Below are 283,683 nucleotides of genomic sequence, written 5' to 3' on the forward strand. Positions count from 1 at the left end.
ACTATCTAAAGGAAAGAGTGTTCTTGAGCAAACCTACGACGATTGGTAAGTTGAAGGACTCCATCGCACACACTGTGGCAGATATTCCAGAACACGAACTCAGAGCTGCTGTACACAGCATTGAAGAGAGGCTGTTACTTGTACAAGAACAAAATGGTGGAAACATACTTTAAAGTTTTGGCAATGAGTGGTGAACTAGCGATGCAAAAAATGTCATTTCTTGTGTAATAGGCCAGTGCCAGAATTTTTAAGATTGTGTAGAAAATATGAGCAATTAATTTTATCTACCTCTTACTTTTGCTGGAAAAAAAAAAAACCTATAGATTATGTGGAGTAACGGCTAGCGCGTCTGGTCGCGAAACCAGATGGCCCAGGTTCGATTCTCGGTTGGGGCAAGTTACATGGTTGAGGGTTTTTTCCGGGGTTTTCCCTCAACCCAATATAAGCAAATGCTTGGTAACTATCGGTGTTGGACCACGGACTCATTTCACCGGCATTATCACCTTCATCTCAATCAGACACTCAATAACCTAAGATGTTGATAAAGCGTCATAAAATAACCTACTAAAATAAAATAAAAATTATATTTATTAATAAATGTAAGCTAAACCTTTCAGCAGCAACGAAATCATTTGAAATAGACAACTCAACGAGTTTTTTTAAATCACTAAACTTGACTTTTGTATGTGTTGAAGCACCGTATCGCTTTTAGTTGCCCAGCCTGACTGTATCTACTCTATCCAATCTACAAACCGTGGAGTTTGTAATGGGTGTTCAGAACTATTTTAACAGCTTCAAATACCTGGGTCTAACTCTGCAAACCACCGCCTGGTAATTTAGAATACATTTAAAATCCCGAGCAGCAGCAGCCACAAAAGCCATGTATGACATCCAGGCAATATCCAGAATATCACTCAAAACCGCCATGGCCTTGTTCAACGTAAAAATAGTTCCCATCGCAACCTACGGAATAGATCTCATCTGGGAAAAGCTGAGCCTAAAAGACTTAATGACTCTGGAAGCAGTGAAGTCACGATTTCTGAAAGCCACCTTGGGTATCTCCAAATACACAAAGTCGAGGCTAGCATACGAACTCGCCAGGGAACCCTTCTTCATAGAAGACCTATGTATGAGGCTCCCATCTACCGACAGCTCAAAGAAACTTCTACGCGAAAGGGAGAAAAAGAGAAGGGACATATGGTTGGATTTTTATACAACAGAAGCCGTGACAAACAGATCCTGGGCCGACGCAAATCAAGATCTCCGACACCTAGTGAACTCAATAGCAGTGCATGGATACCACCACAAAATATGCAAGACCAAGTGCTTCCACGAACCGGGGAACAACTGTGTGTGTGAACTGTGCGAGCAACCGTGTGACCGATACCACGCAACCAAGTGCAAGAAACGAATGAAATCCCTGGTAGAATTCTGTCAAAAATGAACAAGGTGAACAGTTATAGGGAAATCCTCGGTAGAACATTGAGAAAAAACAATGTGAGCAACAGAGTGCTAAGTTCAGTCTGTATCTTACGTAGCTTAACAACCTTATGCACGACTTGTGCGCATTTATTCTATTATTAGAACTATTTTAATAGTGTAGACACGTGTTATGGACATGAAGGGCTTTGCACCAGCGTCCACAGAGACGGGTTGGAGAGGAACTTGACGACTGCAGTCTGGGAGCCCATCTTGGCGTCCTCCAGGGGCGTGGACCCGAACCTGTCCACTGCGGCCACGTCCGCGCGGTGCAGCAGCAGCAGCTTGACCACGGCCAGCCGGCCGTACAGAGCCGCCTCGTGCAGCGCCGTGCGGTTGCTGCGGTTGCTGCGGTTCGCGTCCGCTCCGCCCTCCAGCAGGGCCTGCACGACGCACACGTGGTCCTTGTAGGCTGCCCCGCGCAGCGGGAACTCCCTGCTGTTGTCCGAAGTGTGGACGTCTGCGCCTTTGTCCAGCAGTCTGCGGACTACGGCCGTGTGGCCAAGTCGAGCAGCCGAGTGCAGTGGCGTCCGACCTGCAAGTAGATTGATTGCTTGCTTAGACTCGGGCCGGCTTCTGAATTCAACTTACGTATTACATTTTAAATTATTAGACTGGTAGGTATTACACTATCAAAGATATATGTCAAACAGTGGCGTAGCATGAAATTTTGAGCAGGGGAAGCTAATTCAAGTTGTCTTTCATGCAATATGAGAAAACGTATTACAAAAATATAGTCTTAAAATAAATAGTAGTCAATGTCAAGTCAGCAGTCGAAGATTGGTTGGAACCTCGTAAGTAACACCAATAAGGCATGACCTCAAATATGATTTCACAGTTTACACATATCTCTAACAAATAGACAAGTATAGGTATGACACTAGCTGACTCCCTGTCATAGTTAGAGGAATCACAATATTAACTGTCAATAGATAATGTACGTAAGTATGCGGCTGTCTTTTGATTGTGTCCTTCATTGACAGCAAGGGAGTCGGTCATTTGTTTTTTAGATCGCACTTTTGTTCGTAAGTCAGTCTTGATAATAGAATTGTCCTAAAAAATTCAAGAAAATTGGTGTCAGGAACTGTTATTTCACTCATTATTTATTATATCACCCACAATGCACACTAACACTTCAATTCAACACAACTGACGAAAAGGGATAACTCGGAAACTACTTATTTTCAATGTCAAAGCTAGCTTCTTGATAGTCTTGCGACCAGGATAGTTTACTTAGAAAGGGATGGAAAATATGCGGGGTGGGTTACACAGAAGAATGAGTGTAAGAAACCAGTCTGCTTGGAAGCTGGTGTGTGCAGGCTTATTTACTGCTGCATCACAAATCATCCTGAGCTGCCGCATCATAATATTTAACGCGTAAATATAAATTCTATTAAAATTAATAAATAATTTTGTCCATAAACTGCAGGTTTATTATGAAATTATTATTAACTGGGGAAGCTGAGCTTTTTAGCTTACATTGACGCTACGCCATTAGTGTCAAAGATATTTTATAAAATATATTATTATATATAATAATAATATTATGTCAGTGTAATGGGATTTCTTTTATAGATGTTTTTTTATAGCGTGTCCCCTTAAGGAAATGTTATGTGCAGGCGCTTTGACATCCTCCTATACTCGCTACCAGGGCATCTGGGGGGCATGGAGGCAGAGTTCTATGCTTTCTTGAATGAGATAGTGTGGTAGGCACTTCATTGAGTCCAAATAATAATAATAATAATAATAATAATAATAATAATAATAATAATAAATGTCATTCCAGTCATTTCGGTGCTCAATTGTGCAGTCTGCATTTACTTCATGTAGGTACTAGCCATATTTGTTCTTCTTGTCCACCGCAGCGTCTGCCGCCAGCAATATCTCCAGAGTCCGCAGGTTGCCCTTCTCTGCTGCCACGTGTAGCGGCGTATTCAGGTCGACGTCCGTCGCGTCAGGGTCCGCGCCTGCGCCCAGCAGGAGGCGCGTCACCGTCGCCGGGGCGTTCCGCTCCGCAGCCACGTGCAGGGTGGTGCGTCCCTTGCCGTCCCGACTGTCCCTAGGGTTCCAGCTTGTGTCCATTATCCACTGCGAATCCACCAGGAACCTGGACATGGCGCGCAGTGCAGAATTCAGTTCCTCCTCCTGAAACATTTGCATTGGTACATTGTAGATCCTAGTTCTACGACACCGAGAGAGCTAGAACAGATCTTCAAGATAGCGGGTACAGCATTGACACATAGAGGGAGAAGGAAAAAATTCACTGACAAAGAATTTACCTTGCCAGACCACTTGAGGTATGTTTAGGTAATATTAATTACTTCACTTAATTCTTTCCAACTCTTCTCAGTCACATTTCTGGTGCAATGGAATTTAATTTTGTCCTGTAACTGAAAGTATTCAAATACAGTAGCAATAAAACAACTTTACTATCGCCAGCGTATTTCTACTGTAGAAAATAATGTAGTACACGAAAATCTACAGAGATTTGATCCGAGACTTTCCCGCATACTAAGTCTATGTCGTTATCCGCTCGGCTATCCCGACTTCTGGCAAATGGGCTTCAACTGATTGGAATCAGATTTTACGAGGTCTGTTCATAAAGTAACTTCCCTTTTATTCCTAAGGGTACGTACAAGTTGGAGCGACGATAAACTATAAAAGAAGCAGCGATGCTATATCAGAGAGAATTGAAGCATGCATTGTCATTGAGGTGTGCATATTGAAGTAACGATAAAAGCGAAGATACACGATAAAAGCGACGAAAAAGATAAGTTCCATTTTCTTCGCTCTTGTCGTTCATATAATCTCTGATTAAGATAATATTGATCTGTATAATTACCGGTGGTTATCAATATATCCGAATATTAATATATTTATTATTATTTCGGCATATTAAATTAATTGTTGTAGATATTGGCAAATTGATCAGTTGTGTATTTATTCGTGATACATTATGTGATCACAATAACCAATCACAGCACAGCGAATTTATACTACCTTTGAGATGAGAAACGGGTTCAATTTTGTACGTATTTAAGTTATATTAACCTTGAACTTAGCAGCTGATATTTCCTATATATCTTCTTTCATTAAGTGGATGTATAGAATATTTTCTACTGATAAATCAAAATGTTCGCTTCCCGCGTCCTCGTCGCTCCGATATGAACACTTGATTCTTTGATAATACCAAAGCGTCGCTAGGTCATTTCTTTTATCGTTTATCGTTGCTCCAACGTGTACCTACCCTAATAAAACTAGCAATGTGGTTACAGGATTTGTTTACAACGGTTTGAAACTACAAACTTTGCTCTATTTTCTACATAGTTTCCGGATAAATTGAGACATATATTACAGCGTTTAACGAGATTTTGAATACAACAGACAGTCATAAAAGCCTCCAGCCTGTCACTGTAACCAGCCTACGACGCTTGACTGCAATTCTGCGTCATCGCGCGCACGAACACAAAGTTACTTTATGAACAGCCCACGTAATTTTGACGTAGAACACGTCTTTTTTCCTCTCGCTACGGGCATGAGGACACCGAATTTGCACAGGCCTATAATATATCAGTGTTGCGTGACCTCTGTCAGTAATATCTCGGCATCGAGAGCGGCTACAGAGTATGCAACCACTCGTTTCATTTGTAATCGCGAGTTCTGCAATATTAAAGTGATAAAATACACGTACGATACACTTTGCGTGAAAATTTGCCAGTACTAATTTCGGAATGTCGCTTCATATGAAGAGAAAAAATATCTTGGATGCCCTTCATTAATTACTTCCCTTATCATAGATCCACCCCTCCATTTTTAAACTGAAACAAGAATAAAATATTCAAACCAACATAACTGTAGTTTCATCCCCGAAACTCGGTGACTATTCTTCGTGCCGCTATATCAGAGACATAGAATTTTTTAAATAGTTTATTGTTTATTCTTATAACCTGTTTAAGTATACCCTTCAATCCCTACATCCCGGCATGGGTTTACAATAACTAGACTTCGTGGAATTGTCACGAGAATCGTAAGGTTTACTACGCACGCGGTATAGACTGTATGAGAATGGGACGTGCAACGAATGGAGTATGCCTCTGATGTAAACACTGAGCAGTATACTGCGGTTACAATAAAACCTGTATCCTGCATTCAAGAAATATAATGAATGATCATTGAAGTAGGAAACGTCTAAACATGTAAATACACAATTAGGCCTATTGTGTAGTGAGATATATTAACTCTTAAAATTTAATGTAATATACTCACATCATCCTTGAATATGTGCATTGCAATGAAGAGTTACGTACATTTTGAGCGACTGCAAAGTAACCTCCTCCGATGGTGACTTAAACAGTTTTTATATTGGGAAAATGTACGTTCAACAACACACGATGTAATACGTGCATATTTGAAGAACGGAAAGTCACTACTTTTTAGTACACCAACTTCAGACGTCTTGTCGTGACCTGATAGTACATAATTTATAATACGAAGTTGTGAATAGGCTGAATTTTTAGTAATAATGTTCCTCAACTTACATTTCACTTTTTCTGAAATTAGTCAATTGTTATTTTGGATAACGGTTTATCATACTTTATACACTATATTAAGGGTTTCTGAGAGTTGTAGATTAGACAATTCTAACAGGATGATGCTTTTGGACACGATTTTAAAATTAGAATCAATGAACAGAATATCTTCCAATAGCTGTTCAGAAGGCAATGATTTTGCAGCTGCAACAGCGGAACTGTCTGTGCTATCCAATGCATCAATTACCTCCTTTATTTTGCCGTAATATTTTGCATAATAATTAACAGCATCCAACCACGTTTTCCAACGGGTCAAGACTGGCTGCGGGGGTAAGGATATTCCAAGGGCAATTGTTTGGAACAGCAACACACTCATTGTAGTATGTTTGATTGAATTCATGTCTGCACTGAACAAATGTTAAGTTTTGACTATTCCAACCACAGTAATGCAAAAACAAGTGCTTACATAGGTATACATTAGCTGTAGCTGCTCTATGTATTTGGACCGGTCACGTCTCTTAACATGAACTGCTTATACTACGAGACCGGGAGGTCGCTCACCTCCTCTATACTACCGTACATCGGCAACCTGATTGCATGCTGCGTGTGGCAATTCAACGAAGTCTAATAATAACATATCAGCCTTCTGTTGGCCATCTCTCCCCATCTAGCAAATTATAATTTTTCCGGCCCTTGGTCGTAACAAACAGACCTGCGCGCGTATCCTTTCCTCGTAGAAGAGCTTGAACTTGCGGTATAGGATGTCTTGGGCCTCATCAATACGGTGCACGGCTTCCTCGTACTGCTGCGAGTCCCGGGTTCGGTTCAACAGAATCTCGTGGAACAGCTGCAGAAGCAACATCTGCGCCTGCAGAGAATTCTGGAACTGCGGTGCCAGTGCGGACTCCATCCTGGAATGAATTTCAGTATCCATACCCATTCGGCCTCGTTAGATTGCGGGAATTCACTCCCTTGTCAATAGATGATTGATGTTTAAGTATACTTGATTATGTTTTCCAACATCAAAGCAAACAGGACGTGAATGCGTCCTCTGTTAATATTACGATTTAAGAGTACAGAAAAGGGAAAGTCACGAAACTGATACGTACTTTCTCATACGTTTCACACAATTCAGTTTATTTTTCATGTTGTAAACGATATTATAGTTTATAGTTCATTTCCTGAACTAATTTCTCAAAGAGAAAGATACCAAATAAAAGCATTTAATATGCACCCAAATAAGACGAACTAAGCTTACAGGATTAAGAGGAGTCTGCACTTACATATATTACAACATTAAATTCCTCAATTTTGGGTGCACTTTTCTCAGAAGTTATACTGTACAAGACACAAACGTAGAAAAAATAAGACATATGTAACATATCTTTATGTACCTATACAACCGGTGCAATAAATTTAAAATTCCACTGAGAGGTTGGCAAAAAAAAAATACTTTTTCATTGATAACATTTTTTGCATTAAGAATTACTGCAAATTATTTTGTGCGAGATCGTGCGTATTTGCTTGGTTTCCGCACAAAACCAATCCGCGGAAAGTCTAAAATTCCACATTCAGTGTTCCCAACCTAACACACATAACAATTTCCCTCTTCTTACCGCTTAAGTGACATATTGATTTCACTGCTTTAGGCTTTTAACATATTATTTTTAGAGACGTTCAATATAGTAATAGGCCTAATTATAAATTGGAAACTTACCACTGCAATTTCACCTAAATTGCACTGTTAATCATTGTTTTTAAATATTTGCAAAAATTAAGTAAACTCTACAACTCTACTAAAGTTACTGCATTCGTGATGCAAGTAACATTAAGGAAGCCGTGAAAAAATCAACAAGATTCCAGACTCATCATAGACTGGGAGAAAAAAAAAAGACAGACGTATATCACGGCCTGCTGGAGTATAGTAAACACAGAAAACATTTTAAAGCAACAATGTTGAAGATAGAGATTTTTGTTTTGCAAATTTGCCGTCATTGAACAGAAACCAAGATGGAGATTTCATTGCAACTAATTAGAAATTCCTCTTTCAGGTATGTAATAAACGATCTTCGCACAAAATAATGTACGATACACGAGCGGTATGTTTTCTTTCAATTCTCGGAAATTAAAAAAGCTCAACTACGTTTCGCTTTTTCAAACTTTTCCTCGAACATGAAAACTTCGACATACCGCTCTTGTAACGCATTTATTTTTCCTGAAGATAAAAATAAACTTATTTTTTTAACCTACTGTGTAAAATGCCATCACATTGATATTGTTATATTAATTTCAGCCTTCTGGGTACAATACTCTCTGAGAAAAGTGTACCAATGTCACAAAAATAAGAAAGTGCAGAAAAATGGTGTCAAAGTTTCCACATCTTGCAATGTTAAATTCCTCAATTTCGGGCGCACTTTACTCAGAAGTGATAAAAGATACAAATGAAGAAAAAATAGGGCATATGTAACATACTTTTATGTATACAACCGGCTAAATAAATTTATAATTTCACTGAGCAGTTGACAAGAAAAAAATGTTCTTGATAACATTTTTTGCATTAAGAATTACTGCAGTATTTTTGCTGAAGATAGGGCTAAAAGCTGACAATTAGAAGAAATAAAATCATATTATCCTTTTACACATATTAAAACAACCGAAAAACGATAAAAACCAAAATTTAATTTTTTTGTCAATGTTCGATATACAGATTCCCCTTAAGCATAAAAAGGTATTAATTGTAATTACTCGTACGCCAAGAAAGACATTCATTTCATTTGTTCAATGAACGGTTTAAGTTCATAATAGTGGCACTAGCTTGGTACAAGTTTCCAAAATGTACATACATTGCAGCCAGAACCTCAATCAGAGATCAAAGAGAGCATGAAGGAAAATATTCAAGTAGTTTCTTAATACATAAATAATTCGATGATAACACTTTTCCTCCTTCCCGTTCGATGTGACATCTAACATTTTCCTTGTGTTATCAATTAAGCACTCGGAGCAAAATTGCTTTCTGCCACATCTTGCTGCAAAAATCCACTTTAAATAACAACGAAACTATAAAACATGTTAAATTGTTAGGAATGTATTTGGATACTCAACTTACTTGGAATGTTCAGACAGAAAATTTATGTAGAAAATTGTCTAGGGTTATTTATTTGCTTCGAAAGCTAAAATTACATACAAGCCAGAAATTGTTACTTATGACGTATTATGCCTGTTTTCATTCTCATCTACAATACGGTATCGAAGTATGAGGCCATTCTCTTGGTGTTAGTTAAGTTTTTAAATGGTAAAGAAAGGCTATACGAATTTTAAAGTGTATCAAATCCCATGTATCATGTAAGATACACTTTATTGAACTACAAATACTGACTGTGCCTTTGCTTTTTATTTTAAATGTTTTATTATATGTCAAGAAGCATTATAGTAACTTAAGGTCTAATATTCACGATTTTAACACTAGACAAAAAATCAAATAAATAGTTCTTGTAACAGAATAAGTAAAACACAGAACTCTTGTAAGAATATAGGAATTGAATGTTTCAATAAATTGCCAGTAAATGCAACTAGTGTTAATTTTAAAAGATTTAAGGTAATTATTGAAGAATGTTTAAAAAATAAAGTATTTTATAGTGTTGACGAGCTTGTTAAGATTGACAGAAATTGCATTAAATTTTAGTAATATTATTTTAATTATTTCAATAGATACGCAAATTACATTTATTCATATTTATGTTGTTGCGTTGTATCTTTCTATTGTAGTCTACTTGTATTGACGTTTACATCCATATTGTACACAGACAACTACGGAAATAAATAATAAAATAAACTGAGTAGTTCCACCAAAACCCAAATCTACATTGTTGAATTTTAAAATGGGGGTAAGAGTTTAGTTCAATAAATTTACACCAGATAGCGTGTTAGTACTCAAGTCGTCATGATAATAATTTTATTCTTTCTCTCCAATCGCATTGAAGTTTTCGCTAAGTCTGTACATTTTTCAGCCATAGTTAAATAATTCAGAAGTAATGTTCACTCAGCGATATTAAGCATCTCATTTTGGAGCTCTCACAACAAAAGACAGAGTAGCCTAACATTAAGCGTCTATTATTTTTGTCACAGTTACCTTTGGAAATACAAGTAATAGGCCTATGCGAGATTGTTGCTTACGTCTGCTTTAAACCTTTTCGATTTATTCTGATCCCAAGCGGAGTGAAGCTTATTTCGATCGCTGTATGGCATTTTAATATCTAATCTCACCTGAAATGTAATCTGTTGAGCTGTCGAGGATTCTTGGACTGTCTCTGTACCAATAATTATAACTTTATAGGAACTATTTGACCCGGCCGTCACCCCTTGGGCTTATCTCTATTATTCTGCACGGCGCATCCAGAATGCATTGCGAGATCTTGGAAACAACAAATCCGTATATGAGCAGCGTTGCCATATCTCAATATTGAGTTCATTAAACAAGCTTGTCTGCATGAACATACTTCGTGACAGACTACCGATTTTCCTTTCTTGTCGTATGAAGTGTGATTATGAGGTACAGTGAGGCTGAAAAATCTGTTGTTAGGTGTCCGTGCAAAGATATGTCTTCATCTCCTCCGATACCAGTACCTAACAGTGACTTCCGGTATGCCGCCTGTCCGACCGTCTCTATACATCGACTTCTCCAGAACTATTGCAATTTTTATTCAGTATTATGACTCAATTCATCCACGAATAATGCAAACGAAATGCAATAAACTATGCAAATCTAGTCTTTCAGGGGAAGCTTCCTGTAAAGCAGATTTGAATAATTTCAAGGGAAAAATTGTTCCGGGGCCGGATATCGATCCCGGGACCTCTGGTTGAACGTACCAGCGCTCTCCCAACTGAGCTACCCGGGAAATCCACCCGACACCCTCTCAACTTTCCCTTTATATCCACAGGAAGCTTCACCTGAAAGACTAGATTTGCATAATATATACGTCACTGTGTACGTTAACAGAAAGCCACAATTCCAAATCACACAGTGTTTGTGTGCACTCGATGTGGGTCTCTGGCGTTTCGTCAGCCCACGCGAGTTGTGTGGATATAAAGGGAAAGTTGAGACGGTGTCGGGTGGAGTTTCCGGGTAGCTCAGTTGGGAGAGCGCTGGTACGTTCAACCAGAGGTCCCGGGATCGATACCCGGCCCCGGAACAATTTTTTCCTTGAAATTATTGAAATACAATAAACTTATGTCAGCTCTCGAAACGAGATGACGAGACAAGCATTTATCCAGCCTTTTGGTCTCATCGCAGGCAGGTTTCGTTCAAAAATACTGACAAAGAATGTTATGATGTGAATAGCTCTATAGATCTTAGGCTTTCCACAACCAAGAGGTCCACACCTGTGGAGTAACGGTCAGCGCGTCTGGTCGCGAAACCAGGTGGCCCGGGTTCGAATCCCGGTCGGGACAAGTTACCTGGTTGAGGTTTTTTCCGGGGTTTTCCCTCAACCCAATATGAACAAATGCTGGGTAACTTTCGGTGTTGGACCCCGGACTCATTTCATCTTCATTTCATTCAGACGCTAAATAACCTACATGTTGATACAGCGTCGTAAAATAACCCAAAAAAAAACAACCAAGAGTCGGCCCATCCTTTCTTTGGGGAAGAATACGTTTGTGTTTGTGGGAGGAGACAGCATTACATATAGACATCCACTAAAATTACTTAATATAATATATGCAATGTTTGTCAAAGTGCGACAGGCGGCCCTGGTGACACTCCTGAATCCGAAGCTGACAGGTGGTCATCCTGTTTCAGTCTTGACAGAGTCAGATCCCACCCTCAGACGTGTACCAAATAAGCCGTCCCTCTATCAGTATAGGGAATCCATTCTAGCCCAAGACTATTTTAAACTATTGTGGATAATAGGTAAAATGAGGGGGAGATAGAAAGTGTTGGTGGAATGATAGAAGAAACGGGAGTACTCCGAGAAAAATTCTTTTGCAACTTCTGCTTTGTTCACCACAAATTCCTTCACGCCTCCGCCGGGGATCGAAATCGGGCCGCCTGGATGGAAGACCAGTACGCTAGTGCTTTGGTACAGACGCGACTATGTTAAAGACAGAGTCAGAAATTGGAAACCTAATGCAGCAGCGTTGCCGCGGATATATAAGTTGCCTCATTTGACAAACTGCAGGACAGAGAATAAACACGCATTCCATTTAAGCTTGCTTTACTTCAGTTTGTTACGGCATCTTCATTTTCGGCATATAATTTCCACATTGTACAGGGACATCATTTTATTTTTACTTCAATTTTTATTGTACCTGCGTTTCTGAATATACTTGACTCCCACCCCTTTCACTAATGTCCTTGCTAACGTCAGTCACACAAACTTACGGCTGCTGTTGCTAGCAGTGAGTACAGTGTGTTTCAGAAATATGTTGCATTTTCTATAGAAGAAAGTGCTTATATTATTGAAGTTTATTTTCACACAGATATCGTGTGTAGCATAACTGAATTTATCTGTGCGGACTGAGCACAAGTGAAGATTAGAGTTACCGAAAGTACGGTACCCTATAATATGGTACGGTACTTAAGAGCATTATTTAAACAAGAGTTTTGTTTTACTGTTTGTAGGTATGAAGGACGATGATGGAAACTGGAATTACAATATAACCGAATGTGAATAACAGTTTTTTTCACAATTTCCTGATTATATCATTACGGAGTATTTTCGTAGAAATATCACTAATCTGGTAGATACATTTAGAGCAACAGAGTGTACAGAAAGGAAGAAAAGTGTAAGATGGCCAGCAAAGGTCAATGTTCTGAAATTTGTGGGGCAAATCATAGATTTATACCTATCGTAATCCAAAGTATTTCAACAAATGGTTTTATTAACTGTGACAGAAGATGCTGTAGAAAATGCTAGGGAAAGGATGCAGCGAAGTCCTAATAAGTCGCCCAAGAAGTTAGCTATAGAAATTGGGGTTTCTTACGGAAGTGGTCACAAAATTCTCAGGAATAAATTAGGTTAGTAACATGCTGAATAAAGTAAACATTACATAATGAATATAGCCGCCTGAAGAGTTGAGTTTGTGAAAAAAATTACTATTCTACTGTTTTTTGATAAAATACTGTAAAAGTAATGATCAAACTGAAAATCGTAATGCTGTATTTCCCTGTAACATAAATGGATACACTACTTTTCTCTCCTCCTATAGCTAGTAAAATGATTTGTTTACATATTGCACTAGTAACACCAAACTCCTGTAATGGAAGGGGGTAACAGTGTTTTCGAGTATAGCCAGGTTAATGTTAAAAATGTTGGTAAAAATAAAGTGATGTCCCTGTATAAGCCGTGTGCATATAGATATAAAACATGCATACACGCAAACCATCCACATACACGTATTACATACGATCGAGTAACCATGCAAACTACACTCGCAAACGCAAACATACAAGTTTTAATTTATTGAAATATATTTTACTCTTATTAACTCCTAAATTAATTTTTTCTAAGCATGGGGTCTCCAAGGAACCGAACGAAGTCTCTTCACGAGAAAGCCTTCAACTGATTGTCTAGTGCCACGTGATTACTCAGAAGTCAGCGGCAACTGTGGGTGATCTTATATGGTCGTAGAATGAGTCCTTGAGAAGTAGGTAGGCCTGCCAGAATAAGCCAGATATTATAAATTGCAATACGCCTTGCTACGGCGGCCACTTCTCTAACAAACCTGTTTCGCTGATTGCCGCTTCAGTAACACAATAATAGGCCTGGGAGAAGTCTCAGCAATTCCCCTACATAGGAAAGCAATGAAGTTTACCAACTTTTTCGAGTGAGCCCACGATATTATGTCCTCACTACTGATAAAAGCATTCTAAAGCTCGTACCGCTGTATGACAAATATCTGAGTTGCCGTAGTGACTGCACAGAGGAATAAATAAAGATTGTGAGCAAGGTTTACGGATAATAGTAACTTTTAGTATAAGAGAGTAGGCCTAAAATTATATTTTATGCGAGAATATAAAGTTTAGCGCCCGAGGCGAAACCGAGGTTGATAATTTCTATGAGCGCACAATAGTAATATGCGTTACAAGAGCGGTATGTTGAAGTTTTCATGTTCGAGGAAAAGTTTGAAAAAGCGAAACGTAGTTGAGCTTTTTTAATTTCCGAGAATTGAAAGAAAACATACCGCTCGTGTATCGTACATTAGTTTGTGCGAAGATCGTTTATTACATACCTGAAAGAGGAATTTCTAATTAGTTGCAATGAAATCTCCATCTTGGTTTCTGTTCAATGACGGCAAATTTGCAAAACAAAATATCTATCTTCAACATTGTTGCTTTAAAATGTTGTCTGTGTTTACTATACTCCAGCAGGCCGTGATATACGTCTGTCTTTTTTTTCCCCCAGTCTATGACGAGTCTGGAATCTTGTTGATTTTTTCACGACTTCCTTAATGTTACTTGCATCAAGAATGCAGTAGCTTTAGTGGATTTTTGGAGTTTACTTAATTTTTGCAAATATTTAAAAACAATAATTAACAGTGCAAAGTAGGTGAAATTGCAGTGGTAAGTTTCCAATTTATAATTAGGCCTATTACTATATTGAACGTCTCTAAAAATAATATGTTAAAAGCCTAAAGCAGTAAAAATCAATATGTCACTTAAGCGGTAAGAAGAGGGAAATTGTTATGTGTGTTAGGTTGGGAATACTGAATGTGGAATTTTAGACTTTCCGCGGATCGGTTTTGTGCGCAAACCAAGCAAATACGCACGATCTCACACAAAATCTGTTTATTCTAGTGTGCTAGGCAATATTTTATCAATTGCTGGTATCTAAATTCAATTTTAAATTGTACGTCTTTTCTTTGTAATATAATATTATTTGTGAAGAAGTTATAAATGAATGAATATATGGATTTTATTGCTGCTGATGTGTTGGTTGTCATGGAATAGTAATAGTTAGTGCAGGAGTCTATTTTGACAGGAATATAGGTTTGCTTGCCAAACCAGTCAGAAGTAACCAGAAACGGGGTGCCATGGAAACGCCACACTATTGCCATTTTCAATCGCAGTGACCACGGTCTTCTGAACATGATCTATGTGTCTTTGTGGCAGTTAGAATGGAATGGAATTTCGAAATCCATACCGGCGACTAACTGCATACCCAGATTTCGAACAGGAAACCCCACTCGTCCCAAGGCCAGCCCCCTCCGTGCGTCGCCAGCCGGCGTTCGGTGAATACTATGGAATGACTACAGAATGGAGAAAGGTTGACGGAAAGATGTAGATGCCTAATATGAGCAAATGGGAGAACCCCGAGGAAAATCACAACTGCAACCTTGTCCGTCACAAGTGTCACTATGGATTTTTCAATTTAAAAATTTCTAGCCTCACCGGGACTCGAACCCGGACTGTAAGCGTGACTAGCTGAAGGTCTGACCAATCAGCCACGCAAGGACCTGGCGTGGCACTTAGTTTCATTGTTGTTTTGTAATTTCGTTGCTATTTTTGTCATAATTATGATCCTAAATGTAGATGTTAATGTTTCTGTATCTTAATGTTGTGTTCATGAGCGGTGTATGTGTTTAATATGCTTGTCACAACTTCATATATGTAGAGTTTTCAACTAAAAATGTTTACCAAGTTTCTCTTATGTGTAGCTTGTTTATTAACATACGTAGTTTCATCTGACTTAACACTGCAATGTAGCATCAGTAATAAAATTGTGTTTTCGTTCTTCTTCGGTTCCTCCAAACTACACGACTTTTAAAACGCATCTTATTATAGGACAGTCTCCTGTTGGTTTATAGTTCAAAATCAATTTTCTATTTTTCTGGCATGTGTTGTCAATGTTGCAGTCAGGAACCATTATGCCACGTGCATTTATTTACATTTACTTCAATCTTTAGCTGGAAAGAGAATAGATATGTCGATTTCAGCCAGACTCATTCACGCCAAACCCACGACCGTGTCCCCGACAGAGCCTCACCCCGGTTTCTTTTTTGTTTATTATTTTGCTATTATTATACTGTATATTGTATTTGTTTGTTGCGGTAAATAATAATAATAATAATAATAATAATAATAATAATAATAATAATAATAATAATAATAATAATAACAAAGTTCGGTAGAAATTTACGGCTTCACATCAACTGCTCAATTCTGAATTAACCCGGCAGCAGAAGGTGTGAGCTGCTACACAATTTGGCAGAATTGCTGCCTCACAGATCGAAATCTAATTGTGGACAGACTCTTCAAGAGTTCTTGCTGAGCATCTCGTCAAGGAACTGCGCGCCTCTGCTCTGCGCCATCTGCTGCGCGTTCTGGCCTTCCTCGTTGACGGCGCTGAGGTCTGCGCCCTGCAGCACCAGGTACTGCGCCACCTCCACGTGCCCCCCCTGCACAGCCCGGTGCAGGGGCCGCCAGTCGCCCGCACTCCAGCTGTTCACGTCAGCGCCCCTCTCCAGCAGCAGGCGGGTGGCGTTCAGGTGGCCGTTCCAGGCGGCGTAGTGCAGCGGCGTGCTGTGCCACCTGCGACAGAGTGAAGTGAACTGAAGGGGTAGTAGTGACAATAATAGTACTACAGTAGAACCTCTATTATCCGTGGTGATGAAGGGGATCGGCTGAATGGTTAATCGAAAAAATCGGATAATCCGTACCATAGAAGACTTTCATAAATTAAGTGTTGCATAATGCAGTTTCGTAATTTCTCCGTGGTCATGTCTTTTAACACATTAGGTAGTGGATCAGAAGTTGGAAAGCGTGGGTGAAGAAAGAATAATGCTGAAATTGATCAGGAAGAGAAAATGGAATTGATGAGTCACTGAGAAGAAACTGCCTACTGGAAGGAAACTTGGACTCTCACTTTGAGAGAGGAACATAGGTTAAGGGTGTCTGAGAATAAGGTGCTTAGGAAAATATTTGGGGCTAAGCGGGATGAAGTTACAGGAGAATGGAGAAAGTTACACAACGCAGAACTGCACGCATTGTATTCTTCACCTGACATAATTAGGAACATTAAATGCAGACGTTTGAGATGGGCAGGGCATGTAGCACGTATGGGCGATCCCAGAAATGCATATAGAGTGTTAGTTGGGAGACCGGAGGGAAAATGACCTTTGAGGAGGCCGAGACGTAGATGGGAGGATAATATTAAAATGGATTTGAGGGAGGTAGGATATGATGATAGAGACTGGATTAATCTTGCACAGGATAGGGACCGATGGCGGGCTTATGTGAGGGCGGCAATGAACCTTCGGGTTCCTTAAAAGCCATTTGTAAGTAAGTAAGTAAGAAGATATCAAATAATAAATGGCATTAAGATATTATGGATCATATGCGGAGACTAAGAGGAAGGCAGAAAATAGGAAAGACTGGAGAATGCTGGGCTTGCAGTGACAAAACACTATGAATGAATGAATGTCAATGACGGGTTTCTAAGGGTCAAGAAAACTTTCTATGATGGATTTCTATGGAAAGGTAGAAAAAGTATAGGTCTCATGTTATAGATTCAAGTAATTTATACACTTTATCCTTGTTTTTTATTAAATCTCGCACAGTTAACTCCAATCTCGTATTCCGATGTGAGATGAACCGCAGTTCCTCTTTTAAAAAACCACTCAATTATATGCACTTCTCTTCGATACTTAGCACAACATGCATTCTTTTGGCACTTCTGGAAGACGTTTTGCACAGAAATTAAACAGGTCACTCGAACAGTAGATAATAATGTGTAAGGGCAAAGGCTTGTAATATAACTCTCTATAAAAAAGATACCTAGGCCTACTAATGTATTGTGTAGTACTCAATATTTTTTCTGCGACAAAAAAAGGAGAGAATGACAGACGGATAATCCAACAATCGGTTAATAGGGTGACGGATAATCGGGGTTCTACTGTAACTGTAAGAGTAATATATTTGACTTCCAAATAAAAAGTTTGTATAATAATATATTGTATCAACAAGTTGTTCTGCTGGTGATAAATTTTGTTATCATTCAATTCAATTCAATTCAATTTCTTTCTCGTCTATGTTGGAAATAAGATTTGTCGATTAGTTTCTATTCTTTCTCATGGTTTATTTTTAGTAGTAATAGCAGTAGTAGTATCTAGCAGCAGCAGCAGCAGTAGTAGTAGTAGTAGTAGTAGGAGCAGTAGAAGTTTTTCAATTGGCTATTTTATGACGCTTTATAAACTGTTAAGGTTTTCTAGCGTCTGAATGCGATGAAGGTGATAATTCTAACGAAATCAGTTCGGCGTCCAGCACCGAAAGTTACCCAGCATTTGCTCTTAATGAGCTGAGGGAACACTCCGGAAAAAACTCAACTCGTACCAACCAGGATTTGAACCCAGCCCCGCTCGTTCACGGTCAGATATGCTAACCATTACTCCACAGCTGTGAACAGCAGTAGTAGTAGTAGTAGTAGTAGTAGTAGTAGCAGGAGTAGTAGTCTAACAGTTGCAGTAGTATTTTATTCATGGACGCTTCCAACTGCAATGTCCCGCTTCGCGGCGTCCTGCCTAGCGTTAGAGTTACGGAATGTGTGCTAGATCGAGTCCTCATGGGGAAGGAATTTTCTCATGAAATTTCAGCCAGTGTATGGGACCATGTCCATCCAGCATCGTAAAATCCGGCTACGAAAGGCAGCTTTAACGGCTGAGGAGAATACCTGCTAAGTACCAAAAGTAAAATATAAAGTTCCAATATCCAAAAGATATTAAAATCACGTCCTAAACACACGATACCTCCATTCTGATTGGATGATCGTACACCACTGCTTCAGCATGCGGCCGTGAGGTCAGCAGCCTGCTGGTCGGTCTGGAACCTTAAAAGGCTATAGTTCCACGTATTATTATTTAACTGCAAGTGTTATTCTATATTGAAATTCAACGTGAGCAAGAAGTAGGCAACAAAGAACAAATTTTGCCTGCAATCCTGTATCAAGCACAGGGTTCTTTCACTTGCTGTAAATTTACGATACGGCATCCCACAGTCTTACAGTCTACTACTACTAATGCTACTACTACTACTACTACTACTACTACTACTACTACTACTACTACTACTACTAGTACTATATTATTAGTACCGCAATTGTACTAGTAGTACGCTATTGTTGTTGTTTTGTCAACTGTCCTAAGACAGGTCTGAACCTCACAAGTGATACCAAGATGGCATCACTTATGAGGCAACTAGGCCAGCAGATAATGGGGTAGGGTGACCAGCTCCTTTCCTCCTCCATTGCATACATCGCACTATTACACTAGTCAGACTTCAGATGCATACAAACTAGAGCAGGGGACGGAGGGGTTCGGATCGGAGCAGGTACTGTGACGTCATTACTCGGTTGATCCGAGTACAGTACCGAGTACAAATTTGTGGCGGCAGATTTAAAATTTGGATAGATTGAGTCGATTTTAGAACGTACTTTCAAAGTGTTTTAAAAGCATTGTAGTAAAGCGGTTTCAGTTTGCCAATGTACTCTTCATTGCTAAATGACGGTTGTAAATTTTATTTGCGTGATTACAGGTATTTGCGGAGTTATTTATATGAAAGGGCTGTTTAACCTTCAGCGTTGTTATATATGACAGACGAAATAAAATTGATAAAATAATATTTATAATACTAACTGCTAATAAATTAACGTGTGAGGTAAACGTTAAACACTGCAGCTAAGTGAAAAATAAGATAGAAAGAAACGGACTCCATGAAGCGCTGCCTAAAGCACTTAAAAATAACACACAGAATTATTTACTATTACGGAAAATGGATAAAATAATCAATAAAACGTGGAACCTTGAACTGAAGAACATAATGTTTATTTATTTTATAACATGGCTAGCCTTCTATACAACCATGTTCTCTTTGGCGATGAGTAATATTATTGACAAATTAATGTAATTAGATAATATAAATCATAGAGATAAATACAAATAAAATGATGACTGATGAGGTAACACAAATCCAATAAACATAAATAGAAAAATATAATGCACTTCCTTTCTTTAAACTATTTCAATATCAATCAAACACTCTAATATAATAATAATAATAATAATAATAATAATAATAATAATAATAATAATAATAATACTTATGGCTTTTAAGGAACCCGGAGGTTCATTGCCGCCCTCACATAAGCCCGCCATCGCTCCCTATCCTGAGCAAGATTAATCCATTCTCTATCATCATATCCCACCTCCCTCAAATCCATTTTAATATTATCCTCCCATCTACGTCTAGGCCTCCCCAAAGATCTTATTCCCTCCGACCTCCCAACTAACACTCTATATGCATTTCTGGATTCGCCCATACGTTCTACATGCCCTGCCCATCTCAAACGTATGGATTTAATGTTCCTAATTATGTCAGGTGAAGAATATAATGCATTCAGTTCTGCGTTAAGTAACTTTCTCCATACTCCTGTAACTTCATCCCTCTTAGCCCCAAATATTTTCCTAAGAACCTTATTCTCAAACACCTTTAACCTCTGTTCCTCTCTCAAAGTGAGAGTCCAAGTTTCGCAACCATACAGAAGAACCGATAATATAATTGTTTTATAAATTCTAACTTTCAGCTTTTTTGAGAGCAGACTGGATGACAAAAGCTTCTCACCCGAATAATAACACGCATTTCCCATATTTATTCTGCGTTTAATATCCTCCCGAGTGTCATTTTATATTTGTTACTGCTACTCCAAGATATTTTGAATTTTTCCACCTCTTCAAAGGATAAATTTCCAATTTTTATATTTCCAATTCGTACAATATTCTGGTCGGCGGCCGGGTAGCTGAGTTGGTAGAGCAGCTGGCTACGGACTGGAAGGTCCGGGGTTCGATCCCAGGTGGTGACAGGTGACGGCCCCGAGGTTCACTCAGCCTCCTATAAAATTGAGTACCGGGTCTTTCCCGGGGGTAAAAGACAGCCAGAGCGTGGTGCCGACCACACCACCTCATTCTAGTGCCGAGGTCATGGAAAGCATGGGGCTCTACCTCCATGCCCCCCAAGTGCCTTCATGGCATGTTACGGGGATACCTTTACTTTACTTTACTTTTACTTTACAATATTCTGGTCACGCTGACACATACATATCGTCAAGTGATATGTACTGCCTAATAATAGATCAGTACTACGTATCAGCCAGAACCTCAACTAGAGGTACAGTACGTTACTATGGCTGTTATTATTATTATTATTATTATTATTATTATTATTATTATTATTATTATTATTATTGCTGCTGCTGCCGATACATGGTATGCCTACCTATTCCCTGCAGAGACGTTAGTGCCGATGTCTATCAGGTGGCTCATGACCTCGGTGTGGCCTTGCTTCGCCGCCTGGTGCAGGGCGGTGCGGCCGTCCTTGTCCTCGATCATGATCTTGGCCCCGTTGCCGATCAGCTTCAGCACCAGCAGCACTCGTCCCAGCTCTGCGGCGCGCAGCAGCGGCAGCTTCCCCGCGCCGTCCGCGATGTTGGGGTCGTAGCCGGAGTCCAGCAAGATCTGTACCACCAGCGGCTCCCCGTAGTCCACGGCGGACACCAGCGAGCTCCACTTGCCGGTGTCGCGCCTGTGTGCCTGCATGAACTCCAGGAAGTCCTTCAGGTTCTCTTTTCTTGCCTGCAGCTCTGAAATCTGCGCAGATATGACCATAACGCATTTTAAAATTTTGCATTATTGGTTAAGCTCCAGCAGGCATGCCTGAAATGTGCAACTGCATGTGCGCGGGAACGCCGGTTTGTGCAGATCGCGTTTCCTTGTGAAGATTGTTACAACTCACCGCCGACTGCAGGCGTTCCTGCAGCTGCTTGTCCGGCTGTCCCCCTGTGAAGTTCTTGTCCACCTCCCTAGTCTTGAGCCTGGCCCTCAGCACCAGGGCTTGCCGCGTGCTGTTCCTCAGCTCCTCCGTGAGTGCCGCCACCTGCGCCGTACAGTTGCGGCTCTCCGCCTCGGAGATCTGCGCTTCGCTCTTGAACCGCTTCCAATCCGCAACCAGCTCCAGCCCGTACTCCTTCTCCTTCTTCAGTTCAGCGTCCAGCTGATCGGCGGCGGACTGGACAGCCTGCAGCCGGCTCAGCGCCTCCTGCGTCGACTGCTGCTCCTTCTGCACTTGCTCCACCAACTCTTTGTTCACCGACGCTTCTTTCTCTAACCTGGGAGATCAGATTTATTAAAAACTAGCCGTACCCGTGCGCTCCGCTGCACCCGTTAGAAATAAATATAAAGTAATTACATAATTAAAATAGGACATTTGATCCAAGGAACATTCGTGTTTGATAGAAGGATAAATCGTTTATTATGTTACTTGATTTAAATTGTATTAAAAAAATTAAAATGCGATCATTTTGATCCAGAGACCACTCATTTTGGTCATAAAAATTATTTTAGGAAATACAGGAAACAAATGCCTATCACGTTTTCTGTGCATAAGAAGCTATTTCAATCTTACCTGTCCTCGATTCAGTCAGAAGTTACTGTAATAACATTATAGCATTATGTCCATCTAGAGAAACTACACTTTCCAATGGTGAATTAATAATTAATTATACAAATCGGTTAATTTAGCTTCCGATATTACTTCATACAAACACAGAAACATTCTCTGTAGGCTACTGTATGTTTCATAGCTTTCGATTGTTGTTGTCCAAGGCCCCTTATAGACGAAGTCATTTGTTTTTTATTTCATTACACCGCCTTAGATGGCGTTGTTATTGTAATTTTTAAACTCATTTATCTCATTAAATATCAGTTCTATCAAAATTTTGCATGGAATAAAACTTATGGGAAATTATTTTTAAAGAAACTTTTTATGTAATATTTTCATGAAAATTAATAATAAGGGAGATATTTCGATTTATTTAATCAAGCCCCCTTATAACCCCCCTTTTAAATAAAATATTTTGAATGCCATATAGCCTAAATTGTAAGTTACAACGAACTTAATTTATATTCCAATTTTCATATAAATCGGTTCAGCCATTATCGCGTGAAAAGGTAACAAACATCCAGACAGACAGACATAGAAACAAAAATTTCAAAAAAGCGATTTTCGGTTTCAGGGCGGTTAATTATATATGTTAGGACCAATTATTTTTGGAAAATCGAAAATTACCAGAAAAATTTCGGCTACAGATTCATTATTAGTATAGATGTCATAAGACAAGAAAGAAGGTAGGAGAATGCTTTGGGGTACGAGGTCATACTTAAGCACTATAGACAAAGTAGGCTTTTTGTGTAACGAGTTGCGTGCCAATTGTGCTACACCACGCGTCCCTCTCCGGCCAACAAATCATCTGGTGATGAGCGGTTTTTACATGAACTAACTTGGCGTGTCTCAATGCAAGCCACGAAAACCTCGGACATGCTATTTCTCTTCCACTAATTGAACCTAAATGGAACATCGAATCTGGTTTGAGGTGTAGCTCTAATTTCGGCCCAAGACTATACAACTAATTTATTAATAATTCCCCTCACTTAACACTAATGAATGATTTTGGGTTTAAAAAGGAAATGTACAAATTATTTTTCCAAACTTTTATCCAACAGAAAAATTGACTCTTATAAGTTAAGAATATATCCTACCTACCTACCTATCTATTCATTCAACTGTTAAATTTTTATAACATTTTTTTGCAACCTCATATTTATGCAAAATACGCTTCTCGTCTGTGATTGCCATGAAAACAAAGACGAGAAATCTCATTGAACTTGAAAGTAATATCACTATGTGTGTATAGAATACAGGGTCCATATTTGAGAGATATTTTATGAAAAAATAGGCACATTTGTCGCATTAATAAAATTATTTTTTACTTTTGTGCATAAACTACTGAAACTTTTTGTGTTGAATATTATTTATGTTTCTGAATACACATAAGTGTATGTTGAGATTTTTTTATTTTGTAAATCATCTCGGGAACTCCCTTAGCTCTTTACACGACCTCCCTGGGAGGGCGACCCCCAGTTTGGAAACCACTGGTCCATATTACCACCGCCTAAATAATTATATTCTTCCTGAATCACTCCGCAAATGAGTACTGCACTCATGGTCTACTGGAGTGCGAAAGATGGCATCCATATGTCTAACCTGTGCTCCAGGTTGGTTGCCCGTAGCCTCTCCTTTTCTAGCTGCAGTTCCAACTCCAGACATCTATTCTTTTCCTTCTCCAGCAGCAACTCCGTCTCCACCGCACACAGCCTCAGCTCCCCTGTCACCTGTTGGTATCCCTGTTGCCTGAGCCTAAACAAACCACCCTGTCTGCGTCTTTCAAACATTAGAAGTCGTTGTTTCCTCTGCCTATCCAACTCTTCACTCAGTTCAGTGACTTTTTTCTTCTCTTTATCTAGATCAATTGACATCTGCAAGCATTGATTTCTTGCTTGTTCTAAGTTGTTTACAATTACTGCATGGTGTTCAAAATCTTCCCCCATAGCATTAACTAACTGTGTTACATTCACCTTTACTTTCTGGAGCTCTTCTATAAGTTTCAATTTATTGTCTAATTCTTCGTTAAGTGTTTTTGTTAAATTTGATGAATACTGTTTTTCAGTGTTTAATTTCTCTACTAATTGTAACATATGATTATTTCTCTCTTCAAATAAGTTATTCATCATCAATCTACGATCTTTCTCGTTTTCTAGTTTTTCACTCAACTCTGAGTTTCGTATCTTTTCTTCCTCTAGTTCTCCAGCCAAACTCAGCCCATGTTCCTTCTCGGTTTCTAGCATTCTATTCAAATGCAGAACTTCTTTCTTCTCCTTCATTAATTCTAGAGATAATTGAAACGTATGTTTCTTCTCCGTCTCCAACTCTTCAAACAACTTCAGCCCATGTTCTTTTTCCTTGTCCAACTCTTGAGTCAACTGCAGTTTGTACTCCTTCTCTTTCGCTATGTACTCCGACAACCTCGACGCGTGGTTCTTCTCGTCCTCCAGCTGCTTGGCCAGCTGCAGCCTCAGTCTCTTCTCCATCTCCAGCTCCTCCGCCAGCTGCAGGCCGTATTCGTTCTCCTCCTCCGTCACCTCCAGGCCCTCGCTCAGCCTCAGGCAGATCACCTTCCTGCCCTCGAGCAGCGCCGTCAGCTGCTCTACGCGCTCCCTCTCGGAGTCGATCTCGCTCTGCTGCTGCTGCACCTGCGACTGCAGTCTCTGCGTGTCTGCCCACAGCTGCTTCATGTCCTGCTCCAGATCGTTGCCCAGCATCCTCGTCACCCGCCTAGGATGCGTGCCATCGCTGTGCTCCGGTGCGGGGAAGTACAGGGCGTGCAGGAGGGTCAGCAGGTGTAAGGGGGTGCTGCCGTTGTGGTACCGCATCACCAAAGCCGGTCTGCAACGGAGAGAGTTTCTATAGGTTCGTTCCAACAACAGTCAGGAACCGTCCGTAACCATCGTGAGCATGGCAGTACAGAAAAAGCGTTCCAACACAATCCGAACCAGTCCTGAACCGGAAACATGTACTGCAGTCGGGCGTTCCAACAAGCTTTTGACGCGGGTTCGGAACGGTCAGAAATAGTCCGCGGATTGAGGCATGTACGGAAGAGTACGCAAGACGCGCATGCGCATCAGCTCACCAACGTCTCCTGGATACTGAAGAAAGACATGATCGACTGTTCACATCAATGAGGTTAAAGATGAAAAGTGACAGTGCAGACGAATAATAAAACTAGAGATTTAATTTAAATTTTCGCCAAAAAGAAAGGGAATGGAAATTATCTAGGTATTTAAATAGTTAATTACAATTTCAACATGCAGCTTTGATCAAAAGTATAATAAATAACGTGCATACATTAATAATTTAAAAAAAGAACTATTTTTAGATGAGTACACGACACTGAATTAGCGGAATTCTTGCCTTCCATATTTTTTGTCATATTTTTATAGAAAATGATCGAAGTTCTATTTTCTGCAATTATAATTAGCTGCGAAACGATAATAATTAAGCATCCCGTTCTTAGCAAAGATGATCACAGTTATAGCATCTCTGGATTTAGTATATAACGATCCGCGAAAGCGTTCCAACAGCGTCCAGTCCAGTTTCAATCCCATAGCAGATGCTCAACTAACGCATGCGCATAAGATGGTACAGGAACCGTACATGAACTGATCCATGAACCGCTTGTTGGAACGAACCTTTTATCCATGCCTGTATTGTCATAGCGGTACAGAACTGCTTATCAAGGGGGGCATAGAGCACTTCAGCAAACTAGGTTTTGACGTAGGACTACGTCTATGAACTCAATGCAGTAAAGAGCTGAGACGAGCATTCCCTCTCTCTATTTGCGAAGTCTACCCTTCCTATTAACCCTTAACTGAACACAGGTGCATGTCATTCAGTTTTGGTGAGCAGTTCAATGGTGGAATAGAATGGAATTTTCTGGAGGGGCCACTATGACCTAACACTGAGATCTTTTACGATCTATTGCACTAACCCTCAAGCTAGGCAAATCTACACTGGCTGACTACACTAAAATTTGCTGCGTACACAAGTTTCGAGGCGACAACTCCACTCGTCCCTAGGCCAGCCCCCTCCGTGCGTCGCCAGCCGGCGTTCGGGGAATGTTATGGAATGACGACGGAAATGAAGAAATGTTGACAGAATGATGTAGATGTAGATATGGGAAAAAACGGGAGAACCCGAGAAAACCCCCAACTGCGACCTTGTCCGCCAAAAATGTCACTATGGATTTTCCAATGAAAAATCCCGGGGACCGGGACTCGAACCCGGACCACTCAGCCACTGCAAGGGACTGAATGATGAAAGGCGGTACGAGTTCTCGCTGTATGTGTAGTTACCAGTGGCGTACTAAGTATTTGAAAATGTGCGCGCAGCGTTATTTCAATAGTGAGTGAGAGGAGAAATGTTCTTTTTTTTTTGTTGTTTTTAGTGAAGGGAAGGCATAATACTTACTATGCCCAGTCCAAATTGGATATATAGCGCCAGAGAGTTTATTTTCATCATAATCTTCTTGATGTGCTTTTTGAAAATGTCTTCTGAACACAAAATGTGTTATACAGAATTTTCTGCAAAAAGGTTCCAATATTTAGAGATGAGGTAGTATACATCAAAACAAGAAACAAAAGTCCTAAAATGAATATCTTCTGAGAAATGAACAGCATTGTATGAGCAGCATCTTCCTACTGTGAACTAAACAGATACGAAACTAACTTACTTGACTGCTGTTGTTGTTTAGTCAACTGTACGAACCTCACAAGTGAAACCAACAAGACACCACTTATGAGGTAACTAAGCCAAGAGATAATGGGATAGGGTGGCCAGTTACTTTCCCCCTCTATTGCATATAGTTAACATATTACACTAATCAGATTTCAGATTTATAAAATTATTGTTCATCTTCTGACACATCGTCAAGTGAGATGTACTGCCTTTTTGGATTATAAGTGCTTAAATAATTTGTACAAAATTAAGAACATTAATATATTTTAATTGTAAAGTTTATAGATAAATTCAATCTTACATACAACGCTCTGTATTAATAATTTTATTGAGACAAAACCGTCACGCTTTCTTCTCTCACTTATTTTTATACACACACACTCACACTCAATCAAACATAGATGAGCAACAGACTTTGTGAATCGATGTACGAGGCGCATCCAGAAAGTAAGTTTCCCTATTTTTAAAAAAAAAGAACACACTTTCAGGAAAACATTTATTGGCAACAGGTACAGCAATGTTTCAGCTATTTTTCAACATAGTCACCGTCAGAATTGAGACACTTGTCGTATCGTGGGATCAACTTTTGTGTCCCTCTGTCGTAGAACTCTGCCGCCTGTGAATGGAACCAGCGTGTGACAGACGTCTTCAGCTCTTCGTCGCTGCCAAAACGCTCACCGGAGGACAGTTATTTCTTGAGGTGCAAGAAAACGTGAAAATCGCTGGGAGCAAGATCAGGACTGTAGGGTGGGTGATCAAACAACTCCCAGTCAAATTCCGTCAAAACAGCTGCTGTGCGCCGAGCCGTATGTGGACGAGCATTGTCATGGAGGAGTACAATACCTGCAGTAAGCATTCCACGCCTCTTGTTTTGAATGACACGTCGCAATTTTCGCAGTGTTTCACAGTAACGGTCAGCATTCACTGTTTCACCTCTTGGAAGGAAGTCAATGAGCAGAATGCCCTTCCTGTCCCAGAACACCATGTACATCACTTTCCGTACCGACAGCGTCTGTTTGAGTTTCGTCCTGACCGGAGATCCACTATGTCGCCAATGCATTGACTGTTGCTTGGTTTCCGGGGTGAAGTGCGAAATCCAAGTCTCATCGCCCGTGACGATCCTGTCGAGGAACTCGTCGCCGTCATCGTGATACCGTTGCAGAAATGTCAGTGCTGCTCCTAAACGTTGCATTTTGTGTTCGGGTATCAGGTTTTTCGGCACCCACCCGGCACACACATTTTTGAACAGCAGGTGCTTAGTGACAATCTCATGCAACAAGAATCGCGATATCTGCGGAAAATGGTTGCTCAGCTCCGTAATCGTGAAGCGACGGTTCTCCATAATCATAATGCACTGCCGCACCAGCTCAACACGATCATCATTGATGAGGGACGGTCGCCCACTGCGCTCTTCATCATGGACACTTTGCCGACCTTCGGAAAACTGCCTACACCAGCGACGCACCATCTGCTTACTCATGATGTTCGGCCCATAGACCTGACAGAGCTGCCGATGAATTTCAATTGGCGCAATGCTTTGTGCATTAAAGAACTTTATCACCGACCGAACCTCGCAGGCGGCGGGAGAAGGAATAAGAGCTTCCATTTCGGACCACTGCTGCCACGCTACTGGCACCAGGCGGGACCTGTCCGGCTGGCATATGACTGATATGTCATGGATCTGCTACGCATGCGCAATTGACACGGCTAATTACGTTTACTGTCAAGGGGAAAAAATCGGGAAACTTACTTTCTGGATGCGCCTCGTATCAAAGAGTTCCGCATCAATTCAGACCGAATACTTTCGCAGTGCCACCTTCGACTTCCCATGAACAAAAAAAAAATACAATAAATGAATACTCTATTGTCATTCAATTTTGAAACAATTAAGAATCAAGAACATTAAGGTTTGCCAATAGTAGGCCTGTTTTTTAGGTCTAATAAAAGAGATCCGAGAATTCACAAAATTGCATTTATCTCTGTACGTTTACATGAAACACTGGCATAATTTTACCTCATAACTGCATATCATGATAATTCATAGTATAAAAAAGACATTTTATTAACAGATATTTCAATGTCCAACATACAGCTGTGATTAAGTAAGCATTCATGTCGTTACATATGATCTAAGTTTCACAGTTATAGTACACTTCATTTTCTAATCAGTCTGTTATCACTCTTGTCTAAGGCATTTTTCTCGTTTAATTGATAGAGTGCCAAACTGATAAATCATGTCCGTTAAACTGTAAATTGTAATGAAATGTTAATACAGAGTTTGTAATACAAACAATATGCAGCACTGATACCTAGTAACTATTTGACATGACGACAAGAATGCGAAAAAGCAAGGATGAGAGAATATTGCTATATAATTGGGTAAATTTGACAGAAAGCAAAAATGAACATTTTACAAATTTCAAGAGCTAGATTAAGATCTTGTAGATCGTAATCTCAACATTAGATCTTACTTCTTCTATTGATCATGAAGGATATAAAAATGACGTTTTTTTTATCAATCTTCATTTTCAGTTGAAGAAAAGGATGAGGAGATATCATACTCTTGGGATAGTTACAACGGGCTAAAACCACGTGACTGGCAATTTGTAATTAGTAGCCCACGAGTACGTTACCCTTTCCCATTCTTTCCTTCACCTGAAGAAGATAGGTCCAACCTTCGAAACGTGGTGAGATTTTGTATTTGTCAGCAATGGAAAAGGTTCATGACACTTCTGCTGAATAATTCACCATTTCTTTCTACTTCATTAAGAACGATTAAAAAAAATAATATTCGATTGTGGCGATTTCGTAACAGAATAGGTTCGAGCCAAAGGCTCGGGGCTCAGTAATAACTAAATGATAAACCTGTCGATAAGAATGTTGCGATGAAATTATGGCACACCGTGAGGCTGATTGAAATGTCATCTTACCATGGCTGCAGAGCACGTGAAATATGACCTCGTGGTCTGGGTTCTACTCACCACTAAACTTTCAGTAATTCTGCTTCTTGTAACTGTGAGGAAAGTAAACAGTGTGCACATTAACCTCAGTTCTAGTTTCCAAGCCGGTCAGAGGTCATGGATAGCGAGCTCGTTGGCACACAGCCATTAGAGTTCAGTTTCAAGAATACCCAATGAAGTCCTGACACTTTAAGAGTCACGAATACGCTCTAGAGGTGGCGACCCCAAACTACCGTACATTAATATTTCAAATTTTCATAATTATATATTTGTATTGAATTCGCTAAAACAGGGGCCAACCAAAATCCCGATTGAAATACAACTATTCTTTTTCCGCTATTACAAAAAAGTGGAGTTAAACAAAAGTAACAGGTAGGAAACTCTCTGATGGCCTCCAGGCCGAAACAATAAAAAAAGTGACCTAGTTAATTAACAAGTGAAAGCATATACAGTGAAACCTGTTCAAGACGGAAGTGACATGGTCCTAATTTTTTTTTCCGTTGTGGACAGGTTTCCGTGTTATTCAGGTGTGAAGTTAAACTGGAATATTTTATCATTTGTATAAATGGAAAACAAAATGTATATATACTTATATTCCGAAACAAAATATTAGTTAACTTTTGTGAACATAATAACAATGTAGTTAATCTAAATAATAATAATAATGTACTGCAGTTAAACTGTTAAACTAAATAGCTGTTTTTATAGACACGAAGTATCACTTTTCAGTCATCGACATTCATGTTATTCCAAGTTGTCGAAATTGCAAAAAAAAAAAAAAAAAAAAAAAAAAAAAAAAAAAAAAAAAAAAAAAAAACCGCTATTGCTTCTCTATTGCATGTTTTATGTGAGTCTAGGGACCGGATTTATAAGTTTTTACCTATTCTTTTCCTTACTCATAATTTCTATATAATTTTCTTCTGAATCATGGTCATAATAGTCATACTGTAAATCCTGTTGAACCTAAAAAACCTAAATTGGACCTTAAGAACTAAAAAAAAAAAAACTAAATCGTAATTATATATATTTTTCTATATCTACTGCGTTTTATATAAATACATTTATAAATTTCAATATATCTTATAATTTTTATTCTCTTCTACACTGGAGAAAGCAACCCAATCTGAGGTCTTTATCCCTTTAGTCTTTTGTTGTTTTGGATAAAATGGCTAACAGGGAATTCCGTCTTTCTTTGTATAGCGGACCGTACTCCAGAGGCTTCACCCTCTCAAGGGCACTGATTGGGGCTGTATATATATTGGAATTTCCACTGATCGCAGATATGACCTGTCACTAGAAGGGTATGAAGTGACTGAACTCTCTCTTGAGGTGAATGAACAATTATATTCAAAACGCAACAACGTCACTACTCAAGATTACATTTTCACTGTAGAAACAAAGAAAACTTTTATAAATAATACTTAAAGGTAATGTATGGAGAAATTCGGGTTTTACTTTTTTTTTTTTTTTGATTGTATATAATCTTTAGTTTTTTTATTTAAGTCAAATTTTTGTTTTGTAATTTGCTATAATGAGTTTTATTGAAGAAGTCGTATTGTTCAAATTCGTGGGGGATGTTCGATGATAGAAGGCTGTGATATAGCGTGTGCGGATATGTGCTGTGAACTTTTCTGAGGTCTCTGTGCAGTCTGTCTTATTCTGGTACTTCTGGTGTTAACATTGAATTGTTATATTTTGTGTTTTGTTAAGCTATGCCAAAACAAGTGAAAACACATTTATTATGACAGTAGACTGATTCCATCTTTACCACTGAGGGAAAAGTTATGTTATTTAAAATTGACTGTAAGCGTACATTTTTAACAATCAGGCAATTTTTGCGACTCCTTTCACAATTTGGACAAAAAACCTATTTTACCTATTCCAATAACCTAAAATAGACTTCTTAAAAACCTAAAAATCCAGTCCCTACAGTTATGTCTAATTTTTCCTTCACGTCTATTGCACGTGAAATTCGCATATATATATATATATATATATATATATATATATATATATATATATATATATATATATATACACGGTATCTTAATAATACTCTCTATTGCTTCTCTATTGCATGTTTTATGTCTCACTTTTCCTTTATGCCATCTATAAGGCTTGTTCTAAGTAACATTCAAAGAGCTGTATCTCCACACACATTGAAAATTTAACACACGGTTATATGAACTTTTTACTCAGAATAGTCCATACTACCAACCCTTAAAATATTTACTATTTCTCCACCCTGCATCTAAGTTTACAATCTTACGTTTGCGCCAAATGGTCCCGATGGAGTGGTTGCCGAAATGAAGAATCCCAGGGTATAATAGACATCTTTAAATGATAAGAGACAGAAATTCAATTTCAGATTGACAATGTTTTCAGTTAAGGAAACTTTCACGCTACACAGCAGAATATATATATATATATATATATATATATATATATATATATATATATATATATAAAAAACAAAACTATAAACGGGTTTCATTCGCAACATGAGAAGGAAAGTGAAGTATATTGTAAATAGCATAAAATGTACAAATGGAAAGTTTGTGCCAGATTCGTGACACCTATTATTTTAGTTTGTAGGTTTTTCTTCTATGATTAGCTTGATCTTCTCTTCTGGTTGTGCTCTTATACGAGTATCTTCAGTTAATGAAGTTACCTTGCTTTAATTTTTAACGCAATATCCCGTTGTCCAAAACAGGCACAAATCGTGATTGGATTGCTAGGGATTTAAAATTTAGCGCGCAATATCCCGTCCGGTCACTGGAGGGTTAACTTCCAATCGTCTGTGTGTGTCCCACATCAAGCACACACGGAAGTTTTCACTTTATTTCGCGTGGCGTGGCGACAGATTAGACTGACTCCTTTAATTCTACTAAATAATCAGTTTGCAAATCAAAGGTACGGTATGAGAATCGATAAATTCTTACAAATGAGGTTTGTTAAGATCACCTGTTCCATTGACTGATCTTGTTATATTAGCTACATTGGCCGTGTTTTACAGTTTAATTGACGAAGTGAAATGATTATCATGTGTATAATAATTACATTTTAACAAAGTTATTTACTTGCTCACACAATATTTTTCCGTGTTCATATTAAATTATAAGAAATACTGCCAGAATTTATCATGCCTTTACATACGTATATTTATGAGTTTATTTTTATACGCAAATATATAACATATTTTAGTGTATTCTTTAATGATACACATTCCCCAACATTTTATGTATAAGCTGTATAAATAAATCCTTGTGTAACAATATCTCAACATTGCTAAATACTCTTCAAGAAAACTCAGGTTTATATGGTAACTACACAATATCAGAGGGCTGCTTAATTCCCATTCATAAGCCTAAATTGCGATCCCGCTCAAGGTCACGGTCATCCAACGTGTCCATCGACCTTCATCTTTGTTTTTCTCATCAACATCATGCACGATTCCGGACTGGTCCAGTAGGTTCTGCTTCGCTATTGCTCTTGAAGAAACTCCTGGTCATTGCATCTATTTCTTGGTCGCCCCAAATCCCTTCGTCCTACTGGCGGGTATATGAAGATTTGTTTGGGGATTATTTCTGCACTCATTCTGCTTACGTGGTCTCTATAGCTAGTTAGTTTATGGTAATTTAATTTCTTCTTCTCTCTAATGGATTTATGCCTTTTGATCTATTTCCACATTAGGAGAATTTAACTGCTCATCTGGTTAGGGGACGTCTAACTAGGGTGACCAACTTCTGATAAAAAAAATACGGGAGACTTCGTCACGACAAATTTTAGCGCAATTTTTTTTGGATGTGAAGCCTGGATTCATTGATGGAACGGTTTATATTTTTAATATAAAACTATGAATTTAACTATTCGAAACATGATTAAGTCACAACACTGAGTACAGTAATTTTAAAATACTGTTTTTCTCGGTTTTAACGTTTTAATATTTGTGAACAAGATGCTGCAGAACATTTCATTTCTTATCCTGCTATGCAAATTGAAAAAAAAAATTACAATCATAATATGCAATAACACTGTAGATTACAAGATCACCGGGACTGATTTGTAAAGCTGAACTATCGATATTAATGTCAATTTACTTATGGCTTTTAAGGTTCATTGCCGCCCTCACATAAGCCCGCCATCGGTCCCTGTCCTGTGCAAGATGAATCCAGTCTCTATCATCATATCCCACCTCTTTCAAATCCATTTTAATATTATCTTCCCATCTACTTCTCGGCCTCCCCAAAGGTCTTTTCCCCTCCGCTCTCCCAACTAACACTCCATATGCATTTCTGGATTCGTCCATACATGCTACATACCCAGCCCATCTCAAACGTCTGGATTTAATGGTTCTAATTATGTCAGGCGAAGAATACAATGCGTGCAGTTCTGCGTTGTGTAACTTTCTCCATTCTCCTGTAACTTCATCCCTTTTAGCCCCAAATATTTTCCTAAGAACCTTACTCTCAAACACCCTTAATCTCTGTTCCTCTCTCAAAGTGAGAGTCCAAGTTTCACAACCATATAGAACAACCGGTAATATAACTGTTTTATAAATTCTAATTTTCAGATTTTTTTGACAGCAGACTAGATGACAAAGCTTCTCAACCGAATAATAACAGGCATTCCCCATATTTATTCTGTATTTAATTTCCTCCTGAGTGTCATTTATATTTGTTATTGTTGCTCCAAGGTATTTGAATTTTTCCACCTCTTCGAAGGATAAATCTCCAATTTTTATGTTTCCATTTTGTAGAATATTCTGGTCACGAGACATAATCATATACTTTGTCTTTTCGGAATTTACTTCCAAACCAATCGCTTTACTTGCTTCAAGTAGAATTTCCGTGTTTTCTTTAATCGTTTGTGAATTTTGTCCTAACATATTATTTACGTCATCCGCATAGACAAGAAGCTGATGTAACCCTTTCAATTTCATACCCTCTCTGTTATCCTGAACTTCGTCTCGTCTTTTCTAACTTTTCCTCGATTCTGACGCATTATCATCCTTGTACCGCAATTGTACGCCATAAATTATTATATCCCATAAGACATATTACCGGATAAATTGACACATAGGCTTTAGTAGATACCGGTACTGAATATGAACTAAACCTGTGCAATACTTGAGGATAAATCGCTGTACACACACAGGAACGGCATGCCCAAAAACAATTTTTCGAATCCAAAAAAGTTTTCCATGTACCACGATGTTAAGTCCATTTGATACATTCGTTTCAAGAAGTGCTCAAAATTTGTAAGTTTCAAGGAAAGGTCGTGTGTCATAAACACTACTGTATTTCTAATTTCACAATTGGATTTTATTCTGATACGAGTTATGTTGCAGATGGTGCTGACGCTGTACCACCTCCCGATGAGCTTCCCATCACGGGCAGCGCTATGGGTTGCTCGTGCAGTCGGCGTGGACGTTGACATTAAGATACTCAATTTACTAGAATCCGAGCATTTGAAACCTGAGTTCATCAAAGTAAGTACAAGATCATAACTAGAGCTCGGACATCGCCCCTTCTGCTTATTCCTTACTCCTATCTTCGTAATAATATCGTATTATCTTGATTCAGTGTCTCGAATTTAGTAATAAGCGAATATTGACGTAACTGACGTAATCTCTCGTGAACTATTCTGTTCAGCTGCACTGTACCGAGCAACAAAACTGCTTTTTGTATCTCATCTCAGCCTCCTTCGTCTATTATAAATAATGATGTAAAAAACTATTTTAATTCGTTTAAATCCATATACATCGGTTTTTATGGATTTAAAACCCTGTTTACTAGGATTAATTGGATTTATTGAATGCAACCTGAACAACATATATGCCATCCATTTTGCATAAACATCCGGGCATTTTACTTCTGTGTGCTAGGTTTTAGGGTTGTTGGTGTATGCTGCTGGTCGTTAGGGGTGCTATTCATAGACATTTCGCTAGCCCGCGCTACGAGCGTGCTAAACAGGATTCATATCATATCGCTGACACTGGTTTATGAATACGAAAAACGTTACTTCGCTGATCATCCACCGAAAGCCCGCGCTAAGAATGTCTATGAATACGGCCCTAAATGTCTTGTTTGTACACGAATACATAATACAGCTGATAGATCAGTTCAGTGCGGCGCTTGTAGCCCGTAACCAGTCGTGTCCTGAGTACAATGAGACCTTGTTCAAGCATTTGGAGTCATTTTGAAACAGCAGTCTGTGAAGGGAACACAAAGGTAAAAGCAATATGTAAATATTACAGGAAAGAATACCAATACGCAAATGACATCTCGTTTACGGCATATCTTCAGTTGTGGTCTTTGTCCACAGTCCGTGAAAAGATAAGCTGAAAATATGAATATAAATCAAGCGTACGAATTCACTTCACGAAATTGTTCTTCCTTCAGGTCCGTTACCGTCAGACTCATTATCTACTTCTGCAACTCCGCCAATGCCCTCTACTTCATTCTCAGCATTACCTGTTTCATCTACATCTGTGACTCTATCTTCACATTCGCTGTCGCCACAAATTCTACAGACATCATCACAACAACAAATAATAAGTGATAATGAATTAGACGAACTCATTGCTAGAGCGATGTATGCTTCATCAATGCCTTTATGTAGCCCTATGATGGAGCCTCAATAGTATTGGAAAAACGTTTTCCATCAACTTCGACCCGGAAATGAACCTCCTAGTCGTCAAGTTATTGGTGGGAATATTAGATGTGCCAATTCTTTGGCTGTATGCGAACATTCATACTCATGGCAACATTCATACAAGACTCAGAAATGGGCTGTGTCCTGAAAGGTTGGAGAAATTTGTAATTGCAAGATGGAATCTTAAGTTCACTATTTCTGAATGAGCGAATCCAGAGCCTACAATATCTGATGAAGCAACTACTGAGGAAGATTAGTGTAGCAACAAGAAATGAGAAAGATATTTGTTTTCTAGTTTAACTAACTATGCTATTTTTCAAAATGACAAGAGAGAAGATGTTTATTATTTTTAAGTTTTATTCCTCTTATTATTAGTTTTGCTATATTATATTTGTAGCATGTACTGTGAAAAAAAAATTGAACTTCAGTTTCGCTAGCTCATAAGTATTTAATTTTGAAAAAAAAAAAAAAGAAAACTATGAGTTATTATTATTATTTGTGTCAAGAATCTTTTTCATTTGATAATAAAACCAATTAATCCAATAAAACGTGATAAAAACATTTTAAACAGCATTCTGGTTTAAAACCAATAAAACCGATCCTGTTTAAAACTTATCGATATCACTAATAATATAAACAAACGGAAACAATTTTCCGACAAATGAGTTCTTAATTTTGACATACTCTGTGTTGCTTTCAGATTAACCCACAGCACACTGTACCCACTCTTGTTGACGGCGACTTTGTTATGTGGGATAGGTATGTACACTTCATATTAATTTCTTTTGTATACAAAAATGTTGAAGAGGAATAGAAGTGACAGGGAATTCAACGAATTCCTGTAATTACGTGAAATCTTAATGCTGTTCATGATTGTTACTGTGGTCACAGTAGGGATTATAAGGATTTTTGGAATTTTAAATAAAAGTTTTAGCCTATACTTCTTTCATTTCTGTCCTAATACTGCCGGCAAGCCACCGGCATAGCTCTGTCGGCTAAGGCGCTTGTCTATCGATCCGGAGTTGCGCTCGGGCGCGGGTTCCATTCTCGCTTGGGCTTGATTTTTTTGCGAGGTTTTCCCCAACCGTAAGGCAAACGTCAGGTAATCTATGGCGATTCCTCGGCCTCATATCGCCAAAATATATCATCATCTCACTATCACCAATCTCATCGACGCTAAATAGCCTCGTACTTGATACAGCGTCGTTAAATAATCAAGTAAAAAAAAATCTCCTGGCATTAAAATTTAATAAGGCTTCCTCATTTCATGAGATCTTGGTATTCTGTGATGAGGCCTGTCTCGAGACAACAATGCAAAAGTTGAAACGATTCACGCGTCAATATGATGCCAATGAGTTGTTTGAAATAATAATAATAATAATAATAATAATAATAATAATAATAATAAGTAATAATAATAATATATCATTAAGGAGGATTGAATTCATTTGGAAATTAATACTACAGACTTTATAAGACTATGTTAAATTAGGCTAACTATTTCTGTATTTGTACTCGCCAAATTATTAATCACACCAATTTCTGTACGAATAATATATTTTTATTAAATTAAAATCAAGTTTAATATCTTATTAAGCTTTTGCACGTTAAAAATCGTTTCACGTGAATGTTTATGAGTCCTTTCAAGTTCATCTGGTACCGAAATCAAGATCTATAGCAACTGTTTTTAACACGGCCCCTCAGCGTGTAGAGAATTATAAGCATGGACACTGCGTGTCGGTACCTTTGATGTAGCAGTGACTTATTTCAGTGACCTTCGAACCAACTGTACCGGCGTGAAGTTTTGCCTTTTCCCCTAGAGTTGGCGTTCATATCGCACAAGCAGCAGAGTCTGTGGATCCACGGATCCTGACCAGCAGTCGAAAGCAGAAATACTTTTTAGCAGACTTGTCCCCGAATTGGGTTTAGGCCTACTGTTCCACCGTTCGCTTGTGCTCGATTATACTGACCTCTAGCGATTGAAAGTGGAATCAAACGCTAACCTAAAGCTTGCGCACAAAAAAACGGAGCCGGAAATTTCGCTCAGTGTCCATTCTTATTACTCCCTATTCGTTGGACCCCATATAATAAAGGTATACATCACTTGAATAAAGAAGCATCAAAATACGTTATTCATTTATTAATACGTCATCGTTATTGTTGAAATTGCCTACATAAAGAGATGGTGCAGGAAACCACTAGGCCTACATGAATTAGTTGATAAAAAGCAAACAAAAACAAATAAAATAAATAAGTAAATAAATGAATGAATAAATAAATGACATCTTGGATGTCTAGGTGGTTTATTTGCTGCGATGCACATAACTCCTTAAACTACAAAAAGAATGAACCCACCAACGAAAGCATAAGTTGCTCACCTCATTTGACCAATCTGGGTCATGAATGAACAAATAAAGGTATCCAACGAACGAATACATTGCGAATGGCATCGACGCAACCTCCTTCTGGAGCAATTATGCAATCCTTATTTTTTCTCGAGTAGTAGGTACACAGAAAAACACTCCACGATAAAAACAAATCACAAGACATAGGTTGCTGAAATACCGAAATCACTTCTTTCGCTATTGGAAGCTAAAACTTTCAATTTCTACCAACTCTAGACTTCTGTTTTCTCAATATCAACATATCTCAATAATTTAATTATGAAAAGACATCAACAATAAAATGAGAAATCTTCAAAACATCAAGTCTGGTTTAAAATCTTTCACGAAGTACCATTTCGAAACATCTCAAACTTTTTTAAAGGGATATGATTTTTGAGTTCAATGATTGTTGCCATTTTGTTTATGAAAGCGCACACAAACACACTATGAATTGAAAACTGAATCAGGTTAAAGCTGATCAAACAGAATCTTTTCTTTTATTTTAGCCACGCAATCGCAGGCTACTTGGTGCGCAAATATGCTGCAGACGATTCTCTGTATCCACAAGATCCAAAGGAAAAGGCAATAGTGGACCAGCGGATGTTCTTCGATGCTGAACTTCTGTTTCCCAGGATCAGAGCCATCTGTGTAAGCTCTACTGTATCTTGTTAAAAAATACCGTATTAGTGTTATTGGTCTATGATATTCGTAGTACTATCTGTACGAATTTTTTCTACAACTTTTTCTACTCCCCTTTTTCTCTTCATCCATAAAAGAAGAACGTCAAAGGATACGTAATGTCTTGGTGTTCCTTTAATACTGACTGATGATAAAAGTCATGCCTTTTCTTAAAATCACTATTTCGTGTTTACACCATAAAATGAGAGTACTGAACTGTACGTCAGTGGTAGCAATGTACCTTTTATAAAGCAAATAATTTCTTGGAAATTATAAAGAATAATTTATAATGAAAAATAAATGTTAAATTAAATAATAGGCCTATACCGTATAAAGCACATTGCAATGTATATAATTTGAAGTATACCACTGTTCGTGTAATTTCAAATATATTACATTAAGAAGCAGAGTATTCATTTCGTAAGAAAGAAGTGTCTACAAATGAGCGTAGTATGTATGTTATTTGTATTAATTTAATAATTATAGCAACAACATGCCAAGAGGCAGAGAAGAAGACTTCTATAAAGATGAAGAAAATAGTGATAATTATTGAAGAAGGAACAGTATCTGTATAAAAAATATATTTCATATTTACAACGATGTAGACCAAAGTAACAACGAATATGATTATGGTGTGGTAAAACTGTTGTGCACAGATAGTGAAGTTCTTAAGAGGTTTAGTCTACCAAAAAAAATTGAATTATTACACCTAGTAACAGTATAAGTTCGTAATAATGATGTATCATAACACTTGGTTTCACTCTGATCATTCCATATATTAAATTCACTGTTGGCAGTCATTCCACTGTGAGAGGCTTGTGGCAAAAGCCTAATAGCGGCATGTGATGGCCTCACTCACAGACAGCGGTACTTGAGGGAAGGCCGGGGAGAAGGGGGATATTGATTTGTATGACTCAGTAGCAGGATGCGGGGCTAGCCTCAGCCGCGAGGTTCGTCTTCTGTGAATGCACTGTATTGTTGAGTATTAGTTTAATCCCTGATCACAATATTATTGTGATCAGTGGTTTAATCAAGTGTGTGTGTTACATACTAATTTTGTGTAAAATGGTTCATACTGAGAGAACAGAGAGGTCATTATTTGCAGAATTAAAAGAGAAACAGTTTTCAAGTTGGACATATGAAACAAAATGAGCTTACAAACACTAAAAACAACAAAGTTATTTTTAACAAAATAATCTGCCCTCAATGAGGGTGTCCATAAAGATCCAGAATAAAACCACTACAGAATAATTTAGAAAGACAAAAAGATTAAATACAGGAATTGTTTAGTAAAATATTACATATTAAAATAGCAGATGGAGGGATACAAAATAGAAAATTTCAATTTTCATGGTCTGAGAAATATCCTTGGATAACAGGATGCTCTGAGACAATTAAGTTAATTAAGTTATATTCTGTATTCTGTTTGGGGGTGAAAATGAGTGGTCATCATCTTGTGGGATCTATGTCACAAAAAAAAAAAAAAAAAAATTGAGAAATCCTGCTGTATAAAAAGATATAAGGTAAGAAGATTTTTTCAGCCTACTCAGTATTTACACCTTAGCTTCGCCACTGTGTGCATTACAGGCTAAACTGGCATGGATGAATAATATAAATTATATTCATCCAGGTAACTGGTTTCAAGGAATGTAAATAGTTTTAAAAATAAGTTTGTGTTTTAATTTTATTTTCTTGTTTACGATTTGCTTTGCAACTCTCACAATATAAAATATGATGAAACTTTAAAAGTTCTAAAACTTCAAAGTGTTGAACTATGTTAAAGTGAGTAATATTCCTTAAATATGCCGTATGGCTGATTCAATGTGATCATAATTATGCTGTAAGTTTTAAAAGTTTCAAAGTTTTATATTTCAAAATTTTCTTTTATTGATTTTAAAGACTGGTGAGCACCTAAAAATAATTGATTTATAACTTCGGTTAACTTGATTATTTATAATTAATACATTTTTAGATAGTAATTCAGTACTTCCTACATATTTTAGCTTTTTTGTACATTATATGTATATATGTGCAGATTCAGACACAAAATCTGGGCCACCTAAATTTTCCAAGTTCAGTAAGCATGTGCAGTATATTATAATTGGAACTTGGAAAATTCAGGCGGCCCAAATTTTCTTTTCTGGGTCTGTACATACAGTACCAGGTGGCCACTAAATAAGGGACAAATGTATGATAAGGAATAAATACTCTAAAAAAATGTTATTAGATTACTTTATTGCCATTATAAAACCTGCGAAATAATTGGAAACATTTGAAAACATTGTTTATCTATTTTCTACAAAAGTGACCAACTTGGGCATCATTCAAGTCGATGCAAGCTTAATGTCACATGCCTTCCTGCAGAACTCCACGGGAATTGAAATTCTCAATAATAAGTTGCCACAGATGAGCCTCGTTTTAAATGATATGCTTGTACATCTGATTATTTAAGTGTCCCCCCCCCCCCAAAAAGTGAGGTCAGAGAATCTTAAGGGCCATTCAACAAGACCCTGATGTCCATTCCACATTCTCGGAAACCATTTCCGTATTATTAGTGCATATTGCGGCAGAGTTCCATCTTGCTGCCATCATAACTCTTCGGGACCATTAACTATTTGCCCATTATTTCGTGGCTACCCAGTACATTACACTTCAGCATCAAGTTAGTAATAGCACTAAAATAACTACCGGTACTTTTCTTTTCAAACAGTTCCCAGTCATATTTCTTGGAAAAACAACAGTAGACCCGGACAAGAAAGCAAGCATCCTGGAAGCTATGGCTTTTCTCGACACATTTTTGGAAGGAAATCCTTGGGTAGCCGGCAAGAAGTTGACAATAGCCGACTACACGTGTGTTGCATCTGTGACCAGCATTGTCGTAAGTACCCCATATAAACCAAAACAATAATAGACAGTTTACGATTATGTTGATGGACTTTATTCTGTCATTCCTTATATAATCTGATAACATTAGATAGAATATCAGGAGTAGACCTAAAAAGCGTCCCTTTAAACTGATAATAAATGGTCATCATGGAAACATTAATGTTCTAATAGCTCGATATCTTCAATTTTGACGTCATAATTTGTACCTTGACTGAGATGTGAGAACTCAAATGTATTAATTATACCTCTTGTGCAGTGTCGCCTGCTTATATGGGCCCATGAGGACCGAGTCCACCCAATTTATCGTGTTATTATTATTATCATTATTATTTATGAGATTTACTTATTTTAACTTATACCTCAAAGTGTCTGAGCCCACCCAATGTGTTACAAAAGTTGGCACCACTGCTCTTGTGATTAAGTTAGCTCAAAAGGCATCCCAAGGGCAAAATTGATGAGTTCTTAGATCTGATCATGTGGAAAGCAGTAGGCATTCATTATATCCACTGAACTGATTGTAGTATCATATCTAAGTCAGTGACTCTTTAATTCTAGTCTATATATTTTCTCAGTTTCACTTTAGTGACTTAATCAGTTTGGTTACTGAATGCCTCATTTGCAACTAAATTAAAATCTAATCTAATGTAAATTGTATTTTCTTCGCCTAAATAAATAATTTTCAATGCCGAATGCAGCGTAATTTCACGCAATAATATTGAAAGTATGATGCCCACAAACTTTAGACTAAAGGAAATAATCCTTATATTGGGTTTACTCGTATATTCACCAAAATTTATTAGTTAGAGCTACAAGAATTCTCTCCTTATCTCTTGTTTAATAATTTATTAAAACCTTATGATGATTATATTTGTTTTCTATAAGGCCCCTATTTTATATAGTTTTATACATTACGTGTTTGCCTATTTTGGTTTAATTTCATTACTGGTATTTGTTTTCTGGAAATTCTATTATTGTCAGATGATTTTCACACATGCGCACATACTCACGTACATCACAAATAGTAAAATATTGTTCAGGGAAACTCCATGAAATATGATATATTTATCTTATCCTAGTGACACAGTGTACAGTTCATCAAACTGTTTGCAACTGTCGGAAAAGCTCATTACTTCATATGTCAAAATAATGGTACCGCTATCTTAATTACCATTATTTCATCCTGTGGAATAATTTATTGATTAGAAAGAAACATTTAATTTATATCCAACTGATAATTTAGCAACAAATGCATTTTTACATCATGCTAGGCTTTTAGACAAATTGTTAAATAATATTACATATTATATAATAAGGAAAATAGTTACAATAATCACTAGGATAAGGTAAAACCTTGTACATTACACGTGACTAAAAGTCCATTACGAGTTCGTGAGAAATTATGACACGAACACTCATAAACATCTCACTCCGAAATAATGGTCAATATTTAAGCTACTTATAAGATAAATAACTATTACTATTACTATAATTTCTTTATATTACTTATGAAGAATATAATAGTAGACAGTCAATTAGTTCTCAAGTACATAATTAACTATATACTGGTATATATTGCAAGTAATACAGAAAATAATTTTCGCATGTTTAAAAAAAATGCTATCAACTGTTTTTAAAATGCCGTTCACAAAGAGAAACAAGAGTGACTGTATTTATTTCAATATTGAGGGATATAATATACTAGTACCTGCTCGGTATTCTCTGTATAAAAGACGACATACATGATACATATAAAAATATGTTTGTTTTTCTTTTTACTACATTTTAAGACTCTAGTGTAAGATTAAAAACTGAATATATAGTGAGACTGATTTTTTCTTAAAATATGGTCAAGTAGGTAGTGATATAACTCCTAGTGAAAGAAAAGGCTCGCTCTTATTCAGTATTTCATTTTCATTTTTTTTTTTTTTTTTTTTTTTTTTTTTTTTTTTTTTTTTTTTTGCAGGAAGTTGGGTTGAATATATCAGCCTTCAAGAATGTACAAAAATGGCTTGCACGCTGCCAGTCTGAAATACCCTTCTACAAGGAGGTCAATGAACCTGGAGCAAAGGAATTGGGAAAATATGTTTCCAGTCGTCTTGAACCAAATCAGTTCTGAAATGTCTCTTTCAAAGTATTTACGTAACCAGACCCAGGCTTGGTTTTATATGAACTCTGATTCTTACTGATTCATATTTTTTTAATAAAGTTACATTTACATCAACTTTTACATTTTATATTGTCTTTCTCATACGTAACCTGTTGTTTAATGATACTGTATCAACTTCTCAGGTCTCTAACATCGATGGAATTGGTGAGAGAGAAATTATATTTGACGAAATGAGTCATAGAATATGCCATGACATGATTACATTAGCCATATACATGGAAAAACATCGAGAAAAAAATCCTGTCACATAATTGCTCAATATCACGCCCAAGTGCACTCTAGGAGCATGAGTGCTGCCATTACTTCTGGACCACCACATAGAGATGATTCAACATATCTAGTAGCATTCCTTCTTCCAAGAATACAGTACTATTGTATTGCATAAATTTTGTTCGATCATTTCTTGCAAGTGGCATAGTTATTAATCATTAAAGACATACCGGTACCACCAAATGTTAACTTTTAAAAAATGGGTATGAATGAATGATAAATAAAAATATATATTTAAATCTGAAACTTTTGGAGGTATATAGTGCAGATTATTATTTTTGGTAAAATTGATGCTTTTGCTCATGCATGGTCACACGTCGCTACTTTTGCTGCGCAACTTTTGTACTGCAGCTGCAAAAGTTGCGTGTCGTGTTCACACGTGAACCAAAAGTAGCGCGCTGCACGCTACTTTTCGTGGTGTGCAATCCAAGTGCTGCAAAAGTTGCAACTGGAGGTTGCGAGTCTGTTCACACACAAGGCGCTACTTTTGCAGCTGCAGTCTTGCTGCAGATTTCCATCTCCGTGTTGACTTTTCAATGTACATTTTGTGGTTATGAAACTCATGCGATAGCTTACTTATCTATTATTTGCTTTTCTGTCCTAACCAGTATTCAGAAATTGGCATTATGTTTAATATAAAGCTATTAAAAACGCCTATATACTTAAATGATAACCAGCAGCATATTCACACAATCAATGTTGGCAACCCTCCTATTTGAAACTACACTACGGAAAATTTAAAAAAATTAATTACAGTATATCGTCAGCAAATAAACTCAGACTGTGTTGTACATTTAGTAACTGTTACAAATTATTTTCATTACATCTAACATTAAAATATATCCAAACAATAAAAGTATCATTGGCACATTTGGGTGGCAACACTGGTCTCACCCGCAGAAAAAGTTTCAACAAAATCGATATCAAAAATGCTGTGCATGCAACCCTGAGAACCCTGTTCACATGTCGCTACTTTTAAGCTGCACGCAGCATGAAAAAGTAGCGGGCAGCAGGTTCGCCAGCCGCTACTTTTCGGGTTGCACCGTTGTTCACATGTTGCAGTATGAGAGCTGCGCAGTTTTTTGTACTGCAGCGCTGCAAAAGTAGCGACGTGTGACTGTACCTAGAAGGTGCAACACATTTGGGTCTCTGGTGACAAGAATACAGCCCGGATTTTATGTAATATGAAAGTGAGAAACATATACATAAATATGCAGCCAAAATTGGGAAAATATGTAGATAAATATGCAATAAATTTTAAAATATGTAACACAAATCTAAGCTTTATCAAATGGATTTATTTGACACTTATTCTGACGTGAGGAAAGAGAGCATATGGCACTCAGATCTTCGTGAGACCTTTTGATTGTCACATTCATCACATTGCAATATTAAATTTATTATATTGCTTCTATCTCTCCTCATATTAGTGACAAATCTATAGGTATGAAAGAAAAAGGAAACAAAATTCTATGCCTACAAAGCAGAACAAAACAAAATAAAATTACCAGGACAAGAATGAATAATTCAGCTCCATGCACATTTTATCATATCAATTGTCAGTTGATTCTTCGGAGGTACAATTAATAATTATCGGTAAATGTACTGAAGTAGCAAGGTTGTTACTAATGACAAGTAATTGACTTCCATCATTCACCCATATGAAGCCAGTTATGTAGACCAATTTACCGACAGAGTCATTGCCCAGGTGCGCCATAAGAGACTGGTCTACACTATACCTGTGATGAGATGAGATGATGATGGAGATCTGTTGGGATGCCACAGGAGAACCGGAGCCCCTGGAGAAAATCCCTTTGTTACCTGGACTATGGACTTGTCTAACACAAGTTATAAATCGGGGGTTCAAGGGGGATCAAACTCAGTCCAGAGCTCAGCCACCATGGCAGCTACACCAAAATATGTAACTTAAAACTTCAGAACAAATTCGTCGACATTTTTGTTTTTCTCTTAGCTACATATGTAAAATAAAATATGTTACATAAAATCTGGGCTCTAGTTATGAATGAGAGAGAAAACGAATGTTCCCATCTGCACAGTAAAGCCTCTACAGCACTGCTGCTACTCAACTAAATGCAAGTGTCAAATTAGGGTGATGTAATTGGATTTTTCACACTAACATGAAACTTTAAAATGCAGTATTCTCAACATCTTAAATTTCGAGTTGTTTTCCTTTTGAACTGGCCCGTCTAAATGTAGCGAATTTTTAACAGTTTCTTTTAATCAGACGTAAAGTTAATAAGTTTAATATGAAGTACAAAGCAATGTGCATCCTTCCAGTCGCCCAAGAACTCGGCTACAGATATCTTGAGTTTACTGTAATTTATTTGTATTCACAGTGATCACGCTCTAATTTTTTATTGGAAGGGAAAAACTGATCAGAGTAGCAGATGCCACAATTAAGACGGACACAATACATTATGTGTAAATACTCGTAGAATTGTCTAAACTATTAGTGTACACCTCAATCATAGTTAAATTCAACTAGGATGGATACCATCCCATGCAGGCATGCAGGATAATGAAACACCAAACAGTATCGCAAAAGAAGAAATCAATGAAGCAAATTCATCTTCAGAAATAACCTACTCCAAAGTATATTCTAAAACGAAATAAAAAATTGCAATAGATTGGAAATATCCACTCCATCATGACTGTAGGCTATTGAGCAAAACACCCCGGAGATACAATAAAAATATCCAGGACAACTTGTTGGGTTTCTTAACTAAATGTGGACTCCCATCATCATATCCGAACCGTTCTCAAACTATGATGCCCCACAGTGCCCAAACCATGAATTTCCGGACATGGGTTCCCTCTTGAAAAATTATCAGTTTACCATCCCACCCAACATACTAAGCGTTGTTGGTGTTGTTTCTATACACTCTGTATGTGTAAGTATTACAATTGTCAAGCAGAACTACTGTACATATATACAATAACAAGATATAAATCATAAAGTTTTGTGTTTTTTTATTATATTATCCATAATAAGAGTAAAAATAGTTGAAAAGTGGCTCCTTCACTTGAAAACAGCAATCAGGCAGTGAATGGGCAAGAGCAAAAGAAAATATTATTAATAAAACTCTGTTAATAATTGATAAATATTTATTAACACTGTTATTTTTTCAGCTACAGCAAACTACAAAATTAATATTCAAAATAACTGTCACTTATAAAAAATATACAGAAAGAGAACAAGAAGCAGATGGTTGAACCAGGTTAAGAGGAGAGGAATGGCATGAAGTAGATGAAACTGAAAGTATAGGAGAATATGGAAACTCTTATAAAAAAAACTCGACCCTCCAATGAGGACATGAGCAGAAGAAGAAATTAACTACATGCTGTATCATTACACAACTTAGTCTGTAATCTGTGTGAGGAGCGCAGTGCCCTTAAGGATCCAGTAACTCTCTTGCACGGTGCTGGGAAGCAACACAGCCACCACAAAGTTGGTGCTGTGGCCTGTGGTTGAGAGTACACCAGCACGCACTGATGTTTTGTACAATGGCGCAACATATCGAATACCCTCGTAATGTATGGTTGATTGTGGCAATAAGTGCATTACTGGTAATGGTGGATTCATTTCACCTGCAGGTCAAAATTCACATCTATTGGGTAATAAATCCAATAAGTCACAATATATGCAAGTAAGAAGTAATCAATACCTAGCCATACACTATTCTAAAATACAATAATTATATTACAGTTATGACTATGTATTTAATTACATCTTTTTAATACCAAAATTAAATTTATTCTCTTCTATAGTATGATGAAAGATTATTGGAACAGAGAAAAATTCTCTCCGGCGCCGGGATTTGAACCCGGGTTTTCAGCTCTACGTGCTGATGCTTTTATCCACTAAGCCACACCAGATTCCACTCCGGCATCAGACAGAATCGTCTCAGTTTAAGTTCCAACTCTTGGGTTCCCTCTATTGGCCGCCCTCTGCACTACGTCTATGAACGTAGGACTGAAGTCCACACGTGTCCTACGTCCTACGTTCATAGACATCTATGACGTAGTGCAGAGGGCGGCCAATAGAGGGAGCCCAAGAGTTGGAACTTAAACTGAGACGATTCTGTCTGATGCCGGGGTGGAATCTGGTGTGCTTAGTGGATAAAAGCATCAGCACATAGAGCTGAAAACCCGGGTTCAAATCCCGGCGTCGGAGAGAATTTTTCTCTGTTCCATTACTCTTTCATCTTATGATGACGCAGAATATCTGCATGGAAATATCATATGTACTTCGGTACATTAAAATAATATATCTTCTATAGTAGTTTCTTTAGTTTATTTTACTACACTTTATCAACTGGCATGGATATACAGCATCTGAATGAGATGAAGGTGATAATGCCAGCAAAATGAGTCTAGGCTCCAGCGCCGAAAGTTACTCAGCATTTGCTCTTAATGGGTTGAGGGAAAACCCGAAAAAGTCTCATCCAAGTAACTTGTCCCAACCAGGATTTGAACCTGGGCTTGCTTATTTCACGGACAGAGATGCTAACCGTTAGTCCACAGTGGTGGACTTCTATAGCATTAAACCCAACTGTACAAAGGAGGGCAAAAACTGTAAGATGTGCAGTAGCATGCTTTGTGGTCCTGCAAGTTACAACCAAATAGGACTATCTTCTTTCAATCGAACTGTTTGCTTGTTTATAGCTCTTCTCTTTGTGTTAGATTGGATTCGATTTTTTTATTAGCTGATGAAATACGATCATTCATGGACAACGTGATGGAAATAGAATATTTTACAATCATCTTAATGCTTATTAAATAGGACACTAATTACAGAATCAGTAAAATCTCGTTAATTCGGACTAATTGCGGGGATAAGTTGACCAGTTTAACGGAAGTCCGGATTAACTGAAATAACCTAAAAGAACAGTAGAAAGTGCATCAAAACACAACAAAACAAGTTTATTATGGTGCATTTAAAGGGCATAGGATAGGCCTAAATAAACTATCAGTACAGTAAAATGTAAAGAAATACATATAATGCAGTACATAAGTGATACCCATAATTATGATGAAGTGCTCGACGAATTTGTAATTATTGTAATTCCATAGTTCTAATGTACATACCTACTAGGTTCAAAAAGTTCCCGGAATTTGCTAGTATCATAGAAACAACGTACCTTAAACACTATTCTACAGCATTCCCTTCAAAATAGTTGCCTTCCGCAACAACACACTTTTGCCAACGTGTGTAAAGTTCCTAGAAGCAGGCCTGGAAGCCATTTTGTGAAACCCGTCTTAGTGCTCTCGTCGTGTTTGTGATAACCTCTTCAGCATTGAATCTCCGTCCTTTCAGATGACTTTTCAGACGGAGAAACAGAAAGTAATCAGGTGGTGAGAGATCAGGAGAGTATGGAGGATGATCCAAAGCAGTTATGTTGTGCCTGGCAAGAAAATTCTTTACAATAATTGCGCGATGAGCAGGTGCATTGTTTTCTACCCACTTTTCTGGACGTTTCCTTCTCACTGCGTCCCGGAGGCAACGGAGGATTTCTACGTACAATTCTTTCGTTACAGTACGACCTTCTGGAATGAACTCATGGTGGATGAGACCCTGAGAGTTGAAGAAAACTTCCAACTTAACTTTGACTTTGGAAGTGTCCCTAGGAAATTTTTGCTTCCAAGGAGATGTTTTCGATTTCCACTCAGATGACTGTCGTTTAGGGACTGGGTCGTACAAGTAGCACCAAGTTTCATCACCAGCAATAATTTTGTTTAAGAAATCACCATCTTCATCAGCCATACTGATCATGTCCCCAGCAAGAGTCATTCTTGTTTCTTTCTGTTCTGCCGACAACATTTTCGGAACTAACTTCTGAGACACGTAATGCATGTTGAGATGCTTGTGAAGAACATTGTGTACACTTCCGACTGATATTCCGACCTCTGCTGCTAACTCTTTTATGGTTTTACGTCGGTCGTCCCTCACAACATTACACACATGCTGAGCGATTGCTTCATTTGTTGCAGTTGTTGGTCAGCCACTGCGTACGTCATCTTTGATGCTATCACGGCCACCAGAAAAGCATTTATGCCAGGCATACACTTGAGTTTTTTTCACTGCTGCTTCGCCATATGCTTCTTCCAACAATCTTAATGTCTCTGCAGGAGTTTTGTGTAACAAAACACAGAACTTGATGTTTGTACGTTGCTCTGTGGACATAATTACAAAATGCGACGAACAAACAAAATACTAAGATTAACAATTGCCTACAACTCAAAACCAACAATCGCCATTACCAACAAACTTTAAGGAAATGACATCATGAATGTTACCAACAAAAGAAATGTATAATATCCCTTGTTATATATTAATACGAAAAATGGTAGTAAAATTCCGGGAACTTTTTGAACCCAGTAGTATAAAACAAGAAATTAATGGAACTATTTTTAATAAGACACAACAGATTTTAGGCTATGCGGATGATGTCATCATCACCAGAAGAAGGATACAAGACGTTGAAGAAGCCTTGATAGCATTGGATAAGGAAACTCAGAAGCTGGGATTTAAAATAAATACAAAGAAATCTAAATTTATGTCAGTCACCAAAAGACAAAATGATCAAGTGAAGGAAGTTAAAATGGAAACATACAAGTTTGAAAAAGTAAAAGAATTTACATATCTCGGATCAATATTGACAGCAAATAATGACCTAAGGAATGAGGTACAAAGAAGAATAAATCTGGCTAACAGGGCATATTATTCACTTTTACCAACTGTTAAAAATAAAATAATATCTAGAGAAATCAAAATCAAGATTTACAAAACCCTAATAAGGCCCATTATAACATATGGTACAGAAACATGGGTTCTGAATAAAAATACATGCAAACAACTAGCAGTATTTGAGAGAAAAACTTAAGAAGGATATTCGGAGCAATTGAAACAGTGGATGGATGGAGAGCCAGATATAATAATGAGATATACGAACTGTACAAGGAATCAGATTTGGAGGCGCACATAAGATGTCAAAGATTGAGATGGTTGGGACACGTCACAAGGATGGAAACAACAAGGAAAGTGAAGATTGTCTTCAATAACAACCCAGATGGAACCAGATTAAGAGGAAGATCGAGAACAAGATGGTGGAACTGTGTACGAGTGGATGTGAATAGATTAGGAATAAGGAATTGGAGGGAGTTGGCGATGGATAGAGAAGGATGGAAGAGAGCCATAGAGGTTAAGGCCAACCTGGGCTGTAATACCAAATAAGATGAAGAAGAAGTATAAAACAAGGTTCGGTTCTTTAATTTTTCCAAACTCATCTTTTTTTTTTTTTTTTTTTTTTGCCTGTCTGGATTAAGCGAAGTCCGACTTATCGGAATCCGGATTAACGAAGTTCTACTGTATCATGCACTAATCACTTAGCAAATAACGTACTATTTATCCAGGCAATAATGCATAGTGCATCAGAAGATACTTCTGGGTTCTTTTAAGAGATGCACTCATTTTGTGATCACACAGCAGCAGACAATCAATTTTCTTCCTTCTGATATGCTGTCTGAAAATATCGATTTCTCCTCAACTACTGCAAGATTTTGTTCACCAGTATAGCTCAGAAGGTGGCACTTTTGGGTGCTGTTCGAAGCTATGCTCAGTTGGGCTGATTACCAGATTGAGTTTTTCTCGAATTTTACCCAACTGTAAGGCGAATCCTCGGCCTCATGTCGCCAAATAACATCACCTATTTCAATTATGCTAAAATAACCTAGTAGGCTAGTTTACACAACATCGTTAAATAACCAAATAAAAAAATCTATGAGAAAATTAATTCCAGAGTAATGTACATGAAATATAACAATTTTAATCGTGTTTTTGTTTGAAATGGTTAAAACAAAACTGGTTCAGGCGATTTTCATTTTATTTTTTTGTCATATAGAAAAAAAAGCCCATCTATCTTCAAAAATAATATTTTTGTTTATCTTATTGATAAAGTTCTTATGCAACTGCTAAAATGAAATTTTGTAAAAAATGCATCCAGTGCAACCCAACTATTATAGGATTTGTAGGCAGATGAAGGCAAAGATGAGAAGCATTTTTCACGCTTAACATTTACAAAAATTGAACATGTTGCCTTCCTTACCAGGATTTGGATCCACAAGAATCATTTTTTCCTTATCCCACCGGCCGGCATCAAGGAACAATCCGTGGATGAGTACTCCATCCTTCGGATATTCTATACCTCCATACACTTCCGGCACCTAACAAAAATGAAGCATATGACAAAAATTATAATGGGAACATATTATTTTAAGTTTCATATTTCCCAAGTTACAGTACCACAAAGCCCAATGATTAATGCCTGGAGCAGTGGATGATTTCTCTCTTGTAAATGAAATCAATTCCTCTCACATAATCATTTTAATAAACTACAATGAAAATATATTAATGTTATTTAACTAGAAAATATATGTGAAGACAAATAATCACCAAGCCATTGTTACAATAAATTGGGGTAAGTTATAAAGAAATAGATTAACTACTGCAAACAATACAATTACAAATAGTAATCTAAATTATAAGACCTCATTCATTTATTTATTTACAAAAACTTCCTTCATTACAGAGCACGGACAAAGTGATATAGACAACTCCAAAATTTTTAGTAATACGTTGTTGTTGTTTAGTCAACTATCTGAAGACTGGTTTGAACCTCGTGACACCATTAAGGCATCACTTATAATGCAACTAAGCCAGGAGATAATGGGGTAGGGTGGTCAGTTCCTTGCCTTCTATAATAATAATGACATTCATTCATTCATTCATTCATTCATTCATTCATTCATTCATTCAGTGTTCTGCTCAAGAGCAGGTCTTTCACTGCAAACCCAACTTTTTCCAATCTTTCCTATTTTCTGTCTTCCTCTTTGTCTCCTCATATGATCCATATATCTTAATGTCATCTATAATCTGATATTTTCTTCTAACCCGAACTCTTCTCCCATTCACCATTCTTTCCAGTGCATCCTTCAGTAGGCAGTTTCTCCTCAACCAGTAACACAACCAATTCCTATTTCTCTTCCTGATCAGTTTCAACATCGTTCTTTCTTCACCCACTCTTTCCAACACAGCTTCATTTCTTATTCTGTCTGTCCATTTCACTTGTAATATAATATAAAAACATAACAATAACTCTGACATGAAAAAAAATCTACAAAAAGTAACAAACCTACTGCTGTTGTCATGGAAATGCTTACATCATATCCGATAAACTAAACAATGTGAACAATTCCATTCCTATGCACAAGGGGAGTCCATATATACAGTATACTGTACATAACCTACTTGAAAGAGTTTATTATAATCCATAGGGACAGGTTGCAATATATTTAAAATAATAATAACAATAATAATAATAATAATAATAATAATAATAATAATAATAATAATAATAATAATAATAATAATAATAATAATAATAGTAATAATAATAATAATAATAATAATAATAATAATAATAATAATAATAATTTGTGTTTACTACTGATACCTCACGTTGCTCTCTTTCCATGTGAGCGGCATAAATATCCTCTTGATCCAGAATTACGTTCAGTACCTTGAATTCAAATTTTAATATGTCAATAGGCTCGTCGTATTTACGGGCATAAGTCTGAAGGATGCCTGTAAGAAAACCTTGTGGAAAGAAGAAGCCAGACAACCAGTAGGATGTTGGGGCTCCATTTGTCAACCAAACCTGTGGAAAGCATGCAAACAGTATTATTATTTTTGTATATTACTGTCATTAATCTACATTATCTTGAAGGTGAGAGAAAAATACCTTTATGAAGTCTAGCCGCAGCTCCAAGTCCCCCACCCAACTCCCCAAGCTCTTGAGTGATGGATAGGAAATATCTGACCACATTTTTGGAACCTGAAGAATAGAAGAGGACTGTGTTAAAATTGTTTTACGTTACTGAACTTCAATTTGCCTTCTTCATAAATTAATAAACAGTGCCATGCACATAACACTATTTTCTTACTCTACATTTTAAAATAACCACTGTTTTAGTTAGAATCCACAATCTTTCTTGGAAAAATTGATATTTGCCACATATGTATATGTATATTTTAATGTGTTCAGAATTCATTAATGACTGACTAATAATCCCTATTAATCCACAGACTAATAGCTAGTTGGTAAAGGACCAGTACCGGTACCGCATTTTTATTCTTAATACCTGGTGCTTGATAAGCGAGTTTGATTTAATAATGATAATAATAATAATAATAATAATAATAATATATAAATTGAAAGCAATATTTAAAATGATAATAATAGCAAAATTTTATATAAGTTAATATTATAATGTTCAATAATAATCAAATAAATAACAAATTAACATGCTCTACATTACATCAGAGCAGGTATTGCCAATATTTATGCTACTTTTTGCTCTATTTTTTTAAATAGCTGAGTTAATGTCAACTTTTGCAAGTACTTAAATAATTCAAACACATTTTAACCCTTTTGGCCAGAATTGAAATATCTCTGTGATATGTAGCTGGCTGGAATTTAAATGTCATAATATTCCATTTTAAACAATGCGAGCATTTACTAAAGTAGGCTTTTGTTTTCTTTAACAATACAGTTACTGTCGACTAAAGCTGATGTTAGGAGTAAAAAAATTAAAGAAGTTTTCGATTAATGTGTATCTGAACAAAACATTTTCGGATACATAGGTAGGTAGGACAGTTCTAAAATATGGCAACTTCTGCTATAATTTCAATTCCTTGTAACACATCATCATGTTACTCAAACCTGCCAGCTACACTGAAGACAGATTATACCGCCCTCTTCTAGGACAATGGAATAGACTTTAAATAAACAGCGAATAAAACTTTCTGCTTAAATAAAAACGACAAAGTTCCTGCTTGAACTTTCCATTGAATGGCACATGTTTTTGTTTTAATATGATGGTGTATTACTATGCTTGCTTCACTTAGTACCTGATTATTAAGGCATGCCTTGAAAACGTCTTCTAGAGCTTCAGACATTACTATAAGTCCTTTGATAGCCTTCTGCAAGTTATCCAGAGAGGCGTGCACTTTCACAAGCAGCTTGTTGTAGCGATCCACTTCTTGAAACAAAACAGTTGAGAGAGATGGCAGGCGTCCTTTCTCGTCACGCTATATTAAAAATAATGGTTTACATTAATAATAATATTAGTAAGATTCAAAGTGTTTCAGTCAATGTTCAGATAACAATAATACGATTACAAGGGTTGTCTAATGTAACTAAACTTTACTTCATTACATGATATGTTTCTGACCTTATCTCAGAAACTGATGGACTGAATTATTATAATATTTTTTGTGGTCTAATGTCACCAGGATGTCTTCTCTCTTGGCAGTGGCTTAGGTGTGAGCCACTTCTGAGATTGGCGACATTACATTACCCTGATGACATGATTATATGGCGCCAGGAGAAGTCTAAATTATTATTATTTTTTTGGCAGACAGGTAGGGTTTATTATACCCTTTAAAATTATGTCTGAAGGTAAGGGATGCAATTTGAAATTAAAAGTGGGGTTGAGGGGTGAAGGGATGGAACAGGAAATTCAATCAGCAGGGGTTTTGAACTTCCTCCTCGAAAATTAATCGACGTGTTTTTCTCAAAATCGTGTTCTCTACACATCTAAAATTATTCAAAATGGAAAGTTCTGAAATGAACACACGGTATAATAAATCAAGAGGATAAATGTTTATTACCATAAGCAGTTTTGGTAGACAATCATCTGGATCAATTCCCTCTATTAGAGTTCCCAACATTGCTTCTGCCAATTCATAAACAATGTCATCACTTGACTTTCCTGTGGAGCCTGATGATTCTCTGGGTTGTACCTCCATAATGGTTACTATTACTGCCTGAGTCTCTTTAACCTGTAACGGTAATGTAAAATGAAGACTTAGAGCAGGAAAATGTATCTTTATTAATATTTATAAGAACAAACATACATACTTGAAATGCAATATTTGCATTCTCGTGCATTCCAAATATCTCCGGTTCTTCTATCAATGGCAGCTTATCAATGAAGTCTCTGTAGTTATCAAGGGAAGAGCATGTAGGAGCCTCAGGGCAATAATACACTCCAGATTTCGAATATAAATAACCTGGGTGGAGGGAAAAGAAGAGAGATTAGGTCAGCAATCAATATACACGTAGAAAGTACAATAAAATAAGAAGGAAGTAATGAAATTAATTTATTACCCAATTAATGTATTCTATATTTAACCGGTCTTACTAATAAAAACTCTATATACAGACGTTTAACTGTCTTATACTTATACCATGAGTAGCTCGTTTATAAGTCGTGTGTAAATTCCTTACTAATAATCACTACATACGTCGTGTATAACAGTATAACTGTTACACAGCTACGTCATTGTTTCGTCATTACTTCGTTACGAAAGGTAATAGAATATCTGAGGTTCTCTACTGTATCCGGTAGAGTGCTCTAGTGTTGCGTGTTAAATATCGATAGTACAACTGGCTCTAATCGATTACCACACTACATTTTGGTCAAAGAGTACAAGCTACAGCAATATTATTCTAATAAACCTATGGTCTTTGGTTTGTTCTTCTGTGGTTACAAGGTAAACATCATGATAAAATTACAGTCGATACGAACAGCTGTTAAAGGGGCGGCCATTTTTTCCCTATATACAACGCTTAAACATGGGGTTTCGTGTATATAACTACTGCAAAGAAATTCCCATTGTATAGTTACAGCCTGTTTATACGTCCATAGCTTATTCATGGTTTATTAGTAACGTTTTCTGTCTCAACTCTGCTTAAGTCTCGTATAAAAACTATACACGGTTTATTAGTAAGACTGAACATACTTAGACTTCAACAAACAAAATTTGATAACACAATCCCAAGGGATAAAATGGAACTCTCTGCATCATAATCCACAGTTAATTCCCGATTTACCACGAAAATCGTCTGTAGCTGCATTTAGATTGGCAACAGGCCATGATTGTTTGGCCAAACACCTGCATAGAATTAGAATATATCAGTCTCCTAACTGCCCATTGTGCAACTCAAACCAAAAAATGGATTCGCAACACCTCAAAATCTGTGCTTCAGTGGCTGACCATGATAATATATTTGAAAAATATTGGAGTGCAAGAGGTCAAATAACTTTATTGTCAAACGTCTGGCATTAGAAAACAACAACATATTTAACAATTAAAACGAGAGTTGGCTCATACACCATTAAACTGTTTTTTAAAACATTTCTACTGTATATACATTGTTATGGAACAATGTAGAACTTTGCACTTGCTATGGTTATCTGTGGATGTATTATAAAAAATTAAACTGGGAGTCCACAGATTTAACAAAGATAGGGAATCAGAAATCAGAACACTCATGTTGTTTCTCCCAACGCCTCTAAATGAGTTGCCAGAAAAAAATCAAAGCTATAGTCAGGATGTCTACCAAAATGTGAAACAAAAATTAGTTACTTTTTAGTTGCCACAACTTAATAATTAGGCTACTCACAAGCACGATAAAAAAACTTTAATCACATTTCAGTCATCTTACGATCTGTCACCAGACTTGTTTCTTAAGTTCTCTGATCTTCATTTCCTCCAATAACATTTGTGTTTGCAACTGCAGCTGTTTCAGCTCCACCTTAGCCAAGACTGAATAAGTGAAACAGAGTAACATGCGTAATTTCATTACCCATGATCATTCGAGTCTTTTAAATTCGTTACTTTCGTTGCCAATTGTTTAAATTAGTTACTTTTTGGTTACTTTCGTTACCAACAGACACTCTGATAACAGATCCTCTAGTTTGGAAGGCTTGTCATTCATCTCTTAAATATTATTCCATTTCCTTGCGAGAATTTTCTAATAAATTTTAAAGAAATGGGTTAATAAGGTCACTTTTCTATAATCATTACAATAATTTGTTTTATCTTCCTGAGTTAGCAAACATGTACAGCTTTTGAGGCTGAAAGAAAGGAAGCGAAGAAAGCAACAATTTGGTCAGGCAGACAATATTCCAGATAAATAAAGGGAAAAATTTTCATTTTCAGAAACATTTCTTCCTTACATCACTACCCACAGCTTTATTTCCTTCACGAAGAAAGTCATGTTAAGGATTTTATCCCCTTTAAAATACATCGCCCTCAGCCGAGTTTGAACCCATGGACCACAACTCTCTCTGTCCCAGAAGCATTCATCTGTTAGGAAAAAAGATTATATGCAGAGAGACACTGCCCGGTGCCTCATGGGGTTATCATTGATGCTGCTTACAGGTATTACATCACAATAGCAGCATGCAGTGCTCTCCACGGTACCTTAGATTTTGGTTTGGTCTACTGTTAACTATATTACTATACGACATACCTTTTACCAAAGTATGAGGTGAGAAAAAGCCTTGTAGGATGGTTTTGAGACACCGCAAGTCCCAATAATCAGTAACTCTTCCACCATAAGTGATTTCACCTGAAATAATATTACATTCTAGAACTTGTCATGATTTGATGAAGTCAGAATTTGCACTAAAGTTAAAGCATTAATCAGTCACACCTGTAATATATTCAAGGGCATCCCAAGGAATTGTATCGTCAGAACAAAACATCTTCATATTGCTCAGAGCGCACTGACGGTCACTGTCATTAAATTCGTATGTAATATTCCAGCCAAGAGGACCGAATTTCTTTCTTTCTTGGATTACAGCATGGAAGAAACATATTCCAAATATCATCTTTCTCCAACTCGGTCCAAGAGCTGTAACACACATCAGTTTGAGAAAATAATACTCAACTTTCAAAAGCAAGATATACCGTGTGTTTTCCTGAGGACATAGGGATTTAACATTGTATAAAACAATGAAAGAATAACTTAATCAGTGAGCCATGTTCATAAATTAGAAGGCTTTGAAAATTTGTAAAACATCAGAACATCATTTATGGCTGCTAAGGCAAAGCCTGATAAAGAACTGTATGTTGTTTCAGTTGATGATTCTCATTCAAGAGTTATATTGTTGTCATTGACAGAGGAGCTATGAAGGGACTAATATTAGATCCAACTGTTCTTTTGAATGGGATGTGCAATAGGCTACTCTGCTAGATCAAGAAAATATGGCAATATATGAACCTTGTTTGCCATACCTTCCATAGGGGAGAATCAGTTAATTCCGCAATATTAAGAAGTAAATCTATCATATTTTTATCAAAATGTTTATTGAAAAATATTATCAAGGTGTGTAGACATGAACGAAACCTTTCATTGCCAAACGAGATAAATAGACCTATTAAAATGCAAATATATTTAGTTGTACATACATTACAGTTGAAAAAGAACAACTTGAGTAATTCCGCAACAATGTGGATAAATCCGCAATAGGACTTGGCTAATTCCGCAGTCGTAAATAATTATGTAACACATTATGAAAGTAACATAAAAGGAACAATTTATATGTAACAATGCTCACTTTCTTCACAGCCATGAAGCAAAACACGAAAAACAGTCAACTTTCGATGTTTCACTGCATTGCCGACAGAGGTGTCGACCAATATCCTTGATTTTTTTTTTATAGTATTAGAGGACATGCCTCCTGTTGATAGCTCTCAAAACATACGTTCACGCTATTGTAAAGCCACAGTAAAATCACATATACACTACTGCGGAATTAGCCGAGTTTCTCCTACAAGTTTAAAATTCCTTTTTCTAATTGGATAGTCATTGGATTATTATTTGAGACTAGCAGTGGCGTAGCGTCAATGTAAGCTAAAAGCTCAGCTTCCCCAGTTAATAATAATTTCATAATAAACCTGCAGTTTATGGACAAAATAATTTATTAATTTTAATAGAATTTATATTTACGCGTTAAATATTGTGATGCGGCAGCTCAGGATGATTTGTGATGCAGCAGTAAACTAGAAGCCTGCACACACCAGCTTCCAAGCAGACTGGTTTCTTTCACTCATTCTTCTGTGTAACCCAACCCGCAGATTTTCCATCCCTTTCTAACTAAACTACACTGGTCGCAAGGCTCGCAAGAAGCTAGCTTTGACATTTAAAATAAGTAGTTTCCGAGTTATCCCTTTTCGTCAGTTGTGTTCAGTTGAAGAGTTAGTGTGCATTGTGGCTGATATAATAAATAATGAGTGAAATAACAGTTCCTGACACCAATTTACTTGAATTTTTTAGGACAATTCTATTATCAAGACTGACTTACGAACAAAAGTGCGATCTAAAAAACAAATGACCGACTCCCTTGCTGTCAATGAAGGACACACTCAAAATACAGACGCATACTTATGTAATGATACTAATACTGTATCTATTGACCGTTAATATTGTGATTTATCTAAGTATGACAGGGAGTGAGCGAATGTTATACGTAAACGTGTCTATTTGTTAGAGATATGTGTAAACCGTGAAATTATATTTTACTATGTACCATTTTTGAGGTCATGCCTTATTGGTGTTAAGAAGTTCCAACCAATCTTCGACTGCTGACTTGACATTGACTACTATTTATTTTAAGACTATATTTTTGTAATACGTTTTCTCATATTGCATGAAAGACAGCTTGAGTTAGCTTCCCCTGCTCAAAATTTCATGCTATGCCACTGGAGACTAGAGGTCCAGTTTCAAGAATTACTGTCAATGCACTTAAATCATTAAAAATTACAACTTTTGAAAGTGACCAAATAATTACATTCCCACATTGTCAAATCTGTGCTTCAGTGGCTAGTCATGATAATATCTTTGAAAAATATTGGAGTGCAAGAGGTCAAATAACTTTATTGTCAAACGCCTGGCATTAGAAAACAACAACAACAACAACAACAACATTGTCAAATACTCATTGCAAATTTTACAATATAATTATTTCGAAGCATAAAAACTATGTAAAGTTCATTACTTTATGTTATATTTTTACATATTTAAAAAAAAATTATTCCTGGATTGATATTTCTGGATCTCTGAGATCAATTTCTATTTGAGAGCAGATTATTTATTATTTAATAAATATTTGTTGTTGGAAAAAGTTATCACAACTGACTATAATGGAACATTCACTAAATTCAAGTCACGTTAACAAATTAGAATAGACGAACATGCTACTTGCTACTAAGATCTTTAATTGACTTACGGTGATCCTCAAAAACATCTGGAGTTAATTCTAGGAAAGCCCTCTTCATATTAGCTCTCAAGCCCTTGGGAGGCTCATTTGTTACTTTTACAGAATTCTGAAGAACAGAAACAGGAAACGCTTTTGAAGGCATTGAACTCAAGAAGAGTCGGAAATCTGAATGAACTTTCTCAGGACTCTCAGAGAGCTTCTGTATGTGTCTTTCCATTGGAAGCATCCATGATGTCGCAAGATGACAGTTCTGAAACAGTAAGACAGAATATTTTCCAAACTGTCTCATTAAATACCTCTGGAAGAAATATGTTGAGAAGTCTGCACAATAGGATGGCAGTGCATTGCAATCAGTGGCCTTTAGCACTCGATTACAGAGTTTTCAATCAGCCAATTGTTGTTAAACTTGGTTCAATGATTAGACAGTCGGGAAAACACGTCAGTAGATCAAAAAGTGTTAAAAACTTCCAATATAGGCAAAGACCCAGTTAGTCTTTGTTATTTCCCAACAGATTCTATTATAGTTATGATAGGAAATGGAACAATGGTCACATTTTCTCCAAGTACTTTGATTTCTCCTGCCACTCCCATTTCAACATTACTTCATTATTGTGATATCTCTATCTCACCACTTTTTAATAGACACTTCAGATCATTATTTTCAACCCTAATTAGCAAAAAATCACCAGAAATATATATTTATTGAAATATTTTGCATGCTATGTTTGTACCGAAGCCTTAAAATCAATATACTGACTTATGGAATAATATACACACATTGGAATATGGAATAGGAATTTCAGGGGGATGTAGTATAACAGAATTGAATAAGCTACTTGTTTTTTTTTTTTAAAGATGTATTAAATGCGTATCCGTGGAGCTACTCTCTTTCCAGCTAAAGATTGAAGTAAATGTAAATAAATGCACGTGGCATAATGGTTCCTGATTGGATATTGGACGCACAATGCCTCCAAACTTATGCTTGTCATCTTCTTCCTCACATTAAAATAGTTCCTTCTAAAATAATAAAATGTATAATATACATGGAATACGAGTGAATTAAACATGCTTATAAGAACACTTTCTTACGATTTAAACAACATGTTTATATTAGTAGTTTCAGATATTGCATGTTAAATCATTGTAACGTGTATTATAGAAACGCGCATGCGTAATAGGCATTAAATCCTTCCCAAGGTGACTTGCAGCTTCACAGAGCACATCAGCACAGCTGGTATAACACAGTGCGAGATTCAGTGTTGCCAACCTCAAATAAATTTCTGTAGAATTAAAGAAATTCTCCACTCTTCAAAGAATAATCACGAATCTACAGAAAAAGAAAATCCACTATTCCCAGTAGAGAAATAATAAATATTAACCCTCTGTGAGCATTTTACGGGTTAGTTCAATGAATGTGTTGAAATGTTGTCTGCAATATATCAAACGGTGGCTGCCCTGCGTTTTTACTTGCTGAAAATAATGCGCCCTGGTGGCTGCTTTGGTAGCTAGCTTGCGATTGCGGAGTAATATATTTCGGTTTTGTTTATGTCTACTTCAATCTTTAGTTGGAAATAGTTCACAGTCCTTTAAGGGTCTAGACCGACAGCCGGCTGCTAACCTCACGTCCACATGCCGAAGCAGAGGTGGACGATCATCCAACAAGAATGAAGTATGGTGTGGTTAGCATGATGATCCCTCCTCCCTCATTCCAGCTATTATAGCTGGCTTTCGTAACCAGATTTCGCTACCTATGTAGCTTCCGAAGTGCATCACGATGCTGGCTAGGCACCAGTTCCATACTTACTTACTTACTTATGGCTTTCAAGAAACCCGGAGGTTCATTGCCATCCTCACATAATAATCACTGTTACCATAACAGATATATTCTGTAGGACCAAAAATTAAGCTTTACATAGATTCTTCACCCAATAGTGCATAATACTGTGGAATTCTGGCCACCAAGTCTCTCAATTCAGTGCGCTCCTTGTATAATGGCAGTTGACTTAATATATGTCAATATATATGTCGAACACGGAGTAAGGTCACAAAAGGGAAAAACACTAGAGGAGGGGGATTCGATCCGGTGCTGTGGATTGAACTTCGGCGTAGCTCAGTGGTTAGAGAGATTAGTACATAGAACCAAGGGCCTGCGTTCGATCCCTGGTGCCGGAGCGAATTTTTCTCCTTTAATAATCATTGTTAGCATATTCTATAGGACCACAAATTAATCTTTACTCACATAAGCCTGCCATCGGTCCCTATCCTGTGCAAGATTAATCCAGTCTCTACAATCATACCCTACTTCCCTCAAATCCATTTTAATGTTATCCTCTCATTTACATCTTGGCCTCCCAAAGGTCTTTCTCCCTCGGCCTCCCAACTAACATGCTATATAAATTTCTGGATTTGCCGATATGTGCTACATACCCTGCCCACCTCGAAAGTCTGGATGAGAAAATTTTTTCTCTCATGAGAACTTGAACCAGCGCACATTCTATAATGCAAGGCAGGATGCCTCAGACCATGTCACCACGGCGTGGGATATTACATGCATATATTAGCTAAAAATTAGTGAATCTTTGCAAACCAATTTTTAAAAATAACAGTATCCTACAATAAGAGGTATTTATGCTTATAAAGTAATAAATTAGTCAAAAGTATAGTATTAGTATAAGAAAGACAATTTATAAATTCATAATACTTCGAAATTTTATCACTAAGGAAGCACTGAGAATAATATTTTTAGCTTTGGTACAATTATTAATACAATATGGTATAATAAATTGGGGTGGAGTAGCATCATCTATACTTAATCCATTAATTTTATTACACAGAATATTAATAAAATTTTTCTTATCAAAAATATTGATTATCCAAACAATTTAATTTATACAGATTTTAATGTATTAACTATTGAATAAATTTATAAATATAGTTTACTAACTTACTACCACAGAAACCAAATAAAACATAAATCTAATCGACATGAATATCATACTCGAAGACAAAAGTCTACTTTCCCATTAATTGAGCCTAAATGTCATACAAGTGCAGCTCTTAAACATGGTGCTAGTTTTGGCCCAAGACCTTATAATAAAATTACAAATCATTTTCCAAATTTGAAATATTTTAAAATTGAAGCTTTTAAAAAAGAAATTTATAAAATTATTCATGATATATAATATTAACAAATGTAGTTTTTTACCTTTTATTTCTGTCGACTTTATTCATGTTTTTAATGAATAACACTGACTTCTGTCTGATTGTCAATTTATATTAAATGTGTATTTTTCTCTCTTTTTCTCTTTCTTCTTTATTCTTGCTCTTGTGTTGTATTTATTGATTTGAATTAAGTTACTTACTGTATTTAGTAAACTGTCCTTGTAAATTTTATGTTATATTAATGACTAAGACCAGATCGTACACGAGTCTGGCTCTTACAGTAGCGGCTAGAAAAATGTTTGTTTTATAAATTTAATTTGTATTGACTAGTTTAAATAAATACATAAATAAATAAATGAATGAATGAATGAATGAATGAATGAATGAATAAGTAGATAAGTAACTGAGTAGATAAGTAAATAAGTAAGTAAGTAAATAAATAAATAAATAAAAAGAAAAAGCTATACTGAGTAAGTAAAGAACTCTATTCATATAATACAAAAGGGCACACAAACTTAAGTATCATAGAGCAGGCATAAAATTATAGAGATTTGTCAATTCGAAGAAGAGATTTTATGAAATTAACTTCTTCACTGAATGAAGAATGGACTATTCTGTTAAGCGGTTCACAAAAACTTAGAAGCGCTGCCTGATATTTTCCTGGTCGTAATTTTGTGGCAGTTCAGATAAATCAATGCAAATACCATACATTATAATCCTGAAAACCATTGTCATATTGAATTTGTGCACGTAAAGGGCCTCCAGCTTTATCAAAATATTACCTGTAGGAAAACCCAATCTCCTTTCACTATTCCAAGGGAAATCAACTTCTCTGCAACAGGTCCTTGTCCTTGACCGAGTGATATAGACTGAATCCTATCCTTATTGCCCATATCACTTGCGAAACGTTGGAATGATTCGAAGGGGTCTGACCCTGTACTCAGCACAAACACCAATGGAGTGAGATTCGATGTGTCTTGATACCTGGAATTTAATACACATATCATCGATTTTGTTATTTCTAAGGCAGAAAACTATACACACATAAACGTAAATACACAATATGCCTAAATAATCATATCTCAAATGAATCAACCTCAATCTTACTATTAGCTACGCCTTCATAAAATACACTCAGGGACAAAAAAAAAATCGGACACTTTAATATTTGCTGGTATTTTGCAAAACATTATCTTCTCATACAATATTATGGTAGCCATCTGTTGTTATGGAGACGTGTATACATTGTTGATTGTTTTTTGTTTTATAAACAAGCCATTACAACCAAATATTCCAATTTTGCTTTCGGAGTCTCAGATATAACAATTTTGTCTCAACCATTTTGTGCTTCATTATCGTTATCATTCGTTATTTCTTTATTTTTACATTTTCTGAGTTTAAGTGGGGTTGTAACATTTGTCTTAAAACAAGATGCGACCTGAAGATGTGGCTCGAGCTGTAGCCCTTTACGATGATGGACGCAGTGTACGTTACATTGCAAATGTTATGAATATGGCTAGAAGCACAGCCCATGATGCCATAAAACGGTATAGAGAGACCCTAGAATATACCAGAAGACCAGGTTCGGGTCGTCCAAGAGCTACAAATCCAAATGAAGACAGGTATATGGTGTTGAGAGTTCTTAGGGAGTGCAACCTGCCAGCTACTAGTGTAGCCCAGCAATTTGTTAACATGCATGGACGCCCAATTTCGGTCAAAACAGTTAGAAGGAGGTTGAAAGCAAGTGGACTGATATCAAGTAGACCTGCAACTGGTCCCAGACTTCTCAGGATGCATCGAGTTGAACGACTGTGTTTTGCAAATGGTCACAGGGATTGGAGAAATGGACAGTGGAGCTGTGTTCTGTTCACCGATGAGTCCCGTTTCAATCTGTGCTCACCTGATGGACGTGAAAGAGTTTGGAGAAGGAGGGGAGAACGATTTTCACAGTGTTGCATTTCCGAAAATGTGCCATATGGAGGTGGTGGAGTGATGGTTTGGGCAGGAGTGTGTATGGATGCTCGTACAGAGTTGGTTTTTGTTGAAAATGGAAGACTAACAGCTGATAGGTATATAAATGAATGTTTGGCTGATCATGTTGTGCCATTTGGCCAATTTGTAGGCGATAATTTTGTTTTAATGCATGATAATGTACGGCTGCATATTGCCCATGCGGTCGGAGATTATCTCCAAGAAGTGGGAATCCATGTTCTTCCATGGCCAGCAAGGAGTCCAGACATGAACCCAATTGAACACATGTGGGACATACTGGGACGGCGTGTTAAGAATAGACGACTGAGACCAGAATCGTTACAAGAGTTGAGGCGAGCACTTGGCGAAGAATGGGAACTTATTCCTCAAGAAGACATTGCTAACCAAATTGAGAGCATGCCAAGACATATGGATGCAGTTATTCAAGCCAGAGGGGGTAATACCCGTTACTAAAAAGAGTTTTTAATGTTTAAGGCACCATAAAATGAAAGAACAGTTAGACCAAATGATGCCATAGTTATACGCCCTTTGCAATTTTTTGTAAATTTTCTCATCAGAGATTTTTTTTTTTTTTTCAAATGTTGTCGTATAAGGTGCTAAATGAAACATTATTTTGTTTAAATGGGTTTTGTTTCATTTTGAAATAATTGGCAACAAAATACAAGCAAATATAGAAGTGTCCGGTTTTTTTTTTTTTTGTCCCTGAGTGTATAATGAACGGAATATTAAATAACAAGAAAATTCACACTTACAGTTTTTGCAGTGTCACCTGGGGGCTCTCAACAAATTCCTGGCCCAATTTTCCTTTCACATACGAAGTAATAGCAAACACTAACTGCAAAAAGAAAGCAAAAAAATAGTCAAAGCTTGAATTTTAAATTTCAAACAATTTTTATCTCGAAAAGGAACCAAAAAACGAGCAAAACTGTATTAAAATTTTATGCCTGAAATGTCTCAAGGAATAACCCACTGAAATTAATGACATTATTTACGGTTCACCCTATATATAAGTTGCAGGGAAAGAAGCATGTTAACATTTCAGCCTACGAGGGGTGGAAGAGTGCTGCAAGCAAAGCTGTTGGGGTTCATAAAAACAAAAGGAGAGGTCACTGTACAGTCAGACATAGAACGGTGTATCAGTTCAGCAATCCCATTCTTCTCAGCCTGAACAGATTATTTGACATTAACATCACTACTACTATTATTACTCAGGGGCGGCTTTTGGGGTAGTGCCAGTGTGCCATGGCACCACCAATGAAATAAACAAAAAATAATATCCTAGAAAGCAGTTGTAATAGTTTATTTCTACACATGTTATTCGTATTTCATCTGAACGAGCGCGCGCACAGATCGCGATGCACTCTTGCAGCGTTTTTCCGAACTTTGGAGCCACTTCTGTGTAGCACTGCCTACGTCCATATAACACTGTACAAAAGGCTACTGATTCTAGTTTATATACGTTTCTTATGGCACACTTCGAGCCGAATTCAGTTTGACTCAGTAGTTACTATTCCGCCCGCTAGAGCACAGTAATGCAGAAATTTCGCTAGATGGCAGGGTTGTTGGAGATGTAAGGAAGGGAACCATGAACTGCAGACTTGCACGAAAACACAACTTAAAGTTCCGCGCCAAATATTAATGTAATGTTGCCAATTCAAAACTTATGCACATAACTTGGATTTGAATGTGTAAAGTATTATCCATTTAACTATACTGAACGCAGAGATAGTCATGGTTCTTTTTAGAAAGATAAATATTTTTTTTCAGATTATGTAACACTGTTTGTTAATGTTGTGTAATATTTGTTTTATTTTGTGGCAACTAAATATCGCTACACTGTTGCTATAATATTGATGCTTTTGTTAACGATACATGAGATCTGTGCAGGACATGAACATGTGTTATTCAGGCCGCTGCCTTGGATTCATTGGCCTGTTAAATAAAATGCAAACGTGTTTGTTTATTATCTATATCACTGTTTATCTCGTGTGTTTTTGCCAGTAATTTTATCAGTTATAAAATGTATTTGTATTTGACTAACAATACTGTGAAAGTTTTGCATTGTCTGTATCTGTAAATTTCGTTATTAGTTTCGGAAATGTTATTGTAACTGTTACTAGATGCATTATTAACTATACACCTGGTAAAATAGCTAGTTTCATTAATGTGTTTTATTTAACATAATGTAAACGTGCGCTGCGATTATCAGTTTCACTAGGGTAATTTGCGTAAAACCTTTTTCATTTTTGGCACCACCACCAGAATGCCTCAATTACTATTATTAATGCTAATACTAATACTAAGCTATTACACTACATAACTCTTATCTCTTAGGCTTTCACGAGAATCACATACCAGTACGGGTACTGTAAGGAAAATTAACTAGAAACAGATTGTGCATCAATCTCAGTGAGGGACAAAAATTATGCTCGTCATGCTTTTCCCTACTCCCTCTGATTTATCCTTGGTTAATTAGCCTATTTTCAGCAACTTTTGTTGACATCATCGTGCTGTAATTTACGCACTTTGCTAGTCTGCACTGAAAAAGTCTTATATGATATGGTTAATTCCTCCCCATCCTCCCAAAGAACATATGATTTTGAATGTGAACTAACAGTGAATTTGAAGCATACACTGGACAATAACAGCATAATGATAGGTCCTGCCTTCTTATTTTCTTTCAGAATCAGCATATTCAAACATACGCTAATCATCTGTCATAACTTTACTTAAAACAGAGCTTTTTAAATCGCAAGTAGATCTACTACCTAACATGATGGTTGGTTGATTGATTGATTGATTGATTGATTGGTATCTAATGTACTGCATTTCATTATTAAATTATAAGTAGTCGGGCCTGCTAGTATTTACATACAATATGGAAAATATATTTTGAGGATTATGTAGGCCTACCACATCAGATGGCTCATGGTTCGAGGGAGTGACGATTACACATCTGCCAGTTCCATGGGCCAAAAAGCAAGTAGAATGATAAAGACTAAAATTAGTACGAATGTCACTTTGCAGTGAATCTTACAATTATTGTATTTTCCCGTATAAAATTCTCTTTAGTTTATATTATGTATGTAATACTGGGTGTTCATTTCAAAGTGTGTCATGACGTCACTGTTGTTGGGTCACAGATTTGAAGCGAGTTTCAGCTTATATGTTAGAGAAGTTGCCTATTATTTAAGGCGTTCTTCAATCTGAACTTGAGAACGTGTACGGTATAACTTGAACGTCGTAGCAACAGATGGCGGTCTGTACGGTCTATGTGCTACCATAACCTCTTTCGAACTGTGTTTTGTGCCAACAAGTCGTACGCAGGGTATTTGTTATCATGGGTTGCGTACGGTAACATTCCACAATACAAATCAAATGCTCCGTGTCCATGTTGACCGTCGAAGTTAATGTCAACAAATACGTAAGTAATCGTCTTAACCCTCTCCCCATATCCCGACAGTACGTATTTCCAAACAGTTCACATCCCTGCCACTACCAGCGTTACCGTACGTATCGGTACATACTCTTCAGAATGAATGCCGTACTTGCTAGGCAACTTCTCTGCCTCATAGGTTATACACCTCTGCGGAAGTGTAGGAAGATTGAATTCTCTAGGCTCATTGGCTAGCCACATGACGGCATACAGCGAGCCATGACACACTTTGAACTGAACACCCAGTATATATTCACTATTATATTCGTTAATTATTGTAGTTAAGCAATTTTATTTGTGAATTTAATATGACTAACATCAAATGGATGCAACAAATGAAATATTTATTAAAAGTAATTAAATTACGAACCATGTATTGTGGGTCCCTATCACCACGGCATGGTGAGTCCTCAGGTTGCGGATCGAGGAGACGGCCTCCAGATATGGAGGGTAGCTGTGAATATATTGAATAAGCAGTCGCGGACAGCCGATGAGGGGTGGTCCTCCAGCTTGGGGGTTGGATGAAGGGCTAACAACCCATCACCGTAAAAAAAAGGCTTGTTACGAATCCTTCAAATAAGCCTCGGAGTATGCCATTAGGAAAGTCCAGGATAACAGAGAGGGCTTGGAATTGAACGGGTTACATCAGCTGCTTGTCTATGCGGATGACGTGAATATGTTAGGAGAAAATCCACAAACGATTAGGGAAAACACGGGAATTTTACTGGAAGCAAGTAAAGAGATAGGTTTGGAAGTAAATCCCGAAAAGACAAAGTATATGATTATGTCTTGTGACGAGAATATTGTACGACATGGAAATATAAAAATTGGAAATTTATCTTTTGAAGAGGTGGAGAAGTTCAAATATCTTGGAGCAACAGTAACAAATATAAATGATACTCGGGAGGAAATTAAACACAGAATAAATATGGGAAATGCGTGTTATCATTCGGTTGAGAAGCTTTTATCATTCAGTCTGCTGTCAAAAAATCTGAAAGTTAGAATTTATAAAACAGTTATATTACCGGTTGTTCTTTATGGTTGTGAAACTTGGACTCTCACTTTGAGAGAGGAACATAGGTTAAGGGTGTTTGAGAATAAGGTGCTTAGGAAAATATTTGGGACTAAGAGGGATGAAGTTACAGGAGAATGGAGAAAGTTACACAACACAGAACTGCACGCATTGTATTCTTCACCTGACGTAATTAGGAACATTAAATCCAGACGTTTGAGATGTGCAGGGCATGGAGCACATATGGGCGAATCCAGAAATGCTTATAGAGTGTTGGTTGGGAGGCCGGAGGGAAAAAGACCTTTAGGGAGACCGAGACGTAGATGGGAAGATAATATTAAAATGGATTTGAGGGAGGTGGGATATGATGATAGAGAATGGATTAATCTTGCTCAGGATAGGGACCGATGGCGGGCTTATATGAGGGCGGCAATGAACCTCCGGGTTCCTTAAAAGCCAGTAAGTAAGTAAGTAATTAAATTACGAACTTACCTTTTCTTCCTTGAGAGCCTTTAACAACATTAACTTCTCAAAATCATCTAGTTGTTCATTCCAGTTTATTTCTGCGTTTTGTGTGTTTTTTGCTTGAATATTAATCACCTGTGAGAATAAATAGGGTAGTTAAAATAATTTTGAACGAAGTTAATCCCTTAATGCAGTGGTTCTCCAACTTATTAGCAACGTGGACCTCCTTTCAAAGATCAGCATTTTCGTGGACCTTTTGAAAGTAGTCAATGGAATGATGGGTAGGTTAGTTTTTGAGGTTAATATTAAGTATGAGTAGTGATATTTGTTATATTTTCAAAAATTGAGTCAATATTAACGATATATTTTAAATAATTGATTAAATGGCGATCTTACTCGTGTTAATTATGTAAGCATGTGCGGCTTACAGTTGTTTCGGTGCTACTTGACACCATCCTCAGAGCCTTCTGTGTCTCGGCACCATCTCAACTTCGCTGCCTGTCATGGTGTCAAGTAGCACTGAAACAGCTGTAAGGCGCACATGCTTACATAATTAACACGAGTAAGATCGCCATTTAATCAATTATTTATATTCAAGTGTTAAAAGTAGTGTACGAAAAATTCAACATGGATACCGGTATATTTTAATTAAAACGTAAATAATATAATACTGTCCTGGAAAGTGCATGGCCTTCATTAATATGTTACAGCAGAGCTGATATTAAACAATGTAAGCAAAACAATATTCTACTTTCAATACATTCTTTGTATAATATTCTTGTACTGAAAAAGAAATCAAGTACCGGTATATTTTTACAAGTTTCCCTACTTTAGTGACAATGATGGAACTCTTCTGTGCTTAAAATGGCTTTATATTTAGGATCAATGTTAGTTATCTTTAATCTCAAGTTTGTGGCTGCATTTATTTGGTTACTTCTAACAGTTTTCATACATGAAAGAGTAGAAAATGCCTACTGACATTCGTAAGTTGTGGGAAATGGCATTAAGACTCTGAAAGTTCTTTATGTTCTGCATGAACTTTCAGGCAAAAATAAAAATGCAGACAGTCACATAAATGTTTTTCCAAACAATCTCACACAATAATTCAACAAGCTTATCTACCTCCTTGGTGAGATTGTAAGTCTCCTTGCTGATAAAGGAATTTTGAATACACATATTGTTAGAATTAGGAACCGAAAAACAATCTCTGAGGCCATCCTCATATGATAACGTTTAAGCCAATGGTCCACTATAGACAAAACTTACAAAAAGTTGTGGTTATTGTGTTTAAACGTACAGTCTTACCACATGTACTAGACTGTGGTCTTACATGACTTACTGTTTGATAACTTTAATAACACACGAAGGCTGTCAACAATCATCAAAATTTAACGAATTTATATAAGTTGTACCAACAACAGCCAATGTGCTCGAGACATTATTGCCACTTAAAAAAATTAAAATTCTTCTGAAGAAAAAAATAATTATAATAAAAATTCTTCTGAAGGAAGAATAAGATTACCCTATCCAGAATATTCGCGGATCTTCAGAATGAGCTTCAGGGACCCCACTTTGAGAACCACTGCTTTACTCTCCCAAAGACAACAGTAGGCCTACTGTGTGGACCATGGAGTTTCATATTAGTAACTCTATGGTGCAGACAGGAAGTCGAGCTATATAATATAGCTATGTAATAGCGCTCTTAAGCTACACTCTCAAGAATGCTGGTCGGAAAAGTTCAGGTATTAGGGTTGAAAAGTTTTCAGTCGTTGTTTTTAACCTAGCTGAACTTTCATTCTAGTGTGTTTTTTTATAATCTACACTGAAAATTCACTAAGCTGTACTTTTCTTCAGGTGTATGCAGTTTGTGTTTATAACTCATATTTAAGGTCATTAACTGTATTACTGGTACAATTCACGTGTTAATTTGTTGAAGTAAATGATAATGAATAGAATTTCAGCAAAATCTGTGAGTAAGTATGACTGTTATAACATATTATGTTCACTGGCCTTATTAAATATCAACGAATCTAGATACTTTGGAAAGGGAAAGTGTAGATGTTCTCAATTAGATATATAGTAACAATTTGAGTACCTGTATTTAGACATTAAAATGACAAAAACCAATGTTTTAATGTTTGACACAGATCGTAATAATTTAGGCAGGCAGAAATTATATCATATTCGTAAATCTGTACATTCGCATGAAACAAAATGGACTTTAATAAAACTTCATATTCAGCTGTCTTCAAGAGAACCACACAAAAAGAATACTACAATGTTTCAATATAAACAAGTTGCACATACTCGGTTTTATACTGTAGTAAATTCTGTTGGTTGAAAATGTAAGTACAACCTTCAATATAAGCTGTAGAACCGAGGAGGCTGTAGTAAAACGTTATGTATTTCTTTTTCTGTTCCTGTAAAATTTTAATTTGGCACTTGCAATGTTTTTTTGCTTAGCTATTCAAATATAACGGGAACTTAACATGTAACTAGAAGTTTGAGTTAGTAAATGATACAAGAAAAATACAACAGAATAAAAAAATCATGAAACAGAATAAAAACGAGTTGTATGAAACATTACAGAATACAATTGACCTTCGTTACCTGCTCAAAGTCTTCAATTCTTATGTATATTTTCAGAATTGCATCAGAAAGCAAGCCTTGGAAATGTTCAACTTTGTTATGAAGATAGTTTACTGCAAGCCACATACTGTCAGATAAAGTGCTTATATCAGGCTTCTTTGGAAGTGTCTGAAAAGTGAAAGACGTCTGATAATTAAGGGAACATAACTGTACAAAGAAAAATCTACATGGAAAGGACTTATAACTCTGATCAATTATTAACGAACTAACTCTACATGCCTACTGTGCAATTTCACCCTCTGCCTAGTTCTTCTGCTGTACCAATGCTCCTTAGCGTTTTTTGGAACTTCATTAATTTCTTCATATGCTGTTTTACTTATAACAGGCTAACCAATGTATTATGATAATTTTCTGAAAGAAAACTCGTTCAGTTACTCATTTCGAATGGCAATAAATACAACTCGTAACTAATATTTGGAAAACTGAGCAGAGAATATTTGGCACATTTTTAAGTGAGATATTAAAAGACCTTGTACAGGTTTAAAAATTGTAGTACAATGTGCCCTTTATGCTCACAAAATTATTTAATTGTCTTGAACAGAGAAAGGCTCAGAAGATAAGATATCTCAGTACTGTCCTATTTCTTACCGAACTGATGGAGGAAAAAAAGGTTAATTACCTAGGTAATTAATCAAATGCTCAGAACATTCCATCAGCTAAGTTACACTGCATTACATATATTATGCCTCACACACACACATTAGATAATTATTATCAGGGAAAGGATTTATATGTAAATACATATTTACTTATAAAGCTAATATAATTTATATTTTGCATTATCTTTATGTTTCACAATGTGTAGGGTTGAAAAATCCTACTTTTATTTTCCATATTTTTCCATATTTTAGAGTTTAGTACATATTTTCGTTAATTTCCATATATTTTCCATATTTCATATAAAACAGTCCATATTATATTAGGTTTAACAATAAAACAAAACAAAATTCCATTAACTTTTAAAAATACATTTCAACAATAGAGATTTAAACACATGTTCAGTAATCCCTTTAACATCAGAGTTATTTGAAAATTAGCAGTCCTATCAACAATGGGAAAGTAAGTTACAAAACTGTATTAATTTAATTTAAAATTTTTAACAGACTTCAGTTGTGCAGCTCAACAGTTAAATGCCAGTCAGAGTACACATAGGTTCAGTTTTGTAAATCATACTATAAAGACGGTAAATATGCCAAAAGTACGTCATTCAGTCAATTTAAAATCAAAACTAACAAGTTACATTTCAGAATTTAAAGAAGATGGTTTATCAACTGACAATAAAATATTATTTTGTAATTTGTGTCAGTGTGCAGTATCATCTACACAAAAGTTCCTGGTGCAACAACACATTACAACTAGTAAACATCAGGCCAACAAACAACTAAATTCCAAGCAGAGACAATTGTTTTTAACACAACCAACAACATCGAATGTAAGATCTGAGTTTAACATCGACCTGTGCCGTTCTCTCATCTCTGCTGATATTCCTCTCTACAAACTAAAGAATAAGGTCTTCAGGGAATTCCTTGAAAAATATACTCAACATACAATCCCGGATGAGTCAACACTTAGGAAGACGTATGCTCCATCCATCTACGATGAGACAATACAGAAGATAAGAGATGAAATTAAAGATAGTTCAATTTGGGTTTCCATTGATGAGACTCCCGACAAAGAAGGTAGACTTGTTGGTAATGTAGTTATCGGTTTGTTAAGTGAACAATATTCTGAACGAATTCTTTTACATTGTGATGTTCTAGAAAAGTGCAATAACAAAACTATAGTTAAACTGTTCAACGAAGCTATGGGTATCCTGTGGCCAAAGGGTATTATGTACGATAATGTGTTATTCTTTATTAGCGATGCTGCCCCTTATATGGTCAAAGCTGGACAAGCATTATCTGTTGTATATCCTAAATTGACTCATTTTACTTGTGTGGCACATGCATTTCATCGTGTGGCAGAAGTGGTCAGAGACAATTTCCCTAAAGTAGATTTGTTGATTTCATCAGTGAAAAAAGTATTTCTCAAAGCTCCCAGTAGAGTTAACGTGTTGAAAGAAATGTACCCTGAAATTCCATTGCCACCAAAGCCAATTTTAACTAGATGGGGTACATGGCTAGAAGCAGTTGAATATTATGCCGAACATATAGACTCTATTAACAATGTTCTCCTTGCATTGGACTCTGAAGATGCAGTCTCAATTGATACTGCGAAAACAGTTACCTGTGACATAAGTGTGAAGAATGACTTAGCTCACATTCAGCATACATTTTCATGCATCATAAAAACGCTCAAAAGTCTCCAAAATAGGCACCTTTCACTATCTGAAAGTTTTGAAATTATAAATAGTACTGTGGAACAACTGAATCGTGGTAGAGGTAAAGTTGCAGATGCAGTAAGAGCTAAGGTGGACACTGTACTTTCAAAAAACCCTGGATATGAAGAACTACAAAAGGTTGTTGCTGTGATGAGTGGTGAATCAACAGTGAAGATTAACTTGGACTTATCCCCAGCAGACATTGTGAAATTGAATTATGTACCAGTTACTTCTTGTGACGTCGAACGCTCTTTTAGTCAGTATAAATCTATCCTCAGAGACAATAGAAGAAGATTCACTTTTCAGCACTTGAAAGAAATGTTTGTAACCTATTGTTATGGTAACAGACAATAAAAATTGTGTTTTGTTGAAACTACATTGGAAGATAAGGTACGTCCATTATATTTTTTGTTTAGTTTGATTAAAATGTACCAATATTTAACGTACATAGTCATTTTTTTATAATTTTAAGTCCATATTTAATTCCATATTTTGGTAAAAATCCATATTTAATTCCATATTTTGGTAAAAATAACTACATATATATTTACATATTTCATATATTTTTAGTCCATATAAATCCGTTCCCTGATTATTATTAATGACAGCATGTTAAAACACAATAAAATTAATTATGATAACATTAAACAATCTCTTTTTTTTTTACTAATAGCGGATATGTGACTCTTCGTCATTCACCTATGTGAAGCCAGTTATGTAGACCAATTTACCGACGTTGCCCAGGATGCGCCATAGGAGGCTGGTCTATGCTACACCCGCAATGAGATGATGATGAAATCTCTTGAGATGCCACTGAGAACCTGAGGTCCAGGAGAAAACCCCCGGTCCATGAGCTTTCCCAACACAAGTTATAAATCGGGGGTATGCCGGGGATCGAACCCAGGTCCACAGAATTATAAGTCCAGTGCTCTAGCCACTAGATGACTGTGGCGGCTTCAAACAACCTTCTAAAATTAGTAAATCTACATCAATACTCGGAAATTTCATTTGATAACCAGAATAGAGAAAAAGAGATTTTTTTCTTCTTTACAATACACTGTGTCCGGGACAAAATTTACCAATAAGAAAGTTTAATAACTCGCGTAATAATGGAGATAGGAAAATGAAATTTGCGGCAAATGAAAGAGGGACATTTTAAGTTTTATGTGTGATGTTGGCAACATATGGTCATTGTTGTTGACATAGCTGTAATTAAAATGGCGTTCACAGTGCAACAAAAAGTTCAATGCTGCTATTGGCTTGCCGAATTCAAGTATCCGAAGATAGCGGAGAGAAGATTTAGACAACAGTGGCCTGAGAAGCAACCACCAGATAGGCACACAATAACAACTTGGCATAGAAAGCATACAAGATTCAATTGGTTCAAAAGTTGAAACCAAACGACTTGCCTGCACGATATGATTTCGCTAGTGACATGTTGTTGAAAATTGATACTGAAAATGGATATCTGCATAAGGTCGTGTTTAGTGATGAGTCCACCTTCCACGTCTGTGGGATCGTCAACAGGCATAATTGGGGATACATAAAAGACATTGTGTACAAGACCGTAGTGGGAGATTTGGAGGATCTGCGTCGGAGAATTGTCGCTGCTTGTGCAACTGTCACTCCAGAGATGTTATGAAACACATGGCAAGAACTTGAATATCGCCTGGACATCTGTCGTGCTACAAGAGGTGCACACATGGAAATTTATTAGTGGTCATTCGAAACTTTGGAAGTCCCTTTGTCAATTCCCGCAAACAGCATTTTCATCCATCAATTATTTGGTGAGTTATTAAACTTTCTTATTGGTAAATTTTGTCCTGGACACCCTGTATAATGTCGGCAACTTACCATACCCACAAGTGCTGGACCACGAAGTAAGAAATTCCAGTTGTGCTCTTTTATAAGCTGAGCATTCTTGAATATGCTAACACACAACATAAAGCTGAACACAAGCTTGTGCCTCTCAAACAGACCTCGTGACACATTTGTATAGACGGCAAGTGTAATTTCACGCAACAGGATTCTCAGACGTTCTTCTAAGTCGTCAGTTTTTTCAGTGGTATCGATAACAGTATTAAACACCTAGAATATCAGTACAGAAAAGTAGATAATACAAAGAGCTGAAATATGCAAGTGTCATCAAGAGAACAATTTCCTACTATGTTCAGTTTGTATGTCTGTTGCAGAAAAAGTATTAAAGTTTTAAATTATTACAATCAGTTTATATGTATATTCAATAAGCATCTTTATAAAATGTGCATGAAATGGAAATAAACATTCATTACTTCGCCTTTATTAATTCATTACTAGTACCTCACCGAATTACAGTTTGGGCACTGCAAAAGAAGATGAGGAAATGTAACAGATTTATACAGCTTTGCAAATAATCGACATGAGTTTATGAAGAGTTTCCTTGTTTGAAAAGGAACGACAAAATTCTGGCTAACAAAATCTTCTGGAAATTGCCTGCACAAATCTAAAAGGGATGTCTTGATGTCAGCAAATAAAGCTAAATTCAAGTATTAAGTAAGAACTTAAAAAAAGGAATTTCATTAATTACAAATCTCACACACACTTGACAATATTCACAATAGATATTTCATGAAAAAAGCTGCAGTATACGGACCTGATTGAAGTATTTAAGGGAATACTGATACATAGGATCAATATCAGCTAACTGAGCAACTACGAAGTACAGCACAGATCCTCGTGTTGCAACCAACCGATATTTTTCTCTAGCTATAGAAATCTTCTCTTCTGTAGCCTCTGTTTCAACTAACCGTGATGCAATAATTGCTGCTGTTTCCTAAGAAAAGAGATATGTATATTAAGAATTTCATGAAGTAAATTCATATTCCACAAGTCAAATAATTCGTTTTGGTTTATAACGTAAAATATAAGCTGAGCATTTTGTCATTGACTTCAAAGCTTCTCTAGCATCATTTAAGCAGGAAATCTTGTTCCTTTGTTGGAACACACAGAAGAACAACTTGTACGGTTGGTTTCTTCTCCACATACCAGGCTAAAGAGTATTTAATTCTGCAAATATGTAATATGTAAATATGTATTACCCATTAAACACTAGAAATGAGAGATAAAGGTATAAAGATACATACTGTCATCTGTTTTTTTATAATGATACATTCTCTGTTTTCATGTCAATTATTTTACTAAGTAAAACTATAACAGTGCATTGTTTTATTACCTTACTCTCGTTCAGCGTGTCTATCAGGTCTTCATCATCCAGAATATTACCCTCGGATGCATACAGCATCTTCAGTATCTTGTCTTCAATATTTTGCAGCTGATTTTTGTCATTATTAATTCTGGTTATTAAATCATTTCGTTGGGTCTCTAAATCTGGTCTCTCCAAACGAACAACATCACTATAAAATAATAATAAAAAACTTTATAAAATGCACCTGGAAAGCACAGAAAAATTGTGAACTACCTGAAATATAAACATGGAGGTGCAGGAGGGTGTCCATGTATATGCTCAGTAAATGTTCATAATCCCTTCTGCAGCTCCAATATTTTTCACATTGAAAAAAATCATGTAAAGCTAAATTAAGTACTTTAATAGCAAATTATTTGCATTCCAAGTTAAATAACATTTTATTTGTAATAAGTGATCTGTTACTATAACATACAGATCTGAAACTTAGCAATTAAATCACAATACTAGATTGAAATTACTATCAAAAGAAATGGATTATTTGAGAAGATCAGCGAGACATTCCAGATTAGACAGAATCAGAAACAAGGTAACTAAAAGGAAATGGATATTCAAAGTTCTTTACTGAGACATATTGGAGAGCAAGAACGCTAATGGCTTCGTTGCCAAAGCCCGTATTAGATAACAACAACAACAAGTTCTTTACTAAATTTCATAAAACAGAAACAATTAGAATGGTATGGATACGTAAGACAAATGTCAGAGTAGAGACTACCCATGAAAATGTTAGCATTGTTTCCATCTGGGAGAAAGAAAGAAGAGAAACTGACCCACGTAAGATCACATGATTATACGAGGTTAAATATCAGTGAGGAAGAAAGGTTATGAAGAAATGGAATGGCAACACAGGATCAATCTTCTTAATGTATTCAGTTGTTTGCTGACAACATAAAGTCCATTATATTCCACTGTAGTCTTTTCAGTTGCAATACAGGATGGAATAGAAAAGAAAGTTAAAGTGCCATAATCTTTGTATATAGGAAGAAGCATATGCATTTTAAACTGTTATATATGAAGAGTCCACTGCAAGAATGATGGATGTCACTTTCTTATCGAAAATGAACCAAGACTGTCAATGTAAGCTTAAGACATATAGAATGTACATAAAGAGTTATAGGCATTAACACTGATAGTCACTGTCCAGTAATGATCGGAAAATCAGAGTTAAGCTTTGAGTGCTAAGCATTTCAAACTTTCAATTGCTTCTCCTGCAAAATGTATTCCAAATGACATCCATCATTCTTGAAGTGGACTCTTCATATGTATTAGTGATCTACGGATTTTGAAGCTAGAGAAAAGAAGAATTTTGTGCTTCATTGTGTAACAGTTCAACATTTGACAATAGGCGTACTGCACTCCCCTTTCTTAGGCAGCACTCTTTCCGCACCCCTAACTACAGATTCAAGTTTTTTCACTGAATTTGAAAGACTGATTCTACACATACAAAAAATAATAATAATAATAATCCCAATTGAGTATTGAGAATCAAAATACGTCTGCCTGTATTTTCTTAAAATAACCATATGAAGCGATCAGTGGAATAAGGGCCCAAGTTCAAGCAATGCCAAAAATGGTTTTTTGAGTGCAATTTACTCTTAAAGGCAAGGCGCACATTATGCACTATTAAAATGCCCGGTATCCATGCCCATTACCATACTACAGCGGCTTAAAAATTTCAATCCATGGAACAAGGTCCAATGTCCGGGACTTGCAGAGCTACGAGTATGATTCGGAGAGTGTCTCATAGAGGCGCTGTAGGTGGAAAAATTGGAGATCCCAAGTGAATGGATTGAACTTGTTAAATGTCACTTCCAAGTTGTTGAAATGACATACACTGATTTCAAAGACTTTGATGGGTATTTCACATAGTTTTTCAAGAAAATCGCATCTGAAAATGGTGACGTGTTTCAGATATCAAAATACAAGATTTTCCAATACCATCATTTGCACAAACACCAGGTAGAGGTCAGTAAATTAATGAGCGGAATGGTCATGAGCAGCTTCTGTCTCCTCTATGTACCACAGCTGTATCACGGGCAGTTACCTGCAAAGGTGCGTGATGTATCTAAACTCCTGAAATATCTATCAGAGAATGCAGAGTATTAAGGGTGATGAAGGTAGCAGAACTCAGAATGATGCCAGTGACTAAGGACAGAAGGCAGTTTCTCATTACATTGAAATGGATGAAAACTTCTCATTTTCTATTGTATAACATGTATCACTATTAATCATATTGGTATCATATCCTGTTTTTTTTTCTAGACAATAGCTTAAGTGATGTGTGTATTCTGAAAATACAACTTATTCAATAAATAAAATTCACTATTTCAGATTATTGTGCTTGTCTTTTACACTTGAGCAGTAAAACAATGTAATAAGGACTGAAGTCCACCACTTATCATCCTATTTATTACCCATTCTATTAAACTCACACGTGAGTGTCCATTTTCAGTCAGAGTGGTGCATTATGACCTACAACTGTGCAAATTTTTGTTAGTGTTGGTGTAATGATTTAGAAGATGTGATGTTTTTTCGTCTCCTGAAAAATTTACTTCTCTGGACTTCGGTCCTTATTCCACTGAGCGATTCAATATATATTTGCAGCATCACGATACTTTCTCGTTGTACTTAGTAAAATGAGAAAGTAAAAGAAAAGTAAATCGAGCTTAAGTTTATTACAATTCAATTTACATTTTTCGCGATTAACATTTCGCCAATTTAGCAACACATTTGTTTCTTACGAATGCCAATGACAATTTTATGATCATCCGATAATGCCTATGGCTTACCTCAACAATTGCTCTTCCAAACCAGATGGAGTCACTGTAAAATTCACCAGCGTCACCTGTATGCATATCTCTGGCAAATAATGTGGATTGGGAAGCTTTGTAGTTACATAGAAACGGAAATTCTCATCGTAGTCAACATCAGAATCACCAAGTCTTATGAGAGTTCTGCCGCCCTGGAATGCAACATATTTCCACAGTTTTATTTGGAATCAATGACAGTGTTTTTCTATAAAGTTAAAAATATTCGTGTTATTTGATGTAGGAACACTGCTGGGGGAGATGGTTGTAACATAAAGTCGTCTATTCCTCAACTTCTGTTTCGTTCAGTGACTGCACCAACCTAGCATTAAAGGTTTAGGAAATATGATGTTGTTGACTTCCTGTCAGTGGCGTATACTGGTTAAAGGGTTTGGGCTACCGCTGACCCTATTATTACACTAAATATATCTAACAATTACTTTAATTTTAATTACTATGGTAAAACTAATAATACAAAATTATTACATTATGTTATATTATAAACTTTTTCTTTTGTAATTTCCTTGGACTACCGCCGGTAGCCCCAGTAGCCCGCAAAATACGCCCCTGCTTCCTGTTAACGGGAGGTGAGTGGCCAGACGATCAAAGGCAAGAGAGTAAAGGGGACTACTTAGCCTACTTGGCCACAGGACATATTACAGCAGCAGCAGTGGAAGGAGTAATAGTAGAGCACTGTCCTACCTGGACAAAGGTCTGCTTGGTAAGCACAGGACCCAATGTAGGATCAAGGGTCTCTCCAATTTCCTCCAGTAAAACCGGATTACCGAGCCGAATGGCAGTCTCAAGAACCCGCATGAAGTTTGAATCTGTTAGCTTGACTATTTTCAGCCCATCAGAACTCTCCATATTGCGAATCCACCGATTGGCCTGTAGGAAATGATAAACAACATATAGGAATTAAGTTTAATGTGAAAAGTATTTAGACAAATAATTTCTATTGAATTAATATTGAATAGCCAGAAAGTGAAAAGGAGGATAGCAATGGGAAAGGGAGCCTTTAATAGAAAAAGGAGCATCTTCTGCGGACCTCTGGAAAAAGAACTAAGGAAGAGACTGGTGAAGTGCTTCGTATGGAGTGTTGCATTGTATGGGGCAGAAACATGGACATTACGACAAAGTGAACAGAAGCATTTGAATTGTGGATATGGAAAAGAATGGAACGTGTGAAGTGGACAGACAGAATAAGAAATGAAGCTGTGTTGGAAAGAGTGGGTGAAGAAAGAATGAAGCTGAAACTGATCAACTGATCAGAAAGAGAAAAAGGAATTGGTTGGGTTACTGGGTGAGAAGAGACTGTCTACTGAAGGATGCATTGGAAGTAATGGTGAACGGGAGAAGAGTTCAGGGCAGAAGGAGATATCAGATGATAGTCGACATTAAGAGATTTGGATCATATGCGAAGACTAAGAGGAAGGCAGAAAATAGGAAAGATTGGAGAATGCTGGGTTTGCAGTGAAAGACCTGCCCTTGGGCAATATATATGTATATGGACAGAGAGGACAGAAAGAATAGAGATAACAAAAAGGATAGGATAGACACAGAGGACACGGAGTTCAAAGAGAACTGAGAGGAACGAGAGTATATATTTCGACACTATTTTTTAATTGTTTCTGAAGCACAACAGCTTCATAATAACCATTTATATTTCTAAAAAAAAAAATACGGTAATAAATATTGAAATCTTTCTAACAGGAGTCTCTGGCAATTTATTTATTACTGTCTTAAATAATTATCCAAAATAGTACAATGAGCAAATTATTTAAATACTATCTACAATTTTTACCTGTTCTTGTGGATCAATCATAAGGGGCCATCTTCCTGCCTTTGTTACTAAAATGGCATTTTCTGTAGATACTCTATCTCTAGGCAATCCAAACGTATTCCACTGTCTTATAGCGTATGAATCAGCCAGAACAGCAATCAAACTGTCAGAAGCATATAAATTAATATAATGCAAATACCACTGATGTAACTGTTACCACCATCATCATCACTATGAAGAATCAAGAGGAAATTCTGCACCAATATTGATACATAATATAACAAGTAGCAGAAGTCTTCGGTCATACACGTAGCACATGCAATTCTTAAATAAAAAATAACAAATATAACCTATCTTTACTTGTAGATTTTTGAAAGCCTATTTTCATGCAATTACTTTAATAAGATGTAATTACAAATATGAGCTGGAGAAATAATTTATTTGTAAATTTACTTCACACAGGTATTCACAATGACTTGCATTACTAAACTGAGAATCCATGCACTCCAAACAAAAGCATCATATGCAGGGGGAGCAAACCCCTCTCCCCAAGTTTAAGATTTAAAAAAATGTATAATTGATTAATACTACTGAAGAAACAAAATGTGAGAACTGTACTTTAATATTGAAATATTCCACTTTTATAAACGACGAGCTAATCAACAACTTTGCAACCAAGTCACTTTTGTTAATATTATTAATAAAACCTTAAGAGAATACAAACATTTATAAACACAAACTTTAATTCCACTACGCAACATAAAATGTTCATGTAATTCCATGTGTATGTACCTGAAAGTTTCTGATGCAGGAATCATTAATTCTTTACAATGAGAAATCCAAAGATTCATTAGTTCTTCACGGTATGTGTTAGTAAATGGTCCGAGATATGCCACACATCCTGCTGCGACAAGCACATCTCCAACTAAAGTAATCAAATTGGCGCTGAGCTCCTGTAAGTTAATAGTGATCATGGAAACATTTTACATTAACTGACACGAGTTACAGATCAGGGCCTATTGCACAACTAAACTCTGCAACTTCGCAACATTTCAGTTCTCAACATTTGAAAAATTATAAGTTTTGTTTGTCTCTCCATAAAACAGAGACTGCTTTGCACTTTTCATTTTATTCTGCAAAGTTTTTGCATATCAGTAGTCATTGCTTAGCTCCATTTCCTAGCCAATGAAGACATTATGAGTCAGACACTCACCTTGACTGTCTGCTCCCATCTGGTCTGCTCATCTCCAAGGGCTGACGTCAGTCTTCCAGCTCTTGTCAGTCTGTTCGCGGTCAGTTCAATGACACGTTCCAGTTCGGTCTTTTCTGCAAGACTGGCGTCATAGGATGCCTCTAGTTGAGCAATCTGTTTCTCTACTTCAGCTAAACGTTGCTGCTTTTCCCTCAAAACGCCCATCACTTGATTCAGTTCTCTCTCAGCTTCTTCTAGTCTAAAGTAAAAGAAAAATAGTTTTCAGTTCCACAATTTGACATCTGATTATGTCTCTCAGGATTAGTACTTAAAGTTCTTTATGTCTACAATAAGAGTACAGCAGCATAAGTTCATCTTGGATGTTATGAAAGCACTGAAGTGTATGTACACAATTGGAATTGTTATAGGGGAAGGATGTGCTTTGAAAACGAAGACACTCCACTCATTCAACAAGACACATTTGTACTATTGCACACAATTTGATTCAGGGAAGAAGAAATGAGAGGGTCTATGCCAATGGTCCCAAAACTTTCTGAGACTGTGATGCCCTTCACGTGTCACATTTCTAAGCATAAATGAATAGGTGGGTGAGTGAGTGAGTAAATAAATAAACAAACAAAAAGAAAGAAAGAGATAGAAATGAATGAATGAATAAATAAATAATAAATAAGTAAATAAATAAAGAAATACAGTAAATAAGAAAGTAAATAAACAAATAAGTAATTAAGTAAAAAAAAAATAAATGAAGGAACGAACAAAAGGACAAACAAATAAATAAATAAATAAAAAGTACTGGTAAATAAATAAATAATGAATCAATCAATTGATCAGTCAAATCGAATGAACGAATAAATGAATAATCAATGAATAAATTAAGAATGAATTGATGAATAAATGAATAAATGAGTCAATGAATGAATGAATAAATAAATAAATGTTGTTGTTTTCTAATGCCAGGCGTTTGACAATAAAGTCATTTGACCTCTTGCACTCCAATATTTTTCAAAGACATTATCATGGCCAGCCACTGAAGCACAGATTTTGAGGTTAAATGGCAAGTTGTAGCCGATTTAAGTGAACACCATATTTTAACGTTTTGGTGGCTACTTCATTCACACACAACCCCCAGAATGTCTGGAGGACCACACCTGCTGTTGGTCGATGGGTCCATTGGACCTAGCTGGGAGATCTTGTTGATCACCAGCTTTCCCCCCTTAAGCCACTGGAGGACGATTTTAGTGCCATAGCAGGTCAGCACTAGGAACAGAAAAGTAGAAAGAGGAGGAAGGAAAGGGAAATGAACCCCTAGGCCTCGAATGCTCTAATGCCGTCGGGGTCGAAGAAAGTAAGAGTTCAGTCAGAGGACTGATAGGAAAGGGTAAAGAGGGAATTAGGTATTGAATAGAGGAAAATTATACCAAATTCAGTCATTAACTCATCAAGCTGACCAGTGCTAATTGATGAATAGCCCCTCCCTTTAGTTCAGATCGTAAAATTATGCTTACTAACAGCTGCACCACGGGAAGGTAGGGATGGGACATTGGGTATTTGTCCAGGTTGGTTCCTTAAAGCCTTCAATGGGAAGGATTAATGGTTCTCCCCCCTGTATCCGACAGATACCCTTTTGCAGCCATGAATAAATAAATAAATAAATAAATAAATAAATAAATAAATAAATAAATAAATAAATAAAACAGGACATGTACAACATGGATTATTTCAAAAATAAATAATGTAGTTACTACTGAAGTGTGAAAGAATTTAATTAGAAATGACTAAATTTTATTAATAATAACAAATGATATTTAAAACATCATACGAACCTCTTCCTCTTGGGCTCCACGACTCTGTACACTTTAGCATACATGTCAATAGCACGCACCCACATGCACATCGACTTGCAGACTTTGGACTGTGTGGCAACTTTGTCAGGTATGAAATCTGGATGCTCTACATAATCTTTCAGCTTCTTCAGCAAAGCATCGGATATCTTATCCTTTTCATACTCTTGAAGCTTCTTTAGAAAATTTGTATCTCCCAGAACAAGTTTAGCAGACGCCCAATCCAATCTGATACCGAAAGTAAGAAAATAAATATTTTAGATTTCTCAATACTCTATGATTTGCAATAGAAATCTTACGGATTAATAATTTTATAATAACTAAATATAACGCGATAACTCATCCCTATTTTTAAGAACAAGCTGTTGCAATTACTTGAGTATAGCTCTTCTCAACTGACCTCGACTTAATTGATACCTATTTTCAATTTCTGTATCTTATGCTGTACCAAAGTCAATGTATGTGTGGAACAAATCAGAAGTGTAACAAGTTGCACATGGTCTCTTGTATGCAAGTTGTGGAAGCATATTTAAAAGATGTTATGGGTTGTTTGGTATAATACACTAATTATGTTTGCTAGGTGAGTGCAACTAAAATGTGGAATAGAAAAGTCTTAAAATATAAAAACAATATTTACGATAGATTTAAGTAGAACAATCCATCATACTGCACCCACCTTCTAACTTGAGATATACAGAGTGGAAGTGAAAAAGTCTTGCAGATTTTCAGAGCGAACAGCTCATGTTATATGTAACAAAAAACTATAATATTATCAGACTGGTGGAAAGTTCATAGTTTTTCAGACAAAAATGTTTTTTCCCAAATGTTTAACAATCTTATTGGGTAACTATTGTGAGTGGGATCGTGATTTTTGTCCATATCGATAGGAAATCTAATAAAGAATAATTTATCCTTCTGGTGTATTTCAATAGCGTGAACAGTTTTCGTGTAAATCTAATTTAAAAAACCCCTACATTCAAGCCATTGCACAAAGTGAGCGAGTGGCAACGTCCTGGTAGAATGCAGCTTACATATGGAGACTCACCGAGTTCACTGACCTCTTATATCTGTATCATGAGTAGAGTTTGTTAGCAACGATGTTGCTGGACTGCTCAAACTTCAAACTTCAAACTTAATTTTCTAATTAACCGTGCATTTAATTACAAAACGTAATATAGGTTTTCTATTCATTTACGTGTACCCTATGGTCCCTTTCAAACACTGTATATAGCATAGAAAAAGAAGGACCTAGCAACCAAAGTTATAAAGCGGTGAAGTTATGACTAGAACACTGAAGATGATATCACTATAAACATGAATTTATATGTATGATAATGCTATTACTTTTGTCCTAGAAGCAGGCACACAGCTTCCATAACAAATTTGACAAGGTGCGGTGGTTTATTAAACACTCTCAGTTCATTGATGTCATTCTTATTCAGAGAATCGAGGGCCTTAGTTGCAGCCTCCATAGCAGGCATTGCAGCATCCAGATCTCTCTGAGCATCATCTGCTAAAACCTGTGTTTCGGCAGCTTTGGTCTGAAAGAAGAAATATAACATTTTACATATTTTGTAAACAAAAATAAAAGTTAGATTAAATATAAAGCGAAGCAGAACTCCATACATGCACAAATGTAGGTGTGATTATTTCAACATGAACATTCATAATCAGGTATAAGTAAAAGATATAAAACTGAGGATAACAATAAAAAAAAAGTTTTATAGCAACTGTTTGGCGGAAGTAAAGACAGGAAATTAAAAATGTTTTGTACATATACAAGGTGTTTCAAAAGTAACTCCTGACTGCAACGAAAGTATTTTGAACAAAAAGCTCAGACACGTCAAACCTTGTATTTAGAAAGGAATGCTTTCATCGAATCAAAATATTTTGCCATTATTATATGACGTCATCGACAACTTTTTCGAAATGTTGCCCTACAGTTTTCTTAATATCATCTGAAAGCAGTTTTGTAGATAAAATGAACATAAAACAAGACGTTCTTAACAGAAAATGATCTTTCTACATCTCTGACACGCCCATGTTCTCTGAATTCTGCTTCTATTCTACTCACAGTTGAATGAGAACTAAGTGGTCGACTTGGATAAGTTTCGTTAAAAGTGAGCATATCTTTCGTTGTGTACCGGTACGACTTCTGTCATCAAATATTATCATCATCAACTCTCAACTTAATGATTCAGGCATGTTTCTCATTTTGGAAAAGGAATGTAGAAATCCAATTTAGCACACAAATTCCTAAGTTTCTTCAAGTTCATAAGATACTATACGATTAGAAAGATAATTTGATACGGAAAGAGAGACTGAACGTTCACTGACTCACCTTCACTGTTTGTTCGTCTTGCAACACGATCTGTCTTACTTTGTCAGCCTGACTTTGCTCCTTCACTAGATGTTTCATAAGTTCTGCTGTTGCTGCTGATTTTTCTTTCAGCTCAGGTTCAAGAGCTACTAGCTCTGCTTTCATTGTGTCTACCACAGAATTCGTTTCGAATAATTTCTGTAAAAATATAAATAAAGTCTTAATTCTCGAATACCTTCCACAAGTAAAACTCAGAAGTAACGAGCAAAAAATTGAGGTTCCTATGTTCTGTAGCAGAATACTCACTTGAGGATTACGTAAGAGCAGCAGTGGCGTGCATTCTGGGTAGGCTAGGTCTGCTGCGCCTACCCAGACAGACAGGAAGAAATTTATTAAATTTGTATTTAAAAGTAATACTGTTAATTTAAGAAAGTCTGCAGAGTCCTTAACTAATTTCAGCAAATTTTGGCTTGGCATCCTATTTTCATTTCCTTTTGGTTGGTACTGTACGTCGCATTTCAATTATTGTCCGCTGTGTGCTCGCTCTCGCGTCATCTTTCGTCACTGGAGAGTTGGGCAGCTCGGCTTGCTGAGCCTCCCTGGCCCTGCAGTGAGCGTAGTGTTTCCCTTCATAATCAGTACATTAGAACAGCTGGCGCATGCGCCCTGATTTACGTGTCTTGCCCATTGCCGTAGTACGTTAGGCTGGTAGGCGCTAATGAAAGCGCTTTTGGTGATGAAATTACTGTATTATAGTGTTTATTTGAACTTCTATTGGCAAAGTGAGTGTGTTATAGAGTTTATTTAAACAAAGTGAGGTAAAACTACTGCGATATTGTTGTAATATGGCAGAAGATCACTGTATAATTGAACAGATTTTTAAAAGGATTTTCGGTTGTAGATCATTGAACGAAAAAGTTGAAATTGTAACTGTGGGGGGAAGACCAGTGCCGGCGCTTCCGAACTTCAAGTTGTTACATAAAGAAAAGAGTAGAGAATATTTACGTTATTTCAATGTGAACCAATATGTGAAAACTAATTAGCTAACAGGATGCAGTCATTATTTTGCTGGCCATGCTTATTAATTTGTAACGATTTTTTTAGTAGGTTATTTTACGACGCTTTATCAACAGCTTAGGTTATTTAGCGTCTGAATGAGATGAAGGTGATAATGCCGGTGAAATGAGTCCGGGGTCCAACACCGAAAGTTACCCAGCATTTGCTCATATTGGGTTGAGGGAAAACCCCGGAAAAAACCTCAACCAGGTAACTTGCCCCGACCGGGAATCGAACCCGGGCCACCTGGTTTCGCGGCTAGACGTGCTAACCGTTAATTTGTAACGAACAAAGTGTGTGGAACAAAGAGGGTTATAATAATTTAAATAATCTCAGCAATGCCATTGTCAAACACGAACGATCGCAATGTCATTTGCGTTCGGTTGTTCAGCTTTCTTGTTTTGGAAGTGTTCGTATTGACACCCAACTTGATCAACAATTGAAATCGGATGTGGCGCGTCACAATGAAATGGTGAAGAAGAACAGAGAAATAATGAAAAGCCTAATCGACACAACGTGCTTCTTAACCATGCAAGTACTGCCGTTCAGAGGGCATGGCGAAAGTGAAGATTCACTTAACAAAGGCAACTATATAGAATGTTTACATTTGTCGAGCAGCTACGACACTACTCTTCGAGAACATGTAGAGTCGTCTACAACATTTAAGGGCACATCAACAGAATTCAAAATGACCTGATAGCTCCTATCAGTGGCGTGTTGATGGAATCTATTAAGAATGACATTTCCATGGCCCAGCATGTTGCAGTTATTTTAGATGAAACATCCGATGTAAGCAACAAATCACAACTATCCACCACTCTCAGGTATGTCCATGACCAGACAGCACAGGTTCAAAAAACGTTTATTTCCTTCGTTGATATGAGTGCAGATAGATCCTGTAATGGTTTATTTAATCATGTAATGGACATAGTGGGATCTTATGATATTAGAGACAAATTAGTTGGTCAAACATATGACGGTGCGGCAGAGATGGCTGGAGAAATAAATGGACTTAAAACCACAGTTCAAGACATTTATCCTAGAGCTCTATTTGTTCATTGTTTCAGTCATGTCCTAAATCTAGTCTTATCTCAGTCAGCTATGAGTATTAAGGAGTGCCGGATCTTTTTTTCAGACATTGAATGGACTAAGTAGCTTCTTCCCCAAGTCTACAAAACGAGCGCATGCTCTTACTGAATATTCCAACAGAATAATTCCAAGAAATGCACCCACAAGATGAAATTTCTCTTCCAGAATAGTCAATATTGTAAAGGAGAACCGTAAATTGCTGGTGGACTTTTTTAAAAATATACTCAACAACTCATCAGACTGGGAAAGTGAAACTGTTGCTCTTGCGCGTGGATATTTGTCTTTCCTTTCAGAGTTTGAGACCAAATTTCTTCTAAATGTGTTATCAAAGATCTATGCATACATTGACATTCTGTACAACATTCTTCAAACGAAGCATTTGGATATTCTGTATTGTGTAGAAAAGGTTAATGAAACAAAACGTACTGTTCTACATGAGAGATACAGATTTTATGCATTATGGAGTGATGTTTGTAATGAAGTCGAATGTGAAGAAGTGCCGCGAAAAAGAAAATGCCTAGAAAATGATGTCATAAAATACAGGAGAATATTTTTTTGAAAAAAATAGACAATGTGACAAACCATATTACAGATAGGTTTGGAAATCTCCCTCAGTTGGAATTTATTTCATTGCTTGATCCAAACAAATTTCAGTCTTATAAATTAAATTTTCCTAATTCCGCCCTGGATGCGCTGAATGTAAAGCACAGTGCAGTGTTTGATATAGTTCGTCTAAAAAATGAATTGACAGTCCTATATTCAATGGAAGAGTTTCGTGGAAAATACCCTCATGAACTGGTGACACATTTAAAATCAAAACAACTCCACACAGAATTTGTCGAATTGTACAAATTGACCCTACTGGTTTTGACCATACCAAGCACATCTGCATCTGCTGAGAGGTCATTTTCTGCTCTTAAGCGGATTAAATCATTTCAAAGATCAACTCAAGGGCAAGAAAGATTAAGCAGTTTAGCCTTGATGTCCATTGAGAAGAAAAAGCTGAAAGAAATCTGAAAATCCCCTACATTCCACAGCGATGTCATTGAGGAGTTTTCTAAAAAGGAACGCAGAATGGAGTTCACCTTTAAGTAAATAAGGTATGATTTATTTAATTACCAATTTATTTTATCATTAGTTTCCGGAAGTTTCTGTTTTCTTACCCTCCTTCTGGCTGCTGCTCTGGTTTGATGTCAGAACTCACTAAAATTATATCAAATTATCAATATGTTCGAGATACTGTAAGTTGTATACCTATGTAGCATGCAAACATGAAGAGCCTACCCTAATGCAATAGGTTGCGCACGCCACTGAAGAGCAGTGTTGATTTTTAAGTTAATTTAATATTTTTAACACCAGTAACAAAAGAAAGAGCTACAAATGGAATGATTACCAGACATAATGTCCATATGACATTATGCCTGAAATATCCACTGAGCATTGTCCATAAAGATTATTTATTAATAACTAGAGTCACGTCAAAGTCGTTTTATTTAAGGAAAATTCATTTTAAAACTTCAAGATCTTGGTTATTGTCAATTTGGAGGTGTTACTTCAAAATTATTCATATGCAAGATTTATAATCCTGGCTTAAGATATTAAACACAATATGAGTGTTGTATTCAGTATTGTTTGTGACTCATGAGAAGAAAAGCACAGGAAGGAAGTATGTTAGTGGTATGAATGATTGCATTACATAACTTAATACTGATACTATTCATTATCAAACATGGAAATTTAATCAGTGCTGTTCATTGCTCTTGTGCTTAGGAAGTTAAAAGTTAAGCTATTAATTATTCCAATTCGTACTACATTAAGGAATTATTAATAGCTACTTTATTAAAATAATTGGTACCCTTTAATTCTCATACAGTACATATATTGTTACTAATGTTTTCAGCATGGCTACTGGATGCTTATTTGAATGATGATTATCATTATCAGCACCCACAGTCATGAAGGTCACAGTCCTTCCACTTGTCTTCTCCTGAGTAACCGACAATATTTTCAACATCAGTTTTAGGTTTTTACAATTCATACAGATCTTAATACACGGTTGCATTCATTTGTTGGCAAAATGGCAGAACAAAATGTGCAATCGAGATAAAAAAAGACAGAAATTATTAAAATATTAGTATTGGTATGGGTATTTAAAAACATAATATTGTTAAGATTTCACGAATAAAGCAATAAGTATTGCTGGAATTCGTTTAACAAAACTTACCAGTACCGGTAACAATTTCATTAAAATATCTCAAAAGCTTTTAGAGTTATCAGGAGAAAAAAATGTAAATCAAGGCGAAACCAGTCATTAACTAAGGTAAATTACCAGCACAGTTTCAAATTAACACAGGTAAGTTGTTTAAATAAAAGATTTGTCAAACCTTAACAAGATGTATAAAAATGTAAAATTCAGAGCTTTGGGAAACGAGCAAGAAAGGATGAATTAAAGCGACATGAGTGAATGTTATGGGGCATATCTCGGACACTGTTTGAGATATCTAAGAAATTCTTTCACATCAAGATAGAGAAAAGAGTATCCCATAAAGAACGAAATAAATTGGACACAATGAATTACCTGAAGTCCATTAGAGATCCTATCCCTCTTCTTGATGATCAAATCTTTCTTATCTTCCAACATAGCTTTATACAGTTTAATGAGTTCCAAGTAGCTGCTGGGAGTCGTGTAGTAATGCCTCCTCATTTCTTCATAAAAACGAACTGTTCCTTTTGCTACACTCTAAAATAATACGAAAACTATCAACTAGAAACAACAATACTAGATCACATGATTGTATTAATCACGAAAAGTGAGATAGTTTAGCATTTTAATTTTAGCGATTAATTAATTAAATCGAGACAATGCCGCACTAATAAAGGAATCTCTCTTATTTGACTGAAAGTAATAATATATACATTCATCATCATTATTATTTTATTAATGTTGTTATTATTATTTCTGACGTACATTGGCACAGCATAACCCCTATTGCATGTGAAGTAATGGCCTTGGGTTAGAATCTTTTATCTATGTGACGTGCTGCGATGTCTCAAGTGAATACCTGGCATTGTGCTGACCCCAGGTTATGTGATTTCATGTAGTGCTAGGATGAAAAACTGGTGAAGCAAACCTCTGAAATGCAACGGGAAATCCAACATACTATTATCATCATCATCATCATCATCATCATCATCATCATCATCATCATCATCATCATTATTATTATTATTATTATTATTATTACATTCATGAGACAAGAGCACAGTTTGCTCTTAAAGTTGCTAGATATTAGTCTGTGTAATTTCAGGTAGGCCTACTTATTTACAAAATTATACTTAGGGTACAGATAATTCTGTATAAAACACAAATTATTATTGTTTTTATTATTACTACAATTATTGTTCGTCACATTTTGAGTAATGCATACTTTGAAGAAGAGAAAAGTAGGCTACTGTCAGACAAAAGCTGATTTTTTGCGAAAGTTACATATTCAGACATATAAAATAATTTTGTAACACAATTAGCAACACGTGCATGCACGCATGCATGCACGTACATACAAATTCACACACATTAGAAGTTACATTTTATACAGATTACATCCCAATACCAAAAAAACTGACAAATTTATCAAAAGAGAATTACATAAAAATAATAAAAAACAATCTTACTAGTACAAAACCTGAAATATTTCATCAAAATTTTACTTCCAAAGAATTAACTCTAGCTATACAAAATTTAAAAACCAAGAAATCCCCTGGCCCCGACAACATTCATTCCGAATTTTTTAAACATCTGGGGGAAAAAGCCAAGTCTGTACTTTTTATCCATTTTCAATTTATCATGGAACACCTCAATTCCTGCAGCTTGGAAAAAAGCTATCATTGTACCAATTCACAAAAAAGGGAAACCTGCTCATGATGTTAATAGTTATCGACCAATAGCACTATTAAGCATCATAGCAAAAACCATGGAGTCCATGATCTCCAACAGATTAACTTGGTATTTAGAATCCCGAAATCTTTTATCACCAAGACAAGCCGGCTTTCAACAACTACACTCTACCAATGAACAAGTCATACGCCTCGGCCAAGAAATAAAAGACAGTTTTAACAAGAAAGAAGATACCTTGGCAATATTTATTGACTTTCAGTTAGCATATGACTCTGTTTGGAGAAATAAATTATTACTAAAACTCCAGAAATTAGGTGAATCCAGCAATATGTTCAGATGGATATCAGAATTCCTTAGTCAACGATTCATTGCCACTAAATTCAATAACTCACTTTCTAGTTACAGACAAACATATCGAGGTCTACCTCAGGGCGCTGTCCTCAGCACAACTTTATTCAATATTTATATAAATGACTTACCCTCCCTATTAGAGGAATCAAACATGAAAACAGCACTCTTTGCAGATGATATAGTTTTGTAGACTTCTGGATCTTACAGACATAGAGACAAAATTAAAAATTCTGCTCTTAAAGCTCTAAATCAACTACATGAATGGGATACATCAAATTTGATGACACTCAATTTAAGCAAAAGTAACTACCAAATATTTTCACTCGGTAAAAAAGAAAGAGAATTCAATATCCAATACAATGGCCAACACCTTCCTAGGACTTGTGAATCCAAATATCTTGGAGTTATTTTCGATAGTAAGTTAACATGGAGCAACCATTTGAAATACATTTCTGAAAAAGCTCGTAAAAGATTCTCCCTTCTAAAAAGACTAGCAGGAAAGATATGGGGATGCTCTAGGAATATAATTTGAACACTACATACAAAATGTTTATACAGCCAGTGCTGACATACTGCGGAGAAATTTTAATTACTTCACCTTTCATAAACGACATAGAATATGTTCAAAACTAAGCTCTCAGACTCATTACTGGTGGAATCAAAACAACTCCAATAGATTCTATGAGATTCCTCACTAATATTAACAGCATCAAAATGACAATAGAAGAAAAAGCACTGATTCAATACGAAAAACTTATCAGATTACCAGGAAACAATTGGCATTCATACAGTCCTCTCTGTAGACTGAAAACTCAAAAAAGTTTCATACCCATTGTTCAAGAATTAAAACAGAAAATCAATATCCCAAATTTAAAAGAAAACTCACAAATTAAACCAAACCCTTTAACTCTATTAAATATAGAATATAATCTAAATTTAACAGAAGAAATACTAAACTCAGAAGTAAACACTGAAATACTAAAACAATTGTCTTTAGAGACAATTAATATTAGGTACCCTCCACAAAACTGGCTTCATTTATACACTGACGGATCCTTGATCTCCAGAGAACAAGGTGCCGGTGCAGGTGTTACGTGCTGTCTCTTCTCACTTTATAGATCTCTTGGATATGGAACAACAAGTTTTGATGGTGAAATCATTGCAATAAGGGAAAGTCTCAGGAATCTTCTATGCCACATCAATAAATTTAGGAATGCAGTTATATTGTCAGACTCCAAAGCAGCTATTCTATCAATCGTCTCTAAACACACACCTTCATCTCAAACAGCAGAAATAACTAAAATGCTCTCTCAATTAATATCACTCAATAAAAGAATTGTATTCCAATGGATAGCATCCCATTGTGGAATCCTGGGAAACGAGAATGCGGATGCTTTAGCAAAGAAGGGCAGCACTGCTACTTACAGACCTGTTACTAAATCTACGTATTACTCTGTGAAAAGATTTATTAAATCTACATACTTAGACTTCAACAAACAAAATTTGATAACACAATCCCAAGGGAAAAAATGGAACTCTCTGCATCAAAATCCACAGTTAATTCCCGATTTACCACGAAAATCGTCTGTAGCTGCATTTAGATTGGCAACAGGCAAAGACTGTTTGGCCAAACACCTGCATAGAATTGGAATATATCAGTCCCCTAACTGTCCATTGTGCAACTCAAACCAAGAAATGGATTCGGGACACCTCAAAATCTATGCTTCAGTGGCTGGTCATGATAATATCTTTGAAAAATATTGGAGTGCAAGAGGTCAAATGACTTTATTGTCAAACGCCTGGCATTAGAAAACAACAACAACAACAGCAGCAGCATTTTATAAGCAATATTTCCTTTACAGTAGTTACCAGTTTACAAATTCTCAAAGGTGGTTTATACTGGTACCTAATATTATGAAAGGTTCTATTCTCATAATATTATAAAGATCTAGTTAGTATTCATGCATATGCTGTACAGCTGAAAATATGACTATATTAGATTAAGAGAATCTCAAGTCACTGAGAATCGAATATTTGAAAACAAATTATAAGTTGAATGTTGCTTTACCTTATGCATTGTGACGCAGACATTTGCCAGTTTATTCACAATCTTTTCATCGCCCAAGGGTTTCAAAGCATTCATGGCAACTGATAGCAAAGCTTCCTGTGGCCAATCCACAAACCAGTCAATGGTGCAACAGTTCACCAAGGATGGAAACATTCGACACCGCCGTCTGCAAACGCAGATCATATAAATTCAGGTCTATTTACTGCTACATACAGCCTCTAAAATGTCAGAAAGCAATCCTCAAGACTTGTACTTCGTCACTGTATGAAGTATAATAAATCGGAAATATAGTGAAGCTGCAAAAAACAATCGATCTTCATAGAAATATATGTTTGTAGTTTTCCTTATATATAAAATGTGGTTTTTAGGTATGCTGTCTGTCGGTTCTTATAGGGTTGCCAGGTCTCCTGTATTTTATGGATTATCCCATTTTTTACCCACATTTTCTCCAGTCTCTTGTCTCACGTCTATGAATATGATAATGTTTTCTCCTATAGCCTATTTCACAAAGACTGACTGATGAATTTACGTGTTCACTTGTTCATTCATTCATTCATTTTATCCTTAAAATTTCCGTATCATTCCTGAATCACATTCCATACTGAAAGAATGTTTTCAATGAAGAGTAACAGATGGACTGAACTTATCAAAACTGAATTACAAATTGTTACAAATTTTATTTGTAGAGAGCTTTTCAAACATATAAAATATGATGTAAAATTGTTGAATGTATGAAAAGCAAATGGTAAATATTATTAGTCATATGATGCTATGAGGATTGTTCTAATTAAATATTTTTCAATACAATCTACAATTACAAATTTTCATTAATTTTCAATCTGTTTCTGAATGAATACAAAGCAAGTGGTAAGCATTAATAGTGCTATAAGATTTATTTTAAATTACTTTTCTGTACAGTTATAGATATTTCCTTGACATCAATCGCTTCTGAATTTGGAAACCTATGTTTTTCATTGTCCTTCTAAAGGTAAAACATGTCGACAAGGCCTTGCAATCATTTCCAAAATCTCACTCTCTTCAGTTTGAAAGTCTGGAAAGTCTAGATTGTTAGTGTGTGTATAACGGTATTGGATGGCAATTAATTTGCTTACCTAAACGCATCTCCTACAGGACTCATGCACAACACAAGGTGGAGTTTACGTCTTACACGGTTAATGAAAAAACTAAATATCCTGTCTCGATCTCCATCTGATATGCCAGCATCTTTTGCATTGGGTCTTGCACCTTGAATAACTTTCTCCATTTCTTCAGCAGCATCAAACAAGTTCGGCACCTCACCTACCAAAAGACAAGACGTTAGTTATTGTAAGTGTTGGCTCAGAATATTGAGGACTGCATAGCAATACCTTCATTAGGTAATTTCCTATGTGAGACACTAGACTTCATTCCTTCTCATTGGAAAGCAATAACATTAACATACATACATATAATATATGTATCCGGTGTCTGGGACGAACATTACTGATAGGAAAGTTTTATAACTCAGTAACTAGTAAATTTATCGAAATATTGTTTGCTGCAAAATACAGAGGAACTCTCAAACTTTTTATAGTGGCAACACCATAATTCCATTCCCAGATGTTCAACTGTTGTTAAGTTTCATTTTAGCGACACTATTATTCCATTCAATGCAGCTGACATTTCAGCACTGACACGTTCATTTGTTTTAGTCAAATGGCACATGTGGAGATTTGGATAAATTTGTTGATTGTTGAGTTTTATTACTTTCCTATCAGTAGTGTTTGTCCCAGACACTGTATACAGTGTGAGCAGTTGAGCAGTTTTGTTTTTAATTCATTGTTAACTCTCTAGCATCATTTATTGCTTTTTGGTTGAGTTTCTAGATGGAGTTACTTGTAAATAATTTCACACTGAAAGGTACATTCAGGTTTCTGCCCAGCAACAGTCCTGACATATTGTATTTTATTTGAAGACTGATTAATTAATAACCCAGGACATTCGCATTTATACAAATTTGTAGACTTTACACATCCAGAGAATTTTTCTTCTTCAAGGAAATTGTTCTAAGACCCGAGCCAGGGAATAGAATCCGGGACCTCCTGATCTGGAAGCCAGCATACTGACCGCCAGACCATGAAGGCAGTCTAAGGATCAGTTTGATGATAGTCAACTTCCACCTCATCGATTACAGGAAAAACTAAATGTTCCCAATTTAAAAGAAAATGCGTCAGAACTTGAAAATTTTAAGTTAAAGTAGAGCTGTACATAGTAGCGGTATTTTATTTAAAGACACTTCTAATTGCAGAGATTACTAAGTGTCAATATTCAACATGGACAAGAAATGGTCAACAGATTGCACCTAAAGCCCTCTATCAGGGACAGAATTCTTTTATGTATTGTAAATCTACCACATGGGCCACCCAGTTTTCCTTCCTTCCCGGAGGAAGCCATGCTGTGAATTGTTTTCCTTCAAAAATCTATCACCTTTAGCCTACTTGAACCTCCAGCCTTCGAACCAAGGACTAACATGATAATTGCGAGACCACATAGGAAGGCAGAAGATGTGCGACTTATAACTCAGTTAACAGTGTATATATCTTGAAACTGCCTTATGAGCTTCCACATGCTGAGTTTATTAGCACAAATTAAGCATTAAAACATTCTTTGTGGAATGGAATAGCGGTTGATTCATTTTTTACCCTTTGTAGATATAGTCCTCAGACAACGTGTAAGAACATGCAGATATAACAGGACTCTACCCTGATGACCTTGATAGTCATCTATGTCAAAACGCTCATGGACGAGACAAAATATACACACTCACTCACATACACACATAGGTTAGATGTAGGTACCGTGTAATTCTATAACTTAGGTTTATTATACATCTTAAAACGTACAGAACCCAACATGGGAGCAAAACTAAAAGCAGATTGGTTATTAAACTCCTCAGAAATTGAGGTTAAACATAAATGTACCATATCTCAATTCGGAAGGTTATTTTTAATCACAACTCAATAATCCTGTTGTGATATGTCAATTTTTTTTTGTCGAAAATGAGATTTTGCGATATGTTTGCATTCTGATGGTATCTTTATTGTGGCAAAAGATGACATACGTATCTTTATTATTTTTCTCTCTAACCTGTTGTTATGAAACATGCTTATTGTGATTTTATACAGTCGTTCAAACTTCAATATTCATTCCTGAAGAACTGCAAGAAATTACATAACCAGTACAGTATCACATTTTGTCTTGGAGCCACATAAATTATAAGAAGTTTTCTCAAGTTTCGAAATAAGAAATAAATATTTTACTTGCCTGAATTTAAAATATTGTTGATATCCTCAAGGAATTCTTCCTGTACAATCTGGGTGTCCGGAAAGAGGAAAGTTGTATCTTCACCTTTCGCTCCTGCACTGAAGTACAGTCTTCGAAGGTCGTCATGAAATGAATTAATGTCGTAATTTCTCGTAAGCTCTAATTGAAAACATCTGGAAAAGAAGTTAGGGCGTAATTTAAGTGTCATATTCATCATCTTTATTCTAATGAGAAATATTACTACTGGTATCATAAAGCACCATTATGGTTAATAGGTTAGATTAGGTTAAGGAAAAATCAGAGGGAAGACCATAGTTTAGACATAAAAATGACATTGAGGAAGATCTCAAATTATTAAGCAATCACCCACCAACCCACCCATCTATCAATCCATTCATAATGTACTGTATGTATATTGTTTATTGTTAGTAAAATAGCATGTACAAAAATACAGACTTAACTTTCCTGAAGGAGTAAAAACTCGTGCTCAGGGAGTTATCTAAACACAAATAAAGATAAATATTTGACACAAAGTGGGTCAAGGAAAAAAATCATGGGGATAAATTAACTTCAAAAAATACAATTTCAATTTTAACAATTCAACTCATACAAATACATATCCATATTAAACCAATATATATTCTTCAAAAATTCAATTCCTAACGCTATTTTTTAATTTTCTGATACTAAAATTTTCCAAATTTGGGTATTTTACAATTATTTTATCATATAACCTTGGACAAAAGTTGGTACCATGGCTAAGAGCTGTGCTTGTGAAACACTTTAGTTCCTCTAATCATATAAAATCGGATCTTTTAGTTCCATATTTATGACGATATAATGTAAGAGTATTGAATGTCTTTAAACTGAATGGTGTAATGAAAAGTCTAATAACGTATATTTTTATTGAGCTAATGGTTTTGCTTAAGATTTACTGTACTTTTTTAAACAGACATATTTTCAGTTCAGGTAATATACAACAGGTATTTTGAAGACAACAATTACTTACTTTCTCTGTAGTACTTACAGCTGCTGTCATAGACCTTTGTAAGCCAGATTCAATTCTCACCAGCGAAAGTACGTTCTAGTGACAAACAGCTTAAAAATTTATTTTCAATTTTCTCATTAACATATTTCCACATCACGAGATGGCTAGATTTTTGTTCCAGGTGGTTTCCACCACGTTCCCCGGATTTAGACCCCAAATACATAAAACAGAATGCTGTCGAATATCGTCAGTTCGTACAGAAACAAAAGCTTTGCATTATGTTGATTGCAAGCAATAAAACTAATGTGTAATAAACATGATTGAAAACTATCAATCTATATTAACAAATGTATCCATCCTACGTACAGTAATTCAAAAGCAGCTGCATATGTTGAAATTTGATGTTTAAGTATACACACGACATGAACGGAAATGCTTCTTGAAATAACTATAAAGATTTCTTTCTTTCATAACCTTCCTTCTTTGATTAGTTGCATGATGAAATGCTCTCGAGATTGTCTAAACGTTAATATATATTCAGACAGGACATGATCCGGTAAAAACGACGATTAGTAGATTCAACAATGATGGAAGCTTCATTGCATCATTGTCTTCCACCTCCTGAAGTTGTTATTTACTTATTTATTTATTTTTTGCTAATGGCAGGTACTTGACTGTTCGTCATTTACCCATATTATGAAAACAGTTGTGTAGACCAATATTTACAGAGAGTCGTTACCCAGGGTGCGCCATTGGAGGCTGGTCTACACTACACCCGCAATAAGATGAGATGATTATGAAGATTTGTTGGGATGCCACAGGGGAACCGGAGCTCTGGAGAAAAGCCCCTGTATTACCTGGCCCACGAGCTTGCCCAGCACAAGTTACAAATCGGGAGTATCACCTCTTAAGGAAAAAGTAGGCCTATTCAATTCCTTTATAAGCTGTATACATATCAATCAAACATCATTATAAGTGTATACACATTTACACTTCATTTGCACTGATAAATAATATGCCCACATGCATATACCCGTCACCTTTTTTAACTGCAATAAACTAACTCACTTGTAACCACAAAGATGTGCGCCCATTCGAGTAAGACTCTGTTTTCCCATGCCACTGACGCCCACCAGAAGACCATTGCCGCGTTCTGCTCTCAGAATGCGAGCTATTCGAGCAACATGCTCTAATGCGTCCATGAAGAAAATTAATTTCATTTCCTTCGAAGTCGTGATATTGTAATCTTCTAGATAGTCCTGAAATCATTGCATCATTAACATAAAGGAAAAGAAGACAGACATGCTCATCCCAAACAACAAAGAAGCTAAGGTCAATTTCTTCTTAGGTTCTATTCTGAAAGAAAATGGTACCGGTATGATAAAATAAACACATCTGTGTTTAATATATATTCCACAAGTCTTTTCATATTTCTGTGCCAGATTTTCAATTTATTATTTCCTCTTAAATACAATTCTTTAAATAATTGACCAATTCTCAATGAATTTATTACAAGTTCAAATTTTAACATTTTACATTTATTCATTAATATTTCTATGTCGACTATTTATTCATTATTATTTATAAGTCGATTATTTACAAGATTAATAGACCAAGCATTCTGTGAAAGCTTTTCGAAGCAATAAACAGGTATATGGACAACTATCCTTTTATTTACATTATGGCTTAGTGATAGTGAAATGGTACCGGTATTTGGCAAGATAAAAGATTCGATTTAGGATAGCTTGCCATTTGCCTTATAGTTAGGGAAAATCTCGAAAAAAAAAAACAACCTGGTAATTGGCCCAAATGGACTTCGAACCCACACCCAAAAGTAATCTAAAATTATGAGTCCTACTCGATACCCTGAGATTTCTCTGGTAGAGACTGGATTAATCTTGCACAGGATAGGGACCGATGGCAGGCTTATGTGAGGGTGCCAATGAACCTGCGGGTTCCTTGAAAGCCATTTGTAAGTAAGTAAGTTAGCTTACAACATTTAAACAAAAAAATGATGTGTTACAAAAGTTATGAACATGGACATACTCCCTTCTCAATTGCACTCTTAAAATCTTCATTCTGGCATTAATTGGCAACAAAATATAGATCTTTTTACTTACGATAAAACAATCAAAGGTACGAAACCCTTATTTCATTACTTAAGTAACTCGATATCGAAGATGACCGAAAATAGATCGAAACATGTTAACAAGTTACGTTAAAATTTAACACAAGAAAGTTCTTATCATACATATTCTGAAGTGATACAGTGTTAAAAGTTGTGTAATCAAGATGTATAACTCAATATAGTGATGCCTAGTGTCTTAAGTCTTTGATTGAAAAAATACCTGAAGAACATCATTTAATTTTTCCATATTTGTTATTTCTTCATATATTTTGTTTTCTTTGGCTGCTCCTACTTGCATGAAATCACCAAATATAATAACTGGAGGATGTTCGATGATAGGGTCATCAGGTAGTTGAATTACTGCGGTACTGAATGTACGGATGCATATTTCTTTCATGAGATGGAAGAAGTAGCTCTTGTCCTCAATATTTATCAAACGATCATGAAATACACGTAAGCATTCATGATAGAACAGCCTGAAATCCGAAAAAAAGAGTTTTAGTATATTTAACAATATCACACTTCCATATATTCAAGATATGCTGACTTGCATGTATTGTAAACAGTCTTCCCCTATGGTTATGAATCTAAAAGATCTGGTTTCGATTTAAGGCAGCAAATGTATATCTTAGCCACAAAGACTGGGTTTCTTAGTCTCATTTTGAATGGCATAGATCATCAGCCCAACACGCAGGCAGTCCAAAGTTCGAGTTCCGGTCAGCCTTGGAATTTTTCATTTTCTTTGATCACTATTCAATGTTATACAGAACAGGGTGACCTAGGGGCGTGTGAAGTTTCCTACATATACAGTACCCTGTATACAGAGCGAACCTTAGCACAGTCCACTGTTGTGGATAAGAATTGCCTAGCTTAAGGTTAGTACAATCCCTGATCACATATACAACAGATTGGCCATCCCCATGTTAAAAACGGTAACATATGGAAGAGAACAACCACCAGGATTGGGAATGAGCGCTAACTGGAAGTACAGTTTCTCCCTGCAATTCAAATGAGAGTTATAACGTGACTTCTTATGCAGTAGCTAGATGACAGCATAGTGAAAATGATAAAAGTTGTCTTCAAAGCCTATAAGGCTGAGCAATCTGTTATATGTGATCTGGGATACAATGAACTAGCAATGGTCTAATGACCACATTAAATAAGTAAATAAGTAAGTAAATAAATAAATAAGTAAGTAAATAAATAAGTAAATAAGTAAGTAAATAAGTAAGTAAATAAGTAAGTAAATAAGTAAATAAGTAAGTAAGTAAATAAGTAAATAAATAAGTAAATAACTAAATAAATAAATAAATAAGTAAATAACTAAATAAATAAATAAATAAATCAAACTGTCCTTTCATCAAAATGGATCCAGGCTTCTGGATCGTTCTGCATTACCTTAACATCTGAGCTGGTTCTCTCATGGTGCCAGAATCAGCTTGCAGTACTCCCTGAATGCATTTTGAGAGATCGCGTAGGTTGAACACATAATGAGATTTTGTTGGTGTTGGGAGCAAATCTGTTGCAATACGATCGTAAATCTCAACGGCAGCATTCACCATCGAACCTCCAAGATCAGCCACCGGTTTGGAGAAATCATCCAGAAACCCACGCATTATTGACTGGAAACGAATATGCAATGTTGCTTTGGTACCAGTGTAATACCAAAGTATCTAAACTAAATTAATATTAAACCTATTAGCAGGGCCAGTTTTTCTCGTAATAATTTTTCAAAATTTTCGTGAAAAATAAATAAAAAATCGTACTTACAGTTCAAAATGTGACAGTAATTTCGTCATTAGTTTTTCTCACCATTTAATGTTAAACATAGTCTTCATTAGCAATACTCTTATACACAGCATTGCACTTGCAATATTCATGGCGAAATAACGCTGATGATGATGATGATGATGATGATGATGATAATAATAATAATAATAATAATAATAATAATAATAATAATAATAATAATTTTACTCATTGCAAATCAGTCTCATTGTTACTTAACTCACTTTTATACAAAAATGGGTCTTAAAAAGAAGCTTGTAGGCGTATACAAAACAATCAATGACACCTGTACATTCATTTTTACTACACCCCACCTCATATCAATTGTGTTAATGGTTCCCAGATTAACAACCTTCTGGTCAAATCACCTTTGAAGTATTAGGAAAACCCAGAAAGAAATCAAGCAGGAAAGACTATTTTTCTTTTGAGAGTTTACAACTGGATATAATACGTGGTACAGTCATTAAGTTCTAATACTGAGCGCATAGTGGCGTTGTGGTGCACTATAGCGCATAGGTGACGCCATGGTATGATACCTTGTCAGTTAGTCTCTCGACCCAACAAGAGACAGTTGAGTGCATGCACTGTAAGCAGAACTACGGTCTTTGTTGTGACGGTGATTTGAATGCGCGCGTCGGAACTCGAGTATGTTGCAGTTTGAGCAATGGGCAAACGTCACGTTCTGTCAGAAATTAGGTGAAACTGCTATAACCGATCATAACTGGAGACGAAACATGGTGTTTCCTTTACGATCCGCAACTGAAGCGACAATCCGTCACCTGGAAAACGCCATTATTTCCACGACAGAAAAATCCGCAACAAGACAGGTCAAAAGGCAAGGTGATGCTTTAACAGTTTTTTTTATTCAAATGGAATTGTTCACATAGAATTCATCCCACAAGGTGCAACTGTAGACAAGATCCTCTACAAAGAGATTTTTGGCCATTTAAGCAATTCAATTCGTCGTAAGCGTCCTGAGCTTTGGCATAGGAAGAATTGGCTGTTGCTACACGACAACGCCCCTGCACATCGTTCCATCCTTGTCCAAGAAGAACTTGCAAGGCAACAGGTCGCTGTTTTGCCACACCCTCCGTACTCACCTGATCTCGCACCATGCGATTTTTTTTCTCTTTCCCCTCATGAAATCAATCCTACGAGGGCGTAATTTTTATGTGGCTGAAAAGGTCATGACTGCCACAAGAGAAGCCGTACGGCATCTTCCTTCCAACATCTTTCAGCAGTGCTTCCAGCAGCTACACCAACGTTGGCAGACGTGCATAGCGGCCAACGGCGACTATATTGAGGGAGGATGTCGATCTGTTTAAGTGTACGCCGTATCACGCGGCATCTTCTGAGACATCCAGATTCTTGTGGGTGCCTACCCTTCAGGCGTCAGTGTCAGAACTTAATGACTGTACCACGTAGATCAGTTCATCATCACATTAGTACATTAGATTTAATCTGTTACTTCTGTAAGTTATATCAAATTTATTTCTTTCATCTGAATGTAGCATAATCCTGAATATATATATTATAATTTTTTAAAAGTTTCTCTTGCAATTTCATTTTCCACATCTAATGAATCATATAACCAGTTCCCCATAAGATAAACCGTGCTACTCAGTTTAAAACTCCAAGAACTGCTGGAGGAGACTTCAGAAAGACTACACAAGCATAGAGTAACACAAACAAATTTGTTTCAAGTCCTTTCCTAAAGATTTTTATAAATGGAAGGAAATGTACTTTTATAATTTTAAAGGATTTAAATGTGAATTAATTAATAATGTGAAAGTGGAGAAAAGGGAATGAAAAGGTACTGTACACATTCCCGCATTTCTGCAATTGGTAACACTGTTGATTAATGCGAACTCAGAGTTCAAAGACATTTGTGTCATTTCGAGATTCACAATAACCTTAAAAATAATGTTTGATATACAGTGGCAAATACCTTAAATATATGTTTTAGTGTTGATTCATCAGGAGATGGTATGAGTAGCATTCCAAAATGTCTAACAAATCGTGGAGTAAGAGGATTTCTTCCTCCTCCAGGTGGAGCACATGCTGCTGCTATAGTAACATCTTCTATGTCCTTCCAAAAGAGCTTTTCTCGGTCAAATAGACCATGAAAATCTAAATATTGCCTACGAAATAACATGAAAGACAAATAGATAGATTATAGGTTCCCTTCAGTCTTATTTATTTATTTATTCCTAAGTTTATAGTTTAGTATCAAATTCTAGTTATTAAAAAAATTATCCCATATTAAGAGAGTTAACTATTGTATTGCAACAAACTTTTTTTAACATTATTATTCCATTTTTTTTTTTTTAATTCACATACGTTAGTTAGGAAAAACCCTTATGTACTGTACTTGTATAAATTTTGTTTCGTGTAACTGTTTAATGTTTACTGTCTGAAATATTCTATAATATAGGCCTACTATGTTGTAATGTAATATTCTGTAAATAGTCAACTGCAATGTAAATATTGATTGTATTAGGTAAATTGTATAATTATAATATTCACACAATGTACCTGTGTAATTAAAAATACCACAAATTCTCGAATACCACTCGCACTTTTTTCCGAAATATACAAATAAAAAATACAAATGCGCAGTTTATTCGAAATAAAGTTAGCAGCATTTCCCGAATTTCCTCCCTTGCAACTCCTAAGTTGGTGGGGCATGCCATTATCTTCCCGCACGGGTATTTAAATTAACATTGTTAAATGGCGTTTGGATTAGCAATACATTTGTCAGAATCAAGTTCAAATGTGATAATTGATAAGTGTATGCCATAGTTTGTGCGTCTTATATTTTCAATTCTGAAAATGAGTACCACTGAAGGGATGAGATTGAGATCCCTTACTTGCAGTGAAGATGTAGAGGAAGACGCGTGCTATTAATGTTGCAAGATATCGTGTAAATGGCCGATTAAGCAAGAGTGCAGTGTGTGCACATAGGATGTGTTTGAAATGCGTCCTGTTACAGGATAAAATTTATTGTTAACTGAAAAGTATTTAGATTCAATTGTTTTTAATTTGTCGTCAATAATACATTTGTCGAAAGTTTTTTTTTTTTTTTTCCAAGAGTATGGTAAGTGGCTTATTCCAGGGCGCAGGGTATTCGAGAAAATAGGGTAAATGACTATTAATATAACCAATCTACTGGAAGGAATGGTGAACGGGAAAAAAATTCCGGACAGAGGAAGATATCAGATGATAAGATATATGGATTTTATGTGGAGACCAAGAGGAAGGAGGGAAGTAGGGAAAATTGGAGAATGCTGGGTTTGCAATGAAAGACCTGTCCTTGGGCAGAAAATTATGAATGAATGACTATAACCAAATTTCGCCATTTATTAATTTCATAACCATCTTCCAGCAGTGACATATCCAGGAATCATGGTAAGGGACAAGAGGTTTGACAGTCAGTTTTTATTTTATTTTATATGGATCTAATAATACTCATATACACATAAATGACAGTTTATTATCATGATTTAATTTTAAAGCATGTAAATAATAATTTAACAAAAGGTATTATCATAAGAAATGACAATAAAAATAACAATGATCAAACAAGACTAAAAAGTAAAACAATTATAAAAGAAAAGAATATTAGAAATACGAATTACACTTATACTCTAACAGCATAAAATTGCTTACAAAAATTGCAAATAGAATAAATTACACTCAAAATAAAAGAAATTCTGGAATAAATAACAAACAAGAAAACCAATTAATAATATGTTGTTGTTTTCTAATGCCAGGCGTTTGACAATAAAGTCATTTGACCTCTTGCACTCCAATATTTTTCAAAGATATTATCATGACCAGCAGCTGAAGCACAGATTTTGAGATGTTCCGAATCCATTTCTTGGTTTGAGTTGCACAATGGACAGTTAGGGGACTGATATATTCCAATTCTATGCAGGTGTTTGGCCAAACAATCATGGCCTGTTGCCAATCTAAATGCAGCTACAGACGATTTTCATGGTAAATCGGGAATTAACTGTGGATTTTGATGCAGAGAGTTCCATTTTTTCCCTTGGGATTGTGTTATCAAATTTTGTTTGTTGAAGTCTATGTAGATTTAATAAATCTTTTCACAGAGTAATACGTAGATTTAGTAACAGGTCTGTAAGTAGCAGTGCTGCCCTTCTTTGCTAAAGCATCCGCATTCTCGTTTCCCAGGATTCCACAATGGGATGGTATCCATTGGAATACAATTCTTTTATTGATACTAGTGGCAGTTTTCTGGCCCAGTTGTAGGTTGCGCAATCCCACATATTATACAAAGCTATCTCACTGGCAGCTCTCTAGGGTGGTAGGTCAGAAAACATGACTGCACTGCTTGGTGCCAGATAAACCACTGGAATTCCTCCAAAAGATTTCCTAGAAGACATTGTATAAGAGCAGAACCTCAAGGACCATATCACTACACTTCCTACATGCTCAGAGAAGTAAGAGTGTACATTCTGGGGTAGATATTAAACGAATCCATCCACATGTCCGCCAATTTGCTTTCTTGACATATTTAAAAATTTGAAATGCCTGCTATTTATATTTTAATAACTGCAGACTATTTTAAAGCTTAAATGTTTAAACATCTTCGTGATTCAGATCTTAGAAAAGAGAACATAAATTTACGGATCACATTACAAAATGCAGGTCTGCCTAGATTCCTCAAATGAATCACCCTGTTAATTTGAGAAGTGTTACGTCCATTTAAAATAGAATAGAATAGAATGTTTTATTTTCGCTGGCAGAGTTAAGGTCATAAGGCCTTCTCAGCGAATAGGGATTATAAAGAATGGACACTTCACGTCGGTATCTTTGATGTAGCCGGACTGATTTCAATGACCTTCAAGCCAGCTAGAGCGTGAGATTCTGCTTTCTCCCTAGAGTTGGCGCTGACATCACACCAGCTAGCAGTCGACACAGCGGAAATATAACACATATAATTAATACATCTAGGTACATTATGTACTCAAATAAAATAAATTGGATCCATAAAATAATAAATCCGTCATTAACTGTAATGTCTAGACTCTACAGTTCCTTTATAATGAGAGTTGAGACATTGACCCCAACAACAATTAAAATATGTAATGATTTGATAACAGTGAAAATGGAAAAACAAAATTCTTATGAGAAGTAAAACCATATACCTATATTATATTATATACAAATATTAAACGAACTTTTATAATATATTATATTATTTTATAATATAATTTATTATATCTGAATATAAAAAATTATTATTATTACTAGTTTGTCATTGAGAAATAAGGAAAAGCTGTTAACTTGAATTTATTTGAAGCAAAGAGTTACTGGATTATGCAATAAGGTAGGCGATGTTTGGATCCTGTGTCTCAACTCTATATTCAATTATTATCTTAGCATATGCTCGATTACACTAACCTCTAGTGCTTGAAAGTGGAACTAAACGCTAGCGCACAGAGAAACAAAACACAGGAAAATTCGCTGTGTCCATTCTTTATAATCCTTATTCGCTGGCCTTCTCTTCCATTCAATCAGCCTTAATCAATACAATAGTGACACATCTACTTAAATTATGAATACAGTATTACGTACCTCAGCAGTTCTATGGGTGGTTGTGATCCGTATGTATCTAACTTGGGCATGTTCACGTCATCAACAAAAACAATTATCTTTTTTCCCAGCGGTGGTCCAAGGAGGGTTTTCTTTCGCTTTTCTAGTTTGCTTTCTATAATTTCTTGTGTTTGCGCACTACTTGTTTGGGCTGAGAAGTTCAAGCTGACTGAAATGTGATTACCTTCACTTGACAGTTTATTTAGCACGGACTTTGCAATAACAGATTTTCCAACACCTATCAACAGAGACCCATATCAATATACAACACATCTTCATCAAGTGATTTAAATATAATTAAAAGATGAATTTCATTTCATTGTTAATAAGTAATGTTATAATGTGTCTATGAGTAGTATTCCACATACACTGACCCTCATTCCATCAGTTACCTTTACTTATGGCGCAGGTATTATTAAATTAATTAAGTTTCCTGAACTTCTTCTACAAAAGAAAGTCAGAAAGCAAGGTTCCCATAGCCATAAAATGTGCAGGCTTGTTCATTTATCTCTACTTATGCCGTAAATTTCGCTTATTTTGCATGTAGGCCTACATTTGGAAAATATAATAAATATCTGAATTTGCATTGCATTTGAAAAGGAAAAGCTTAAAGAAAGGCATAGGAAAAGTATAAAATTCAAGTTTTATGAAGCACTTTGTAGGGCAAGAGGTGCCATGTTTTTTCGGGAATCCCTATTGTGAGATTAATGAGCTATGACTGGTAGAAGGAAACTAAATGGGGAAAACACAGGAACAACTGCAGGAAAAAACTAATATAAAATTCAGAGACTTCTGCATCATATTAGACATATTATATTAGCTAGATATTTAATGACCATGTGGCCACTATGAAATGGCGATATTAGTCTTTCCAGTGGCGGTTCCTCGGGGAAGGGAAGGGAGGAACGTCCTCCTCACATTTTTCTTCTTTTGAAAGTAAATACAAAATAAAATATGTGCCTTGGAATTCGAGGAAGATTCGATAATTTTTAAATTCACAGCTATAAGAAAACCTCGGTTGATCAAGTTTCAAATGACGAGCGCTCATGTGCTGCTAGAAAACTGTGAGAAAAATGCGAGATTGTTTGTGTGGAGGAAAGGCAATCATTCAACCAGTATAGGGGTAATGTACAGTTAGCACAATTCCCCCAGCCGTTATAGCAAGCTTATAAAACCGAATTTCGCCACTTACTGCAGCTCCCCAAATTCATCACGATGTTGCGTAGACAGCAGTTCCATACACTGGCCGAAATTTCATGAGAAATGATCCTCTCTCATGAAGACTCGAACCAGCACTCATTCCATAATGCTAGTCCAAGGCATGATACCTTAGACCAGTGTTTCCCAACCTTTTTTAAGTTTGCGGCACCCTTGAGAATAACATTAAAAACTAGGGGCACCCTTAAAAGTCCATGTTAATATATTCATTTATTGAAAGATGATATAATAAGTAACATACATCATAACATAATACGGTAAACTTTACTACAATCACTTAGTAAAAATACATCAATTTTATATACTGTTCTGTCGAAGTCTCGGGAATGTTCGTGAGGAAGCGAGTAGTCTATACTAGTATACTGATCGGGAATGTTCGGCAGGGATTGGCTGTAATGCCATCTGCCAGAGCCAGTTACAAGTATAATTGAAACATCGAAATGAATCGATCTGTAGTGCATGAGAGTAATTAATTTGACTTATCTTATTTCAAGACCTTACAAGACTTCAGGCTTAAGTAGACAGTATTTTTTTTATTTATTTCAATATCTCGCGGCACCCTAGGGCGCCGGGGCACACCGGTTGGGAACCACTGCCTTAGACCATGATGCTATGGTGTGAGACACAAGTTCTCTTTAATTACTAAAATGAATCACGACAATTATGGAGAATCGCTTACTGCTACTTTGTGCAGTTAAACTTAGGCTGCAATTACCTGTCAGCCCAGTGAACAGAACTGGGTACTTGACTTCAAGAAGTCTCTCCATGATGTAGCCCATTCTGATGGTTTCTGTTGTTGGCACTGTGATATCAAAGAATGGCACAGCTGGATTATATTGAAACAATGGAGTTAATCTCTCCCACAGATCCAGTCTTCTTGCTTGAATACTAACAAATACATTCCACAGATCTCCAGATGATGGTATGCTAAAAAGAGCACAAATTAATAAAAAATAAAATTTAACAATAGAGTTGTCCCCCTTCTCCTTTACTAGTTACGAAATTAATTAATTATGATATTTTTACCAATGTGGGAATATTTATTTTGTACTTTACCGTGCATCGGGATGTTCCTCAAATTGAGTCCTGACAAACACTTCGAACATCTCTCTGGAACTATCGATAATATTGCCACCCAGGGACCACATATAAGAAAACACGAAGGCCTGACAAATGAAGGATTTTACGTGACTTCTGTCTGTTTTCACATCAATTGCTTTTGGCAACCTCATCAGACTCTCCATCAGCTTACACATCATAGTGGCTTTGCTGATATCCACCTGCAAGAAAACACGTGTTGAGTAGAGCATATCACAAAGAACTTTGACAGCCTCTTTTGTATTCATTCATTTTTACTAGTTCTGTCCCAGTCTTCACAAATGTTTGATGTGAAGTCACGGATCACAGGAAATGACTATACTAGGTGAGTAAAGTATGCAACACTGCTTGTAGCTTTCCTATTTTTAATTTTACGAAGAAAGTTACACAGGATGAAAAAACAATATTTTGAACATGTCTTCAAAAATTATGTTCTTCACTTATAAAGAATGCGCCAAGGAGTCTGTTTTTTATGATACCATGGACTTATTTTTACATTTTTGGATTCTTCAGATCTGGGAACATACCAAATACAAAAACATTTTTACATAAATTGAAAAAAAAAACACACACACACACAAACACACTGATGGCTTGGAAAATTGATAGGCAACATTAGAATATTAACATAAGGCATAGAATATAATTTTACAATAATTTCACAATGTTCTAATTCTGTCACATGTTAATAACAGTTCACAGGTGTTCAAAATGGCCCACATTCATCGCCAATTGTCTTGGAAATCATTTAATGTTTTCAGCAACAATGTTCAATTGATTTATTGCATGTCATCCCTAACGCTTCATTTGAACTCTTTCAGATCTAGTGGTTAGTTATAGTAGACATCCCACTCCAAATATCCCTACAAGAAAAAAATGTAATGGGTCGAGATCGGGGGCCACTGTTATTCAATTGCTTTTTTATTAGCTTTTATCTTACTTACTTACTTACAAATGGTTTTTAAGGAACCCGCAGGTTCATTGCCGCCCTTACATAAGCCCGTCATTGGTCCCTATCCTGTGCAAGATTAATCCAGTCTCTACCATCATATCCCACCTCCCTCAAATCCATTTTAATATTATCCTCCCAACTATGCCTTGGTCTCCCAAAGGTCTTTTCCCCTAAGGTCTTCCAACTAACACTCTATATGCATTTTTGGATTCACCCATACGTGCTACATACCCTGCCCATCTCAAATGTCTTGATTTAATGGTCCTCATTATGTCAGGTAAAGAATACAATGTGTGCAGTTCTGTGTTGTGTAACTTCCTTCATTTTCCTGTAACTTATTCCTCTTAGCTTCAAATATTTTCCTAAGCACCTTATTCTCAAACACTCTTAACCTCTGTTCCTCTCTCAAAGTGAGAGTCCAAGTTTCACAATCGGTAATACAACTGTTTTATAAATTCTAACTTTCAACTTTTTCGAGAGCAGACTAGATGATAAAAGCTTCTCAATCGAATAGTAACAGGCATTTCCCATATTTATTCTGCGTTTAATTTCCTCTCAAGTGTATATTTGTTACTGTTGCTCCAAGGTACTTGAATTTTTCCACCTTGCCAAAGGATAAATTTTCAATTTTTATATTTCCATTTCGTGTTGTGTTCTGGTCATTAGCTTTCATCTATGATTATTTAATCCATGGTCTCCATATCCTCCACAGTGATAAATTGATATACTGAAGCAATTCTCTGTTTGTTATGAACACATACATTGGGACTATAAATATGAGGCAATTTTTACAAAATAATAATTTATAAATGGCAAAAAAAAATGTATTTTGTACATTTTGAGACCTGAAGAATCCAAAAATGGAAAAATAAGTACATGATGTCATTAAAAAAAAAAGACTCCTTAAAAAAAGAAAAACACAGTTTTAAAAACATGTTCAAAATGTTCCTTTTTCACCCCCTGTAACTTTTGTACTTACAGTTTCTTCGTAAAATTAAAAATTTGAGCAGAAACAGAAAATCCTTGACACAAGTGATACGAAAATCCTCTGTGAACTAGTGAGAAAGACATGGTATGACAGAATACAAAATATAGACATTAGAGAACCAATGTCTAATACATGGCAAAAAGGAATAGGTCCAGGAAAAAAGAAAAGAGTAGTATGACCAAGCAGAAAGAATGGTCTGATAGGCCAAAGAGACAATGCAGTTACTCAATTCATCCAGGATGAAATAGGTGACGTGCATTGGGAAAATGAAATGGCAGGTATTATACTATTACTTCTATTAAACTAACATCAAAGAGAAAAGTAAAACTGGGCTGTTTATTTTTCACTCTCATAACATGTTAAATATGACTTAAGACTATCAGTTCAACAACCAATAAATATGAAGTCGGAACAATCTAAGTGGTAAAATATGATTCTATGCGTTGTTATACAAAAGTACCTGATGAATAGCATAATCACAGTTCTTCTTTATGAAGACAAATCCCTCCTCCACATAGGTGCTGAAGAGGTCTTCGATGTAAGAACGACCGTCTTCTGGCAACGTGATGTCGAGCTTCGCCAGCCAGCTTTTGACATAGGGCAGCCATTTAATTTCGTCAGGGTCAATATACACCATGCCGCAGCGACTCACAGTGGCCGGGGAAGCTTGAGCCAAGTCCTGCACCTCGAACACCATGTGCACGTACGGCGTGAGCTTGATGCGTTCCGAATTAGCCAAGCACAGCATCTTGTTGTCATCCAGCACAGTGTTCATGTTCTCAATCCACACAGCATCCACTGGTCCATCGCACACTATCCACTGATGGTCATCTGTCTCACACTGAAACACATTAATCATTTTCTGATTTTTCAAAGATTTTAATTAAAGGATAAAATAAAAGCAGATCTTTACAGTGCTCAAACTAAGTAGGAAAAAACTGAAATGGTTTGTTGGCTTTAAAACAAAGCACTGTGGGCTGAAAATTCATCTCTATAGACTAGATCTTAGGAAGCAGATGAAATCTAAAGCTTCCCATTCACATTATAGCAGTTTTATCAGTAGGCTATCAAATTCTTGAACAGAAAAAATAAATAAAAAATGGAGAGAAACCAACCTCAGACTTCACATACAGGTACCTTTCTTGGAGTTTAAATTGAAATACATACAATCAAGAACTTATTATTGTTGCTATTTCAAGCATTTTTATGGCTGACCAATTAATTAGTGATCGCTGCAATAGTGATAAGGGTAATGATATGAAACATATGAACATATCTTACGAGTTATTTAAGATGTATTCTTACCTGTACAGCAGTCCTCACCATTATACCAAGTAAGCCATCTCTCCACTCTAATGTGAAAGGATTCACTTCTCCGTACAGTTCCCCTAATGTTACAGACTTTGGATTTAATACATATGTTTTTACTGGCTTGTAGTATTGATGTTGGACCTTATTGTAATATAATTTGGTTAGGGAATTTTTTAACACCTACAAAAAAAACAGTTATTACGTTTCAGTTACTTTGTTAGATAATCCTATACTTACATTAAGCATAAATGTTGTGTGACTGAATACTATACATGACAGACAGGAAGTTCAAGGAGTGCTCATTATTTTAGTCAGGTTATATGTATATATGTAGGAAGACGACATGGTGGACTTGATTTTATATTTACATTACATTGCTGAGAAGCACAATGAACTTAGAATACCAGTACAATAAATACTACTGTCGTCTTGTTTATATGTTTACTTACTTTCACAAAACTATAAAAATGTATAAAAAAATACAAACATCGACATTACTGAGAACATACTTTTAAGATGCAGTTATTATTCTTGACAATACCTTAAAATAAAACTGTTCTCTATAGACAAAAAGAATTTCTTATTATTCCTGACAGCATTCAGATTGAACCTATTAAATATCAAATAGAATGACAATAACGAGTGTTGTATCTTTCAATTAAGTTCGATGTCAAAGATTAATTTTCTTCTAATATTAAAACTGAAAATTGCTCTTCACGTTTCATAGACTTAACAAATGACAAACCTTGAAGGAGTCAAAGAGATGAAGGAATGCAAGCTCTTTTGTTAACCATGATGGTGATAACGACAATGCAACAAGTAAATCATATTCTTCTTTAATAGATATCAATTTCAAATATTTGAATAGTCCTTCATTTTTAAAGCTAAAACAGTTACAGAAGAATTTAACGAAAAAGGGCCTGTTTGCTTTATGTTTTGTTATTCCAAAAATTGTGTTATTTGCTGTTCTTGAACACATTAGTACTCAAAGGGTAAAATTTTCCAAACATTATACAATTAAGTAAAACGATGTTTTAAACTATTTCGTATTTCCTTCTAATTGCTGACACGTGGTACATGCAAAAAAATGATCACTCATCTTGCCACGGTGACTTTTCAATCAAGTAGTGTGATCACACAGCCAAATTTTGAAAGCTGTAACTATTGGCTCACATTAAACAAGCATCTTTAAAAAACTGAAACTTTTTAGTTTTAAATAAATATATTAATTTAATTATTGAAATGTTTATATGATGAAATAATTTTAACATTTTTAAATATTCACCACAAGAATTCTGAACACTTTTAAATTTATACCAAGTATCATCATCTGTATCTAGGCTCGAGGTAACAAGGTCTAAATATTGTTTCATGTGTCTAAATTAGAAATTAATACAAAGGGTTCTGTTCCTTTCATGTAAAGCATTCATTTCATCAAAGGATTACACTACTTACACAAAACTAAACTGTAACAACTTTGCAAACAAGTTAAAAAATTATAAATGTCTTCCAAATGTATGTAGTCGTGCTACATACATGCACAAGTTAGACAATAATTTTTAAATTTGGCTGTCTTTCTAAATAAAGGATATTTAATTTTAATGCTGGTCAAATCTAAAATATGCAGCTGTCTCACTTGAAAGGGTTGTGAACTGTATCATTTCATAATGATTATCCGAAAAAAGAAAACTAGGCAATGCAATCCCACATCGCACTTATACAATGCATATACTGAGATGTTTGTTAGATTACATGCATAAATTTTATTTGTAGTTTGAGAAGTCTGAGACCTGTGCAATCTTGTTGTAACTATGCAATATTATACCATATGCAACGTGTGATTAAGTCCGAAATCCTGAAAGTCCTATAACCATAAAATTTATATAAGAAAAATATTACAGGAAATCAACAATTGCGTCATTTCATAATACTAAAATTATTTACAAAAAAATTATCTAAGATTTAAAAAATATTCCCCCACTTGGCAAAATTAAAAAATTTAATTATGGGAAAAAGTATGCACTTTTATAATACATTAATTCGCAATTATGATAGAAGCATAAACAATGCAACAGATAACAGATTTGCCAAAGTTTCTGTTTTACCAAGGGAACTTTATTTACACATACAGCGTCTTGATGAAGCAGCAACCAGAGAAATGAACTTTTCAGTGAAGTGGTCGTCATACCAAAGTGTGCTGCAATTTGAAACCTTACTGTCTGAACTACTCTCGTATTCATAAATAACATATAACATCCACATTATGCATGTATTGTTCAACAGTACCAATTATTATATTATACAGTAAATTATGCTGAAAAGTATCTTGTATATAAAATTTAATTTTAAATTATTAGATAAGAACTCAGAACTTCAAAGCATGCTATACAGCAGTCTTGCCAAACAAGTAATACCTGTAGGACAGTGGTCTTTCCCCCTCCAGTGGGACCAACCAACATGACTCCATGACGGACTATCATAGTCTCGTGCAACTGAATAACTTTAGTAATCAGGCAAGGCTCAGGTTGCAGCACGTGTTCTTCCATTACTGTTACGATAGCTTCTTGTAGTACTCCGTAGTCCTGCTCTGGTATCGTAATTCCAGGGAACAAATCATTGAGAATTCCCTGTTCAAAAAAAAAAAAAAAAACACTAACTTAAACTAACCATACTTCACTCTATGCATCCGAAAACAGATTCAAAATCATCATTCACTTCAGGCAAGTCAGCAAAATCTCGAATGAGCAATAAGACAAATAAACTACTTGCAACATAACAGAGGGTAATTGTACACAAGCTGCAAATGATGATTATACAGTTCCATTAGAAGTCAATTCGGTAAAAATGGGCGTATATTAGAGAATATTTCATGTATTCGTCATATATGTACTCAATGTAGTTATAAAAATCCAGGATACAGTTCACTTATTTACTGGTTTTTACCTAGTTGCCTGGAGACATTTCACAAGTGGTCATTTTTAACTGAGTAATCATATGTCGCCGTCGTCTATTAAGCAAGATCTAGTTCTTCATTTTACAATTTTCACTTTTTAAAATAATTGTTCGCATAATTATGTAAGTTCAGCCAGATATAGCTGTAATATTGGGAAGGCACGAGAATAGTTCTGAAGATATCTAAATTTATTAAGTCATTCTGAAAAGTCCCTGATTAGCTATTTAGAACAGAATATCAAACAAAGGTAACACACAATCTGCGAGAGATGACTACCTTATTTTCACTGTATTTCGGTTAATGCATAAATACATTTTTATGACGAATCAAAGATATAGAGTGTGAAAGTAATATACTGTACAGATTTTAAGAACTTATTCTTTGGACAGAGTACAACAAAAAATTCTAATACTACATTAATCTCAAATTAATATTTTTCTCAGAAAAAATAACTTTCCAGTAAATGTTAATTATTAATTATATTTTACTCAATAAGTGCTATCTGTACAATTCTGATTTTTACTCTTATCATTAAATTCAACTGAGATATCGTAATAAGACATAGGGCCTAAAACTTGTAGGTAAGCAGAAGAAGAAGAAGAAGAAGAAGAAGAAGCAAAAAAAAAAGAGAGTACTATTATCATTAGAGAAACTGATAAGGAATTATTTATCCTTTCGCATTTTTTTCAATAAAATAGATGGTTTTCTTGCAAATTAAGTAAAAAATGTAATGTATCGTTATTCCCTCCATTAGGAAGTCTAACAACTCTGCTGTTGTGACTAAGGAACAGAATGCTGCTATTCAGACCGAGTTTGTGTGGTATTTGTAGGTGATCCGGCGATGCGTCGTTGCCAAACTACACACACTTTCAGTCTAATTTTCTAATTAATCATTACTTAATTATAAAATGCACAATAGGTATTTTATTTATTTTAATGTACTCTATTCATCTATTGCCCTCTTCGATCTGCACACTTATATCACTTCCATCCTGTATATATAAACATACACACAGTTGATCATCTTACAGATCTTGTTTCACATTTCGGATATTGAAGTTAGTTTGGACAGTACTTACTTGGAAGAGATTTGAATCTTCAGCCAAGAATTTGGGCAAGTTGCTATCACGCAGAGCTCGGATGAGCACTACGTCCTCACTGAGCTTTGGGTTGTCACGCTTCAGAGAGCCCGCCATTACAAGCACACTCTTCACGGCTCTGCAAATTAAGTGATACATTGTCAAAGGGCGAACCGTAGCAATAATGACTACTTCATAGGCTTGCTGTATTCAGATTTAGTAACAGATATTCCCGGAGTAACCTCAATGCTTGTGGTATTATTTCACGTATGTAGAAACCACCAAGAGTCCACACCTGTGGAGTAACGGTTAGCACGTCTTGCAAATGCTGGGTAACTTACGGTGTTAGACTCCAGACTCCGGACTCATTTCACCGGCATTATCACCTTCATCTCATTCAGACGCTAAATAACGAAAGCTGTTGATAAAGCGTCATAAAATAACCTACTAAAATAAAAAAAAACCACCAAGATTGCAAATTTTCAATATGAGATGGTGCTTGGCCTTCAGGCACACTCTGGAAATTATAACAAAGACAAAAACTCATTGTGTTCACCAGACCCAATCTGTAACTAGCTGTTTATAACCTAGTTGCTCCGGATTTGTGATTACATTATATAAAAATGATATTGAGGAATATTATCACAGACAACGGTGAAGCTAAATTGCCTGAGGCACTTGCCTGCTGATCCAAAGTTGCGCTCGGGCATGGGTTCGATTCCTGCTTGGGCTGATTACCTGGTTGGGTTTTTTTCGAGGTTCTCTACGAATGTCAGGTAATCTATAGCAAATTCTCGGCCTCATCTCGTCAAATATCATATCGCTAACACCAATCCTATCTACGCTATATAACACAGTAGTTGATACAATGTTGTTAAACTACCAACTAAAAAAAATATTATCAGTGCTATTTGTACCATAGCAATATATACCAAAATTCTTACCTCATCCCAAAATCATAATGATCTTGTTGAGACAACTGCTCACTGCACAATTTATACATCTGAGTCATTTTGTTAGCCAGAAGTTTAGAAGATTCAAACCCTTCTGAATATAATATGACTTCCGCAATCAGAGCTAGAACATAATGAATAGGACAGTATCAAGATGCCTTGTCTCTGATATCTCTACTAACTACCTAAACTCTGTAACCTAATTAAGCTAACCAAACTACACAATTTACTATATTATATTACAACCCATTTATTGTATTCCAGAGATATCACATCACCATTAAGACTGAATCTAAAATGCCAGATTGGAGAGAAAGAGAAAGAGAGACGGGGAGGACAGGGGGCATGGAAGGAAATATCAAAACTGACAGTTGAAGTGGCAGAGCCATGTCAGCTCTGCTTCGAACTCTCTCTTTCTCTTACTCTGCAGAACTTGTAATGAGTTGTCCAACCTAACCAGTTACTCAAGTTCGGTTGGGAAGCAGGGTTAACCTTGTCTACATTTTACTTATGAACAGTATAACATCTTAGTACATTTACTTGCCAATGACATTTAATATCATGCAAAATCTTACCATAATCTGGAACCATCATTGAAATTGGTCGAAACAGAGCTTTCAAATTATCTGGCAGCTCTGTTCTTCCAGCATATCCGGGATTCATTGTAATGAAAGCTGCGCACTGATGAACCAATTTTATTTCTCGTCCCTCAAACATGAAACTGCACGAGAGAGGAAAATGTTGTAGAGAAGGAAACACTGCAATCCATGCTCTTACAGAAATTGTAGTCTATTGGCTTGTAAGTGAAATATTTATCGCAAAACTAACTGAAGACTTGAAGTAAATGAGGATCTAAGTGCTATTTTAAAACTTTAGAGTAAAATTTGTCACAATATATGTTGAAGCTATTAGCATATGCACGTCGGGATGAATGCCTAATAAAACGATAAAGAAACGAGTCTGAACTTTAATTCTTATTCATGTAATAGTTATTCCAGTAAAAACACATTTTTCACGAAAATAACACTTAGACCCATATTTACTTCAAGTCTTCAATTTCAGAATTCTGTATCATGTGTTTACCTGTTTATTGCAGCATAATCTGTGTCATGCATTCGTCAGACTCATGATTTCTGTCTTATAACATTATATCCAACAAAAAACAAGGGCTGTAGGCCTATCATTATTTACAATCAAAATAATTCAGTATTCCAGACTTACTAGTAATAATGTTCGACTAATATTTAAGAGACTTTATTTATTTCTAGTCTGTTTTCCTAATTCTAAACAGCTCTACCCAGAAGAAATAATCGAAGTGGTTGACAGCTAAATCTCTCATACTGTGAATAGTTTATAACATAGTTTCTTCAGATTTCATTAACCGAAATTATTAAATCAGAGATATAATATATCAGACGACCCAGGCTTCAATGTTCTACAACATAATAATGTTGTTGTTGTTGTTTGTTAATGCTGAATTTCTGACAACGAAATCATTAATTCTCTCACTCTCCAGTATTTTTCACTCAAGGATGCCAAGTTGATAGTGGCTGGGCAGTGTTGAAGATGATTTTGATCCATTTCCTCTTGAAGATCACATAAGGGGCAGAGTGGTGAAGGAGATATCCCAATCCTATGGAGATATATGCTTGGCCAAGCAGTCGTGGCCCATAAACAGTCTAAAAATTGCAACTGCATTCTTCCTTGGGTATCCAGGGATGTTTCGGGTTGAGACAGATTCCCACCTTTTATTTTTGGAAATTTGGATATGATGATTTGTTATAATTTTGTGATATTGTGAAGTAATCATTCTTTTTGTTGTATAATAGGATAATTGTATAGCAGGTTTCTGAATAGTACCACAGCCCTTTTTGGCAAGATAATCAGCAGCATGGTTGCCAGTCAATCCACAGTGTGCTGGTATCCATTGAAAAACTATTTTTTTCTTTAGATTACAACATAGTAATGTAGCTATCAGCTGATGTATTTATAAAGCTAGGTCAGTATGACATTTCTTGTGTTGTTATGTTGGCGTTTAATATTACTGATCACAAATGATCCAGTTCAGATATTCTCTTTCAGATATTCTATTATTATTATTATTATTATTATTATTATTATTATTATTATTATTATTATTATTATTACTATTATTATTATTATTACTGTTGTTGTTAATTATTATTATTATTATTATTATTATTATTATTACTATTATTATTATTATTACTATTATTGTTATTATTACTATTATTATTATTATTATTATTACTATTATTATTATTATTATTATTATTATTATTATTATTATTACTATTATTATTATTACTATTATTACTATTATTATTATTACTACTATTACTACTATTATTACTATTACTACTATTATTACTATTACTACTATACTACTATTAATACTATTACTACTACCATTACTATTACTATTATTACTTACTTACTTACTTACTTACTTACTTATGGCTTTTAAGGAACTCGAAGGTTCATTGCCGCCCTCACATAAGCCCGCCAGCGGTCCCTATCCTGTGCAAGATTAATCCAGTCTCTATCATCATACCCCACCTCCCTCAAATCCATTTTAATATTATCCTCCCATCTACGTCTCGGCCTCCCTAAAGGTCTTTTTCCCTCTGGTCTCCCAACTAACACTCTATATGCATTTCTGGATTCACCCATACGTGCTACATGCCCTGCCCATCTCAAACATCTGGATTTAATGTTCCTAATTATGTCAGGTGAAGAATACAATGCGTGCAGTTCTGTGTTGTGTAACTTTCTCCATTCTCCTGTAACTTCATCCCGCTTAGCCCCAAATATTTTCCTAAGCACCTTATTCTCAAACACCCTGAACCTATGTTCCTCTCTCAGAGTGAGAGTCCAAGTTTCACAACCATACAGAACAACAGGTAATATAACTGTTTTATAAATTCTAACTTTCAGATTTTTGAACAGCATACTGGATGATAAGAGCTTCTCAACCGAATAATAACACACATTTCCCATATTTATTCTGAGTTTAATTTCCTCCCGAGTGTCATTTATATTTGTGACTGTTGCTCCAAGATATTTGAATTTTTCCACCTCTTCGAAGGATAAATCTCCAATTTTTATATTTCCATTTCGTACAATATTCTGGTCACGAGACATAATCATATACTTTGTCTTTTCGGGATTTACTTCCAAACCGATCGCTCTACTTGCTTCAAGTAAAATTTCCGTGTTTTCCCTAATCGTTTATGTATTTTCTCCTAACATATTCACGTCATCCGCATAGACAAGAAGCTAATGTAACCCGTTCAATTCCAAACCCTGCCTGTTATCCTGAACTTTCCTAATGGCATATCCTAGCGCGAAGTTAAAAAGTAAAGGTGATAGTGCATCTCCCTGCTTTAGCCTGGAGTGAATTGGAAAAACATCAGATAGAAACTGACCTATACGGACTCTGCTGTATGTTTCACTGAGACACATTTTAATTAATCGAACTAGTTTCTTGGGAATACCAAATTCAATAAGAATATCATATAATACTTCCCTCTTAATCGAGTCATATGCCTTTTTGAAATCTATGAATAACTGATGTATTGTACCCTTATACTCCCATTTTTTCTCCATTATCTGTCGAATACAAAAAATCTGATCAATAGTCGATCTATTATGCTGAAAACCGCACTGATGATCCCCAATAATTTCATCTACGTACGGAGTTAATCTTCTCAAAAGAATATTGGACAAAATTTTGTACGACGTCAACAAAAGTGATATTCCTCGAAAGTTACCACAGTTGGTTTTGTCCCCCTTTTTAAAAATAGGTACAATTATGGACTCCTTCCATTGTTCTGGTACAATTTCCTTTTCCCAAATAGCAAGTACAAGTTTATAAATTTCGCTATATAATGCACTTCCACCCTCTTGTATTAATTCTGCTGGAATTTGATCGATACCTGGAGACTTGTACTTTTTCAGATTTTCTATCGCAATTTCAACTTCTGAAAGCGTGGGTTCAGGTATATTACTATTATTACTATTATTATTACTATTATTACTATTATTACTATTACTATTATTATTATTATTATTATTATTATTATTATTATTACTACTATTATTATTATTATTATTATTATTATTATTATTATTATTATTATTATTATTATTATTATTATTATTATTATTATTATATTTGTGTCTTTGCTAAGTTATTAAGTGTTGCTGACTGGAAATGCTACATTTTGTACATGGCAAAACATAAAAAATGGTTCGAAAGTTAGAAAACTTCAGGCACAATTTTTTACAGCGACAGTAAATCTAGTCTGAGCTTCAGATTCAAAGTAATGATTTTGTACAACCGAATAAAAACAAATCAAAAGACTATCAAAGAGCACAAACACAACACGAATGAAACAGAGTTAACATTACCGTGAGAGTTTAGCAGCCTTAGCATTCCTAATTGTTATGAGCTGCTGCGCAATAACAGACAGAACTTCAATGTCAATCCTGTTGAACTCGTCAAAGCAACACCAGGCTCCAGACTGAGCCAGCCCCGAAAAAAATCGACCCATCATCTGTTAAAAGAAAACACAAATCATAATTTATTCCTATTCGCGTATAACGAAATTTTATGGACACTATGAGAAATAAACTGATTGTGTATTCACTAATGGAATAGACGAATGTAAAGAAAATTAGAATTCATATTTAGAAAAAATAGACAATGGAATATTCCCAAAGTAAGCTCTGAATTACAAATCAAAAAGAAAGAAATCTCCTTAGTCGTCTGAGGAAGAGATCAGACAAACAGGAATAGTCATCACCCTTATCTATGATTGATGAAGATGATGACAATGATGAAGTCTTTACTTTTACCAAACATAGTGGAGTAAAGATTATCATTCCCAGCTTCCATCCGGGAAATCAGGAGTTCGATCCCACGAACTAGTTGTTCGTTGTTTCCCAAGTCCCTTCAGAAGAATGCCGGGATAATATGTATCAACTGCAAAGACCATGACACGACTCTTCCCAATCGCAGTTAACCCTTCACCATCAATTTTCATCTATCATCTACCGCAACAGGCCAGCCACCATCAGTCGAAATACTGCACCTGGCAAAAACGTGTCCTTCATGGGTATGACAGTGAACCATGCTAACGTGGAAAAAGAAGGAAAAAAGGAAAAAAACAAGAAGGAACATATGGCAACTCTTTTTTTTTAATTGGGTTATTTTACGACGCTGTATCAACATCTAGGTTATTTAGCGTCTGAATGATATGAAGGTGATAATGCCGGTGAAATGAGTCCGGGGTCCAGCACCGAAAGTTACCCAGCATTTGCTCGTATTGGGTTGAGGGAAAACCCCGGAAAAAACCTCAACCAGGTAACTTGCCCCGACCGGGATTCGAACCCGGGCCACCTGGTTTCGCGGCCAGACGCGCTGACCATTACTCCACAGGTGTGGACATGGCAACTCTGCAAAACAGGCTGGCTGCTAATAATTTCACAATTACACAGGATCACTGTAATACACGTATTTAAATTTACCTCCTAACATAACATCATAACACCTTCCACGTGCTCCAACCACACCACCTAAGCCAATACCAGGAGAGAAGACCAGAAATGTCGAAAGTCATCCTGGCATTAGAAACAAAATCCTCTGGAAGGGAAATACACCTGTGGGTCCTGTCTCGTAAATGTACGGCATGTAAAGAACTCTGTCCCTGATGGATGGCTTCCAAGGAAAATTAATTACCCATTTCTAACCTTCATAGAATTTCGATGCTGAACAGCTTCTGCATTTGAAATCATCATAATATAAATTACCGCCATTGCTGTCACCACCACAACTACTGCTATTACTACCATATGTATTTTCAAGCATGTGTCCCACACGCAAATGACTCTAACTTGACATTTTAGTTGGATTAGTGTTGTGTTGAACATTTAATTATATATGACAGCAAACTCAATTCGGTAGCTAGAACTTGAATTTCACCATATTCGCTCTCATATCAGACCCATTTTTTACTCTCTCTTTAATGCAAAAAAATATATAGGGGGTCTTATATGCACATATGTAAAAAAAAGCAGTATGGAAATAAATATATAAATTAGTTTAAAAATGCCAATACATTTTCTCTGCAAAGTCAATAACATTCAATTTAAATTACACAGAATAACTGGCTTGCTTATGACTCATTTTTACATTCATACCTGACACTGATCACTTTCTCTGAATGACCGACTTCAGAAGAATGGTATGCAAAAACCGATACCATCAGTAGAAGAAGAAAGGAAATGTGCCTTTCTGTGCTGTGACAATGGAAGAAATAACAGGACACACAGTACGGTAGGTAATTTAAGGATAAACAAAGGGAGATGTTCCTCTTTGCAGTGAGGAGACAACTGGAGAAGTAATGGGACAGAAGATAGTATAGAACCTAGAGCCTTGTATAAGAGGAGTCTAATATGCGGATACATAAATATTATGTATTATTTTCATCAGTGTTTGTATTTTTTGTATTTAAGTGTGTTATTTGGTAAGATGGAAGAGAAGCCTTAAGGCAAGCGTTCATTACATCGTATCGCACTCATCGGACGAATCGCACGGATCGGAAAAAGACTATCTTTGCTGTAATTGTTATGTAACCACGTTCACTACATCGTATCGCACGCATCGGCTCTCGGCAAATCCGTCCACGTTTCTCGGATGAGCAACTTTTCCGATGCGTGCAATCATGGCCTTCTTTAATAAATCAATTTTAATTGGTCAACTGTTACTATTATGTTGTGCCATGTTCAGTGTCGTGCCAAAATGGCAGACAGAAAACTTATTTCACTTGTAGAAAATTGCGAAGAATTATATAATTTGAGGCGTTCTCATTACAGTAATCAAGTCATTTCTTACATATATATTATGTAACCAATATTTCTTTCGTTTCTTTCTCTTCAATTAAGATGCATGAAGCAATTGCAAATTCTTATTCGCTAACAGTCATAATTAATAGACCTAACCTCAGTAATGTCAATATCGTACGACGTCATGTTTCAAACAGCTGATAGGGGAATCTGATGCGATGAGATGGAGCGTTACAGTGAATGCACTGCACTTAAAATATCCATTGCGTGCGATTCGTACGAGGAGTGCGATAAGATGTAGTGAACGCTTACCTTTATGGCCTTAATCCTGTCAGATTAAATATATATATATAAAGTAGAGTGGAGGTACTGTATGCAAGAGGGTCTAAGTGACTAAATACAATCAAAACTCTTGAAAGCCTGACACAAAATATAAATATTCTCAGGAATTGGGTTCATCAAGTTGTTATATGTACAGACACTAGCTACCCTTATAATTATTTCTTGTGAAACAAAACAGGCACTTCGTATAAGACTTATTTGCGTACCTTATAGTCAAGACCTTCGGAGCAATTGAACACCACACACTGTATCGCCAAAGACTTGGCCAAATCTTTTGTAGTCTCTGTCTTGCCAGTCCCAGCTGGACCAGCAGGAGCTCCACCTGAAATCATTGTAAGGCAAGAAATAGAGTCTCAGTTTTCTAAAGAAACTGAAATAACTCTGTATAAGTATTAGGATCAAATATCATATGTCTAGTTCTCCTTTTTCATAGCAAAGAATTACAAATGAATGATATTGTAAATAAAACAAAAAAACTGTATAAAAATAATTCACTGACACACAACAAGATGGTGTTACTGACAATAACACAATTCTGTACAGACAATACAACTGTACACCATACAGACAACATAAATGTACATCAACAGGTAGAAGATTCATAGGTCAACAATTCAGAAAATGAAATATGATGACAAAATGTATCCAGCTGTTTGCTGACAACATAAAGTCCACTGTAGTCTTTTCAGTTCTTGTTTTTCATGAGAAATGAGGGGTATTTTGATCGGTGTTCATTATAGAATCCAGAAGGAACACTTTTCTTCCAGCAGGATAATCATCCGATACACACTGCCAACTGGATTCAAAGATGGTTTACGAGGAGGCGTGATGTCGACCCAGTCGACTGGCCTCCAAATTCACCAGATATGAATCCGATTCAAAATTTGTGGACTGCAGTCAAAAGGATCCTATGCTCTAATTGGGCAGAACAACCACCCGTTCGGACACCTGAGGAATTCTGGGACAGAGTTCTAGATGCGTGGGAGGAGATGGCCAAGAATTTAGACCTGTTCCATAATCTTGTGGACTCCATGCCGCGCAGAATGAGGGCAGTTGTTGACGCAGGTGGTTTGTGGACGAGATACTAGTCCCCACCACAGGCCTTGTTTTGTTAAAATATTAAAAAATTGTTTGTTTTTGTTAATTTAATTATTTATTTGTGTTTGATATGCGTTCGGTTTTTTAGAATGTGACACAAGTATTTTTGTTTATACAGGCCAGGTCTCACCTATTATTAGCCCACAGGTGATGGACAATAATATTTTTACAAGGCAGGCATAACGAAGTTTGTTAACAAATGCCATTTCACATTTAAACTAATAAATTAAGTAAAAGTTAAAATAAAAAAATAATAATTTTACCGTACCGGGAGGCGAACTCACAACCTCTGCTACGGATGTCAGACTTCTTACCACTGGGCCACACACTGCTCGTAAGGTTTACTACATTATAGACGGACGACTTTCAATGAAGAGACACCACAGCAATGCCTTGCAGTGGGTTACGTTTACATGAGTGAACCGCGCGATAGAACTTAGCATTTCTATCGACCAAGAGTCGGCCCATTCTTTTTGCCGCTAAGTGTACATATGCCAGTGCAATTAGATTAGAAGTGATAATGCTAATCAGTGCCTGTGATTGAGATTCTGGCTGATAGGTATCAGAAGAGGAACAATTTTATTATCCGTACATATCTGAAGTCTGATTGGTGAATTACTTTACTTAATAATGTATGCAATGGAGGAGGAAAGTAACTGGCCACTCTACACCTTATCTCCTGGCTTAGTTGCACCATGCCTTATCAAGGGGTTCCAACCTGTCTTCGGACAGTTGACTGAAGAACAATGCTAATCAGTGGGGGGAAGAGTCAATAGGGAATTCCTATAAAATTCATATGAAAAAGCTACATTCTCTTCCATTGAGATTATGCTTCAGCATATATCTATCAAATACAAAACAATAACGCTACAAAAATACATCCTACATTATGTCGTATTTTTTTATTTAGTTATTTAACGATGCTGTATCACTATTAGTGTTATTTAGCGTCAATGGGATTGATGAAAGCGAGATGGTATTTGGCGAGATGAGGCCAAGGATTCCCCATAGATTACCTGACATTTGCCTTACGGTTGAGGAAAACCTCGAAGAAAGCCCAACCAGGTAATCAGCCCAAGAGGGAATTGAACCCACGCCTGAGAGCAACTCCGGATCTGCAGGTAAGCACCTCAGCCAACTTAGCTACGCTGGTGGTCCATTATGTAAAAGGTAAAAAGGTAAAGGTATCCCCATAGCATGCCATGAAGGCACTTGGGGGGGCATGGAGGTAGAGCCCCATGCTTTTCATGACCTCGGCACTAGAATGAGGTGGTGTGGTCGGCACCACGCTCTGACCGCCTTTTACCCCCAGGAAAGACCCGGTACTCAATTTTATAGGAGGCTGAGTGAACCTCGGGGCCGTTCTGAAAGTTTGGCAACAAGAAAAAATCCTGTCACCACCTGGGATCGAACCCCGGACCTTTCAGTCCGTAGCCAGCTGCTCTACCAACTGAGCTACCCAGCCGCCCAATAGAAAACCTATTCACATTAAGTTAAATTATTCTTTCACTTCATTTCACTTACCTAAATCTAACTGAAGAGCTCCCATGAGGCAGAGGTAGCACTTGTCTGTCAGAGGGGTAATGACTAGTCGAGGGGATGCACCAAGGTACTCATACCCATACACATGAGCCGCACTGGACATACGAGCAAGACAGTTGTCAATATCTTTATCCCAGTAGTATCGTAGCTGCTTCAACCACTCAAAGCTTGTGCTGGAATATAAAACAACAATACAGTTGACTCTCTTTAATTCGAACTTCACAGGGAAACTGTAAAGATAAGAGAGAATGCGCGCACACGCACGCATGCACATACACCACACACACACACACACACACACACACTCTTTCATTAAGTCAGTCCCACTGATGATAATATTTACCTTTTTGTAACTCTTCCATTCACCAAGTTGGTCACATTGTCTCGTGCGTGAACTTCAATAGTGATGAGCGAACACAAAATCATTCGTTGTAATTTATAGAGATCACCACGAACCATAGCTGCGAGGTTGTTTAACTCCTGTTGGTTTAAAATATATGTCTGAATAAATCAGTATATTAATAGAAATATGCAATTAATAAAAACTCTGGTATGTAGGCCTAGTTGAAATTAAAGGTGAATTTGAAATACTCTTTGCAACTAAAGTTCGCTAAACACTTTCCTGAGGCGTGAATGGAATTTATAAAATTGTATAAATGCTTCTTCAAATAACAGTATATGAGACATAATCAGCTACATACTCGAAACTCGTTTAAATTCAAGAGTTTTTCAAAGATGAATATACATTTTTATACTAAATCACTTTCTTAATTTTTTATCACACTATGTATAATGCCAAAGTTATAATGCTGATATATCTAGCAAAGTTTTTACAACACAATTTTCCAACATCTCCCAATTCCTCACACAGAACTGGCATTTATAGTAACATGCCAGTCTGACTGCTTGTTTTTCTGTCTGTGTGCAACATTTTTGCTAAATGAAGAGAAGAATTTTGTTCAAATTAAATATCTAAGTGTCAATTAATTCGAAAAATGTTCACATGAAATGCAATTTTTATTCAAGGTAGGCCTAATAAAAAGTTATTTGGAAAACATAGCACAAAACAGAAATTTCTTCCAATTGCCTTATCGATATTTTCTTACGTAGAAACAGTTCATGTGGAAAAGCCATCGTGGTTTGCATGACACAAAGTCAGCACACAACAGGACATATAAAACAGAACCATTACGGCACTGACAGAACACGCTAAATCCCTGTTTGTTTGCAATAACATCTTTTTAATAATTTTTAGCGGCTAATGAGAAAAAAACATACCTCGAAACATTTTTCTTCGAATTCTTTCATAAGTTTCTCAATATGTTGCCCTTTTGATTCAAATATGTTGTGTACATCTCGAGCCCACATTATTTGAGAAACAGTCAATATAATCTGGAACAAGACAAAAAAGAGGATAGAATCTCGCCCGAAAACTACAGGCCCATATCCCTTCTACCAGTTTTCTCAAAGGTTTTCGAAAAAGTTATATATAAGAGAGTATATCATCATCTTGATAGGTACAACATTCTCATTCCAGAACAATATGGATTCAGAAAGAATAAATCAACTGAGCAAGCGACATTTAACTGGTAAAATTCTGGAAGCAATTAATAAAAAATTACAAGTAGGAGGGATATTCTGTGATCTCTCCAAAGCTTTCGACTGTATTAATCATTAAATTCTACTACAAAAATTAGAATATTATGGTATTAAAGACATAGCATATCAGTGGTTTGAGTCATATCTCCTAAACAGGAAACAAAAAGTTGAAATCAACGCATTCAGCAACTCCTTTAAATCTACTTCAACATGGGGAAATGTTCATACAGGAGCTCCACAAAAATCTATATTAGGGCCTCTTCTTTTTCTAATTTTTATAAATGACCTTGGCCCCATAATAAAAGAAACAGGTTATCCTATACTATTTGCAGATGACACAAGTATCATAATTACAGACAATAACTATGCCATATCAAATACAAAACAGAAACAATTCTCCTTAAAATGTATGACTGATTTACAACCAATAAACTAGCATTAAACATTAATAAAACTAACATAAATTTAAAACCACTTCAAATTTAATCTCTGAAACATTCGACACAACTATCAACAATATACCCCTACTAGAAACGTCAACAATCAAATTTCTTGGTTTACATATTAATAATATATTAAACTGGAAAAATCATATTAAAGAAATAACCCCCAAACTCAGCTCAGCATGCTTCGCAATTAGGTCGTTACAATTCCTAAACAGCAGTATCTTAAAGACAATATATTTTGCCAATTTTCATTCCATTATGTCCTACGGAATAATATTTTGGGGAAATTCTGCAGATAGTAAAAATATATTCTTATTACAAAAAAAGAGCAATTACAATAATAGTTGGAGCAAAGGCTAGAGATTCGTGTAGATTATTTTTAAAAAATTAGAGATTCTGACCTTAACAAAACACATACTCTTTAATAAATTTCCTCTTATGTATTAAAGAAAATGTTCCAACTAATTCGGCCATATATAGTATAAATACCCGCAGAAAGAATGACTTTCTTATGCCATCATCGAATTTATCATGCTATCAAAGGGAAGTATATTACACGGCGATAAAAATTTTCAATAGTGTTCCTGAAGACATTAAGATCATAACCAAAACTCTGCATTATTTAAGGTAAAACTAAAAAATTACCGTAGGCCTACTTAATATCTCACACTTTCTATTCTGTACATGAATTCTTCACATTTCACAGTACTGTGTAAATATTTTAATATTATTAAATGGTAAACATATTGCATTGTATAATATATTATTGTTTTTAAGGTATTAATTCCGTACATATTTCATATTTCCATTTTTAAATTTTAAATGTTACTACACTGCTACTTACAGACCTGTTACTAAATCTACGTATTACTCTGTGAAAATATTTATTAAATCTACATACTTAGACTTCAACAAACAAAATTTGATAACACAATCTCAAGGGAAAAAATGGAACTCTCTGCGTCGTAATCCACAGTTAATTCCCGATTTACCACGAAAATCGTCTGTAGCTGCATTTAGATTGGCAACAGGTCATGACTGTTTGGCGAAACACCTGCAGAGAATTGGAATATATCAGTCTCCTAACTGCCCATTGTGCAACTCAAACCAAGAAACGGATTCGGAACACCTCAAAATCTGTGCTTCAGTGGCTGACCATGATAATATCTTTGAAAAATAATGGAGTGCAAGAGGTCAAATGACTTTATTGTCACGCCTGGCATTAGAAAACAACAACAACAAAACAAAACATTTTAAACGTAAGAATTGGACATGTTCTTTATTCTATGTTATAAAGCAAATGTAAGAATATTACCCTACCCTACCCTACCCTACCCTACCCCACCCCACCCCACCCTACCCTACCCAACTCTACTCTACATATCAAATAATAATTTATCAAAACACAAGACAAAGGTTGAAGACATTACTACTACCTTAATTGTATGATTTAACGTAATACTTCTTTGTTTTATACATACTGTAACTTACAGTTAAAATGTACAACATGCTTATTGAAGATATATGTAAAGGTATACAATGTATTTATTTCTGTACAATAAAGTTTACTTAATTAAAAAAAAAAAAAAAAGGTATACAATAATTCTTAGATGCATCATACTTGAACACACATACATACAGTATTTACTCGATTACAACATGTCATCAAACCCAGGTTACAGTTGTGTGACGATTATCAACAATGATGATGATGATGATGATGATGATGATAATGACGACGGATGATGATTATGGTAGCAACAACAGTAATAGAATCCACATATGTGTAAGTATGGGGAAAGATTTGATAAATGATCAGCCCTCCAGTGAGGGTGACAGTAAGGATCCTGAATACAGAAGTTATGAATTTTTTAATCATAAGTTAATTAAAAAAAACAAACAAAAAAAAACAAACAAACAAAAAACGAAAATTGGAATCTGAAATTCAGTTGATACCAAATTACTATATTGAGAAAATTATCTTTACACTTCAAAGTACTTACCTGAGAAGGATGTGCTAACACCCATTTCTTGCGAGCTCTTTGTTCATAATCTATCATAGCCCCCATCATTCGCTTCTTCAGAGAAATAAACATCGAATCTTCTACTTTACCAAGCCAATCTTCAACGTTACCACGAGCTTTCAACCCCTACAAAAAATTATGTTGGCATGTAAGTTATGAAATACAAGGTGCGGCAAAGGAATCAGACAGTTTTAGAAGGCCGTTTACTGAGCAACATGAGGGGTTATGGCTATTGATCGATTGCAATTTGTTAGCATTTTTATGTCATTTTGTGTAATCATGGAAGTATGGAGCTCGGCGCATCGTGCTTTCGTTATCGATATATCTAGATAATATATAACCTAGATGTTTGTTATGGAGGAGGAATACTTGTTTCATTTCATTGTAACTTGCAGACAATTTAGCGAGAGTTCGTGATACTGGCATTTCACTGTATACAGCAATATCGTGCAACACTTACCTTCCCAAGACCCACTTTCTCTCCTTCTGGCGAGATCATTGCAATGATGTCAGTGGTCAGGACGTTCATGGCTTTATCAATTTCTGAAACAGCTCTCAAAGCATCAGCTTTGTCCTCCTCCTCGGCTACTTGCTCAGTTTCCTCATCAATCTGCAGCTCCTCTTCTTGTCCAGACATAAAGAAGGACCCGAACTCCAATTTTGCAATAGCGTCAAAACACTTTCTGAGGTGCGGCTGCACAGCGTGCGGGTTCCTTGTCTAAACACACACATTACCATGTCATAATTAGCACTGCATTCTTACTGATAACTAGGGAATGGAATATTTCGCGACCACGAATTTCGCGAATTTTGGAAAAAATATTTGTCAACATCTAATTATAGTAAATATACAGTCTTCAATCCATTTATGCCTGATTTGAACTCGCGAAACATCGCGAAATCCGTATCAAGTCACGAATTTCTTATGCTTTTTTTTTCGAAAATGACGCGAGTTTTAAGCAATTAGTGAATAATATCCGCGAATTTTCAATTTTTATAATTTTTTTTGTACTACAATCGATAATTGATAGCCGTAGCATAGATAAGATCGATATTTATGGTCACTATACTTGTTTTTTGAAAGATGGGACATGACAGTTAAGCGGCCGAACTTGGAACTAAAGTGCCATGTTGCCAATATGGACTACCACGCTGCCAGCTGATGGAAGCCAGCAAATGTCGTGAAGATGGCTGACATTAAAACATTCATTGACAATTCATGCGGAGGTAAGAAAACAATACAAAAATTTACAGAGAATTAAAGACGAAACGTAACAATGCTAACATTATGTGCACAATAAATGTCGCCAAGAGAGCTATTGAGCACTCGCCACGAGGAAGTGTAAGTTTGGCAACTTAACCGTTGTTACCATAGCAACAGGCCTACCACGCTATGTGACATTCAGTTGTTTTTCCGATCGCAACGCTCCTGACATGTCCCATCTTTCAAAAAAACAAGTATAGTATTCCACATTCGATAATAGGCTACTGAATCTATTTTTTAGTTCAAATACCTGGTCTGAACACACATCTGACGTCATATCCGAATACTGGTATGTAACGATGTGCGAGAATTGTATCGTAAGTGTGGTAAGCATTGTTAGCCTGCTGAATGCATCCTTTGTTCATATTATTTTGGAGCGTGTTGCGTGTGCGTCACGCATAGGTGAAAGAATGTTACTGTGTCCCTGTGCAAGTAAGACTTCAAGAATGCCTAATAATAATAAAATATCTGCAAGGAACAGAGCTTTCCAGTATAAAAAGCATCGATTTTATTGCACAGACAAAAGTACAGTCATGTGTAAATTTTGTACTTGTCAGGTCTCGTGGGAAAGAATGACAGGGATGTGCTGCAGGCAATAACCATAAACTATCCTGATTTTGCACAATCTGTGCTTCGAGTTATATGGATGCCTTGTGCAAATGCAGACTGTGAATGCTTCTTTTCATTATACAATAATGTTTTGTCTGATAAACGTCATTGTTTGTCAATAGAAAATGTCAATTTTTTTTCTGAAATATATTTTGAAAGCTAGGGTATTTATCGTGCTATTAAAGCTGTGTATGTTGAAAATACCGGAAAATTAAATTGAAAACACCGATTTTCCCCATTTGATAACCCACATTTTGCACTTTGAACTCAACAACAAATTCCAATCTCTACTGATAACTTATACAGTTTTAAATGTTGCAATATTTGATGCTTTCACATGGCACGCATTGTGAGGTAGTTTTTGGATAAGTATCCTATTTTGTAGAAGATATTATCTCAAAGGTTTCTTGTTTCAGCTATGCAATTCTGGAGGGAATACAGAGGACACAGTGCAAGGCTAATGATTTCTTTAGATCAAACAGTTTAAATATAGGTCAGCAAGTGAAGAGTAAAGAGAACACCGGGAAAGAAGATAAAGTAAAAAAATGAGATGAGTCAGTATAAAGGGAACCACAGACAATGAGAAGCAAACAAGGAGTAGGAAGCAAATGTGTAATAGTAAAGAAAAATCAACCTACAATTGAAGAAAATGGTGTGTAAGTGGCAAAGTTATTGAAAGGGAAAAGGATGGAGTGTAGTGTGGGAGAAAGAGTGAGAAGATCATAATGTTATAAATAATGTGAAGTGTAAGAATATAGTCTAAAGATAGTAAAAGAAATCGGGAAATGGTATAAAAAAGCAAAGTCAGCGAGAAGTAGGAATTAACCATGATACATGTCAGTAAGGACTAAGAAGTAGGAAAGTAAGGAATATTTTTTTTTAATCCAATGCCACCAGGTTGTCTTTCCGACATTTCTGGTCTTCTCTCCTGGCCATGGCTTAGTTGTAACCCACTTCTGAGGTTGGGGCGCCTGGAAGGCGGAGTTACATTACCTCGATGATGTGATAGGATGATTATGATAATGTGGTGCCAGGAGAGGTCTTAAATCTAAACTTAATCTAAATTCCAGACCATGGACGAACACAGGAATAATCCCCTTTAAGGAAAAATTCCTGTGCTCTAACCAGGAATCGAACCCGGGACCTCATGAACTATAGCCAGAAGCTCTGACCATTAGACCATGAGGCTGGTCAAGTAAGGAATATAACAACAGGTGAGATAGAGAATATGAAAAAAATAAGTAAAATCAAGGACGAGATAGATACAGTAATGAATAGTATGTGTTGTGAAAATAGAGTCTGGACTAAATAGTAAACAAAATGTTAGGGATAGTGGAATTAGTTTTAGATAGTTTTTAGAACGATAAATGTCAGTACAAAATAGAAGAAGTGTTAAGACAAAAGAATGGAAACGGAAGGACACAGTGTTGAATAAAGGAAGATAAGTGCATGAGTTGTCCACTAAGTTTATAAATGATGTAAGTAGTTTAAGAATGGGAATGCTGGCCTGAATACAGGAATGTGAATGACCAGCAGGACCAAACGGTTGAGTGACACTAAATCATATCATATCAATGAAAAGGAGACGAATGAACTACAGTTTATTTCAAAACATTTTGATTCAACCTGTTATACATAAAACTCTACATGAACTAAACTCCAAGGTCTGTGCAGAGGTACACCTTCACTTACTGATTTAAACTGTGCATCTGCACCTCCACACTTGGTGCATTTCCCTCTGTCCACACTTCACCTCCTAGGTTTCCAGAGTTGAGATACTGCATCACGTCACTATGTAGTGATTTTAAAATTGTGATGCACTCAAATGACATAATATCTTCTAAACACGTAAACAGTAAAGAGTTTCGAAATATTGGAATATGATTTTAATATATATTAAATTGCATCTTTTCCGATGAAACCTCACAGGCAGTAATGAAAAATTCAACTAAAATTATTTACATTACTACGACTTTGTTCAGGCTTATGATTGATGCCCAGTCAGCTACAAATGATTATATTTCAAAATACAGAGAGAAAATGGTGACGAAGGTTCTCCTAGAAGCATTATTTTATGCTGTATTCAAGTGAAAGTATTTCTGGCTACAAATCCAGTACAGAAATGGAGATATGCCCTTTCTGCAGGGATTGATTGCACAGACTTATCTCTCCAATTAATTATGTCACTTCTTCCATTAACAACATACACCAAATTGTACAACAAAATCTAATGAAATGTACATTTACATTAAAATATCTATTTCTCCTAGACATTTTAACATAGGTTAGTGGCCACAGACTTCTATTTCATTAAGTCTGGTAACACTCATGCTGCACATAACAAGTACAGGGCTGAAGAAAGACCTGCTATTGTACGGCCATTGTCTTGTTTGTTCTATGTTTTTTAAGTGTGGCATTGACGGTCAAGTAGTACTTGTTACTTTATAATTTAGGTACAAAATTCTCACATAAGTAAAGACAGAGTGGACCAATAGCCATTATTAGAAAGTAGATATACATGATGATGATTATGATGAGGGTACTGATGACAAGGAAGGAGGTAGAGGTGAAGGTGGTGGCTCTGGTAGCAGCAGCAGCGACGACAAAAGCGACAAGGAGTATGAGGATGAGGATCATGAGAGAGAGAAAGAGGAAGATGAGGCTGAAGAAGAGAAGGGTGAGGAGAAAGAGAAGGATGAAGTTGAAGATGAATAGAATGAAGAGGAAGAGAAGGATGAAGTTGAAATGGAGAATGAAGGTGAGGAGAATGAGGGTAAGGAGTAGGAGGTAGAAGAGGAAGATGAGGAGAGTAAGGGTGAAGAGGAAAGAATGAGAAGTTAGTGAGTATGAGGATGAAGGCAAGGGTAATGATGAAGAAAATGAGGGTTAAGAGGATACGAATGAAGAAGATGAAGATGAAGAGGATGCTGAAAGTTAGGATGAGCGGGGAAAGAAGGGAGATGAAAGTGACGAAGATGACAATGATGATGATGACGACAATATGTGCATTTTGTCATGTTTTGAAAAGTTCTTGTAAACATAATTGCAGTGTTCAATGTGAAGACATTACCTGAGCCAGAATTTCTAGAAGTTCTTCATTTGATAAGAAGTAGAATCTCGGGAAGATAACTCTCTTTGATTCTAGATATGCATCCAGACACTTCATTATTTGCTCCAGGAGTGCATTATTATTTTGAAACATTTCAAGTACTCCTGGTGCAGTACAAGACGGCATGGCCAGTGGCATCTGGAACAAGAGTCAATGCACGTAATTATCATTTCATGAAAGCATTTTTACGATTGCACATAGCTTCAGTTTGAAAGATAAATATACCGATTTTAAATTATTAGTCCTCAAAATCTCGAAAGCCTTAAATGACCTATTAATATATAATTTTAGGAATAAAAGTCCCTTGTTACTTAGTACAATTACGAGTTCAAATTGACAGTTAAAATAATCATATTCCCAGAAAAATCTGTTGTTTTATTTTCTTCCTTCTAAATATCAAATGAATAATATATTAAAATATTTTAAATTTCTCCTTCAAAATTAATTTAAATGACCTTCTTATGTCATGTACTATGAGAGACATTATAGTTGAGCGACTCGAGTATTTTCTAAGACAAAGAATGCCACATTGCTCATGTTCTGAATCGTAAGTTTTGGTTCATATGATGACGAGATATTTGCTTTGCTTTTCTATTCAAATATTACATATTTATGCTGGGAAGAAATAAAAACTATAGCCTCTTAAGAATCATGCTACAGACCTTGAAACATTTTCGCCTGCTCAACAATTATGTCCCTCACTGTACAATATGTTAAATTTAAAATTCTTTTCAAAGTATTTTACTTTATTTTGAATAAACTGTAAGAGCTACAGAAAATATTTTAGTACATTGTTTACCGTCCTATGATAATAAGCATGGAGAATACAGTGAAATGTTTTTCAAAACTTTCTGAGTTATGATGTAAACATTTTAAAATAAATTGGAGTTTGAGAACATGAACAACGAACTTACACAAGGCGAAGTTAAATTGAAATATTTTGGACTGCCAAGTGAGATGACACAAATATACTTGGATCATAATTCTGAAAGCATTGCAGAAAATGTTGAAAAATATTTCATTATAATGGACAGAAAAGTCTGAGTTATAAGCCAGTCAGACAAGAGTAGCATGGAGCTACTATATAAGGAAGAAGTTTAAATTAATGTAGCAGCATAAAAGACACAACATATTATAAGAAAAGTTGCAATCTGCATATATGTGAGACACACACACATATAGAGGCCTATCATTGGATATAACAATTCCTCCTAACCTTGTTAGTTCTTCGCATAATTTCCTTGAATGATTTGTCAACAATGAGAAACATTTTTGCCTCATTTGGTAATTGCCGCTGAATGTCTGGAGCAGAAAATATAGGCTCAAGATATAACCAACTCTGCTGACAGGCCAGCCATTCATCCTGTAAGAAAAATAATTGATAGCATGTATATCTTCTCACTGTTGCTTCAGCAAGTTATTCACATTAGCTGTTTGATCAATTTAACAGTAATAGGTTTGAAAGATGCAGACATGGGTGGGTTTTGTTCCAGTAGGTACCGTATAACCCGAAATAAAACATTTAGACAAAGCTATGATAAACAAAAATTTAGTAATAACTTCGTTATAGCTTATGAAAGTATGAATTCAAACACGAACGTATAATCCATAAATAGCATTATCAAAATGTTGATTTAAAATCCACTTTTTCATTTTATTATCTCTTAAAAACTATCAGAAACATATGGAAAAATGAGTATGCTTATTAATATTTTTATATAATATATATGACATTAAAACCAATAGTGTAAGACTTCTCAATAAATTTCCGTAAGCTTTCGAAGTTGTAAAGTCCTTGTTGAATCACCCTGTATTTTATATGCAATTTAAAACATTCATCAATTAATGCGAATTGCAAAACAGAAAGTTGTGTTCATATTTTTCTTTAATTTAGGCAACAATAGTTTAAAAAATAGTAACAAAATATATTTCATTGCTCATGCTATTTAAAATAGAAACAGAAAAAAAAATGTTACCACAACCAGAGGTTTGAAGAAACAGTGTAGAGGACAAAAAGTAACTTCCTTAGTTTAAATAGAATGTATAATCAGCAGACATCGGATTCTAGGGCAAATGCCTATTTTGTTTCTTTAGGAGAAAAGTAAAAATAATTATTAATATTTGTGTTTCATGGAAATTGAAAGGTATTCAAAGAGTTTTATAGTGCCCTAAAATGCTCTATAACGGTTATTAGAGCCTAATTTGTTTAATATTCGCCTAAAAATGACTAACTCACTGTAAAGTTTCGCATTTTACTCTTACTTTTTATAATTTATACATGCATTCACTGCGAAATTTAAGGCATTTAAAAAGTGGAAAGTTTGCTTCACACCGGCCATGAAACCATTGATAAAGGAAACAAAATGTTTTGAATCTCACGACACTCGCAATAGATTTCACCGAATTTAACATGTTTGGAGGCATAAATGCCGACAAAGAACCAACCTTAGTTTTGAAGCAGGCAACAATCACAACATGTGCTGCTACCGATTCAGAGATATACTATACTATAAAAATGACTGTTTTCGGTCTGAAACCGATTAGCTGTACTGCCCTTCAGAGTGTCATAAAATCACAATTTTTGGAGAAAGAGTGTTTTTGAAATATTTATGAAAAGTCGTAAAACTGCGAATTAGTAGGGTAAACCGTTACAAAATATTTAAAAGAATGGCCCTCCTAGTGTTAACACTACCAGGAAATGCAACAATAAGTGGAACTTTGTATTTCTGTCCAATTGAATCTCAATAACAACGGTTCATTTGAATGCTCGTTAACAGTTGCTCTTTCCCTCACCTTATTTGTGTTGAGAAGTTTTGAGCGGTAGGACGTTTTCCTGTGAAGTTTAACGCGATAATGCCGAAAAATATAAGTGCAAAATCTACATTGATCCGGCAATGGCTAACAGAATATTCAGAATTCACTTATGGTGGAAAAATAATATTCTGCAAGATTTGTAGCAAACAGGTATGTAACAATAGTTGAAATATATAAATTCTATTAATTTTAATGAGTAGGCCTATAATATTTATACATTGACTGAGCTATCCTGAGGTATAATTCTTTTTAAGACCACTACACTTTAACCTTTTAAATTCCGATAGTTAAAGTATTTGCAGGTCATTAAAATTTTGATTGTTCGAACCCACTAACTTTGTGATAGAAATACGGCAATACAACAATTAGGATTTTATTTTAATTCAGTTTACTTTACATTTTTAGATTTCGCAAGAAAAGAAGTGCCACCTAAAGCAGCATGTGCAAGCAGCGGCTCATAAGGCTAAAGCTCAGCAGAAAAATCAACTGCAACAAACTTTACTGACACAGCCTACTTCATCCAATCTCAGCAGCAATTTCTATGCTGATTTAACCAGAGCGTTTGTTGCTGCTAACATTCCCTGGAATGCAATTGAAAATCCGGTTTTAAGACAGTTTTTACAAAAATACTGCAAACAAAATATCCCATCTGAGTCAACCCTAAGAAAAAATTACTTAGACAGAATATACAATGAAACTTTAGCTACCATTCGGGAGGATATAGGTGATTCTTACATATGGGTCTCTGTGGATGAAACCTCAGATCCTATGAATAGGTATATAGCAAATATGGTAGTAGGAAAACTTAGTCCTGATGGACCTTCGATTCCACACCTCGTATGTGTTAAGGAACTTTCGAAAGTGAATAGCCAAGCCATTGCTTATTTTGTAAATAAAGGCCTACAGTCTTTATACTCAGGTAATATAGACGATTCTAAAGTTCTGTTGTTTTGTACTGATGCTGCCTCATACATGGTTGCTGCAGCTCCACTTCTTAAAACATTTTATCCTAACCTCACGCATGTAACCTGTTTAGCACATGGCCTTCACAGGGTTTCTGAAACAATCTGGAATGAATTTCCTCTTGTCAATTCGTTTATTTCTAACACAAAAAAATCTTTTTGTAAAGCCCCATCCAGGATTTCAATATTCAGAGAGAACTTTCCAGATATCCCACTCCCACCTCAGCCGGTTGTTACACGATGGGGAACCTGGATTCAGTCAGTGGTGTATTATTCTAAGTATTTTAAAGAAGTGGTCACAGTTATTGATAAATTACCTGAAACTGATAGTGCAGCGTGTGTGAAAGCAGTGAAAGATTGTCTGAATGACTCACGAGTGAAAAACGATATTGCCTACATAACATCAAACTTTTCTTTCATACCTGCAAGCATTGAACAATTAGAACGTGAAAAACAATCTCTTTGTAGCCAAATAGCAATAGTAAAGGAAGCTCAAGTGAACATACATTCTGCTTTAGGCGAAACTGGGAAAAAAGTTAAAAATAAGTGGGACAACGTATTAAATAAGAATGTAGGATTTTCATTGTTGGAAAAAGTATCAAGAGTGATATCGGGGGAAAGTGTAAATGTTGCAGTAAGTATTGATGTTTCTATTGTACCTAATTTAAAATTTGCGCCTCTCACATCAGTTTCGGTTGAAAGAAGTTTTTCTGCTTTCAAAATGATTCTCAGTGACAAAAGGCAAAGGTTAACTGTGGAGAATTTAGAAAAAATTCTGGTGGTGTACTGTGCAGATAATTATAATAAAGTCTGAGCATGGAACTGAATTTCAATAACTTAAAATGAGTAATCTTGATATCAATAATCATTATTTCATTAGTTTCAATATATTAAATTTGTGCAGCTCTATTTATAAATATAATATAGTATTCTTTTTTAATGTTTAAACATACTTTTTTGTGCGTATTTTAGTGTATAACTAAAAATTTCAGTGAAAGAAATAAGTATGATACCTTGATGTGCCTAAAATGCCTATTTTCATTAAAATAGAGCCTAATTTTACAAATTTTGAGCTTATTTTAGGCGCCTAAAACTGCAATTTTTAGTGCCTAAAAATCCGATGTCTAATAATCAGCAATTGAGACTGCAGTTCTCGTTAATTCTTTCTTCAATATATTAGTGAATTTAGTACGTCACAAATGATATTAATTTTTCATATGTTTCTAAAGTTTGACAACTGATTACTCAAAATTTAAAAAAAGATAAATACCGGTAACAAGTCTTCCAATTACAATGCAGTTGTTTTATAATCATTTTAATAAACGTTTCTTACTATGTTTCATTTAACGTTCGTCATTCACCCATATGAAGCCAGTTGTGGGGACCAATTTACCACCCAGGGTGTGCCATAGGAGGCTGGTCTACACTACACGCACGATGATGATGATGATGATGATATATATTGGAATTCCAAAGGCGAAATGGAGCTCCTGGAGAAAACCCCTGTGTTACTTTGACCATGGACTTGCCCAACAAATCATAAATCAGAGGTACACAGGGGATCGAACCTGATCCACAGGATCATGAGTCCAGTGCTCTAGCCATTGAAACACTGCAATATTATTGTACTTCTTTTATGTTCCTAGACATCTTCGAACACACCAGCTCAAGTGTATCTGTTTTCCCACTGCCCTGCTCCTAATTTATGTTCTTTAATTGTGTCACGGTATTCTGGGTTATCTCTTTTGTTTCTTAAGCTTCAGTTATTTTATTCACTATAATGTTGTCAACTTTAATTGTAATTTTTTTGTGCTATTCCAGCATTTCATAACTCAAACATTGATAAAGCCTTACATGTCGTATTACAGAATTTATAGCAAATACATAATACATTAAGTTTAATTTTAATTATGACCTCAAAATATCATACAAATATCGTACTAGCATACTCACAAGAGTTTTGCTGAAGAGGTCCAGTTGACGGAGCCATTCATCCACACGGTACTTAATAGGTCCGACATGTCTGGAACTTGCAATCGTATTTATATTGATGAAGCTGTCATCAAGAATCTGTTGAACTTCTTCAATTCCACCCAGAATATAGACATCCTTATAATCTCGATGAGGAAGAACTGCAAACTCCAGGGCTTTCCAGTTATCTTCAACCTAATAAGAATAAATAGTTTCCACTTATACATTTACAAATTTGGATTCGGAACACCTCAAAATCTGTGCTTCAGTGGCTGATCATGACAATATCTTTGAAAAGTATTGGAGTGCAAGAGGTCAAATGACTTTATTGTCAAACACTTGGCATTAGAAAACAACAACAACAACAACATTTAAAAATTAAATAAGGTGATTTATGCAGCTTAAGTCTAGACTCAAATGAATGAATCGAGCCAAAACTTTAGAATGTAGACTAGAAAGCTTTTGTGGCCACATGATTAATTCACCTACATGCTTGCTTCAATGCTTATGTTTAAAGTTACATTTGAATTTTTCAGTGTAAACTGCAATACTTCATTTTGTGTCCTGAAAGAAAAAAAAAGTATATAATCGACATACACATGTACTAGAACTACAGATGCATAATAGCTTAATGCACTGAATTAAAGGCAATGGTGTTGGATGTCAGAAGTAAATGGCCAATGACTGTCAAAGAGGAACTCCAAAATGTACAGAGAAAAGTGAATGAAGGAAAGTCTTCCATTGAGGCAAACAGCAGTGTAATATTTTGTTCACCATGCAAATAGCACGACCGGAAAAACTTATATATACTAGATTGAGGATTATTTATTATTCTGTTGGATTAAAAAATTAATAATACCATCATGTAGACTGAGGATATTCAAGTAATTGCATTTTTTTTAATTGAAGCAGCAAATTTAATAACTTGTTAATTTTTGGATTCATATGAACCCTGTTTTATTTTGCATGTTTTGCAAGTTTCTGCTGTAATTGCATGTCTTTATTTAGCATGAAACTGACATGTTTTATTGTATTTTTCAACTTTGTCAATTTTTCTGTTTTGCAAAAATCATTTCTCAAAAGTCTACAAGAAAGCCTATTCTAAATATGGGCTAATTTTGGTTTTTGCCTGCAGCAACAGAGTGACTAGAACATTGGGGGCAGCCACTTGAAGTTTTGAGGCTGTGGAGAAAATTATGGCAAAAGTCAGCAGGCTTGGTCATTACAAAAAAAAAAAAAAAAAAAAAAAAAAAACTGGAAACTGTGTAGGAAAATAATCCAAGGTCAGATCTGAAAGAAATAATAAAATTGCTGGATGATGTGATAGTAAGTTAAGTGAAAAAAAAATGTCACTTATGCCACATTCTAAATACTGCCCTATCACATTCTGCAATGTTGAAAAATCAGAAGTTTATTGTAATGCAAGTTATGAGAAATGAAAGTCTATGATAGATTAATTTGTAATGAATATATAAGAATTAACTAAACATAATTTTAACTGTTTCCTTTTTGTCTTTATTTCAACTGCAATAGCTACGTACTCAAAAATCAATGTAGACCCTGTAATTGTTTAGTGAGCCAATTCAGAAATTGTTGTGACATGTTTTTATTGCTGCAGCATGTTTGCATGCATATTTTGATAGTTTTTGCAGCATCCACAGTCTACTTATAACTGATCTTCACAGCTGCGACAAGGATTTACCTTCTGAGTTCAACATATAGTGACAGCAAAATTTTAAGTGCTCTATGCTGAAGAGCAGAACATCGTCACCATAAGAAGTAAAATTCATACAGCATTCAAAGCACCCATTATTTCTACATAAGTAAGTAAACATGCAAATTACACTCAATTACAGTAAAATGTTTATCCCATCATGTATATGTTGGGACATTTTCAGATTTTGGTAACCATTTGCCTAACTTCATACAATTTCTTTACATTGATATGATGGACTTAGTTATTACTACTGTGACACATTTCACATAAACTAATCTTCTCCATACAACCATGCACGTAAACTAACTGCTTGTCAACCTTTAAGTAGATACGTACTACTTGTGGGCCTGCAAGCAGTGCGGCCACTGTCTGACTCTACTACACCCTGAACACAGTTCACACTACCTTCCTCAGCAAGCTTTCCAGTGCAGCCTCAGAAGATGCCTGTCCCGAGACCTCCTGTAATTCTGTGTCGTGTTCAAACACGCCTACACTTTCGAGAAGCAGCAATGACATCACTTCATCGGGCTGGAATTTGTAATCTAGGATGCGCTCTATCTGCATCCAGTGTCGTTGTTTCAACGATGGATTGCGCAAGTACGTGATAACAGGAAGCTGAAACAACACACAAAAGATTTAATGGTTTCTAGCGACCAGTACTGTCATTCAGAACTTCCTGAACTTTGTTAACCCGAGGATGTGAAGAATTTCGTTTACGAGGTGAGCTCACATGTTTATAATCAGATTACAAGCAGAGATGCTGGTTGGCAAAGTTTTATTTTGGCACTGATGAGAAATGTAAGGTAATTTTTTATACAGTTTTCTCAATTAAAGCACTGTTTTCTTACGTGCTGTAAATCTTCAATATTGAACACACCCAACTATAATTTGCTTCTGAAGCAAATAACGCTGAAGTTATAAGTATCATTAAAACCAATAACCCTTGATCTCGTTTAAAATTTGAACAGTAGATGTACACTTGTCATTACAATTTTACGTAGTAATATTTAAATAATTATTTTTGTATGAATCGTACTGTGTAGCTGCCATGAAGACATACAGGATGCTTTCAAATACTTTTCAATTAACGTAATGAGTGGTCCAACCTTTTTCATCTAAAATACATTCTCTATTTTTGCGTTACTGAAAAGTTTCTCAACAGCATTTACATGGTATCACAGTGAGAGATATTAATGTCCTCTTTGTTTTTTTAAATGACATTCTACATTTTGTAATCACGCACACAAAAGATTATGGAAAATGGAAAGACATAATCAGGGGATACCGAACCGATATGGGCTTACACTTCCAAGTTAAAATATCACACGTTGTATATCTGTAGGAAATTCCTCCTTCTAGCACTATTGAGGTATTCCCTCCAAATATTTTTACTGTACTAGAATAACTGTGTAGTAAAGGAGAAAACGAAATTTCTAACGAATCTGAATTCCAATACTCACACATTTTTAAATATTTCATTACCTTTAAAAACTTAAAACTTTATTTCAATAATATCACTGAATTCGTTACAACCTTGTCTATAATGTTCGTAATGAAGAGTCCTGAAGTGTCACACAAAAAACTGAAGGTGACTTTGATTTCTAGTAAATGCTCAACCACAAAGAAAATTTGTCTCCCTCTTTACAAACACTATTCCTTTCCATATAAGTGCTGCCAAAAATCTTTCACGTAACTAAAAACTAAAGAGGTATTCCAGGTAGTGAAAGTTATTGGATCACTCTGAATATGTATTTAAATGAGAACGTGCTGAACTGGAGCATATATGAAGTAATAATTCGAAATAAGTGTAAATAATAATAATAATAATAATAAATTATATTATTATCAATTTTTGCATATTATTTCTTCACAACTGAAGTCTGATAACTGTGGCTTTGGTTAGATTTCAGCTTGTTGCATTAGCTAAACAGACATCTAACAAACAAATGTTACTGTCTCCTTTCGAGACCACCCAACATAGAGGACTGGTGCTTCTTAGAAGACAATTTGCCAACAGTATATTTTATCTCTACTTTATAATTGAACAGCAAGCAAACATTCTGATGGGGGCAGATAAAAAAGTTAATTTTTTTCCTTCCACCATGTTAATAATGTCAAAAAGAAGTATTTATACAAATTTTGGTCACTCGTCTGCAATTACAAGGGCCATAAAAAAATAAGTTCGCCAGGGGTCGTTAACAGAAAGAAAACACAATTTCATTGCAAACATTTATTGGAACAGACACAGAAATTGTTGAGCTATTTATCAACATATTCCCCACCGGAATTGAGACATTTGTCATATCGTGGGATCGACAGAGAGGTGCAGACGGCTGTCAAATGCTGGTTCTGATCCCAGGCGGCTGACTTCTACGACACAAGGTTACAAAAATTGACCCCGTGGTATGACAAATATTTCAATTCCAGTGGGGGAATATGTTGACAAATAGCACAACAATTGCTGTATCTGTTTCAATAAATCTTTCCATGCAATTCTGCTTTTTTTGTAAGTGGCCCCAGGGAAAATCACTTTCTGGAGGGCCTCGTAATTTCGGTTGAGTGACCAAAATTTGTATAAGCACTTCTTTTGACATTATTAACATGGTGGAAGAAAAAAATAACTTATTTGTCTGCCCCCATCAGAATGTTTGCTTGTTAGATTTTTTATTTGGTTATTTTACGATGCTGTATCAACATCTAGGTTATTTAGCGTCTGAATGAAATGAAGGTGATAATGCCGGTGAAATGAGTCCGGGGTCCAGCACCGAAAGTTACCCAGCATTTGCTCGTATTGGGATGAGGGAAAACCCCGGAAAAAACCTCAACCAGGTAACTTGTCCCGACCGGGATTCGAACCCGGGCCACCTGGTTTCGTGGCCAGACGCGCTGACCCTTACTCCACAGATGTGGACTTCTTGTTAGATTAGAAATCTATTTGGATTCAAACATTGAAAATCTATGATATCAACCAAACAAAATTCAGCAACCATGTACTTACTTTCTCTTTCATCATTTCAACACTTGCATCCAGTTTCGGAACAATAAGATTCGGTGGCAATCCTTTTTCAAACAGATGGATGTTCTTGACATTCTTGGCTGTGATCACATTCATCTCTTCTGGGTTAAGCTTATCGAATTCGATGGTGGTCCAGACTGCTACCTGCTTCTCCCACTGCTCCACACTGTCCCATAGAAGTTGTCGTAATTTTACACCATTCATAACATCGTCAAGCATGTCAAATCGGGTAACTTCCATCTAGAGTGAACATCGTTTTAATTAAATACAATAAGTACATACAGTAGAACCTCTATTATCCGTGGTAATGAAGGGGGTGGGTTGAACGATTGATCGAAAAAATCGGATAATCCGTACCATAGAAGACTTTAATAAATTAAGTGTTGCATAATGCAGTTTCGTAATTTTCTCCATGGGCATGTGTTTTAACACATTAGGCGGTGGATCAGAAGTTTTAAATATAACAGCTCTATTGGAAAGAGTGGGTGAAGAAAGAATAATGCTGAAACTGATCAGGAAGAGAAAAAAAAACGTTTGCTGGGTCACTGACTGAGAAGAAACTGCCTACTGAAGGTTTCACTGGAAAGAATGGTGAGCAAGAGAAGATGTCGGGGCAGAAGATATCAAATAATAGACGACATTAAGATATATGGATCATATGCGGAGACTAAGAGGAAGGCAGAAAATAGGAAAGACTGGAGAATGCTGGGTTTGGAGTGACAGAACACAATGAATGAATGTCAATGACGGGTTTCTAAGAGTCATGGAAACTTTCTATGATGGATTTCTGTGGAAAGATAGGAAAAGTATAGGTCTCATGTTGTACTTTTAAGTAATTTATACACTTTATCCTTGTTTTTTATTAAATCTCGCACAGTTGTAACTCCAACCTCGTATTCCGATGTGAGATGAACCACAGTTCCTCTTTTCGATACTTAGCACAACATGTATTCTTTTGGCACTTCTGGAAAGCGTTTTGCAGAGAAATTAAACAGGTCACTCGAACAGTAGATCATAATGTGTAAGGACAAAGGAGATAATGACAGACAGATAATCCGACAATCGGTTAATAGGGTGATGGATAATCGGGGTTCTACTGTAATTACAATTGTAATACATTTTTGTGCTATTATTATTGTTACTCATACTCATGAACAGAAGCAGCTAATGTGAGAGGACAAAGACATGTTATATACAGGCTGGACTGTAAGTAATGGCATTAATTTCAGAGGGTTATTCTTTGAGATATTTCAAACAAAAAAGTTTCATACAATTTTCCTCGTTTTTCCTTTCTCTTCGAGATAAAAATTGTTTATATAAAACATTTCATTGCGTAATTTTAAAGGCATATTGGTTCCGTTAAGTTCAATGTTAATTGATAAATGAGTTCTATTCAGTCAATACTTAACATAAAACACAATAAAGCATGTTATAACAACATTTAAACAGATTTAAATCAAACGTTTTCGCCAATTTTGATTGGCATCTTCAGGTCGTGTAGGTCGAATAGAACATGTTATAATAAGTGAACACTTGGTATATGACGTTAAAAACAAAAGTTAAAACTGTAATATCACTTAAAAACAAAGACCAGAACATAGCAAAAAGCCACCACGTTGTGTGTGGAAGCACTGTGTTGAAAGAGGCATGTGTAACCCAAGGGAACAGCAAAACTCTTCTGTCATTGCAGGTACAGTTTTCAAGATAGATTTGAAGATGCTAGGAACAGGTCAGTCGTGTGGCCGTTATGGAAAGCAGGAAAAATAAAAAAATTGGAAGAACATCTTGAATCCATGAGGGTGGCGACACGACTCGTGCTTCCACACACAACGTGGTGGCTTTTTGCTATGTTCTATTCTCTGTTTTTAAGTGATATTACAGTTTTAACTTTTCTTTTTAATGTCATATACCAAGTGTTCACTTATTATAACACGTTCTATTCGACCTACACGACCTGAAGATGCCAGTCAAAATTGGCGAAAACGTTTGTTTTTAAATCAGTTTGAATGTTGTTATAACATATTTTATTGTGTTTTATGTTAAGTATTGACTGAATAGAACTCATTTATCAATTTCATTGCGTGCTTTGGGAAAGTCATTCATTTAATTTCAAATATGCTCAGTCAGTTTAAGAGAGCAGTGTATTAAGATAATCAATTATTGAAAGAATTTTAGTTTTGTCCTTTAAATGTGCAGAAATTTGATCCAAATAAATGTAACATTTTAAAATTCCTTTGCAGAACAAAAAGTTATATTTGTTCGAATCAATTTTTTGCACATTTGAATGACAAAATAAAAGTCTTTCAATCATTTACTGTTTTAATATACTGCCCTCTTAAATTGACTGAGCATATTGGGAATTAAATCAATGGTTTTTCCAAAACACGCTATGACATGTTTAACACAAAACAATTTATTTCTCGAAAAGGAAGCAAAAACGAGCATAACTTTTGTATTAAACTTTTTGTTTGAAATATCTCAAAGAATAACCCATTGAAATTAATCACATTATGTACGGTTCATTCTGTGTAATTAATAATCAGGATTTATTTTAATTTTTCATCATTACAGTTGTGTCTACATGAATATATTTTAAATAGTCGTATTTACGTAATAGTTCTTCCAACCTTCTATCCAACAGTGACGCATCACTGCCAGCTGGATGAGGTCTGGCACAGCCAAACATCAGTAATTACACGAAGACATAATAATTAATATTTCAGCGTAACTTACTCTGAATGTCTTTTGGTAATTCCTGAATTCTGTAGCTTTCTTTTGGCATTCAGCCAGCTGATCATGAAGGGCATCTAAAGTCACCTTTGCTTCTTCTGGATTTGACTCAATATCTATCAACCAGGGTTGCTGCAATAACAAGATTAATCATATATATATTCAATGACAGAAACACAGAAGAGAACGTAACTTGGGGATTCTCCCACTGACAAGTGAAATTAAATCCATAACAGAATACAGTGAAACCTCTCATTTACGGACATCGATGGGACGTAACAATCTGTCCGCATCTGGGAGGTGTCCTTTATTGGGAGGGAGGCTCCCCAATCTAACAGTACATTTATAATATGCATTATGTATTCTTTCACGCTTTAAATGAAATGTATTGCTGTAGTTTAATTCTAAATACAGTCTACTACAGTAAATTCTTTGCAACTTTGAACTACAGTAGATAAGACGGAAAAAAAGGAAAATACAGTACTGTGCCATGCAATTTTATTCTAGGTCTACAGTTACGCAGTACTATAATTTACAGTTTTCAACTTAACCTTTACGTTCAGGTGCCATGTCTCTCGAAACAGAACAACTGATTGAAGTGAAAAGAATAATCCTACTAACCAAATCATGTGTCGAATACAATTTCACGATCGCGGAAACCTGGGACCCATCAGACAGATTAAATTTTATGACTCTGTTTATCCAGCTAACAAGGGGTAGCCGGCTGGGCTAGTGGTAGCCTACAAGACCCTTATGTTATGTTTCATGTTAAAGAATTTCTGTACAGTTCTCGAAACTAAATTTTCCATTCTTGTAACACATTAGGTCTTCAAATCCAAGTTCTGTCCGCAGTCAGGAGGTAAAGCAAGCTTTAGGACTGTGAAACAGCTGTCCGTGTCCGTGTCTGAGAGTGTCCGTAAACGAGAGTTAAATTTATCATTATTTCTATATTATTTCAGTTGGGACATAAAAATCTCTCCGTATTTGAGGAGTGTCCGTATCTTGGGGGTGTCCGTAAGGAGAGGTTTCACTGTACATAGCTATTTAAGGAATAAATGAATATGCTGTTGCATTTTGCCATCTACATTGTTCAACTGTGAGCAGTATGAAAATCGGTTTTTATGCATTATGGAAATTTATTGATTATTTCTTATCACAATGTAAACTTCGTAAGTTAAAATAAACTGTTACTGCAAATGACATAATTTAACATTTACATTTTGTGCAATAACTAAGATAACTGCAATTTTATGTAAGCCTAAATTTTCACATTGTCATGATTGCAACTTTTCACATTTCTTTCTCCTTAATCAGTTCACAAGTCATATTCACTGCCGGACACTTCTTACAACCACACATTCGAAACATAAGCATGAGAATTATAGTAATCCCTATTATATGAGGAATTTGTAACCGTGGTTTCAGTATTACGCAGTTAACCTCAGCATCTTAATCTGAAGAGTTTCACACTAATTTTAAATTTAGTCACACTCCTCTATATTCATAAATTTTGATAATATCAGTCACTAACATTGTCCTTAGTGACATTACCCTCACTATTAATTTTTCACTGTCCTGCAGTAGCAGCTTACCAAAGAGATATTTACTAGGTTTGCTATTATCCACAGTTTCATGTAACCATGGTAGATTTTAGACTGTATCCCCTGCGGATACAGACACAACATGAAGTTTGTCTGTCAACTTACATTGGCTTCCTCTTTGATGTCTCCAACTTCAGCCAGAAGATCTGTAATATCCTTATTTATCTGTTCATTAAACTTGCCAACCATTTTTGTTTTCTCATTAACTTTCCTGTCAACCAGATTTCTCAAAGCTGTTAACGTAACTTGAAAGCCCTAAAATAATTTTTTTTTAAAAGTTTACAATTAGTACATTTTATAAGAACATCAAATATGTATATTTAATCCATACAGGGATGGAACAGGTCAGATTGCTAATTCTTAATGAAAGTAGATGAACATGGTAACAGTGAAGATTAATGTAGTGCTGGCAACAGCAGTGATTGGCGCAATGGTGACAGGAACAAAGAAATAATTGATGATGGTGCTGGTATTATGTTTTTAAATATCAAATCTACGTATATGAGAGAAATAAATTTGCATTTTCATAAAAAAAAAACATTAACGTAATGAATAGAGGTAAATTACAGCCAAATTATTTTAGTTTAGTTATTGCATTTATTTAAAAACTTAAAAAAGTCACCGTAATGGATATGAAATATGCATCCCAATGGTGTCCCTTAAAGCACTGATAGGTTCTGGTCTGCAAGCTTATTAAAGTACGGAAAACAAATTGAATTTGTAACACACAAATTAAAAAGGGATTCCATATCATTGGAAGCAGAACAAGGGATGTGCCTAATGGTACCTAGTCCAGGGACACTTTACTGCTTAAAACAGTAAAAACAACACTATACCAGTATAAGAAGGATTTCCACAGAATTAAGCTTATGTGTGTCTCTACATTCGGCTGGGAGAAGACTGCACAAACTGAGCCCAAAATCCTCCATCATACACAGCCATAGTGTCAAAATACAATTGAAGACTGGAATTGGGAAATGCTGAAACTTCAAAATATTAAATTATCAGGAAACAAGAAAAAACATAAAAATTGATATTAAAATTAAAATGGAAATTCTTAATAGTTTCACATCACTTTTAACACCTAACTTGAACAATGTCTCAAAATCACATTAATTTTGGGATGCATTCTCATATAAAAATGATCATTTTGGTAAGGATGTATGTGCTATGCTGCATTGCCAAGAAAATGCTGAATGTGCTATGCAGTACTGCACAGTATTATTATTACATAAGTGGTGTTTAATTAGCTATTGCTTTACCCAGGGAAGCAAATAATAATAATAATAATAATAATAATAATAATAATAATAATAATAATAATAATAATAATAATAATAACAACAATAATAAATTATTTATCATTAATATTTATGTGCTGTACAACAGCCAGAGGCCAATTAAAGTTCAGCACAATACAAAACAATAGACAATAATACAAAAAGACGAAATAATAAAATGAATATAAAAAAACAATGGAATATAAATAATGATAATGAGAGTAAACAAATACAATACTAACAAAATACATGATAATAATAATAATAATAATAATAATAATAATAATAATAATAATAATAATTTTTATTTATTTATTTGTTTATTTACTAATATTTATTGTGCTGTACCACAGCCTGGGCCAATAACAGTTTAGCACAAGATAAAAGTTAGCACAAGATCTACAATGAACAAGGAATTACAAAAACAGTGCATAAAAATAATTATTATATTAGAAAACAAATAAAATAACAATAATGACAAAATTAATAGATAATTCCAAAATACATGATATAGACCCAATTCAAAAACAACACAAATGAATGAATTGAAATGTAGTAGTAGTAGTAGTAGTAGTAGTAGTAATAATAATAATTATTATTTATTTATTTTATTTATTTAGAATATTAACGTGCAAAAACAACAGCACAAGGCCAATTACAGTTTTGCACGATACAAAACAGAACAAAACAACAAATGATGATGAGAATGAATGATAGAAAATGGCAATGAGATGAAATACAAACAATATAATGGTCTACATCAATCATTGATCAAATAATAATTATAAAATTATAAAATTAGTACAATGAGAATTGAAATAATGGAATGGTCTACATGAATCAATAGACCAAATGCAAGAAATAAAATGGACAAATAATTATTAAAATTAGATCAGTGAGTTAAAAACTCAAAGATATACTACACATTAAATGGATCCAAGTTGAATCCATGCAAATTAGCATATTTAATGCATCTGCAGACCGGAGAGAGAGATTTAGGATTCTTATTATAAAACAATTTATGAAATCTTAAACCTTTAGCAGGAATACGAAGACTGATATTGCTTATGAAAGATTCACAATCAATATCACCCTTAATGACTTTACAAAAAAATAAATAATCAAGATCCTGACGTCTGGTGAACAAACTACCGCAATTGAAATAATTGCATTTAATCTCATAGTTATAATCGGAATTTGGTAAAAATCTATAAGAACACAAGGAAATAAATTTTCTTTGAATATTCTCCAATTTAGCCGAGTCAGTGGAAGTAATGGAGTTCCATACAACAGATGCATATTCAAGCTTGGATCTAACCAACGTATAGTATAAAATTAATAAACACATAGGAGTGGAAAAAGAATAAGTTATAGACCTAATTAAACCAAGCATTCTTAACGAATGGGTATAAATATATTGCACATGATCATGGAAATATAATTTTGAATCAAGTAGGACACCAAGATCTCTAATACAATCTTTCCTAGTAATTACGACATTACTGAGAGAATAGTTAAATTTTAGGGAGATAGTTTTCCGTGAAAAGGAAATAACAAAAGTTTTGGATTGATTAATTTTCATTCCATTTTCAACAGACCATTGTGAAATTGAATTAATGTCATTTTGAAGAATTTGACAATCAACCAAACTATTAATTTTGCGAAAGATTTTGAGATCATCCGCAAATAAAAGGCAGCTAGAACTTATTCTTTTACTTATATCATTTATAAATAATAAAAATAAGAGAGGTCCCAATGTAGACCCTTGAGGAACACCGCATAAACTATTAAATGGAACCGAGAGAGAATTACCTAGTCGAACACAAGACTGTCTATCTGTTAAATAATTTTCAAACCAATTAACGTAGTTAGTGGAGAGATCAAAATTACTTAATTTATTTAATAAAATTTTGTGAGAAACAACATCAAATGCTTTGCTAAAATCAAAATAAATTGAGTCATTTTGACCTTGATTTTCAACTATAGGCATTATGAGATTAAGATAGGAAACTAAATTAGTAGTTGTAGATTTCCCTCTTGTAAATCCATGTTGGGCCGAATTGATCTTATTTTTGACATAAAATGAGATGTGTTTGTGAATAATTTTTTCAAAAATTTTAGAAAAATTGTTTAGGATAGAAATGGGTCTATAATTAGTAACACTGTTTTTATTACCATTTTTGAAAACTGGAATAATGGATGCTTCCTTCCAAAGTGACGGGTAAATTCCTGTTTTTAAGCTAAGATTGAATAAAAAAGTTAAAACAGGCAAGAGAATATTAGAGCAACCCTTGATTATAAAATTAGGAATGCTATCAGTACCTTTACATTTATTAGGCTTTAGCTTTTTAATAGCTTTATTTACATCATCGAATGTAATATTAGGCAGGGACAAACAGTCAGTAATATTAGAATCATTAGTAATGAAATTAGAGTTACAATTTTGTTGAACAGATTTAAATTGACAAGCAAATGCATTTGCAATTTCTTTTTCATCTGTGATGTGAACGCCATTTATTATTAGTTCTGTGGGATTACTATTAGTTTTTCGAAAAGTTTCTACATATTTCCAAAATTTATTTGGTTCATGCTTTAGGTTATCATCAATTGATTGTAACCATTTGAATTTATCAGATTTAATCATGGCTTTCACTTGTTTTCTAAAATTAGAAAAAATTTGATAATGATGATCAGTTTTATATTTTTTGTAATTTTTATGAGCTTTATTTTTTTTCTTTATAAGCTGACGTAAATCGATTGAAAACCATTTAGGATAGTGCGATTTTTTAACAAAGGTGACAGGGACACAAAGGGATATAGCATTGTTAATAATTCGAGACAAGGAATTTGCAGCAGTGTTTACATCAGTAGTCTGATATATGATAGTCCAATCATAATTGTATAGAACAGAATAAAGATTCAGATAATCACCTTGAGAATAATTTAAATAAGAACTGATTAGAGAGTGTTCCGGTAACGATAATTTTACTTCAATATAAATAGAGATAGATGGATGATAAGTATCCTCTAAAACTAGAGAGTGATCGGCAAGTTTAACTGTACTGTTTTTATCATTAGTAAAAACCAAATCAAGAAGCTTTTTACTCATAACGGTAGAGTTAATTTCAATTAATCCAAGAAGGCAGGACGAGGAATATAAATCCTTAGCCTTAATTTTAGAGTAATAATGAGTATCATTAAGATTGGAACCAGTTGTCCAGTCCATACCAGGAGTATTAAAATCACCAAGGATTACTATTCTAAAATTATGAGTGTCGAGATTTTTTTCAAGAAAATTAAGATAAGATTTTAAGTGAATATGATCTGTATCAGGAGAGAAATAATGGTTACCTAATAACATATTAAAACCATCAGTCATTCTAAGTTCAACCCAAACGCATTCACTAATAATTTCTAAGTCAAAACGTCTTTTAGTAAAAGGTAACTGGTTGCTAATCGCTGTTAGGACACCACCACCTCTTTTTTTGTTAGTGTCTTCAAACAGTCTATCTGCACGAAACACAGTATAGTTATTTGGAAATAAATTAGAATTAATAACTGACTCAGATAACCATGTTTCAGTGAGACAGATAATGAGATCATTATTAATCACTATATTCACTATATTCTGAAAAATTTCATCAACTTTAGTGTTAAGTCTTCGAACATTTTGGTAGAAAATCTCGAGATGATTAATAGAACTGAAAATTGAAAATGAGAGCGAGCAAGACTAAGACTAAGAGGCATTTCCTGAGAATCAACAGAGTTCGAATTAGCAGAATGCGCAAAGTGCTGCTCAGGCTTTAATTTACCATAAAATGGTGCAATTAGGCAACCAGCAGGCCAAACTTCAGGTTTGTTAATGGAATCGAAATCCCTCACATCAACAGTGATGTGAAAGGAAGAATATGATTGATATTTGGTTTTTAGTTTAGTTACAGCAAGAGATCTTAGCTGAAGTTGATTCTTCAGGGAGTCCTCTATACTGTTTGTGTTGACTTTGGAACTAAATCTCGAAACAAATAGAGATTTAGTTTTAATTCTCTCAGGGGCCATTTCAATGCTACTCATGGCCAATGTTCCAACTTTAGGTTCTCTTTTTTTATATTTTTTTGCGAGTAACTAATTGAAAACCATCAGATACATTGGCAGAAGTTGAAGCATTGGCCTGATTTAGTTCAATATTGTTATGTCTATCATTAGCAGGAGGAGTTGTTGACACAGACTTCCTTGTTGCTGACGCATCAGAATTGCAAGTATGCAAGTTGTCAGCAGCTTTGTTCACAGACACTACCTTGCTATATGATTTCTTAATGGGGTCATTAGACTGACCAACAGAAGAAATACTATGAGATGATTTAGAGGGGCAGCACCCCTTTGATAACATTTCTGCCATTTTAACATTTAGGATAGAATTTTCATTTGCAAGTTCAGCGTAAGACTTCCTAGGGCCCTTAGCTTGCACAGATTCATATTGCATTGATTCAGAAGGGAGATTACCCTTATTAGTGAGTACATTAGAATTAGTTTTCACAAAAATTTCGGCCACCTGAATTTTCAGAGCCGCATTTTCGTTCTTAAGTTCTATCATCTCCTTTTGGAGACTCTTCACATATTCCAAAATGTCGCTCACTGTGTCCAGAATGTTCACACTATTTAGTCGAACAGTCTCAACCTGGACGGAAAGTGAATCTACTGAAGGCAGGCTCGGTAGGTTGAGATCCCTTGAAGGTAAAACGACTTTTTTTTGTAGGTGAGATCACTTTTTTCTCACCTGGAGCAGTAGGACGCACTGGCGTGTTGTCCCCCTGTGTTGATTTCATTGCACTCACATACTTATTACACTTAAAAGTAGAACTGCCACTCTGCATGTAGATATCATACTCGGCCTCACCAATATTTACGCAATTGAGATGATAACGAAGACCACAAGGCCCTGCACACTTCAGAAACTTTTGCCTTCCAAAGAAAGGCAAGTTACAAACAAGACAGATGTCTTTACTAGGCGCCATATCCAAATTACAACTTCGATGCACCTGCTGTATGCTGCAAGTTACGGGAGCTACACGCACACGAACAGCATGACGGCTCACGACAGAATGACGGCTCACGACCGAATAATAATAATAATAATAATAATAATAATAATAATAATAATAATAATAATAATAATAATAATCTGAAAGTTATAATTTATAAAACAATTATATTACCGGTTCTACTGTACGGTTGTGAAACTTGGACTCTCACTTTGAAAGAGGAACAGAGGTTAAGGGTGTTTGAGAATAAGGTTCTTCAGAAAATATTTGAGGCTAAGAGGGCTGAAGTTACTGGATAATGGAGAAAGTTACATAATGCAGAACTGCGTGCATTTTATTCTTCACCTGACATAATTAGGAACATTAAATCCAGACATTTGAGATGGGCAGGGCATGTAGCACGTATGGGCGAATTCAAAAATACATACAGATTTTTAGTTGGGAGGTCGGAGGGAATAAGACCTTTGGAGAGGCCGAGAAGTAGATGGGAGGATAATATTAAAATTGATTTGAGGGAGGTGGGAGATTATGGTAGAGACTGGATTAATGTTGCTCAGGATAGGGACCGATGGCAAGCCTATGTGAGGACGGCAATGAACCTGCGGGTTCCTTAAAAGCCATACGCAAGTAAGTAAATAATACCAGTATTATTATTATTATTATTATTATTATTATTATTATTATGATGATGATGATGATGATTATTATTATTATTATTATTATTATTATTATTATTATTATTATTATTATTATTATTATTATTATTATTACTGTATTTTTAAAATGCTACTCTACCTCTTCTTTATAACGGCAGAAGAAGTTATACTAGTTATATTGTTTCAGTATGTAAATACTTCAAATGAAACTTCTTAAATTTGGCCGACTCATGCTGTTAGGAATTTCTTTAGCAATATAATTGATATTCAGTAGTTATCTTCATAGATCACTCACCAAATAATTTGCTTGTTCTTCTGGTGCAGCAGGAACTTGGAATTCATCAATAATATCATAGAGTTCCTTTGTGTAATCCATTTCAATTTCCATCTCGTCTACCTAAAATGAAAATTTGTTTAAGAACATTTGATCTGTACACCAGACAGTATGATGACGTGATTGTCTGATACACCATCTATACTGCATCAATGTTTTAAAGTCCAGCACCTGTGTGTTATGTAAAGATCAGACCTCTGTAATGAATGCAGACCATCTACTAAATGTACAGGACTATGTAAACAGAGAAAAACAAACATCAACAGATCAAATAAGTCTAGATTGGGAAGCTCGAAGGAAAATGAAGATTCTGCCACTGGAAACTATCTAACAATTTGATAATTTTAAAATGTATTATTAGCATATTTTAAGGAATCGGTAGAATGTTCGAATGCGATTGGAGACGAAAAATCATAAATAACTTAAGATGGACAGTCTGGAAAAAACAACTTCCCGAAGGGAACTGTTAATGAACTCACGTCGAAATCTCCCCTCAAACTATACACGTTATCACTCTCCATAGCAGATAGACAAATACATGAAACTGCTGCTCTGATTAACTGTAAAGTTGCAAAATGAAGTCTTGAATAAAAGATTATCAAAAATTTGAATAGATCCGGCCTTGAGTAGATAGTGCTTACTTAGATGGCACAGCATGTTGGGGTACAACCTTATCTCGTGTGTTACGTGACAGGAGAGGCACTCAAGGAACCATCTCAGCCATTCTCTCCAAGTACGCCCCACTGTTTCTTAATACAACATTCCAAGTAAGTTTTCACATTCTTACAGATCTTATGGGCATCTTTTTTTTTTCCTAAATGCTGCTGAGATCATGTGCAGTTTGCGTGGATGTTTCGACATGAACTCATTAACAGTTCTCCTGTAAGCTTAAGGATACACTGAAGTAAAATTTGAATTTTCTTAACCGTTTGAGATACATGTTTGAAAATTTGTACACATCATGCTGCATATAAATAGCCTCTGTACAAAGTCTCATCTCATTTGGTCCAAAATTATATGAATTATGAAAATTTTTGTAAATTTGAACTGTATTTTCAAAAATCACTACCTACTCCTACAAATTTCAAAATGTTCGCCCAAAATGTATTCCATATACATTTCAATTTTCCTCAAACATAACTTGGTATTTACTTTTTTCTGATTATTTCTCCAGAGCTAAGAAAAAATTATATTACACAATCACAGATAAAAATTGTATGTAAGCAAAAAAAATCGCTAAAAAATTTTGAAGTTTAAAGAAAATCCTGAAGCACATCTTCAAGACCTACGTAAAAATCATGCATATAGTACCAAAGTTTGAGGAGTAGCATTTTGAGTAAGCAATATACGTACATATGAAAAATGCAAGTGGAGAAAACCGAGTTTAAAAGTATAAAGGCCACCCAGAGTGTGTAACTTTTTAATTAAATGTCAGCCGAAGCAGCCGATTGAAGGGACCTATCTGTATGAAAATTTGTGAAGAGGTTCTCTGAACCATATAAAATATTTAATGTTAAAAACGAAAAATCGAATTTTCTAACAAAATTGACAAAATTTCAACTCAGTGTCCTTAAACAATTTCTAGTGTGGGCTTCAGATTTATTCAATGTAGGATTATGAAACTTCAATGAAGTTGAATTACTGAAAACTACAGTTCGAAAATCTAAAACACAAAATGAGCAATCAGAAATGTTATTTGGGGACTACAATCGAATAAAAGTATAGCTGTCAATAAACCGGGCTAAAATTTTATAAAATAGTACAGCTTACAAATATGCACATTGTTTCATAACAAACTTGTCATGAAAACACAACTAAACCAAAATAACTTTCACACAGGACACAGTTCTATAATAAAATGAAGATAAACGTAAACTAAATTCTGCAAGAGGGGTTGAGTGAAATTACAGACTCAACTACCTATACTGTTAAGTGAATACGTGTCAGCCTTTACAAGAATATGTTCAATTTGCCATTTTCTCATGATGCGACTCTACTACCCATCTAATTCTTTCCATCTTCAACGTCTTTTTCGTTATAAACAGGCAGTGGTCTGTCAACAGTAGTACTATACACTCGGAATTAAGACCAGAGAACAATAGTTACACTGTAAGAGTACCAAGTTGTAGTCTGTGGTGAGAACAAAATTCCAATGACGTAACTCAGGTGAGTTCAGTAATTACAATAACTTAAACTGTGTCTAATTTAACTATGTCACCATGGTGGTCTAGTGACAAGAGCTCTGGACTTATAATCCTGTGGACTCGGGTTCGATCCCCAGTGTATCCCCGATTTATAACTTGTGTTGGCCAAGCCTGTGGTCCAAGTAACACAGGGGTTTTTTCCGAGTGATGCGGTTCCCTATGGCATCCCAACAATTCTCCATCATGATCTCATCTCATCACGGGTGTAGCATAGACCACCTCCTGTGGCGCATCCTGGGCAACGACTCTGTCAGTAAAATGGTCTACACAACTAGCTTCATATGAGTGAATGACGGAAGTCAAGTACCTGCCAATAGAAAAAAAAAATAACTACTGAACTCACCATTCTGGGAGCCTTCTCTAAGAATGAGAGGTATTCCACGTAATTGAGTGTGGTTACTGGTTCCATTTGTAGGCAAGACTGAGCGTGCTGAGCTTGACCAATCAATGTGTTTATTTTCTCTTTGCCAATTCTGTAAAGAAAGATAAAATGAAACGGATTTATAATTGAATTAAGTGACTACAAGAGTAATTCACTAATTTATACAGGAATTTACATAGTTTATTGTTAGGAACATTTTAAGTACTGGCTGCAAAAGGGTATCTGTCGGATACAGGGGGGAGAGCCATTAATCCTTCCCATTGAAGGCTTTAAGGAACCAACCTGGACAAATACCCAATGTCCCATCCCTACCTTCCCGTGGTGCAGCAATTAATAAGCATAATTTTTACAAGCTGAACTAAAGGGAGGGGCTACTCATCCATTAGAACTGGTCAGCTTGATGAGTTAATGACTGAATTTGGTATAATTTTCCTCTATTCAATACCCAATTCCCTCTTTACCCTTTCCTATCCAGTCCTCTGACTGAACTCTTACTTTCTTCGACCCTGACGGCATTAGAGCATTCGAGGCCTAGGGGTTCATTTCCCTTTCCTTCCTCCTCTTTCTACTTTTCTGTTCCTAGTGCTGACCTGCTATGGCACTAAAATCGTCCTCCAGTGGCTTAAGGAGGGAAAGCTGGTGATCAACAAGATCTCCCAGCTAGGTCCAATGGACCCGTCAACCAACAGCAGGTGTGGTCCTCCAGCCATTCTGGAGGTTGTATGTGAATGAAGTAGCCACCAAAACGTTAAAATATGGTGTTCACTTAAATCGGCTACAACTTGCCATTTTCACAATCTGTGCTTCAGTGGCTGGTCATGATAATATCTTTGAAAAATATTGGAGTGCAAGAGGTCAAATGACTTTATTGTCAAACGCCTGGCATTAGAAAACAACATTTTAAGTACTGGTAATAAACTTCATGTTGTGCAGATGCATTCAATTCTCAAGCAGGGGGTATCACGACACCACTAAGGGTTGCTCCACCAAATATCCTCAGATATTAAAACTTGAGTTTGTTGAGTGTCGAAATTCAATGTGGGCGAAAAATGGCCAACAAATTTTGCCTGGTGCCCTCAAATCCATTTTAATATTATCTTCCCATCTACGTCTCGGCCTCCCCAAAGGTCTTTTCCCCTCTGGCCTCCCAACTAACATTCTATATGCATGTGTGGATTCGCCCATACGTGCTACAGAGATCTCCTACGTGCTATAAATATGCGACTTGAGGCCCACACCTTCACTTCCTGTTCAGAAGAAGCCATGCTAAGGATTTTATTATTCTTTAAAATCCATTACCCTCGGCTGGGTTCGAACTGACAAATCTAGAATACAACAGCTATGTAACTGTTGGAATGAACACACTGAATACAGCAACCCTGGACACTAATACCCAACTACCCCTTAACTAACCACTCCACTTTCCCTGGCTGAGACAGTAATATTTTGATCCTTTACAAGTAGACAGTAAGGTAACCATTGCTCAGTGATGGATTTTATAAGGCAAGTTTCCAGTCGATCGCACTACAATTTCCACAAGGCATAAGGACTAGAATAATAATTGTTGCATTCAGGAAGGGCACCATAGCAACGGATATGTGACATACAAATCTATAACTAAACCTGTAACAAATTTAAATGTAACACGGCATTTTAGGCTTCCCATATGAATATTCTACAATAATAATTATCATCATGATTTTCTTTAGGACAGACACGAATAACGAAGCTAGAAGAGCTGAAACATATGAGTGACAATAAGCTTCCCAATGTAAATACTGAAAACATTGTAAGACTTAGTTATTGAATTTCACAGCAAATTCTAAAAAATATGAAGTCCTAACGTGAGCTGTGAGTTTGTTAAAAAATATCCATTGTAGCAGCCGACGAAATAGGCCCTGAGAAACTTAGTTTATTTAAAATTCTATGCTTTCTCGACATAAAGTGAAAAGTAGAATAGAAGAAATGGAGTTTGACATTGGAAGCAAATTAGAAATTTTAATAAAAATTTTCTTTGTGATTTCTGTTTGGATTAGATAAAAGCACTGATGTTAGCAACACTTCACAATCAATCGTATTTGAAGAGTCCACTGCAAGAATTATGGATGTCACTTTCTTGTCGAAAATGAACCAAGACTGTCAATGCATAGCTTAAGACATATAGAATGTACATAGAGAGTTCTATGGCATTAATAGTGATAGTCATTGTCCAGTAATGATCGGAAAATCACAATTAAGCTTTGAGCGCTAAGCATTTCAAACTTTCAATTGCTTCTCCTGCAAAATATATTCCAAATGACATCCATCATTCTTGCAGTGGACTCTTCATTTATTAGGGAGGTAATTCTAATTTTAATATCCATGAAGGATTGTTAGATCTTCTGATACTCATTCAAGCTTGACAGATTTTCATCTAGTATGACTTCTCAGACTTTCACCAACATCTCATGACTCAAGCACACAAATTGTTAAAAAGTAGAAAATGCCGTCCATTTTCATGTGAGCTTGAGTAACACTGACTAACACTGTATTTAATAGTGCTCCCAAGTTGCCAATTCTAGTTTAAGAGAACAATTTGTTTTTTTTTTCTTTTGTTTAGTTTTTGTTAAAATGAGATAAAAAACTTAAAATTCACACCTGTGGAGTAACGGCTAGTGCGTCTGGCTGCGAAACTAGGTGGCCCAGGTTCGATTCCCGGTGGGGGCAAGTTACCTGGTTGAGGTTTTTTCCGGGGTTTTCCCTCAACCCGATATGAGCAAATGCTGGGTAACTTTCGGTGCTGGACCCCGGACTCATTTCACCGGCATTATCACCTTCATCTCATTCAGATGCTAAATAGCCTAAGATGTTGATAAAGTGTCGTAAAATAACTTACTAAAAAAAAGCTTAAAAACAGTTTATTTTGTAGTCATGGTTTTCTTCCATGAAATATGGACAGAAATAGTGATTTAGTAAAGATATAAGTTCCACCATTGATGCAACTACAAATGCGTGACAGTAAAGTAACTAGTTTTTGCTATAAAAAAGAGGGATAAAAAAGGCAAAATTACTTTCCTTCTCGGCTTGTTAGTTTCAGGGAAAAACTCAATAATGACAGCAGATCATCTTCACACATGTCCAGCATTAGCTGCTGTAGAATTGACTTCAGCATCAAAATTATATTGCGAAGCAAGAAGGAGAATGGAGTTCATCCAAGTTCCTGGGCATTAGACTATTATTACTACTACTACTACTACTACTACTACTACTACTACTACTACTACTACTACTACTACTACTACTACTAGTTCTTAAGGCTGTTGAAAACAGTGATTATGTTAGAAATTAATAAAATAAAGGAAAGATCTTTCAAGCTACGTGTGTGTTATTACTAGACATCGGATTTTTAGGCACTAAAAATTGCAGTTTTAGGCGCCTAAAATAAGCTCAAAATTTGTAAAATTAGGCTCTATTTTAATGAAAATAGGCATTTTAGGCACATCAAGGTATCATACTTATTTCTTTCACTGAAATTTTTAGTTATACACTAAAATACGCACAAAAAAGTATGTTTAAACATTAAAAAAGAATACTATATTATATTTATAAATAGAGCTGCACAAATTTAATATATTGAAACTAATGAAATAATGATTATTGATATCAAGATTACTCATTTTAAGTTATTGAAATTCAGTTCCATGCTCAGACTTTATTATAATTATCTGCACAGTACACCACCAGAATTTTTTCTAAATTCTCCACAGTTAACCTTTGCCTTTTGTCACTGAGAATCATTTTGAAAGCAGAAAAACTTCTTTCAACCGAAACTGATGTGAGAGGCGCAAATTTTAAATTAGGTACAATAGAAACATCAATACTTACTGCAACATTTACACTTTCCCCCGATATCACTCTTGATACTTTTTCCAACAATGAAAATCCTACATTCTTATTTAATACGTTGTCCCACTTATTTTTAACTTTTTTCCCAGTTTCGCCTAAAGCAGAATGTATGTTCACTTGAGCTTCCTTTACTATTGCTATTTGGCTACAAAGAGATTGTTTTTCACGTTCTAATTGTTCAATGCTTGCAGGTATGAAAGAAAAGTTTGATGTTATGTAGGCAATATCGTTTTTCACTCGTGAGTCATTCAGACAATCTTTCACTGCTTTCACACACGCTGCACTATCAGTTTCAGGTAATTTATCAATAACTGTGACCACTTCTTTAAAATACTTAGAATAATACACCACTGACTGAATCCAGGTTCCCCATCGTGTAACAACCGGCTGAGGTGGGAGTGGGATATCTGGAAAGTTCTCTCTGAATATTGAAATCCTGGATGGGGCTTTACAAAAAGATTTTTTTGTGTTAGAAATAAACGAATTGACAAGAGGAAATTCATTCCAGATTGTTTCAGAAACCCTGTGAAGGCCATGTGCTAGACAGGTTACATGCGTGAGGTTAGGATAAAATGTTTTAAGAAGTGGAGCTGCAGCAACCATGTATGAGGCAGCATCAGTACAAAACAACAGAACTTTAGAATCGTCTATATTACCTGAGTATAAAGACTGTAGGCCTTTATTTACAAAATAAGCAATGGCTTGGCTATTCACTTTCGAAAGTTCCTTAACACATACGAGGTGTGGAATTGAAGGTCCATCAGGACTAAGTTTTCCTACTACCATATTTGCTATATACCTATTCATAGGATCTGAGGTTTCATCCACAGAGACCCATATGTAAGAATCACCTATATCCTCCCGAATGGAAGCTAAAGTTTCATTGTATATTCTGTCTAAGTAATTTTTTCTTAGGGTCGACTCAGATGAGATATTTTGTTTGCAGTATTTTTGTAAAAACTGTCTTAAAACCGGATTTTCAATTGCATTCCAGGGAATGTTAGCAGCAACAAACGCTCTGGTTAAATCAGCATAGAAACTGCTGCTGAGATTGGATGAAGTAGGCTGTGTTAGTAAAGTTTATTGCAGTTGATTTTTCTGCTGAGCTTTAGCCTTATGAGCCGCTCCTTTCACATGCTGCTTTAGGTGGCACTTCTTTTCTTGCGAAATCTAAAAATGTAAAGTAAACTGAATTAAAATAAAATCCTAATTGTTGTATTGCCGTATTTCTATCACAAAGTTAGTGGGTTCGAACAATCGAAATTTTAATGACCTGCAAATACTTTAGCTATCGGAATTTAAAAGGTTAAAGTGTAGTGGTCTTAAAAAGAATTATACCTCAGGATAGCTCAGTCAATGTATAAATATTATAGGCCTACTCATTAAAATTAATAGAATTTATATATTTCAACTATTGTTACATACCTGTTTGCTACAAATCTTGCAGAATATTATTTTTCCATCATAAGTGAATTCTGAATATTCTGTTAGCCATTGCCGGATCAATGTAGATTTTGCACTTATATTTTTCGGCATTATCGCGTTAAACTTCACAGGAAAACGTCCTACCGCTCAAAACTTCTCAACACAAATAAGGTGAGGGAAAGAGCAACTGTTAACGAGCATTCAAATGAACCGTTGTTATTGAGATTCAATTGGACAAAAATACAAAGTTCCACTTATTGTTGCATTTCCTGGTAGTGTTAACACTAGGAGGGCCATTCTTTTAAATATTTTGTAACGGTTTACCCTACTAATTCGCAGTTTTACGACTTTTCATAAATATTTCAAAAACACTCTTTCTCCAAAAATTGTGATTTTATGACACTCTGAAGGGCAGTACAGCTAATCGGTTTCAGACCGAAAACAGTCATTTTTATAGTATAGTATATCTCTGAATCGATAGCAGCACATGTTGTGATTGTTGCCTGCTTCAAAACTAAGGTTGGTTCTTTGTCGGCATTTATGCCTCCAAACATGTTAAATTCGGTGAAATCTATTGCGAGTGTCGTGAGATTCAAAACATTTTGTTTCCTTTATCAATGGTTTCATGGCCGGTGTGAAGCAAACTTTCCACTTTTTAAATGCCTTAAATTTCGCAGTGAATGCATGTATAAATTATAAAAAGTAAGAGTAAAATGCGAAACTTTACAGTGAGTTAGGCATTTTTAGGCGAATATTAACAAATTAGGCTCTAATAACCGTTTTAGGGCATTTTAGGGCACTATAAAACTCTTTGAATACCTTTCAATTTCCATGAAACACAAATATTAATAATTATTTTTACTTTTCTCCTAAAGAAACAAAATAGGCATTTGCCCTAGAATCCGATGTCTGGTTATTACTGATGTAAAGTCCAAACGAATATGGAAATAATTATTGTATCAGGTAGGCCCTCCATTGCATGATGATATTATTATCATAGCTTTTACGAAACGTTGCTGCCACTGGCAGGAGCTTCTCCGTTTTCCTGCACTATCCCTTCATGCTCAGGGCTGAAATATGTTATGATATTGGAAAAAGGCATACCTCGGAAGGGTATACTCCACGATTGACAGAAGTTGAGTAGGAGAAGGGAGAACAGCTTCCTTAAATCTCCCAAACCACAAATGTAAGATACCCAACGCTTGTTCTTCAACAATCCTTTCAATCTCTTCAATTTGAAGGTGGTACCTTGTCAGCAATATTCGAAACACTTCTAATTCTGAAATATAAAGGACAGGTGACATTTATTTTAAATTGGAACTACCGGTACACTACTGAAGTTGTAACTGTTCAAAAATCTTTGCTTCTGTCGTAATTTGGGATCTCTCACATGGTAGAATGGAAGGTCTCCAACACTGCAGAACCGGAACTTCATACGACATTTATCTTATTAAATGATGATAGGCCTACATATATGTCGCTTTTACTTGTATCCCTGAATACGAAACCAGTATGTTAAGTTCCATCCGAAAGACTGCAGACTTCCCATCCCACCACATAGTAAAGCAAGAAACAACTGTAACTTAACCCAATAAGATAGTCTGAGATCACATAACTTCGTTTTCTTACAATGTTAGTGTCGCATATCAAACCTCCACAGTGTTTATCTGTAAAATGGGAGAGATTCATTCTTGTTGATTACCCTGATGCTATGGAAAGCTTCGATTTTATCGTTATCAATTCATACTGGTACCACAAAACTGCAACAGTTATTGAAACAACGAAAATCGAATCATTTAAACTCATGTTATCCCAGCAATTCGTTCCGAAAACAAAACCTTGTCACGTAATATAAACATCTTTCTTTTAGGTTATAACTTTGAACAAAATTATATATAGGAAATATCACACCTTCACACAATCACTGATTTAACTTTTAATAAAAAAAATTATTAAATAAATAATTAGCCTAACTATATTTCTTACAGTACTTGATATAAAGCTCAGTAAACTCTGTTAAAATACTAATAAACAATGAATCTCATATTTCAATGGTGAATGCTCCATTTTCGTCATAATGCCATCATGGACTTTCATTAAGTAATAGTTTAAAATGTAATAAAGATAATTTTTAATTACTTTATTTATCCTATCACGATAATCCTTGTTCAATTGCTCCAGGCAGAGCTAATTTTGCCAAGCATTTTAATGATTTTATTAACCAATTGAAGCATCCAGGGGAAAACACGTTTAGTTACATTTTGCGAAGTCGGGTGACGTAACTGCCACATTGTAAAAACTGGTGCCCGTTAAGAAAACAGTTACATGAAAGCCACAACATACATGAACTGCTAATGGCTTCATTGCCAAATGCAAGGCACTAGACAACAACAACAACATTTTGCGAATTTCTCAGGAGACCATTTACAGAATCCAGAACTGACAGTTTCTTCCCGTGTAAGTCTTTCCTTAATATGCTTATATAGTGGGACCATTGGATCTGTGCCCCCGTAAGATATGCGAACTGAACCCTAATTCCTTCTCAGCCTCGGTAATTCATTTCCCTCCCTGCATTCCTATCTCTCTCTTTTCTATCTCTCTCCCTTTCTGTCCCCCACTACTCACAATTTTGAACCTTCTTCAGTTTATTTGCACTTGCAGTCCAGTGTTGTCAACTCAACATCAATACTGTAGCATGGAGTGGTGAAAAAAATATTATTAAGCAAGTAATAGCATTTTTCAATGAAGAGAAATAAACAGGTCAATATCTGTTTCCTCTAAATCAGGCAACGAAAATAACAGCTGCGATCACAGATGAGGCTTATTTTATTTCAATTAAAATTACTTACTTAACTAATACTGTTATAATACAACATTTTTATGTAATTTATAAAGGCGGGTCACAGCGCCTAATAAAGAAAATCAGGCGAGAGGGAGTCTGTGCAGGAGATGAAAATCTAGAATCACCAGGGAGGAACAGACCAAGGAAACCTTTAATTCTTGTAGATGATATGGACCGATGTATTTTAAGAAGAAAGATACAAGAATTTTATACCATGCAGAAAGAAGTTCCGACTTTGAAGAAATTTTTTAAGGTTGCGAGGAAAGCAATAAATTACGGATTAATAGAAGAGGAAGTAGCTACATTTGTTATGAACTTGGGTGAAGACAGCAGCAGCAATAGCAGTGACTCAGATTCAGATATGTCCGGGATATGCCCTCTGTAATTTCATGCATAATATAAGTCTTGGTCTTTTGTAAATATGTAAATTATTTTTATAAGAATAAATTAGAACTCCTGCACATTATCAGCATGTTATGTTATATAGTATGTAAATAAGATCGTAGTATGTATTAACTTCGCCATAGCCGGTCCTTAGCCCGGATGAGAAAGAAAGAGGGTACATGACTATGTGTTCATTCATTCCTACAATTTATAATTTTATTAGGCCTTCAAGATCAAGTTCCAAACCTAACAAAATAAGATAATAAGGTGAAGAAAAACTATTTATGACGAAAACATTTCTTTTTAGAAACGAAATAGATTCTCTTCACGTAAATTCCATTTAATCAACAAATAGCCATTGTAATCATATAATTATCTCCAATTAATGGTAGAAGTCAATCAGCCTCATTAGACCTATTTCAATTAAATTATGAATAATTAATAATTAACCTCATATTATTAATAAGCAATATTCAAGAGACATAACACCTTTTGACGGAAGTTTGGCAACACTCCTATTCGGCAAGGTTCGTGGCCTGCAGTTTGACGTGGTGGGAGGAAAGCTGGTGGAATGGAGTGAGTAGAGGCGTTAACTTTTCCAAGAACGACGACAGCGCTGAAGGGGCACAGATTCGATGGTCCAACTGTAATGCGGAACCAAGCAAGTTCTTCCCCTGTATGATTAGAGGATCTTAAAGAACTCAACTTTAACTGTCAGATTCAATTAAAATATCAATCAATCTTCTTAACGTATCCAGCTGTTTGCTGACAACATAAAGTCCACTGTAGTCTTTTCAGTTCTTGTTTTTCATGAGAAATGAGGGGTATTTTGATCAGTGTTCATTATAGATGCCTGTTGCTAGTAGCCAGAGTTGGGGTGTAGTCAATATATACTGCAGGGCTGTGTCTTCTGCAACTGGTACTGATGATTTTAATTTACTTCTTTTGTGGTTTATGGATGGACAGTATAGAAGAATGTGTTCCAGATCTTCATCATGATTATTACACCTCAGACAAGTAGGATTATCAGAAAGGTGAAATCGGTATAGGTACAATTGTGTGACAATGTGACCTGTTCTGGCTCTTGTTAAAAATGTTTGAATATGTCTGGGAAAGTTTTTGTATATTTCCAGGTCATTTGGTTTCTTTTGAATGGATTGTAAAATTTTTCCTTTGCCAGAAGTTTGTACATCCTACAGTTCATTTATCTATTTCAAAATCAGTAATACGATTTTTATTTAACTTGTACAGAAGTAACATTCTAAATCTTGTTCCTGGTTTTACGCGCATAAAACTTTCTGGAGCCATTCTGCATGAAATTAAACTATTACTATAGCTGCAAACAGTTAACATTTATCCTAGATGTTAGAGAGTGTGCGAAAGTTAGTCACACAGGAGAAACATACTGATACACAACACAGAAAAAAAACACGACTAATAAAATTTCGACGAAAATCGAACTTGTTGGCATAATAGTGGTTAGTAGGAATGATATTAGTCGAAGATGATAATCACTTCTCCACTATGCAATTACAAACACATAGAGACAATTAAATAAAAGATTATAGTACCAAGCTAATGAATATGAGCCTTTCTAGCATTCAAAATTATTATCTGCAAAGGAACCATATTGATATAAAGGTTGTAAGCTCTCAAAAAATTTTAAACTTAATTGTTAACAAAAATTTAACCTGGACAGATCATATAGATTACATCTGCAAGAAGATCAGTACCGGTAAGTCATTATATCTGCTAAGGTATTTCAAGACCTTCAGTGATCTAAACTTGTTCATCCGAACATATTATGGAGTGATATATCCATACTTATCATGTGGCATTGAAGTATGGGGAATTTCGTAAAAAAATTCACACCATCAGACTATTTAGATTGCAAAAAAAGTGTATAAGGATTATGTATAAGCTGAAATCTGTGGAAACTTGCAAAACAACATCTGTCAATAATAAAATATCACTTACATTATATTCACTCTATGCATCTAAAGCTATTCTTCTTGCAATCAAAAATGAATATATAAAAAACAACAACATTCACCAACATTACACTAGACACAATAATGGTTATTTCAGAGACAGTTTTAGTAAAAAATTATCTGATAAAAAGATCTACTGTTATATAATAGACTACCAGTTGATATTAAACAACATAAAAACTCTAAATTTAAGGCAGAATTAAAAATGTATTTGATTAGGAAATGTCTATATAATTTAGATGATTTATAACTGTGTACTCGTATGTGTATTTGATTTGTATTTAGTTGTATTGTATGTAGTTTACTTCATTGACAACATCAAACACTTGTGCTACAAGTCTATTTTTTTTATTGGGTTATTTTACGACGCTGTATCAACATCGAGGTTATTTAGTGTCTGAATGAAATGAAGGTGATAATGTCGGTGAAATGAGTCCGGGGTCCAGCACCGAAAGTTACCCAGCATTTGCTCGGATTGGATTGAGGGAAAACCCGGAAAAAACCTCAACCAGGTAACTTGCCCCGACCGGGATTCGAACCTGGGCCACCTGGTTCCGCGGCCAGACGCGTTGACCGTTACTCCACAGGTGTGGACTACAAGTCTATTGACAATAAAGAATACCTACCTACCTACCTATTTATCTACTATAAATCGACCAGCCTCATGGTCTAGTGGTCAGAGCATCTGACTATAGTTCATGAGGTCCCGGGTTCGATTCCCGGTTAGAGCACAGGAATTTTTCCTTAAAGGGGATTATTCCTGTGTTCGTCCATGGTCTGGAATTTAGTTTAAGTTTAGATTTAAGACCTCTCCTGGCACCACATTATCATAATCATCCTATCACATCATCGGGGTAATGTAACTCCGCCTTCCAGGCGCCCCAACCTCAGAAGTGGGTTACAACTAAGCCATGGCCAGGAGAGAAGATCAGAAATGTCAAAAGACAACCTGGTGGCATTGGAGAAAAAAAAAAAAAAAAAAACCTACTATAAATCACATAGCTATTGCCATAGTACCCTACCTTTTTCATTTTTAATAGAACTGTGATCTTTCAATTCATTCTCTGCATAAAACTCTCGTATATCTTGGAATCGCTGGATGTAGGTCATTGCCGCTTCAAAATTTAAATTAAAAAACTTGATAATATTCTTCCTCAGATTCACCAGAAAAATATCTTCCGAGAGTACGACACTTAGCACAGGTCCATCTCCACAGAGTCTTTCCTCCACTTTACCGTTAATCATAGGCCTGAAACCCAGTGAAAACATTGCACACATTTTCAACAAAAATTCTGAATGAACAACACACCAAAATGAATGACAAAGTTAAAACAAAGGCAGCAGATAATTTATGGGATTACCAAAGGGAAAGAGAAAATCTATAATTAATTTAGTCTCTGATTATCTGTACAAACAGTACCGCATTTTGCAGAAAGGAACCAACCCCAGAAACAAATTTAATGCCTCAATAATTAAATAATTCCAAGGATCCATATTTTGGACAAACATACTTCCTGTAACACACTTTTGGTTAAAGCAATAAGTATGCAGTGACATTTGTGAATTTATCACTCACGTTTAACTCTCAAGTGCATTTTTCTCAGTTTTGTATCATGTGGGTTGGTTCCTTTCTGCAAAATGTGGTCCAGCTAACTTAATCGCAGTACTATAAAAATAAACCAATGTCACGAAGTAGGTGACACATGCTTTCTCAATGTTTTATACATTTTGTAACACTTCAGTCCCTTTATCATTTCTGCATAAAATTGTTTATAGTTTATTTTCTACATCTATTATTCGAAAGTTTGGATTGCTACAGCACATGAAAAGCCATGTTTTACCAAGATCTATACAACTGTGATAAGGGCAATTCTCACATATGCATTTGAAACGTGGACTATTAGCAAAACAAATGAGTATGACCTCCTGTTTTTGAGAGGAAGATATTAAGAAGGATTTATGGATCAATATGTGAGAATGGCATATGAAGGAAGAGGTGCAATAAAGAGCTGTATACACTATAAGATATCAGTAAATACATCAAAATATGCAGATTGAGGTGGGCAAGACATCTAATGAGGATGAAGAATGAAGAAATTCCAAGGAAATTAATTACACTACAAATGGATGGCCAGAGGGGGAGAGAAAAGCCAAGATTGTGGTAGATAGATGGCGTGAATGGGGATGTTGAATCATTAAGAATGAGGAACTGGAGAACGATTGCATTGGATCGGACAGGTGGAGGAGAGTTCTTGAGGAAGCCTAGATTCAGAGATGAAGTGTAGCGCCATGGATATTATCATCATCATCATCATCATCATCATCATCATCATCATCATCATCATTATTCAAAAGTCTTATGTATGAAAATGTTTAATATGCACCCACCTAAGATGAAATTTCGTCTTCTAGGTTGAACACGAAAGGTATTCTTTATAATTCCAATTGCAAGAAATTTAACCCATTTATATATTTTATACTTTAAGTAGATATTCATTCATTCATTCATTCATTCATTCATTCATTCATTCATTCATTCATTCATTCATACATTCATTCATTCATTCACAGTGTTCTGCACAAGGGTAGGTCTTTCACTGCAAACTCTGCATTCTCCAGTCTTTCCTATTTTCTGCCTTCCTCTTAGTCTCCACATATGATTAATGTATTTTAATGTTGTCTATTATCTGATATCTTCTTCTGCTCCGAACTCTTCTCCCGTTCACCATTCCTTTCAGTGCATCCTTCAGTAGGCAGTTTCATCTTAGTCTGTGGCCCAGCCAATTTCTTTTTCTCTTCCCCTCATTCTTTCTTCACCCACTCTTTCCAACACAGCTTCATTTTTTATTCTGTCTGTTCATTTCACACGCTCCATTCTTCTCCATATCCACATTTCAAATGCTTCTAGTCGTTTCTCTTCACTTCGAAGTAATGCCCACGTTTCTACCCCATACAATGTTACACTCCACACACAGCACTTCAATAGTCTCTAAGTAGATATATTATACATAATTAATTTTCAGAAAATTACATAAAATATAGGGACCAGCAGAGGAAAGGATGATTTCAAGGAACATAAATCTCTCACACAGTTTATGACTTTCACTGTCTCGTAATCCTGTCATACCTTCTACATTTTGGTTCATACAATTCTCTGACAATAGAAGAAAAAGCACTGATTCAATATGAAAAACTTATTAGATTACCAGGAACAATTGGCATTCATACAGTCCTCTCTGTAGATTGAAAGCTCAAAAAAGTTTCATATCCATTGTTCAAGAATTAAAACAGAAAATCAATATCCCGAATTTAAAAGAAAACCTACAAATTAAACCAAACCCTTTAACTCTATTAAATATAGAATATAATCTAAATTTAACAGAAGAAATACTAAAATCAGAAGTAAACACTGAAATACTAAAACAATTGTCTTTAGAGACAATTAATATTAGGTACCCTACACAAAACTGGCTTCATTTATACACCGACGGATCCTTGATCTCCAGAGAACAAGGTGCAGGTGCAGGTGTTACGTGCTGTCTCTTCTCACTTTATAGATCTCTTGGGTATGGAACAACAAGTTTTGATGGAGAAATCGTTGCAATAAGTGAAAGTCTCAGGAATCTTCTATACCACATCAATAAATTTAGGAATGCAGTTATATTGTCAGACTCCAAAGCAGCTATTCTATCAATAGTCTCTAAACACACACCTTCATCTCAAACAGCAGAAATAACTAAAATGCTCTCTCAATTAATATCACTCAATAAAAGAATTGTATTCCAATGGATACCATCCCACTGTGGAATCCTGGGAAACGAGAATGCGGATGCTTTAGCAAAGAAGGGCAGCACTGCTACTTACAGACCTGTTACTAAATCTACGCATTACTCTGTGAAAAGATTTATTAAATCTACATACTTGATATTGATATTGATATATATTTCTTCACAGCACTTCTTTACATGTAATGGTGTACCTCACATTTCTGTATCCGGTGCCACCATTAACATATTATTACAATAACACATTATTTGCAGTACACGTCTACACACATACTCTCAGTTCCGCTATATACCTTTTTTTTTATTACTTGGTCAATCTCCCCTTCAGTATTTCCCTACATTTCATTTGCTATTCTCTATTTGTTCATTAATCCTAATATATCTAATATTATATACTCCTTTCACACCCCCCTTTTCCTCTAACTACTATTCACTAAAATCTCAATTACAATTTTTCTCTATAAATTATCATATTGAATTACTTGCCTATTTGTTCTTTGACCTTTTATTCAATTACTGTTCCAACATTCAAATGTTAGTACTAATTTTGTGCTGGCACTTGTTCATTTCTCTAAACCCTTTCTCACTATTTTCACTCATTTCTATTTGCGCTCACTTTAACTTTCACACTATTCTGCTTACACCTAATCCATTGACACTATTCTCACTTCTTAAAAATACTTATATTTTATTTTACACATCTGCTTATACACTTTCTCCCTCCCCTATACTTATCGATCTTTTCCAGTTTCACTATACTTGCACTTTTTGATCACAACCCCACTATTTTTTTACACATATCATATATCTCTGCTAAATCCTCAACTGTCGCAAATTCTGACCTTTCTTTACTGTTCGTCTCTGCCTTATTTCTGACTTTGTCTTCCTTTCTATTTATTTCTTCTTCTTTTCCTCTTTTATTTTTCCCCCCCACGCTTTCACTTTCACATACTAGATTTCCACTTACACTTGCACCCTTATTCTTTTCACTACTTTCTTCCCTATCACTCCCTGACTCTTGGTTTCTCTTTTTATCACCCCTCGCCTTTTTCTAGCACCCGTGTTGTTTGTTCCGTTATTGTCAGCATTCCTTCTGGAGTGCGCTAACCTTACTGCCATCGTATGGAGACTAGGAATCCGCTTACGTTGCACGCTCACGTTACTGTTTTCTTCTCCTTGCTGCGCCAACATCTTTACACTTCCTCGTACATCAGTATGTGGGTTCATGAACTCATTACTATTTACCATGTGTTGATCTGCGACAAACACATGTTCCGTCCTTGAAGTTGGGATGATTTTCTTCCATCCTTCATGCTCCTTCCCTCCGCTTATGTGGCTACCGTCGACCCTCTGTTGCCTTCTCGTTGTTTCCCTCTGCAGAGTTGGAATATGTCCACTGTCCTCTTTCGTTCTTCTCGTTAGTCCAAATTCTGGATGATCTTCATTCCGCAGGCAAAACTCCAGATCATACCATTTTCCGTTCACTTTCAGTTTATCCTCGTACATTTTAGCAAAGTGACCCTTCGCCCTCGCTGCTTTCATATAAGGTAGTAGCTGTTTTCTTCTATTTCTTACTTCAAATGGCATATCTGTTTCCACTCTCACTCCTGAACCACAGAGCTGTCCTAGGTTATTCAGAATAGCTTCCCTTACTTTTGTATTCCTAAAGCTCAAGAAGATAGGTCTTTTGGTCCCGTTCCCTAACCTGTACGTATGGTCGACATAATCTTCTCTCAACTCGATATTGAAGATCACTTCACATAAATCTCTCACTTACTCCAAGGTATCCATCTCTTTTTCCCGGCCCCTTTCTTCGACCCCGAAAATTATTAAGTTGTTTTTCCTCATCTTGAGATCGTAGTCATTCATCTTCTTCTTTAATTTGATATTCTCTGACATCAACTCTTCTGTCTTTTCACTGATGTTTTCTACTTTTAGTCTTAAATTTTCTAAAGCCTGGTTCTTCATTCCTACTTCTACTTGACTCAAGCCTGCATTATTATTCCTTTCCTCTCTACTTGATTCACTTACTTTATCATTTCCTGATGTCTCTTTCTGTAACCACTGTTCCATCTTCTCTTACTGTATTCTTCGCTTCTTCCTCAGGCCAATAGCCTTTATACTGTGTTAGCGAGTTGTGCACACGCGACTGCTCTCTCCGGCGTTCTGCTGTAAACTGAAATCTACATACTTAGACTTCAACAAACAAAATTTGATAACACAATCTCAAGGGAAAAAATGGAACTCTCTGCATCAAAATCCACAATTAATTCCCGATTTACCACGAAAATCGTCTGTAGCTGCATTTAGATTGGCAACAGGCCATGATTGTTTGGCCAAACACCTGCGTAGAATTGGAATATATCAGTCCCCTAACTGCCCATTGTGCAACTCAAACCAAGAAATGGATTCGGAACACTTCAAAATCTGTGCTTCAGTGGCTGGCCATGATAATATCTTTGAAAAATATTGGAGTGCAAGAGGTCAAATGACTTTATTGTCAAACGCCTGGCATTAGAAAACAACAATTCTCTGCTGATGTACTTACTCTGTAAAAGGTTTAAAAAATGGGTCTGGGACCAATGGCTTCAGTCCTGTAATAGCTTCATCCCAGAGATCCATTATCTGATTAAATATATCAAGAAACACCTGTTCACACGGATCCAATGACAGTTCTTCAGGATTGATAAGGACATCCACTATGAACATAGGAAGCTGCAATTAAAAAAGCAATTGTTTTTCTGGCAGCTTTTCCTTTCCAAAACCACATAATTGTTATTTGTCCTTTAAAACTACAAAGACGATTTAGAGACAATCGTATATAGCAGTAAGAGAAGAACAGGAGGAATTGGGGTACCCAGACTACTTTGTACACAACAAATCTACGGAGTGGCCGAGAGGTGGGCGTATCCCCCTTCATTATGATGGTTATGAATGAATGCTTAACATGGACACTTACTTGAGGTGCATCAGGAGGTCTTGGATCTTCCAATTTCTCGTATGTTTCAATAGACTTTAGACGACTATCAGATGGCAGATAATAAAAATGTGTGCGAAAAGCCATAACCATGTCTTCGAGTGAATTCCGAGAGAGCACATGAAAGAGATGCAACATCATGTAGTCCGCCAAGTGAATGAAACTGAAAGAATAAGAAAATAACAGGAAATAATGTATATACAGTGTTGTCTTGCAACTAACAAATACATGAAGTAATTTATAAACAATGGGGAATGTACTGCATAATATCCTAACCAGAAACGGATTCATATTTTTATTCAGAATGTATATTGTTGGTTCGCAATAGTTCTCACGTCATAGGTAGGCGTGATTTACTGGCCATGGACAGTCAAAGCAGCAGTGAGCAAAGTAAATTGGCAGAGGTTCGAGATGTCACATTGCACATTTACTAACAAAGTCGTATTCAGTAACCATAATGGGATCTGGTGTGATTGATAAAAATAAACATGTATGTCCTAGTGTCCAAAGTCGTTGCAAACTAATAGAAGAGTCATACTAATGTGAAACAAAAATTAGTTACTTTTAGTTACCATAACTTAATAATTACTCATAAGGACGATGAAAAAACATTAATCACACTTCAGTCATCTTACGATCTGTCATCAGACTTGTTTCTTAAGTTCTCTGAACTTCTTCAGTTCCTGTACTGTATTACACTCGCGTTTGTAACTGCTGATTATTGACCACAGGCAATGGCATCAAGGAGTTATTCCACATCACAACACAATCTTCCTTGACCACTCAGATTTTGATGAAACTTGCTATATCAAATAACCTTACATAGTTATGAATGTAAACAGTAAGAAAAAAATGTTTGTCCTGCATTCAAAAGTTATTAAGTGCTATATTTTTTATAACAAAATGCTGCGTCCAGAAGTAATTAATTACTACTTTCTCAGGAACCAGATAAGACACAGATCTAGGCAATGTCTCATTTTAAAGTACTTAAAAGTACTGGGGTTTTAATTTGATGTGTAACATGACAGTGGTTACAATATAACCGTTTTTGTTAAAATCCAAACAGAATTTTTCAATTTAAATTTCTCAGAAAAGTCAGTTTTTAAATTTAAAAAAAAAAATCACAAAGCTACTTACAGAATAAGTTCCAATCTATTATGAACTCAATTATGATTTTCTTTATCTACATTCAATTTACATGTCTGTGTATCATATTTACGTTCCAGAAAGTTTACATCATTCCCTAGCTATCCATACCATTTGTCCCCTGATCCCTTGAGCAGAAGGGGGAGGGAGGGAGAGAAGGGATTGACTGTATTTATACTATACTGTTATTCATAAATAATAATGTATTTGTTTGTCAATATAGGAAGAACATAAAATAACTTATGCAATAAAATGAAGACTAGACACTATGAATAATATTCTTTACTGTAAAATAGATTAATAATTTTAATGTCCCCACAGTCTCTGGATTTAAGTTCAACCTAATTTCTAAGATGAAGGAATCACTTCATGGGATTCGCTTCCGAACAGCTAAAACATTCTTCAGGCATTCAGGCAGTAGATTGCTCTTTTCGCACTATCAACAGATTAGACAGTGCCAATGGCATCTGATGGCTTCCGCATCATTGGCACCACGTTGTATATAAAGCTGGTGACTACACTGAAGACCTTTAATGCTAAGAACCACGTATGTATGCTATGTCTCTAAAAAATAAATGGTTGCCACTACTAAAAAATCTCCCTCGTATTATTATTTCATTTTATTTATATTTTGTATTTACATTTATTTACACAATGATTAATAAAGATGCCATGCAGTATTGTATTGTATTTATTCATTCCCTGTACAATCTATTACACATTATAGGTTCGTCATTAGATACAAACACAAAATACAAACGCAGCTTGTAAGCAGTATGCAAGTCCAAAATGACACTGTGGTAGCAGTTTAACATATGCATGTAATATCCGTTAAAATATATTTTAAAAAAAACTTACCAGGATAATCGTACACAAAACCTTCTTTTGTTGGCTTGCTCTATGTAAGACATTTTCCCTTTATCTTTCGATTTCTTATAAGGAGATGTACTTTGTGGCTTGAGAAAGTTGCTGTCGTCCACTGTATAACCAGCAGCTAGTAATGCTCCATGACATGCATTATTTACCAATTCCTTTGTCAGAGAATGAAATTCAGTTATTCTTTCTTGCACACTTTCTAGTTTTCCCATCTATGGAAGAATACAAGCACAAATTAAATGCTAAGCGTAAGAAATACAGCCATACTGCAGCTTAGAATGAAAACTCATATGACAATAAGGTAATATAACCGACATAATAAAAAAATACGGTGCCTAAGCTTACATTAAAATGAATATATTTTTTGCTACATAACTTCCTACTATCTCTAATTAAAATATTAAGTTTTCATAAAATTTAATCCGAAAATATTCTTATTTGTCAATAAATATCATACATAGGACAGTAAATATGAGAAGTTAAATTTAATAACCAGGGCTAGGATTTATAAACAACTGTATATTTTTCTCAGACCATTTATCGCTAAAATGTCTTCATGTCTTTGCAAAATAAGACTTGGGAATGAAATAAATTACGTTCATGTTGCATGCATAATCAAGGGTGTACTGCATGTATTTGCAAAGTTTTAGATACCAGTATTATATGAAAGTCTAGCTCCATCAAAAATGCTCTTTACACCTTACACTCTGAGAGATGCAGCCTCTATAAAAACTATTAAATCAGTTGTGTGAAAAAGTGGCATTGCTTACACAGATAAAGCAAATGACATCTTCAAAAATAGAGCCTTACATTGCGAGAAAGTTCAGGCATTGTCGAAAAGACTGCTGAGAAGTTGTGTAGAACAAAAGGGAATATAGCCGATGCTGTGCAAAATAAACAGGATTGCGTACTGGCCAAGGATCTAGATTACTAAGAGATATGAAGAAACATACCTGAACTTCTATAAATCCAAAAAGAGCATTTTCTTGTATGTTGCTAGTATCTGAGAAAGACATATTAATAAGCTTGCAGCACATCTTTCGTATATCAAGAAGAGCCTTCTGCAAGATTGGATTCAGTATAAAGAGGTTGTGTTCCAGCATATCTTGTGCCACATGGAACTTTCGCCACACACAGTACTTTCTCCAGACGTAGAAACCTTTCCACATTCGAAATTTCTTAAATGCATTAATCTGAAAAACAATGAATACATCTTTACAATGAAACATTATAAGTTACACAGAGCCATCATTTTACTTGGGCTCACTTTCAACAGTGCCACACAGAGGTTCAAATCACTATAAAAACTAACAAATATATATGTCTCTATATTCTTAATGAATTACACTGTACAGATCATTATGATGATTTCCTTAAGTAACATTATGAACATAAAAAACATTTTAACTAAATCTTTCCCCAGGGGTGTCCAATTTACAGAGCAATAAAATTACTACAGACGGCATTATTTAACGTAAAAAAATATTTTGTTGTAAACACTTTTTGTCTCATCCTAAAGTGTAAAACAAGTTATGAAAAAACAATTGTATGTGACAAAAAGCAGTTTTTTTAAGAATGGGGCACCAATTACAAATATATGATGAAAAATTAGGCTTACTCATCTAACATTTCCAAACTGCCGAACGTATTTCTGCCCTTTGCTGATAAAAGTGTAGCAGGATATTGTTCACGAATCATAAAACTGTCACTGTCACTGTCACTGCTACTATCGTCCTCTTTATCACTGACTAGCAGGAGTTCACGAATTGCTAATGGCAGTTGTTTTGATTTATGCATAGTAAAAATTTCTGTTAAGATGACAGAATGTGAGTTTAAAAGTAGTCTTCGAAAAAGATCAGAATTAGTGTCAATACGTGACAATTTACAATATTTTCTATTTTTATTCCAGTGCCTCTCGACACAACACTACCAATGATATGGACTGTAGGCCTACATAGTTCTATTCACACGCAACTATCTGTTTAAAAGAAATCAGATGTTTAAAATCTTTCGGTCACAGACTCTTTAAACATAACATGGTAATATTATGAATCGAGCTGTGATAAAGGGAGCACATAGCAACAAGGACCCATTACTTGGGCATCTGTTTATCTCTGTAACTCGAAAAGTGGCAGACATAGGCAGATAAACCTTTGGGATTGCGATCTACAATCTTTCTTCAACATATACAAAAAAAATCACATGTTTTTGATCTTATTTTTATAAGACAAGAAATGTAAAAATTATTACTGCTTACAGTATTTATTTATTTATTTGACTAATGGCTAGTACATGATATTTACTATCATTGACTGAGCGAAAAACAAGAAAGTGGTGAACAAAACTACGGATTAAGTAATTAAAAACATTCGGGCTCTGGCTTCCCAGTAGCGGTCGACTTCCTTGGAGGATTTCAGAGCAGGGCATTTTGCAAGATGTTGTCTATCCATGTCTTCCTGTTGATGGCACAAAATGCAGGATGCTGATGGAAGGATGCCAAGACGATTGAGGTGTTTACCCAGGATGTCACGTTCAGTGTTAAGACGAAAGCTTGCAACTGCCAGTCTTCTGGGTTCAGCAGGTATATCCTTCAGTAATTTCCTACGTTGTTGCGAAATGTTTATGTCCAGTTCTTGTTGGTGATTATTTTTTTGTAGTTGCTTGATATATTGTTTTACTGAGTTAAATGACAAAGGTTTCCGTGGGTTTATTTTGAGATTGGCACCCTTCTTAGCTAATGTGTCAGCCTGTTCATTCCCATGTAGATTACAATGTCCTGGGATCCACTGTAACACGTTTTGCCACGTTCTTTTAAAGTTGCAAGTATTTTTTGACAATTATTGATTTGTTCTGTGTAGGGGTGATCAGTTTTATTTATGGACAAAATGGCTGCTTTTGAGTCCGAGCGACATAGACCTACCTCCACGTGGTGCACCCTGGACAAGGCTTTGCAGCAAAAAGGTCTATAATAAGGCAAAGAAAATGAGAAAGCCGCTTACAGTATAATTATAAATGATTTTTGTACATAAAATGTTAGATATTGGGTACCCGAAATTATGATAACTTTAAATAGAAACATGCACAAGCTCTATTTCTCACAGATAAACCTCAAATTCGTGGATAGAACAAACCAAAGTTGCAGTTTCAAATGTCTGAAATGAAGACACGTAGTGTAAATTCTGACAGTAATAAATAATACTAAAAATGTAGATAACTATTCAAATTCTGCGAATGTATGAAGGACTGACATTCTAGGATTAGTATCACATGATTTTAAACTTATTTCTACAGAGTTCTAAAATTAATTTTTGTTCGCTATTTTCTCGATCTAGACCTCTGTGTGCCATGGCCAAAGACACACACTGCTCGCCTTGCCAACACTCCAGTATAAAAAATACAGCACAAAAATGATATTCAAAAATAGAAAATAATTTTAAAAAAAATTAAAACTATGGCGAGAAGTAACCCCTACAGCACCTTAACATTACACCACAGGACCACTCTTGGAAACAACTTCTTACTTTAGTCTTATGAGAGCTATAATAAAATTCAAGCACTAATATCTCGAAAATTATGGCCCATTCAACCGGATTTTCGACTGGAAACTGTTTTTCAATGTATGAAAATTAAGCTCATGAAGGTTCAACAAAACTGGTGTCCTGGACACTGTGGACACCCACTGCAGTTGTTAATGAAATTAAAGAGTGAAACAAGATGAAAACTTTAATACAAACAGTTCACTACATTATACTTTTGACACGTTGAAGGTAGACTTTCTCAGGATCTTTTGCCAAAGGCAATCTCCAAATACACTACACAGATGAAATGGGATTTTATCAATATTTCTATTTAATCCAGTACAATTATTTGGTCCTGTTTGAAGTAGAAATAGTAGATGAACTATTACGGCTGGAGACCACAGTGGGATCATGTTACAGTAACTCCTGATGCAAGTAGAATAGCTATATTTAATAAGGACATAACCTATAAAAACTGTTGCTATCGTTAAAAATAAGATAATTACACCCACTGATCAGGTATGTAAGAACATTCAAAAACTGTCGTCAGTTCATAAAATAATTCACAATTAAATATAAGAAGAGTGTAACTTTAAAAACTATTAAAATTTCCTAAGATTTTCTTGTGAGTGTTTATGATTGTATGCATGCACTTGTGTTTTTAATTATGTAATGACATTTAATACCTCTTACTTTTCAGAACAATTTACAGACATCAACGTCATTATCATAGTTGCATTACTCAATACATTAAAAGCCATCTATTCTATCTGGAAAATTCTTTTCCACACCCCAATAACTGTGACAGTTTAAAATCTCATATCATAATTATTTTATTTATATGGTAATGAACAAAACAGTGAATTAGATTCCATTGAATGTTGTGATTTGTATTCAGACCATTTTAGACATTTTTCTTACATCAGTCAGTGCATGCTTCTCAGGACAGACAGGAAGAAAGAAAGAATTAAAAAAGAAAGAGAGAAAGGAAGAAAAAAGGAAAGAAGGTAAATCAGAACCAGGAAGTGTGCATCACATACCTTGATTAATTTGCAATAATAGTCATACTCTCTCTCCCACACGTCAAGAGGTGTAAATACCATGTCACCTGGATAGTACTGCGTCACTCCATTACCACTGATAGTCAAAAAGTTGCTCTTATCTATATCATCATAGCCCACAATACTGAAAAAAAAGTTCCTAATGTAATAAATGTCTCTTCAATTATGATACTAAAAATAAAAATCGCTTATGTTAACCAATTATATGAATATATAAACCATTAGAATAAATACCGATAATATAACATAACGGTTTTAAGTGTTCACTCATAGCATTATACGATCAAGTATCCAAAAATAAACAATTAACTAAGTAAATACACTAGATCTGCAGATTCTCTACAAAATTAAATAATGAGAAATCAGAACAATAAGCATATATGACAAGTCATACATAATTACAAAGGACAGCCATTTTTATCATCTGCTCTAACATTCACCCTGATTTTTACTACTCTCTAATTTGCATATTCAAATAATAGGCCTACATGAAAATCAGAAGATAAGTTATACTAGTATTATATTTACCGCAAATAAGACCCCATCACATATAACACCTTCCCTGCCCCTACTTTAAAAAAAAAATGTACAATGTATCTACAGAAACATATCGTGCTTATAAACTGCTACAATTTTGTAACTATGTGTATTACGTAATTCATACTTGTTGTGTCATTTAGAAAGAACGGCTCAAAGGATTTCAAGGGATTCATTCATTCATTTAGTGTTCTATCCAAGGGCAGGTCTTTCACTGCAAACCCAGCTCTCTCCAATCTTTCCTATTTTCTGCCTTCCTCTTCGTTTCCTCATATGATCCATATATCTTAATGTCATCTATGATCTAATATCTTCTTCTACCCCAAACTCTTCTCCCGTTCAACATTCCTTCCAGTGATCCTTCAGTAGGCAGTTTCTTCTTAGCCAGTGACCCAATCAATTCCTTTTCCTCTTCCTGATCAGTTTCAGCATCATTCTTTCTTCACCCACTCTTTCCAACACAGCTTCATTTCTTATTGTCTATCCACTTCACATGCTCCTTTCTTCTCCATATCCACATTTCAATTGCTTCTAGTCTCTTCTCTTTACTTCGTCGTAATGTCCATGTTTCTGCCCATACCACATTCCATACAAAGCACTTCACTAGTCTCTTCCTTAGTTCTTTTTCCAGAGGTCCTCAGAAAATGCTCGTTTTTCTATTAAAAGCTTCCTTGGCCATTGCTATCCTCCTTTTGACTTTCTGGCAGCAGCTCATATTACTGCTTATACCAGCCAACATCCCAAGTATCTGAAGCTGTCCACTTGCTCTACTGCCTCATTTAGAATTCGCAAGTTTATCTTCAGTATTTTCCTTCATATGACCATGCTCTTCGTCTTACTTGCATTTATCTTCATCCAATACTGCTCACAGCTGTCATTTAGCTCCAGTAGTATATCCTTCAGTATCATTTCGTCTTCTGCTAACAACGCCATATCAGCAAATCTTATGCATTTTATTCTTCTTCCTCCTACTATCACTCCTCCCATGTTCTGAAAACAGTTATTTACTAAATCCTTCAAGTAGATGTTGAACAGGGTAGGTGATAAAGGACATTCTTGACGTACTTCTCTCCCAATTTCACTTCCTTCTGACATTTCTTCTCCTATCCTGACTTTAACTCGTTGTTTCATATAAAGATTACTGAACAGTCTTCTCTCTTTCCAATCCATACCTATTTTCTTTAGGATCTCCTTAAGTCTATTCCAATCCAAAAAGCCTTTTCTAGGTCTAAGTCAAGGGATGTGTAATTGTAATTGTTGACGGAAGACAATAGATGGCACCATAAGAAAAAAAATGCTGTTCTTGCTCTTTCGCTTGTCATTATGGCATTGCTGGATAGAAGCAAATTGTTTTACAAATGGTGTGAATGTTTACATTTCAACTCAGTGTGAATTCTGCAGCATTTACAGAGTTATGGCGAATCCACAGGAGCATAGTTGGTGTGTACTGGAATTCCATAGCACATGGAGTGTAATGAGAGTTAAGCGTGCCTTCAGATGGAGGTTTCAACATGCAGCACCTTCTGACAAGACGATTCTCCCTCTCTCCCATATCCCTCTCTTGCTCCATCTATCTCTTCTTTTATCTCCCCTCTCAGCAAGAATTTGTTTAGTTAATTTTACCAATATGACAATATTTTTTTAATCAACAAACAGCAGATCTCATTATTTTTAAGTATTCTTGTATGTTCTTGGAACATTTAACTGCGGAAACTTCTCCTCTCATTTCTGCAGAACAATATTTTCTCATTTTTCAATCTTCAAAATACAATAACTCTGGCACTATTAAAGTACCTGACTTCACATTTGCAAGATATGTGCAACATAACTTAATGAATAATTACAAGTAGGAAATTTTTATATCTTGTGTGAAATACAAGTTTTTGAAATGTTTAAAGAAAGATATTAAAGTGATTGATAATTTTTAAAAATTCTCAATGAAATGTTTCCAAAATTTCCTCACTTAGATTTGTTACGTGGTTCATAAGCTCTCATTTCAATCTTAGAATATACATTTGTAATACAGGATGATGAAGTTAACTCGTTTTGTGTCATTATCTTGATTTTTTATTATTATTATCCCTCCCCCCATTATGACCCCCGGTTTGTACAAAAATTTTAATTAATATTTTGATCTTAATTTCCTAGACCTTTCTGGACATTCAAATCATACAGGTACAAAAAAACGTGTTTCATAGTTCCTGCTCCTTAAAGCTGCAGATTTCATAGGTATGGATATGCATATTGTTACGGTATGCTCGTCTTTTATTGTTATCCGACAGGATGAAAAAATTAGTCATTGTGTCCTCTATACATATTTTGTAACATCGTTCCCGGTGTATCAAAAACTTTAGTTACTGTCATGCACATGCGTCAATCCACCTCCACCTCCTATCTGAATGTTCGAGGGGAGGGGGATAGGATAGTGATCGTGATTCAAACGTGAAGGCAGTGCTTGACTGGCTCGAGACGGACGATGAAGAAGGCAGAATTAGCTCAGCTGGAAGGATCAGGCAACTTAAATTGACGATCCTATCTGATAAGTATACACTGGGAACTACAGGCTGTGGCTGTGAGATATGAGACAGGAATGGCTTAGGAGTTTCTTTAAAGTTATGTAAAAGGGGTTGCTGTTCAATGAAATAGTTTTGGTTATTTGTTCTTTTCCCTGAAGGTTTGTTGTGAGTCTATATTGAGAGACATTATAATGTAGGGAGATGTTGTAACTGATGATTGAAGTTTTTGGTTAATTCCCTTTTAAGATAGAGACTGTAATTAAAGAGAATATTCTTGTTGTTGAATGTTTTTCCTGTTAATTCTTATCTAAGAGATAATGGTAATAAAGGGAGGTTTTGGTAATTTTGGAATTTTTTCCTTTTTTTTGGAATTCATTCTCGTTTTTCCAAGTTCCTTATTTTTTTATTTTGGTGTAGCCGAAGAACAGTCACTATATAAAAAGGAAATATCTAAATAAATAAAATAAAAAACAAGAAACAAAAAAATATTTATTTTTAATTTACATACTTTTAAAACTTGTAAATCACTAATGATATAACTTAACTTGTTAAATACGTAAGAGAGAGGGAAATGAAAGGAATGGAGAAATGGGCACGTGAAAGTAAAAGTCTTAAAAAAAAAAATACTGTGATACTGATTTTTAACATACGTAAGGCAGTAAGGTGTATAAAATTCTGAAGCTCGAGAAACAGCATAAATCATGTAGAAGAATCCAAGATCCTTATTACTCCTCAGGCGCTGAATTATTTCCTTCTGGTCCACAATATCTGGTAATGCTGACTTCTTTACTCTCCTCAACAAAATGTCCCCATGATGTCTCGTTTCTTCGTCGCCAAGGACAACTATTTTCACTGCAGCTTTCTGAGCTTTCTTAGCTGTAACAAAGCAACAAAGCAATAATTAGAAAATAGTACATCACACAATTGGGTCTACAATCAAAATCCTGCCTGCCACTGGAAACTAATTACTTTACTCTGTTGTGCTTGTTTGCAATAAAATCGATTGAAATGGCGTTGTCAACACCAGCAATGGAAAAAGTCCAAGCTACACTCCTTCCAAAAGCTTTCGATCAATAGACTGAAACATGTCAATGCTTAGCCTACAGGTTAAAGAACTTCAAAGATGGTGTATGACAATTTTAAGTACTTACAGGATGGTGATATTTGTGTCAGCAATTCCTCTCTTGATTCTTTCAGGAACAGTTTTCTTCTCTTCCTTTGATTCTCACTAAAGCCAGGCTGAGAATTAAAATTCATCGATTACAAAAATGTATAGGGTAAGTCCGTTATTGGATTTTGTTTCCAATAAGACTAAAAATTATCACAAATAAGGACACTGCATACACACAGAGGTAAGTATACGGTTTTATGTTGAGTACAAACAGGAAGAAAAAGAAGTTACTTCTGCGGAAGAGAACCATGTAGTAAAGGCTACTGCATGTAGCCACTCTATTTGTACTAATATTAATTATTTGTATCCAATATAGTTATTTGTACTCAATATAGATATTTATTTAGTTGATTATTAAAAACTGCAACAAATTTACAAGGAGTCACTTTCAACTCTGCAAGCAAGTATTCATCCGTTAAGTGGAATCTTTTTTTTTTCTTCATTTCTTTTTAGTTGGTTATTTAACGATGCTGTATCAACTACTAGATTCTTTAGCATTGATGGAAGAGGTGATAGCAAGATGGTATTTGCCGAAATGAGGCCGAGGATTCGCCATAGATTACCTCACGTTAGCTTTATGGTTGGGAAAAATCTCGGAAAAAACCCAACCAGGTAATCAGCCCAAGCAGGGATCGAACCTGCACCTGAGCGCAACTCTGGATCGGCAAGTGCCTTAGCCAACTGAGCTATGCCGGTGGCCCATCTTTTTCTTCATTTTACAGTTTTCAATTTCAAAAAAATAATTAGTGGTGTCAATATTTCGCAAAGCTTTGGAAGATATAAGAATCAGGATGTGAGAACTTCTTCCTTATTTTTAATTTTTGAGTTCCCTGCTGAAGAGTGAGATGGAATTCTCTATGCCTGACTTCCCTCAAATCACAACTTTCTCATATTGGCTAATTGGCTAGTTGCAACTATACAAATGTCGAACAATTTCCGAAGATATAATACAGAAGAATTACCTCCTAGAAATGTTACGGTATTTCAATTAACTTCAGTAGTTTCACTAAAAAAAACTGATTAAAATTTTACACAAAATGCCATATATTAAAGGAGCAGTCCACGATAAAATTCGAAATTTTGATTATATTATAGGATGTTTACCTAAGTAATCCTTAGATTAACGGCGTTTGTCTCATCTCTCTACGCCTTTTAGTTTGTGAAATATTAAAGGTCTTACTGCAAGCTCTGACGTCATAACCACTGATCGCTTCATAAGACTGCATTGTAGTTCCGTTTGACATACAGTGGTGTAGAACGAGTAAATACATATTCATATGTTACAGTCAATTATTATTAACTCACTTAGGACCTATCACATGCATATACTGTAATAGTAATAATAATAATAATAATAATAATAATAACTTACCCAAACTCTATCCCACTTTAAATCCCGTGTACAATGCATTCTGTTCCATTCTGTGATTAGAACGACTTGGGTCTGATAAGGGTTCGAACTGAAAAGGTTTAATATTTTGATCAATTATAACCTAAGTCAACGTCTTCACTGAGCGAGTGAATGTATGTGAGACGTGAAATATTCGTTATGAAGGGACTACAGATACGTGTTTATCTCACATCAGCAATAAATTAGTACATGGTTTATATTATTCTATTGCACCATAGTTGTTGAGTCACACGGTTTAGGCACGGGGGCTATGTTTGAGAGAACTCTAAAACATGTGGATCATCGAATTGCAGTAGTTGATAACCACGAGCTACTTCCAACACATTTCTCTGTATATCTTCTCTCCACGCGTTTTCCTTCCTGCTGTATGTTTTCCACCCATCGTTTAGTGGCTTTAGGGTACTGGAGTCTGGAGCCAGTTACATCTCTTTTCACGTTGTAATTATAGCCCACTATCGCAATCATAGTTCTTGTTACTATTCCATCATATGGAAAGTGTTTTCTCTTAGGAATGTAAACCAATCTCTCGTTATGATATGATTCAAGTTTGCTGGTGTGACAAAACTGATTAGTCTGCTTTAAGTCTTTTAAAGGGCAGGGTTGCATACAACATTTTTCAGAGCATTGTAATCGTTGGGTCCAGGTTCGATCCATTCCCTCTCGCTATTGAATGGGTGAATGTGTGCACATTTTTTATATGTCTCTGTTCGTGTATATTACAAACATGATTTAATACAGAAATGAATCTGTCTTCTAAGTAGTCAGGATCACCTTCACATGTAGCACATAACCACCATGAGTGATTTATGATGCAGTCTTTCCACATTTGTATTTTCTCATATGTTTTTTGCGGTGGCTTTAAGGTTTTTAGATAAGCTTTTCGCAATGTGCCAAATGTCAAATTGATGGTCCACCATTCATATTTGGTCCTCATGAATTTCCTAATTCCTCTATTGCGGTCCGACAGAGAGAGGATAATGTTCATTTTTTCTTTTAGGCGATCTAGAGCTTTTTCGCATGCTGCTTTTTCAAGATTGCCTACAATTAGGCCTTTTTGCAGAACTATGAAGTCTATAAGATTATCTGAATCGAGGTCCATTACACTGTAAGTCACATATTTTGCACTATAACCAGGTGAGTCAAATTGGTCATCACCGCGATTCGCACGTTTTTATCCTTTAGGGAATTGATAAGTTTTTCACGAATGTGAAAATAACTACACCTACTGTTGGTTCTACGAATATTGAAATTATTTTATAAAATGTTGTCTTGCCGATGAAATATAGTTGTAAAGTTTTTGAAAAATTTTCAAACAATTTGTACCTTATACCTGATGAATTAGAATTTGAAGTTTCCTCTTCTATTTGAAAAGATCTGTCTAAGTTAGTTTATGGCTCACTCACATCTGATTCACCACACACATTTCTTAGCGTCTCGCACCCTAGCTCACACTGCACAGCTTTATTTATATTAAGTTTCTGTGAATTTTCAGCCTCATCGAGAACTACACATACTGTACGTCAATATTTTCAGCTATAGGTGCATCACTGCAACTTGTTATTACTTCTTCGACGATCTTTTTTCATTTATAAGCAGAGGAGCGCTTAGTATTAGAACTGTCTTGGGGAGATTCTCCTTTCAAAAATAAGGGACAGCAGTTTTCTTCATTTTCATAGAAGTTCTATTGTCTTTCATTAAACGTCTTTTTAATAGACACGATTCTTCAAAATTAATTTCACGGAAATGATTAAAACACACAACAGCAGTTTTCGATGGTATAAAATCTTTTCTGTTGATTTTCTTCGCCCATGTTTTAAATATTTGCGGTGACTTTTCTTTGCTCGGAAATACATGAAATGATACCCCTTCTCCACGTTCTGCTTTTGTTCTTCCCTCTGAACACGAAAAATCACAACACCACGGCATTTTAAACTGTATTACGATACATTTTTTTCTGTTTAGTCTACTGTAGTTCAAAGTCGTTCATATAAAAGAAAATAGCCCTACATAAAACCACAATGTTTGTATGTGCTGTTTTATGATTAAATGAAAAGCAAAATATAACTTCACTCAATCACAACTAAGTTCGAAATTCTGTTCACGTGTATTACGGCGCGAAAACATTATTTAATACAAAGCGCTGCACTCGGGATGTTCTCGGCCTACTACGCAATCACACCAGTTCAGTGGCTGTGACGTCATAAGTATTTGTGCGGAGTCAGTAACTCAAGAACCATGCCTCGCATTGACATGCGGTAAATTACATTCTACTTAGATTGAAAAACGTGTTTGATTAAAGCCAACTTAATTTTATCGCGGACTGCTCCTTTAATACTAATATTCATCAACAACGTAGCAAATAAATGCATTAACTCCTCTCATCTTGTACAGATTGGTCTATTAATTGTTTATTCCAGCTCTGTTACGTACCACGGGTTCCGGTATTTCCGCCTTCTCTTCATACTTCGCTAAAACTTTTTTGTGAGGTATATGGAATGGTATTATATTTTTAGGCCTGAAAGAAAACAGGAAACAAAAACATTATTTTTCGTGTTCATTTTTATTAATGACTGATAAGAATTTCTCGAAAGTTAGTTGATAATGGTACCATATTAGATCTAATTTTCATACTATAAATTCTTCCCCTCTTCTATTTAAATAGTCGCAGAGAAGATGCAACTTGTGATGTCTCTAGGAAAGCATGTGGTAATGTACAGAGCCAAAGAACAGTGCTGCAGCTAAATAGCATTTTCCCTTCCCTCGCCCTGGTGGCAATCAGTCAGCTGAGTGGTGGGCAGGCAGATAAACGTGAAAGGAAATTAGGGAATATTATTGTCGTGTCCACTTCGTGTGTGGTGGTAGGAAGGAGAGTGAGTGACATACCCAGTTCCCATTGGCTGAGGGATCCAGAGAGAGGACCAAAATTGGCATGGACACAAGGAATAATTAGAACAATGAGAGAAAGGGGATTAGAAAATGGGACATAGGGAGATAGAGAAGAATGGAGAAAGGCTATAAAATTCTGAAAATAGGTGCAGGAAGATGTCCTAGGACATTGTAAAACCTGATAATAATAAAAAAGAAAACAGTTGTAACTCCATTTATAAACTATATCATTAAATTAAAAAGTAAAAAAAGGTAAATGTATCCTATTGTAATGTATTGTATTTATTAACATTCCATGGTATTCATACATTGCTTCACAGCTAGAATATGGAACAAGTCAAAAAACTTAATACTACTATAAAGTCTTAATTTATAGTCATGTCTAGTTGAATACATACAGAAGAGGTTTACAATATAGTCTACTAGTATAACACAAAGTTTTAGTATCAATTTCATGAAGCATTGCTGAATGTCATGCATACACAATGAAGGCGCTTGAAAGATATGGAGATAGAGTGCCATACTTTCTTGACCTCGGCACTAGGATGAGATGGTGTATTATTTAAATATTACTCATATGTAAACAAATCATTTCTAATATTAATTTTCTGTTTACGAAAATTTCAATTTGAAAGTGACTTGAATGACAAACTATACAGATTTTGGTTTCGTTCACTCTCGTAACAAAAGGGCTTCTCTTCATCTGACTGGGCAAACGTCATTAAAATGTCATGCAACACTGTTACAATGCAGGCTGTTTCTGAACGATCACAAAAATCCACCATTTGTCGCCACTTGGGATGGGCAAAGAGCCAGAAACTCTTGGCAAAGTTCTCAGCTTCTGTTCCAAAGGAGAACTATTACAGAACGAAAAATTAAAACTCTCACTTATACTTGTTCATAGTGTTCTAAGCACCAGTAAAAGGTAAAGGTAAAGGTATCCCCGTAACATGCCATGAAGGCTCTTGGGAGGCATGGAGGTAGAGCCCCATGCTTTCCATGACCTCGGCACTAGAATGAGGTGGTGTGGTCGACACCATGCTCTGGCCGCCTTTTACCCCCGGGAAAGACCTGGTACTCAATTTTATAGGAGGCTGAGTGAACCTCGGGGCCGTTCTGAAAGTTTGGCAACGAGAAAAAATCCTGTCACCACCTGGGATCGAACCCCGGACCTTCCAGTCCGTAGCCAGCTGCTCTACCAACTGAGCTACCCGGCCACCCGTTCTAAGCACCAGTACTATTTTTTTCTTCCAGAGTAAACACTGTATTCATTAATGTCATAGAAGATGACATAATCTAACAAGACCAATCCTTACAATCAGTGATAGTGATGGCGGACAGTAGTGGTGGTGGTGGTGGTGGTGGTGGTGGTGGTGATGATGATGACGATGACGACGACGACGATGATGATGATGATGATGATGATGATGATGATGATGATAGAGAATACCTGGCAAATGCTACTGGAGGTTTGGTCACAATTTTCTTCAGAACTTCTTCTAATGGAGTGTCGCCAGACTGACGCTCCATGTTAAAAACTGCTCCTTGTTAACTATCTGCAAGAAGTAGCTGTCATTTTATAAAACTTGTATTACATAGAAAAGATATAAAGTTTTTCGAGTAGAAGACAAAGCTTTCATTTTAAAAATTGTCAACTGTCAACTCATACACAGTTTTCTACTATAAAATATTATATTTACTACTGTATTACAGCAAAACCTGTATTAAATGACCACTGATAGTTCCAAGCAAAATTTGTTGCTTAATAGGAGGATGCTTTCTTCACATAAATAATGAGTTTAACTGCTGTACGTATATAAAATAAAAGAACTTGGAATGTGTTAATAATAAGTTGTGTACAAAACTTTTTACAATTTTATTCTCTAATTCATTACTTCCACTTTAGAAAACCATAAATTGAACTCTCCATCATTTTGGTACATTTTTTTTTTTTTTTTAATTGCATTCTGTAAACTATCCTTCAACATAATTATCAAGAAGTTCATTTATATATTTTCCAGTCACACACCCTTTCAATAGAATTTCACTCAGTTATAATTTTTTCCACTGATTTTCAAACTTACCGGTAATTAAAATTTGAGATTTACCACATTTAAATTTTTCCGCTAATTTTCTTTCAGATAAACGATTTTTATTTTCGCGAATCACTTTGACTGGATGCTCCAATGATAATACTCTTCTCATTTTACTGAACATGTTTTTACTCGTAACAACTTTACACTATGCCAGAAGAAATGAAAGTGTTAAACAAGGGAGGAAATACAATACAGGTAACCCATAGTCAGACCCTAAAGAGTGTGTGCAGTGGTCAAAACCCGTAACAACAATCTCATTCTCGCTAGAAATTCCTACATTTCTTAGAGGATTAAAGGATCAGACATTCAGCACGAATAATTATCAATGTTGAATAATTTCGAGGGAAAAATTGTTCCGGAGCCGGGTATCGAACCCGGGACCTTTGGTTTAACATACCAACGCTCTACCACTGAGCTACCCGGGAACTCTAACCGACACCGATCCAATTTTTCCCCTCTATATCCACAGAACTCAAAGTGGGCTGACAACCGTCAAGCAACCAACTTCGAGTGCACACTAACTCCGTGTGACTTAAATTGTGGTTTTCTGCTAACGAACAGTGACGTGTATTATGCAAATCAAGATTTCAGGTATAACTCCCTGTAAAGTTGATATGAATAATTTCGAGGGAAATTATTCAAATCAACTTTACAGGGAGTTATACCTGAAATCTTGATTTGCATAATACACGTCCCTGTAAAGTTGATATGAATAATTTCGAGGGAAATTATTCAAATCAACTTTACAGGGAGTTATACCTGAAATCTTGATTTGCATAATACACGTCACTGTTCGTTAACAGAAAACCACAATTTAAGTCACACGGAGTTAGTGTGCACTCGAAGTTGGTTGCTTGACGGTTGTCAGCCCACTTTGAGTTCTGTGGATATAGAGGGAAAAAATTGGATCGGTGTCGGTTAGAGTTCCCGGGTAGCTCAGTGGTAGAGCATTGGTACGTTAAACCAAAGGTCCCGGGTTCGATACCCGGCTCCGGAACAATTTTTCCCTCGAAATTATTCAAATCAACTTTACAGGGAGTTATACCTGAAATCTTGATTTGCAATTATCAATGTTGTCAAATTTAATTTTAACCTTGGAAGCAGTACAGTACAATACTCATCAAATTTTCAGAATTTATTTAATGCATTAAACTACTGCACTGTAAAATTATAATACTGCACCTTAATTCTCAAAAGGGGTAAAAATTTAAAAAATGAATATTCAATGGCTGTTCGGTTGTTGGGGAGAAGAGTGATCCCTAAATGAAAGCAAAAAATGCATTTGTCTTATGAGTTTTTACATCGTTTCTAAGAAAAATCGGACTTTAAGAGGGGTGGTCCTCAATAGGAGTGGTCTTTCAAAGAGGTTTTACTGTATATGACTGGTTTCTTGAACCAGGAAAAGAAAAATGAAATGCACTGCAATGTAAAGTGTTCTCAAGTTCGTATTGCGTAATTTCTCTCTTTACACATCACCCCAAAAAATCTTCTGTTGTATAATGAAATAGCTTTAGCAGTAGCTATTATCCATAGTTACATTTATCTTCATATTACAGCACTTTTACAGATTTATTCTATTTCCTTGTAAACTATCCTACAAAACATTGCACAAAAATTAATTTCTAGCCAGTTTACCTTGATATGTACACTGTATGACAATTAAAATCCTTTCTTTAAAGTTTCTATAAGTACAGAGTTTAAATTAAAGTTACACATTTTGCAATTAAAACAACAGTTACGATTATTTCTCTTCGAGTATTTAATTGAAAAGATAAACTATGTAACTTCGTTTCCAGTTTCATTCATAACGATCATTATAAACCGCACTGCATATTAAAAACACTACTTGTTTACACTTGTTGCCTAGACAACAGTTGTAGTTAAAGATAGTATGTAAATGTTGAACATATTGATTTTTGGACTTTTCGCAATAAATCGTGTTATATGAGTTATATAACAGGTGCAATAAAATAATAAAATGCTAAAATAAGAAACTATATATGTGGTGAATCAACTCACTGTGTGAATTCTAAACAAGTTTATTGAATATTCTTAAGGATTCAATCCAAATATTACATTACCATTTATATTTTGACCATTATGATTGCATTTCTCTGTATTTTTACTTAACAATTCCTGTATTTAATCATTTTTGTCCTTCAAATTTTTTTGTAGTGCTTTTATTCTGGATCTTTATGGTCACCCTCACTGACAGCAGATTATTTTTGTTAAATAATAAATTCCCCATAAAATAATACAGCATCGAGAATGTAGCCCTTGAAAACAAACAATCAATTCATGACTGCTTATGTCACTTTGATTCCAAGTTAATTACAGCCAATTTTAAATGGTCCAAAATGACATGAACTGTGTGAAAAATTTTTCGAGACCAACAACTCTATCCAGATAGCAGAAAGATTTACTGAAATTAACTTTCATACTATAGTAATCCTTTGTATTTAATTCCTGTAAATGTAAGCCAGATGTAGTAAAAATGAGATCATCATTTTATATTTCACATCGTTCATCAATGAAGTTGGATTCACAAGCAATGGGCTAGTCAGTTTTCTTAACATTCATCATTGGGTTTCTTCTCCTATTTGTCTACAGTGTAACACTCATGATTGAAGAGTTGAAGACTATAGTGATTTGCAGTGGACCCTAGGTTATCAGCATCCTACTGGATACATTAAGAAACTTGACTGACCACTGAGGCTAAAGAAAATCCTGCGTTCTATTCTTAAACCATGGCACCAACAATATTTCAGTACAAAGATTTGGCCAGGAATAATTGACGATCATGTAATTATATTTCGGAATCTGTATTATATGTCTTTCTCGTGTTAAATTTTACTGTACCTGGTTAACATGTTTCGGCCTGCTATTGGCCCTCTTCAGAACTGGTTGTTGCTGGTCTTGGCGCCTTTTGTTTTGTTTCCTCTGGGGGTGTGTTTGTTCTGAAGAAGGCCAATAGCAGGCCGAAACATGTTAACCAGGTACAGTAAAATTTAACATGAGAAAGACATATAATACATATTCCGAAGTGATATAGTGTTAAAAGTTGTGTAATCAAGATGTATAATTATATTTCATCTCATTATAGTCAAGTAACAGGAAACTTTTTGGATGACCAATTTTCTAACAAATAGACCTGCCAGGGCTGTGAATTTGGCAAACAAAACCTTCAACTTTAATTCTGATTCTGACTCCTTCATAAAAGCTCATTATGTAAACAATGGTAAATCTAGCTACTAGAAAACTGGTGCCTTAACACGTTTAATCACCACCTCTATGTAAACCTACTATTTTTACGTATTATAGCCTATATTTATAATTATATTATTTATTTATTTTACTTCCCTCATTAAGCACCTGCCATGATGACAAAGCAGGCCTACACAAAGGCCAACGAAAAAAGAAAAGAAAAAACCATTACCAGTACAGAAAAAAAATTCAGGATTACACAGGATCAGAATTAGTCAACAAAAAATCGCGATAAATATGATTTCTTAATAGGTATACACAGTATATCAGATACAGTATTTAAAATATAATAAAAACTTTAGAACTTCATATTGTTAAACATATTCAAAGAAAGTAATGTACCTTAAATACGTTGTACATCTATTTCAAAGTGTTTGCTTCATCATCAGCAGTCTTACTATTGCTTCATGTTTGTATCTTCTGGATTTCTGTCTCCTAAGAATGAGGGTATATGGATGTGTTGGGGATGCCTATGTGTTATTTATTAGGATATCTAAGAGTGTATGTGTTTATATATTTCACACTGTTCCAGTAGATTTACCGGTAATTGTTAGTTTTTGGGTGTAATATGTAATAATTTCATGTGTTTCAATATTTTGTAAATTAGTGTAGACTACAGCATATATCAGTTCTTGAAGTATCAGAACCGAATTGATAGAATATTGTTCTGAAGCCAAATGATTCAACAAGACATTGAACCACTGTTTTTATTACTTACTTACTTATGACTTTTAGGAACCCGGAGGTTCATTGCCGCCCTCACATAAGCTCGCCATCGGTCCCTATCCTGAGCAAGATTAATCCAGTCTCTACCATCATATCCACCGCCCTCAAATCCATTTTAATATTATTCTCCCATCTATGTCTCGGCCTCCCTAAAGGTCTTTTTCCCTCCGGTCTCCCAATGAACATTTCATATGCATTTCTGGATTCGCCCATACGTGCTACATGTCCTGCCCATCTCAAACATCTGGATTTAATGTTCCTAATTATGTCAGGTGAAGAATACAATGGATGCAGTTCTGCGTTATGTAACTGTCTCCATTCTCCTGTAACTTCATCTCTCCTAGTCCCAAATATTTTCATAAGAACCTTATTCTCAAACACCCTTAATCTCTGTTCCTCTCTCAAAGTGAGAGTCCAAGTTTCACAACCATACAGAACAACCGGTAATATAACTGTTTTATAAATTCTAACTTTCAGATTTTTTGAAAGCAGACTAGATGACAAAAGCTTCTCAACCAAATAACAGGCATTTCCCATATTTATTATGTATTTAATTTCCTCCCGAGTGCCATTTATATTTGTTACTGTTGCACCAAAACATTTGAAGTTTTCCACCTCTTTGAAGGATAAATTTCCAATTTTTATATTTCATTTCGTACAATATTCTGGTCACGAGACATAATCATATACTTTGTCTTTTCGGGATTTACCATCAACATTATAGCTTTGAGACATGAAAAAAAAAGTAAAAAATTATACAAAAAATGTATAGGCCTAATATAATACATAATCATTAATACAAAGTAAGTAAACCAGAACAAGAATTTAATTTACAGGCTTAAACAATTTATCAGTTGAGTAGGGAATGAATATGGAACAATTTTGTTAAAAATGTTCTAAACCTTTTCTCTTGGCCCTCAAATTTTATGACAATTAAGTGGAGCACTGAAGACTGTAAAATATGAATACTGAACATCCTCCTTTTATAAGATCTGAAACAAATAGTGGGTAGATGGAGATCTGATTATAATCTTGTATTAAAATTATTAATGTTTTGATTAGTACTAAAAGTATCTTAATTTTTAACATAAAACATCGTTACAGAAAGAATGTACTCAGAAGGTCAGGTCAAGACTTTTAAATTTTGGAATATGTTTTTACAGGATGTCCTTTCATCCACACCCATAATGATTATTCTCAGATGCTCTTTTTGTACAACAAAAATGTGTTTAGCTTCAATAACTTAGCTCAGGATATTAATTCATAATTTATTATAGAATTAAAATATGCCAATTATGTCATTTTAAGCGTGTTTATATCACCAGTAGGAGATAAGGATCTTAATGCACAATAGGCAAAGCTCAATTTAGGAGTAATACATTCTAGATGTATGTTTTCTAGTTCAAATGATTATTCAATGCCAAACCAAGAAACTTTGTGCTATTGATTTTTTAATATCAATTCCATTTAATCTAATATTGAAGGAAAGGTGAATTTTATTACAATCAATTTAAGTACCAGTTTATTTACATTAAATCAATCATTCATTAACTTTGACACTGCATTAAATGTGACTATGAAGTTGTCGTAATCATACCTGTACATAAGTACGAGGGGGATCCAGGAAATAACGACCGTTTTGTTGTAATAATTAAAAAAAAAAAATATGTATTTGAGAAAACAAAGTCTGTTACATAACTGAAGCTTCCTTTACTTCTCTACATAATCCAGGGGCGTATTTTGCGGACTACCAGGGCTACCGGCTACAAAAGAAAAAGTTTATAATATAACATAATGTAATAATTTTGTATTACCGTATTAGTTTTACCACAGTAATTAAAATTAAGTAATTGTTAGATTTATATGCGCTCTCTGCTCTCGAAAAGAAACAAGTTGTCAAGGCGGCATCGCTGGAGAAACCGCTGCTACGAAGGGTAGCCTGTGACAGTTCCGCTCACGTCGCACAACTCCCCGTCCCCCCGCTCCCTTCAGTTTCTATCGTGCACTGTAGGTGGATGAGTTGCCGCTCTCGTGATCGGTTTCTTGGAAGGCGCGAAGCAACAATATGCTTAGTACGCTAGCTCATTAGTGTGATTGTGTTCTTGCAGTGCAGTATTTTAAATTTGTGATTTGTTTGAGTGTCTAAGAGTTATATTAATTGTGAATTATTAAGTTTTTAATTTCCCAATTAAGTGATATTGTGAAAAATATGGCAGAACAAGTTTCTGGAGAGGTTTGTGTTGAAAATGACTGTGTAATAGAAGGTTTATTAAAAGTGCCTTTTAACCGTCGTACATACAACGAGAAAGTTGAAATTGTGAAAATGAAAAGACCAACTCCTGAGTTAAATTTGTCCATGGATGTAAAAGAAAAACAGTGTGAGTACACACGCCATTTCACTTCAACATCATATGGTAAGTGGAATTGGTTGTGTGGTAGTTCTAAACTGTCTAAACTATTTTGCTGGCCATGTTTGTTATTTAGCCGCGAAACTAATGTGTGGTCAAAAGAGGGGTTTTCTAATATGAACTCCCTTCGAACGGCAGTCCTAAAACACGACAAATCAAAAGCTCATATTTATAGTAGCATGAACTTTGCAAACTTTGGGAAGACAAGAATTGATTTACAGCTAGATAAGCAAAAAGTTCTACACATCAACCAACACAATGCTCTTGTGAAAAAAAATCGGGAAATTTTACTGCGTCTTATTAACACAGTCTGCTTTCTAGGAAAACAAGAATTGGCTTTTCGGGGTCATAATGAGAGAGTGGAATCAGACAATAGAGGAAATTATATTGAATATTTAAGTTCCTTAAGTGAATTTGACCATTTACTGGCCAATCACCTTGAGAGTTCAACAGTATTCCGTGGTACTTCTCCTGCAATTCAGAATGACTTAATATTTGCTATAAGTGGAGTTATGATAAAGAACATAAAATCTGAAATAGAAGAAGCACCTTTTGTGGCCATTGTTGTTGATGAAACAAGTTACTGCTCTAATCAGAGTCAATTGTCCACTGTTTTAAGATACGTCGACAGTACTGCCAATGTTCAAGAATGGTTTATAGGATTCACAAATGTCAGTTCGTGCAAAACTGCTGCTGCTTTGTTTCAGCATGTGGAAGGTGTATTAGCAGAATACAATGTCGGCAATAAGTTAATTGCACAGACATACGATGGTGCTTTAGTTATGGCGGGAAATATTAATGGCTTAAAAACAAAAGTTCAAGAAAAGTATCCTCAAGCACTATTTGTCCATTGTTACAGCCATGTTCTCAATTTAGCTTTGCAACAAACTACTTTATCCATTCCAGAATGCCGCATTTTTTTCAAAACACTGTCGGGTTTAGCTGCATTTTTCTCATCATCTCCTAAAAGATCAGAAAAACTCAAGGAATTTTTGAAAAAGAAACTCCCAAAAGTAGCACCAACTAGATGGAATTTTACATCTCGGCTTGTAAATACAGTAAAGGAATACAGAGAACAACTGACTGCTTTCTTTGAAAATATCATTTGTAATGACTCTGAAGAAAACTGGGATGATGATGTAATTGTGCAGGCTCAAGGATATTTGTATTTTTTCACACAGTTTCAGAATATATTTCTTCTTGAAGTCTATGCTAGAGTGTTCGCACATACAGATGTGCTCTACAATATTCTTCAGACAAAAAGTCTAGACATAGCATACTGCTTGCAAGAGGTATCAAAGTTAAAACATACTATATCCGAGTTCAGACGTAGTGGGTTTCCATCCATATGGAGTAATATGGAAAATGAAAATTCTTCAGACAATACAATGGAACCACCATTAAAGCGAAGAAAAGGAGATGATGAATTGAAATACAGGCAGCTGTACTACAGCATACTAGATCGTATGCACATGGAAATTACTGACAGATTTTCTGATTATGGAAAGCTTCAGTTCACACATCTTCTAGATTCTCAAAAATTTTCTGCTTATAGAGAAAACTTCCCGAATGAGGCACTAAACAAATTATTTCAGTCCTATAATAGTCACTTTGATCAAGTACGTTTCAAAAATGAATTAAGTTTAATATATTCAGCAGAAGTCTTTGATTTTTCGAACAAACCTATCCATGAAATATTATCTGCCATATATGAAAACCAGCTGAACCAAGTTATTCCTGAAGTCCTTAAATTGGCAACATTAATTGTGACAATACCAGCTACGTCAGCATCGGTAGAAAGAACATTTTCTGCGTTGAAGAGAATAAAATCCTTCTGTAGATCAACTCATACACAAGAACGTTTATCCGGCTTGGCACTGATGTCAATTGAAAAGTCATTTCTACAGAAACTTCGCAAGCGGCCCAACTGTAATTTCAATGACGAAGTCATCAAAGTATTTTCGTCCCAATCAAAACGTCTGGAATTCACATATAAATAGGTAAGGAATTTTATTATAGGGTTTTAAAAATATATTTTGTGTAATAATAGGGTCAGTGGTAGCCCAGACCCTTAAACCAGTATACGCCACTGACATAATCACCACCTACATTTAAACATTTGTCGTATCTCTTCACTAGCTTTAGAATTCCCGTGTTATACTCCTCTGCCGCCAGTTCAGTAAGCCAGGTCTTCACTGTCTTCTTCAACTCTTCATCACTTCCAAAACGATCCCAAAAGACAGTAGCCATGACTTTTTGTGTTGAGAGAGTCTGTTTGAATTTTCTCGGTTTCTTGGGTGATGAGGGATGATGCCACTGACGTGATTGGCGCTTGGTCTCTGGGGTGTTGTGAGACACCCAGGTCTCATCACCAGTCACAATTTGATCAAGAAAGGCGTCTCCATCTGTGTGATATCGCATCAAGAATGTCAATGCTGAGGCCATTCTCTGAGTTTTGTGTTGGTCACTCAGTTGCCGTGGAACCCATCGTGCACAGATTTTGTGGTAGCCAAAATGTTGCGACACAATTTCACCAAGCAAAGAACGAGAAATGTCAGGAAAGGCAATATGCAATTCATCAAGTGATGTGCGCCTTGCAAGATTCTGTCGTTCACTTTAGTCTTCAGGTCTTCTGTGATGAGTGATGGGTGTCCGGGTCGAATTTCATCGTGGACATTTGTTCGCCCATTGTTGAACATTTCGCACCATTTTCTCACATTTCTTTCATTCATTACAGTATCACCATACACTTCTTTCAATTGCCGGTAAATTTCTGCAGGTTTCAAATGTCGAGCATTCAAAAATCGAATCACACTCCTCACCTCACAGTCGGCGGGATTATCAATCACGTCGTTCATTTTGAAGTAACACAAAATGCACAATGGCGACTTGTTGCAACCAGTACTCACAACATTATGAGAACACATGTTAAGGAAGCCAGTTGACCTTCAAACAAGGAAGGGGAGTCAGCTGCGCGGCGGGTATGCGCGAACGGTCGTTATTTCCTGGATCCCCCTCGTATCATCTGGAAATAACATTACCTGGACTTAATATTTAAACCAAACTATGGCCTCATTTTTAATGCCATAAACTTTAGTTTATCAGTACAGTATGACCTACACCAGTGGTCATCAGCACTCGCTGAAATGGGTAAAGTGTAATGAGTGCATCATAATATGCTCCGTAGTGCAGAGGGAAGAGGTAGAAAGAATACCCGCCAGCAACCATGGATGCACGCCAGTGCAATGTCTTATCTATGGATAAGAGACACTAGTCAGAGGGCACACTGTGCTGATGACCGCTGACCTACACAGTCAAATATATTAGCTGAATCTTAAAATATACCTGCAATATGTAATTTCGAATTTAAACAATGCAGTACTTCATCCACCAACCTAGAAGCTGAAAGATGCCAAAGTGTAAATTACCTGGCAGCTCATGTAAGAGTGTTGAAGTACGATTTTCTTACACGAGATTATACGAGTATATTATTATCCAAAATACTTGATTAAAGTTTTAAAGAACTTGGTAACCAGGATTTGAATTCTGGTGAGTCTAACTGAAAATTGTGGTGGACAAAGATGATGTTAGGTGGTAAGTTTAGTGGGACACTCCAGTTTCCCTTACCATCATTCCATTATTGCTGCATTAATCATTATAATCATCACACTGGTGCAATGTAGACTGCCTCCACAGTGCACCAAGGTGCACCTCTCCCCCTCACTGAAAAAATTGTTTTCCATTCATGAATTCATCCTCGAAATGGATCCTACATATTAAGTTACACTCTGTAGGATAATAACTTCTAACCTGGATGAGCAATTTACATTCTGAAGACAAAGCAAGTATTTCACAATATTATTAACATGGGTAATGAATTCATACTGTAATTCACAATTTACAGCACTTCTTGGTGAGAAATATACATGGACTGAAGGAAACTAGGCGCTTTTCTTCAACTTCAATCCTCTCACTGGTCAATATGTCGCTGTTTTTCTTTTTATAATAGGAACTTGTCAACTAACATGTCTGTACTAGGCCTACCAGCATATTTCTAAAATCAAGTAAACAATGATAGAAAAACAATCCACTATAATATTAGACTACTCACCATAAAAAGTATTCTATTGCAGATAACCAGATATTCATACTGGCTCAGAAGTAGAAGCAAATACTTCACATTAAAAAAATTAATAAAAATATAGGCCTACTGTCTAGGTATTCAATTACCGACAGCTTTTACTTACTATAGTAATGTCCATTTATGTACAATAATTCTTCCAACATAGAAAGACGAGTTTAAGTGAAAAATAAGTTTAAAAGGTGACATTGCTGAGGTAGACTGAATGAGAATTCCTTTTAAATTGCAATTAAATTCAAAACCATTTTTAGCAAACAATGTTTTTAATCATGACACATTTTACGATACCTACTTATGAGTTAAGATGGCTTATAAAGGCAGAATGAAAATTGTTGGTTTTGGTTGATGTACCCTTTTCCTTGTTCTACCTGTTTAGCGACTTCTTCCCCAGCCAGCAGTGTCCCTGACTACAGCGACTTTATCTCCAAATCAATGAATAGCCTTGAGTTTCACTTACATCACATTCAAAATAATATTAACATGTACAGAAGCAATTCTAAGTCTAAAAAGCCATCCATATTTAGTTTACAATTTATTTCAATTCGAATTCGGGTCTCCTGTTTTTGGTGGTAAATTCTCTTATAACATCATCATAAAATGATGGCAATGATTTCATCTTTGAAAGTAGTTCCTTTTCTATGGATAATATCCCCAGTCCACGTAACTTCTCTTGCGATTGGACTGCTCTACAATAATGATTAACTCTTCTTAAAGCTGATGATTGTTTCACTGATGCAATTGTATAGCGTACTAACAGGATCAATGAAGCCAGTTTGTAAGTTTCACTCAGGATGTTGTGAATATTGTTGGCATACATATATGACACCAGTTGATGCACAGGTCTATTTTCAAATTCAGAAGAAGAATAGAGAGTTATAAGTTCGTTCTTTAGCTTCACAAAGTCAAACAAGTTGCAATATGGGCCATTGCTAAGATTATATAGCAACATTTCAGGAAAAAAAGATTTGTAAGACTGGAACTGTTTCTCATTCAGAAGTTCCACGAATTCAAATTTAGTACATGTACGAAGTCTTTCTGATATCTGATTAGATACAGTGTCTATGATTCTATAATAGAGCCATCTGAATTCTGCATCTTCATTTCTACGTAACCTCTTTACAGGAGGTTCATTTGTCATATTTAGAGTTAATTTCCTCCAAAGTGGTTCAAAATTGCTTCTCTGTTTTAAAAGCTGCTCTTTAAATCGTGCAATATCTCTTTCATGAAATACTGTATCAAAAGTTTCCTTTTGCATTACATTCAAAAGTAAGTCTGATTGACAAATCATACTTGAAAAGACTTCAAGAAGAAAAATAGTTTTGAAGTTACTCAGAAACGAAATGAAACCAAGAGCCTGTGATATAGATACTGAATCCCAATCTTCGCAATGTGCGATAATATCTCCAAAGAACATTATTAACTCATGTCTCACTTCTTGCACAGTGTTAATAATTGCTGAATTGAAGTTCCATTGAGTACGCCAAGGTGCAGTTCTAGTCATCTTTTTCTCTAGAAACTGTTTAAGTGCATGAGTTCTTGATGGTGATGAGAAAAACAAAGAAACCCCAGAAAGTGTTTTAAAAAATATACGGCATTCGCTAATGGCACAAACGGATTGCTGCAGAATTAAATCTGAAACATGACGGTAACAATGTGTAAATGTGGCTAGGGGATACATTTCCTGTAGTCGTTTCTGTAGGCAATTTATTTGACCTGTTGCAACTAGTGCTCCATCATATGTCTGACCAATCAATTTTGTCTCCAAACCGAAGTCCTTCACAATATTAACAATGTGGTCATATAGTGCTTCGACAGTTCGATTTGCACTTACATCAGAGAAATGAATAAACCTTTCTTGAAGTTCCCCTATATCATTTACATACCTAAGGCTTGTAGACAGCTGAGACTTATTTATAACGTCTGTTGTCTCATCTAGCAGAATAGAAACAAATTCAGACCCAGAGACTTCCTTTTTGATAGCATTTCTAAGTGCATTTGAAATGCATTCTATCAATTCATCTAGAATTAAAAGTGACTTTTCACGAAAAACGGCGTTTTCTTTCAGTTGACTAACCAACATAGTATCATATTCACAAAGATGATGTAGTAATTGTATGTAATTTCTCTCGTGTATGGATTCATGAGGGTCATTACCGGTATATCCTTTAAATGGGAGATCTTGTCTTGCTAAATAACAAATGCAATCAATCAGCTTTTTCAAAATCTCTCTGTTCTTCATCACTGCTTCATTATACTGTTGATTTGCTGTAACATCTATCCTTGTACGTCCGAATGATGAAAGTTCTAGGCTTGCTCTAATGTGACACAATGATTTTTCATGCATTGTGATGGCATGTGAAAGCATATTCAAGTTATTGTAACCTTCCTTTGTCCACACATTTTCTCTGTCGGCACCAAGCAATAAACATGGCCAACAGTACACCCTCTGTACAACTGCACAACCAGCTAACCAAATAGTTTTATCATATTCTGAGGGTTGGAAATATTTTATATACTCTCGTTTCTCTTCCCTATGTTTACAAATTAGGGATGGTAAGCAAGGACGTGGTCTACCTTTTTCAATTATCTGTTGTTTCTCTGAGAATGATCTAGCAATGAAAGATTTTTTAATTAGATCTTGAATTAAACCATTTGTTCCCTCTTCCGACATGGTGAAAATGTAGGCGAGTCACAATTCAAATAAACTGACACTCAGAAATTAATTAAATATCGATGTCAAACCAAAAGGAAAGGAAACACATTAAATATTACACCCGTGAATGCAGTTAACCCCGTAACATTCACAACAGTGTAAGGTAGTAGTGGTTGTTGTTCCTCCTCCACTGCTTATTGCATTACGCCCGCCGTGCCGTATCCTCCCATTTTGGAAGATTTTGACGTCCTACTTAGCAATTTATAAAGTAATTTCTCTCTACAGTAAAATGCTATTATTTATCTACAATAATGTTGAAAATATAATGGTTATAGACTATTAAAGTCACTTTTACCAATCGTCGAACTTTAATATAACAGCTGATTGTAAGCTCTACCAACATCCCCACTTCATCGAAAGAGATGCTTCAACTGGTTCAAGAATCTTCGCACAGAGATCCGATCTCTGGCGGTTCTGGCGGTACATTTAAAACTGGTGACTTATGTAACAGACAAAACTATAAGACACTCACTATTGTCATTATAGAAACAGCATTACTAATTACATATTTTTGTGCATATCTGTCAATATAGGAAGTTTTATGCAGTACAAAATTCTGCACTTACAGCGGTTGCGAACAGTGTGGCCACCCAAATGTGCCAATAATACTTTATAACGTTTATATTCTATTACACGTATCAGTGTAGTGTTTGACGTAATAAAAATAAATTATTTTTAGCAGTTGAAAAAATTACAACATAGACAGAGTGTTGATGATACAATTATTTTATGTTGTGTACCTATTCCACTCCTCTTGATTGCGTAGCATAGTTTCAAATAGGAGGGTTGCCAACAACTTCGTCTCTTAGGTAGTAGATAAATACAATAATTCAGTGCTCAATTGTAATATTAAAATACAGACAAGTAGAATGTGACGGGTGTCATACATGACATTATGTTTAATTATAATGTATAATTGCGAATATAGGAATATAAGTTAAATATAGTAAACATAATCTATAATATCCATATGACGTAACATACATATGTAGTGGCAGGGCATTGGAGACCACTAAAATTAAGCCCGGTTCAGACGGTGCGTGTTTCTGTGATGGATTCCAAGGTGGCTCCGCGGATGGGTCGCCTGCGTGGTCACTTGCCGGAAGTAATCCGTTCTGGTGGCTCCGTGGATGGGTAGCTTGCTGGATTTCGAGGGTAGACTCCTTGCTATTTTTCGTGATGGTTTGCAGGCCATCCGCGGAGCCACCTTGGAATCCATCACAGAAACACGCACCGTCTGAACCAAAGACGTTATAATAGTATACCGGGCTTAACACAATCGTACGTACACTAATTTCACAGGAGTGGTATGGTAAATTTTTTGTCTATAATTAATGACGATAGATGTGCTAAAATCACAATATAAATTCGTTTTTATTGAAATCATTTCTTGTATGATAAAACCATTATAGTATAGAGCTCAATGGATGAAACATACGAGCTTATCATGAATAGTTTAAGATTAATATTAATACAATACTAAATAAATTTATATAAAATTATATTAAACCAACGAAATTTTCCACCTGTTACGCGAAAGAAATAAGCTGGATTCCCCGCTAAGCGAGATGAAATTTTTTTGCAGCTGAGCGTAACATAAATATAGCTAGATTTAGCTTGAAAAAGCTAAATTGGCAACACTGTTCAGCATTATTTTTATTTGCGTCTAAATTTCCCACTTTTTTTTTTCATGTTCTCTCTTTTCCCCACAAACCTAAATCATACTATCAGAGGCGCCGCTGGGGGGGGGGGTGCGAAAGGGTGCGCAAGCACCCCATAAAAAATCGGAGCATCCCTTTCCGCACCCCAAAGGGGCAATTTATTAACAAAATACTAGGCATAAATTATTTTGAAGAACAAAAACAAACAAACAATTTCTTGGATGTGAAAAAACAACTACGTCCCATAGTGTATCGTAATGGATGTGATAAGCAATAATAATAATAATAATAATAATAATAATAATAATAATAATAATAAACAGATGTATAGTATGCGCGCAAGTGCATGAAACAACATTTTGGATTTTTTATGTACACATTTTTACAGCTCGCACCCCATCCGCACCCCCCTTGCTCTGATCCTGGCGACGTCATTGCATACTATACCAGATGAGTCGCTCATATAGGTTTAGGAGTCAGCAATATGAGTAGTTCAATAAATCGTCAACAAATGACACAAATGTTAAAGTAAATAAATGTTATGTTTTATTCTAGATCATATATGTAACAGATATGTCGCGCTTATAGGCTTTGAGGTTAACAGCTTTTGTCAGGTTTACTACGCTGCCATCTAGTTGTTACATAAGGAGTCACGTCATAATTCCCATTTGAATTGCATTAGCGACTGTGCTGCCATCTCGTGTTCGTTTACTGCCGACGGGTGGCGATCCTGGCGGTTGTTCTCTTCAAAGTGCTGCCGATTTTAACGTAGCGAGGAGTTATCTGTTACATATATGATCTAGGGTTTTATTTAACGACGCTCGCAACTGCAGAGGTTATATCAGCGTCGCCGGAATTTTATCCCGCAGGAGTTCTTTTACATGCCAGTAAATCTACTGACATGAGCCTGTCACATTTAAGCACACTTAAATGCCATCGACCTGGCCCGGGATCGAACCCGCAACCTTGGGCATAGAAGGCCAGTGCTATACCAACTCGCCAATCAGGTCGACCAGACGGCACAATGAAATTGAAATACAAGTTTTCCTCAACACTGATCACAAAAGAGTGGTTCTGCTCATGTCATCCTTTGCATATTTTTGTAGTACAGCAATTTCTCCTAACTACTGACTGAATTTTGACCATGTTAAGTATCTACGAATCAATTTACCAGGAAATTATTGCGTGAAAAAATAAAAACATTTTGTAAAAATTAATAGATCTATATTTGAAATCCAAAAACACAAAATGGTGAGAAAGTAGAAATCTGTTAGAACGATTTTCTTTTAAATTTTATTTCTTACACTTGTATAAGATGAAATACAGATCTCGCATTACATCTCTGCCCCTGTGCAACAGTACAAATCTCAGTGAGGGGGAAGACAGATTGTACTAATCTGTAAGAAAAGTATGTCCAAACTAACTCTTAGCTTTTACACATAGGCAAGCAGTGGCCAGAGCATTGGAATGAAGTAATCAGGTTTTTTTTTTAATACTTGGATGTCCACAACCAAGATAAGCCAAGGTAGATATATAATGTTAAATGTTATGTTTTATTTAATGACGCTTGCAACTGCAGAGGTTATATCAGCGTCTCCGGATGTGCCGGAATTTTGTCCCACAGGAGTCTAGCTTTCATTAATCAGGTAATCTTGTCCTACTTTAATTTTTTATTGTAATTGTAATTGTAAATTTAATGTTAATTGCAATTTTATTGTTCATATTATAGTTGTAATCCCCTGGTAGAGGGGCAGAGAAGGCCTGACGGCCTTATTTCTACCAGGTTAAATAAATAAATACTAAAATACTTTTACATGCCAGTAAATCTACTGACATGAACCTGTCGCATTTAAGCACACTTAAATGCCATCGACCTGGGCCGGGATCTAACCTGCAACCTTGGGCATAGAAGGCCAGCGCTATACTAACTCGCCAACCAGGTCGACTAGATATATAATAAAACTTCTCTAAATAAAATGAGCTGCCCAATATGTCTCCTAGACTTCCATGTTTAAGAGAAAATTATTACTGCAGTCTTTTCTTTTTTGGAATAATGGAAAAGATGAGATCAGCATTCAGGTCTTCACCTCAGAAGCATGTCACATATGGAAGGACTTGTAATACACAATGAGCCAGTGTTGCAAGCTTTAGTTTGTTACCTACTGTATTATTCTGGCGAAGTACAGATATGTTATCATTGCCGCATACATATACCAGCATTACTATTATTAATAATGGTATTTCTTTACGACTGCATTTCAGGGGCATATTTTGCGGGCTACCGGCAGTAGCCCAAGGAAATTACAAAAGAAAAAGTTTATAATATAACATAATGTAATAATTTTGTATTATTAGTTTTACCATAGTAATTAAAATTAAAGTAATCGTTAGATATATTTTGTGTAATAATAGGGTCAGCGGTAGCCCAAACCCTTTAACCAGTATACGCCTCTGCTGCATTACCACTTTGAGGTATAAATGTATTTAAGTACTTCGTTTCTAGTCGAGTCGTATGTACTGTAAACAAAAGGAAATTGAATGTCTTCACCAATAGGGGTAGAAAATGATTGTGGAAGTGATGGCCGACGGAAAGGTGTGGTCAGGCAGGATTGCTCTGTCGAGAAAGGGGTAGGTGGCATGGAGGAGCAGCACATACACCTCATTTCCTTCTGATCACAGAGAAAAAGTGTGTTTTCGTAAGGTCGAATCAGTGTCAGGTTAGGTTAGTTTAGGCTTTTGGTATGTTTTGCATATAGTCATAATAATTATCTAAGAATGTGCCCTTTCTTCTTCCAAAACATACCGGTATCGAAAATCTAAACTAACCTAATGTAACCTGTCACTGATTCGATGTTACAGAAACTTACTTCTTCTCTGTGATCAGTAAGGAAACACACAGAAATGAGATGAATGTACTTGCCCTCCCTGTCACCTACTCCTTCCACCTCACTTGAGCGATCCTGCCTGACCACCTCTCTTTGCCAGCCACCACTTTCACAGCAACTTTCCACCCTTATTTTTGGTGTGAAATTGGCATCAATAAATTTCTTTTCTCGTATACGATACATATGGCTAAACTAGTACCGGGTACCTAAGGATTTTAATACATTTGTATTTTAACGTGTAAATAGTAAAGAAATACTTTAATAATAAATTATATCTACCTAAGCCATTAAATTTATAAATAATAACTAATATCTTCATCCCTTTTGTGTGCAATCCACAGAATGACTGTTAAACTTTTTTTATTTGCATGGGAATTAAATCATTTTAATAAGTGTCTTTTGAATAATAAATACCGTACTGCATTGGCAAAGATCTGGTGTAACTTCAAATATAATAAGACCCTAGCTTCTCAGATGTTTTATATGGGAAAATAAACCTAACTCAATTTAATTCGACCTACATTTTGAAAATGTTATAGAATGAAAAAACTTACAAATTGAAAGCCTTTTTTTCAAGTTTTCAGTTTTTACCTTCAGCAGCATCCTTTTATGGTCATCAGCTGAACTGGTACCAAGCTCCTCTTCTTCATCAGACTGGTAGTCTTCCCACAGATCATAATCTTGACTGTCATCCAATTTTTTTGAAACACAACAGTTTCCTGAAATCTTCAAAACTGACTTTTTACTAATCATTTTTCATGCTGTAATTATTCGCTAGACCAGCACCTGTAATACAGTATACCATACTTTGTTCTTTAGATTTGCCTGTTGAGGTCACAGCATAAACCTCTTTAAGTACTGGTAACCTTCCATTATATTCTCTTTCCAGATTATCCTTGAAGGGTTAATTTATATAAACAAATAGCACCTGGATAGATGTCGTCCCTCATGGGATAACGACCACGAAAAGAATAAAGAATTAACATTCCTCTTTTGCTTAACTTTATCTTATCTCAGTTTATTTAATGATGCCATACTCACTATACTGAACTCCACGGAATTTTAAAGTCAATGATAGCAATTTACCAAATCATGGTCACTATAAAATATTATGTGATATTGAAAATATAAAGTATAATTGTCTTTATAAGAACCACTGTAACTATATGTTGAAATTGTGTAACTGATTGTAAATTCTAACTCTCAAGAGTAATTTATGTATCAAAATACTTTAAACCTCTTATTATGCATTTTTTTTACTAGCGCAATGCCTTATGGTATTCTAATATGGGGGGAACAGCAGTGCTTTATACAAAGTTCTTTTTTTTTTTCTTTTTCTTCTTCTTCTTCTTTTGCAAACTATCCTTGTGATGCACATTGTAGACCGTTATTCATGAGAAAAAATTTTAACTGCAGTTTTTTTTTGTTCAATAAATTGCCAAAGCAGGCACACATTATACATTACAAGAGATTTAACACCATCTTGCACTGTTGGCTCACAGAAGACCCTTTTATAATTTTAAGTAATTTCTAGACTCTTCTATGGGCCTCAGTATTTTACAGTAGTGTATAATGTTAATTTTATTTTAAATTGTATTCGATCTAGCTTTGCATTTATCTTTATTGTTGTAGTTTATAGCTGTCTATAGCATCATCCTCGATACTCACGGCATTAAATACAAAACGCAATAACATCCACACTTCATCAAAACTAATGCCAGAATCATTCTTTAACAAAGGACCTGGTCACTGTCCCCACCTAACCTTAAGCCAGTTACCAGCTTTTCAGTCATCCAGCCCTTCTCATGTGCTCTACATAAACAGACTAACCTATGGGATAATTGTTTCTTTAGGATTTTCAGTTTTAGAATTACATAAGATTGCTACAAAGCAGACTTCTTTTACATTGCCACTACGAGTACGGTTTCAGACGACTGATTAAAAAAAAAATCGTACTAGCTACAAGTCAACAGGATACTTGAACTATAAACAGTAACATTATTCACAACATGTTAAGGTCTGAACTGTTTCTAACCTTTTAAACGTTTGATAAAGTATGTCTCACCATGACTTTTTTAATTTACTTACTTACAGCTTTCAAGGAACCTGGAGGTTCATTTCCACTCTCGCTTAAGCCCACCATCGGTCCCTATCCTGTGCAAGATTAATCCAGTCTCTATCATATTATCCCACCTCCCTCAAATCCATTTTAATATTATCCTATGTCTCGGCCTCCCCAAAGGTCTTTGTCCCTCCAGCCTCCCAACTAACACTCTATATGCATTTCTGGATTCGCCCATATGTGCTACATGCCCTGCCCATCTCAAATGTCTGCATTTACTGTTCCTAATTATGTCAGGTGAAGAATACAAGCATGCAGTTCTGCGTTGTGTAACTTTCTCCATTCTCCTGTAACTTCATTCCTCTTAGGGCCAAACATTTTCCTAAGAACCTTATTCTCAAACGCCCTTAATCTCTCATCCTCTCTCAAAGTGAGAGTCCAAGTTTCACAATCATACAGAACAACCAGTAATATAACTGTTTTATAAATTCTAACTTTCAGATTTTTTGAAAGCAGACTAGATGACAAAAGCTTCTCAACCAAATAACAGGCATTTCCCATATTTATGATGTATTTAATTTCCTCCCGAGTGGCATTTATATTTGTTACTGTTGCTCCAAGATATCTGAATTTTTCCACTTCTTCGAAGGATAAATTTCCAATTTTTATATTTTCATTTCGTACAATATTCTGGTCACGAGAGACAATCACATACTTTGTCTTTCGGAATTTACTTCCAAACCTATTGCTTTACTTGCTTCAAGTAAAATTTCCGTGTTTTCCCTAATCGTTTATGGATTTTCTCCTAACATACAGTATATTAAAATTGTTTAGCAAATCTCTGACCAATGATTCAACAGCATATATGCAGTGAAATTTGATTAAACTGATCAGCTTGGCTCAGCATAACACCACAGTGGGGAAATGAGGGCCCACCTGCACAGAATGCATTCCAGTCTTCAGCACTGTAGAACGAATAACAATATTCCTCAGTTTGGATTTTTTAAATCTAAAGGCAGGTAATTCTTATTTCCTGCAATAGACCTCAAGCATCCCTTTTCAGGAGCAATACACCAAAACTCTATCACTTAGATTGTGGTGAATATGTCAATGACTGTTTGCAAGTCAGAAGTGTGTAAAAGTGCATGAAAGTAATCTTAGATGTGTCTCCAGATACTTGTGAAGGGAATGTAAAATTCATTATGATTTAATTTGATACGATGGATTTGCAAAACGAATTGTGGTTAGAACTTACAGTGTGTTAAAATGATGGTATAGACGCTGATGGAAGACAAACTATTATAATGCAGTTAATAATTATGGGAGAAAATTTCAATTTAGTTTGTAATATATCAATATTAGGGAAGATCTATTATAGATGATATGTATAATATTTTAAATGCTTTGACATCATGCAAATATAAAGATGTGACCCACAGTTCAAGTCTACACTACATACTTGTGGCTAGGAACTAGCTTTGTAGTGAACTACACATTAGGGAGTTTGGAATGTATGTTAGAATCACGGCCTTCTTCATGGACCACTTAAAAAAAAAAAATCCATGACATTACGGTGCAGCACTGAATTAAGGTAGCAAGTGGAAAAGATAAGTACATACTATATTACAATAGTCTTTTAAAAATTAAAGAAGGTACTAACAATGTTAATGTTCAAAATTAACGTGCTATCTCCATTGTCTTACAAAATCTGAAGATATTTAATGTTCAGATTTCATAGCTCCAATTGCTGATGAGGTATCCATTTTATTTAGTGTACAAGTCATCAATCAAGCATTTTCGTTGGACTTGATTGCTATGCAGTATGTAGCTTTGGATTATAACCTCTGACATCACATCCAGATATTTAGTCAACCATCTAGTTCACTTCAGCTGTAAATGCAACTCTGGGACAGAACCTTAATTACGGTTATGGCCAGGATTGCCAGACGTCCTGGATTTTAATGGTGTGTCCTATATATAAAAAAAAAAATGGGAGAGATTTTTCCTCGTTTTCTATACAATTATTTTTAAAATTCCTTATTCATTTTTAAGATCCTGTCCAACCTACGCTGACTGTAGTCATTTCTGTCTGGTGCCACCTATCAAAGCTCTATTGCAACAAAAACGATAGTACTATTATGTTGCTTTCTAATGCCAGACGTTTGGCAATAAAGTCATCTGACCTCTTGCACTCCAATATTTTTCGAAGATATTGTCATGGTTAGCCACTGAAGCAGAGATTTAGTACTGTTATGTATTATACTGTATTTTTATTTTTTACTGTGTAGGTCAGGCTGTAATATGGCATTTTTTTTCCAGACTTAATAATTCAAACAATATTTCATAATCTAGCAAAAATGTAACAAAAGCTTATGTTCTAATAGTTACATACATAAAACCAGTTTTATTGCAAATTTAATTATTAATTCAAATGTTTAGTGACGAAGTACGCAGTATCATGTCCTGGAAACCCTGGTTATGGCGTGTAACTTACTTGTATACAGAAATATGAAGGTCCACAATTACTTGTACACGTTTTGAGGACTTCATATCACAGAGTCTTTCAATGCTGCCCACGGTGTACATTGAGAAGTACATAAATGTTGTAACATTATGGATGAAACAGGAGTACTCCCAGATTCATAATTCTTCTGAACTGACCATGACTTGAACATGGATCTCAGGCATACAAAGCAGACATTTTAGCTGTTAAATTAAGGCACACCATTCTGGGAATATGAGGTACAAAATTTTTTTTTTCCGAGCATTTAATTTTTGCATTATTAATTAAAGGTGAGTGCGTTTTAATAAACTCCTAATAAATTAATTACAGGAATATTCACTATTAAGACTAAGGCGAAACAAAAAGGTGTCAGATACGGCCAATCCAATGTCACACACATTCTGAATATGAATTCTCAACACAATATAATTAATAATCTCTCTCTTCCCAATTTTATACATTATCATATGAGAAAGACAAAACATTTTAAGAACAACACACCATTTTGAAACTCAATAGGAGAATTACAATCAAAAAGCACTTTTTTCAAATTCTGCAGTAACTTAAGTGCACAGAATGTTTTCACTCAGTTATTGTACACATGTAATTGAATTTTTAATAGGTTAACACGCATAAATACTTTTTTTGTCCCTGAACTGATACCCTTGCATTAGTTCTTGCAAATATCAAGAATGCAGTAGTAGTAGTATATGAATTTTAATGTTCTAATTTAAAACACACTAATTACAGTTTAGAACCCAAAATGTAATCAGGTTGAGAAAGTGCTTGGGAGAAAAAGAGTTCAAAGATATGGTGTAATTTTTCTCGAAGTCTATTACATTACCTGGCAATACCAATCAACTGACACATTCACCAAATACAAAATGTCAGTTTCCTTAAAAAATTTAGTTACACCAAAGAATATCATCAGTAATTTAAAAATTAGTGAAAAATGTATTGCAAATATTTAAATGAAAGTTACTCGTATATTGCAATTTTTTGGCATGTCTTTCCAAAATTAGTTTTCTTGTTCTATTATTTTTTTTTTGGTACTTACCATTATTCTGTTAATATACATGTCTGCAGATGACTACAAGTTTTCTATTATCAGATGTTCTTCAATAAATGTTTCTCTCTTATTCTCTGCCCACTTGTAAAGTACAAAAGTACCAGAAATAACTTACAGAAAAAAAGAAAGTACTCTGAACTGTAGATCTGGAGCTTTCAATTTTTAATTGAACAGAAATGTAATAAATTCCAATAGTATTCTTTCAGTTCTGAACAGTAAGGTTCCTGCCAAATTTGGTAATTAAAATAATGGGGGAGCTAATCAAAATAACATATTTATTTGTGGGAATGAAATATCTACAAACTAACATTAGGATACTTTGTTTTTAAATATTGCTCCAAGTCAAAAGGTCTTGCTTGCAGTCTGTAAATCTCACAGGATGAAGAATAACTTTTCTTTTTCTTTTTTTACTAATAGAATATTACAAATTAAAGTAAGAATACATTTAAATTTAAAAACCGACTATCATAGAAACAATGCCAACAACTCAATAATCTCTGTAACATACATTAGAGAATTGTAAATATTACATAATTTATGTTTAAAAATTCTTCATTGTTCTACTTAAAACATAAATCTATATAATATATATTTCAAATCACAAATTGATTATATCTGTTGCAACACTTTTATACAGTATTTTATGAACTAGAAATATATAGTTGACAAAAAAAACCAGTCACAGCATGGGTCCTAGAAAACCCGAGCAACGAGTCTCTCAGCACCTCTGCTGCAACTGTGTCCTGAAAAACAGTTTGGATCTTCACAGTTGTGGTAGGTATATCACTAGCTTGTCTTTAACTTTTAAACTACAAATAAAAGAATTTAAGTTCTATTTTACATCAGATTTTGATTATTTTCACGTTCAAATACTTATAAATTCTTAACAGTGAAATATTGCACAGAAAGAAATATCTAGTTACGAATTTAAGATTCTTTCACTTTCAAAAGAATATCCTCTTTAAACCATAACATCATACTGTGAGTCAGAATATGTTCCCAATACGAATACCCAACAATGATGCTAATGCACTCCTTGAAGTTAATATTTATATATTACGTCACTTATTCAGACTGTATATATTACAAAATATGAATGAGAGAATAGATATATATTTTTCCAGAACAGTACCCCCCTAAAAAAATTAATAAATACAAGAAACATAACATACTCCCACTGCTTACATCAAGGTATATTCTCCTTGCTGCAGTCACATCCTGGTACTTGTCAGGATTTTTCTATTAATGAAAATTCTGAAAATGCAACTTAACCCGTAATAAAACCCTCCACAAGTGGACAATAAATACTACACAATATCCTATTAACTTTATTTCTTTATGATTTATCCTGTACAATCTGAGTGTTCCTGTGCTTACAGAAAGATAAAGCAAGCATTTCAATATGTATAATACAGTGCTTGATTTGATAGGGTAATTTCATGTTCAACACCCATGCATCACATTCTAATTCATTTATAATAAGAACTCACTGCTCACAGCTCTTCAATTATTTCAGAAAAACAATCAAAGAACTTCGATAAAAATGTACAGCCACCACAGCAATATGCTATTTGTACATCTAAAGAAAAACTGAATATGATTCGAAAATTTAACTACACTGGCATGTATGGTAGAATAATGTCTTAGTAAACTTATATAGATATGATACACAAGCTAATAGTCTGGACCATGAGCACGTTTCTTTTTAATTATAAATTGTTTTATACCAATCTTGAAGGACAGAAATATGTTCCAAATATATTGAATTCCAAATTTATCAAACACTTTTATGCTGAAAATCTGCATATTGGGAACTTAATAAACAAAAGGGAGTGAAGGACAAAGGTAAAGCTGCACTATCATCTTTTCAGTACTATAAAAGATCTCTCTCTATATATAATCTGAATTGTTTTACTCATCACTGCCTGCCATGTTCCATGTGTTTTTATGTAATTTTTTTTTTCTGGAACACATTTCTGAACAGTACAATATACAACCACCAGGTGTTCAAGAGGAAATTTAACGAAGAGACTTGATTGAAGGAGTCGTGTGAAAATACCAATCATTCCTAAGTAGCTCACTCCAAGCAGATGTTTGTTCCGTTGCGCTGAGCACTGCAGCTCTTGAAACACATTGGTATGTTTCCAGGACTCCCATGCAGACATACGTACAGCGTATCAATATTATTATTATTAATATTATTATTATTACACTTATTTCACCTATAAACAATTGCCACTGATATAATGTACCGAGTAACTCTGCACGGCAATCGATAGGAGGATTACAGTGGAAATACGTTCGTTTCACATGAGGAGGTGTTACTTGTTCCGACCGCCAGGAATGTTTCCAGCCAACAAAACTGCCGAAGAACCGGCCTGGTCCGCACAAAGCCAGCCGGAACCATGCCCTCCTAGCTAAGAATGGAACGAACCTAGAGAAGAATTGTACAATAGTTTAACTATTAAAGATGGTACACTGCATTTATGGGGAAAACATATGCAATTACATAGTAACAAAATTATGATCTGTATTAAGAAATGTAATAAGTTCAGAACTATCAGCCTGATATCACACACAACAAAGCTTCTCCTGCAAATTCTGAATCGACGTTTATATACTAACAAGGGAGGGTTTTCAGTAGGGCACAATGGATTTGGCTGGAAGTGTCAATGTACACTGCTTTATGGTTCCTGAAAACGATGATGAAGGTCTCTCGTTTCAGAATTGCATATTTGTGAAAATACAGCAATTTTAAAAATCTGGACGCATGTAGTTCTTGTGCGCAACTTGCTCATAACCTACTTGCAGAGAGCGCTAGAGGCGAGAAAACTACTTTCTTCCATCACGTTAGAAATTTAGAAGTGGCGTATGTTCACATTTGTATTTATCCATTTCGTCTTAAAAGCAAATGTGAACATAAGCCTATTCCACTTCTAGATTTCTAACAGGGATGGAAGAAATTAATTTCCTTGCCTTTAGAACTCTCTGAAAGTAGTAATGAGCAAGTTGCGCAAAAGAACGACATGCAACCCAGATTTTTAAAATTGCTGTATTTTCACAAATATGTAATTCTGACCTTCACCATCGTTTTCAGGAACCTTAAATCAGTCTACTTTAACACTTTCAGCCAAATTCATCGTGCCCTACTGAAAACCCTCCCTTGTGAGATGGAAGGAGAGTTCGAAGAGTAATGTGGCTTCAGGAAGGGAGAAGGTATGAGAGATGCAATGGGACTGCTGAGAAAAATCCGTGAGAAACATAAAGAGGTTTATGTAGTAAACTGGACCTAGAAAAAGCTTCTGACAGAGTGGATTGAAATAAACTTATGGAGATCCTGAAGAAAATTGGTGTAAAATAGAAAAGACAGAAGGCTATTCAGTAATCTTTATATGAAACTAGTTGAAGTCATGATAGGGGAAGAAATATCATAGGAAAGTTGAATAGGGAGACGGGATACAACAAGATGTTACTCATCACTTACTCTGTTCAACATCTTTTTGGAGGATTAGTGAAGAACTGTTTTCAGAACATGGAAAGGGTGACAGTATGAAGAAGAAAAAAAATAAAGTGCATAAGATTTGCTGCTGATATGGCGTTGTTAGAATAGAAAATGATACTAAGAGATATGCTACTGGAGCTAGAGACAGATGTGAGCAGTATGGGGAGAAGATAAATGAAAACATGACAAAGACCACAGTTATTGGAAGAAAACTAAAAAGGTAAAAGTGCGAATTCGAAATGAGGCAGTAGAGCAAGTGGACAGCTTCAAATCCTTGGAGTGTACTATAAGTAGTAACATGAACTGCTGCCAGGAAGTCAAAAGGATAGAAACGACAAAGGAAGCTTTTAATAGAAAAAGGAGTTATCTTCTGCGGACCTCTGGAAAAGAACTAAGAAAGAGACTAGTGAAGTGCCCTGTGTGGAGTGTGGTATTATATGGAGCAGAAACTTGAACATTGCGATGAAGTGCACAAATAGCTAGAAGCATTTGATATGTGGATATAGAGAATAACAGAGCATGGGAAATAGATAAAATGAGAAATGAAGTTGTGCTGGACAGAATGGGCGCTGAAACTGATCAGGAAAAGGAAACCTAAGAAGAAACTGCCTATTGAAAGATAAGCTGGAAGGAATGGCGAATGGGAAAAAAAGTTCAGGGCAGAAGAAGATATCAAATGATAGACGACATTAAGATTTATGGATTGTATGTGGAAATGAAGAGGAAGGCAGAAAAGAGGGAAGACTGAAGAATGTTGGGTTTGAAGTGAAGAACCTGTCCTTGGACAGAAGACTATGAATGAATGAAATATTGTATTTACAGTCTCATTCATAATACTGAACAAAATGGGAGACAAAACATTTCCTTGCCTAACATCCTAAATTTTCGCCTTAGTTTGTGCTGTTGAGTTCAAAAGTAATATAAGATTTCATAAAGCTATTACTTCTATTTGATTTAAGATAGAGTGAAATTTCAGTACAACAAATTTGCGGGGTTCTGTAATTTAATTTTGATGTATTGAAATTTCGTTCAACTGAAAATAATGTCTGCAAGTTACAACTTAACAGGTCCAGTGTTCTGTAACACCCAAACTAGAGATAGTATTTAGCTTAACACAAACTACATGCAGCTGCAACAATTATTGCTACCATATGTATTGTGACAGCTGCACCGGGGTTCGAACGCGTGTCCGACAGGGCGCGCGGCAGACGAAACGCTGGTACGGGGAGCATCTGCATGCTGAGAGGGCAGAGGGGGATGTATTACGGCGACGTGGCGAGGGGAGGTTGCGCGCGCATCTGCTACTTGCCGAGTGGGGAAGGAAGCAAACTGACGTGCGGAGTGAAGGGAGGGACGGACCCTCCCGAATCGTCCAGAAGTCCGTCGAAGTGGAAATATCCAGATTATTCATTCTGACCGCGAACTTTCTCGTAACTATGGTTTGGTTATATAAAAGAGAAGACGCAAGTGAAAGTCAGTGTCAGTCAGTGTTGTTACAGGCAGATTTGGGCAGTAAGCGAGTTAGTCTTGTGTAGCAGTGAAGCCAGCTTCGAGACCATAGCGCGACTTGAGTTGTGTCCGTAACTGTGGAGCCTGAAGCCCGGAGTTCGAGTGCAGTGGACCGCAGTTGGGGTCCTGAGTTCGAAGTTCAGCGGATCGTCTCCGAAGGTCTGGGGTTCGAGATTCTGTGAACGCGAGTGACTGAGCTAAAGAACTAGCAAAGACAAACGAGCTGTGAACTAAGAACTGACAGTTCTGTGTTGTAAATAGTGCTTTGTGAATATTAGTTAAGATTAACAGTTCATTGTTGTTCGTAATAGTCCAAGTAAATTGTCATTGTCGTTTGTGGAGTGCAATAACGAACGCTGTGTTGCTGAGGGGAGAGCAAATCCCATTGTTGACGGGAGTGAAATTAAATTGTAGAAAGTGAAGAGTTATTGTTGAGATAATAAAATTACATTGTTGTTCAGTATAAAGTATCATAAAATGGAAATTTAGATTTCGATGTTCCTTATGATTAGCTTATATTCATGTATATATTCCAGTTACAAACTGTTAATCAGTAGTGAGGACTATAAGTTCTTCATATTTTTTACTATGACATGAAGGTATTTCAAGAGAGAGTGCTTTTTTCAGTTGAATGCAGAAGAGGAGAATATTATTTATTATATTCCATAATAGTCCGTGCTGCCTGTTGATACTCACATGAGTTGTGAAGAAGATCCAAAGTGGTTTTAAGACGGATCACTTGCAGCAATTGCCTGGCGCTTTTTGCTGTCCTTCAGATTCCACCAATCTCCGGCCTTGACCGCTGGTTCCTGCACCAGACACTTGCTCATTCTTTGGGAGTTTTTTGGCTGCAATAAAAGACCATCTACAATTAAAAATTTCTTAACAAAACCACAGACAGCATTTACAAATTAGACATTTCATATTTTACAGGTTTAGTTCATGGTATTTGCAAATGAGGGCTTACAACATTATTATTATTATTATTATTATTATTATTATTATTAGAGGCAGCAGATTGAAGTCCTTTACTACTGCCACTATTTCGATCATTTGTACATGTTATTTCCTGAGAGGAAAGGACCAAATGAAATAACAAGAGGATTTGCAGCCTCGGAGATACCAGAAATGACACAGATAGTTCCTTAACTGTCATCAGATCTTGAGAACAAATCCAGATGAAGGAATAGAGGCTTGCCCTAGTTCAGAGAAGGCAATACATCTGGCCATCTCAATTTGGTATCACTGAAGCTTGTTTGCAATCCTGTGACTTGTTCATCAGGTGGAAGGTAAGGTGAATGTATCAGTGAGAAGAAAATTATGAAGTCGATGAAAACAGGAGAACCTTGGAAAAACCTCCATTATCCACAAGTATCTATTTTAGCAAATGCCAGAATCGAACTCAAGCCTTAGAATAAGCCTGCACTCTAGCCTACCATTGAGCTATTTGAGGGACCAATATGTACTGTTGACAATGCTTCGTCATTTGTGAGTTAATAGCTGTGAGAATTAAATCATTAGTCACCCAATTAAATACATTATTATACATATGTAGATGATCAGACAATACTAAAAACAAGCCACGAGAGAAGTACATAAATTATGCACGATCATAAATCATTACAATCTGTAGATTACTAATAAAACAAAATGTAATGGCTTTCAAGAGAACAAACTACTTAGAATCAAAATTGCTATAAATAATCGCATTATAGAAGTCAGTGAATCCTTTCAATTATCTTGGTTGCAATCTGTACTATACTTTGTCTCCAGAGGCAGTAACAATGAACTGGTCAAATTTCAACTAATTAGCAATAATAAAAATCATTCTGATTAGAAAAGTGACACATGAAGGAGCATTAAAATTTTACAAAACATTAGTGGCCTTAACACTTCTGAGGCTCAGAGATGAGGACATTTAGAAAAAAAAAAAAAAAAGAAAAAAGAAATTAAAAAGAACACAATCAGCAAAGATGAGGTTACTAAGGCCTCTGGCAGGACTTATGCTACAGGACACAAGAAAAACAATTAAATCAGCCTAGAACTTAAAATCGGAATTATTGTAGTTTTCTAATGGCACACTGCTGGATTCTGGGTCATCAGTCCTCTGGCTTCTCAATATAACTTGGTCAAATAATGGGAATTGTCGTCAACATGAAAAACATACAGCTGCAATTGGCTGGATTAATTAAGAAAACAGCTTCAGATAAAATCCCACACAAGCTCTCAATCATAAACTGATTGAAAAACAATTGAAAATCCAGTAAACGATGGAAGGATCAGTTCTTTTCATAATTCCTGAAGAGATTCTAGCCAACTGGTCTAAGCCACCTTTAGACCTCCCCAGAATAAGGATGTAACCAACAAAACTGTAATTTTTCAGGAGAAAGGAAAACAATTTCAGAGCATATTCCATTACATTTACTAACAGAACCATTTGACTAATCAAGCATATAAATTTATTCAGTTATTGAATTAAATAATCTATTATAAATGAATGCTTCAAAATTACTTTTCCCACGTAAATCACACATTTACAAAATTTGATATTAATAACTTAGTATATGATGCAAATACTTCAATACTAACATTTAAAAAATAGACCAGAAGAAGGATATTGAGTTAAATTAGTTCACTTTCGTCATTGCAACATGTGACTGTACCAGGAAGTAAGTGTTCCGAGCTTGCTGTTGACAAATTGATAGGGCTTCAACAATCAATAATCAGAGCTGTTTGGTTACTGACCTATGACTGTAATGATACGAATGTAACACGTTTTCAGCATCAGTGCTGAGTCATAGAGGATATTTCTTAAGAGTTATCATCACAACACAGCACAGATATCCCAGAATTTTACAATTTCTTTTCCTCTTTCTGATCAATTTCAGCATCATTCTTTCTTTATCCACTCTTTCCAACACAGCTTCATTACTTATTCTGTCTGTCCACTTCACATGCTCCATCCTTCTCCATATCCACATTTCAAATGCTTCTATTCGTTTCTCTTCACTTCACCATAACGTCCATGTTTCTGCCCCATACATTGCTACATCCATATAAACAGTAACATGAGCTGGTGCCAGGAAATCAAAAGGAGGCTAGCAATAGCAAAGGAAACTTTTAATAGCAAAAGGAACATCTACAGACCTCTGAAAAAAGAACAAAGGGTTGTGAATGCTTTGTGCAGTGTAGCATTGTACTGCACAGAAAAATGGACATTATGACGAAGTGAAGAGAAGCATTTAAAATGTTGATATGGGGAAGGATGTAGCATGTGAAATGGACAGACAGAATAAGAAATGAAGCTGTATTGGAAAGAATTATGCTGAAGGTGATTAGGACGAGAAAAAGGAATTGGCTGCGTCACTGGCTGAGAAGTGGAATGGTAAACAGGAGAAGAGTTCAGGGCAGAAGAAGATATCAGGATAAGGATCATATGCGGAGACTAAGAAGAAGGCAGAAAATAGGAAAGATTGGAGAATGCAGAGTTTGCAGTGAAAGACCTGCCATTTACCAGAACACTATGTATGTATATGTATATCAGATTGTAAATAATAGTTGTTCTATATTTAATTAACAGTCTGCACTACGTAACTTGCAATGGAACAATGACATACCTACTCTTGTTTAAGAGCTGTAACATAATATTACAATCAATGTCGTGCACGATACAAAATCCAACAGAATTTAATTTAAACATAACACTAGAGATGTAGAAAAATGACTCCAAATTAACAACTAAGCTCTGCATTATCAATAAGAGGTTTCACCTAACACACTGTTCATCATCATAAATCATCTCTTGCCTAATATTTTTGTGATAATTATCAAAATATATTGAAAAACTATCATTCACTGGAAGTTACAAATACATGCCTTTCATAATCACTATATTTTCTTCATCCATAATGAATTCAAGTCTAGGTAGAAGGTGAGATGCACAGCACTTGAATCATTCATACAGACCCACTTTCCTGTCCTCAGAATTAAATTTTAATGTAAGTGAGAATAGCTGGTAAATTTTGTCTAGATGCCTACACAATTTGACAGTAATGGGACTGATGGTTGAAGCACAGGGAACCATTCCTAAATTTTTTTTTTTACTAATTTCTGGACATCAATGAGATTAGATAAAGCACGCCTCCTCCTTTGAATGCCAATTATCGCTATTAAGGGGTTTGTTTCAATTTTGAGAAGTCATCTTTATAGGTTTAACATTTAATGTGTTTTATTTATTTAAGATTGAAGACTGTGATATGTATAATTTAAAAACTGTAAGCCTCATATTTTACTTTGTAAACAAATGTTCTACACTCACTAAATTTAATTGTTTTATAAGACTTTGTCCTTGTGGCAATCCTTTAATAAGAGAAGTTTGTAGCAATCAACTACTTTACATATGAATTATAAACCTATAAAAGGAGCATAGCAGCTTGACTTTCCTTTGGAGGAAGCTATTCTTAGGATTTTTATTGCCTTTACTCAGGTTTGAACACATATGGACAACACTATCACACTAAGGACAACACCAAACACTACTAAGGACAAGTAATGTAAAAGTTTCTTTAAAATATCTGTAAGATTAAGTTTATCTTACCAATTGCCAGGAAAATATCATTGACATTCATAGCTGTCTTTGCTGATGTCTCCATGAAAAGAAGACCATTTTCTTCAGCATAACCTTGAGCTTCATCATATTCCACCATTCTTTTATTTGCCAGATCAGCTTTGTTACCCGCAAGTGCAATAACAATATTTGGTGATGCTTGCCTCTGAAGTTCTTTTACCCACGTCTTAGCTCTACCAAATGTGTCCTAAAACAAAAAAAGAGAAAACAAATATGATATTAACTTTCGATAGAAGACTCTTTAATATCTTTCTATCTAGTTTTCCACTTCAAATTGAAGGTAAATGAAAATCGAACTCTCACATAAATGGTTAGTTTGTGTCTAATGTTTAGCAATTGACGTCATTTGCTGTCTTCGACTCCAATATTTAGCAGAAAGAACGGAAAATTGAATGAAAGTTGTACAGTGAAGAAGACCACCTTGATTCCTAGCTTCGATAAGGTAACAGAACGGCATGTAGGAAATTACAGATTTTACTGGAAGTTCAGTTATTAAATTAGATGCACTGCATAATATCTCCCATTTTTTTCACTTACTTTAGAATCATTTTAATTTTTTATCTGAAGAAAGCCCAAGGCGTTCTCCAATGAGATTTCAAGATAACTTCGAAAAAATATCACATAGGCCTATTTAAATTTAAATAAATGGAAAGATTCCTGTATTCATAGAGTCCGTTGGTGTCATGTAGTACATCCATCAGCAAAGAACCTATATGGCTTATAAATATAAGTAATAATACTGTATTATTATTATTATTATTATTATTGGTAGTATTACAGCAGGGCTGCCGACATTATGAATCAAACATCCCTGTGGTACCAATTTTACTAATGTAAGTTTAATACAAATGATAAGGATGTCAATTCTAGCAGTGGAAAAAGTCTAAAGAAAGGTTACTTAACTTAATTTTGAAATACCATCCAACAGGAAGACTGAGCCAAGGTGGCCCTATTAGAAGAATACTGGATGGATAATGAGATCGTAACAGGCTGACGACTTCTAGAAGTTTTTGTACGATAATAGCACAGTCTAATACATACAGTCACGAAGCTCAATACGTAGGGAATATGCATACAATGACAGTTGAACTCTAGTTGCTAGCCACTAGGATCACTACTATCGCACAGTCTATTGTTCCTATACTCTCGGTTGCTAACCGGCTGGAGCATTGTATCACAAGAAATGCAAAAAAAAAAAAAAAAAAATCACCTCAAGCTTCGTGACTATGTACTAGACTATGGTAATAGTACATAATTTGAAAGTTCGTATGTTCAAGATTTTGAGGAATGAACATATGAAATTGATGCTCTTTTTTAAGCTACAGTTTAAACAACCATTAATGCCAAATTAATTCTTCCAAAATCATTACATACTATCCTTGCAGTTAAAGCTACCTTGCTAGTTACTTTTTCTGTACTGCATATGGCAGACAGATGATGTTATTTCTGAAGCAACTCTTCAACATGCAAAAGATTACACAATCCATTACGTTGTTAGATAAGAATGAATGATCAAGGGTTAGTAACATTCCAGCACTGAGTAGCTCACTGATTCACGACGTCAAAACTTTGGAAGATGTATACAAGGACGATTATTCTGTCTGACGTTTTCCTGTTTCCCTACAACAGTATTTTCTCAAATCTGTTCTTTATCTGTCTTATCACAGTACTCGTCATATCATACTACATTATAGAAAACGAAGTATATTACATAAAATGATTAACTGATAAGTTTTTTTGTAAACTACTACTCAACACTCTAATGTAGGTGGAAATGATGTAGATGGAAACATTATTATTAAATAACATATTAAATATGGATTTATTCTATTACTTTAATGCAAGGGGATACTAAAATGTACAAATTCTGCATTTTTAAGAGTCCACTATAGTGAAATTAACGACTTTCATATTTGTAAAGCCAGAGTCACTAAATTTTAACCACTGCTACATCTAGTTAATAATAACAAATGTGCAAAATTCCATACACCTGTGATGAGCGTTAATAAAAACTTTACAGGTGTTCAGGTGTTATAATTTTAAAATTTGTTGTTATTTTTATTTCTACTATCTGATCTTTCAAGGCTTGCCTATAGACACAGAATAACACACAATATTTACAATAATGCTTGTATATGAATGAGCACATGAAAAAATATATAGATAAAAATAAAGATTTTCAATCACAAATATATAATTTTAACATTTATGTGGAATGTTTACCATATAGATCTTTTAAGATGGCAAATGAGTATTTAATTATGTTTTGGACAATTATTATTTCTCACAAATATTAACACTTCTCTATAACTATAATACTCCTAAATGGACAGAAAATGGGGGCATTCTTCAGAAATTGAAAAATTTTACTACCAATAGCTATATAAATACGTAGAAATTTTAATTAAAACAAACATATGGTCAACTGCAATGACTCTAAAATTACATAATCAAATTCTAAATTACAAGCTCAGTCGAAAATGAAAGATCAAATAGGTGAACTGATGACCGAAACGGCCACAGAACAAAGTTAGGAAAGGAAAAGTAAATAGCAATTTACAATAATTGTATTTTTTATTTTAGGTAGATTATTTTACGACGCTTTATCAACAGCTTAGGTTATTTAGGGTCTGAATGAGATGAAGGTGATAATGCCGGTGAAATATGTCCGGGGTCTAACACCGAAAGTTACACAGCATTTGCTCATATTGGTTGAGGGAAAACCCCGGAAAAAATCTCAACCAGGTAACTTGTTCCAACCGGGAATCGAACCCGGGCCACCTGGTTTCGCGGCTAGACGTGCTAACCGTTACTCCACAGGTGTGGACATTTACAATAAAGATAATATTAACATGTTTCAACAGACATTCATAAATAAGTCTTGGTTTAACTTTGAACTACTGTAGAATGAAGTAAAGTTGACAAGAAAGCCAAAAATAATTTAAATCATTGTATTAAATCTAAGAGCAAAATTTGAAACTATCTTTTTAATTAGTCTTTAAGGGTTTATAATTTATTAGGTTTGGTCAGAAATGCCATTGTACACTTGCAATGTAACAGAAAACGTTTTTCCCTTTAGCTGCAGATGAAATTCTGATATAAAATTCCCTCCTACCATATACAAAAAATCTTACTTTTATCTACTTTATATTTGTACAACAGGAGGCTTGTCCTCATTAAAGTGACAAAAGATTAATTGAATTAACACTGTTTATTCTGTTCTAATAGTAATCTAAAAGAATTAAAAAATGTACACATTTTAGGATAAACTTGGAGGGGGAAAAAAACACGCACACACACACACACAAAAATATAAGTGAATTATTTCTTATCTATTATCCATAGATTTGAATCCATTTACTCCTTCCCCCGAATAAGTGTGTTAATGCTCACTCTGTTACTAATGTTTAAGAATTTTCATGCTACATAACACACAACAAACATACCTGATTTGTAATATCATATACCACAATTGCGGCTTGGGCTCCTCTGTAATACATAGGAGCAAGACTGTGATACCTTTCTTGACCTGCTGTGTCCCAGATCTCGAACTTCACTGTTGTGTCGTCAAGGCAGACCGTCTGTGTGAGAAATGCAGCTGTGAAAGAGGAAGTATACTTTGTTAAATACAGTATTTCGAAAACCTTTATATTTTTAACAATCTGGCCACTAAACAAATGAATCCAACACATGAGAAAAACTATTACACTATTTGCAATCATTTTTGCTGGATCACAGGTTGTACAGCCTTAGATAGAAAAAATGACCAATCTCCTGTAGCATGAATTCGTCTAAGTTCACTTTGGGCAGAACTTGGTTCACACAACTAAAGGATGTTTATTTTGCATCTATTTACCCCTTGAATATATTTGTTATAAAGTAGATTAGTTACATTTGTAACACTTTATTTATACAGGGAGAAAAACAACAAACAAAACAAAGGAAAACCAGAGCAGAGTTGTGCATAAGAAATTCATTCACGTGTAAAAACCTGAGCTCTCATGGAAGCAACCAAAGTCTTCTGAAGGATCTTAGCATATGGCAATTGATCACTTTTTTTGTCTAAGATTATACATTTTTCCTGGAAGACTAACATTTGCACAATCTCGAGCATCCAGTCATGCCCAGTGTCTTGTGACTTAGACATTTAAGTATGCATTAGCTATTAAATTCAATGTCAAAGTTGATAAATTAGGTGTCACATCAAAATACACAATTTGATGTTCATTGAATTTTACAGTTTTTATTAAGATTTTCTATTAAAATCCTATCAGAAACGTCATAGACTTCATCACTTTTTTATTAAATTAAATCAATGAGCTAGTGCTAAGGAATGATATTTCTTGTAATGCGCAATTTTACTAAAAATAATAACCAAAAGAAAGATCTTTATATGTGGCTTCTTTATTTTCACAATCAATTATTCGCAAGGCATTGATTTAAACACTTGTCATTTTTGATAATCAAGTTTTGTGGGATCAATTAATGATAACGGAGCTCTCATGTAATTATTAATTCCTCTGAAAATTGGATCCACCTCACTGATCCGCATATCCAGATGATAACATATTCTAATTGCACTGTCAGTTTAGATGAATTTGCTTATGGCTGATCAAATGTACAATGAAATCCTTTTATTAATTTATGAATACAATTGAAGTCTTTCAATAATTAATTCGATGATGTTTGGGTAAATGGAATTAAGTCATAAAAATGAGTTTTGAGATAAATGAAAATTGAACTTCGGATCCTTATTGCAAACAATTTTCTACACAAATAAAACACACCAAATGCTAGTATTCTTTTGCTTTTTGCGCACCCACTTGTAGAATTTAACTTGTGTATTCACCTGCGAACAAAACTCCATTTGTAGAAAAAATGACAACCCTCTTTAGCCGAACAACATCGAATTATAGCAATGTAGATGGCTTTGAGTCATAGCTTCTTAAAACTTCCACACTAGCAGATTCACCACTGCTAGAATAACACCAAAGCTGTGTTGTCATAGACTGCCCATGGTGCATATAAGAGAATATAAATTATACCAGAAAGCTCACAGAGTAATAGCCTGAAAAAGAAATGCCCTCCACCTCAACACTATTCTTTGTCTGCCACAAATTCCACTTGGTACTCACAAGGTTTGAACCGGGGTCTCCAGAGCAGAAATTAATGTTTCAGACTTTCTATGCCAGAAATCCGTGTTCTCCACACCAATGCAAGTTTAAGGTTATCGTTAAACTGTTTCACCTATAATTTATATGATTAAGAGGGTTTTTAATGGGGGAGGGGGGGGGGGGAGAGACACTCCAGCTCACTTTAATCCGAGAGTTCATCATTTGAATTGTTTTCCGCAAAGATGGATTGGTTGTGGGGGATCCACTAAATGGCCTGCCCAATACATTTAAATGCAATGGATATTCATCTTTGGGAACATCGTAAGTCCCTAATGTTAACATTCTGAGAAAGCAAATTCTAAATGGATTTGAATAAATACGAAACATTCAACAGAGTATGCAAAAACATAGAACACAAGCTCAAAGGATGCACAATGCAGGAGGAGGCCATTTCTATCATTTTTGTAATAATTTTCTTTTTAGTAAGTTGTTTAGTATTATTCTATGAACGTGTTTGTATATATTTGTGAAAGTACATATATTAGTGATATAGAACACGCCACATCTATACAATCTTATTTTTTACCAATCGCCCATCTTCCTTGTTAATCACATCACTGATCTAGTCTCATTAGAATATTTCGAACTAAGAAAGGTTTTACTGTCAAACACCACTCCATCTTCTGTTCAATTCTCTCAGTCAATACTTAGTAAAATTCTACTCAAGAAAGAATTTTGTATTCCAGTGCTGGATTTTACTTTAAACAGATTCCATTAAGAATATCACAATTCTCCCAAATACAAATTTTTTCAAGGTTTATTTCAACAACATTATGTTACTACAACTAATAAGCAAAACTTTACACATTTGTGCCCATATTGTAATAAATATGCATACCATATTTAATTGCCAATTGCACAGAATTATAACGACTAGTGAACAGCGTGTTAACTTCAATGTGTATGAAAAGTTGAAGTTATCCTTATTACAGGCCATGGCAGCAGGAGGTTAAGGTTCCTCCTTTACAGACAATAGGCATTAGTAGCAGGAGGAATGTCAATCCTACATGGTTGCCACCTCTATTCCCAAGAAACGCTTTCTTGTATTCATTTCTGTTAGGCACTGTGTTGACCCCAGAGCCATTGTGCAGCCAGAAGAATTAGATCAATTGGAAAAATCCATGACCTTACTGGGAATCGAACCCACGATCTTCACTTTGGTATTTTGTGCCTTAACCACTGTGCTACTGTGTTCCTCTTCAATGTATATACTCCATCAATTATTTATCCTTCTGAAAATCATTTTATACTCCATTTGTCAAGAATGCATGGAGCCCACCTATATGGCCCCTCCTCTCAAGCACCTTCTTCGTGTATACAGCAGATACCTTTACCCATCTCTCATAAGATCAAATACTTAGCTTATATCTCAAAATCAAAATCATATAAATTGGACACTTAATATCGGAGGACAGTTATTTACTGTGTTTTCTTTGTCACAGCACCTTGTGTTCACTCATGTTCTAAGGAAGATTCTGAAATTCCTCACTCCCCCCCCCCCGAGCCTAATGTGCTAATTCAGTGTACTGAAGACTCAAGTACCACCTACCAGAAGAAATGTAGGGATTTATCATAAAGTACTTTCGTAATTAAAGTGATTAGGTTTACGAATTACGAAATAGGTCATTGTTCTTAATGAGAAACACGACCTTGTTTTCATGATACTAGGAGTTTAATGTGAGGAAACATTTTTGAAAGTTTTAATCTCAGATCATCTTCAATTTTACACTTCTTAAAAAAATTCTGAAGAAAAACTATTTTCAAGCAAGTGTGTTGTCGTGAAAAGAAAGACATAAAAAAGTAGTAGCCTACATCTGTACTAATATGGATGAATATTCTTTTTGCCTCAATCCAAAAGTGGCAGATTTCTTCTACAGAAGGTCTGAAAGCCATTATCACAAGCTCAATTAACAATTGTTTAACAGATCTTTGAAGACAAACTGTTTATATTTATTTTAAAATTAAGTTCTGAACCAATATTGTCTGCAAAGAACCTTACTCCAGAACTCTGTTCCCTAATATTGGCAGTGCCCCGGTATCTTAACAACACTTCAGGATTTAGATGAATATAATTTTCCTCAACAAAGCTTTCAGCATAAGCAAACATAGATATTTGTTTTGTTTTTTTTTTTTTTTTGTGAATAATGAAAAAACAGAAGCAAAAAAAAAAAAAAAAACGCTCAATACTGTCATCAACATAACCAATGTTAGAACTGAAAAATTGATGGCTGTCCTAAATTCATACTGACAATCAGTTATCTTTACGAATTTAAAGGCATATCCTTTACCACACCTTCGTGTACTACAGTTTGACAAACCATAATTTTGACTAATGAAACTGAATTGAACAAACTACATTTCTTTTTACAAAATGTTAAATTAAACACTGAATTTGACCTTTGTACACAAGCCATGCTGTTACACTATTAGGAATATTATTTGAAGAACAGGGATTGTGACCTATATGTAAGTACAATTATTGTCATTTTACCATAAAACGAACGAAAGATACAGAATTCTACATACAAATGACTGGTTCAAGGAACTGAAACATACAGTTTGCGAAATATAAATCCAGAATTTTATCTTGAGGCTGTATCACATAACAAAAGTTAATTGCTTCCAAAGGAAAGATCCTCTCAGAACAAAAACAATATTATATAATACACTAAACGTTACATATTAAGTATTTAGATTGTGACATTATCTACAGCAAGATAAAGAAAAATAGAAAACAAAATAAAGCCATTGCAATCCTTAAACAAGTGCGTTAATGGAGCAGAGAATACTGTAATTTCTATGCTGCAAACAAGATCTAGTCAGCAAACATGAAATTTCTGAGATCAGAAGAGACTGGATAGAAGACATTAGCTACATATACAATAGAGATTTTAACATACCTTCGCTAAAAATTCGCAGAACAATAATTCAGAATTCTGTTAAGAGGGAATTGGTCATATCAGGAAAAAAAAAATCTAAATAATGTTCTTGCATTAAAATACTTCTTAAGGTGTATGTGAACCACTTCTAGTATTTTTTTATGAATCACTATTTTTTAATATTCTTATGAATTGCCATTTTTTTAAATTCTGCGACCATTTTTAAATCTGTGTGCGAACTTTCTGAATTCTCTCGGCAGTAGAAAACTGAAGTTTTCTCTGGAACAACATTTTGCATCTTCAAATTGCTACAGAATAAACACTTATCAGCTGACAATCTGAAATTTTGCACAGATACAGCTAATAAGGTATAAAGTGTACTTGCCATTTTGTAATAAATAAATTGGAACTTTGGAACAACTGGATAATACCCACGGCAGACCAATATCGATAGTCGATGCTACTCGCTGGCCACTAGTCACCGGGCCGCACCGAGCCGTATCAAACAAAATATAATCGAAATGGTGGTAGTCAAATTCGCGAATATATTCTTAAATAATTCACTCCATTAGTCAAGTTCAAGGTTTATGTAGTACAACGGCGGTTTTTTGAATGCATTAAAAGAAAATGAAGATGTAGTAAGATCATAAACTAGGTTATCACAAGGAAATTAACAGTAAAAAAGGTGTGTTTCACGGAATACCATTAAAATGACGGAAAGTAAATTTCCGGTTAATGTTCGCGAAAGCGTAAAGTACGTAATTATGACGGCGTTGCTGTTTCATTTCTGGCCTAGAGAAAAATATCTAGCCTTTTACGAAAAAAAAATTTAGGGACCATGAAATTATTCACCGCTTTCATTATAGGCCATTATTTTTTTTATCAATATTACGAATCAAAAACTGTCATACTATATAATTTTAACTAATATATGGACGAATAAAATCAAATTTTATGTTATAATTAAAAAGTTTCGTCGAATACATGAAAATGATAACATTTATATTACATAATATGAAAATGAACTTCATGTTAAAATCTCCTGTCACTTCCTTATCCCTAAACTAACCTAAGCTAAGCTAACCTAACCTGACCAAAGCTAACCTAACCTAACCTGACCTAAGCTAACCAAAGCTAACCTAACCTAGCTAAGCTAACCTAACCTTCGTAAATGCAAGGTCTGTAGCCGGAGCAAGAAAGGATCTCAATCATTTAATCTGCAATGTACACGCGAAAATAAATTCAAGTAAGGATCACGCTCCCACTGCATGAGAGGTCCGCGCATGCGCTACAGAAAAACTGTTTCTGTCCCGAGCCTCTCATCTAAGCCACTCGTCATAATGTACTCGCAATATTTACGCAAATACACATTGTCGCTAACAGTGGTGCTATCTCTCAATCATGTTCAGAACGAAGGAGGTAGACAAAGAGAGAAAAAAAAAAAAAAGAAATATGGCACAAAACTGTTTTCTCTCGAGACTCTCATCTAAGACACGTAATCTACTTGCAATATATTTGCGCAAATACACTTTGTAGCTAACACTGGTGCTATCTCTCAGTAATGTTCAGAACGAAGGAGGCAGAGAAAGAGAGAAAAAAAATTTCTCCCACCAACTGCGCCACACACGAACGTCATATTCTTATGTTGGCAACATTGTGTATTTACTTGAATTTGGTGGTAAACGTAACGGCACAGTTCAAAGCGACTGTGGTAATTCTCCAGTATAGCAGGAACTTTTTAAGACAATATGCTATAAAATAAAAAAATAAATTAAAAAAAATGAATTACAACATTTTTTAAATACACTGCTACATTCAAGAACTAAAAATGTGCACTCAGAAACAAAAAATGTTTAAAATACTCTACCCAAAAAAAATAATTTGAGTGTCCTAAGGAATTTAATTTTTAAGGTGTTTTGAATATACAACTAAAACTACGAAATAATGAATAACTTCGAAATCAAACCACCAATTTACTTCAAATTTGACAGAGCATTTTACCTGATAATTGTACTCATGATGTATAAAAATAATCTAGATTGGTTGAAAATTGTAGAAATTAGAAAACTCACTGGTATCCTTTGTGAAGTTGAACCAAGGAGACTAAGTAGAAACCGAAATGGATGGTTCAAATTATGAAGCAGTCAGACTACTAATCCCATCCAAACAGAAGAAATTGACACGCAAAGCAAGTAATATGAGTTACATATTCCTGAGAAACAGATTTTCATCCATGTCATGTCACACTGACAGTATTCTTGTTACTTCCTGTCAAGTTTAATCTCCTTTAAGTCATTCTTCCTTTGCACAGTACACATGTTAAGCGACAGTTGCTTTTCAATTGTAGCACTGTGAGAGAATGAGCTTTTCTTCTATTATTTCAGCCAAGGTCGTCTTCAAGTATGGTATCAGGCTTAATTAAACCTGCTGCAGCTCCAGTTCATTCCATCTCATCTTGTTCTATATACAGTTCTTACGCCTTTTGGATGGTACTACCAAATATATTTTATAAGAATATTTAGACAAATTCTTTTCATAATCCCAATTTTGCCTACAGTTTTTTTTTATATATATAAAATCGTTATAGCAACTTTTAATGTAGTTCTAATATCTATACCTCTGATCTTATCCGATAGTCATACTTCTGCTACATTTCTTAAAACTCTCATCTCTCTGGACTGCAGTCTTTAATTCTTTCAAAACACAGTTTTCATTCTCATGTAAACATATGCTTGGTCACATTTTGTAACATGTTATCTATGTCTCTGTAGATTTAATTTTTTTAATACAAGGTCAAGAATTAGGAAATTACAATCTCTCTCTCTGTCGAAGGGCATTGTATCATCATATGGTAAGCAATATCAGGAGTCAGACAAAGTACAATTTAATAATAAAAACTATATAATATCACAGTTCTGATCAGCTTCTACAGTTTATCATAGAAATGTACGATTTTAAAACAATCTTCATCTAACATTAAAATTTTAGGTTCATTCAATGCTGCAGGTTAGGTCATCTAGGTACAAAGCCTCTTCTCAGGGTTTTTTCTTTCAGCACTTCATTCCTCTTCACCTGGTCTCTTACCTGATGTTCTTTTCTGTCTGATATTTAATTCCAAAGCTTCCTGGAAATTCTTGATAGATCCACCTTTTACACATGGCCACCATTTCAGCCTTGATTTTTCTATCATGCTTCATAATGAAGTTACAACTAATCAATCTCTAACAGTCTCATTTTTTAATCCATCCCTTGTTTTTTTCACAATACACAAATTTCATCTTTATCACTTGAAGTCTGTCTACATCTGATTTTTTTAATGCCCATGTTTCTGCATTGTAAGTTACAATGGAAATTAATAACATTTGTAGAACATTAACTTGCTTTCTAGCACTGAGTTCACATGGAAAATGGTCGCTCTCCTGTAGGGTGTATGTGTCTAAGTGTCATTCGGGTTAACAAGAGATTCACATGTGGACACATTATGCAGAGGTCTGAGGATGAAGTCAATCATAGCAGCAACGTATTTGTATGTCACGAAACAACATATTCTCTATGAAGCCTGTATAGCTTAGCAATAGAGATCTTTCTTCTCATTACAAAGACCAGGCTTTGAACCTCTCTTCATAAAATGCACTCACGATGATTCCCAAGCTATTTCAAGGTGGGACAATCTCTAAACAGCGACCAATTTCAATGTCAGAAGATATACATCTATTATTAGGCAGTACATATCACTTGATGATGTGTGTCAAAGGAAGAACAACTGTTTGTGTACATCTGAAGTCTGATCAGTGTAATATGTTACTACTCAATAATGTATGTAATGGAGGAAGAAAGGAACTGACCACCCTACCCCATTATCTCCTGCTTTAGTTGCCTCATAAGTGATGCCTTATTGGTATTACTTATTGAGGTTCACACCTGTCTTCGGACAGTTCATTAAACAACAAATAGTTTGCTTTCCTGTGGTATGTCCCAATTCCTAAGAATATTTCTTATTGTGCTGAGAAATTTACCTCCTTAGAAAGAAAGAATAATGCTGAAACTGATCAGAAAGAGAGAAAGGAATTGGCTGGGTCACTGGTTGTGAAGAAACTGCCTTCTGAAGGATGCACAGGAAGAAATGGTGAACAGGAGAAGAGATCATGGCAGAAGAAGATATCGGATGATAGAAGACATTAGGATATATGGATCATATGAGACAAAGAGGAAGGCAGAAAATAGGAAATATTGGAGAATGCTGGGTTTGCAGTGAAAAACCTGCCCTTGGGCAGAACACTACGAATGAATGAATCCAATCCTCCTGGTAATGTCTTCTCATATACTTCTGTTCTATGTAATTTTACTTCCCAAATAACTTGCTTCATCAATTATTTTCACCTTCTGGTTTCCGATCTTTAAATCCAGATATGAGATACACTACCTTGCAATTCTCATAACCACTTTATTTTCTAGGTTCATTTATAGTCACTTTAACTGTAAGGTCATACCACAACTGTCTGTGCTGTTATGTACTGGCTAGTCCACAAACATTTGTCTCCAAGTGGCCATAAGACATACTATATCCCTCAAGTCTTACAAAACAGTATCTGCATTTCTATCTTGTAATGACAGTGGAAACCAATCTAGCATTTGCCTTCTAAATTACTAGATTTCTAGGTATTTTATGACGAAGGAATCACTACCAATCCCAATAACATTGATCGCTATCAGAATTTGAACCTGGGATCTCTGCATGCGATTCCAGTATCTATCTTATCACTAAGTCACTTCACTCGGTATAAATTCTTGCTGTAAATATCACAGTAGTTCACTTTCAATACTATATATAGACTTTTCCTGGTTCAAAGTGATTTTCAAGATAGAAGATACTTTAAATCAGTTGAAAATAGAGTCAATTCAGGGTAAGTGCTGAAATGCGACAAGTTATAAAAAATAAAAAGTTCACATTTTAATGCTGCTATTTCAGTGACTATATGTAAATTCAATTGTAATCGAAAGTATTTTTTAAAGGTCTCAGATTATGCTGTAATTATGTATATTGTTTTTTTTTTAATTTCATTAATTTAGGTTAAATATCATCAGGTGTAAAATCCCACATTTAATAGCAATAGGCTATGTTATAACTTTGGATAATAAATACAATATTGACAACGCATGATCATGTCACTGCATTACCGAAAACATACTGTAAAATTATAAAGCAACACTAACAAATCACTTCCCATGTCTTCACACATTCTTGGGACAGCTTTCCTTTTGATTATTAAATCATAAGTCCTTCTTGCACAGAACCATTTACATGTACTTTTCATATGCAAAACGAGTGATGCAGAATGCTGATACAGAAGTCTGAATAACTGTATGCCCATATGCAATATGTAAACAACGAATTAAAGCACTAAGTAAAAATGACGTAGCTGTGCTTAATAGCAAGGAAACTAGGATAAATACTGCTCTGTAAACACTGTGAAGTGCGAAAATAATTATCGCGTGTGGCTTTTTGTGCTGTAAGGTTTTCATTTCAACAGTTAAATCATGGCAACACCTTCAGTGTTATGGTAGAGTGATATATTTAATTAAAACTAACCTATCTCAATGCTAACACAACTTTTACGAAAATTAGTGAAAAACTTTCATTACAATAAAATGGCATGACATACAATGGGGTTGCATTATCTGAATAAAACACAACACTGTATAAAAACCACTGTGCTACATAACATTACATACTGTAATTCGAATTTCAATACATGTTTAGTAAATGTACCGATACAGAATTAAAAAATGGGCCGAGTCTTGGTAGTAGTCCTCCTTTACGTAGGCAACAAGCTTCGCAACACTGTCCATAAGTAGCATACATTTAGGCACCCTTGTTTACTACACATGCGCAATGCGATGTATCTGGAACTTAGTAAAATTAGGTGGCCCAAATTTTGTTGTTGGGTTTGTACCATAACCTGATTTACAATCTGGATTTGGCTCAACATGCTGAACTGAATGGGGCTGATATAAACCTTGAAATAGGGACCCTGAGTCCACTATAGTCAACATTCAGTATTATGCATTATTCATGTAACAGTAACCATTATTATATTAGATTTCAGGAATAAAATGGTTAATAACAGCACAAGTTTAGTAAAATGTAAAGTCAACCATAATAATTTAGCCACATTTGTAGCAACCGTGCTATACTAAACTTACTACACGAGACGAATACTGTGATAACCATTTCATTCTATAATATTAGATGGTGTTAGGGTGACCGACTCTCCCTTATTTTCCAGAAACTCCCGTACTTGAGCTAATTTTTTGGATCCTCCCAACTCCTGTACTGATATCCTAATCCTCCCATATATTTCTTTATTAATCATGATCACCAATTTTTTAATGTAACCTAATAATAATAATAATAATAATAATAACTGCTAACTATATTTAGATATAAACTGACATTAATATTGATAGTTTAGTAGGTACCAATCAATACAGAAATTCTGTTCCAGTGATCTCGTCAGGTTTCATGTAAATGTATGCACAAATGATTGTTGTTTTCTAATGCCAGGCGTTTGACAATAAAGTCATTTGACCTCTTGCACTCCAATATTTTTCAAAGATATTATCATGACCAGCCACTGAAGCACAGATTTTGAGATGTTCCGAATCCATTTTTTGGTTTGAGTTGCACAATGGGCAGTTAGGGGACTGATATATTCCAATTCTATGCAGGTGTTTGGCCAAACAATCATGACATATGATTGTAAAGAGTTTCTCTTTTTCTCAGTTTGCATAGGAAGATAAAAATGTTCTGCAGCATCCTTTTAACAAATAAAATAAGTTAAAACTAAGAAACATGCATATTTAAATATTACTGTACTCAAAATTGTGACTTAACTCATATTTCTATTACAATTAAATAGTTTTAGATTAATGAATTCTGGCTTCAAACCCCAAAAAATTGCGCTAAAATTTATCGTGACCAAGTCTCCCGTATTTTTGTGATAAGAAATTGGTCACCCTAAATGGCGTGCTACGTCAGTTTTTGATAATCAAGAAAGCGGTACAAGGGACTGATCTCTAAAAGTTAAGCTTACATAGAAATTTGGAAGAACAACTGTAATATTAGCAACACTTATCATGACACTACCAATATTTAGAACATAATGCCTCCGACAATGAATATTTCCCATGACTGCACACATTTAAGTAATGTCTGAAAGCCATTTTAACAAAATTTCCTGTTTTACATTGAAAGTATTGGAAAGCACGACTGCTAATGGCTTCATTGTCAGATGCAAGGCACTAGATAACAACAACAACATTGAAATGTGACAGTGGCTGTTTGCATTAATCCTGAACGCGAAATGGCTCATTTTTCACAGTTCCCATAAGGTGAAGTGGTGTTACATTTCGCACAAGTTCACGTCGAAGAAAACTCCATGTCCTTGACACATCTCCATTCAAGGTCATCTAACATTTTATATTGTTACTATAATCTTCATAGATCATAACCAAACAATACTATACCTGTCATGTTTCATACTATTCTACAATCTTATAATGTACAACAACATAGAAGATTGAAACTTACAGGGACCTTATGTTATGAAATGTGATCCGAAATCACGTGTTAAGTGATCCTAAAGGAATTATTAAGCATTGACTGAAGTACCAGCAAATGACAGAAGAAATCAGATTTTAATTATTTTGCAAAGTATTAAAGGACCTACAATAACATTTGTGGACAATCAGTTTATATCTTCACGAACTGAAAAATGACAAAAGAACTCTCAACTACTTATAAGAATACACAATTATACCTGAGAATATCTTTTTCATTTCTGACGAAAAAGCATTTGGTAAAAAAAAAAGTTAAAATTGAAATTATCCTAAGTAATAAAGGCTTCGAACTAATACAGCTAGGCTATTTGGGATACAATTTACTATGTATTCAATGAATAACTTACACACACTATGAAACAAAACTAAGTGAAGAGATTAAAGGAAATAATTTTGAGTCATTATGGTATTATCAATGAGTTTATAAATGACCCAGCATCAAATAAACAAATGAAAAGCAAGATATCAGAATAACTGTTTTGATTCTATTCCTTGCAGGATACATTACATTTAAGCAAAATGGGTATGTTCCAACAAATACCAATATGTAACAATACTGGTGGGTCCATGTAACAAGAATGGACAGTAACATACATAACTCCATACAGACACTACACCTACAGAGGTTATCGAAAAGAAGATTGAAATAAACTTCTAACATCGTTGTGGAAGGAATTCTAACCACAGAAATCTTGAAGATGGAATAATGATGATACATTTCATAACAAGCCAACGTCTGATTTATATTTCAACTTGCTTAAGAAGAATAATAAGAGAAAGTTAGAAAATTCAAATTAATTTATAAACTAGTATACTGAACACAGCTAAATGTATCTCATGGCTGTCCTGCAAAGACATTTTCTTTATACATAAATTATAATGTAAGAGCTAGGCTTATTTCTCTTGGGTAGAAAAATATGAACACCTCATAATAAATAAAACTATTTTACATAAGTCAATGAAGACGCAAATGAATAAAATGGAAAAAAAGAATTGGTAGGTAAAGTTGATTCACTTACATTCAATATCATGTTGAATACTGAGGAAACTTAAATTTAAAAAAGTGACATGAATGCATTACGCATGTGGTTTATTAAATTCAAAGTGAATTACACATTCTCAATGACCACATCCTTCCTGATCTACTCACATATGTCTAAGAATCAATAATATGTAAAACATTGTGAAAAACTCTTTCTTTCCTTAGGAGTTATGACTTATGACTAACTTCCAACAGAGTTCCTAAATAATGAATATGTCAGATGAGAATTTTTTGGGGATCAGAGACGAAAGATGTACAGTAATACAATAACTAGGCCTACTTACAAATTTTGTTTCAAAATATTTATTAATTGCATGTAAGTTTCTCGATTGTGGAAGAAATGTCAGAAGAAGAATATTATGACGTCCAAAACTACTTTACTTGAATACTTTGAACATGATCTTAAATTCAAAGCACATGTAGGCTAATTGGAAAAGGTACTAATTTAATAAAGGTAACTGTCTCACACTTCAAGCCAGCAGTAAAGAACATAATATTAATAATAATAATAATAATAATAATAATAATAATGATAGTAGGCGGCTTTTTTTCACATTTTAAATCTCAATAAAATCTTATGATAGTAGTAATGGTGGTGGTGGTGGTGGTGATGATGATGATGATGATGATGATGATAATAATAATAATAATAATAATAATAATAATAATGTTGCTAAAATAGTTAGCTATTATAAACCATAAATTTCAATGTTAAATTTAATAAATAAATTCTTCATCCTATACAGTTTCAGTTGCTAGAAATTGGAACTCGCTTCTGAGTGATATAAGGGGTTGTTGGACAATAACTTCATTTAGGTCAAAATTACATAAATTCTTACTTAACAGATTAATTGCTGATTAATATTTGTTACTTATAATGAAATTAACATCTGTCCATTCTTATTATTATCATTAACTTCTCTAAATAGATTTACAAAACCTCTAATGGCAATTACATTAATATTCTCATTATAGAAATAGAAATATATATATTCTCCCTGTAACATAGTCCTGGTAAGCTTATATTAAATTAATTTTCATCATTTTACTAGCTATCTCAAATATTAAATTAATTATAATTCATTGAATTAAATTAGCTCATAAATTAAGTTACTACATTACCTTATAGATTTATCTAAATTTAAATAAATGTGTAGTGAAGAATATTGCTGGAGAACCTTTTAAGTGTAATGTAAATATTTGTAATTTAAATTTATGTATTGTATTGATTAAGGCTGGTTGAGTGGAAGAGAAGGCCTTATGGCCTTAACTCTGCCAGCGAAAATAAAACATTATTATTATTATTATTATTATTATTATGTGTTGTTTTTATTAACATTGTACCGGTATCGGAAATTTTCCTCGAAGGAGAAGAATAAACCCACCAGGAGAATTCATTATGCATTATAAACTAAAAAATTTACTGAAGAAATGACGTTCCTAATAAACACTAAAGAACAACACTTTCACCACAATATTTTTTAAGTGTAGTGCACAAGATACTACATATTTTTAAAACAAGTTATAAATATATTATGAAATGTACTCTATAATCTGAAGTATAATTTATATTCAAATCTTACATTTGGACAGTATATGTCTATATTCCGCCAAAATGCTCCTACTGAAGTAGAACATTCAAACACAGCTGTGATATGTTAATTTTTTAATATTTACTACACCTAGTTATTAAACTGTAATGAAGTTATAAATTGTGATAAAATTGGATGCAAAGAAGTGAAGACTTGTACCTTTAATAGTCTTAGAATTATTTTCGAAATATATTATAGCAGAGAGAATATTATGATTTGAGACAATTCTATAAATTTAAGAATGGATGAAAACATAATTAAATTTATTTATATAGGCTATTAGCAGTGTCAATTTACTACATGAATGGCACAGTGACTATTGATCCCTACAAGTAACTTTATTTATATTAAAAAAATAAATATTATTAAAATATTATTATTAAATATTAAGTATTAACTTCAGAGAAGAAAAGAAACACTCTGACATCAAGAATAATATGGCAGCAGAAAACATAGTCAATTACCAGAGAGAATTGGTGTAGAAGATGATGCCTGGGAAAACAGATAAAAATGGAGAAAACTTGTCAAGAAGTCTCTTTATTTCTAAAATAACTTACTGGTTTTAATATTGGGCTAGACCAGAATTTAATGCTGTTTCTTCGTACCACTCCAAGAAGACTGCCACAAGCAAAAGAAAAAAAGTCTATTTTGAGTTAGGCATGCAGTCTAAGAGAATTTTGTATTCTGAAAGTCATAGGAATGCCAGAAGAATAGCACTTTAAGGAGTTTTGATACTGATGTGAATTTCTTGTACCAGTACTGATAGTTTCTGCCGTTAATTAACCATTCCAAAATGCATAAAGTACCAGTACATATTGTTTTCTTCAATACAACTACTTTGGTGTATAAGTCTAAGAATTTATAGCATCAATTGTGAGGTTTTCTGTGCGTATTTCCTAGCTTGTATTAAATACACACGAAATTTGCCTGATCAATTAAGGGGGAAAAGACTGTATATCTAAGAGGTGCACAGAGACAGGGCTCTCAGAATCATTTCTTTTCCATCAAGAACTCTGAAAAGGCATTTTCCCGTCACAACGATGAAAAGAATAATTGAAGCACAATAAAATTTTCTCTATACTTCGTTCAATCCCTTTGATCCTATTTCCCAATTAAATTAACTGTGTTACTGACTACACAAACAAAATCATTACTGACAACATGTTAAATCTAAAATAGAGAGCATGTCAAAAGTAGAAAACGTGCAATCTAAGGACAATATACAAGACGAAAACGCAAATCACTGCGTTTATTGATACTAGAATTCTCCACCAAAACACACAAGGTTCATACACTAGACCGATTACCAGCAAGCAGCTTTCAAAATATTCATCATTTAGAAACCTAAGTAAATCTCAACTCTTACATATCCAATTTTCATAATAACATAATTTAAAATTATTTCTTTACTACCTGCCTCAAACAAATTTGAATCCTTAACTGTGCATAATTTTTTCGAGATGTGGTTACAGTATTGGTAACATTGTTTCCAGAAGAAAATTCGGATAAACTCCAGAACACGGACTGCACCCTTTCCCTCTTAATTCAAAATTCCAACCTTGTGCACACAAAATAAATTATTGGCACTGAAAAGTGCCTTTTCGTAAATACAATGATGCGCATTCGACAAACGCAGACAAATCGGCTCTTTTTAGTATTTTAAGACTTAATTTGGTAGGTGCAGTCCGTGTTCTAAAATTTTCCCGAAAATTCTAACAGGCCAATTTATAACTCTAGAAAAATGCAAAATCCAATGTGTAGCAGGTAAGAATAAAATATAATAATATAATCCTATGTTCAGAGACTTCACAAGACAAGTCACTCAACTACAGTTTGTCCAACTCTCTTGCTATAATGTTGGATACAAAATTATCTCAAACAAGTTGAAGAAATTAATCAACTCTATTGAAGAAACCGGCTACATAAACACAAAATGTTGCATATTAGGTGATCCTACACAGACAAAACTGCGAAATCTTTTTATGGTTGAAAATGAAAAATAGCCTACGTACAATAAGAAAAAACTTGCTGTTGCACTTTATGTTTAGTACTTTTGTAAAACAGTATGAAAAATGGAGCTTGCATTTTACACTCAACAAGAAATTCCGGTAACACAATTATGAAACAACATGCGTCACATGTTAACATTCCTTGACCATTGTATCACTCGGTAATACCCACGTTATTTTTAAATTTGATTTTGTATTTTGTTTCTTTCGTGGCAAAAACATACCCACACGATACCGGTAATAGAAAAAAACCATTAACAATGAACAAATTTCTAACAAATATTAACTTACATGTTACCATTAATTTTTAAATTAATGTAAACATAAAATCGCTTAAATCCGTCATCTTCCACGCGACTGTGAGGAATAAAAGCAGTTACAGATTAAATCATAACTCAATAATGTCGTATGTTTTTATAAGACCAGTATAAATCTATTCCATTCATTTAAACATTATACATTTCCAGTAACAAACTATTTATATAATCGAGCTACAGAGTTGATTATGAGATGCAATAATTAATTAAACATCGAATTAAAACTGTCTTCAGTCAAACTTAAGTAATGCACAACAAACTTCACTATCTACTTAGTAAATAGAGAAAAATAAACATTTTTCTTACCCCCTATTGTACTTTCTTGATATTCATGAAACTGTCCCTTGACAAACCTCAGTACTAAACTTGACTTGCCAACTGCTGATTCTCCAAGAAGAACTAGCTTAAACTGGCAAATTTTTCCTTGTGTTCCATTTGGCCGTTGGGCTCCACTGCGATTAGCCATAGTAGAACCCTTTAAATCAAACAATGTTTTCATTTCAAGGTTAAAGATACATGCAAATCAAAGCAGGTACAAAACCACTCTTACATTTGATAAATGAATAATTAATAATATAATAACAATTAATTAATTATATTTAGGCACGTACACCATATACATTCACTACCGTTTTGATTATGAAGATGATGATAACGGTAACGATTCCCATCCATATTTAGTGGAATGGTTACGAGAACAAAAAAACATGTAACACATAATTAAGTTCGAATAAATAACACTTGTAGTAAAATCCCATCCTGAAATACAATGTAGTAGTTCAGCAAACAAACAAGAAACAATACTTTTATGCTTCAATGAAAGTATGCACAAAATCAGCTGACTTCACCGAGGTTGCCATAACTTCAAGGAAACATAATTCTGACAGTTCAAAGGTGCCATGAATTCCTACGTTCACTTTTCTATTACACATTATAAAGAAATCGAACTGTTTAGCTTTTATACTATTGAAATATATACACACATGTATCTCTAAAATGGATATAACAATATTATATGTAATCTAAATTTCTCTTACGGTAGTAGTTTTGTGTTGCAGTCTGATCATCATTTAGGACTAACCTACCTTCACTTAGGAAAGTTGAACAGCACTTTACTGGTTGGCGACACTCCAACAATTGAAATTACCTAATCTTCAAAGCACAATAAATGTTTTACATTAACGTGACTTCAAAATATTACTTATTTACCTATTAATTCCCCACACCAAAGTCGAAATTTCAACTACGTCCTATAACTCCCTGACACAACTTCACGCGCAGCAGCGCCCACCCTCTGAGTAGCCACATCACAACCTAATAGTAAGATATCCTTACACTACAATCATTGTCACTTTATCTACATATAAATGCAAAAATTCATCTATGTAGCTGTTCAAAGTATTCATGATTATATTAAATAATAGCATTCATCAAATTGTATGCAGTAAATGTAATGCTAATTTAAGATATATGTAGAACTACTTTGCACGCAAACCGGAAATTCATTTTTGCCTCTCCGATGACCATGATTTCATTTACGTATGCCCCGTATCATACGTCACAGTATTGATGTTCTACCGCTTATTTTGATTTTTCAATGTGGAAAAAGTACAGTATAAAGAATTTTATTCCAAACGACTGTGAAAATCAGTTAGAGTACCCAAATAATTATTACAGAATCATTAATATCTAGTCACTCTGCCAACAATTTTAACATAATAAATGTAATAAAAATATATTTCAGTAATAAGCTGAAAACATGACGTATACATCTTATTGAAAACAATTATTGTTTGTAACCATAGCAACAACATTTTAATACGACCATAAGAACAGACATAGGATTTGTGACCTAATCCTTCAGATACTTTTGGAAGTACTCTGTCCCATTTACATCGGCGGAGGGATGGAGGCTGCTCTCATGGATACTCTGGTTGTGCCAGGATAAAAAGAGATCTGGTTCGTTCTGATCCTATATTGCGCTTGACTGGAGACTCTGGTTCTATCGAATCTTCTATACTTAGATAATACTCTATAAAGGACTTGAAATCTTATTATCAGATGCCGGGTTAGAAAGAGTCCTGATTTGTTCTCATCCTATATTGTGCTTGGCTGGAGACTCTGGTTCCATCGAATCTTGTTGTATTCTGTACTTAAATCGGGTTCTTGTGAAGCTTTGGAAATCTCATTGTCAGATGACTTTTTACAAGTATCAATAGGTGATGATCGATTCTCTATCATGGAATCCATATGGGACTAACTGTCTTACTGAGACAGTGTCCTCTCTTCCATCTGAATAACGAATATGTGCATAATTCGGATTAGCTTCTCTACTAAAGGACTGAATTCGTGAGATATACAGTCCGAATGAATGTAGGATGGCATACCAAATATAGCAAAGAGTTGCCTTAAGCATCATATAACGGTAACAGTAGAAGATTTCATATCTGCACATGCAAAAACAAATGGAAATTTAGAGAATTCATCAATGATTGTAAGGATGTAACAGTTTCTAGTTTCTGAAGGAAGATGCCCCTTGAAATTAATATTTAGTCGTTCAAATGGAGTTGTTGCTTTTATTAATTTTCCCTCAGCTCTCACAAATTGGGACTTCAACTCAACACAAGCAACGCAAGTAGCAGTCATTTTCTTTATATCTTCGACTAAATAAGGTAAATTTTTATTTCGTATCCAGTGATAGAAACGTGTAATTCCAGGATGGCAGAGACTATTGTGTAGATGCTTCAATTTCTCATAAGATCCGTCTAGTGCATTAGATACGCATGAAAAGGCATCAGCAACAACATTAACTTTCCCTGAACGATAAACTAAGTTCAAGCTGCCATCTCTTAATCTTCTCGTTTTTTATTTTATTAGATATCTTGCCATTAAACATAAAAGCTACAGACTTTTGATTGGTTATGAGCTTAAAATGCCGACACATGAGATACTCCATTTTCAGAACGCTTCAATGATTGCATTGTTTTTTCCTCAATGACAGTGTTTTTGTTTAGTATTAGGACAGTCTAGTATGTACATTCACGAAGCTTGAGTTTATGAGGGTACTAGGTACAGTAGACTGTGCAGGTACTATTTCACATTGTCTGTAATGAGGCGATAGTAGCGATCCTAGTGGTTAGCAACTATCTATGGATGCATATTTACTACGTATTGAACTTCGTGACTGTATATACTAGACTGTGGTATTAGTAAGAGTTCTTAAGAAAAATGCTACTGGTCGCCCCAATTGTGATAAAGTACCAGTAGCTTCTATAACAAAATCAGAAGCGTCTGTTTCTACAGTGAAAGGAATATTATCTTCGATGGTTGTTACAACAGAATCTGAAATTTCACTTTTTAAACACTCGAATGCGAGTACTGCATCTTGAGGCATTGGAAAAGTTTTACATTATATAAGAGGACGTAGCTTTTCTGAAAATTTGGCGATCCGTCCAGAATAATGTGAAAACATACCAATGGCTTGACATAAGGAGCTACTATCGTTAGGTTTGGGAAGATTTTTCAGAGGGAGGAGACGTTCGGGATTAGGCCTGATCGTTTTGTTGTTAATTGTAAATACCAGAAAATTTATACTCTTGGCGTAAAAAATACATTTCTCCTTGCTTAAAGTAAGATTACATTTTTCTGTTGCCTTTATAAAATTTTGTAAATTTCTGTCATATTCTTCCTGACAGTCCACAGATTATCACATCATCCAAGTATGAAAAAATGTCCTTTAAGCCCTCAGATTGAATAATACTACCCATTGCTCGCTGGAAACAGTCAACTCCGTTAGTGACACTGAAGGTATTCGTAGAAACTGATAGAGCCTACCACAGGCTTCAAAAGCTGCATAAGGCTTATCCTCAGAGAGAATTGGTATTTGGTGATAAGCACTACAGAGATCGACCATATTTAATACCGGTACTTCATATCTACTTGCTTTTCGAAGAAGCTCGTCCATTCTGGTTAAAGAATAGGCGTCAAGTAAAGTAAACCTGTTTATTGTCTGAGGGTATCAATAACCTTTCTGTTTTTTATGTTTTTCATTTCTTGTGTCAACTATTTGAGCAAGCCAAGGAGATCTATTTTCTTCAATGATTCCTTCTGAAAGAAGTTTTCGTATTTCTTGTTCTATAAAATTTCTGTTCTCCGTAGAATATTTTCTAGATTGAATTGCAACAGGAGCACAATCAGGAGTAAGACTAGGAGATAATGAAACTGGAGAAACAATAGCAGCAACTAAACTGCAGATTGAAAGAGGATCTTTTAGTCCTCAAATAGTACGGTACCGGTACTGGTATTTCAAGAGTTGAATGCAGTTTCAGAATATCATGTCCAATAATAGCATCGGCACACAAGCCTTTCAGTATTTGCAATCGAACATTATTGTATGCGTAATTCTCAAATTCTAATGAAACTGTTCAAGTTCCTTTGATACCAAATATCATACAAGTAGAAGCCATGAGAACTTTACTTTGCAAAGTTAAATTATGTCTATGCACGAATTCAAGACTAGTTCCTTCAAGTTCCTTTGATACAGTAGCGGCCGGTGATCGAAATCCTCGGTGAGGCCAGATGCAACTAGTTTAAGTGCCTCCGATAGGAAATGTTTATTTATGATATTAATTATTGTTATATTATTAATATCATGATTACTGTATTATTATTAGTATTATTATTATTAGTCTATTATTATTAGCCTACTATTGATGAAAAATGTCACTCACCAAATAAGCTGTTATGCTGTGAGTTTCAGTGATTGTTTCAGTGTGATGAAGCAACCCACATTATGTGTTGAAAATCCCCTCCTTTCTGTTCTTTTTATTTTTTTCCCTTGACAGCAACGAACAAGGCCAACAGAGAAGTTTATTTTGCATCACATTACCACTCAACCATTTATGTTGACCATACCAGGATGCAATAGAAACTCGCGTTTTAAGATTATCTGTCAGAAAAATTAGTCAGCGATGTCGTAGGTATCTCGGTAGACTCTCTCTGTATTTAAAACTTCCTTTCTTTCAATATTATTTCTTCTTGAAAAAGGACACTCTAACAATGAATTAACTACACCAGCATTATTTCTCGCATTTCTTTCTGTTTATATTTTCCCGAAATACATAACAACATTGGCCTAGATTCACTACTGTACTACGAATTACAATAGTACAACACCCTCGCTTAAGTCATAAACTGAGACATAAGGGGAGGAAATAGTGTGGGTCTCTGCCTGCCAAAGAGCTGGAATTTGTGTTATTTATGGCCTATTTAGGAAGACAAGTCACCATTGCTATTCCCACCCCACTCTACCCTTGAGGCCGGCCCATGGATGTGAGGAGTGAAACCTGACCAGGCCACGAGGCCAGACGAATTGTGCCTCGGCTATAAAGTTTTAAGCGCAAGCTCAAACCCCGCGAATATACAGGAACTTCAGAAGACAGACCCGGCACGAACGATTCTGGCCTCAGGAACAAATTTTACTGCAAAACAGGTCTATATACATCACAACCAGACCCGGCACGAGCGATTCTGGCCTCAGGAGTAAATTTTACTGCAAAACAGGTCTATATATATATCACAAAGTTTTAAAATGCTTCTACAGCGATGCTTCATTCATATAACTAATATATTATATAAAAACACAAAATTTGATTTCAGTTAAGCCAAGTGACTGAGGCCCGGCCTCTCTTGCCTCAATCAGCCGCCACTGCTTTGATACCAAATATTGTACAAGTAGAAGCCATGAGAACTTTACTTTGCAACGTTAAATTATGTCTATGCACGAATTCAAGACTAAGGAAACTTTCTGTACTTCCTGTATCCACAAGAGCTTCTTTAAAAATCCCATTTAATTTAAGTGGTGTAATTGTCTTAGAATGGAACTAAAAGCAGAAGTTTTCTCCTGAGATTTACATACGCTAGTGTAATGACATTTTTTATTACAGTTTTTACAAACAGCTTCTCTACCAGGACATTGTTTACGTAAATGTTTTAACCCCTTACTGCATGGGACAGTCATGCACGCACCGGTTTAATATTAAAATAACTTAAGTAGTTCTTTCTTTCTCAACTGATGTCACATATGGTCAAATCCAATTCTTGACCGTATGTCATATCTGTCCCAGTATGCAGTTTGAAATATTATATGCTTATATTATAAATTATATGAATACAAAGCCGGTATGTGCCATATCTGTCCCAGAATGCGGTAAGGGGTTAAAAACAGTATCCACAAAAATAGCAACGTGAGTTTGTAGTAGCTGAAGGAAACTATCAACATAGGCTACTCCTCCTTACAGGGTTTTTCTTCCCGATTATGTGTAAGATGAATAAGAGTTCACAAACATTTCTGAATGTTGCTGGGCCAATTCCAATAATCTAGCCTGAGTAACAGCATTATCTAATGGTAACGTTAAATTCTCTAGAAGACAGTCTAATTTGATGCGATTTTAGGCCGCTAATGAATGAGTCACATATAAAATCATCTCTGTTTTGCTTACCTGTTACTACTTTGAAATTGCAATCTTTTTCTAGTAATTTCAGTACTTCTACATATTGGTCGATGATTGTTTGGCCAAACACCTGCATAGAATTGGAATATATCAGTCCCCTAACTGTCCAGTGTGCAACTCAAACCAAGAAATGGATTCGGAACACCTCAAAATCTGTGCTTCAGTGGCTGGTCATGATAATATCTTTGAAAAATATTGGAGTGCAAGAGGTCAAATGACTTTATTGTCAAACGCCTGGCATTAGAAAACAACAACAACAACATATATATATATATATATATATATATATATATATATATATGTGTAATATATTAGGAAATTCTCATAAATTGTTAATCAAATCAATATCTGTGATCAGTGTGTTACAATTTTCATCTAGATATTAGCCTAATTTTGATAATCTTGACTCTCAATTGTAAACTCTAAGGAGTATTTGTGATCATTTTGTTTTATGTTTAGTGTTGTAATAGAATAATTTTCATTTTTGCACTATAATTTCACACGTGTAATTTGACAATGTCATTAGCTTTTGCTATAACGACAGCTAATAAATACTATACTATACTATACTATTGGTCGATCGACTCACCTGGTAGTTGGTGTCTAACAGTAAGTTTATATCTAGCAAAAACTTCACTTTTTGGTTTAACATACAGAGATTGTACAATTGTGATCGCTGCATTATAACTTAAGTTGAAGTTTCACTGACTTGCTCATATACTGCAGAAGAGATATAACTGATTAGAAGTAAAAGCTTTTCAGCAGAATCATTCGATTTAGTTGCTACAACAAAATTTTATGAAAGTACTAAACCATTGTTTCCACAGTTGCTCAACATTACTTGCACTTAGATTCACATCAAAACGTATTACAAGTTTTAACAGCGTATTCATTACTTTAAAATTAGATTCAGCTTATTAAATTCTAATAAAAAGACCTGTCAGTAACTAGGCTTTAATATGCTGAAAACATGTACCGTACATCTTGTTGAAAACAATTGTTTGTAACAATAACAATAAACATTTGAATACCGGTACCATCATACAGACTATATTTATCTATCACTGCAATAGAGAATATGTAGGTAAGTATTAATATGAACACTCGGTTAAAAATGTAGTTTAATTTAGTTTAGTTTTAATTTAGTTTGTCATTAAACAAAAACATTTTTACTAGACATAATTATGGCATTAGTCTATAGTATAATACTCAATTTATTATACAAAGAAATGCAAAAGTAAAAATGCACACAACATTTTCATAAAATCGCCATTTAAAACATTGTAATTTTTGGAAGTTAAAAACAAATTTATCAATCTGAGATCAATGAGTACGTACTTTCGGGAACTCCTAAAGTATAATCTATCTCCAGGATTTATTTTCACTTTTTTTTTTTAACATATTGATACACTTTACAATTAAGTTCATTAGTTACAAATTGTTCTAAACAGATTATAAATTAATCGGATTGAAAATTAGTTGACAGACTACTGCCAAAAACTACATGTTTATTAAAATCTTACATGCATTTTTTGAATTAACAACATAAAACAATAAGTGTGTGTGTGTGTGTGTGTGTGTGTGTGTGAGTGTACAGGAGCGAATGCATTCGTTTATGTAGCCTATATAGAAAGTGTCTTAATTATTCATAGTTCATTCTTAGTATGGTCAAACTCGTGGAAAAAATTGGCTAAACCTAGCCCCGAACAGAAATTCAGCACAAATAAGGGACAAAAATTTAATTCATTCATTTTATTTAGTGTTCTGCCCAAGGAGAGGTCTTTCACTGCAAACCCAGCTTTCTCCAGTCTTTTCTATTTTCTGCCTTCCTCTTTGTTTCCTCATATGATTCATATATCTTAATGTCGTCTATCATCTGACATCTTCTTCTACTCCGAACTCTTCTCCCATTCACCATTCCAGTGCATCCTTCATAGGCAGTTTCTTCTCAGCCAATGACCCAACCAATTCCCTTTCCTCTTCCTGATCAATTTCAGCATCATTCTTTCTTCACCTACTCTTTCCAACACAGCTTCATTTCTTATTCTGTCTGTTCACTTCACACATTTCATTCTTCTTCACATCCACATTTCAAATGCTTCTATTCGCTTCTCTTCACTTCGTCGTAATGTCCCCATACAATGCCACACTCTACAAAAAGCACTTCACTAGTCTCTTCTTTATTTCTTTTTCCAGAGGTCCGCAGAAGATGCTCCTTTTCTATTAAAAGCTTCCTTTGCCATTGCTATCCTCCTTTTGACTTCCTGGCAGCAGCTCATGTTACTGTTATAGTAAGTTACACGCCAAGTATTTGAAGCTGTCCACTTGCTCTACTGCCTCATTTAGAATTCACAAGTTTATCTTCTGTATTTTTTTTCCTATGACCATGCTCTTCATCTTAAAAATTTATTATAGACATCGAATTTGTGTTTTCTGAGGTTACTTCGCTTACCAAAGAGCATTCTTTTGTATTATTGGCCCTTCTAATATAATATAATATAATAATATGATATGGCATGGTATGGTATGATGTAGATGTAATATAACACTTAACAAATTGCAAATAACTATATCAATTTAATTTTGAAATTATATTAAAGCTACTGGTATAAAATTAAATGTGCTGTTTCAGAATTACTGTACATAATCAGTAATCACTATGAATTAAATTCATTTCGTTTCGCTCTATTTATTGCACGTTTGGCGAGATATAGCAGAGGGATCAAATTGAGTTAGCGGACCTTCTAGAACCTAGATCACAACAGATGTAAACCTCAGGATGGAACCAGTAAGGAGATCCGAATCATTGGAGAGATAGTCCTCAATACTAATAGGCTAGGTTAAGCCTGAATGTTTAAGTATTGGCAGGGGCGGCTCGTCCATAAGAGCTGTGGAGCTGCAGCACTCCCTGCTTTGACAGGAAAATAAAAATAATATTTATTTTAATTTGTAGAAGAATTGTTACAGCTTTTATTGATAAATTGCTTTATATTTCATCTGGCCGGGAATATGTACTATTATCTTATGCATAATCTTTTTGCGCGTTGATTGTATTGGAATTGATACTGCATTCGAAGTCGTCCTGGGATCTGCAGGGTGGTCAACTCATAGAGAGTGTGTCTTGCATTGTCAGGGGGTAGAGAGGTGAAGGGAAGCAGAGGGAAACTGCCACTGTTTAAAACCCATATCTCGCTGCAGTGGCTTGCAGAGCCAGGCCACAAGGGATCTTTCCTCTCCTCCCACACCGCTATTTTAATGCTGTGTCAAATGGATTCTCTATTCCCTTGAAACTTAATGACAAAATTTTTATTTTCTTTTCACATACTTATTGTTGTAGAATCTTATCTAGTTAATATAACGAAATTAATATTCTCTTTTGCCTTATTATTACGTATATATCCAGCCTCCAACAGAACCTAATATTTGCCTTAACTCAAAATGATTGCACGAGTAGAATCCTTTTGATATAGCACGTAAAATACGAAAGAGACTTCTTTTCCAGTTTTAGAAAATTGTTGACCATCAGTATATCTGAGTGTTGCTTTGGTGTGACGTCTTAATACCGTAACTTAACCAGTGCAAATGTGCAAGCATGAGTGTGTGTTGAATTACAGAATATTGATTTTATTTTTCTCAACTTTCCCTTGCGGAGAATATTGATGTAATGAAGTGAAATTGAAGGGTCGTCTGTTACCCGACTTAAATCTTACTTAAGCTTCATCCAGCCGAAATAGTGCATATATGTAAGGAAGTATAACAATGAAATTTACGCTAAGCATTTGTGGTTACGTGGATGTGAACAAAAAAAATCTGTATTTTGTTTTCCTTGCCTCCTCTTCGGTGGTGATGCTGCATGGACTAGGAGTGTGTGACACATTTAGGACAGTTGCCCCTAAAAAGCAAAATGCACGAATCTTCGCAGTCTCATCTGAAAATGTTGTTTCATTGGCTACATTACGCAACTCATACTGCTGTGCAATTAAGTGAAACGAACAGAACAAACATTCTCAAACATAATGAATAAATGAGAAAAAATCGTGAAATTATTTAAAAAAAAATATTGATTGTATCAAATTTTGTGGCCAATATGAACTTCCCCTTAGGGGACATGATGAAAAAACGATTCGAAGAACCCTGATGTGTTTCGTGGGTTGCTACAGTTCGTGAGTAATCTAAACGAGCCTCTCAAAAATCATTTGGAACATGCCACTGTTTAAGGTTATTCTAAGACAATTCAGAATGAACTGGTAGATTGTAAGTTGAGTGTCTGCCGATCTGAAATTCAGACTGAAATTGATGGTATTAGTTTTTCTTAGGGATTAACAAATGGTCTCACAGACATCTCCCAACTAAGTCAGGAAGTTTTGGTTTTTCGATATGTAGTGCATTTATTTTTGTCCTATACTTATTAGTAATGGTATCAAGAAGTGAAATTTGTATGTACCGAAATCTACTGCAGCTCTCCCAATCCACAAATTCACGACCCGCCACTGAGTATTGGGCACTTAAAACCCTTTAAAAAATATTTATTTTACAGTACAAAATAGAAAATGGTGTTCTATTTCAACTGATGAGATTGAAGAATGTTTAACACAAGCTACATTCATGTTAAACACAATATCCCGAGATTTTTCTCAACTGTAATGCAAATATTAGGTAATACCATGACGAAACCTCGGACTTATCTCGCCAAGTACTATCTCGCTATCACCATTACCATCGACTCTAGATAATCTCGTAGTTGATTAAGCGTCTTTAAATTACCAATTAAAAATTTCTGAGTAAGAAGAAGTTCAGGTTCCTCATCTGTGAAGGAAGATTAAGCTCAATGGCAACTTCATTTGAGGCTTGAATTCGGGATAACATATTGAGAAAAGAACTTCATTCACATTCGAAATAAGTAGGTATGTCTGCTTCGGGAAACTTGCTGCTCACTTCTTCCGAAATCCTATGACAATGTGAGCTATTGTATCAGGAGAAGTAAGTTCCAATGCTTCAGCGACCTTCTTCAAGAACGGTAAAAAGAAGAAGAAGAAGAAGAAGAAGAAGAAGAAGAAAGAGGAGGACTTCGTGATTTACATCATATCAAAGAATATTTAAAGCACGCATATGTAAGTGAGCGACTCCTGTAGATCTTTCCATTAGTTTTAGACAATCACTTTGCAGTCACCAAAAATATGTATTGGTGGTTCATTGTTTTCAAGATTGCTATAATTGACGATATTCCCACTGAATCTGTTGTCTAGTCAACAGAATCCTTATTTTCTTATCATTTACTTTACTATAGATTCTTTAATTACATGTAGGTCTAGAAACGCACAGATAATGAATGAATTTCTCTCCCCCCCCCCCCACACCCTATTTCAGCAGAATTTTAGGTGACTGGCTTTAAAGAGCTTCCAGAAAGTAATACTAACGCCAACGAAAATCTTTCACAAGTCTAATAAAAATGTGACTGCGTACTATCTTATTACAAAGGTTGTTGAAAGTAACGTTGTTGCCTTATAGGCCTATGCAGTGCAGACTTGAGCTTTGGTGTCGGCAAATTTTCGAGTGATAAAATACTCTTTTTCATGATTTATTATTTTTCAGAAAGACTACAAAGAACCGTTCCATTAGTTGGAAATAATTCTATAGATACCGAATTCGCGAATATAGTCATGAAGTTCAGTGAGCAATGTTAGGCTACATGGTACTTATGGCCTACTGGACAAACACTAATTTCACAAATATACCGGTAGGCCTGCTACAGTTTCTTTTCATTGAGAATAGTGGATACTGTACTGAAAATTCAAGTTCTTTTCAGTCACCAGTCAATCCTTCACTAATAGTCTATATGCGCGCGTAACGGGAACCACAACCACAGCATTGTGGAGACATTCGGAAAAATATGAGTAATGCTTAAATGTCCAAAAAAGAACCAATGACATATTCGCGTTGCGCAACCATTCAATTCCTCTATCACGTTGCATCATGGTATAATCGTTTATAGTTAATATTCTTTAACTGAATGGGGACGCCTACCTGCATAGTCTACTGCACCGAAAGGGGTAATTTTTTTTAACTAATGGCGGATACTTGACTTATATCATTCGCCCAGTTATGTAGACCAATTTACCGACTCAGTCGTTGCCCAGGGTGCACCATAGGAGGCTGGTCTACGCTACACCCGCGATGAGATGGTTATGGAGATTTGTTGGGATGCCTCAGGGGAACCAGAGCTTCCTGGAGAAAACCCCTGTGTTACCTGGACCACGGGCTTGCCTGACACAAGTTATAAATCGCGGATACACCGGGGATCGAACCCGGGTCAACAGGATTATAAATCCAGCGCTCTAGCCGCGAGACCACCTTGGGTAAAAACTTCGACTGAAATTGCAGCGAAAAGTATAAACAATTCTCTTTATAAAAACACATTTTCTTAGGAAGTTGTTTTTAAACACGAAGTGTGCCATTTAATGTTTGCTTGTTTAAGTAAAACAAAAAATCATGAATAAACTCGTTATATTTGATTTTTAATTTCACGCAAAGATCCATTAATATTTGAATAATTGAAATAAATAAAAATCTAAGTGCCATTTTCAAACTTTCTAGAAAATGAGTTTTATTGCGTGAAGCTACTAACAGAAACATGCCACGCTGTGATCACCTAACAAAACGATAAAGGATCGTGTCTAGACTTTGATTCTCGTTTATGTTATGGTACTAGGTTCATTTATTTTAGTAAGTTATTTTACGACTCTTTAAGCAATACATGTATTATTCCAGAAAAAAAAATATTTTTTTTTTTTCAAATTTGGCACTTACATCCTTATTTATTTCATTCAAGTGTTCCTTTTTTTAATTATTATTTTTCATAAGCATAATTCCCGGATATTTTGACTCGCAAACAGGCCTACTGAATGTGAATAATGCATCGAATTACTCGTACATAGGATAAGTCGTTGTACACAGATTAAAAAAAGTCCAAAACCACTTTTCCGATGTCAGGAATGCTGAAAACCTGTATTTCAGTGAAAATATTGAAATTTATATTGTTTGCATCGTTATTATAGGCTACTTTTATACCTCATGCTTCATAATAATGAGAAAGTAAAGGGCAATTAATTTTAAATAACAGAAACAAGCTCAAGAGCAAAGGGGACAATTAGAAGTGAAGAGATAGTCGCAATTATGTTAAAACATTCACGCATTTGTAACTCAAAATATGACTATATAGAAAGCACCGTGTCGAAAGTCTGGGTTCTTCTCATAAGGAAGAATGCATACCGCATAACTGATATCGATAGGCCTATACGTTAGCGACAAGACTTATCGCTGCTGGTGAAAGTGGTGCTTTAACAGCAGACCCCACGCCGCTGAAGGAAGAAAGGCACTACCTATTGCACATACTAATATGAAAGAAATGTACAAAATACAGCGAAACCTTCCGACACGCCATCTTTGTTCACGCCAGTAAACGAGTGAATTTCTCAAATTGGCCATGTCAATATCCACTGATTTCAGCGGTCTCGTATCGTAGTCAGTGCTCAGTCAACCTTTATAATCAACTCCACTTCACGGCCGTCCATAAACTATTGTGAATAGCCCATTGCATTTTCCCTATTCATAAAATATTATTGCTTCGAATTACAAAAGCTGACAAAACTCCATGAAATGCCATTCACTGTAGTACAGATTAATTCTACTGTTTACGGTCCACCCCACTGAATAATGGACCTCAGCTTTGTTCTGCAGCTGCACACGAAAACATCGGATGTACAGATACGGAATTAAAGTTTTCACGACTGTCCACAAATAGCATATACACAGGTGATCTTGTTTACTGCACATGCGCAGTGTGTTGTAAGCGAAACTTATACAGTAGGATACAATAAGAGAACTTCAAATTTTATTTACGTATCGGTACTTCATCCACCAACAAAAATACATTTGTAAATTTTTCCGCGACGTGATCAAGAAATCTGTAGTGGCTAGTGGACTGAAGATATGGTGGTACACTATATTACGTCGCATGCATTTGATCACACTATTTACTTATATTTTCATGATTTAAATTTTCTTGCAAACTTTATAATATAAGCCTACTACCTGTGTTAAATTTTATGGTTGTTACTGGACGTCCGAATGTTTTAATTAACAATTTCCGTCTTCATTCTGCAAAGAAACATAGAACAATTTACGAAATGCATTATTATTATTATTATTATTATTATTATTATTATTATTATTATTATTATTATTATTATATGATGAACGATACTGCTATTTAGCTACCGGCGTAGCTCAGTTAGCTGAGGCGCTTGCCCGCCGATCAGAAGCTGCGCTCGGGCGTGTGTTCTATTCCCGCTTGGGCTGATTACCTGGTTGGGTTTTTCCGAGGTTTTCCCCAACCGTATGGCGAATGTCAGATTATCTATGGCGACCTCGGCCTCATCTCGCTCTGAGCAATTCCATCGACGCTAAATAACCTAGTAGTTAATAAAGCGTCGTTAAATAACCAATTAAAAAGTAAGATCCTGCTACTTATAGTTTGTTTTCTTTAACCTAAACGAAATCACGTAACATGCAGCAAGATAAAATATGAACTTTTGTTCTCCGGTTTACACGCAAAAGTTTTTTCTTCTATTACCCCAAAATTAAGACACTTATCTTCAATTATAGATCGTACGATTTAAGTAGACATGTTTTAATTATGTTTTATAAGTGTACGTATTTGTTCATATAACTGATATATGTGTGCTACAATTATTTAAAATCTTATTTTTTACTTGCAAAAATCAGCATTTGAAACAATCCATTAACGTTACGTTCTAATAATGTACTCAGTAGTGTGGCAGTATTAGACTACATTCTGATTGCTTCTCCTTACAAAGTCCTCAAGGAATGGGAAGTTGAATATTTCTATATGCGTGTAGGCCTACGTGCAAGCACATATCGATGTAAACAAATAACTGAGCAGCTCAAGAGACCCTCTCATTAGCGGTTTTTTTAATTAGCGGTCCTCTGTCGTTCAACCCGGCAGAAGCTTCGGGATCTCTACAGTAAGAACTAATGCAATACATTGGGCAGGACTTGATTTGTACAGATCTTTATCAGATGCGGGTTTCACTGCAAAACATTCACTCAGTATGCTTGGCTCTATTTATTGAACAGCCATTTTATAAAATGAATAGCATCAAAAGCGTGTCGCGTGCTAACGTGACAGATTTTCACGTGTGGTCTTGAACCGGACATTGACAAAGTGGTGAAGATGGAACAGATATCAGAAGTCTTTAGTATACCATGAGAATTAATTTTAGTTTAGGCCTATTCGTTTATTTATTTATTTATAAACACACAGGATAACCTTCTATATTAGATATTGTATGAAAAAAAAAAGATATGCAAAAATAATTTAATATTAAGGTAGATAATAATTTTGGTCCGTTCTTAATGTGCATAGAAAAATCTTCGTTTTTGTAATCCCCACATCAGCACTGCAGGCTAAATCATACACAGACGGATGTTAATATTAACCCTGTACTTAACAATAATTTCGAATGAAGAAATAATCATATAAATAATAATTAATACTGCCTAATCATTTCATTTATCGTATACTATCTTACGTAAGAAACATTCTGGAAAAATTATTAGACTCGAGTTCAAGTAGGTACATCGCCATTTTGCAAAATTTTTATATTTCATGTGCATTATTTCCAACCGAATTAACGCGTGGGCAGATACTGAATCTGAAAAAAAAATTAGTTCAGTAGTTCAGGACAATAGCGCATCGCATACACGGGGAGAGGGCTAGATAAATAGAGGGGCTAAGAGGAATCAAGCCCCCCAAATAAATGGGGGAAAGGAAAGGAGAAAGACGAAAGCTTTTTTAATGCCTTGACGTGTCTGTATGTATTATTGTGGAAACCGGGTGATCTCTGAAACATTTATTTTTAAACAGGCCTGTATGTGAATGAAAATTTATAATAGGGTAATTCCGGGGGAGATAGCCATGCGGGTGAGACGACCAACCGCTCTTATTTTTATTCTAATCATCTGTTTCGAATGAAAATCGGTTTGCCGCCAGATGTTAATTAAACGAAGTGATTGTTGCACCTGCGAAAACGTAAGGTTATTATTTCCGCGTTTTGTAGCCGTTCGTGAGTCTGTGAGCAAGCAATAATTTTTCACCTTCTGAAATAACAATAGAGAAATACTGCATTTTGTGAGGAAATTTGCTGGAAACATTATTAAAGAGGTAAGGCATCTTTAAACATTCTATCTTAACTGTATTTCTTCTCTTCACTGTTGCCAGTTTTTATTACGCGGTATGGCCATCTCTCCCGTAAAAAAGGAGAGATGGCCAGCATTTTCCGGGATAGATGGCCTACAATTGAGGAATATTATTATGTTAAAAGTATCGTTATTTCTAGATTCCGATAAAATATAAAGCAAAGCCCGAAAGCAATCGCGTTTTTGGACTGAAGATGACTTACACCGTGCTTTTGAAGTCATTAAATATGGCACTTCTGAACGTCAAGCCTTCATTACATTTCATATTCCAAGAAAAGCCCTGGAAAGTAGAGTTAAAACAGACAATTCTACAAAGGGTGCAATGGGACCAAGTGACACATAGGTAATGACAATGGATGTAGGTTTGTTCGCCATATTAAATATGCAGGAACATGGATTTTCCCTTACAGGGACCGATGTCTATAGTCTCGCTTACATTTTTGCTGAAGAACTTGTCAATATTCTCTGACTGGCTGACAAGCAAGCATTCTGATGGGAGCAGATAAAAAAGTTATATTTTTTCACCATGTTAATAACGTTAAAAGAAGTGCTTATACAAATTTTGGCCACTTGACCGCAATTACGAGGGCCGTAAAAAAAAGTTCGCCAGGGGTCTTTAACAGAAAGAAAACACAATTTAATTCAAAAAATTTATTGGAACAGACACAGCAATTGTTGAGCTATTTTTTTCAACACATTCCACACCGGAATGAGACGTTTATCATGTCATGGGATCGGTAGAGAGGTGCAGGCTGCTGTCCAACGCTGGTTTCGATCCCAGGAAGCTGACTTCTACGACACAATGGTACAAAAATTGATCCCATGGTATGAAAAATGTCTCAATTCCAGTGGGAGATACGTTGACAATTAGCGCAACAATTGCTGTACCTGTTTCAATAAATCTTTCCATGTAATTGTGTTTTTTTCTGTAAACGGCCCCAGGGAAAATCAGTTTCTGGATGGCCTGGTAATTACGGTCGAGTGGCCAAAATTTGTATAAGCACTTCTTTTGAAATTATTAATATAGCGGAAGAAAAAAAATAACTTTTTTTATCTGTTTGCTTGTGAGACAACACTTCCTATCCCGAAAACCAACTGGAAAAGATACTGTTACTTTGACCTTTCAGGATTTTGTTTCATTAACATGTTCATAAGGTCCCGCGTCGTGGCCTAAGACATCCTGCCTAGGACTCGCGTTACGGAATTCGCGCTGGTTCGAGTCCTCATGGGGGAAGAAATTATCTCATGAAATTTGAGCCAGTGTATGGGACCGGTGCCCACCCAGAATCGTGATGCACTTGGGTAACTACAATAGGTAGCGAAATCCGGTTAAGGAAGCCTGCTGTAACGGCTGGGGGGATCATCGGGCTAATCACACGATACCGCCATTTGGTTGGATGATCGTCCACCTCTGCTTCGACATGTGGACGTGAGGCCAGCAGCCGGCTGGTCGATCATGGTCCTTCATGGGCTGTCGTGCCTCGGATTATTATTATAATGTGTTCATAAGCGTTTCAATTTATTTCTTTGTTGCTTTAAGGAAAATTCACTAAAAGAGGAAAAAAAACAAAAAACAAAAAAATAAAGTTGTTGAAAAATTTCAAACAATCATAATTATGCACTTAGACACTATATTTATGTGTCCAGTGCATAAAACCTCATTGTTTTACAAAAAATTGTTATGAATTTACTTAAAAATAATGGTGGCCATCTACCCCTATATCCTATGGCCATCTCACCCATATGTGTTGGGTGAGATGGCCAGTGGCTTATTATATTTCAAACGTATTTTTTTATTACATCAGTGAATTCTATGCGCCCTGAGGCACTGTAGTGGAGAAATATGACCTAGAAGGAATGTATTTGATTTGTTTCGTATTTCTTTACCAATCGGTTACCCTGTTCTAAGTGATTTAAAAAACTATGGTCATCTAACCCGGAATTACCCTATACTTAAAAAAAAAGCTCCAACTTTCGATTATGTTCAAAGTTCTGTAACTTTTATTCGGAACGTTTCTGGTAGCTACAACCATTTCTACGAGTCAATCACATCTCAGTGATGTAGTCTGTGTCCTTCCCAAACCATCCACGCTTCACGTAAAGATACAGCTCTACAGCTCTGATGTTGCTCTATAACACTAATTATAAATAGCACATCCCCTAACCATATTTTTGCGTGCGCCAGTAGTTCAGAAGGAAGCGCTGTACTGTATAAAATATACAGGGTGAACCATAAGGAATGTAATTAATTTCAGGGGTTATTCTTTGAGATATTTCAAACAAAAAAGTTTAATACAAATTTGCTCGCTTTTGCTTCCTTTTCGAGATGAAAATTGTTTCATATGAAACATTTCATAGCGTATTTTGGAAAAGCCATTGATGAATTCCCAATATGCTCAGTCAGTTTAAGAGAGGTTGTATTATGATAATTAATTATTGAAAAAAAAGTTCAGTTTTATTCTTTAAATGTGCAGATATTTGATCCGAACAAATGTAACATTGAAAAATTCATTTGCAGAACGAAAAGTTACATTTGTTCGGATTAAATTTCTGCACATTTAAAGGAGAAAAGTAAAATTTGTCAATAATTTATTATCATAATACACTGCTCTCTTAAATTGACTGAGCATTAATATCAATGGCTTTCCCAAAACAAGCTATGAAATGTTTAATATAAACAGTTTTTATCTCGAAAAGGAAGTATAAAAAACGAGCAAAATTGTATTAAACTTTTTTATTGAAATATCTCAAGGAATAACCCCCTGATATTAATGACATTACTTACGGTACGCTTTGTGTGTGTGTGTGTGTATATATATATATATATATATATATATATATAGAGAGAGAGAGAGAGAGAGAGAGAGACGATTGTTTGGGGGGGGGGTGATGTTGATATTTTGTATTTCACATCTTTAATAAAAGTGCAATGATTTTACTGTTAATGCATTCAACTTTGAAACTAATGGATGGTTCTCAACCAGGTTACTCCAGCAGTACACTTAGCAGTCTTCCTCTGGCAAGAGCTATCTATTGCGAAGTGCCTAGGCAAACTGAAGTGCGAAAATCACTTGAAGAGACAGCCCATCCTTGGCGTGTCTGCGCTTTCGTCACCGAACATTTCACCCAGAGGCATTTAAATCGGATTGAACTATGAATCGTGTAATGTTTTTAACTGGCAACAATATTAAAACAAAGAGTGAAATTTACGGCAGTGCACATTGTGTTTGAAACATCATGGCAAATACTGGGAAGTTCATCGATAGGAATCCGGCTATAATAGCGGTGAGTAGTGAATTAAATATAAATAGGCTACTTGAGTTTCATTTTAATTGTTTCTGAACAATATAAAACAAACTGAAGAAACCATACGTTAACAATGGAATGATGCAGGTTATGATGTGTATCAGCATAATTGGGAAGAATGTCGAAGAAAAGTATGGAGTGATTATCTAAAAAGTAGTACCGGTAAATAATTCGTAACTTTGGGCGTTGATGAAATCCTACTACTAATTTATATTATCATTTACAGAAGGTAAGCTACGTTTGGAAAAATAAAATGTGCAGATCTCAAAATTCAGAACAAATTGAGAACTATTATAGGCTCTTCTTAAGTTTCTCTAGTAAATATTGCCGTCAATATTCATACCGAATCAGTGGCGGCTCGCTGCGCGTTCTTCACACAACACGGATTTAGCTAGTCGCATTTATTGACATTTGCAGGACTTCATTTTCCCATATTTACATATTATAACAAATAGATTGGTATCATTAATACAAATTTTTTCTATATGCTAACAATTCAAATGAAAAGAAAAATAACATACATACTCTATCTCTCATTCTTTCAGGAGAGTGCTAGAATTCTGTATGTACACAATTTCATTGTAGGCTATTATATTTTTCTGGCTATAAACTTATTGTATTTGAATACGACCATGAGAAATGCAGCAAGAGACAGAAGGTGTGAATAAATAAAAATATAAGATAAATAAATAAATAAATAAATAAATAAATAAATAAATAAATAAATGAGTGAGTGAGTGAGTGAATGAATGAATGAATGAATGAATGAATGAATGAATGAATGAATGAATGAATAAATAAATAAATAAATAAATAAATAAATAAATAAATAAATAAATAAATAAATCGTAGAAAGTTTGACGGTTTGGCTGGACTTGGCTTTTCCAGGGCCGGATCTTTGTACAGATACGCAAATAAAATGTCGGCCAAGTGTTGGTAGCAGTCCTCCTGAATGTAAGCAACAAGGTTCGCAAGACTGTCTACAAGTAGCATACATTTAGGCGCTCTTGTTTACTGCACGTGTATATGCGCAATGCTCTGCATCTGGAACTGAGTAAAATTAGACGGTCCTTTTTTCTCTGGGTCTGTATTTAGTCGTTCATTGGACAATTGTACGCGCTACAATAATTATATTCGATGACTGTCCGACATGTGCCTGGATAGGTGGCAATCGTGAATCCGAAATATGGTAGATAGGCCATTCTGCCTCAGCTCTCACGTCGCTACCGAGGCAGACAAACAGTTCGAACTAATCGCTCATATAAGTTTATATTATTATTGTCATTTAATTTTTACAAGGGAGTCACGAAGCACTTTTTTTGGAGGGGGTTATCGCGCGGCTAAAAAGTTTGAGAAACATCGGGTTAGATTATGCCACCCAGAGTGCGAATTAACGAGGGGGTGGGGGATTTCCCCCCTGTTGCAAAGTTATCCCCCTCATAAATTCATATTAACATCCCTGCCAGGGATAACTTCTATCCCCTCTCACAAAATATAATTATTTTAATACGAGTATATATGTACTTTATAAAGTATAGGCCTAAAGTAAGCAAAGAAAATAATATTGATGTATTATCACCACCGGCAAGCTGACAACAATCAGTAATTTATGAATTACACATCTTATCTTAAGCCTGCTCATGGATATAATTATTATTATGATCAAGATGCAAGACAAGCAACTCAGTGCGACTAAGCGTTGAGCCGTATCGAATGAGGATAATAATTTGATGTGTTGTATTCTATATCTAGAATTATAGCCCCCCCTCATCAGAAATCTTAATTCGCACACTGATGCTACCGTTAACGATTATATTATCTCACTTATTCCTAATATTTTTAACACAGCTACTGTGGTTATTCCTTCCTTTATCCCCTCCATAGGACTAGAACGGATACAAAATTAACTAGCAAGATCCATTACTGTAACTACCAGATGCAGAAGTGGCCTTCTGCTAAATAATATGCTTGCTACATTGACACATAGTGGCGATCATATAAAATAAAATTATTACAGTACATTATATTTGAAGTACCAAGTTTAACAAACGCAACTGCAATTAAATCACTTACCTGAAAACAAAATTGCACGAGGTGGCACAATCTTCCTAACCACTCTCTCCTTCACGAATGAGATAAAATATTTGCAATAGAAATTTACTGAAGTTTGCTCTTCCTTTTCATCATAATTTGCATAATACTACTTACTTTCTTTCTTTTCAAGTATTGAACTCCAAAATTCGTCGCAGATAAATTTTTCAAGCCATATCTCTTGTGTTGTCTCGCACTTATTTTTTATTTTCGTTTGCAAATGCAAATTCATTTCAGATGACGCATTACATTGATTCGATATGCACGGTTTACTTATTTCTATCTAGTTACTAGTGAAATTACATTTTATGTCATGGAATATTGTAAACTTCAGTTAATTACACAAAAACTACTTATATTAACCGTCGTATTTAAATTCTAGTTTTTCAACTATGTATTATGCTACGTTGCAAATAAATATTTTAAATTAATATGTATTTATACATTTGTTTAAGGCTGGTGTGACATCAGGAGAACCGAACAAAATTAAAGACTGCTTCATACAGAGCCCACTCGATTATAAGTTCGCTGACTTAAAAAGCGTTTCATGCAAATTGAAGGATTTTAATAAATCAGGCTCAAAAATCCTGAATGAAGACAGATATAACGGATTCGACACAAAGGTAAGCTTTACGCTGCTGATCCGAGGCTGCGTTAGGACTGGGTTCGATTCCCGCTTGGGCTGATTACCTGGTGGGATTTTTTCCGAGGTTTTTCCCAATTGAAAGGCGAGTACAGGTAATCCCATGGAAAATCTGCCTCATTTCGACATGTAACCATCTCACTATCGCCAATACCATCTGCGCTAAATAACCTAGTAGTTGATATAGTTAAATAACCAGCGTGTATCAAATGCTAGAGGATTTAATAGTGAGGTCAGCATTCTCCTTATTTCCAAATATTTAATAAAGTAACATTTAAGGATTTAAAAATAGCTTTTGGAATCAAATTGTTAATATTAATTATGATTAAAAACAAGAATACCCACTTTCTCCCGTTGTCTTTTAAATTTATATTAACGGTGCTATATAGAAATTAAAAAAAAAACACATATTTTAAATATCATGATTTTAAATACAATCTTAATTGCAGACGATCAAGCTACTCTTAGCACACTAAAATACAAACTCGAAATAGTTGCTAATCACCTTGAAAGTATTGGAAACGAATGCAATGTTAAAATATCACACAATAAATAAAATATCATTTCGAAGTAATAAACATGTCAGATACAAAATCGTAATAAAGAACAAAGCAACTGAACAAGTTTCAAATGTCTTCATGGGCAGAAATTAGGCTTACAAGAAGATTGTTAATGAGCTCATGTCGAAATATCCATAAAACTGGTTAGATCTCCACACAGACAGACTAATGCAAAAAATCGGTAGCCTATTCTAATTCTAAGATTGTGGAAGCTTACATGGAGTGTTGTATTAAGGAACAGCGGCGCTATTTGGAGAGAATAGTTGATTTGCCTTCCTTCTTGAATCTCTACTCTGTCACGTGGCATGAGAAGGGAGTTCATGCTCGTAACCCGATGCGCCAGCTGAGTGAGCACTACTCAACATCGGTGCTACTCAATAATCTCGATAATCTTTTATTCAAGGTTCAGTTTCGCAATGTTGCAGTTAGCATGGCTAGCTAATGTTTGGTAGGCCTATTCGTCTGTCTGATGTGGGGATCTAACAATCTGAGCGGTTTAAGGGAAGGTTTCCATAATGAGTTTTCTTGTTAGTTATTAAAATACACAAATTGCATGAGGAACATTGAAACAAAAGATACTGAAAAGTGCAGATTTGAAATTGTATAAAGTAATGGCTGTTCCTGGCATAGACAGTGGAAATTGGACTTCAAAGTAGCCAAACATAAATAAAGATGAGATTATTTCATTCACATGCTACATTGTTATGGGTAAAAGAGAAATACAGGTATGAGAAATATATGAGACATTTACACCGTATTTAATAGCTTTCAAATAAATAATTTTGAACTACACAATCCAATAGTATACAAATCCAGAGGCTGTCCCATTTTAATATAAAATGAGAATCTCTTGAAGATGAAACAGACCAAATAGTATAAACCAGTCCTGGCCATAAGAGGCGAAGTGAAAGGGACGGAGAAAACCCCGCCCATGTCCGTTTTGCTTACGCCGCCTTATAAACAAACGCGTAGTAAGATTCTGTGCATCAGTGCTGGATTTTAGGCGACCAGCGAGAGTCGAAAGTTGGTAAAAGCTATGATGTCCGCCTGATACAATCCGTCAGTGATCTTCCTGCCTGCTCACATTACCGTCTCAGCCGGGGAAGGTGGAGTGGGGAGCTAAATGGTAGTCTGTACTCACTCAATCGAGTTAATAACGCCTGATTTAAACCGTGACGAAAAAGAAGAAACACGACTTTTCGATATTGGGCAGAGAAGGAGAAGAAGATCAAGGCATTCCTTCTGGGAAAACATCAAATCGCACGCTCTTTATTAGGGACTCAATACAGTGTTATTCTTTTAGGACGAACGTCCACTCGTATTTACTGTTTTGTCATGCTTTTTGTGTTTTCAGGTGCGCAGAATTCTCCAACCGGACTTAAAATCTTCTTTTGAGCATCTGATGGACAAATTAAAAGATACGTCATATGCTTCTCATTGGAACTCTCCCTTGGGAAAACCTCGAGATCAAATTCCTGGCCTTCCAGCAGGATTAGATCCCAAAAAGGAGACGTTCGGAGTAAAAACAAAAAGTGGTACGTACAGCAGAATGAAAAAAAAAAAAAATGGGTAATACATTCTCGTCGAATAAAGCCCGAATATGTTAAATTAATATTCGGACTATGTACAGGCGAAAAAAATATTCAAGTACATTCTAGTAATAATATCCAAATGAAAACAAGCGAGAGTTGCTTTCTGCATGGAGTACAGGTCGTTGTGATAAACTCCAGACTGAAAACAACGAAATTAATGCATGTCCATAGCGTTACGTCTATTATACGTTAACTATTATGGAAACTCCCGGCTGGACACATTCTCACCACATAGCAGTAGCGGCTCGCCGTAAAAAGAATAGGTGAAGTGCTGTTCACATACACAAATGCATGAACAGTTTTACCAATATAATGAGTAGGCCTACTATTCGTAAACTACGTACAGTTTTAATAGTTCTGGAACACATGCAAATAGGAAAATTAATTTATTTCAGGACTCACCCAATTTCTTGCATACCAAGTCAATCCTCCTATCTTTTAAAGCAGCAAGCCTGTCGATGATGTCTTCATAAAATGTCTGAGTTTAACTAAGGGTGGACAGTATATCTCTATGCAAAGCTATGGGGCTAATAATGAAAGTCTCTCCTGTGATGTAGCATTCCGAGTGAAATTTTCAATCTCTTCACACAGAAAAGCTTCTTTCATCGGAAGAATTTTTTTAAAGTTATTTTATACAACTTCTGTACTTTCTTAGCACTTTTTAAAACAAATAACAAATGGAACTGTAGGTCGTCCAGAATTTAAAACATCTTTTTTATCCTCACATTTAAGTCTACAAAACGACATTTCTAATAAATTACAAACCGTGTCATTTTCGGGATACATATTTCGCACTCATTAATCAACATTTTCTATGTACTGGTACCTAAGTATTTGTATAATAGCACTATGATGTAGGATTAATACACTATGTACACTTATCACTAATATATTCTAAATATATTAAATAATAAGTTAATATATACGTACACAATATTAAACTACATGCGTGTATTTACGCGCGCGTTAAACTTTCAAATACAAGCGTTGGAACAAAACTGACAAGATCACGAGCTCATGAGAAAAAATAATACACGCGGCGATAAACAACTTTTAAACTTTGCGAATGTATGTGGAGTGTATTCCTCATAAAATAACATAGAGCCAGCTAATTTACCATTGCAGGGGTGGATGCTTGGTAACAAGAAATGAGGATACTATTCTCGAGTCAGGTAGTAGGCCTACATACTGTAAAATTTCACAGCCCTTAAACAATATCCCCAGGCCTTGGAGACGAGCTGCAACCCTTCTCTATTATTAGTACCGTTAGATCTGCGAACTGGTTACTCCACCTACAAGAAGTCTAACAGAAACGCACTTCACTCATACAATCTTTCTTTAGTGCGTGACGTCACGTTACCATGGAAACCAAGCGTTGTATGAGAATATGAGCCCAAATAATTTCACCTGTACAGTATTGTAAGTTCTAATAGTCACCGCTCGGCGCTCGTAACAGTTGACATTATTCTATTCAGCGGACGGTTACAGGTAATATTTATACAACTAAACACTGTTTATAACGACAGAAAAGAAACCTTTTTCTTATTTTAGAAATACGATATCGGTAATAACTGGAATTAATTATTAATATGAGATAAAATTGTGTTTTACATGTAAATACGTGAAGTGACACTTCACCTACTTCACCTGAATAACCGCCCCTGCCACATAGTTGACTACAGTTAGGTTCGTTGCATATCCAGTTCTCCTGAGGCATCCCCACATGTCGCCACAACAGTCTCCCTCAGCACTTCACCAACCACTGATGCTTTGGAATGGAGATCGGCCGCAATTATGTTAATGCCTATAAATGGTGAAATGGGAGAACCCCGCGAAAAACCTCGACTGTGATCTTATTCATAAAAGTGTCACCTTGGATTTTTAAAGTGAAAAACCAGCCCTGGCAATGACTGGAACTCCTAGCGTCTGAGCGACAGATGGAGCAGTGTTGATGATGAGGCTCCCTTTTCCTCAATTTAGTGCGCCCCCCTGAAGTAGAACAGTGATTCTCAACCGGGGAACCGCGGCCCTTTGAAGGCCCAAAAAGAGCAGTTAAGGGATGAAATGAGTGAAATATATATTTTCTACATTTTTCTAAGTCAGGGAAATAATTTTTCCTATACAGTAACTTCTTCGCAGTAATATTAATGTTCCCAAGCTTCATTAATACCAATAATAATAATAATAATAATAATAATAATAATAATAATAATAATAATAATAATAATTCATAGTGTTCTACCCAAGGTCAGATCTTCCAGTGTAAACCCAGTATTCTATAATCTTTCCTAATTTTCGCCTTCCTTTTAGTGTTTTATTATTATTATTATTATTATTATTATTATTATTATTATTATTATTAAGTTAATTTGTTCACGGCGCCCAATTAACTGCTCTGCGGACCTCAGGTGGCCACGACGCCCCGGTTCAGAAAAGAAGACATTTCATCATTTTCGTAAGTCCCTCTTCCGGACATTTTTCAGGTCAGAAAATAATAATAATACTTACTTACTTATTTACTTACTTACTTACTTATTGGCTTTTAAGGAACCCGGAGGTTCATTGCCGCCCTCACATAAGCCCGCCATTGGTCCCTATCCTGAGCAAGATGAATCCAGTCTCTACCATCATATCCCACCTCCCTCAAATCCATTTTAATATTATCTTCCCAACTGCGTCTCGGCCTCCCCAAAGGTCTTTTCCCCTCTGGCCTCCCAACTAACACTCTATATGCATTTCTGGATTCGCCCATACGTGCTACATGCCCTGCCCATCTGAAACGTCTGGATTTAATGTTCCTAATTATGTGAGGTGAAGGATAAAATGCGTGCAGCTCTGCGTTGTGTAACTTTCTCCATTCTCCTGTAACTTCATCCCTCTTAGCCCCAAATATTTTCCTAAGAACCTTATTCTCAAAAACCCTCAATCTCTGCTCCTCTCTCAAAGTGAGAGTCCAAGTTTCACAGCTATACAGAACAACCGGTAATATAACTGTTTTATAAATTCTAACTTTCAGATTTTTTGACAGCAGACTAGATGACAATAATAATAATAATAATAATAATAATAATAATAATAATAATAATAATAATAATAATAATAATAATAACAATAATAATAATAATAATCTTTATTAGCCATTAAACAATACAATTATTATAATATGCTTCGTCATTATTGGAATACATCAAACAAACAATTATTATGTCTTAAGAAACGCATCTATGCTATAAAAACTACTTTCAATTAGAAAAGTCCTAACAGATTTATTAAAATTAATAGCTTCTTTTCAGTGTCTTGGTAATTTGTTATAAAATTTAATACCTAAAAAAATAAAAAAAAAAAAATCAAGTGTTTTAGTTAAACTGCAAGCAGGAATTGCCAAGTTAATTTAGTTCTTGTGTTATAATTATGTATATCTTCAGTTCTTTGGTACATCAAATTATTCAAATGTACATATTTTAC

At 35.4% G+C, this 283,683-nt stretch overlaps 5 protein-coding genes and 1 non-coding gene across 19 annotated transcripts; 1 reads left to right on the forward strand and 5 right to left on the reverse strand.

Moving 5' to 3' along the window:
- Nucleotides 1-1,535: 1,535 nt before the first annotated feature.
- LOC138716408 (serine/threonine-protein phosphatase 6 regulatory ankyrin repeat subunit C-like) lies at nt 1,536-10,602 on the reverse strand. Its single transcript, XM_069849472.1, has 4 exons — nt 10,272-10,602; nt 6,721-6,919; nt 3,318-3,624; nt 1,536-2,014 (listed from the first exon to the last, which is right to left on the reverse strand). Exons 2-4 carry the CDS (start codon nt 6,916-6,918, stop codon nt 1,611-1,613), a joined length of 909 nt encoding a protein of 302 aa, XP_069705573.1. The 5' UTR covers nt 6,919; nt 10,272-10,602; the 3' UTR covers nt 1,536-1,610.
- A 540-nt stretch (nt 10,603-11,142) lies between these two features.
- Nucleotides 11,143-30,232, reverse strand: LOC138691116 (uncharacterized). Of its 2 annotated transcripts, none has more exons than XM_069812837.1 (5): nt 30,162-30,232; nt 24,094-25,332; nt 21,787-22,159; nt 21,271-21,641; nt 11,143-16,536 (listed from the first exon to the last, which is right to left on the reverse strand). In XM_069812837.1, exons 2-5 carry the CDS (start codon nt 25,317-25,319, stop codon nt 16,260-16,262), a joined length of 2,247 nt encoding a protein of 748 aa, XP_069668938.1. In that variant the 5' UTR covers nt 25,320-25,332; nt 30,162-30,232; the 3' UTR covers nt 11,143-16,259. The 2 variants fall into 2 exon arrangements, with proteins under 2 accessions (XP_069668938.1, XP_069668937.1); XM_069812836.1 differs by having other exon boundaries at nt 30,111-30,169.
- A 2,682-nt stretch (nt 30,233-32,914) lies between these two features.
- LOC138690981 (glutathione S-transferase 1-1-like) lies at nt 32,915-44,966 on the forward strand. The gene is made up of 6 exons (XM_069812599.1): nt 32,915-33,053; nt 35,491-35,631; nt 37,498-37,556; nt 39,688-39,829; nt 42,570-42,737; nt 44,709-44,966. The coding sequence occupies exons 2-6, from the start codon at nt 35,491-35,493 to the stop codon at nt 44,859-44,861; spliced, it is 663 nt and encodes a 220-aa protein (XP_069668700.1). The 5' UTR covers nt 32,915-33,053; the 3' UTR covers nt 44,862-44,966.
- Nucleotides 44,967-48,294: 3,328 nt separating this feature from the next.
- Dhc16F (Dynein heavy chain at 16F) lies at nt 48,295-215,140 on the reverse strand. Of its 12 annotated transcripts, XM_069812840.1 has the most exons (73): nt 212,043-215,136; nt 211,559-211,654; nt 205,140-210,956; nt 200,888-200,993; nt 198,982-199,066; nt 195,121-195,208; nt 194,620-194,845; nt 190,896-191,040; nt 187,291-187,530; nt 186,320-186,549; nt 184,298-184,478; nt 183,887-184,053; nt 178,576-178,802; nt 173,441-173,615; nt 166,988-167,117; nt 164,402-164,503; nt 157,237-157,386; nt 155,534-155,662; nt 152,783-153,040; nt 150,190-150,399; nt 148,050-148,262; nt 143,537-143,683; nt 142,282-142,458; nt 137,799-138,056; nt 137,318-137,464; nt 134,548-134,661; nt 133,613-133,749; nt 133,252-133,442; nt 130,836-130,951; nt 127,852-127,997; nt 123,993-124,138; nt 123,409-123,541; nt 122,465-122,603; nt 120,847-121,059; nt 118,427-118,612; nt 117,582-117,962; nt 115,140-115,363; nt 114,799-115,010; nt 112,848-113,103; nt 109,192-109,384; nt 106,854-107,077; nt 105,676-105,931; nt 104,396-104,586; nt 102,340-102,512; nt 100,149-100,335; nt 99,037-99,202; nt 95,301-95,462; nt 90,599-90,775; nt 89,602-89,798; nt 88,240-88,485; nt 86,417-86,654; nt 85,996-86,156; nt 85,225-85,366; nt 84,123-84,308; nt 83,403-83,575; nt 80,584-80,764; nt 80,005-80,184; nt 79,227-79,460; nt 75,014-75,160; nt 72,431-72,538; nt 71,297-71,455; nt 68,243-68,325; nt 66,281-66,482; nt 62,346-62,586; nt 59,768-59,968; nt 59,585-59,683; nt 57,185-57,336; nt 56,935-57,105; nt 56,173-56,352; nt 55,004-55,096; nt 54,716-54,919; nt 53,309-53,426; nt 48,295-48,791 (listed from the first exon to the last, which is right to left on the reverse strand). In XM_069812840.1, the coding sequence occupies exons 4-73, from the start codon at nt 200,965-200,967 to the stop codon at nt 48,562-48,564; spliced, it is 12,414 nt and encodes a 4,137-aa protein (XP_069668941.1). In that variant the 5' UTR covers nt 200,968-200,993; nt 205,140-210,956; nt 211,559-211,654; nt 212,043-215,136; the 3' UTR covers nt 48,295-48,561. The 12 variants fall into 12 exon arrangements, with proteins under 12 accessions (XP_069668941.1, XP_069668943.1, XP_069668940.1 ...); XM_069812842.1 differs by lacking the exon at nt 211,559-211,654; XM_069812839.1 differs by lacking the exon at nt 205,140-210,956.
- On the reverse strand, nt 201,887-201,958 carry TRNAN-GUU (transfer RNA asparagine (anticodon GUU)). The gene has a single exon. It is a non-coding gene; the product is annotated as a tRNA-Asn (tRNA).
- Nucleotides 215,141-225,219: 10,079 nt separating the features above from the next.
- Nucleotides 225,220-256,586, reverse strand: Rab5 (RAS oncogene family member Rab5). Of its 2 annotated transcripts, none has more exons than XM_069849271.1 (6): nt 256,446-256,586; nt 255,543-255,711; nt 238,050-238,201; nt 234,574-234,790; nt 230,673-230,824; nt 225,220-227,399 (listed from the first exon to the last, which is right to left on the reverse strand). In XM_069849271.1, exons 2-5 carry the CDS (start codon nt 255,700-255,702, stop codon nt 230,712-230,714), a joined length of 642 nt encoding a protein of 213 aa, XP_069705372.1. In that variant the 5' UTR covers nt 255,703-255,711; nt 256,446-256,586; the 3' UTR covers nt 225,220-227,399; nt 230,673-230,711. The 2 variants fall into 2 exon arrangements, with proteins under 2 accessions (XP_069705372.1, XP_069705369.1); XM_069849268.1 differs by having other exon boundaries at nt 256,322-256,541.
- Nucleotides 256,587-283,683: the final 27,097 nt, after the last annotated feature.

Source organism: Periplaneta americana, chromosome 16 (assembly GCF_040183065.1).
Source record: "Periplaneta americana isolate PAMFEO1 chromosome 16, P.americana_PAMFEO1_priV1, whole genome shotgun sequence".
NCBI lineage: Eukaryota > Metazoa > Arthropoda > Insecta > Blattodea > Blattidae > Periplaneta > Periplaneta americana.

What these genes read in the sequence shown, in the direction of transcription:
- LOC138716408 (XM_069849472.1), bottom strand. Translation starts at nt 6,918, where the DNA reads ATGGAGTCCGCACTGGCACCGCAGTTCCAGAATTCTCTGCAGGCGCAG. An exon ending in AGGAAAGGATACGCGCGCAG is followed by an intron (nt 3,625 to 6,720) that starts GTCTGTTTGTTA and finishes CAAATGTTTCAG; the next exon opens with GAGGAGGAACTGAATTCTGC. An exon ending in GGACAAGAAGAACAAATATG is followed by an intron (nt 2,015 to 3,317) that starts GCTAGTACCTAC and finishes ATCTACTTGCAG; the next exon opens with GTCGGACGCCACTGCACTCG.
- Dhc16F (XM_069812841.1), bottom strand. Translation starts at nt 200,967, where the DNA reads ATGGAGCGTCAGTCTGGCGACACTCCATTAGAAGAAGTTCTGAAGAAA. An exon ending in TCGAAGAAAAATGTTTCGAG is followed by an intron (nt 133,750 to 134,547) that starts GTATGTTTTTTT and finishes TTAAACCAACAG; the next exon opens with GAGTTAAACAACCTCGCAGC. An exon ending in AATGATGGTTCCAGATTATG is followed by an intron (nt 123,542 to 123,992) that starts GTAAGATTTTGC and finishes ATTATGTTCTAG; the next exon opens with CTCTGATTGCGGAAGTCATA.
- LOC138690981 (XM_069812599.1), top strand. Translation starts at nt 35,491, where the DNA reads ATGGTGCTGACGCTGTACCACCTCCCGATGAGCTTCCCATCACGGGCA. An exon ending in CCAGGATCAGAGCCATCTGT is followed by an intron (nt 39,830 to 42,569) that starts GTAAGCTCTACT and finishes CTTTTCAAACAG; the next exon opens with TTCCCAGTCATATTTCTTGG. An exon ending in CATCTGTGACCAGCATTGTC is followed by an intron (nt 42,738 to 44,708) that starts GTAAGTACCCCA and finishes TTTTTTTTGCAG; the next exon opens with GAAGTTGGGTTGAATATATC.
- Rab5 (XM_069849271.1), bottom strand. Translation starts at nt 255,702, where the DNA reads ATGGCTAATCGCAGTGGAGCCCAACGGCCAAATGGAACACAAGGAAAA. An exon ending in TCAAGAAAGTACAATAGGGG is followed by an intron (nt 238,202 to 255,542) that starts GTAAGAAAAATG and finishes CCTCTTTCACAG; the next exon opens with CTGCATTTCTCACACAGACG. An exon ending in TATATGATATTACAAATCAG is followed by an intron (nt 234,791 to 238,049) that starts GTATGTTTGTTG and finishes TTTTTGTTTTAG; the next exon opens with GACACATTTGGTAGAGCTAA.
- LOC138691116 (XM_069812837.1), bottom strand. Translation starts at nt 25,319, where the DNA reads ATGCGGTACCACAACGGCAGCACCCCCTTACACCTGCTGACCCTCCTG. An exon ending in AGGAACGCCTGCAGTCGGCG is followed by an intron (nt 21,642 to 21,786) that starts GTGAGTTGTAAC and finishes ATATCTGCGCAG; the next exon opens with ATTTCAGAGCTGCAGGCAAG. An exon ending in AACGTCTCTGCAGGGAATAG is followed by an intron (nt 16,537 to 21,270) that starts GTAGGCATACCA and finishes ACTCTGTCGCAG; the next exon opens with GTGGCACAGCACGCCGCTGC.